This window comes from Phyllobates terribilis, unplaced genomic scaffold, assembly GCF_046119375.1.
Source record: "Phyllobates terribilis strain yellow unplaced genomic scaffold, ASM4611937v1 Scaffold_3__8_contigs__length_932513732, whole genome shotgun sequence".
NCBI lineage: Eukaryota > Metazoa > Chordata > Amphibia > Anura > Dendrobatidae > Phyllobates > Phyllobates terribilis.
Genome location: NW_027362763.1, coordinates 442,562,704 through 442,851,061, shown reverse-complemented (window position 1 = coordinate 442,851,061; position 288,358 = coordinate 442,562,704). Strand labels below are relative to the sequence as shown.

The window sequence follows — 288,358 nt, the reverse complement described above, 5'->3', positions numbered from 1 at the left end:
ATTATTTTTTTCATTTTTTAAATATTTTTAAGAAAAAAAACATTATTTTTTTCACTTTCTGACACTTTTTTTTACTTTTACACTTTGTCTCACTATGGGACTTTCACTTTTTACAACACAGGAATGCAGCACCATCCCTGTGCTATACAGGCTGTCAGCGCTACACAGGCAGAAGATACTGTGATCGTGCACTGCGCATGATCAAAGTATTTTCCTGCTGTCTGGTGACCCGGATGTTGTCATGACAATATCCGGGTCACATGACAACCAAGGGACCCGGCCACAGACACCGCGGGACGCCAGAGAGAAGGTGAGTACCGGCGCTTACCTCCTCTTGCCACCGGAATGATGCGACCGACTTCGATCGCAGCATTTCGGGGGTTAATGTGCTGGGAGCGGTGTGGGACCTGTGTGTGGGCGAAATCGCAGGGCGTACTAATACGTATCTGGTCCATAAGGCCCAGGGCACAGATACATATTAGCACGTCCTGGGCCAGAAAGGGGTTAAAGGGGTTTCATAGCACCATGGAATCTTTTACAAACAGCTGAGAATGGAGCTATACTCACGTTACCAATCCCCTGTTACTCCAGTGCCGACCCTAGCCTTGACCACTGCCAGACGCTTTTTATCTGGGTGCAGTGAATCACTGGCTGTAGCTGTGGCGTGTCATTGTATGTGGCCAGTGATTGATTGCAGTAGTCATTTTTCAACATGACTGCATCAGAGCTGAGAAAACAGAGACTGGTGAGGGATATGGGAGGCATAGGCACTGGAGCGGTAAGGGATTGGTAAAATGTGTATTAGGGCTTGCTCACAAGGGTGTATAACTGGGATGAGTGCTATCCAATATTTTATCAGATAGCACTCGGACCAATGTTATACTATGGGGCAGTGTAGATCTGCGATTATCTTCTCATGCTGATTTGGAATGAGAAAAAAATCAGAGAATGCTGTGAGTGCATTCAATAATTGGACCATGCACACCCATATAAATCAATGGATGCGTGGAAAACATTAGACTGCACTCAGATGTCATTTGAGTGCAGTCCGATTTACGCAGACAATGAAGAAGATTTAGAAATTAAGTGCTCCGTCTTCTCTGCAACTGTACTGCGACTTTCTCATGCGGGAGAATTGAATCACAGTAAACTGACACTTGGCTCAGACTCTGATCATTTTGAGCCGAGTGTCATTACCATAATTGATCCAATTCTCTTGGAATTGAGAATCATTGCTTGTGTGAACGAGTCCTTAGGCTAAGTGCACACTGTGTTTGTGGCCACTGTTGGGTATATAGTTCCTGAGCATATGTGTCTGCTGCTAGAACTCAGTGTGGCATTGACCTGGTCTCTAATCTGAGCTGCTGTTAACCTGCGATTTCTGAGGCTGGTGACTCGGATAAACTTATCCTCAGAAGCAGAGGTGACTCTTGGTCTTCCTTTCCTGGGGCGGTCCTCATGTGAGCCAGTTTCTTTGTAGCGCTTAATGGTTTTTGCAACTGCACTTGGGGACACTTTCAAAGTTTACCCAATTTTTCGGAGTGACTGACCTTCATTTCTTAAAGTAATGATGGCCACTCGTTTTTCTTTACTTAGCTGCTTTTTTCTTGCCATAATACAAAATCTAACAGTCTATTCAGTAGGACTATCAGCTGTGTATCCACCTGACTTCTGCACAACACAACTGATGGTCCCAACTCCATTTATAAGGCAAGAAATCCCACTTATTAAACCTGACAGTGCACACCTGTGAAGTGAAAACCATTTCCGGTGACTACCTCTTGAAGCTCATCAAGAGAATGCCAAGAGTGTGCAAAGCAGTGATCAAAGCAAAAGGTGGCTACTTTGAAGAACCTAGAATATAAGACATATTTTCAGTTGTTTCACACTTTTTTATTAAGTATATAATTCCACATGTGTTAATTCATAGTGTACAATTTTCATAGTCATGAAAATACAGAAAAATCTTTAAATGAGAAGGTGTGTCCAAACTTTTGATCTGTACTGTAGATAAATATATTCTATGCAGGTGCATACCTGCCATACGGATGCTAAAAGAATACAATGTTAGCTTTGATCTGAAGAATGGAGGTATATGGTAATGATAACATTTATGCTGGGTAAAGCTCCTTGTCACCAATTGCAGGATTTCCTCCTTTGTGATGATTTGCCAGGCCTTTACTCCAGTGACTTCAGTTATTGCTTGTTTGTGGGTCTTTTTGCCTTAATATTTATCTTAAGTTTATGAAATGCTGCTTGATGAAGTTGAGATCTTGTGATTGACTCAGCCATTGCAGAACATTCCACTTTTTTGCTTTCACAGTATGTTTTGGGTCATTGTCCATCTGTACTGTGAAGCATCGTCCAATCAACCTTGCTACATTTGGTTGAATCTCAGCAGAAAGTATCGCCCTGTACACTTCAGAATTCATGCAGAATTCATCCGGCTGCTTCTGTGTTCAGTCACATCATCAATAAACACTAGTCACCCAGTGCATGCCCATGCCATCACATTGGCTCCACCATGTTTTGCAGAGGATGTAGTTTGCTTTGGATCATGAGCCATTCCAAGTCTTCTCCATGTTTTCTTCCTCCCATCAGTTTGGTCCATGTTGATCTTAGTTTCATCTGTTCAAAGAATGCTTTTCCAGAACTGGGCTGGCTCCTTTAGATGTTTTTTGGCAAAGTCTAATCTGGCCTTTCTATTTTAAAGGCTGATTAATGGTTTGCACCTTGTGGCGAACCCTCTGTATTTGCTCTCATGAAACCTTCTCTTTTTAGTAGACTTAGATACTTAAACACCTACTTCCTGGAGAGTGTTCTTCACTTGTGTGGATGTTGTGAAGGGGTTTTTCTTCACCATGGAACGAGCACTGTTGGACAAGGTGCAACTGTTATCTTCCGAGGGACCTGTTTTCTATTGTGTGAGTTCTTCAACATGGACAAAGTCCACTGTTGTCTTCGTTGTACGTCCAGGCATTTTTTAATTCCCAAGCTGACCAGTTAGATCTTTTTTTTGCAGAATGTACCAACCTGTTGATTTGGCCACTCCTAGCATTTATGCTAACGCTCTGATTAATTTCTTCTTTTTTTAGCCTATTGATGATCTGCTTCCACACCTCAAGCCACAGACACTGAATGAGACACTTTGTCTCCATTTTATTTACAAACGGCACGCCCTGGTGTGGGGATATGTGAGCAGCCATTCCCTCCCATCTCTTATGACTGCTTGTAAAAACTGGCCCTGATATGCCCTATTAACCCTCTCAGCACTATGTGTGCTGGAGCATGCTTTTCCCGGGTTTACATCACCGAAGCTGCTAACCTCGGTGATACATATCTCCCCTCAAAGACCTGTCCGACGGCCATCTTACAGTATACAGTATGGAATACACTGGAACATACCTACACTATATAGTATTTACACAGCCCCACTCTATATTCTTTAACACAGTATGTAGTGTGGAGTTGTGTATATAATTAATTGCAGCATATATTGTGAAGTTGTGTATACTTCTGCTGTCCTGTATACATGGCGTAATTCTCATTATCTGCTCTTATTACGTATGCGTGTGTGTGTATATACAGTATGTGTTTGTGTATATGTATATATATATATATACATATATATATATATATATATATATATATATTGCTACAAAGTCACTGGCAAAGTACTGGAGGGGAGATATGTAGCACTGAGATTAATAGCTTCAGTAATTGTACATAGGAAAAAGGTTCCAGCACACGAGTGGGTTAAACAGCCATCTTTGGTGCTGGGATGATTGAACACCTGTAGAGAGGAACTCAGAGGATAAATTCAAAGCCTTTCAGGGCATTCGGTGTGGGGAGGGCCTGGAAGTGAAAGCTCTGAGCTGTTTGGGTCATAGGAGGAAAAAACAAACCTGCGATTGTTTGCTTCTGGAGCGAGCGGTTACTCGTAGCAACAAGAACTGTGCCATAAGTTATGGTTATTTTATGGTTTCTGAGGTTTCATTTTTAGTATGTTTTAGTTTTTTTTCAATAAAGAACAATTTGTAATTATTTCCTGTTGGATGTGCCGGTGGATTTCCCTTTTCTTTTTCACTATTAAACAAAAGGCACCACTAACCAAACAACACCATGAAGACCAGGAGATCTCCAAACAAATCAAGGAGAGCATTAATCAGAGAGGCAGCACAGAGACAAAAAGTAACCTTGAAGGAGCTGCAGAGTTCCCAAGCAGAGACTTTAGTATCTGTCCGTACGACCATAATAGCCTTACACTCCATACAGATGGCCTTTATGGAAGAGCAGGCAGAAAAAAGCCTTTACTTACACAAAAAAAATTGTAAGGCTCATTTTGAGCCTGCCAAAAGACACGTGGGTGACTCCCCAAATGTATGGAGGAAGGTGCTGTGGTCAGTTGAAACCAAGATTGAACTTTTTGGCCACCATGGTAAATGCTATGTCTGGAGCCAAACCAACACAGCTCATCACCCCAAGATTACCATCTCCACAGTAAAACATGGTGATGGCAGAATCATGCTGTGGGGGTGTTTTTCAGCAGAATGGACAGGGAAAATGGTCCAAGTCGAGGGGAAGAAGGATGGTGCAAAATACAGGGATATTCTTGAGCAAAACCTGTTTCAGTCTGTCAGTGATTTGTGACTGGGACGGAGGTTCACTTTCCAACATGGCCATGACTCAAAGCATACTGTGTGGAACGCAGAAGACAGAGACCCCCGGCTGCTGGCAGCCCTTGTCGTGACATCAGCAGATATCAGAGCTGGCTGCAGCCGGGGGTCACGTGATGCCTGTGAGCGGCCAGTGATAGCGCCGCTCACAGGCAGTATCTGCAATGCAAGCTAATTACAAAAATCCTTAGGGGCCCCGGGGGGATACATTGGGGAGGTAATATAAAGTACTGGACAACCCCTTTAATCCCTACATTCATAGGACTCACTGAAAAGGATAGTAAAATATCCCTTTCATTTCATATTTATAAAATCCAAATAACCTATACTTAAGTCAATATAGTGCACTCATGTGTTTCAAATTCTATATGTCACTCTAGGAATTAAAACACATGAGTGCAGCATGTTGACTTAAGTTATTTGGATTTTATAAAAATGAAATAAAGTTTATATTTTACTACCCCTTTCAGTGTATATACACTGCACAGTACCACTCCTCCTGTCCTGTATATACACCAACATTTTTTGATGACACCCCTTTAAACCCTCAAATGTAGCTGTGTGAGAAAAGGCAGCTGCTGTAATTGAAGGTAAGGGCTGTGTTTGACAAGCCCAGGGGATGGGGGATGACTTGGTTACCCGGGCCTTTAGCCTTAAGGAGGTCGCGGTGGTCGGCTCCCGGGCCCGTACTCTGGGGTCTCTCTTTAAAAAGGCGTTGATAGATATCAAGTTTATAAAAGTTTGTGACGCCACCTGTGGTTTCTGATGATATTCACCAGCGCTGCGCAGTCCACTGAGGCCGATGATAAGGCAGCTAGATGGTATGGCTCCCCACAGGTGGAGCTAGGCCTCAGGGCAGTATAAGAACGGGGATGCAGGACAAGGAGACTCAGCCAAGTCGGAGCAAGAACAGGGACGGACACAAAAGTCACTTCAGTACCTTTTACTGATGGAAATTCAGGCACTCCCCAGAGCACTGTAGGGTGAAGGGTGCATATCAGGATCCTCCCCAATGAGCAGGTTTTGAGCCTCCTGGTTCTTGCTGCTGAGTAATAAGTTTCTGACCTGCCTGGAGCTAGGCCTAACTTTGTCTCTGTCCTGCGCTGGCTGACCTTGTGGTAGGGCCTTCTCTTGGAGTGCACGCTCCCGACCTACGGGGCCTATGTGTCTCCTGGCTCTGGTACGTATCAGCACTTTAGCGATCCTGGGACTTGTAGTTCTCCAGGGATTCCGGTTTATCTTACTGGGTCATGGAGATCCCGGCAAGCTTCGGACCCGGTGTCCGGTAACTGCTTCTTCGGGGTGAGCCAGTTAAGCTCCTCTGCCCCCTATGAACTAACTCTCTCTACTCTTCGCCTTCGGCCTACTCGGACCCTCAATAGGCTACTCACACTAACGGCAGCTTGCCGCGCTTCACCGATCTTATGGCGCCGGCACACCTAAAGCTCACCTCTCAGAGCTACAACTGAGTCTTGATCTGGATAAGCTCCACTGCAGGATAGCAATTGCAGGAGCTGGAACAGACTTTTGTCCTCTGAGGTAACTCTTCTCAGACTGCACTGGACTCACTGCTAAACCAGACTGAACTCTGACTCCAACTGTCTCGACAGACTAACTGCTGCCTGGCTCCACCTTCCCTTTTATACCTCCCTAACGGGCTCCCTCTGGTGGTCTGAGGTGGAAGGTGGAGATGTGTGAATGGTTATGGGGGCCTCTTGTGGAGGAATCCTTCAATACACCCTTCTAGGAGTTGTGATACCAAGCACAGCTGGGATTCACATGTTCATCCTGTCTTTCTTCTCCAACCATTTTTTATCATACAATATCTACATTTTATACATATTATAAAACATGGGGTGTCATTCCGTGTATTAGGGGACAGATCGTGATTGGATATGCTCTATATGAGAGGAATTGTGACACAGGTACTTTAGATGCAGTGACACAGAAGCACAGAGCAGCCAGTACAGGGTTAATAAACAGGGGGGATTTATTGTAACAGGGTCAATCTCCACACAGAGAGTAACAGGGGAAATATGGGGACAACAAGGGAAGTAGCAGGTAACAAGCTATAACCGACAATCCACAGTTTGGCTAGATGTAGCAGAATCGAAACGGTTGTAATCGTCAGTTTTACACTTAGCTGACTCTTGTTCCCCACAAGGCAGCTGCCGGCTGATGCCATTGTTGTTTTCTTCTGGCTTCCCCGCCTAAACAATGCTCCGTCTTCTGGCGGCAGCAGGCGGTCTCCGGTTTGACCCTCTGAGCCCCTAGTCCATAACACTGCACCTCACTTGCTCGGCTCCAAGGACCCTGCATCCCTTCTCCCTCTAGTCGGGCTTGACTCCAACTGTCAACTGCCTACTTTCCCGCACAAACCTCCTTTTTCTCCCTCTTGCTAGACACGCTCACAGCTTCCTGGTCACCTGACTCCTGTGCTCGCAGTCTGTCTTCCCCTTGCAACCAGAGGCATGGCCCCGGCAGTTCCGGATCTCTTGTTCTGAAAGTACTTACACCACGGTCTTCCCCCTTACAGAATGATGAAAAAGGTGTCTCTGTATAGAAAAGACTAAACCAGGGGAAGAGCTTCAATAAGAAAACTGATTCAACTAATTCAACCCAGATTAAAGCTTTAGTTTAAAAAAACCCAGTACAGATCTAGTTTAAAAAAACTTCATGTGTGAAACTTTAGTTTATAAACTTCAAGAGCTTGCACCTATTATATTCTAAGAGCCTAGTACTGATAAGTATTAGTTGCAGGAAATTTACATTTGTGGGACTACTCTAGCGCTGAAATAAAAAAAACACTGTTGTAGATGCTTTAACACCTTAAGGACTGAGTCACTTTGTACGTTACAGACCAAGCCTCATTTTTTAAATCTGACTAGTGTCACTTTATGAGGTAATAACTGTGGAACTCTTCAACCGATCCCACTGATTCTGACATATTGTACTTCATGATAGTGGTAAAATTTGTTTGACATGACTTGCATTTATTTGTGAAAATATTGGACATTTGGTGAAAATTTTGAAAATGTTGCAATTTTCAAACTTCTAATTCTTATGCCCTTAAACCAGAGAGTTATGTCACACAAAATAGTTAAGAAATAACATTTCCCACATGTCTACTTTACATCAGCACAATTTTTGAAACACATTTTTCTTGTTAGGAAGTTAGAAGGGTTAAAAGTTGATCAGCAATTTCTAATTTTTCCAACAAAAATTACAAAAACATTTTTTTAGGGGCCACATCACATTTGAAGTGATTTGGGGGGCCTACATGACAGAAGTTTATTAACCCGTCAGGTGCTTCACAGGAATTAATGCAATGTGGAAGGAAAAAATGAACATTTAACTTTTTTTCCCAAAAAATGTACTATAACCCCATATTTTTTTATTTTACATGGAGTGGATCCCTCCAGTACATTTTGACTATGTCGTTCTATAATGCCTAATGTGTGCTGGAGACATACCTACTTGGAGTGTTGACTTAGAACATATAAAGGTGTCAATTAAGTTTGCTTTCAGAGACCTGCATGAACCTTTAATGAATATCTGAAACTATGGGATATTGTAGCTTAATAATGAGCAGAAAAAAAGTAGTGAAATGTAGATGTTCCACAAGGAACTATTGCACAGGAAAACGAACAGCTTGTGTAACTTGTCGATCTTTTCTGACTACTGGTTACTGAATCTGTATGACACAGTTTGAAAGACTTTTCAGTATAATGTGACTGATGTTTGTAGTAGCTGTAGAACGCGAGGGGGCAGATATGGGAAAATTGTTGTGTAGGAGGGAAGTGTGTGGGAATATTTTCTGTAAAGAAGTAATATGGGGAAGTGTTTTTTTTTTAAAGGTCGGAAGTGTTCTGCATGAAAACTAAACTGAGTCCAGTCAGCTTTTTAAAAAAAAATTCTTTTAGCAACAATTTTTTTTATTTTCATAAGGGTAACAGGAGATAATGGACTCCATAATTTGTTGTGCAATTTCTCATGAGTGTTCCCATACTCAACATGTGGGGGAAAAGTACTGTCGTGGCACATGACAGGGCTCGGAAAGGAAGGAGCATTGTTTGACTTTTTGAATGCAAAAATGGCTTGAATCGAGAGGGGATACCATGGCACGTTTGGAGAGCCTTTTATGTGCCTAAACAGTGGAAACCCCCCAAAAGTGACCCCATTTTGGAAACTAGACCCATTAAGGAATGTATCTAGATGTGGGGTGGGCACCTTGAACCCAAAGGTGCCTCACAGCAGTTTATAACGTATAGCTGTGAAAATAAAAGTCACATTTTTACCACAAAAATGATTTGTTAGCCCCAATTTTTTTTCACAAGGGTAACAGGGGAAAATGGATCCCAAAGTCTCTTGTGCAATTTCTCCTGAGTGTGCCGATACTCCATCTGTGGGGGAAAACTACTGTTTGGGCACACTGCAGGGCTTGGAAGGGAAGGAGAACTGTTTGACTGTTTGAATGCAGAAATGGCTGGAATCAATCATGTTTTTGTGCACCTCTGAAAAGAAGGGCACCACTGAACAGAGGCCAGATGGAGTATAGAGTAACTCTGACTCATTATAGTGAAAGGACGATTGGGGTTTTTATCTGAATAACGTCATTGGGAGATTTACAGTGACTTGCAAAAGTATTCACCTCCCTTGGCATTTTTCTTGTTTTGCTATCTCACAACCTGGAATTTCACTTTTTGTTTTTGAGGGTTTGCATCAGTTCATGTAAAAAACATATAACCTAAAATTAGACACATCAGCCCAAAAGTATATGATTAAAATTGTTACATTTATTAGATAATGAGAGTAAAAATACAGGATATAACAATAGGGGAAAGGGAAATAAAAGACTGAATCAGAGAACACAGAGGGGTGCGCATATATGGCCACATCCATAATGAACTAGTTTATATGATTATTGGCGATGTATATAGATATATCAATGTTAAGATTACAGGTGATCATGTAACACTTAAGGTAAATATAAATATGTAAATAAATAAAGTGCACAGTGCTATAAATAGATAGATAAATCAATTGATCTTAATTACAACCAAATATCAAAGAAGCATCATAATAGTGCAGCTATTAATCACTTAGTAGTATATTAGGAGCAGCCAAAGTCACAATAAATAAATAAATACATGAGTAAATAGCATAGAAATACGTATGTACATGTATACTGACCCCAGAAGTATCGTGTCTCACACCCCTCTGTGTTCTCTGATTCAGTCTTTTATTTCCCTTTCCCCTATTGTTGTATCCTGTATTTTTACTCTCATTATCTAATACATTTAAGAATTTTAATCATATACTTTTGGGTTGATGTATCTAATTTTAGGTTATATAATTGTGATTGACACACAAACAGTCGGTACTATTGCTTGACTAGCTAATCTTTTGTGGTCATGTAATGAACATGCCTACAACTGTAAACATTTGGTTTTCTTTTCATTGTGAAGCAAACGACAAATAGGACAAAATTACTAAAAATCTCAGTGTGCATAACTATTCACCCCACTAAAGTCAGTACTTTGTAGAGCAATTACAGCTGCAAGTAGCTTTGGATAAGTCTCTATGAGCTTTCCACATCTTGCCTTTGGGATTTTTGCCCATTTCTCAAGGCAAAACTGCTCCAGCTTCATCAAGTTAGATGGTTTCCTCTGGTGAACAGCAATATCCAAGTCTGACCCACAGACTTTCAATCGGGTTAAGGTCTGGGCTTTGACTAGGCCACTCCAAAACATTTCCACGTTTCCCCTTAAACCACTCAAGTGTTGCTTTAGCAATATGTTTTGGGTCATTGTCTTTACCTTGGTGGCCAAAAAGTTAAATTTTGGTCTCATCTGACCACAGCACCTTTCTCCATATATTTCATACATTTGGGGAGTCTCCCATGTGTCTTTTGGCAAACTCAAAATGAGCCTTACAATTTTTTTGTGTAAGTAAAGGCTTTTTTCTACCCACTCTTCCATAAAGGCCACCTCTATGGAGTTTACAACTTATTGTGGTCGGATGGATAGATACACCAGTTTGTGCTTGGGAACTCTGCAGCTCTTTCAGGGTTACCTTTGGTCTCTGTGCTGCCTCTCTGATTAATGCCCACCTTGCCTGGGCTGAGAGTTTTTGCTGGGCAGCCCTCTCTTGGCAGGTTTGTTGTGGCACAATGTTCTTTCCATTTGATGACAATGGATTGGAATATTTTTTTATAACCCAACCCTGACTTGTACTTTTCCACAACTTTGTCCCTGACTTGTTTGGAGATCTCTTTGGTCTCCATGGTGTTGTTTGGTTAGTGGTGCATCTTGCTTAATGGTGTTTAATGGTGCTTAATGGTGTTTCTGCCTCTGTGGCCTTTCAGAAAAGATGTGTATATACTGATAGGCCATGTGACACTTAGATTGCACACAGGTGGACTTCCATTTAGTAAGCATGTGACTTATGAAGGTAACTGCTTGCATCAGCAATTTTTAGGGGCTTCATCGCAAAAGGTGTGAATACATATGCACATGCCAATTTTTAGTTATTTGATCCCATAAATTAAATTTATGCCTATAAATTTATGCCTTCGCAAGTCACTGTAGATAGAAACCCTGATGTAAGTCGTCAGTGTATGGCACAGGATACTTGTGATCCAAAATGTTATGCAAAACTTTCCCAATAAAAGCTTCAACTCAATCCCCCCCAAAAAACAAGTCCCCACTCAGGTCTGTCATCTGTCAATGGAAATATAGGGGGCTTCCATGTTACCTATAGTATAAAGAGTAGCATAAAGGGTCTGGAAAAGCGCTCCTCGCGCCCAAAAGAAATCCAGCAAATTCTGTGCTCCCAAATCCAAATGCCCCTCTCCCTTCTGGGCCCCACAGTGTTCCTAAACCACATTTAGCATACACTTGTTTGGCATTTCTGTAGCAAAGAGAAATGGTTTTGTAAATTTTGTTGGAAAAATGAGAAATTGCTGATATACTTTTAACCCTTCTAACTTCCTAACAAAAAAATATGTTTCAAAAATGATGCTGATGTGTAGTAGAAATGTTATTTTTTATCTATTTTGTGTGGTATAACTGTTTAGTTTAAGAGCATAAAAGTTCAGAGTTTGAAAATTGCTACATTTTCAATTTTTTTTGGTCAAATTTTTGAGATTTTCATAAATAAACGCAAATCATATCAACCAAAATTTACCAATGAAATGAAGTACAACATGTCACGAAAAAAACAGTCTCAAAATCACTGGGATATGTTGAAACGTTCCAGAGTGACACTGGAGTGGTCAGGATTGAAAAAATTGACCTGGTCAGGAAGGTGAAAACAGGCTGCGGGGTGAAGGGGTTAAACCAATGTACAGGGGTACAAATACGCTATGTGATCAATATACAAATACTAACACTATGTGTCAGCACACTGCAATTAAAGAATATATGAACTCCACTATTGCTATACATGATAATAGATGCTATCGCTTGAGAAATCTTCTCATATGCAAAAAAGAAACCCTGATGGTAAAATCTGATATATTTACCAAAAACTGATGAAATCTGATCTGTTTTTGTGTATGAGAAAAATCACTGAAGTCTATATGAGGCCATAGTTTGAGAATAAATCAGCCACTGCAGTGCCATAATTAGCCAAATGGCCAAACATGTATGTAATATTTTTCCATCGTCTGAAAGCCAAATTATGCCTCGGTGCCTTGTTATGTTTGCAAGTTGACTTTGGAGCTAATGTATGCTGGCATTAGACACTGGAGTGCTGTACGCATAATTGCTATTATTTACTCTCGGCACTTTATTGAATTATCCCAATTACCATGCCGTATCTTTTCATGTTGCGTACATAGGCTTATTGAGAGAGGAAGTATATGCTATAAATCAACACGAGAGCAACATTTCTATCACAGTGATTTTACTTGGAACTGAAAAATATGACTTCAGGCAGAGTTTAGAGAATATTTTTAGCTCAGGATATGGAATTTGCTATTTTTAGAATTCTTTTGGCGAAAATCTGCTAAGGAGAAACATTTCGTACTGGAGATTATGCTGTAAAAGTAAATGGAATCTGCTTTGTTGAGTGCATCAGAGCACATTTCTAAAAATTGGATATGAATTTTTTCTAACACAGATATGTAGTCTAAAATTGTGCAAGCATGTATTTATATAAAGTATCATATTTTCCTAGCTGATGTTTTCCATCTGTGGGTGTGAGCTCATTTGTTCCAAATGTCTCCCCAAAATGCTTCAAATTCGTGTGTTTAATTTCTAAATGCAGGATTATCCATATATGCCAGGACAGTCCTGTGATACATGCACCAAATTCACATACGCACATGTGACATTCAATGTATTGGGTCCAGATAGCACAGTTGTGTACACATCACACAGAATGCTTCCATGCCGGGGTGTCCCTATGGGGTGGATCCAATAGGTCTTGACTAGTGTTGAGCGATACCTTCCGATATCAGGAAATATCGTATCGGATTGGATCGGACCGATACTCAAAAAGTATCGGATATCGCCGATTCCGATACCGGAAACCAATGCAAGTCAATGGGACACAAATATCGTAATGAAAATAAACCCTTTCTTTCCTTGTAGGTTAATTCTACATGAAGTAAAACAACTAAGAATAATGTAGAATGTATTACACTAAAAGCCGGCAATTCAGCAGCGGCATACACCGGTACCCGACAATTTAGAACAGAAAAAATAGAGCTTCACACATAGATTAGATAGATAGAAACATGTCAGTCACATATATATGAAGTACAGTGACAGTGTTGCTTACTGTACTTGTCATTTAGTGTAAAGGATTTATTAAAAAAAATAATAGTGTTTTCATGCACAGTCTCTTTAAAAAAGCCGGCCGGCAATTCAGCAGCGGTACCCGACAATTTATAACAGAAAGAATAGAGCTTCACACATAGATTAGATAGATAGAAACATGTCAGTCACATATATATGAAGTACAGTGACAGTGTTGATTACTGTACTTGTCATTTAGTGTTAAAATAAAGGATTTATTTAAAAAAAAATTGGCGTGGGGTTCCCCGTAATTTTAGGCTCTAGCGGAGGTTAAGCAGACGGCTGGGGCAGATGTTTGAAGCCTGGGAAGGGGGTAATACCCACGGAGCTTCCCAGGCTACTAATATCAGCCCCCAGCTGAATACCCAGCCTTTACTAGCTATTAAAATGGGGGACCCCGCCAAAAAAATGACGTGGGGTCCCCCCTAATTTAATAGCTAGCAAAGGCTAGGCAGACAGCTGGAGGCTGATATTAATAGCCCAGGAAGGGTTCCATGAATATTGGCCCCCTCCCAGGCTAGAAACACCAGCCGTCAGCCATCCCAGAAATGGCGCATCCATAGGATGCGCCAATTCTGGCACTTAGCCTCGCTCTTCCCACTGCCCTGTAGCGGTGGCAGTGGGGTAATAGGGTTGGGGTTGATGTCAGCTTATAATGCCAGCTGACATCAAGCCCAGGTTAGTAATGGAGAGGCGTCTATAAGACACCCCCATTACTAACCCCATAGTCAAAGTTAAAAAAAAACACAAACACCCAGAATAAAGTCCTTTAATTGAAATAAACACACAATTATTTATTATTCTAAATTAAACCATACTTACCATCACACCCATTCCAGCTGAAGCCAACGATCTCCTGCAATAAAAGAAAAATAATAAAGCAACATCATCCTTACCTTTCCATGGTTCCCACGACAGCTTCAGCTCTGCTACATCGAGATGACAGGCTGGACCGCAGCAGAAAGCTGCCATTCAGCCTGTCATCCCGCAGACACTGAGAAGCGCAGGCATGCTTGCGCTCCTCAGTGTCTCTCTGTGACGGCATCCAGATGAGCCGACAAGGAACTCGGCTCACCTCATGCACGTCACTGACAGCGTGGGAGAATTCTCACGCTGAAGCGCTGAGTGCAGGAGAATTTTCCCACGCTGTCAGTGACGTGCATGAGGTGAGCTGAGTTCATTGGACATGACCTCACCTCATGCACGTCACTGACAGCGTGGGAAAATTCTCCTGCATTCAGCGCTTCAGCGTGAGAATTTTCCCACGCTGTCAGTGACGTGCATGAGGTGAGTTCATGTCCAATGAACTCAGCTGACCTCATGCACGTCACTGACAGCGTGGGAGAATTCTCACGCTGAAGCGCTGAGTGCAGGAGAATTTTCCCACGCTGTCAGTGACGTGCATGAGGTGAGCCGAGTTCATTGGACATGACCTCGGCTCATCTTTATGCCGTCACAGCCAGACACTGAGGAGCGCAAGCATGCCTGCGCTTCTCAGTGTCTGCGGGATGACAGGCTGGATGGCAGCGTTCTGCTGCGGTCCAGCCTGTCATCTCGATGTAGCAGAGCTGAAACTGTCGTGGGAACCATGGAAGGTAAGAATGATGTTGCTTTATTATTTTTCTTTTATTGCAGGAGATCAATGGCTTCAGCTGGAATGGGCGTGATGGTAAGTATGGTTTAATTTAGAACAATAAAGAATTGTGTGTTTATTTAAATTAAAGGACTTTTTTCTGGGTGTTGTGTTTTTTTTAAATACTTTACTAGATATTCATGGTGGTCATATCTAATATATGCGTGACCCCATGAATTTCGGGCTTAGGGCCAGCTGATAATGCCAAGCTGGCCCTAACCCCTTTATTACCCAGTGAGCCACCGCACCAGGGCCCTGGATGAGTTGGGTACAGCGCCAGAAGATGGCGCTTCTATGAACGCGCCATTTTCCGGGGTGGCTGCGGACTGCAATTTGCAGCGGGGGTGGCCCAGAAAGCTTGGGCCTCCCTGCGCTGCAGATTCCAGCCCCCAGCTGCCTAGTTGTACCTGGCTGGACACAAAAACAGGGCGAAGCCCCACGTCAATTTTTTTAAAATTATTCCATGAAATAATTAAAAAAAAAGGGCTTCCCTATATTGTTGTGTCCGGCCAGATAAAAATAGGCAGCTGGGGGTTGGGGGCAGCCCGTTCCTGGTTGCTGTACCTGGCTGGCATACAAAAATATGGCAAAGCCCACGTCAAAATTTTTGGGAAAAATTAATTAAAAAATAAATAATAATTTAGGGACTGCATCTTTATTAACCCCTCAAGTGTCATTTATTGTTAAAATAAAGGATTTATTAAAAATAAAATTGGCGCGGGATCCCCCATAATTTTAGTCTCTAGCGGAGGTTAAGCAGACGGCTGGGGCAGATGTTTGAAGCCTGGGAAGGGGGTAATACCCACGGAGCTTCCCAGGCTACTAATATCAGCCCCCAGCTGAATACCTAGCCTTTACTAGCTATTAAAATGGGAGACCCCCGAAAAAAATGATGTGGGGTCCCCCCCTATTTTAATAGCTAGCAAAGGCTAGGCAGACAGCTGGGGGCTGATATTAATAGCCCAGGAAGGGTGCCATGAATATTGGCCCCCTCCCAGGCTAGAAACACCAGCCGTCAGCCGCCCCAGAAATGGCGCATCCATAGGATGCGCCAATTCTGGCACTTAGCCTCGCTCTTCCACGCTGCCCTGGTGCGGTGGCAGGGGGTAATAGTGGTGGGGTTCATGTCAGCACCAGCTGCCATGAAGCCCAGGTTAGTAATGATGGGCGTCTATAAGACACCCCCATTACTAACCTACAAAGTGTTAAAAATAAAAAACACACTACACCCAGAAAAAAATAATTTATTTGAAATAAAACACACCATTTTATTTAATTCTTAGTTTACTAAAAAAAAAATAGTTACCTGTCCACGTTCCTGCGCTGATCTCCCATGCACAGCTGTCACATCTGGAGATGTGACAGCTGTCGTTGCTGCTGTAAGCTCACGCTGCCGGGAACACGTCTGCTCCCGGCAGCGTGAGCCCCTGACTGAGGTCACTGGAGTGCATTCAGTCAGCGCTGCTCCGGAGACCTCCTTTACGGCACTGCTGTACCGTGGGAATTTCTCACGGTACAGCAGGGCCGTAAAGCAGCTAACCGGAGCATCGCTGCCTGAACTCCGGCGAACCCGCTTATGCAATGACGGGGCTGCTTTACGGCTCCATCATTCTAGCGGCTGTTCAGAGCGGTCACATTCTATGTGGCTGCTCTAAACTGGAGATCTTCGTGGGACACTTGTGGACTACTACGGAGGGGTAAGGATAAGGTTGTGGTTTATTATTTTATATTTTATTATAGGAGATCGATGGCTTCGGGGAATTAGGTGTCTAGGTGAGTATAGGTGTAGTTTTTTATTTTTTACTTTATTTTAGGTGGCGATCGGCGGGGACAGGTAATGTATAAACTAATTTATTTTAGGTAACCACTGGCCACCAATGACATGTATTTAAAATTTATTGGGGACACAGTAGGGCAGTTTAAATAGCAGGATCAGGCTGATGGGAACTACTGCTCCCATCGAGCTGATCCTGCTGGCACGAGTGGACGGGGGACAGACATAGGCCGATGGGAGTAGTAGTGTCACATCGGCCTATGTTTGCCTGCACACACACACCCGCAGACATCGCACAGACACCGCGCACACCCGCACACACCCGCAGACATCGCACAGACACCGCGCCCACCCGCACGCATCGCACAGACACCCACACACACCAATCATGATGGGTCTGATCGTCTGGGAGGTGAGGCTGACCTGTGCTGCCGTGGGAAAGTTCATGTGAGTTCGTGCAATGCAGTCAAGCATGAACTCACATGAACCCTCCGAGGGCACTGCGGCTACTTCAAATGAACAGCTGATCGGCATCACCTGATACCTCAGCTGTTCATTTGAAATAATCGGCGGGAAAGCGCAGCACAGAACGGGAAAGCCGGCGGTGAAGTCTTTTCATTGCCGGCTTCCCCGCCCGGGTCCTTTGCTCCCCGCTCCTTGGTGCTGTGCTCCCCACCCGGTCCTAACTTACGATCGGGATGGGAGGTGGCGAGGGGAGCGGAGGATCGGGGTGGGAGGCTGCGGGGAAGCAGTATGGGGCTGTGTGATTGTTTAAAAGCCGGCGGCTTTTTACCGCCCGCCGGCTTGTAAACAATCAGGAGAATTCTCTCACGCTGGGATGGCATTCTGATGACAGGCTGGATCGCAGCTGAGCGCTGCCATCCAGCTTGTTATCCTTCAGAGACACTGCAGAGCGCAGGCATTATGGGAACTTCCGATTCCGGTATTCGATATTCTAAAAGTATCGGAATTAAGTATCGGAATTCCAATACTGCGAATATCGGCCGATACCCGATATTTCAGTATCGGAATGCTCAACACTAGTCTTGACCCTCCACCTAACACCCTTCAGGCTTGTTTTAGGTGGCTTCCTGCTCCAGAGCTGATAATGCCTGTGTGCTCTGAAAGCTTGTATATACTGTATATATATATTTTTTCTGGTTAGCCAATAAGGTATCACTCCGAGAATACTTTTGTCATTTTTAGACATAAAAGGATTTACATCCATTTGTGTCCTTAAAACATTTATGCAACTGGGTACAACAGCTGTGCTGGAAAAAAACATAACTGACTACCGGCCCAACAATCGGCGTCTTTTCTATGAAGACGGAGAAGCAGTTATGTTATTAAGTAGGAGAACAGCTAGAAGACGGTGCCAAAAGGAAACTCGGATGGGAGATGTTTCCTTTTTCTTTTTATTCTAGGGGATGGGACTGCACGGTGACTCAGTGGTTACCACTGTTGCTTTGCAGCGCTGGGGTCCTGGGTTCAAATCCCACCAAGGACAACATCTGCACGGAGTTTGTATGTTCTTCCTGTGTTTGTGTGGGTTTCCTCTGGGTTCTCTGGTTTCCTCCCACACCCCAAAGACATACTGATAGGGAATCTAGATTGTGAGCCCCAATGGGGACAGTGAAGATGATGTCTGTAAAGCGCTGTGGAATTAATGGTGCTATATAAGTGAGTTAATAGTAATTTATTAATAATAGTAAATAGATTAGCTTGTCTATTAGTCGGATGGGTAAAATTGTGTGTCTACTATTCGGGGGTGGGGGGGGGGACAGTGACTTCTCTATTAGTCAGGGGTCTAATAGGCTTGCCTGTTTTATAGTAGATAATTTTATATGTAGAGGTCACAGTAGTTAATTGTTTAGGTTTTATGCAGAGGCACAGTGTAGGTGTATTTGTGTTTATAGGACACTGTGATGGGATCTTTTTTCTGTGACACATTGAATGGCATATTTGTATTATAGGACACCGTGTAACTTATGATTGTTTTTAGGAACATAGATAGTGCCCTATATGTGAGATTGTTATTTTCAGGGGTACATAGTGTTGATCTGCTGCATAAGAAATTTCTTGGTCTGGCAAAGTCATCATGAATATCTGGAGTCGGTGGAAAACTCCAGAGTAGACATCATCTATAACATAACCAGATGTAAATATTTATTCTGCCCCTATGATTGATCGATACAGTCACTGTATGGTCTGCAAAGTGACCCTGAGTGGTAACATTCTTGTTTGTTAACCAACCAACCAACTCCCAGCATACTCTTACTATTGTTAAGGTTCTATTGTAGTTTCATATGCTAGCAAATAATATAGAAGGTATATTGACAGGTCTTTGCAGAACATGAGTAGTTGCATCCCCTTGCAACCACCTGCGCTGGATTCTTAAATATGTCTCTGCATACAGTGTCCCCCCTTATTAAGTATCAATTCATCCTTTACTGTATACAGTGCCTTTATTATGTATAGCAATGCTCTTTATTATACACAGTAATAATATACAGTGACTGATGCTTCTGTGTGATTTGTATTAGTTTTAACAGTCTGGGGTGTGGCATGTGTATATGTTGGGGTGTAATGAGTGGGCTCACATGTACTATTTGTGCATGAAATACCATAGTTTGGGCAGTGCAGAAATGGGTTATTTTCTGTGCACACTGCTTTTCCTTGTGTTTTTCAGAGTGTTTCTTTTCCTTTTCAGACTGTACCAGATGGAGCACTTCAAAGTTGGCAAATTTATTTATAAGCCATATCACCATGAAAGCTTAGCCTCATACATGACTTAAAAGCATAAAAAAATGAACTGGAATATAAGTTGCTATGCATGCAACCTGTAGGCGCATGTTCACACTATCCACTAAACAGTCAAAACCTAAGATAAAAACAAAGTGAACAAATACCCTGCAGTAAATAAATAAATAAATAGCATAGCGAATAATAATAACATAGGGTATTTAGTTAACATAATTTTGATAAACAAAAACGTAAAAGCCATCCAAGCCATAAAATCTAGGCCCTTATTTACATTTATGTCTTTTGACATATGGTAAGGTTTTAATACTAGAGGTTAGGACTGTCCCGAATAAGGTCATCTTGACGTGGTGGGATGCCTTTTACGCTTTTTTGAGTAAAATTATGTTAACTAAGTACCCTATGTTATTTTCATGCACTATTGCTATTTATTTACTGCAGGGTATTTGCTCACTTTGTTTTTATCTTAGGTTTTGTCATACATGACATAGTAGTTTAAGGTGGAAATAAAAGCTATGCTAGTAGCAATGGTCATATCTCTTTCATTTGCACACCAAACCAACCTGAAACATGACATTGCAGGCATCACTTGTCACAATCTTCAGGACCCTGGACACCGCCATATTTCCAAGGATTTTTTAATGCTATGAGAAAATAAGCAATATAATCACCATAATGTTAATATTTATAATAATACCAACAAAAATATTTTATTATATGTAAGATTGTAACAAAACGTAAAGAGTAAGAATTGTTTAACTTTTATTTTAGAAATTAATAGAATGCATGAAAATAAGTAATAAATCGTTTATGAGAAATTTGCTTTTTTTTCATGGGTAAAATCTGAATTCATTGAAGACAGATTTTACGCCTGAATTGAGAATGAAAGATCAGTCTAGGAAGAGAAAGAAGCTGATTTATCTAATAAGATATATTACAACGTTTCTTATTTTCACCTGTACTATTGATTTATGGGGGGAAAAAGGCGGGGAATAAATTTGACATTTACACTTTAAAGTGTCTTCCAATGCATCTCTGCATTTCTCCTTATACAATTTTAACTATCTCAGAAAATCACATAATTACATGAAGATTCATTATTCTTTGTGCAGTGAAATGTATCTACCTATTACATAAAGGATACCTGTAATCTAAATGTATTTTATTCTGGGGCTGCCCTGTAGTGGAGCAGACGGCATTTCGTATATGCTCATTATGCTTCAGTAAAAAGTGTAACTCGTTTTTCCAATGAATTCCCTTGTTTCTATTTTCCAGTGGGTGGACAGTTACGGCTGCCTATGACCCGATATAATCTCTCCTCGGGACATAAGCTGTCATTGTTTTATAAAGAAATCACTAGCAAGAAACATTGCCATGGCAACTGAACAAAATATAAAAGTTTTTTTTCAAAAAATATTTTCGTTTTAGAATTGGCTTGTCGGTTGTAATTTGGTAACATTTCTCAAACATTAATTCTTAGAGACACGGTAAATATCATTGTCTTGAGCTATGTATTTGCGGTGAGTCTTTCCCGTGTAGCTGGGTGGAGATGTAGATAGCAGAGATGAGCGAATTGCTTAGAGGTCAATCGAATTCACCTCAAATTTTTTGTGACTTGATTTGCGCGAATCCAGCATAATGGTGGCTGGACGCCAGTTTCCTGGTTACAAAAGGGCAGGGTTGAGATTAAAAAAAAAGAATATTAAAATGACTATTCACCACTCACCGCCCCTTACCTTGACTGTGTAACTCTCCCTTTGTTGTCCCAGCCTTGTCTTCATTCATAGGCCTCGAGTCTTCTTTATACCACAGATCTCATTGGGTCTTTTGCCCTTTTAGCACCGACTCAGCCTAGCTACATCATTATGGCGCAACCCCAGACATCATGACATCACATTAGACCTAAACTGACTAGGACTCGTGCAACAATAGCCAACAAGACCTGTGGCATGGAGACCAGCAGAATGTGGATGAAGAGAGATGAGTATTCATATATATTTATATATATTAAAATTATAATTATATTTAATAATTATATCAAGAGATATACTGAGACTTTGAAATACATTCAAGCAAACTGCTAATTTTGAATTTTGGCAGATACAATCATCATTAGTAGATAGGCTTTCTTTTGGCTTGGTGCAAACATTTAGTTTCCTTTTCTAGCCCTAACTCTGAATGCCCTGGCCAAGGTAAAGTGGCCTTTTGGCACCCTCCCAGCACTTAGCGCCTAGGAAGCATGCCTAGTTTAGATTAATGGGGTCGTGCCACAATTACAATTTATCACCTATTTGTAGTTGATACGTGTATGACTTTAGGGGGTCTCACCACTGGGACCCCAACTGATTATGAGAATGGGGGTCTCAAATCTCCATTTGAAAGAAGAGGTGGTATTGCATGTGCATTGCCTCTCTATTTAAGACTGGGGGACCAATGGGGATAGCTGGGTACAGCGCTTGGCTTTTTTTTTATTGGCAACGATTTGAGCAGGGTTGAATATGGGTCTGCCACCCTCTTACATATATTAAGCACTTTCCAGGCATTCTCTTATGCTTCCTTTAATTTTCGGTTGGCCTTGTTGTGGAAAATGCCACTTGTTGTCCAAGTTGACTTAATGCCATACAAATATCATATTCAGTACGGATGTAATATTTTATATTATGCTACAGTATGTGATATATTGTGGCATGCTATACATGCTGCATACCACCCATGCACTGGCATAACTAGATTGCAATGGGCCCCAAAGCAAACTTTAGAATGGGGCCTCTGTGACCATTCTATGCTTTTCCCTCCCCTTCGCTTGACATCTTGTCATGCATATGACACCTGGGCACAAGCACACTTTTACACACAGAAGTACGCTTTTGCTGTACATATGAATCGTTTTTCATACACGCACAGGCATGATTTTATAAATATACATATAATAGTTATGATATCATGTACACACAAAGGATTTAATGCATACACATAATTTGATATTCACCCACAATTATACACAGTCGCATGATTTTTAAAGGGAACTTGTCACCTGATAGAACACTTTTAATCTGCAGGTATGGGGTTTATCTGCAGGTTAATAGCGTGGTGAACCTGTCTGGCTCCGGAACTTAGACTCACGCTGCCAGGAGTTAATGAGCTTTATCCTCCCAGCAGTGTTTCAACTTCAGTCAAGAGGGTGGGGGTGGCGCTGGCGTGGGTTCAGTCACCGCCCTGTGTATAGAGAGCAGCTGCTGTAACTGCGCCCCCGGCACTGACTGACAGCAGCTCAGCATTAGAGCCGGCTGTCAGTCAGTGCCGAGGGCGCAGTTAAAGCCGCTGCTCTCTATACACAGAGCGGTGACTGAACCTGCATCGGCTTCGCCCCTCTGATTGAAACCGGAACACTGTCGGGGGAATAAAGTTCATTTCCTCCTTGCATAGTGAGTCTAAGTACATGCGCCGGGCAGATTCACAACGGTACAATTCGGCTTTAGATTAATCCCATATCTGCAGATTAAGACCGTTTTTTCAGGTGACAGGTTTCCCTTTAAAGAACCACTTCGTTTTTTATTTATTTTATTTTTTTTTTATAAATGTACCGTTGGAGTGGTGTCACTAATCTAAGTTTCCTGCCCATAGTCTTATACTTACCAGCTACTGTCTTCTTCTCTTCTTGGTGCTGGTCCAGCCCTTCTTCTGCAGGTTCTGACCTGCAGGATCACTCCAGTGTTTGCTGTGCGATCCAGGAGTCACTATTCAATGTAAGTCTATGAGAGCCAGAATAAGGCTAGAATGAGACTCTGATACACTTACATTGAGAACTTGTGACCGTTACCTCTGACTTACGGTCAGTCAGAAGTTGTGGTTACAAGATGGCGAATCGGGAGAGAAGTAGGGCCGGAAAGAGCTGAAGCCGGCGGCTGGTAAGTATAATATTAATGTCAGGGAACTTAGATTAGTAAGACCACTCCAGCAGTGAAATAAAAAAAATGCTGGAGTGGTGCTTTAATCAATGGGTGCAGTTTGCTTCCGACTATGACAGCAGCCAATACCATCTTCCACCCACCTCCATAGTGGTGACAAGCAGTCTCCTCCCCATAATTGTCACAATAGCCACTAAACAGTAATTATGGTAGCCTCCTTACCACAAAACCCTAACTGAAGTTGTCAGCATGTATACTCATCTCCAGCCTCTGCAGTATCTAATATGCCCCTCCTCAGCAGGCAGGTCAGACATGATGGGAATTCCCGGCAGCCAATCAGCACTGAGATTACTGCCTGCATTCTACAGAGAGAAAGTTATTCACTAGTAGGCTACACATTGAAACTTTTTCCTAAAAATAGCAGGGACTGAAGCTGGCTGAGGTCAGTGAATAGTGTGGCCATCCTAAACTTCAGGAAAGAAACCAGCTGCAGGGGCATATGCCCTCCTGTCACTCCCCCATGCATTGAATTGATTCATTTAGTAACAAGCTCAGAAACAAAGCTATAGATGAACTCAGAGTGCAGAGGCAGCAGCGCAGGAGCACTGAAGGGAGTCTGCTGCTTCTGTGTGGGCCCCAACACCCACTAGGCTTGGTCGCGGTCGCACTCCTTGCAACCATGATTGTTATGCCCCTGCCCCTATGCTATGTGAATTCTGCAATATATAGATGGAAATTTCTGCGTGTGTGATATCATTTGTGTTTTTATAACCCCATACTTATTTGGGGAAAACATACCTAGTCTGGATGTCACCCTGCATGTTGCATAATGTAAAACTGTATAACTGTCAAGCTTACATAATTTGCGGGGGGTGGTGCTGGTCTCTGCTTGCATGTTCTTTACTAAGGCCCCCTTCACACATCATGGTGATTCCGGTACTGGAAAAAACAGTACTGATGAGATCTGTGTCCATGTGCCATCCATGTGTACGTGTGTGACATCTGTGAGTCTGTGTGCTGTCCGTATCCGTGTGTCCGTGTGCTGTCAGTGTGAAACGTATGGATTGAAATGCAACATAGAAATTAAAGAGTGTTATGTATTAAAGATGTTCAAAAATACAGATAGATAACAATGAGGAACATAGATAGATAGAAATATGTCAGCGTGATATATAATCAGTGCTTTGTGTGTGTAGTTTTCTATACTTGTATTTATTGTATAAATAAAAAATGGCGTGGAGTCCCCCTCATTTTAACTACCCAGCTGAGGGAAAGCAGTCAGCTGGGGGCAGGTGTTATTATTCTGGGAAGGGGCCCATATCCATAAAGGTTCCCAACCTATTAATAACAGCTCACAGCTATCTGCTTAACCTCTACTGATTATCAAAGGAATGATGTGGGGTCCCCCCTATTTGTAATAACCAGCAAAGGCTAAGCAGACAGCTGCGGAGTGATATTAATAGGCTGGGAAGGGGCCATGGATATTGTCCCCCTCCAAGACTAATAATACCAGCCCTCAGACTCCTCAGAAATGGCACATCCATTAGATGTGCCAATTCTGACACTTAGCCTCAGCTCTTCCTGCTTGTCCTAGTGTGTTGGCAAGCAGGGTTATCGTTTTGGGGTTGATGTAAGCTGTGTAATGTCCGCTGAAATTAATCCCAGGGGTTAGTAATGGAGAGGAGTCTATCAGTCTATCATTACTAACCGCATAGTCAAAAGTAATAAACACACATACAGAAAAAAGTCCTTTAATTGTAAAAATCACTCCCCAACAATTACCCTCATTTACATATGTAATACCATAAAAATAAAAGTAATCCACAAGTGTCTGCCGTAAATCCATAATAAGGAGGTCCCACTACGATCCCCAACTCTGCGACATCTGGATGCTGTGGTAAGTGGTGACATCAGTATTGTTAGCGCTCATCATGGCTGCTGAAACACCCTGAGAGTAACGTGAGATCTCGGCTGCAGTGAAAACTGGGACATCATTAAGGTTACCGCAGGTCACAGGCAGCTGTTCTCATGGTAACCTCTGTGTGATCCGACAGCTGTGAACTGCGGTAACCTTACTGACATCACCACTCACAGTGTGAGCTTGTTATTAGTCTGAGAGGGGGCCAATATCCATGGCCCCTTACCAACCTATTGAGATCAGCCCGCAGCTGTCTTTTTAGCCTTTGCTGGTTATTAAAAATAGGGGGGACCCCACATAATTTTTTTGGGTGGTCCCCCTTTTTTATTAATTGGTAAATGCTAAGCAGACATCTGTGAGCTGTTATTAATAGGCTGGGAACCTTTATGGATATTGGCCTCTTTCCAGAATAATAACACCAACCCCCAGCTGTCTGCTTTCCCTCAGCTGGTTAAAAAAAATAAGGGGTACCCCACGCTATTTTTTTACTCATGTATTTATTTAATGTGCACAATTCCCAGACGGTGGGTGCTGAGTTGACTACAACTGTCATCAGGATGTTGATAGTTGTAGTCAGCAAGCGGCGGCTGGGAAAAGCAGTAACCGCAGCTTCTGCCCCTGATAAGACGTGTTTGAGTATCCCAGCATGCACTGGGATTCTCAACAAAGCATCATTGAAGAGGAAGTAGTAGGAAAAAAATAAAGCAGTTAGATAGTGTAGTGAGGGAAGGATAGGGAATTTTTTATTAAAGTATGTTAGAAAAAAAGATTAGATTTAGGATGAAAATAACATTTAGTTTTGGACCATCGCTTTAATTTAATCCTTGCTCTATTTCTCAGTTCTTCATAATTTATGGATTGATGGTTCTGTGGCTTGAGATTCTGGCTATGGATAAAGAAGAACTGTTAAAGTTCTGTATTCACATTTGTTCCATCAGGTTATTCATAGCCATGGCCATTTCATGCCGTGCCATTTAATCCAATAAAAATTACACATCTGATAGACTCCATTATATGTCAATGAGATCCACTAAGATCTATTACAAAATGGATGCAGCATATTGTTACAGTTCATATAAAAATTGAATCCATGAACCCAAATGTAAACAGAGCCGTGGGTTGATGTGGACTATGAAAGCAAAGGGTTACTTTAGAGGGTGATACTACACATTTGTAGGAAACTGCTCAGTATGACAGTTCCAGGTACAGTTATTATGAGATGTATGTTTTTATGTGCCGGAATAATAACATAACAAAGTAAGTTAGATAATAAAAATCTTCATAGCCTTACTGTTACTTGTCATCAGCTGTTCTATGAAAGCTAGTATATGCAAGTTTTACACATGGGGCGTGTACAGGCTGCCATAAACACAGGGCCGTAACTACAACCGGGGCAGGCGGGGCACTGCCCCGGGGCCCCAACCACCTAATGGGCCCAAAACTGATGGTAAAAATTGTATTTTAATATTTTAATTTCTCATAAAATACCCAGCTCCTATATTCCTGTCAGACAATGTCACCCGGAGGACAGGAGAGACTATCATTTCAATAATTTCCAGGAGCTCTGCCAGCTGTCAATGAATGGAAACCTGCACTGGCCTGGAGAGTCTCATAGCACAAGATTTGTAACAATATGTTAGTCTGGAGATCACAGAGAGTTGGCAAGGCAGGCACAGTGCACACTGACTGTAACAAACTCTCAGCATCATTGAGAGGAGACAGTCTCAGCAGGCACAAATATCTCTGTGACAAACTGTGAGAAGCCCTGCTATACTCTACTTTCAATCAGGGGCGTACTGGCCCACCGGAGGATTGGGAAACCCCCGGTGGGCCCCGGGTCCCCATGGGCGCGTCCCCAAACCCCGCCCCCTACACCCCCTGGGCCCTGTACAGAGAACAGAGGGCCCCCCCGGTTCGCTAATCATATCGGCAGCACTGCCGATATGATTAGTTATGGGCCCTCTGCAGCAGCAAAGCAGGGAGAGAGGTCTCCCTGCTCTGCCTGCTGCCGCAGTGCCCCTCTGCCTCCTCTGCGCAGCGCAACACTGCCGGCACGTGCGCAGGAGGTCAGTCTCAGGGTGATGACGTCATCGCCCTGGGACTGCTTCCTGTGCATGCTGTGGAGGACGGACCCGGCGCCGCTCCAGGCAGCGGCTGCAGGACGCGTGAGTATGAAAAGCAGGGGCTGGGAGGGGGGGGATCGGTGGGGGTGACTGGGAGGACCTCTGGCCGAGGCTGGCAGTAAATAGTACTGGGCAATGGGCATGATTATCATCATGCCCATTGCCTAGCATGTCCTGCTGCCAGCCTCTGGTTACTGGTACTATGCCTAGCAGCATGTACTACCACAAGTGGCTGGCAGGACATGCTGGGTGGGCATGATAGTACCAAAAAGGCTGGCAGGACATACTAGGCATGAATCATGCCTGCCTAGTATGTCTTGCCAGCCTCTGTGGTGCTATCATGCCCACTTGACATGTCCTGCCAGCCACTGGTGGTGTGGTAGTCAGGGCCGGCGTCAGCACCCGGTGCACCCGGGCAAGTGCCAGGGCCCTGAGCAGGCGGGGGGCCCACTCGCCATCAGGCTCCCCGCCGGGCTATGGGCAGAGGAGAGCAGTGCCAGCGCCCGCCCTTCTCCCCCGCTTGTTCAGGGCCCCGGCAGCCAGATACTTACCTCTCCTTGTGCCTCCGCAGATCCGCTGTCTTCCTGCTCTGCGCTCCCTGTGACGTCTCTGGTCCGAGGGTGCGGTGACTTCTTCCACCGCGTCCTCTCCTGAGCCATCACAGGCAGCGCAGAACGGGAAGACGCCGGCGACACTGGAGGACAGACCGGAGCAGCGGCAGCAGGTGAGGAGGAGGGAGGTGAGTATTTGATTTTTTTTTTTTTAATGTACAGAGGCATGGGGCATTATATGGGGGGTGACAGCCAGCATGGGGCATAATATGGGGGGTAACAGCCAGCATGGGGCATTATATGGGGGGTGACATCCTGCATGGGGCATTATATGGGGGGTGATATCCTGCATGGGGCATTATATGGGGGGTGACATCCTGCATGGGGCATTATATGGGGGGTGACATCCTGCATGGGGCATTATATGGGGGGGGTGACATCCTGCATGGGGCATTATTTGTCGGGGTGACATCCTGCATGGGGCATTATATGGGGGGTGATATCCTGCATGGGGCATTATAAGGGGGTGGCAGCCTGCATGGAGTATTATAAAGAGGGGGGGTGACATCCTGCATGGGGCATTATATGGGGGGTGACATCCTGCATGGGGCATTTTAAAGAGGGGGGTGACATCCTGCATTGGGCATTATAAAGAGGGGGGTGACATCCTGCATGGGGCATTATATGGGGGGTGACATCCTGCATGGGGCATTATATGGGGGAGGTGACATCCTGCATGGGGCATTATATGGGAAGGTGACACTCTGCATGGGGCATTAAATGGGAGGGTGACACTCTGCATTGGGCATTATATGGGGTGTGACACTCTGCATGGGGCATTATATTGGGGGGGTGATATCCTGCATGGGGCATTATATGGGGGGTGACATCCTGCATGGGGCATTATATGGGGGAGGTGACATCCTGCATGGGGCATTATATGGGAAGGTGACACTCTGCATGGGGCATTAAATGGGGGGGTGACACTCTGCATTGGGCATTATATGGGGTGTGACACTCTGCATGGGGCATTATATGGGGGGGGTGATATCCTGCATGGGGCATTATATGGGGGGGTGACATCCTGCATGGGGCATTATATGGGGGGTGACATCCTGCTTGGGGCATTATATGGGGGGATGACATCCTGCATGGGACATTATATGGGGGGTGACATCCTGCATGGGGCATTATATGGGGGTGACATCCTGCATGGGGCATTATAAGGGGGGGAACAGCCTGCATGTGGTATTATAAAGAGGGGGGGTGACAACCTGCATGGGGCATTATATGGGGGGTGACATCCTGCATGGGGCATTATATGGGGGGTGACATCTTGGATGGAGCATTAAAAAGGGGGGGTGACATCCTGCATTGGGCATTATAAAGAGGGGGGTGACATCCTGCATGGGGCATTTTAAAGAGAGGGGGGTGATACCCTGTATGGGGCATTATAAAGAGGGGGGTGACATCCTGCATGGGGCATTATATGGGGGGTGACATCCTGCATGGGGCATTATATGGGGGAGGTGACATCCTGCATGGGGCATTATATGGGGGGGTGACATCCTGCATGGGGCATTTTAAAGAGGGGGTGACCTCTTGCATTGGCCAATATAAAGAGGGGAGGGGTGACATCCTGCATTGGGCATTTTAAAGAGAGGGGGGTGACACCCTGCATTGGGCATTATAAAGCGGGGGGGTGACATCCTGCATAGGGCATTTTAAAGAGAGGGGGATGATATCCTGCATGGGGCATTATAAAGAGGGGGGGTGACATCCTGCATGGGGCTTTATATGGGGGGTGACATCCTGCATGGGGCATTATATGGGGGAGGTGACATCCTGCATGGGGCATTATATGGAGGGGGGTGACATCCTGCATGGGACATTATATGGAGGGGGGGTGACATCCTGCATGGGGCATTATATGGAGGGGGGTTACATCCTGCATGGGGCATTTTAAAGAGGAGGATGACATCCTGCATTGGGCATTATAAAGAGGGAGGTGACATCCTGCATGGGGCATTTTAAAGAGAGGGGGTGACATCCTGCATGGGGCATTATATGTGGGGTGACATCCTGCATGGGGTATTATATGAGGGGAAAGGGACATCCTGCATGGGCATTATATGGGGGGAAGGGACATCCTGCATGGGGCATTATATGGGGGGAAGTGACATCCTGCATGGGGTATTATATGGGGGGAAGTGACATCCTGCATGGGGCATTATATGGGGGGGACACATCCTGCATGGGGCATTATATGGGGAGAGGTGACATCCTGCATAAGACATTATATGGGGGGAAGTAACATCCTGCATGGGGCATTATATGGGGGGGAAGTGACATCCTGCATGGGGCATTATATGGGGTGGTAGTGTCATCCTGCATGGGGCATTATATGGGGGAGAAGTGACATCCTACATAGGGAATTATATGGGGGGGACATCCTACATGTGGCATTATAAGGGGGGGTGACATCCTGCATATGGCATTATATGGGGGGTGACATCCTGCATGGGGCATTATATGGGGGGAAGGGACATCCTACATGGGGCATTATAAGGGGGGTGACATCCTGCATGGGGCTTATATGGCGGGGTGACATCCTGCATGGGGCATTATATGGGGGGGAGTGATATCCTGCATGGGGCATTATATGGGGGAGAGTGACATCTTGCATGGGGCATTAGATGAGGGGTGACATTCTGCATGGGGCATTAAATGGAGGGGGAAGGGACGTCCTACATGGGGCATTATATGGGGGGAAGGGACATCCTGCATAGGGCATTATATGGGGGGGAGAAGTGACATCCTGCATGGGGCATTATATGAGGGGGAAGTGGCATCCTGCAAGGGGCATTATACAGGGAGTGACATCCTGCAAGGGGCATTATATAGGGGGTGACATCCTGCAAGGGGCATTATATGGGGGGATGCATCCTGCATGGGACATTATATGGGGGGTGACATCCTGCATGGGGCATTATAAGGGGGGAACAGCCTGCATGGGGCATTATAAGGGGGGGGCAGCCTGCATAGGGCATTATGTGGGGGGAACAGCCTGCATGGAGCTTTATATGGGGGTCAGTATCCTGTGTGGAGCGTTATATGGGGGCCAGTATCCTGTATGGAGCATTTTATGGGGGCCAGTATACTGTGTGGAGCGTTATATGGGGCCAGTATCCTGTATGGAGCGTTATATGGGTACCAGTATTCTGTATGGAGCATTTTTTGGGGGCCAGTATACTGTGTGGAGCGATTCGCCGGTTTCTGAGCTATTGTAGAATTTACAATAGATATCACTCATGTAATGTAAGAAGTGAAATCTTTGCATTGTACTATACTTATATTTCTCTGCAGTATCTGTGCATCATGAATCGTGGTATGTGTTAAAGGGGCCCACTGAGACTCTTTCGCCCGGGGCCCAGAAAAACCTGGAGCCGGCCCTTTGTGGTACTATCATGCTAGTACTACTACCACCAGTGGCTGGCTGGCAGAACGTGCCAGGAGGGCATGATAGAACCACAGAGGCTGGCAAGACATACAAGGCATGAATCATGCCTAGTATGTCCTGCCAGACTCTGTGGTACTATCATGCCCAGCATGTACTGCCAGCCACTGGTGGTACCATCATGCATGCCCATTGCCCAGCCACTGGTGGTGTGGTACTATCATGCTAGTACTAACACCAGTGGCTGGCTGGCAGGATATGCCATGTGAGCTTGAATGCTAGTACCACAGAGGCTGGCAGTACATACTGGGCAATGGGCATGATAGTACCACCAGTACTAGGCGGTCTCCAGGGCTCCGTCTCCCCTTCTCGCTGCTGTTAGGCTGGGTTAACATTGCATTTATGCTGTGCGTTACAACGGATCTGTTGTAAATCAGCGCAGACGCAATGTACCGTAGACTTGCTCATCTCTGTCAGCAGGCATATTTGTCTGATGGCAAAGATGTAGCAGAGCTGGAGACAGAAGATCCGTGGATTACGTCAGAGCGAGGATTTTGTTTTTTATTAAAGATGGAGTCCCTACATGTGTTTTGTGTTTTATTTTTATTAAAAAAAAAATTCTGTGTTGTGGTTTTTTTTTTTCTGTTTGCTAGAAATTCATGGTGGCCATGTCTAGTTTGGCGTGACGCCATGAATTTCAGGCTTAGTGCCAGCTGATAATACAAAGCTGGTACTAACCCCATTATTAACCAGCGTGCCACCCCCCACCAGGGCCGTTGGAGGAGCCGGATAAAGTGCCTGGAAATGGCGCTGCGATGAATGCGCCAATTCCAAGTGTGGCTGCGGGCTACCATTTTCAGCGTGGGGGGCCCAGAATGCTTGGGCCTTACCACGCTGAGAATTCCAGCCCCCAGCTGCCTGGTTTTACCAGGCTGGCGATCAAAAAATATGGCAGGAGCCCACGCATTTTTTTTTTAATTTTTTTTTTAAATAATTTAAAAAAAACATTGGGCTTTCCTGACTTTTGATCGCAAGCCAAGGTAAAGCCAGGCAGCTGGAGGTGGCAGCCCATAGTTGTCTGCTTTATCTGCGCTGAGAATCAAAAATTCTGCGGAGTGCTATGTCATTTTTGTTTTATTATTTATTTATTTTCACACTTCTATATGTGTGACAGGCTAATCACAGACGCTGACACAGAAAATGGGCGTCTGTGATTGGCTGCTTGAGTAACCTGAAAGCAGCTCATACATAGTACCATACTAGGATGTATGGGCTGATTGTACATTACTCAAACAGTCAATCACAGACGCCCATCCTCTTTGACAGCATCTGCGATTGGCTGTTGGGTCTGTCACATATAGAAGTGTGAAAAGAAATTTATAAAAACGATGTAGCACTCCGCAGAATTTTTGATTCTCACCGCAGATAAAGCAGACAGCCACGTACTGCCACCCCCAGCTGCCTGGCTTTACCTTGGCTGGCGATCAAAAAACAGAGAAGCCGAATATTTGTTTTAAATTTACTTAACTTTTTTTTTTCCCGCCATATGTTGATCGCCAGCCAGATAAAACAAGGCAGCTGGGGGCTGGGATTCGCAGCATGGTAAGGCCCAAGCGTTCTTGGCCCTCCACGCTGAAAATCGCAGCCCACAGCCACCCCTGAAAATGGCGCATTCATCATAGCACCATTTCCAGGTGCTTTACCCGGCTCTTCCAGCGGCTCTGGTGGTGAGTGGCACCCTGGGTAATAATAGGGTTAGTACCAGGCCAGCTTTGTATTATCAGCTGGTACTAAGCCCGAAATTCATGGTTTCACGCCAAATTAGACATAGCCACCATCAATTTCTAGTAAACAGAAAAAAAAAAGACAGGGACTCCATCTTTAATAAAGAAAAATCCTCACTACAGCGTAATCCATAGGTCTTCTGTCTTCCGCTGACAGATGAGCAGGCACAGAATGACACTGGAGCACTGTTACTGTGTAGTGCAGTGCTATGTTTCTTTTTTTTGTCATTTCATGCAGTGTAGAAATCTTGGGAAAAGTGTGGATTGTGCTCTGGAAGTGATCAGTTATAGCTAACTATGTTATTTTCTGCAGAGATAAGTCCTGCATAGAAGATGTGATATATCGGTCTACAGATAAAGAACTTCACCTAGAGACATCACTGGTGAGTATGTGTATTACCTATACACACACACTGACACTATACACAGAGCTCCTGTGCACAATGTCACTGGTGATCACTGTATTACCTGTACACTGACACGATACACAGAGCTCCTGTGTATAATGTCACTGGTGATCCCTGTATTACCTGTACACTGACACTATATACAGAGCTCCTATGCATAATGTCACTGGTGATCACTGTATTACCTCTACACTGACACTATATACAGAGCTCCTATGCATAATGTCACTGGTGATCACTGTATTACCTCTACACTGACACCATACACAGAGCTCCTGTGTATAATGTCACTGGTGAACACTGTATTACCTGTACACTGACACCATACACAGAGCTCCTGTGTATAATGTCACTGGTTATCCCTGTATTACCTGTACACTGACACTATATACAGAGCTCCTATGCATAATGTCACTGGTGATCACTGTATTACCTCTACACTGACACTATATACAGAGCTCCTAAGCATAATGTCACTGGTGATCACTGTATTACCTCTACACTGACACTATACACAGAGCTCCTGTGCATAATGTCACTGGTGATCATTGTATTACCTGTACACTGACACCATACACAGAGCTCCTGTGTATAATGTCACTGGTGATCCCTGTATTACCTGTACACTGACACTATATACAGAGCTCCTATGCATAATGTCACTGGTGATCACTGTATTACCTCTACACTGACACTATATACAGAGCTCCTAAGCATAATGTCACTGGTGATCACTGTATTACCTCTACACTGACACTATACACAGAGCTCCTGTGCATAATGTCACTGGTGATCATTGTATTACCTGTACACTGACACCATACACAGAGCTCCTGTGTATAATGTCACTGGTGATCCCTGTATTACCTGTACACTGACACTATATACAGAGCTCCTATGCATAATGTCACTGGTGATCACTGTATTACCTCTACACTGACACTATACACAGAGCTCCTGTGCATAATGTCACTGGTGATCACTGTATTACCTCTACACTGACACTATACACAGAGCTCCTGTGTATTATGTTACTGGTGATCCCTGTATTACCTCTACACTGACACTGTATACAGAGCTCCTGTGTATAATGTCACTGGTGATCACTGTATTACCTGTACACTGACACTATATACAGAGCTCCTATGCATAATGTCACTGGTGATCACTGTATTACCTCTACACTGACACTATATACAGAGCTCCTGTGTATTATGTTACTGGTGATCACTGTATTACCTATACACACACACTGACACTATATACAGAGCTCCTGTGTATAATGTCACTGGTGATCACTATATTACCTGTACACTGACACTATATACAGAGCTCCTGTGCATAATGTCACTGGTCACTGGTGATCACTGTATTACCTGTACACTGTCACTGTATACAAAGCTCCTATGCATAATGTCACTGGTGATCACTGTATTACCTCTACACTGACACTATACGCAGAGCTCCTGTGTATAATGTCACTGATAATCTCTACATTATCGGTACACTGACTCTATATACAGAGCTTTTTTACATTTTCATTATCAGTCGCTATCTGGTGCCATTATGTGCCATGGTCATGACGTGGCGGTATTTGTCCCTTGTATGTGGTATTATTCAGACAGTCACTATGTGGTGGTAATATGTGGTCTTCTCATGGTGTGGCAGTATATATACCTTGTACTTGGTAGTATTTGATCACTATGTGGTGGTATGTGTTCTGGTCATGGTGTGGCGGTATTTCTCTCTTCTATATGGTATTATTAGTCTAGGTATAGTGGATTTTTGTCAGCCATTTGTTTTTTCGGATATTAAGAATGGGAACATTCTTTATTTGCAATACATATTAAATACTTGGATGTTAACCTCTCCCTGTGTTGTGACTACTACACAGCAGCAGAGATTTATTGGTTAATAAAGTTGATTCATTTTGAAAGAGTTTGTGGACTTACGTTATTCCTATATACGGTAACTGCATGGTGCTGGTGGGCCCCAAGATTGATTTTTTCCTGGTGGGCCCCAGGTACTCCAGTCCGGCGCTGATTTCAATTGAGAAAGATCGAGCTCAACAGATCAACTTTGACAAAGTAATTGATGAATTTGCTTCTCTGAAAGTTAGGAAACAAATGTTTAAGTAGCTGTTTAAAACTGAACAAATTGGTAATGTTTAAGTAATGTTATGTTTAATTGAACAAAGTTTAAATATATACTGTTTAAAACTACGTAATATTTAATAAACATATACAGTTATTTGAAAATTGTGCAATATTTGGAATTATTCACCTTATTAATTTTCCAAACATATTCACTGAATATTTAACTTCTAAAACTTGCATCATAAACAACAAAATCTATTAAAGGTCTTGCGGAACGTGGTGAAGCCTGTGTGTTGTATACAACAATGCGTAGCAGGCTTCACCACGTTCCGCACAACCTCTAGTGATTGAAATGTTGAGGGGCCCCACTATGAAGTTTTGCCCCGGGGCCCCGAAGTTTATAGTTACGGCACTGCATAAACAGCAGCCTATCTTCAGAATCACAGGATAGGCATGGAGAATTGCTGCCAGGCTCAATGATTGTCAATGTTCTCTTGCAGCACCAGCATCCTGGGTATTAAGCCAATCAAGAATAACATCTGGATTTGTAATTTGTATGTTTTCCATGTGTTTGTGTAACTTTTCTCTAGATGCTCTGGTTCTATCTGACACTCAAAAACATGTTGACGTTAATTGTCCTTAGACTGTGAAATAGCAAAAATGAGACCGTAAACCTCATTGGAGACAGGGATGATGTGAGTGATGGCAATCTCTGTATGGTGCTGCAGAATATGTTAGCACTATTTGAGAAAGATGAAACAAGTAATAAGTACAAGTGCATCTCACTAAATTAGAATATCATCAAAATGTTAATTTATTTCAGATCTTCATTGCAAAAAGTGAAACTCATATATTATATAGAATCATTACAAACAGAGTGATCTATTACAAGTGTTTATTTCTGTTAATGTTGATGATTATGGCTTACAGCCAATGAAAACACAAAAGTCATTATCTCAGTAAATTAAAATAATTAGCAAAAAACACCTGCAAATGCTTCCTAAGCGTTTAAAAAGGTCTCTTAGTCTGTTTCAGTAGGCTCCACAATCATGGGGAAGACTGCTGACTTGACAGATGTCCAGAAGGCAGTCATTGACACACTCCACAAGGTCCCAGAGTTCTAATTCTCTTTTGGAAATCAAGGTCCCAGAGTCTGGAGGAAGAGTGGAGAGGCACACAATCTAAGCTGCTTGAGGTCTAGTGTGAAGTTTCCACAATCAGTGATGGTTTGGGGAGCCATGTCATCTGCTGGTGTAGGTGAACTGTGTTTTATCAAGACCAAAGTCAGCGCAGCCGTCTACCAGGAAATTTTAGAGCACTTCATGCTTTCCTCTGCCGACAAGCTTTTTGGAGATGGAAATTTCATTCTCCAGCAGGACTTGGCACCTGTCCACACTGAACAAAGTACCAATACCTGGTTTACACACAACAGTATCACTGTGCTTGATTGGCCAGCAAACTCGCCTGACCTTAACCCCATGGAGAATCTATGGGGTATTGTGAAGAGGAAGATGAGAGACACCAGACCCAACAATGCAGACGAGCTGAAGGCTGCTATCAAAGCAACCTGGGCTTCCATAACACCTCAGCAGTGCCCACAGGCTGATCGCCTTCATGCCACACCGCATTGATGCAGTAATTGATGCAAACGGAGCCCCGACCAAGTATTGAGTGCATTTACTGAACATACATTTCAGTAGGCCAACATTTCGGATTTTAAAACATTTTTCAAGCTGTTGTTATAAAGTATTCTAATTTACTGAGATAATGACTTTTGTGTTATCATTGGCTGTAAGCCATAATCATCAACATTAACAGAAATAAACACTTGAAATAGATCACTCAGTAATGATTCTATATAGTATATGAGTTTCACTTTTTTTATTGAAGAACTGAAATAAATTAACTTTTTGATGATATTCTAATTTTGTGAGCTGCACCTGTATATATTGGCTTTTTACTTGAACAACTGTCTACTTTTGTAAACGAAATCTTTTTATCCATACTACTCCTTAATTACCCATATTTTAGATCTAAGCAATAGATTTACAAGAATGCTTTCAGTTCTGTATAGTGTGCATATTACTAGTACTATTATTCTTCATAGTTACTGTGAACTGTGCTTTCCAGAATACTCTATTTCCTGCGTGCTTGGTAAATTGTCCCTGTGCTTTCAGACAACTTGATCTCATTAGAAACATAATGTGATAAATTGGCAATCTGCAAATCACTTTATTTAAAAATACTATTGTCTTACTTCCAAAAAAATATTCCAAAGTGCCTTTCTTTTTACTGCCTGTTGTGAAGTATGATCTGTCTCCAGCGGGAGAGGTCCCTAAGACAGATTACAGGATGTATGGAGGAAGTGGTCTTTTTCTCTCCACCCCTGCTCTCTTTTCTATTCACATACAGACATAACAAAAAGGTGGGCTTTCAGTTCATGGCAGGCAAGCCTTTGAAATATTTTAGGAATTTAAGATACTGGGAAGTGAGGTAGAAAGAGTTCCTGTGACTATGGCTGTGCCAGAACGCCAATGAGGAGGAAGAGTTTACACAAAAAATTGATACATGGAACAAGAATCAGTACAGATCTTGGGCATATAGAAGTTTTATGTGCCCAAAAGCAGTTTGAACTGGTTGTAAGGGATCAGGGCAGCAAGACCATGTATTAGGCTCACCAGGTGAGATGGATTCTCTAAGCCTCAGGTCCAGATGGGCACATGGACCACGGAGTTTATGCAGCAAGCAGGAAGGCACATGGGCAGTGAGGACTTGCCACTCACAGGAATCTCAAGAGCAGCAGGATGGATGGAGTGGAACCCAGCAGGGATGAATGCAAGCACAAACCCAAAACGCACAGATGGTGGAGCACAAAAAACATAGGACTTGAGTCTCAACCATAAGACAAAGGTATGTGTCTAAATGGGCCTTAAATAGGTCTAGGAAGATGGTGTCATTGATCCACGGAGGGAAAAGTGCAAAACCCAACATGGAGCACGGCAGAGGGCTGCGGACCCAGGGGAAGGGAACGGAGCCCGGGATACCCGGGACAGGTAACACCATGCTTTTCTACAAGTTTTGTGTGATAGGACAGTTCCTCATAGCTGTATATTTAGCCCATTGCAGGTGTTTGCATTTCTTAGATCCTGGGCTTTACATGGACATTTGTATACAAATGACTCGCCAGTCGCCAGGCAAAAATGCACACAATGTGAAAGGTTGGTGGAAGTTAAGGAAGAGGTTCAATTCAATTTGCCATGTCCTCAGATCAATTATTATTGGGGGTGTTTCATGCATTAGACTAATGGATGGATCAACTAGTTATGTTTGGTTCGTATTTGTCTTCAAGGCTGCATTCAGAGGCTTTGTTGCAAATTCCATTTTTATTTGACTTAAAAAGAACACTGCTGCATTAATCAGTATTTTACCCATCGAAACAAGAAAAACATGGCTTTATAAGCCCATGGCTGCTGGTGGTGTTTTGTGCTATTCATCTGGTAGGACATTGTGAATATGGTCATAAAGTATATCTGTATAATGTGCTATATATTTTAGAGTCATCATACAACCAATCACAGGATTCAGCATCTTGACTGCTGGTGGCATGGTGACATTTATGCTTCCTGTCCTGTTATATTCAGGTGGGTGCCAGTAAGTGAGTGCCTGAGCTTGTTATTTTTTACATATCTCGTACCCATGGCAAAGTTTACTTTGCCTGAACAAACCCTTTAAATGATACAAAATTTACAATCACCTTATTGTTTCTCAATAGACTGGAAATCTGCAATATTTCATTGAAGGCAGGCGTATAGTAATTTTTCACCATTGCTGCTACCTAGTGGCCAAAAGTGGAATATTTTCTTTCTGGTTTGTGCTCGTGAATGACTTTTTACTAGATATGAGTGGATCAGGCAAAATTTTAATTTGCCTGTTCGCGTGGGTTTTCCTGGCGAAATTCAATTGCAGAAAATTTTCTCCACAAATTTAATGTCCCTTATTACGCTTTCCAGATTCCAAAACATAGTAAACATAATATATAAAAATAAAAAATTCTTATACTCACCTCACTGCTCACCTCTCCGGCCCCCCGGCTCCTCACTTTCACCACTCCAGGTACTTGTTGCATCTTCTGATCCTCGCCAGGAGCGTTGAAAACAAAGTTACAACAGACTATTTCAATTTTGCTAAAAGTCGAAATTTGCTTTAATGGTAAACACCATGGAAATATGTGAAGTTTATCTGTGGATTTTTATATATTATCCAAGTGATTTTTCAAAACGAAAGCACCCTGCAGTATGGATTTTTAAATATTGCATTCTTTCTTAAGAATGCAGTGCCAAATCCATACCAAATCCATGCAGTTTAGTGCAGATTGGCTGATGTGAATATAATCCGCAGCAAACCTGACCCGTGTGAACCTACTTTAATTAAAAGGTCTTGCCATATTCCAACTCCTTTTGTACAGATGTATAAGAGTATAAATCTGTATAAACCTCTTTCACACTAAGGTGAATATACTTGAGAATCACCATTTTAACAGTTTAAAGGAGCACTCCGGTGATTTTATTTCTCTCTTTGGTATCAATGATCTGTATATGTGTAAAGAGCAAGACTGGTTTACGACAAAGTGGGTCCCTAAATGCTAACATAATGCAGAATCACACTCAAACATTTAGGTTGCATTTACATGCGCTGAGTTCAACTGGTAAACGAGCGCGATCGACAAGATGCAAGTCCTTCTGTGCTTGCTTCCCGGACTCTTTACACAGGTTGGCGAAGAATGATGGGCACAGAACGATCACTAGTGCTGCTGAGAACAATGATTTTTGTTCCGCCATAAAAAATCCAAGCACCCAATGAATGAACAGCATTTTGCTCATTGGTTGGGTGATTGCCAACATGGATGCTACATACACAAAGTATGTGGCACAAACACTGTATGTTACACACACATAGCACACACATGTATACACCGAGCACATACACAAGCACATATATGTATACACAGAGCACATACATATATATATACACATAGCACGTACAGAGCACATACTGTACATATACATGTATAGAGAGCACATACATAGACATACAGTGCGGGAAATAAGTATTTGATCCCTTGCTGTTTTTGTAAGTTTGCCCACTGACAAAGACATGAACAGTCTATAATTTTAAGGGTAGGTTAATTTTAACATTGAGAGATAGAATATCCAAAAAAAAATCAAGAAAATCACATTGTATAAATTAGATAATTTTTTTGCATTTTGCAGTGAAAAATCAGTATTTGATCCCTCTGGCAAACAACACTTAATACTTGGTGGCAAAACCCTTGTTGGCAAGCACAGCAGTCAGACGTTTTTTGTAGTTGATGATGAGGGTTGCGCACATGTCAGGAGGAATTTTGGTCCACTCTTCTTTGCAGATCATCTCTAAATCATTCAGATTTTGAGGCTGTCGCTTGGCTGCTCGGAGCTTCAACTCCTTCCATTAGTTTTCTATGGAATTAAGGTCTGGAGACTGGCTAGGCCACTCCATGACCTTACTGTGCTTCTTTTTGAGACACCCATTTGTTGCCTTGGCTGTATGTTTTGGGTCATTGTCTTGCTGGAAGACCCAGCCACGACCCATCTTCAATGCTCTTACTGAGGGAAGGAGGCTGTTCGCCAAAATCTCGCAATACATGACCCCATCCATCTTCCCTTCAGTACGGTGCAGTCGTCATGTCCCCTTTGCAGAAAAGCACCCCCAAAGTATAATGTTTCCAGCACTATGCTTCACGGTTGGGACGATGTTCTTAGGGTTGTACTCATTCTTCTTCTTCCTCCAAACACGGCGAGTTGAGTTAATGCCAAAGGGCATCACAGTAAAAGATAATACCTTACCAACACCAGGCCAGATTAACAATGCACTGCAGGATGCAGCAAGCCTCCATGCCAAAGGGCTCAATTTTTGTCTCATCTGACCACAGCACCTTCTCCCAATAACTCACAGAATCATCCAGGTGTTCATTGGCAAACTTCAGACGGACCTGCACATGTGCCTTCTTGAGCAGGGGGACTCAGGATTTTAAACCTTTAAGGCGTAGTGTGTTACCAATGGTTTTCTTGGTGACTGTGGTCCCAGCTGCCTTGAGATCATTAACAAGTTCCCCTCATGTAGTTTTAGGCTGATCTCTTACCTTCCTTATGATCAAGGATACCCCACGAGGTGAGATTTTGCATGGTGCCCCAGATCGATGTCGATTGACAGTTTTGTATCTCTTCCATTTTCTTACTATTGCACCAACAGTTGTCTCCTTCTCACCCAGCGTCTTACTTATGGTTTTGCAGGCCATTCCAGCTTTGTGCAGGTCTATGATCTTGTCCCTGACATCCTCAGAAAGCACTTTGGTCTTGCCCATGTCGTAGAGGTTAGAGCCTGACTGATTAATTGAGTCTGTGGACAGGAGTCTTTTATACAGGTGACTTTGTAAAACAGTTGTCTTTAATGCAGGTAACAAGTTGATTAGGAGCGTCTAACTGGTCTGTAGGAGCCAGAACTCATAATGGTTTGTAGGGGATCAAATACTTATTTCTCACTGCAAAATGAAAAAAAACGTATCAAATTTATACAATGTGATTTTCTTGATTTTATTTTGAATATTCTATCTCTCAATGTTAAAATTAACCTACCCTTAAAATTATAGACTTTTCATGTCTTTGTCAGTGAGCAAACTTACAAAAACAGTCAAAGGGATCAAATACTTATTTCCCCCACTGTATATGTATACACAGAGCACATACACACATGTATACACCGAGCATATACATAAAGACATATGCATGCACAAAGCACATACATACATATAGACATATGTGAATACACAGAGCACCTTCATATAGACACATGCATACAAAGAACACATACATACGGACACATATACAGTGGGGAAAAAAAAGCATTTAGTCAGCCACCAATTGTGCAAGTTTTCCCACTTTAAAAGATGAGAGAGGCATGTAATTGACATCATAGGTAGACCTCAACTATGAGAGATCGGCTCTGGCAATACCAATGCCATCTGCTGGCAATCAGAGGCCAGAAGCTGACATCTGCACATGGCAGTGACGCCACACGCCACTGCGCCGAGATGCAGATGTCAGCTGTTAGCCTCTGACTGCCATTGGTATTGCTGTGCAGAGAGCCGGTCTCTGAGCGGCAATACATTTTAATTGAATGTACGTCCAAGGAAGCACATACAATTGAAATAAAGCGCTGCTGTCAGCAGCTCCTGGACCGGGCGGGGATCGTCATCGGGTCTATATTGCCTGAGGGCCGCATAAATCAGCCTCAGGGGCTGCATACGGCACGCGGGCCGCGTGTTTGAGACCCCTGCTATAGACTATACCAAAAACTTAAAGGGGTTATCTGGGACTGTGTTATTTTTTTCTAATGTGCCTAAGAACTTACAGGCAGGTAGTTGCCAACTACCTGCTTGTTATGCCCGGCGCCGATCTCCTGCCGGTTATTCTGCCGCTTTTGTAGATGTCGCGTCAATAGAGCAGCATGTATTTTTTCACCCTGCTCTGTTGACAGGGCTTGACTGCTGACATCCTGCTTATTGACAGACACTCCTCAATGCATAACTGCTGGGGGTTGGCTGTCAGCATGACGTCGACAGTGATGCGCGTCAACAGAGCAGACCGGAATAGGAAGAGCTGCTCTTTTGATGTGAAGCAACAGAATCGCCGGCAGGAGCGTTCTGTGATCGATCTGAGCCGGTGCCTGTCAGTTCTTAGCCCCATGAGAAAAAGAATAAAATCATCCTGGATAACCCTTTTAAAGAAAACCCATCAGCAAAATCATGCAGCCCTAATCACAGGCAATATGATTTAGCGTCAGGTACAACTATCCTATTATTTCTTCCTGCCAAAGCCATTTTACTATAGACAGAGTATGAGGGTTTCTTTTTTTGTGGGACAATTTGTTTATTGTAAGAGCACCATTTAGTTTACCAAAAATTGAAAAACATTTAAAAAACTAATTGCAGCTTGGAAGGGAAGAAACACAATTCTGGCTTCGTTTTTCAGGTTTTATCTTTAGAACATCAGATGTCTGGTACCAATAGTATACAGACTGCACCTGCCTGTAACTGCTGCCACCAGAGCCAGTGCTGATCATTGCAGTTCAACCCCAATTACGCGAACGAAAAACAAAAGAGTAAAAACGAAAAATGGCAGTGGTGGAAAGATTTGAGGTTTAGCTGAAAATTAATCCATTTGTACTGATTGGCAATTCTGTGGAGCAATACTGAATAATGGAGAACCAGAACTATCAAAAGTCTGTCATACATGGTCGTGTAAGTCTATGTATTACGGGTGGACAAAATTTTAGCAAAAAAATGTAGGAGGAGGATTGCCATTACAAGAAGACACTGAACATAATAGATTCAATTACTACTGAAAAAAATCAAATATTAAGTTACCAACTTCATTTTCATGTGTAAACCCAAAAGCAAGCCCCCAGACTGGACATTTTTTAATATTCCCCTTTTAGGATAACAGGAAGAGTCAGATTTAATTCATTTGATGAACAGTCAGCACTATACATAGATGCCGGTCATGTACAGACAGGACATTTCTGCTACAAAATAATACAAAATAATTGAAGAGTTTTTTGCATTTAGCTCCGGTTATGATGGTCCTAATATAGTCTGTGTGCAGGTATCTGGATAAATGAAGTCCACGCATACTACTAGGGTATTACATTTATTAGAAGAGAATAGAGAATACAGACGGCCATATACAGTTGGTGACAATATATGCATGTAAATATTAACTACACATAATCATAGCAATACACAGATATACAGTGAAGAATAAAGCAAACCTTCATTTCAATGGTGTGATCAGCACAATTTATTACAGCAGGCATCTGAAACCGTGGGAAGTAAACGTATCCCTAAGGGTGGTTTTACAAATTGCATTTTTCCTGATGTTTCTTTCATGTGTTTTTTTTAGTTATGCCCAAAAACATTGCAGCCAGGTGAAAGTCTATGGAAAAAAAAAAACCCACCATGCTATGTTTTGGTGTCTTTTTTATCCATTTTTGTGGTCTGTGGAGTGTTTTGGAAAACACAGCTTTATGTATCCGGTTTCTTTAGTAGTTGACATAAAAACATGTTACAAATGTAATGAATTGAAAAAAATGCCACCAAAAAATATATTCTTTCTAGTAAAATTGCTCGAAAGAATATACTATATGCAATGGTTTCTTAAAATATATTGGTATTGAATTTGCTCAATAATTGTACAACTGTCTGATGTGTTGTACTTTTTCTTGCAATAAAAAGAAAAGAATTGATAAAAAGAGTAACAGGGTGTCACAATTTTGTGTTTATGAGTCTTTGTGTATATCTGGGGTTCGCTTATGTTCTGGAACATACTGTAGGATTGGGGCTGATTTTCAGGAACCAGAAGACAAATTTATAATAACTTTTAGCCAGGATTATTTGGAGACATTTGTGCTAGTCTACGGCCTTGCAGGAACACAAGAAGCTTAAGATGGTAAATCAGTATATTATTATTCTGCTATTTGTGCACATGATTTGCCTATGATACAATAAGACATTGAAGGAAGGTAACATGTCATCTCATTGCAGAAACTCTGTGTGTGGGTATATATCTATATCTATATATATCTCTATGTTGTTCCTTTTGACTATGACAAAAAATGATGTTCTCGTAGTAAACTGATACGAGTTTTACTGTAGGACAGTTTTATTGTGGCCTATTCAAGTACAATAGACTGACCGTGGCCATCAGACCAGAAATGTTGTGCACCACTGTAATAACATAGTAAAATAACATGATATCACATACTTGCTGCAATTTATTTTATACGACATTATATTACATTCAGATATCAATTTAACTGTATATAACTACCAAAAAGATTTCATCAAGGTCACAGAGTCCCTTTATTTATATATATGCACACACACATACATAGATAAGATAGAGTAAATAGATCACAGATGCAAGCATACATAATATTCATGACAGATAGATAAATGTACATATATATATATATATATATATATACAGTCATATGAAAAAGTTTGGGCACCCCTATTAATCTTAAGCTTAATGTTTTATAAAAATTGGTGTTTTTGCAACAGCTATTTCAGTTTGATATATGTAATAACTGTTGGACACAGTAATGTTTCTGCCTTGAAATGAGGTTTATTGTACTAACAGAAAATGTGCAATCTGCATTCAAACAAAATTTGACAGGTGCATAAGTATGGGCACCTCACCAGAAAAGTGACATTAATATTTAGTAGATCCTCCTTTTGCAAAAAGAACAGCCTCTAGTCGCTTCCTGTAGCTTTTAATGAGTTCCTGGATCCTGGATTAAGGTATTTTTGATCATTCCTCTTTACAAAACAATTCCAGTTCAGTTAAGTTTGATGGTCGCCGAGCATGGACAGCCCTCTTCAAATGATCCCACAGATGTTCAATGATATTCAGGTCTGGGGACTGGGATGGCCATTCCAGAACATTGTAATTGTTCCTCTGCATGAATGCCTGAGTAGATTTGGAGCGATGTTTTGGATCATTGTCTTGCTGAAAGATCCATCCCCTGCGTAACTTCAACTTTATCACTGATTCTTGAACATTATCGTCAAGAATCTGCTGATACTGAGTAGAATCCATGCGTCCCTCAACTTTAACAAGATTCCCGGTGCCGGCATTGGCCACACAGCCCCAAAGCATGATGGAACCTCCACCAAATTTTACTGTGGGTAGCAAGTGTTTTTCTTGGAATGCTGTATTTTTTTGCCGCCATGCATAACACCTTTTTGTATGACCAAACAACTCAATCTTGGTTTCATCAATCCACAGGACCTTCTTCCAAAAAGAAATTGGCTTCTCCAAATGTGCTTTTGCATACCTCAGCCGACTCTGTTTGTGGCGTGCTTGCAGAAACGGCTTCTTTTGCATCACTCTCCCATACAGCTTCTCCTTGTGCAAAGTGCGTTGTATAGTTGACCGATGCACAGTGACACCATCTGCAGCAAGTTGATGCTGCAGCTCTCTGGAGGTGGTCTGAGGATTGTCCTTGACTGATCTCACCATTCTTCTTCTCTGCCTTTCTGATGTTTTTCTTGGCCTGCCACTTCTGGCCTTAACAAGAACTGTCCCTGTGTTCTTCCATTTCCTTACTATGTTCCTCACAGTGGAAACTGACAGGTTAAATCTCTGAGACAGCTTTTTGTATCCTTCCCCTGAACAACTATTTTGAATAACCTTTGTTTTCAGATAATTTGACAGTTGTTTTGAGGAGCCCATGATGCCACTCTTCAGAGGAGATTCAAACAGGAGAACAACTTGCAAGTGGCCACTTTAAGTAGCTTTTCTCATGATTGCATACACCTGGCTATGAAGTTTAAAGCTCAATGAGGTTACAAAACCAAAAAAGTGCTTTAGTAAGTCAGTAAAAAGTAGGTAGGAGTATTTAAAACAAGAAAATGATAAGGGTGCCCATACTTATGCACCTGGCAAATTTTGTTTAAATGCAGATTGCACATTTTCTGTTAGTACAATAAACCTCATTTCAAGGCAGAAACATTACTGTGTCCAACAGTTATTACATATATCAAACTGAAATAGCTGTTGCAAAAACACCAATTTTTATAAAACATTAAGCTTAAGATTAATAGGGGTGCCCAAACTTTTTCATATAACTGTATATACAGTCATGGCTAAAATTGTTGGCACCCTTGAAATTGTTCCCGAAAATGAAGTATTTCTCCCAGAAAATTATTACAATTACTCATTTTGTTATACCCATCTTTATTTCCTTTGTGTGTATTGGAATAACACAAAAAAACTGAGAAAAAAAGGCAAATTGGACATAATTTCACACAAGACTCCGAAAATGGGCAGGACAAAATCGTTGGCACCTTTCCAAAATTGTAAGTAAGCGACTTTGTTTCAAGCATATGATGCTCATTCAAAATCACCTGTTGCTAGTAAGAGGTGTGGGCAATATAGAAATCACACCTGAAACCAGATAAAAAGGGGAGAAGGTGACTCAATCTTTGCATGTTTGTCTGTGTGTGTGCTACACTAAGCATGGAGAACAGAAAGAGGAGCTGAGAATTGTCTGAGGATTTGAGAACCAAAATTTTTGAACAATATCAACAATCTCAAGGTTACAAGTCCATCTCCAGAGATCTTGATATTACTTTGTCCACAGTGCGCAACATAATTAAGAAGTTTACAATCCATGGCACTGTAGCTAATCTCCCTGGACGTGAATGGCAGAGAAAAATCGAAGAACGGTTGCAATGCAGTATAGTCCGGATGGTGGATAAACAGTCCCAATCAAGTTCCAAAGAAATTCAAGCTGTCCTGCAGGCTCAAGGTGCATCAGTGTCAGCGGAAACTATCCGTCGACATTTGAATGAAATGAAACACTATGGCAGTAGACCCAGGCGGACCCCACTGCTAACAGAGACATAAAAAGCTAGACTGCAATTTGCCAAAATGTACTTGAGTAAGCCAAAATCCTTCTGGGAAAGTGTCTTGTGGACAGATGAGACCAAGATAGAGCTTTTGGTAAAGCATATCATTCTACTGTTCACCAAAAACAGATGAGGCGTACAAGAAAAGAACACAGTACCTACAGTCAAATATGATGGAGGTTTAAAGATGTTTTGGGGTTGTTTTTCTGCCTCTGGTACTGGGTGCCTTGACTGTGTGCAAGGCATCATGAAATCTGAAGATTACCGAAGGATTTTGGGCTGCAATGTAGTGCCCTGTGTCAGAAAGCTGGGTTTGCACCCTAGGTCATGGGACTTCCAGCAGGACAATGACCCCAAACATTCTTCAAGAAGAACCCAGAAATGGATGGAAATAAAGCGCTGGAGAGTTCTGAAATGGCCAGCAATGAGTCCGGATCTACATCCCATTGAACAACTGTGGAGAGATCTTAAAATTGCTGTTGGGAGAAGGCACCCTTCAAATATGAGAGACCTGGAGCAGTTTGCAAAAGAAGAGTGGTCCAAAATTCCAGTTGAGAAGTGTAAGAAGCTTGATGAGGGTTATAGGAAGCGAGTGATTGCAGTTATTTATTCCAAAGGGTGTGCAAGCAAATATTAACTTGAGGGTGCCAACAATTTTGTCCGGCCCATTTTTGGGGTTTTGTGTGAAATTATGTCCAATTCCCCTTTCTTTCTCTGTTTTTTTTTTTCTTGTTTCAGTACACACAAAGAAAATAAACATGTGTATAGCAAACCAAGTGTAATTGCACATCATTTTCTGGAACAATTTCAAGCGGGCCAACACTTTCGGCCATGACTGTACATAAACAGCAAAAATAAGTGATAAAATAGATGCAAAAACAAAATACAATTTGTTCATATACAGTTTTGGCCAAAAGTATTGAGACTGACCCAAATTATGGCTTTCACAACTTGCTGTTTCAATGTTTTGTAGATCTTTTAGTCAGTAGCTTGTATGGTCACTAAAGTACAATTATAGCAATGAAAAAGAATACAATCTGCTGATGAGTGGCTGTAGCTCAGCAAGGCATGTATGGCTTGTGAAGGAGATTTCTTGAAAAATGATAGCATATCAAGGATCCACTGACCACGAATGGTATAAATAAAAAGTAAATTATTCAATTAACAAAAATGTTGAAAAAAATAGAAACACTACACGTCTCCTGACTCATAGTACTGTTACATATTTCTAAGTGCATCAGGTTGTTTGCACTGAGACCAACGACATCAGCTTACTTTTTCTCTATTTTCACTCATCACTGATATCGTGACGGGTGATGCCCTATGTGTGTGGGCGTATTTCTTTTTTTCATTTACGAAGTATAATTATAAGCATTTCATAAGGTTTTATGCTTTTACTGATAAATAAATCGAGTTTATGTAAAGACTCAATATTTACAGTGTTAACCCTCATTTTTCAAGACTTTTGCAATTTGCCCTGGAATGCTGGATATCAGCTTCTGGGTAGAGATGAGCCCACAGTCCAGGTTAATGCTCTCAGGCTATGGATATTTCCTAAGCTTCTGGGTTTCCTGGCGTGGCGAGACGTCATCTGTGCAGTGTGTGGTGCATATGTGATGACGCGTCAGCTTGGCAAACCATAAGCCGAGCCGGGGATGCCGGATGGTAAGGAAACTTGCACAGTTCCTGCCCCTGCCCAGGGAGCACTAACCTGGACCATGGACCGAGGTTGCATGAAGATATCTGCTCATCTCTACTTTTGGGCCAAATCCTCTCTCATAGCAACCCAACCTTGTCTCATCAACCTTGCAGTTTATCACAATTTCTGTGTTTTTGTTTGCCCACCCACTTTTTGAGGAAGGACCACAAGTTCTTTACTACCCATGTGCCACCTATCCATAGAACTATCTTGGTTAGTTTTACTATTGATTCAGATTTTTGCTGCAAATAGATTTGTGTTATATGGTTTCAGTACTTAATCGTTAATGTTTATAACGGTGCATACTTTTTTTGCACATGGCTCTTTGCCTATATTACCGTAAATATCTTTACCACAAAATGCAATGTGAATGAAGAAAAGAGAAATCTAAATCAAATAAATAGTTAATGTGACTACCATTTGCCTTCAGAACAGCCTTAAAGCTTCAATTCTTCTAGCTACACTTGCATACAGATTTTGAAGGAACAGGCAGGGAGGTATTTCAAAACATCTTGGAGAACTAACCACAGATCTTCTGTGGATGTAGGCTCCTCCAAATTCTTCTTTCACTTTGTGTAATCCCAGAAAGACTTGATGATGTTGAGATCAGGGCTTTGTGGGGAACATACCATTACTTCTAAGACTCCTTGTTCTTCTTTACTCTGAAGATAGTTCTTAATGACATTTGCTGTAAGTTTGGGATCATTGTCCTGCTGCAGAATAAATTAGAAGCCAATGAGATATTTCTTTAATGGTATTGCATGATGGACAAGTATCTTCCTGAATTTCTCAACATTGAGGAGACCAAAAATGGCAATTTTGAGCACCATAGACGCAGTGGTCGGCCAAGCAAACTTAGTGCTGCAGATGAAAGACACATCCATCATACTTACTTTGACATCAGAAGTTGTCCAGCAGGAGCATCAGCTCAGAATTGCCAGAAACCAGTGTGCCCCAGCTACACTTATCCAGTGTTCAAAGAAGTCTGTCCAAAAGTGTTTTACGTGGGATGATTGTGGCCAAAAACTATACCTACAATTGGAAACAAGGCCAAGTGACTTAACTATGCACAAAAACATAGGAATTGGGGTGCAGAAAATGGTGTTCTCAATGCTGAGAAGTACAGGCAGATACTCATCCATCATGCAATACCATCAGAGAGGAGACTGATTGCCTCCATTTTATTCTGCAGCAGGACAACAGCCCCAAACATACAGCCAATGTCACTAAGAACTATTTTCAGTGTAAAGCAGAACAATGAGTCCTGGAAATGATGACAATTGATGACAATATAACACTTACATACCCTCCTGTCCTGGGTCTCATACCGGCGAATTCCCGCAGCGCACAGTGCCTGCGCTGGGGGGATTCATAAGTCTACAGTCACACAGAGTGACTGCAGACTTATCACTTTTGACCAGACAACCCCTTTAACATTGCAAAGAATAGGAGAAGATTTGTAATTTATTTATCCATTTGTGAAAAAAAAAACTATGACACTGATGGTAAAAATGGACACACTGACTGTACACTGATGACACACTGATGCAAAACACTACTGACACCGGTACCATTTTTTCACGTATGTGTTTAAACATGGACATCTGAATGACGCCTTATTCCGTTTTTTGTATTTGTGAGGTGTACTGTGTATTGTGGCATCCTTTGAAGTGCTTCCTCACCTTTGCAGTGTTTTCTCTGTGTCACTTTAGTCCCTGGCTTTGTTTCCAAATAATATTTTATTTATTTAGTGTATGATTTCTATGTGCTATCAAAGGAAAAAAGTAATCCACACTATCTATAAACAGAGAGATGGTGAGGGAACACTTAGCTGAACGAATTTAAACCTCCTGGTACAGATGAATTACATCCTAGAGTACTGAAAGAGACAGCAGAGGAAATTGCAAAACCACCAGCCAGAATCTTTGAAAAATCCTGGAGAACAGGAGAAGTCCCAGAAGATTGGAGAAGTGCGAATGTTGTCCCTATCTTCAAAAAAGGAAAGAAGATGGAGCCAGGAAATTACAGGCCAGTGAGCTTTACTTCTATACCAGGAAAGATCTTTGAGCAAATTATTAAACAGCATCTATGTAAGTACTTGGATAAGAATACAGTAATTAACCAGAGCCAGCATAGGTTTGTAGCAAACAAGTCATGCCAGACTAATCTAATTTCCTTCTATGGTGGAATCATGGCGTGGGTGAATCATGGAAATGCGGTAAATATAGAGTTTCTCGACTTCAGCAAAGCATTTGTTAAAGTATCTCATGGCATTGACAAAGCTACGGTTAGGTGGGTTCATAACTGGCTCAGTGATTGTACTCAAAGAGTGATAATAAATGGTTGCACATCGAATTGGAAGAGTCTTTCAAGTGGGGTACCACAAGGCTCAGTCCTGGCCCCAGTATTTTTCAATATCTTTATATATGATCTAGATAAGGGAACTGAAGGTAAACTAATTTGCAGACGATGCAAAGCTAGGAGGGATAGCTAACATTAGAGAAGACAGAGAAAGGATTCAGAATGATCTAGATAAGCTTAAACAATGGGCAGTGACTAATAGAATGGTATTTAACAGGGAGAACTGCAAGATTCTAACTCTGTGCAAGAAAAACAAAAATTACATCTACAGAATGGGATGAATAGAACTAAGCAACAGCATGTGTGAAAAAGACTTGCGTATACTAATTGATCATAGACTGAACATGAGTCAACAGTGTGATGCAGCAGCAAAAAAGGCAAACACAGTTCTGGGATGTATTGAGAGAAGTATAGAGTCAAGATCACGTGAAGTAATTATCCCCTTCTACTCCTCCTTGGTCAGACCTCATCTGGAATACTGTGTCTAGTTCTGGGCACCACATTTTAAAAAACACATCGAAAAACTGGAGCAAGTTCAGAGAAGAGCTATCAGGATGGTGAGCGGACTGCTTGGAACAGTTAAAGGATCTGAGAATGCTTAGCTTGCAAAACAGAAGGCTAAGAGGAGACTTTATAACTGTCTACAAATATCTGAAGGGATGTCACAGTGTAGAGGGATCATCCTTATTCTCATTTGCACATGAAACACGAGAAGCAATGGAAACTGAAAATGAGAAGATACAGATGAGATATTAGAAAAAACTTTTTGACAGTGTGGGTGATCAATGAGTGGAAGAGGCTGCCACGAGAGGTGGCGAGTTCTCCTTGAATGGAAGTCTTCAAACAGAGGCTGAACACAGACATATGTCTGAGATGATTTAGTGAATCCTGCATTGAGCAGGGGTTGGACAAGATGACCCTGGAGGTCCCTTCCAACTCTAATATTCTATGATTCTATGATTTTCATATGTAAATCTAGATGTGGGGAACAGAGCGCACAATAGGGTGATACTCTATGGAGGGAGAGTAGGAGAGTGCTGGTTACGCTCACATGGTGGTGTTGTGATAGGCACAACTCCTATGTAGGCATGAAGCAAAACAGCGGCTGCCCTGTGGCTGGTGGATAAATCCTCCAGGAGATATTGGATCCAATTGGATGAACACGTAAGTGGGCTGCGCTGGTGGAGTAAATAAATTCTTCAGAGATGATGATGAAAAGGCTTTTTATTCACAACACGTTTCAACGCGTCTTTTTCAAGTGAAAAAAACAAAAACTTTTTTGTTTATTTTCACTTGAAAAAGAAGCCGGTACGGCGTTGAAACGCGTTGTGAATAAAAAGCCTTTTCATCATCATCTCTGAAGAATTTGTTTACTCCAGTAGCACAGCCCACTTACTTCTATGATTTTCATGATACATTAATAAAAGTGTTATATTTTTGCATGTATTTTGTCTATTTTGTTCCTTCTTTTTCTATTTTGTTGGATAGTATAATGTTAAGTCTATATACTTACTTGCTCTCTATTACGCCAGTTTTTATTCTAATGTGAAAAATGGTCTGTGTTTTTTGTGTGTGCCCATTGTATGGACCCATTTTTGGTCTGTGTGTCAGTTTTTACAATCATTGTTGTTTGTCTATCTAGTATGAAGAAAAACAGTTCTAAGCTTCTCAGTGTGCTATTGTTTTGATTTTTTCATGCAGCTATTAAATTACATTGGCGCTTTTGATCCGCAGCACAGATCAAAATAGGACGTCTCCTTTTTTCTTTGCAATCGGTCCACCCATTACACGTATTATTCCTAACGTTCTTCTTTTACTTACCTAAGTTGGCATTTTACCTAATACTTTTCATATGTATTGTCTTCTTATATCCAAATCATCTTCCATAGCTCTATCATATACTTAGGGTATGTGCACAAAGCATTTTTGTGGAATCTTTGGGAGCGGGTCTGCTTCAAAAATATCAGAAAAATCGCACAAAAACACTTGATAGACACTCCCTATTAATTTCTATTGAGAAACCACTTGCTGTTCATAAGCTCAGTATTTCAATAGTTTTTAATTAGATTCAGGATTTCAAAAATTACAGGTTTAAAAGAAATGACCTGCCAATTCTTCAGACATTTTCCGCTATGAAGCAGCTCCATGCTTTATAAGAGAAGTAAATGGGAAGACAATAAAAATGCCACAAAGACACGTAAGCATCTTTTTGAGAGTTTCATGAACTGTGCTAGGTTGTCAGTATTGCGAATGACAGCCCAGCTGTTCAATCTGGCCGGTCCTGTGGGGATTCCTCCTTTAGCTGGCTGGCAATGATTAGAACATTGCCAGTTGTAGACTTGCTCTGTGGTGTGTATGTTCTGTGCTCTGTGTTCTGATTTTCTGATCTTCATTATCAGACCTTGGATTTGCCTTTTGACTACCCATTTGTATTACCCTTTTCTGACCTTACGTACCTGACTTTGGACTTTGCCTTTGACTATCCATTTGTCTCATACCTTTGTCTTGACGTATCCGCCTGGCTTTTGACCCTGCACTTCTTGACTTCCCCGCCTCATGGCTTGTCCATGAGAAGTGACTCAGCAGCACACAAACAAGATATAAACTCTATTTTTCTGAATTACCACTATATCTGAAGGTAAATAGAATTTTTGTAGGTGACAGGTTCTCTTTAAAGTTGGTGTGTTAAAAGAACAAAAATTAAGCAAGTGTAATCATCTGAACGACTTTGGCAAGAGACAAATAGTGAAATGTTCAAGGTATGCAGTGGTAAGAACCTACTAAAAGTCTGGTCTGATCGAACGAAGAACTACTCTATAAAATTTTGCTGAAAAAATGTTACTGTTGGCTATGGTAGAAAGGTCTCGAAACACACAGTGTAGTCAAAATTTCTAAGCTTGCTCCATTCCCCTGCTGTAAGGTGCAAGTACCAACAATGGGCATAAGAGAATCAGAAGTGGAACATAAAAGAAGATGGCCTGGTGTCATAAACCACTATTTATTTACATAATGTGGATGGGTGGATACTTGTGCATTATTTACCTTGGGACACAGGTAGCACCAAGATGGTCTCTAGTAAGAATGCACACCGACGAAGGCAGTGGCATGTTCTGTACAATCTACTGATTCATGGAAGATTGATCTTGCTACTTATCGGACTAAGGCTACATTCCCACGATGAACTTTTTACGCTGTGTATTTTCAAAAAAAATGCAAGTAACTTATTTTACTTAACAAGTGCAGAAATGGTGCAGAAAATCTGCCACATCAAAAATTCACCAAAAACTCATCATAGTATGAACTAGATGAACATAGCCTTACATGATCTTCTGCTAACATCTTAGTGCCAGATACTCCTTTTGGGTATGTGCTCACTGCATCTTTTTGAAGTTGATGCACCTGACGATTTCTTTAAGGCACAGTTGTTTCAGTAAAATAATTATTGTTTCCTAAAGTGGCTTTGCTGACGTCTTTCAAGACGTTTTTGGAGCACATCCGCTGCTAGAGAGGGCAGCTTTTAAGCGGGAGCTGCCTGAAGAATAAACATATTACATATTTTAACCACTTCACGGTTTTATAATGCTGAAGCAGTTAAAAGACATGACGGAACATGTGCACAGCAATGTCGTTCTTACATTGCTGTGCATTATTTTAATTTTTAATGTTCGCTTTTGCGAATTATGGTCGGAAGCTGCCTGAAAAAGATGCTGTGTGCACTTACCCTTGGAGATCTTGTGGAGTCCATGCCTTTATGGGTAACAGCTGATATAGAATTAGGGAGGGGACTTATATAAGATTAGACAGGTATTATTACTGATTGGTGTCACTTTTACCAGTATTTACAAAGCAAAAATGTCTACACATGACTTTCTTTCTATATGCATTTCAGCTAGAAAGAACATACTTTACGTTGACTACCAGGACAGTCAGTTAAATTGGCGAAGTCATCTGGCTCTAGTATAGAGGCTGGTGCATGGCCTACGCTGGGCACATGTAGGGTATGAAAAGAAGATTCGCTACTCTTGACTGTTGGCACTAATGCCTAATGAGAGCCTTTAATTCTTCACTTCAGTAATAATCATCATGACCTATAGGAACTGGCAGCAAAAAAACCAAACAAATGTTCTGTAATATATATTGATAATAAGTGCATTTTTGAGTACTTTATGCAATTGCCATATTTTTCCTACATATCGAGGTTCACATTACACACCATTAAGCATTTAGTGCACAGGAATACTTCTAGCATTATCTAAGGTAAAAAAAAAATGCCCTACTAATTGTCGCTGTCAGATACATCTATCTACATGTCCTGACCACACTCGTTGCAGAATACTTGGCTTTGCTGTGAGTGGAATTTTTGGCCGATAAGAGAAACTTTGCACTTTGAACAGGCGAAGCAATCACTGTGCCACTGACAGTCCTCAAATGAGATGTATTGGCCGCCTCCTTGACCTGTGCAGGAGGGAAATGGATGAAAATGTTAGAAATAACACATTAATGCAAACAAAGTCCCATCTGACATCAGAATAGCTCCCTATCCACATAACGGCATGAGGCAGGCTCTATCTTAATTTGTGTGCAAAATAAATAGCTGTTACATAGCAACATAATATTTGGCTCCAGGCTTGTTTTAGCATCGGCGGTGAGTCACAAAGAAACATGACCCCCAGCCGTGATAAGAAGCTTCATTCAAGACTCCATGGGCCGAACATATTATAGCGGTGAGAATACAGGTGCCAGATAAAGCAAAGAAGTTACAGCAGATGGCAGATATTACACAACGTGGGATAAAGCTGACACATGCAATTCTCCATTTATTTCAGGTTCTATGAAGTGGCTGTCATGCCAAAATACGGTCTCAGCTCTATGATGTCTCACGTTCAATAAGTACGTGCTAATTTCTGCTATAATTTTCTGGTTCTAGTACATTAGCACAATATTTTTAATGTGTGTAAATATTATCACATATTTGATTTGGCGAATATACCTGCTAAAAATGACGAATGCTCACTTTGGGAGACATCTTCTCCCACCTCGTGGCAGCAGATGCTTGTCATATATATTATTATTCACAGTGACATGCCTCACCACAAATTATCATCTTTGAGATTTGTTAAAATTATCAAATCTAGAGACAACAGGGATCTAAATTTATTTATTATTTTTTCTACATTAAAGGAATTTGTGGCATCATGACACAGGGTTGGCCAACACATGCAATATCATGTGTATTTAATCATAAGAAGGAAGGCCGCACAGAATAATGGGCCCCACATAGTCCTCCATACGGAATAATGGGCCCCACATAGTCCTCCATACAGAATAATATGCCCCACATAGTCCTCCATACAATATTATGGGCCTCACATAGTCCTTCATACAGAATAATGGGCCCCACATAGTCCTCCATACAGTATAATGTCCCCACATAGTCCTACATACAGAATAATATGCCCCACATAATACTCCATACAATATAATGGGCCTCACATAGTCCTAGATACAGATTAATGGCCCCACATAGGGGTGGAAGTTCTGGTGTCACGGGCCAAATACAACCATCCTGTGGGCCAGATTTGGCCCACGGGCCGAAGTTTGACACGTATGCATTAAACCCTTCACTCCCCAAGCCTGTTTTCACCTTCATGACCCTGCCAAATTTTACACTTCTGACTACTGTCACTTTATGAGGTAATAGCTTTGGAACGCTTCAACGGATCCCACTTATTCTGAGACTATTTTTTTGTGACATATTGTACGTCATGATAATGGTAACATTTTTCAATATGACTTGCATTTATTTGTGAAAAAATTGAAATTTGGTGAAAATTTTTAAAATTTTGCAATTTTCAAACTTTTAATATTTATGCCCTTAAATCAGAGAGTTGCCACACAAAATAATTCAGAAATAACATTTTCCACATGTCTACTTTACATCAACAAAATTTTTGAAATATAATTTTTTTTTTAGGAAGTTAAAAGGATTAAAAGTTAACCAGCGATTTCTTATTTTTACAACAAAATTTATAAAACCCTTTTTTTAGGGACCACATCACATTTGTAGTGATTTTGAGGGGTCTATATGACAGAAAATACCAAAGAGTGACACCATTCTAAAAACTGCACCCCTCAAGGCGCTCAAAACCACATTCAAAAGTTTATTAGCCCTTCAGGTGGTTCACAGGAATTAATGGAAGTTGGAGGGAAAAAATTAACATTTAACTTTTTTTTAAATTTTACTTTAACCCCAAATTTTTATATTTTCACAAGGGTAAAAGGAGAAAAAAATTGTTGTGCAATTTCCCCTGAGCACGCCGATACCCCATATGTGTGGGAAAACTACTGTTTGGGCTCACGGCAGGGCTCGGAAAGGAAGGAGCAACATTTGACTTTTTGAATGCAAAATTTGCTGGAATCATCGCATTTCAAGAGCCCCTGATGTGCCTAAACAGTAAAAAAAAAAAAAAATACACAAGTGACCCCATTTTGGAAACTAGACCCTTCAAGGAACTTATCTAGATGTGTGGTGAGCACCTTGACCCCCCCAGGTGCTTCACAGAAGTTTATAATGTTGAGTGGTGAAAATTCAAAAATCACATTTTTCCCACAAAAATGTTCATTTAGCATTTTCACAAGGGTAACAGGAGAAATTGCACTATACATTTTGTTTTGCAATTTTGCCTGAGCACATCGATATCCCATATGTGGGGGGAAACTTCTTTTTGGGCGTACGGCAGGACTCGGAAGCGAAGCAGCGCCATTTGACTTTTTGAATGCAAAATTTGCTGGAATCATTAGCGGATGCCATGTCGCATTTGGAGAGCCCCTGATGTGCCAAAACAGTGTAACCCCCCCCCACACACACACATCTGCATATATCTGAAAACATTGTTTTATCACTCTCACATTTATGAAACAATCCCATTTTGCAGATGACCACATGCTATACATTTTTTGCATCAAATTAATGACTATATCCCTTTATCCGTTCTCTATATAATTATTTCTGAACAATTAGATATGGCAGATGAAGTTTGATGTTGATAAATGTATGTGACGCCTCGCCCTCCCTGGGAAATGGGGTTACTCGGAGTCGGGTCAGGGTAGGGGTCGCAGGGATGCAGTCGTGGACTGGACCCGTTCCGTGCCCACATCAAAATATTGGGCTTCTTTTAGGATGAGTGGTATTTCGACTACGCCACCTGTGGTTTCCGGTGATGGACACCAGTGCTGCATCAGTCCAAAGGCTGGTGTTATGGGCAGCTCAGATGGGACGGCTCCCCACAGGCGGAGCAGGCCTCAGGGCAGTGTGAGGAGGAATGGTGGGTGCAGTGCCGCGCAGAAAATAACAGGCTGAGGTGGTGTGTGAAGTCATCCGGGTCTTTACTCACTTTAGATGAACTTTCAGCCGCAAAGCTTCTCTCTGCTACACATGGCGTACTGCGGCCACCGGGAAGGGGGTTCAGCACTTCCCAGGTAGATCAGGAGCACCTGTCGAGACCCCTCTGGTGTGTGTTCCTCTCCTTGGTAAGTTCTCCCACTAAGTCTTCTCCTGACTGTGTGTGGTATGAACGTGGTGTAAGGCCAGGTCCCACTGGATAAACACAGTGTGAGAGATACAGGTGGCGACTCCGCTCCGTCCGTATCCCCCTGGGATCCACTAAGCCTCCGGGCTTTTCTGACTGAGATGTGAAGTAACAAAGTCAGATATCGGGGGCCGGTTGCCCCTCTTGCAGCAGGAATCCCTCTGACTAGGCCAGAGTGAAGGGTACAGGTGGCGACTCCGCTCCGTCCGTATCCCCCTGGGATCCTTTTGCCTGTGGAGCCTATCTCCTCTGCTCCCCTCCAAGGCCTTCTTAGGACAGGACCCTGACCGGGTAGAGACAGTGGTTAACTCTGACCCGCTCCTCGTCTCAAGGCCAGGGAAAGAGGACCGTGTATCTTCAGTCAGTTGCAGACTCCTGCTGGAACCTGGCAGAAGACCACAATCAAAGACCTTGAACTTAAGATGGCCGTAGATTAAATATGAATCAATAAGTGTTTCCTAAAAGTGTTTCCTCCACCCTCACCAACTACTAGGTTCCCCCTATCTTTGGTTCCCCCCATCTCCTCTATCCCGGGACGGGGCAGCACCCTGGTGCATTTAGGCCCCCTACAGAACAGGAGTGGTGTAGTGTTGAGTGGTAAAGTGGGGTCCTGAGAAATGCTCCATCCTTACCTGGAAGAGGAGATACCACACCTCGAGCTGAGGTGCAGTACCCCTGTGGCGACTGAACCCTCAGGGGCGCCACATGTAGTTTAATGCACCTACACTAGAGTTGCTGCATATAATTAAAATGAAAAACACAAGAGAAAACTGAGTGTACAGCATATAGAAAAGGGCTTTATTAGTAGAAGTATAAGTATAAATACATCATATTACATATATAATAAATAGATACAGATAGGGAGACGATACAGAACCACGGAAGTACGTAGCAGTTATCCGCAGCTAACCATTGTAGCAGGATAATGTGGAGAAAAGGGGGGGAGGGGAAGGGAAAGAGCGACCCTAAATAGTATGTACTAAAACATAGCAAATGGCAAGATAGGGGAGGTATATGCACAAGGATACCAATACTTAAAGTAGTGATGGATACATGTCCCATTTATCCCCCTAATGGGGTCAGAGTGGATGTAGTCCCTAATGTCAGATACACTCACCAATGAAGTAGCCAAGGGACGCTCAAAGAGGGGGCCAGGGGACAAGGCAGGAGCAGACAGAAATGGGACCTGCGAGCCTCGACGCGCGTTTCGCAAATCCGCTTTATCAAGAGGTGTAACAGTGAGGGCGCCGGCATCTTTTTAAATATCCCCCCAAACAAGGTCACATGTGCGCGTGTGTGACCGGAAGAAAATGGCCGCCAACCGGAAGGCGTGAACGGCGCATGCGCGGGGATCGTCAAACCGTCCCGCCCCCAGAACGCCCGTCATGACGTCGGCGCAAACCCGGAAGTGCTGTGAAGCAGAGTCCGGGGTAGCGCCGACACCATGGAGACAGACGCCTGGGTAGGCAAGGAGGGCGAGTAGCCCCGCGCATGCTCACTGCCAAAGTAGGAGGCCAGATATATATACCACAGTACTAATGTCCACAAATGCATAATATCCCCCAAATAACATGCGATAAGTATCACATACAACATATATAGGTGCAAGCAACTACGTAAATTAAAATACATCGGAGCAAAAAATGCAAATGTGGAAAAGGGGGAGGTAGCTGTGTCCATGATATGACGGCAATCTAGGGGCGGTATCCAAAGATGTCGGTGATCAATCCATTTCCTTATCTCCGGTCGAGTCAGCGGTGGGGAGGGTAGCACTGGAAGCTGACGTAACGATAGATATAAGGTCCACAGAGGAAAGAACTATATATACACATAAAAAGAAAAAAGTTAAGAATGGACAAATAAACAAAAACACAGAAAAATAAATAAAAAATAACAAGTGAAAGGTCAAAAATAATAATTCAAAACTAATAAAATTTAAAAATAAGCTGAGCCAATAAAGCTCACTGCCATGAGAGGATCAAAACAGGAGGGGCCACAGGAGAGCATGCAAAAAAGGAACATAAGCTGCATAATATCCCAAGAGGGATAATCATATAGTCATGTTGACAGAAATAACTCCTCCATAGCACCCAAAAGGTGGACCATGGTGGCTGTCATTCCAATAGAGTCGCAGGACTAAAACGCACAAAAATGTGTCATAAGAAGGGTGAGAAGCCCAGATTTTCATTCAGACCCCGCGGCGCCAAGGTGTTGATGGTGATGATCCATCTCGCCTCCTTCTGGGCCAGGAGGCGTTTGGCATTTCCCCCCCGGGAGCCAAGACATACCTTATCAATCCCCCGTACTCTTAGTGAGCGGGGGTCACAGTTATGGACGGCCTTGAAATGCCGTGGTAATGTCTTCAGCTCCCGGGGGTCCTTGGCGGTGCGGGCAGCGCCAATGTCCCGGACGTGCTCCCGAACTCTGATTCTAAGCTCCCTGCTAGTTAATCCTATATAGATTAAATGGCACTCACATGTGGCAAAATAGACCACATGTGTAGTGCCACATGATATATAATGACGAATATCGAAACACGCGTCGAGTCTCACAGGTCCCATTTCGGTCTGTTCCTGCCTTGTCCCCTGGCCCCCTCTTTGAGCGTCCCTTGGCTACTTCATTGGTGAGTGTATCTGACATTAGGGACTACATCCACTCTGACCCCATTAGGGGGATAAATGGGACATGTATCCATCACTACTTTAAGTATTGGTATCCTTGTGCATATACCTCCCCTATCTTGCCATTTGCTATGTTTTAGTACATACTATTTAGGGTCACTCTTTCCCTTCCCCTCCCCCCCTTTTCTCCACATTATCCTGCTACAATGGTTAGCTGCGGATAACTGCTACGTACTTCCGTGGTTCTGTATCGTCTCCCTATCTGTATCTATTTATTATATATGTAATATGATGTATTTATACTTATACTTCTACTAATAAAGCCCTTTTCTATATGCTGTACACTCAGTTTTCTCTTGTGTTTTTCATATTTATCGTGAGTTAGCAATCTTTTGTGTGACTATGGGGTGTGAGTTGTGGCTCTTCCGCACTCCATCCTCGTGATTCTCATTATGCGGGCCGAAGTGTTTATCATTACTTATCTCTGTGTTCTCACAGTTTTTCATAGGCCAAAGATGGACTTTCGAGCACGGGACGATACCTGGCTCGCCCAACTCAATGAAATATCGGGTGACGGTGCAGACCATGCAGATGGGGGCCTGGGGATACAGCAGGGGCTACAGGACAGCATTGCTAAATTTAAATCACTTCTGAGGCGCAGGACACGCACATGGTGGAACAGGGCCTTCCTAGCTAAATATATTGAGAAGGCCCTGATCCCACGTGGTCTGCGGGTGCAGATCTTTCCCTCTTTTCCCATTGAGGATGCGGTTTTTAAAGATAAATGGGAGGATCTAGCCAACACTTGCGCTTTTGGCTTCCTTAGCCTCTTGAGGGATCTGAATGACTCATCTCTTGACATAATGGAAAAGGAGATTGAGTCGATCCAAACGCAAATTAAAAAAGAACTGGACCCAACTAAATTGAAGCAGCTGAATGATAAGATGGACCTGGAGTGCCAGAGATGGGTGAAGGATATTCACGCCAATAAACTTAAAAAACTACAACGTGATATTCACGATAAACAATCAAAAAGTGTATATAGGTGGCGGATTCCCTTAGATAGATCACGAGTCAGGTCTCATAACGACCGTCTCTCGCGCTCCAGGTCCTCCTCACTAGCCTCGACAGCTTCTACTAGTGAACAGCCGTCCTCTGACAACTTCACCACCCGACGGGTCTCTGAGGCTCAGCAGATCTCGAGGATTAAGACGAGACCCTTCAATAGGAGGAAACCTACCACTCCCTATCAGGTGAGTGGGTCCAGGGGAGGGCTCCGTGTTATCAATTTATCGTCACATATTCTTACCCGGGCACAGATGGAGGTCTTGAGCCTAGGCCTTTCCTTTTCACCTACCAATTCTTTTGATTATTTTACTGCCCTCAAGGACCTCCACCTGTTTGCCCGGAAATTAATCTTACATAAATTACATTCTAGAGCACCTGGTGAGGGATGTTCCCTGACTGTGACAGAGAGGGAGGCCTTACGCAACCTTGAAGATCTTCTATTGGAGCAGGAGGAACCACCTAGTACAGGTACACAATTGCAATCTCGATACCCCAGATCAACGAAGTTCCCTCCTTTGTCCCTAAGTCCGGCAGTTGAGATCTTTGTTCGCTTAGTGGCTGAAGAGTTGAGGTGCCTCCCCACACGGAGACGCCGGGACAACCTCACGTTCCACCAGCGCACTGCACTTCATCAATTACGATCCCTGCCGGACATAGTCATTAAACCGGCAGACAAGGGAGGGAACATCGTTTTGTGGCCCTGCTCTTTGTATGAGAAAGAGGCTTTGCGCCAATTAAGAGATACCCATACTTATACCAAGCTGCCATACAACCCCACGGCCTCCTTCTCTGCCACACTTCAGGGTATCCTTGGGCGGGCTTGCAACATGGGTATCATCAACCAACGTACTGTTGAGGCATTAACGGTTCTCTTTCCTAGGACGGCGACCTTTTACCTTTTGCCCAAAATTCACAAGGACGCCCTCAACCCACCGGGACGTCCGATCGTGTCAGGAATTGAGGGGCTTTGTGGCCCCATTTGTCAATATATAGACTGCCATCTTCGCCCTCTTGTCAGCACTCTTCCTTCTTACGTCAAAGACACGACGGACGTCCTCACACGGGTTGACGGCGCCCTTGTGACAGATGGTACCCTTATGGTCACGGCCGACGTCGAGAGTCTGTACACATGCATCAGTCATGATCTGGGCCTGTCTGCGGTGCGCCTCTTCCTGGGGGGCTCGGACTTGGACGGATCTTCCAGGGAATTTATCCTTGAGCCCCTCCATTTCGTCCTCAGCCACAACTATTTTCTTTTCAATGACACGGTATATCTTCAGAGACGTAGCACGGCCATGGGTGCGGCCTGTGCTCCCTCGTATGCCAATCTCTTCCTGGGCGCGTGGGAGAGAGAGATATTTGGCGACGAGGGAGTGCAGGGCGCGGACCGTGTCGTGTCATGGATTCGATATATAGACGACATTCTGTTTTTCTGGCTGGGGACGGTGGAGGAGCTCGACGATTTTATGTTAAGACTAAATTCTAACACCCATGCAATTAGACTTACCTATACCCATCATCCCACGAGGATTGACTTCCTGGATATCACCCTTGAGGTGGATCCGGATGGTCACATCCAGACAGATGTGTATAGGAAGCCTACTGCAGTAAATTCCCTGATACATGCTTCTTCGTCTCATGACTATTCTACCATCAGAGCCGTTCCAGTTGGACAGTTCCTCAGGATGAGGCGTATCTGTTCAACCAATTCTAGCTTTGAGAAACAGGCGACAGATCTTGCTGATCGCTTTAAACAACGTGGCTACAGCAACCGATGTATTGGCCGTGGCTATAAGAGAGCTCGCAGTACGCCCAGGGACCATCTCATCTATCCCCCCCCGGTGCCTAGACATGGGACTCCTGAGAGGATCCGCTACATATCCACATTCAACCATGAGTGGGAATTGATGCGGCGGATCCTCTCTCGACATTGGAGTATTCTTCACACGGAGCCCTCCCTTCGTGACTGCCTAGGAGATTATCCTCACATGACACCACGACGATCGAGGACGCTAGGGGACGTTCTGGTTTCCAGCCACTACGTCCCCTCGCGCCCCAACTTCTTTGGATCCCGCGGCCCCACGGTGGGCTCTTTCCCTTGTGGCCATTGCGTTGCATGCGCCAATGTCCTACGTTGTACGTCGTTCCCCAACTCTGATGGCTCCCGCCAATTTGACATTCGTCATTATATATCATGTGGCACTACACATGTGGTCTATTTTGCCACATGTGAGTGCCATTTAATCTATATAGGATTAACTAGCAGGGAGCTTAGAATCAGAGTTCGGGAGCACGTCCGGGACATTGGTGCTGCCCGCACCGCCACGGACCCCCGGGAGCTGAAGACATTACCACGGCATTTCAAGGCCGTCCATAACTGTGACCCCCGCTCACTAAGAGTACGGGGGATTGATAAGGTATGTCTTGGCTCCCGGGGGGGAAATGCCAAACGCCTCCTGGCCCAGAAGGAGGCGAGATGGATCATCACCCTCAACACCTTGGCGCCGCGGGGTCTGAATGAAAATCTGGGCTTCTCACCCTTCTTATGACACATTTTTGTGCGTTTTAGTCCTGCGACTCTATTGGAATGACAGCCACCATGGTCCACCTTTTGGGTGCTATGGAGGAGTTATTTCTGTCAACATGACTATATGATTATCCCTCTTGGGATATTATGCAGCTTATGTTCCTTTTTTGCATGCTCGCCTGTGGCCCCTCCTGTTTTGATCCTCTCATGGCAGTGAGCTTTATTGGCTCAGCTGATTTTTAAATTTTATTAGTTTTGAATTATTATTTTTGACCTTTCACTTTTTATTTTTTATTTCTTTTTCTGTGTTTTTGTTTATTTGTCCATTCTTAACTTTTTTCTTTTTATGTGTATGTATAGTTCTTTCCTCTGTGGACCTTATATCTATCGTTACGCGGGCTTCCAGTGCTACCCTCCCCACCGCTGACTCGACCGGAGATAAGGAAATGGATTGATCACCGACATCTTTGGATACCGCCCCTAGATTGCCGTCATATCATGGACACAGCTACCTCCCCCTTTTCCACATTTGCATTTTTTGCTCCGATGTATTTTAATTTACGTAGTTGCTTGCACCTATATATGTTGTATGTGATACTTATCGCATGTTATTTGGGGGATATTATGCATTTGTGGACATGAGTACTGTGGTATATATATCTGGCCTCCTACTTTGGCAGTGCGCATGCGCGGGGCTACTCGCCCTCCTTGCCTACCCAGGCGTCTGTCTCCGTGGTGTCGGCGCTACCCCGGACTCTGCTTCACAGCACTTCTGGGTTTGCGCCGACGTCATGACGGGCGTTCTGGGGGCGGGACGGTTTGACGATCCCCGCGCATGCGCCGTTCACGCCTTCCGGTTGGCGGCCATTTTCTTCCGGTCACACACGCGCACATGTGACCTTGTTTGGGGGGATATTTAAAAAGATGCCGGCACCCTCACTGTTACACCTCTTGATAAAGCGGATTTGCGAAACGCGCGTCGAGGCTCGCAGGTCCCATTTCGGTCTGCTCCTGCCTTGTCCCCTGGCCCCCTCTTTGAGCGTCCCTTGGCTACTTCATTGGTGAGTGTATCTGACATTAGGGACTACATCCACTCTGACCCCATTAGGGGGATAAATGGGACATGTATCCATCACTACTTTAAGTATTGGTATCCTTGTGCATATACCTCCCCTATCTTGCCATTTGCTATGTTTTAGTACATACTATTTAGGGTCGCTCTTTCCCTTCCCCTCCCCCCCTTTTCTCCACATTATCCTGCTACAATGGTTAGCTGCGGATAACTGCTACGTACTTCCGTGGTTCTGTATCGTCTCCCTTTCTGTATCTATTTATTATATATGTAATATGATGTATTTATACTTATACTTCTACTAATAAAGCCCTTTTCTATATGCTGTACACTCAGTTTTCTCTTGTGTTTTTCATATTTATCGTGAGTTAGCAATCTTTTGTGTGACTATGGGGTGTGAGTTGTGGCTCTTCCGCACTCCATCCTCGTGATTCTCATTATGCGGGCCAAAGTGTTTATCATATAATTAAAATGGAATTATACTCGGGAAGACAGAACATGAGAAGGAATTGGACATTCTGGTTACAAGTAAGCTGAGCAGCAGTACTCAATGTCAAGCAGCAGCTGCAAAAGCAAACAAGATTTTAGGGTTTATAAAAAGAAAGATAAAATCCTGCTATACCAATGTATTATTACCCCTCTATAAATCACTTATGAGGCCACATCTAGAATATGGGATCCAGTTTTGGGCTCCATATTTAAAGAAAAGTGTTGGGAAGCTACAGTCAGTTCAGTGGTAGGCAACAAGATTATTACATGGGTTGGAAGGGTTCTCCTAAGAGGTTAAAAAATTTGTACTGGAAAGGTTCTCATGAGATCCATGAAAGACTGATGCGTTTCTGGCCTAACAATAACGCCCTTACTTATCACCATGAGTAAGGACGTTAATGTTACTCTGGAAACACGTTAATTTTTCATGACTACCATTTTCCATTGCAAAGATTTTTTATCTATTTTTGTAATGCAATAAAGAAGATTCTATTATTTTATTCCTGGATGGGCCACTCTTTCTCTATATATGACTTAAAAAAAAGACGCCTTAGAGGTGATCTCATTTATATGTATAAATACATGTCTGGACAAAACAAAAGACTGGCGCATGATTTATTCCTTACAAAGACCTTTCAAAGGACTAGGGGACATTCACTACGTGTGGAAGAAAGGTGATTCCGGCAGCTAAATAGGAAAGGGTTTTTTACAGTTAGAGCAGTCAGACTGGAGAATGCCGACCACAAGAGGTAGTAATGGCAGACACTATATCAGCATTTAAAATAGAGCTGGATGCTTTTCTCACAACAAATGACAGTATGGGTTATAAATAATTGATAGAGAATGTATAATTGGTGAAGAAAGGCTGAACTTGATGGACCTGTGTCTTTTTCAACCTATGTAACTATGTACTTATATAAAGTTTCATAGGTTAAAAAAGACACAGGTTCTTTATTTTCTGGTCACTAAACAGTAGTTCATATCCTTTTGCAACACATTAAATTAACCATCACGTAATTCTGTGCCTAAAGATATAACACTTACCAGTGATGGGTTGTGCACAAGCACTGCATTTTTGTGCAAAAAGATTACCAAAGCAATCCATGCAGTATGGCATGTCATCCTGTGATGTAAACTTTTCTCCTGCCAGTTTCTTCTTACATCCGGTACATAAAAAGCAATCGCGGTGAAAAGGCTGTTCTTCGAAAGATATTCCGTCCTTGGTGATTGCCTGTTCAAGCATGACATTGTGAATGTGGGGTTTAACAAGTATATAATGCATGTAACTTAAAAAAGCTCAACATTATTAATTAACACAATACCAAACAGCATAGAAGAAAAAAATTTCATTAGAAAGGTGCTCCAGTCACATCACCTACATTGGGAATAAAGACACTAGAATATTTTTGATTGTTGTGAACACTTGGTTGCTGACTAATACCATATCTATTAGGCCACTGCCTACAACCGTGGTCATCAGAAGTGATCCTATATTACTGCGGTAATAATCCTGACATTTTTGGGAATGTGACAAATATTATACTCCATTTAAAATGGGCAAGGCGCATGGCAAGGGGTGGGGAAGTGGACGTAATGGTGATGGTGCACGCAGAGGCCGAGGCAGTGGGCAAGCTGAAATTGTGCCTACTGAGGAAGCACAACAAGCACCCACATCATGTTGCCCTATCTTCCTCTCCCACTTTCAAGGGGGCCATGGAACACCTCTCTTGAAGCCAGACCAGTGTGAAAAGGTTGTTGGTTGGATAGCAGATAATGCTTCCAGTCAGTTTGCCTCCACCACCCTGCCTTCCACGCGGTCCAGTCTCAGTAGCCGTGAGTCTAGACCACATATTCCTCACCTTGATCCTCCTTCCCCCCACCATGCTGAGTGCCCGGAGACAAGTGATCCCACACTTGGACACTCCGAAGAGCTGTTCACTTTTCCATATATAGATTTGGGCCTCTCGCCCAGCCCGCTTGAATCAGGGCATGAGGAGATCGCAGATAGCAAAGCCCAAATATTTGAGCAGCCACGGTCACATGAAGGTGACAGTGGGAAAGTGCCAGCAAGTCGGGAGGAGGCCCAGGGTGCGTAAGTTGAAGACGAGGTGATTGGTCACTGACCCAACCTGGGGAGGGAGGCTTAGCACCACAACAGGCAGGAACTAGCAGTGGGGTGGCCACAAACACAAGGCGGGCAACTGTTCCCCAGAACACCAACACAAGGGAAGTTGCCAGTCCAACTGTTAGGTCTTCCCGAGTCTGGCTCTTTTTTAAAGACTGTCCAGTTAACCCCAAAAAGGCCATTTGCAACATCTGCCATGCATTTTTGGCAGCCATTGCAGTCACTGCATACTCAATAACAGTATAGGAGACCCACTCCTTTATAATGGGAACATTATTTTTAATGAGGCCCTCCTCTACGTCTCCTCAAAGGGGTATTGGAGAACATCTTAATTTCTGGTAGCCCTTGAACTTGCTGCATAAGCAATAACAGTATTGGAGACTCACTCTTTATTAATGGAAAATAATGTTTTAACTGAAGCCCTCCACTACGTCTCTTCAAATTGGTATTGGAGTGTGTCCTAATTTTTGGCAGATCTTGAACTGGCTACATATGCAATAAAAGTATAGGAGACCCACTCCTTAATAATGGAAAATACATTTTTAACTGAGGCCCTCCACTACATCTCTGCAAATTGGTATTGGAGTGCATCCTAATTTTTGGCAGCCCTTGAACTTGCTGCATACGCAATAACAGTATAGGAGAGCCACTCCTTAATAATGGAAAATACATTTTTAACTGAGGCCCTCCACTAAGTCTCTTCAAATTGGTATTGGATTGCGTTCTAATTTTTGGCAGCCCTTGAACTTGCTACATACGCAATAACGTATGCAGCAAGTACAGGAGAGTGAAAAACAAAGCAGATGCAACAGAGGCAGGGGAACACTGTGAAAGGTCTGGGACAGTTTTCTCAGAGCCTCCCAGCGCCCAGGCCCCTATGCGCGGGTTACTCTTACAAGGAGGGAAACATTTTGGAAGATGCTGAAGGGCTACCTTGGCAACTGTACCAGCATCCTCCATGATTCCTCTGTGCCTTACAACTATTGAGTATCCAAGCTGGACATGTGGCATGAACTGTCTCTCTACGCCTTGGAGGTCCTGGCCGCTAGCATTTTGTCAGAGATGATGTTTAGTGCTACCGTAGGCATTATAACATATATGCAATAACAGTATAGGAGGTCCAGTCCCTAGTAATGGTAAGGCCAATTCAAATCGATTCTATATTGTATAATATTACCTCTCTTATCTGAAATTCATTTACAGGTGAGCTATAGCAGTATGGATAGCACATTACACCAATCCAGCCAGGTATTATTGCCTTATACTGCGTACTGCTGCTGCAAAAAAAATAAATAAAAAATCTATTCTATTCCCTATTAATACCGCTGTTATCTGCATTTACAATAGAGACAGGTGCAAGGTATCATCAGCTGGAGATGAGTGTTGTTCATTGTCGTCAAATACATCTCTTCCACAATGCATTACTTGATTGATATTTTCCATTGACCAATTAATATTTTTTAACTGTGATCTTTCTCACAAATTCATGAAAGCAGGCAGGGTTGCTTGCGTCCCTTCACAGTTTGTTTCTGCCACGTCCAAAAAACACTTTTTGGGGCCAGTTAAAATCTATTTTTTATGGTACAATATTACCTCTCTTATTTGAGATTCATGTACGGGTGACCTTATAGCAGTAGGGATAGAGTCTTACAGGATCTAGTCAGGAATTATTGTATTATACTCCGTGCTGGAAAAAAAAAATTATATTCTCTATTGATAATGCTGTTAGCTGCTTTTAAAGTAGGGACAGGTGCTAGATTGTATTATCAGCTGGAGGTGAGTGTTCATTCTGGATGTGTCTGATCATATCTCACACACGACATGGCCAGATAAGGTAGTAAAATGTTAAAATTATATTTACTGGTGAATGTATTTTTCACCATTTAAATAAATGCAAAAGTGTAAATACTCATCAATAACATTACGTGTGGAAGAGCAATTTGTTTTTGGTTATTTATTTTGCCTTATAAGTCATTACCCTGGAAAGAATGTTTCTTAACATTTTTTCCAGGAAATTCCATTTTTGCTTCGTTTTTGTATGTTTTATTGTCAGTCTGTAAAAGTGGTGTAATACTCTAGCAATATTGTTCACAGCAGTGACCTGAGAGTCAGAGATGCTTCCAGGGTTCTTCCCCATGCTGTTCCTATGTCACTTGAGCACTGTTTCCATCGATTTGACAAATTTTTAGGCCCCCTCCAGACCTCTGGGGGGGAGGGGGTGGCGCCGGAAAAATGCTTGAGTTTCCCATTGACTTACATTGGGCTCGTTACTCAAGTCGAGCACCCAAGCATTACGATTTGCTCGACCCGAGCAACAAGCACCCAAGCATTTTAGTGCTCACTCATCACTAGAGTGGATAAGTGATGAATTGTGTGGTTGAAATGAGCATTGAGCAATATGCACCAAAATGTTTGCACAAAAAAGAAGTCAAACAATAGATGGTGTAAAAGATAGTCAAGAGTGTTCATAGATCCACCAAATGTATTATCCAACAGGAGACACTGTAAAAAATCTAGCACATGTTGAAACTGTAAAGTCTAACACTTCCATTTAGTTCCTTAGGGTGCGGAGGAACTGTTCCTCGTGTAATGACTTCCAGTCCGAATCGTATAATTTATCTCACATGTTTCGGATTAGGGGATACCCTGAAGGAGTTATAGATAAGGCATATCAACACGCAAGGACAATCGATAGATCGTCCCTCCTCACCTCAAGAGATCAAGACCTGACTCTGAGCCCATCACACGGGTGATAGGTACCTATGATGATCAGTCAAGAAAAGTTATGGGCATTCTTAAAAGACACTGGGGGATCTTACGAGTGGATCCGGATGTGGCAGGTTTGGTCTCTGAGACACCCTCGGTTGCATACAGGAGGGGGAAGTCTGTGAAGGACATGGTTGTCCATAGCCATTTCACTCCTCAGAGGAAGGAGGCCACATGGTTACAGAATAGGTCTAAGGGTACATTCAGGTGTGGTCACTGCTCTTTTTGTAAATTTGTTATACCATCAAAAAGTTTTGTGAGTGCAGTGACCAAACGGACATACGAAATGAGAGATTTTGCCAATTGCAGAACGTCAGGAGTGGTGTATCTCTGCACGTGCACGTGTCCAATGAACTATATTGGAAAAACGAAACGCGAACTGCGTGTTCGGATAGGCGAGCACCTTGGAGACATGAGACATAGCAGAGATACACCTCTCACCAGGCATGTTTTATCTAAACATGGAGGTGATGTGGGATGCATTTCATTTAGGGTCCTTGAAGTTGTGGTGCAGTCGATCAGACAGGGGGACTGGAATAAGAAAATACTCCAACGGGAAGCCCGGTGGATTTTTTGGATGGAGTCTATGGCCCCTGGGGGCATTAATGAACAGTTGAGTTTCTCGAGTTTCATCTAAATCTAAAGTGTGATATTAAGGGCCAAATGGAACTAGCCTTTATGGTATTGGTCTGCGGACCACTATATATATATACCCATTGTGGTGAATTGTGTATTTGTATTTTGGGGACTTTTTTATCCCTATTCTAACAGCCTTGAAGGTCTGTGAATGGCTAATGACATTGAAATATGTGGATAACACTTTAATTATAATATAGTCAGATATCTATACCCTCTTTTTCTTTCATAAATTATTGATAGTTTTTATCCCCCTGATACACAGCGTTGAATGACTCTGAATATATTAGTATTCTTGGCAGTGAGGGTGTATCTGTCTGTCCGCTTATGGCTCTTCTGTATGTAGTGCAGTCTGATGTGAGATTGGCTTGCTGGACTGGTATTGGCATCTGCTGGCTGCCATGACAACCACCATAAGATGTCCGCATGTATGGGTGTCGATTTTGCCCTGTAGCTATGTGCTCCGGTGATTGCTGATGCTTTCGGTGACATCATTTCTGGTTGGCGTCATCAGTATATCGTCGCGTGTGTTCCATGTGCGTTCCACGGGTCTGTATGCATCCCGGTTACGTCACTTCCGGTGGGCGTCACCAGTGTATTGTCACTTCCGGATGCGTGTGTTCCATGTGCGTTCCACAGACCTGTGTCCGGCGGTGGACGCCAGACATGTGTATAATGGCAGCTAAACAATTTGCTATGGTAATTAAACTGCTGTGGGGGCTAGGCTCTATATATAAGGAGGGTATACAGGTATCTTCCCATATACGCAGCATTGACTGACAATCTGGGGAGAGGGATTGATGTCCTCCCCAGGTCCCCAGATGAACCCTAGTGGAAACTAGGGGGAAACGCGTTGGGACTAGGGACTACTAATGATAAGTGCCATTTTCTACTTATTTATGAAAATTTATGATTGATTGCTATCTTTCAGCCATTTGAACAGTTTGGATTTGATACTACGTTATAGATGTGGGACTAGGGATTACTGATGATTAGTGTCACTCTTTACTAATGAATATTGATGATTGATTGTCATTTCTAGTCGTCTGAAAAAAGTTTTGGACTTGACATTATGTTATAGGTGTGATGCCTATTTATGTGGTATCAATGCCAGAGTCCCATTTGGTGTACAGTGAAGTAACAAAAATATATATTTGTGTTGGTTCATTACTGTGCTGCATATATTACATTATGTGTGATACCTATTTATGTGGTATCAGTGCCAGAGTCCCATTTGGTGAACAGTGAAATAACAAAGAATATATGGTCGTGTTGATTCATTACTGTGCTGCATATATTTATTTGGGTGGGATTTGGTGTCAGAGCCTTATATGGTTAGATAGCCAGTGAGTATGTGTCTATAAACCAATTGATTAATCTGGCTATAAACTGATTGATCTGGCTATGGAAAGATAAAGATTTTTGCTCCTAAATCTTTGAGCACTGATATATACCCTACTACATATATTTGGCTCTCTACAATTATCCAATAAGGCTTATCGGCTTCTTCACTTATACGTTCACTTTTTTTTCTACCCTTTTTTCACCATTGTGGTTTTGTTAATATTATGATAAGGGTTTTTGCAGGGACATTTAGGGACACCGATGTGGAGCGGGGGCGCCACAAAGTACAAATTAGGGTGTCAACCTCCGCTGCTAGGAAGGGAGAGGAATTAGGGATAAAATAGGGACAGGATTAATTTGTATTCCCTTCCTGTCGGTGTATTACCTAATTTTGATGTCCTATCATTAGGAGTATCATTGTTGTTTGTCTATGGATTTGGTCCTTTTTAGATTAAAATATTAAAAGTTATTTTTTAGGTTTTTTTTTTTCGTTATGGTTGTCTTTGTTTATTGGGCCCCTTATTTGATAGTTTGTTTTGGTGTCTAATTGGGAGAAGAGGGTTGCACTGACAATCCAACACCATGGGCAGCACTTTGAACACATTTTATAAGTGGTCATAAACTTGTAAAAAACTCATGAAAGAATAAAGTTACGTTAAAACCAAGCACACCATTGTTTTTCTTATGAAATTCTCAATAAGTTTGATATGTCACATGACCCTCTTCCAATTGAAAAAAATAAAGTTGGATCCAAAATGGCCGACTTCAAAATGACCGCCATGGTCACCACCCATCTGGAAAAGTTTTCCCCCTCCCATACACTAATGTGCCACAAACAGGAAGTTGATATCACCAACCATTCCAATTTAATTTAGGTGTATCCATATAAATGGCCCACCCTGTACTTTCATGACTTAGTGTTGTATACTTTTATTGCTTATAGGCTGCAGCAGGTAGAGCACTATCTATGCATACATCATTTGCAATGAGAGACAGGGAGGTGGTACTATCTTTGCATGCATATTTTAAAGGGAAAGACAGAAACATAGTGCTATCTGTGTATACACCATTTACAGGGAGAGACAGAAAGGCACTACTATCTGTGAATGCTTCATTTCCAGGAAGAGACAAGAAGACAGTATTATCTGTGCATACATCATTTTCATGAAATGGTAGTAAGTGATGTGGAGGGATTGGATGATAATATTAAAGGGGTTTTCCCATGAACAAAAGTTCATTTTAGTTAGTGTCTGTGTATGACCGTGTACGGAACATGGTCTGATCATACCACAACTCCTGGGCAGGGGAGGAAGCAAAAGACAATACAGACAGGACAGCAGGGGATCACAGAGGATTCTTTTTGTGAGGTAAAACATTTCCCTGCCTGTTTTTAAACAAGGTTTTACTTCAAAGAAAGAATCAGCTGTGATCCCGTACTGTAATGTCTGTATACTCTTTTTCTTCCTCCCCTTCCCAGGAGATTTGGTATGATCAGACCATGTTACATACACAGTCAGATACAGCCATTGATTAAAATGAACTTTTTTGTTCATTGGAAAACCCCTTTAAGAGAAGAACTGTAGAGAAAGGCAGGTGTATTTTAAATGACGCTACTTTTATTGAGCCCTCTACATACTAAAATATATCCAGAGTTATATTAATAATTTACTGGTCCATTTGCTGTAAACAGCTAGATCTGTCATATAAACACAGTATACGGCAATTCTGACATAATCTGCCATAGTAACCTACTGTATATAGTAACATTGCAAGATTTAAAATAGACAGAAGATTATCCTATTATGTTTCACTGTTGATCCAGAAGAAGGCTATGAACCTCCTATGTCATGGAAACTTTACTATTACTCATATATTCATTTAATGTATGTAAACATAATATGTTACTGGATAATTAGTTAAAATTGTACACAAAATATATGTAAGGTACCTTTTTGCAGGCGGCACAATGCTGTGCAAAATCGTTCTCATAGCAAGTGACACAATATAGGCTAGAGTGCTTGGGCACAAATGATTTAGATCCTATAGGTTGCTGACAGCCTTGGCATACAAAGCATGTCTCGTGCCAATTACAGCCCTTATACTCAATTTTACGAGAACCTGCAATATAAAGGAACATGTTAAAAAGGGCTGCAATCTTTAGCAAAAAAAATAAATAGAAAAATTCAAAAGAGGAGCAAAGGCTGTAAAACAAAAATGTTGTATATACACATTTATGAGTGAAGGCTTGTCTGCATTAGGCCCCCTTCACATGTCCGTTTTATATGTTCATATGCGGTCCGTTTTTTAAGGACTGCAAATACAGACATATACACACCCATTGTATTCAATAGGTGTGCGAACATACTAGGTTTTTCACACAGACAGTGTGTCCGTGTGAAAAACACGCAGACAAGTCAGGTTTTTTTTGTGCGGCACGCACAAAATGCGTGCTGCACACGTACACACAGATGGCACACGAATGACTCCCACAGATTATTCATACCCAGCAGAGGGAAAGCCGCCCGCTGGGGGCTGATTTTACCAGTCAGGGAAAGGGTCATTAGCCAAAAATGTTCCCAGGCTATTAATAACAGCTCACAGCTGTTTGATTAGCATTTACTGGGTAGATTACAGGGAGACCCCAGAAAAAAATTGATGTAGGGCCCCCCTATAAAATTTAACCAGCAAAGGCTAAACAAACAGCTGCGGGCTAATATTAATAATCAGTGAAGGGGCCATGGATCCTGGCCCCCTCTGAGGCTAATAACATCAACCCTCAGTGGCCCCAGAAATGGCGCATCAATAAGATGTGCCAAATCTGGCGCTTAGCCTTGGATCTTCCCATTGTCCCCTGTAAAATAAATAAAATAAAGAAGCAAATTTATATTCACCTGAACACCTAATCATCTGAAGCCTTTTTCCCCAAGAAAAAAAAATAAAATAAAAAACAACAATATCCCTCTCCTGTCCGAAGTGGAAAGAAGCCATCCCACACCGCAGTCCATCTGTGCGACATGTGCTCTTCAGCATGAAGGGTGGCATGATGCAACCGTTCAAGCTGAAGAGCAGGGGAGAATGACTCGCTGCAGTAAGTGGGCCCATGAACTGCAGTGACCTCAGTGAGATCATCGCAGTTCACCGTTAGAAATTTCTCATGGTGTTGCGGTGAGCTCAGTGAGTTCACCGCAGTTCACCGATTTCTCATTGGGACAATGGCTTCAGAGGATTAGGTGTTAAGTTGAGTATAAATTTGCTTCTTTATTTTATTTCTTTTACAGGGGACAATGGCTTCAGAGGATTAGGTGTTTGCTGAGTATAACTGTGTTTTTTATTTTTAAATAAATGTGTAAAAAAAGGTGTGGACTTTTATTTCAAATAAAGGATTTTTGTTAGGCTGTGTGCTTATTTACAAACTTTTACTATGGGGTTAGTAATGGGGGCGTCTTATAGACGCCTCTCTATAAGTAACCCCTGGGCTTCATGTCAGCTGCCAATACAAGGCTGACATGAACCCCAACCCTATTACCCCACTTTCCACCGCACCAGGGCAACTGGGAAGAGCCAAGGCTAAGCGCCAGATTTTGTGCATCTTATGGATGCACCATTTCTGAGGTCGCTGAGGGCTGATGTTATTAGCCTCAGAGGGGGCCAGGATCCATGGCCCCTTCCCTGGCTATTAATATCAGCCCGCATCTGTCTGTTTAGCCTTTGCTGGGAAGATTTTATAGGGGGGACCCTATGTTAAATTTTTTCTGGGGTTCTCCTGTAATCTAGCCAGTAAATACTAATTAAACAGCTGTGGGCTATTATTAATCGCCTGGGAACATTTGTGACTAATGGCCCCTTCCCTGGCTAGTAATATCAGCCCCCAGCAGGCAGCTTTCCCTCTGCTCGTTATGAATAATCGGCTGCGCCCACGCCATTTATTTTATTTCATTCCTCATTTTACACAGCATGTACTCAGCGGGGGCTGAATACAACTCCCATCATTGTCTCTTGCTCGCGCTGATATCAGCACAAGCAGGAGACAATGATGAAAATTGCCTTCAGCAGTCAACGCCTGTGATCAGCACGGACTGTAATGCTTTTCCCAGGCGCCGGTATGTGTCACACGAAGACATGGATGGCACATGGATATTTTGCATGGACATACGGACACACAGATGTCACACGTATGCCACACGGATGTCACACATGTACATATGGATGGCAGACGGACATGGACCATGCATCTCACCAGTACTGTTTTTTCCTGTACAGGAATCACCAGGACATGTGAAGGGGGCCTTACTGAAACTTGTTGGATTTGAGATTAGGATACAAATCTCATGACCCAAAAACAAAGAAATGAAATCAGTCTGCAACAATGAAGCTCCTCCAATTTATGAAACAGTTTTCACCAGAATTTTGGCATAAAATTGCATAAAAATGTTACAAAACCTTTCCGAAACCTGTAGTTCTCCAAATATTTTAAACATTTTGTAAATGGGGGCTTTTTTATACCAGTCCTAACAAACTTTGGTAAATTTTTAAAAAGTGGGTTGAGCTTAGTTGCACAGGAAGGCAAGCAAAACCATACAATTCATCACAAAAGTTGTATAAATTACAAAATAAATGTACTCCAGTTGCTGACTGAAGAACATTTCTGGTAGTGACGCATGGCCTGCTGAAAAATGTGTCAAAAACATTAAGTGGCAAGAAATTGGTACATCTTACTCCAGTGCTTTCTTCATCAAGTCTGGCTTACAAATGTCAGTCTTGATAAATGTTTTATCTCCAAAGCCGGATATCTAGGCTGTTTGGTCAGAATTATTTGGAATTATATGGGCAAATATTAACATTGACAGTGAGAACAGATAAAAGTACGAATTTCTATAGGACTAGTTTGGTTCTGGACACTCTTGTGTGTCCACCAAATGTGATGTACTCATGGAGTACTACAAGTTCTATGAGCAAAGTTAGTAATCACAGTTGGGCCTCTGTGCTACATGAGAAACCACTGCCTGTAGAAAATGGGGACTTGCTACAAATTTAGCATTGGAATCCAATAGGTTAAAACTTAGACAGCATTGTTGAGTGATTTTTTTTAAGTAAAAAAAAAGTTTTGGACAAAAATTAAAGATTTAATATTTATTTATTTATTAATTTTACTTATTTATATAGTGGTGTTAATTGCAAATGGCTTTACAGACATCATCACAATTTAAATTCCCTATCAGTATGTCTTTGAAGTGTGGGAGGAAACCGGAGAACCCGGAGGAAACCAAGGCAAACACGGGGAGAACATACAAACTTCTATAGCAAAATATTAAAGGGGTTGTCCAGGCTTTTCACAAAAGTCTGCAGTTACTCTATGTGACTGCAGACTTGTGAATCCTCACATCTCGCGCAGCATGTGCTGTGGGGATTCTCTGCTGCCGGTGGCAAGACTGAGCGGTCATGGGAGTATGAACGCATACTGCCGACCACATTCTGACTAGATTGTGTGGCCTCAGTGAATTCACTTGCATTGAACGAGACTGTGCACATATAGTTAGAATGAGTCCGGAAGTATGCATATCACAAAATTGCGGTCACATCCTCTTTGACGGAGCTGGAGAATAGCACTGCGTCCGATGAGCAGATTCATGATTCTGCAGTCAGTAGGAGTGACTCCAGACTTTTGTGAAAAGCCTGGACAGCTCCTTTAAACAGTCTACATATAAAGTTGCTAAGACTTTCTTTACCATGTAAAGTGCCTATGGAGGGTCCAGTAGGTCATTCATATTTGAGATTAAAGTCCGCCAGTCCCACTGATTTCAGGAGGACTGGCTACCATCTAACATGGTCTAACTCTCCTAGGACAAATGATAACAGAAAAGAGAAGCATTGGGCACTTTGAATTGAAATACCCCATCCTTCCTGGAAATAAAGTCTGAGGTGGCTGACAGTGGGGTACTACCCTCCATGAAGAACATTATTCATGCTTGACTGATTGTGGATAGCCACCTTTACAGCACACAGAATAGAAATCTCCTTACCTAGGAGGTAAATCTACCTCGCTAAGGGATATGTGCCACATGAAAAAAAAAGTATGATTTATATGGTTCTGCTTTAGTGATCTGCAGAGAGATGAGTCTTACCAGGCATTATGGTGGCCTTGCAGTTAAAACACTTTGCAGAATACTCAGTAGAGTAGCAGTCAATACACAGCAGGAGCTCATCCTTGGCAGCAAATGGCTTCTCCACCAAAGAACACGAGCACTTGACACATTTAAAGCAAGCTTCATGCCAATGACTGTCTTTATAGGAAAGATCCTGGAAGAAAAATAACCCTTCATTAGGGCATGTGCACATGCTGAGTATGTGGCGCAGATTTTTCTGCAGTAAAAACCAGAGTGTTGGCAGAAAAAATGCTGTGCAAAATGTGTGGTTTTGAAGAGTTTTTACTTGTATTTTTTCCCAATTCATTTGAGTGAGTGAAAAACACTACAAACACATTGAAATTGAAATTGACCTGTTGCAGTTTTGAGAAAACGATTTGATGGTTCAAATCTCCAAGGAAAAATAAGCAGCATGTGCATGAGATTTCAGAAATCTCATTAATTTCACTGATGCTCCATTTTTTTCTGTGATAAAAAATGCGCTGAAAAAAGCGGCAAATGCGCAGCATGTCAACAAGTCTAATCTTGAAATAAATGCCTATAGACAAAAAGAAAAGTTTTTGCTAAATGGCCCAATACAATTGCTATTTGTCTAGAAGACAACACTGATACAATAGACATTACCGATGCAGCTGACTACTGTAAATCAATTTTAACAAATAAAGAAATTATATATATATACTTCAATATTTATGTGTGTATATATATATATATATAGATATATATATATCTATATATATATCTATATATATATAGATACTGTATATACACTGCTCAAAAGAATAAAAGGAACACTTAAACAACAGAATATAACTCCAAGTAAATCAAACATCTGTGAAATCAAGCTGTGCACTTAGGAAGCAACACTGATTGACAATCAATTTCACATGCTGTTGTGCAAATGGAATAGACAATAGATGGAAATTATTGGCAATTATCAAGACACCCTCAATAAAGGAGTGGTTCTGCAGGTGGGGACCACAGACCACATCTCAGTACCAATGCTTTCTGGCTGATGTTTTGGTCACTTTTGAATGTTGGTTGTGCTTTCACACTCGTGGTAGCATGACACGGACTCTACAACCCACAGAAGTTGCTCAGGTAGTGCAGCTCATCCAGGATGGCACATCAATGTGAGCTGTGGCAAGAAGGTTTGCTGTGTCTGTCAGTGTAGTGTCCAGAGGCTGGAGGAGCTACCAGGAGACAGGCCAGTACACCAGGAGACGTGGAGGGGGCCGTAGGAGGGCAACAATCCAGCAGCAGGACCGCTACGTCCGCCTTTGTGGAAGGAGGAACAGAGCCCTGCAAAATGACCTCCAGCAGGCCACAAATGTGCATGTGTCTGCACAAACGGTTAGAAACCGACTCCATAAGGGTGGTATGAGGGCCCGACATCCACAGATGGGGGTTGTACTCACAGCCCAACACCGTGCAGGATGCTTGGCATTTGCCACAGAACACCAGGATTGGCAAAGTGGCCACTGGCGCCCTGTGCGCTTCACAGATGAAAGCAGGTTCACACTGAGCACATGTGACAGATGTGACAGAGTCTGGAGACGCCGTGGAGAGCGATCTGCTGCCTGCAACATCCTTCAGCATGACCAGTTTGGCAGTGGGTCAGTAATGATGTGGGATGGCATTTCTTTGGAGGGCCGCACAGCCCTCCATGTGCTCGCTAGAGGTAGCCTGACTGCCATTAGGTACCGAGATGAGATCCTCAGACCCCTTGTGAGACCATATGCTGGTGCAGTTGGCCCTGGGTTCCTCCTAATGCAGGACAATGCCAGACCTCATGTGGCAGGAGTGTGTCAGCATTGAAGCTATGGACAGGCCCGCTTGTTCCCCAGACCTGAATCCGATTGAGCACATCTGGGACATCATGTCTCGCTCCATCCACCAACGTCACGTTGCACCACAGACTGTTCAGGAGTTGGCGGATGCTTTAGTCCAGGTCTGGGAGGAGATCCCACAGGAGACCATCCGCAACCTCATCAGTAGCATGCCCAGGCGTTGTAGGGAGGTCATACAGGCACGTGAAGGCCACACACAATACTGAGCCTCATTTTGACTTGTTTTAAGGACATTACATCAAAGTTGGATCAGCCTGTAGTGTGTTTTTCCACTTTAATTTTGGGGGTGACTCCAAATCCAGGCCTCCATTGGTTAATAAATTTGATTTCCGTTGATGATTTTTGTGTGATTTTATTGTCAGTACATTCAACTTTGTACAAAACAAAGTATTCAATGAGAATATTTCATTCATTCAGATCTAGGATGTGTTATTTGAGTGTTCCCTTTATTTTTTTGAGCAGTGTATATATGTGTGTGTGTTTACATGTTATAGATACTTCTTTGAAAGTCAGCATCTCTCTAAAAACCTTTGATATATAATATATTTTCAATGGAAGCATGCTGCCATATTGTGGGTGGCACGGCTTTTCATTGATCCCCTTGGACTACACATGCGTCTAATGCTCATGTGCAGGCAGAAGAAACCGAAAACACTATCCATGCATGCCACACTGCTCTCGGCCTAATCCAAGTGTTCTCATGCCAATTAGAGTGGAGAGCAGTGTGATAGTGATAGACAGTGAAGTGAAAAATTGTCTAATAAAATAAAACTATGGCCCCAACACCAGTGTGCACATTATCAGTCTCTCCACATTCTCTTCTGACTAAACAGTGAGATCTTGCAAGTTATCCTGAGATCTCTCTGCTTAGTGCAGAGACCATTTCACTGATATAGAGTGAATGATAATGTGCGCGCTGCTGTTAGGGACACAGTTTTACTTTATTAGAGGAGTTTTCATTACTGCTCCACAGCACTTCACATCCATCACTATCACGCAGTCTGACATGCATGGACAGTGAAGTGTTGCGAAGCGGCAACGAAAACTCTTCTAATAAAGTAAAACTATGTCCCTAACAGCAGCGCGCATATTGTATTTCATGCTGCAGAACCGAACATGATTTTTCACTACCACTACGCATGAGGGTAACTTTCGTGAACTATTCAGAAATTCGACGATTTGCATACAATGGACTCACCCTTCATATGGTGTGTAAATGCCTTTACCTAATGATGTTTTTAATTAATTATAATTAGAAATGTATTTATTTTTCATTTGTAATATATTAAATTAAAATAGAGGGGTGATTTTTAATGATAAGTACTCTTTAAAGTTAAACTTTACACTCCAGGTAAAACTTATACAATACAGTCATGGCCAAAAGTTTTGAGAATGACACCAAAATTATATTTTCACATGATCTGCTGGCCTCTGGTTTTTATTAGTGTTTGTCTGATGTTTATATCACATACAGAAATATAATTGCAATCATATTATGAGTACCAATAGGTTATATTGACAGTTAGAATGAGTTAATGCAGCAAGTCAATATTTGCAGTGTTGCCCCTTCTTCTTCAAGACCACTGTAATTCTCCCTTGCATGCTCTCAATCAACTTTTGGACCAAATCCTGACTGATAGCAGTCCATTCTTGCATAATCAATGCTTGCATTTTGCCAGAATTTGTTGGTTTTTGTTTGTTCACCCGTCTCTTGATGATTGACCACAAGTTCTCAATGGGATTAAGATTTGCCGAGTTTCCAGGCCATGGACCCAAAATCTCTATGTTTTGTTCCATGAGCCATTTAGTTATCACCTTTGCTTTATGGCAAGGTGCTCCATCATGCTGGAAAAGGCATTGTTGGGCGCCAAACTGCTCTTGGACGGTTGGGAGAAGTTGCTCTTAGAGGACATTCTGGTACCATTCTTTACTCATGGCTGTGTTTTTAGGCAAGACTGTGAGTGAGCCGATTCCCTTGGCTGAGAAGCAACCCCACACATGAATGGTTTCAGGATGCTTTACAGTTGGCATGAGACAAGACTGGTGGTAGCGCTCACCTCTTCTTCTCTGAATAAGCTGTTTTCCAGATGTCCCAAACAATCGAAAAGGGGATTCATCAGGGAAAATGACTTTGCCCCAGTCCTCAGCAGTCCACTCCCTGTACCTTTTGCAGAATATCAGTCGGTCCCTGATGTTTTTTCTGGAGAGAAGTGGCTTCTTTGCTGCCCTCCTTGAAACCAGCCCTTGCTCAAAGAGTCTCCGCCTCACAGTGTGTGCAGAAGCACTCACACCAGCCTGCTGCCATTCCAGAGCAAGCTCGGCACTGCTGGTAGTCCGATCCCGCAGCTGAAACAGTTTTAAGATACGGTCCTGGCGCTTGCTTGTCTTTCTTGGGCGCCCTGGAGCCTTTTTGACCACAATGGAAGCTCTCTCCTTGAAGTTCTTGATGATGCGATAGATTGTTGACTGAGGTGCAATCTTTGTAGCTGCGATACTCTTCCCTGTTAGGCCATTTTTGTGCAGTGCAATGATGGCTGCACATGTTTCTTTAGAGATAACCATGGTTAACTGAAGAGAAACAATGATACCAATAACCAGCCTCCTTTTAAAGTGTCCAGTGATGTCATTCTTACTTAATCATGACTGATTGATCGCCAGCTCTGTCCTCATCAACACCCACACCTGTGTTAATGGATCAATCACTAAAACGATGTTAGCTGCTCCTTTTAAGGCAGGACTGCAATGATGTTGAAATGTGTTTTGGTGGTTAAAGTTCATTTTCTGGACAAATATTGACTTTGCAAGTACAGTAATTGCTGTTAAGCTGATCACTCTTTGACATTCAGGAGTATATGCAAATTGCCATTACAAAAAATGAAGCAGTAAACTTTGGAAAAATTACTATTTGTCTCATTCTCAATACTTTTGGCCATGACTGTATGTTACGCTTAAGAGAATACGTACACAACCCACGAAAAGAGAGGAGCGCATCAATGGACTCATTCATTTACGTTTTTTGATAGAATACTAGTATGGGACAGATCTCTGCCACCAAAATCCTCTGCTATGGAAATTTGTCACATATGAACTAACCCTTCAAGCTATGACTAATAAGTAATCTGCATATTCTGTTATGAACATAAAGTAGTTTGCAGCATATAATTTGCAACTGATTTATAACTAAAATATGTATTCTGGATGTGAGTACTCTTGTAGTTACTACTTTGATTATTAGCAAATCCATGTGTGTTGCCTATCGGATTGTAAGGATAAATCTCAGAGGTCATTGCACATGTCTGTCCATATGAATGCTGTACGGAACCACTGCATACTTTATACCCAGGGTACTGAAATGTAATGCATCCATAGCATTCGCTTCTTACAAATACATGTATCCTAGAGCATTAGTCCCCCATCTCAACTGAGGCATGAATTCATAAAACAGAGGAGTGTATCTGTCAGTGGTCTTTTGGAAGGCTTTCACTTTAAATTGAACTACTACATTAAGAAAAACTTAAAGATATTAACTGGAATATAAATTGGTATGCATGCAATGTGTACGCGCATGTTCACACTGTCCACTAAACATAAAGAACCTAAGATAAAAACAAAATGAGCAAATAACCTGCAGTAAATAAATAAATGAATAGTAATAGTGCATTAAAATAACATAGGGTACTTAGTTAAAATAATTTTGATTAAAATTTTTTTAAAAGCCATCCCACCACTCCTAGGTGACCCTATTCGGGATGGTCATAACCTCTAGTATTAAAACCTTACAATATGTCAAATGACATAAATGTGAATAAGGGCCAAACAGGACTGAGACCCTGACTATTGGACACCCACCCATGGGGAACTATATAAACATAATGTCCAGCTCAAAGAAAAGGGAGGCCATGCCCTTATTGGCACCGAGGTAAAAAAACATGAAACAAAAACCTGTGTAAATAAGGACATGGCCTCCCTTTTCTTTGAGCTGGACTTTACGTTTATATAATGTATCTTCCCATTTGCTGGGGGTCCATTAGTCAGGGTCTCAGTCCTGCTTGTCCCTTATTCACATTTACGTCATTTGACATATGGTAAGGTTTTAATACTAGAGGTTAGGACCTTCCCGAACAGGGTCACCTTGACGTGGTAGAATGGCTTTTATATTTCTTTATCAAAATTATGTTAACTAAGTACCTTACATTATTGCTATTTATTTACTGCAGGGTATATGCTCATTTTACTACATTAAGAAACCGACACAGACTAATCTCTACTAATATCTCAGTATCTCAGATTATGTTTATTCACGTCTTCCCCCTTTACCTTAGAATCACATTCAATGGGGTTTTTACATCCTTCACATTTATTTGCAAAAATGCTTTCAAAGCATTTGACACAGTATGGATTGTCTTCTCTCTCAGTATATTTTTGACCATAAAGGGATTTCTTACAATGGTAGCAGTCAAAAGCTTTGTCATCCATGACAATAATTCAGCTGAAAGACAAGAAAACAGTAAAACACATAAAAAAATCAATGATGATGGAATGTTACTAAAAGAATGGTAATCAACCGATACATTAAAATATTGAAATATTAATGCAGATAAAGAAAAACCCATTTGATTTTCAAATTACATTTTTGAAGAACCTTGTGCAGAACACCGTATGAATAAAGGAGCACCTATAAGGCATACTGTGATAATGTATAGTAGATAAATGTCTTCTATTAACATAAAATGCATACTGCAGGGTGTGCCAAAGTAAAATTAATGAGGCTATTAAGATCTGATCTACATACTAAGCACCATTATAGAACATCTTGTAGAAGTAACTATACAATCAATATTTCTTGTGGAAACCCAATTTCCAACACTTCTAGCCTTTTATCTGCACCCTAACTTGTATTAACATACTAAAGCTGCTAAATCTGTGTAATAAGATAAACCTATAATGCTGGAGCAAAAGTATGTAAATCACTTCATTAAACATAAGGCAACCAAATACTCCAAGAAAATTTGCTATAAATGAAACTACAGGATAAGTGGTACTGCTGGGTCTCTAACATATTTGCTTTAGAGCTAAGCCAAGGAGCAGAGTGTCACTTCTTTGCCTCTAAGCCGCGCAAGTTCCCAGGTCTTTCCCCCTGAAATAGCAACTGTTAGCAATTGCTATTGCGAGAAATTACTGTCTGAATCACATTGTTAGAAATAGAAGTCAGAAAAAGTAAAAGTCAAGAGAGACATAATTAAAAATGCACATTAGACTAAGGTCAGAACACGCAGTAGAACAAAGTCAGAAAAGCAAGATGGTTGTTGATGCAAGTGACAAACACACAATTACAGCCTAGGAACCAAATGTCCCAGAGTTGTATGTATGTATGTATGGTGGAAGAATAATAAAGCCTGGGGCACACATATATTGTCTGGGATCAAGAATATTTAGTACTGTTTTAGAATTTGGACTCAAGAGCATTGCAGTGGGCAGAAGGAGAACATTGGGCACCAGAGAAATGAGTTGGTAACTTGTTATAAAAGTTACATGTCTTGTGGCATCATGCGGCCAATAAATGTTTCTTTCTAGCATTACTGAAGAAGGCTGGAAAAGGAATGAAAGCGCAAGATGGTTTTATCCGGTGATGGAGGTGTGGCACCCCAGGAGTCCGGTTGCCACATTGGCATTGCCTCCCTCACAGGGAGTGATGCCATGCCTGGAAGCAAGGAGGGGTCCCATTATCAGGTAACACCATCATCCAACATATTTCTTGGCTCTAGACCAAAAGGGGGAGCTCTAACCTGGTTTCAGGGGAGCTTCCCCTTTAAATTGGAGCATGGAGGCAGGGGTTAGAAAAGTCAGGTGGAGTGAGAAAAGTCAGTTGGGGACGGAGGAGAGAGAGAGAAAGACGAGGGAGATCCTGGGGAGGGGAGCTGTGACCAAGCTCGCCCCAGAGAAAAGCGCCAGAAACCGGACCCCGGAGTCCATGGTTGCTCGGGTACTGAAGTCCCAGCAGCTAAATCCGGAGGGCAGGAGACTGCAGGTCTCCTGGCCCCACCAAACACCTGGTGGCTCAGCAGCATACTAGAGACGGATCTACTACGAAGGAGCGACACCTGTAAAAGGCTCGAGCTGCCTGCCGTATGGGCTAGGATTTAACGATCACTCAGGAAAGAGGGCCGCAGCATAACTTTAGGCAGCAGGGCCAAAGATGACAGCGCAGAAGGAAGGCCTACAACCCCACCTGGCGAGGTGGATCCCAAATTGCTTCTAGGCTGCCCGGATCTCCATTACCTTCTGTTACCAGTGCCCCGGTCTGCAACATCAAATATCAAGTAAAGGTAGAGGAAACCACCATTCCTGTGTCGTCTGGTCATTATCTGCACCCTCAGTCCTGCACCCCAACATCCACAATCCACTACATAAACCGTACCAGTAGCCCTGGGGCCCCGCTCTACAAGTGGGGAGCAAATCCATCCCAGCTGCATCATCAATGGCCCCAGCGGTCTCTTTCAGCAGCGGCGGCCACCTATAGCCGCACACCACTGGTGGCGTCACAAAACTTTTCCCCTAAATAAACTGTCCTTTTTATTGAACGCCTAGGGCCCCGGACCAGGTCACGCCCCCGTGACAATCCCAAGGAACCGACCGACTCGGTGGCGAGTACCCCACGGTCCTAGGGGGCGTGTCAGAGGCTAACAGGGTGCAAGGAGGTGCTCACCTGATAAGGTTGTGTATCTCAAAAATGTCAGCTGCTGCAAGCCCACGAGAGAAATCTGATGAAAATCCCTGTGGAGCAAGGTGGGTTAACTGCACTGCTGATGATAACCAATTAAAGATTCAAGTAGACTTAAGATGTATCTATGCGGTTTATTGTCAACGCGTTTCGAAGTCATCCGACTTCTACATCAGGGCAAACCACAAGAGCTTGTGAAGTCCTGATGAAAAAGTCAGATGACTTCAAAATGTGTTGATAATATACAGCATAGAAACATCTTTGGTCTCCTGGGATCTTCAACTGGTTATCAGCAGCGCCTTTCTAGCATTAGTCTTAGCGTTTATGGTTTATGGAAGAAAATGAAAATTGGTGAATTAGTTAAAAATGTTATCAAGCATGTTGAAAATACCTTTGTATTGCAGGTTTGGGAATATTTACAATAGTCGAACAACAGTTGTGCGCCAGTAGAAGTAGATGATGCTCATATCATTGTGTAGCTGTAACATGATTTTTTTCATTGACTTCTATTACAATGTGACACAGGGAGAGAACCTGATTGACTAACGAGTAGTGTTGAGCGATACCTTCCGATATCAGGAAATATCGTATCGGATTGGATCGGACCGATACTCAAAAAGTATCGGATATCGCCGATTCCGATACCGGAAACCAATGCAAGTCAATGGGACAGAAATATCGGAATGAAAATAAACCCTTTCTTTCCTTGTAGGTTAAATCTACATGAAGTAAAACAACTAAGAATAATGTAGAATGTATTATGCAAAAAGCCGGCAATTCATCAGCGCATACACCGGTACCCGACAATTTACAACAGAAAGAATAAAGCTTCACACATAGATTAGATAGATAGAAACATGTCAGTCACATATATATGAAGTACAGTGACAGTGTTGCTTAATGTACTTGTCATTTAGTGCAAAGGATTTATTAAAAAAAATATTAGTGTTTTCATGCACCGTCTCTTTAAAAAAGCCGGCCGGCAATTCAGCAGCGGTACCCGACAATTTATAACAGACAGAATAGAGCTTCACACATAGATTAGATAGATAGAAACATGTCAGTCACATATATATGAAGTACAGTGACAGTGTTGCTTACTGTACTTGTCATTTAGTGTTAAAATAAATGATTTATTTAAAAAAAAATTGGCGTGGGGTTCCCCTTAATTTTAGTCTCTAGCGGAGGTTAAGCAGACGGCTGGGGCAGATGTTTGAAGCCTGGGAAGGGGGTAATACCCACGGAGCTTCCCAGGCTGCTAATATCAGCCCCCAGCGGAATACTTAGCCTTTACTAGCTATTAAAATGGGGGACCCCCCCAAAAAAATGACGTGGGGTTCCCCCTAATTTAATAGCTAGCAAAGGCTAGGCAGAAAGCTGGGGGCTGATATTAATAGCCCAGGAAGGGTGCCATGAATATTGGCCCCCTCCCAGGCTAGAAACACCAGTCGTCAGCCGCCCCAGAAATGGCGCATCCACAGGATGTGCCAATTCTGGCACTTAGCCTCGCTCTTCCCACTGCCCTGTAGCGGTGGCAGTGGGGTAATAGGGTTGGGGTTGATGTCAGCTTATAATACCAGCTGACATCAAGCCCAGGTTAGTAATGGAGAGGCGTCTATAAGACACCCCCATTACTAACCCCATAGTCAAAGTTAAAAAAAAAACCACAAACACCCAGAATAAAGTCCTTTAATTGAAATAAACACACAATTCTTTATTGTTCTAAATTAAACCATACTTACCGTCACGCCCATTCCAGCTGAAGCCAATGATCTCCTGCAATAAAAGAAAAATAATAAAGCAACCTCATCCTTACCTTTCCATGGTTCCCACGATGGCTCCAGCTCTGCTACATCGAGATGACAGGCTGGACCGCAGGAGAAAGCTGCCATCCAGCCTGTCATCCCGCAGACACTGAGAAGCGCAGGCATGCTTGCGCTCCTGTGTCTCTCTGTGACGGCATCCAGATGAGCCGACAATGAACTCGGCTCACCTCATGCACGTCACTGACAGCGTGGGAGAATTCTCCTGCACTCAGCGCTTCAGCGTGAGAATTTTCCCACGCTGTCAGTGACGTGCATGAGGTGAGCTGAGTTCATTGGACATGAACTCGGCTCATCTGGATGACGTCACAGAGAGACACTAAGGAGCGCAAGCATGCCTGCGCTTCTCAGTGTCTGCGGGATGACAGGCTGGATGGCAGCGTTATGCTGCGGTCCAGCCTGTCATCTCGATGTAGCAGAGCTGAAGCTGTCGTGGGATCCATGGGAAGGTAAGGATGAGGTTGGTTTATTATTTTTCTTTTATTGCAGGAGATCGTTGGCTTCAGCTGGAATGGGCGTGATGGTAGGTATTGTTTAATTTAGAACAATAAAGAATTGTGTGTTTATTTCAATTAAAGGACTTTATTCTGGGTGTTGTGTTTTTTTTAAATACTTTACTAGAAATTCATGGTGGTCATGTCTAATATTGGCGTGACCCCATGAATTTCGGGCTTAGGGCCAGCTGATAATGCCAAGCTGGCCTTAACCCCTTTATTACCCAGTGAGCCACCGCACCAGGGCCCTGGATGAGTTGGGTACAGCGCCAGAAGATGGCGCTTCTATGAACGTGCCATTTTCCGGGGCGGCTGCGGACTGCAATTTGCAGCGGGTGGGGCCCAGAAAGCTTGGGCCTCCCTGCGCTGCGGATTCCAGCCCCCAGCTGCCTAGTTGTACCTGGCTGGACACAAAAATAGGGCGAAGCTCCACGTATTTTTTTTTTTAATTATTTCATGAAATTCATGAAATAATTAAGAAAAAAAGGGCTTCCCTATATTGTTGTGTCCGGCCAGGTACAAATAGGCAGCTGGTGGTTGGGGGCAGTCCGTTCCTGCCTGCTGTACCTGGCTGGACACAAATATAGTGCGAAGCCCCACGTCAATTTTTTTTAAATTATTTCATGAATTTCCTGAAATAATTAAAAAAAAATTGACGTGGGGCTTCGCACTATATTTGTGTCCAGCCAGGTACAGCAGGCAGGAACGGGCTGCCCCCAACCACCAGCTGCCTATTTGTACCTGGCCGGACACAACAATATCGGGAAGCCCTTTTTTTAAAAAAAATATTTCATGAAATAATTAAAAAAAAAAATAAGTGGGGCTTCTCCCTATTTTTGTGTCCAGCCAGGTACAACTAGGCAGCTGGGGGATGGAATCTGCAGCGCAGGGAGACCCAAGCTTTCTGGGCCTCCCCCCCACTGCAAATTGCAGTCCGCAGCCACCCCAGAAAATGGCGCGTTCATAGAAGCTGGATGCTGTACCTGGCTGGCATACAAAAATATGGCAAAGCCCACGTCAACATTTTTGGGAAAAATTAATTAAAAAATAAATAATAATTTAGGGACTGCATCTTTATTAACTCCTCAAATGTCATTTAGTGTTAAAATAAAGGATTTATTTAAAAAAAAAATTGGCGTGGGATGCCCCATAATTTTAGTCTCTAGCGGAGGTTAAGCAGACGGCTGGGGCAGATGTTTGAAGCCTGGGAAGGGGGTAATACCCACGGAGCTTCCCAGACTACTAATATCAGCCCCCAGCTGAATACCTAGCCTTTACTAGCTATTAAAATGGGGGACCCCCCCAAAAAAATGACATGGGGTCCCCCCTATTTTAATAGCTAGCAAAGGCTAGGCAGACAGCTGGGGGCTGATATTAATAGGCCAGGAAGGGTGCCATGAATATTGGCCCCCTCCCAGGCTAGAAACACCAGCCGTCAGCCGCCCCAGAAATGGCGCATCCATAGGATGCGCCAATTCTGGCACTTAGCCTCGCTCTTCCATGCTGCCCTGGTGCAGTGGCAGGGGGTAATGGGGCTGGGGTTCATGTCAGCGCCAGCTGCCATGAAGCCCAGGTTAGTAATGATGGGCGTCTATAAGACACCCCCATTACTAACCTACAAAGTGTTAAAAAGATAACACACACTACACCCAGAAATAAATAATTTATTTGAAATAAAACACACCATTTTATTTAATTCTTAGTTTACTAAAAAAAAATAGTTACCTGTCCACGTTCCTGCGCTGATCTCCCATGCACAGCTGTCACATCTGGAGATGGTGACAGCTGTGCATGGCTGCTGTAAGCTCACACTGCCGGGAACACGTCCGCTCCCGGCAGCGGGAGCCACTGACTGAGGTCACTGGAGTGCATTCAGGCAGCGCAGCTCCGGAGACCTCCTTTACGGCACTGCTGTACCGTGGGAATTTCTCACGATACAGCAGGGCCGTAAAGGAGCTGACCGGAGCAGCGCTGCCTGAACTCCGGCGAACCCGCTTATGCAATGACGGGGCTGCTTTACGGCCCCATCATTCTAGCGGCGGCAGCGGTTCAGAGCGGTCACATTCTATGTGGCTGCTCTGAACTGGAGATCATCGTGGGACACTCGTGGACTACTACGGAGGGGTAAGGATAAGGTTGTGGTTTATTATTTTATATTTTATTACAGGAGATCGATGGCTTCGGGGAATTAGGTGTCTAGGTGAGTATAGGTGTAGTTTTTTATTTTTTACTTTATTTTAGGTGGCGATCGGCGGGGACAGGTAATGTATGAACTAATTTATTGTAGGTAACCACTGGCCACCAATGACATGTATTTAAAATTTATTGGGGACACAGTAGGGCAATTTAAATAGCAGGATCAGGCTGATGGGAACTACTGCTCCCATCGAGCTGATCCTGCTGGCACGAGTGGACGGGGGACAGACATAGGCCGATGGGAGTAGTAGTGTCACATCGGCCTATGTCTGCCTGCACGCTCACACCCCCAGACACCGCACACACCCGCAGACATCGCACAGACACCGCACACACTCGCAGACATCGCACAGACACCGCACAGACACCGCACACACCCGCAGACACCGCACAGACACCCCACACACCGCGCACAGACACCCACACACACCAATCATGTCTAGAGATGAGCGTTGTTCTACTCGAACTGTTCGCCAATCTCAAATTCGAGCTGTTTTGGGAGGTGTTCGAGCCGTTCGGCGAACACGAACAATTTGAGAAAAATTCGGCTGTTCGAGGTTATGTTCGATAACTGTTCGTGCACCAAAATCATAACTGGATTTTTTCTCAGTAATGATGAAAATTAATGTTAATACGCAGTTTGAGTGTACAGCGGGGTGGGGGGAGGGGCAGGGGATGGATCTCTGCAGGAACAATGAAGATCTCCATTTTTTTTTTCTCTTTCCTGCATTTACAGTGGGGAGGTGCAATCTGTCAGAATATCAGCAGCGCACACACGGAGCGAAGTGCTTTTTTTCACACAAGCAAGGGCATGTGTCATTGGCAGTGTATGTCACATGTCCTTGCCCTATAAGACCAAGCCATTTTCCCCGTCGCCACCATTTTCTCACTGCTGCAGCTGCGTGTTAGACGGCACCGCTGTTGCTGTGTGCGCTATACCTTGTTAATTTCAAGCCAATTTTCGCACAAATCTACAGATAGCTTGGGAGTAGGGAATAGTTGTGATTGCAGTCCTTTTAAGGACTAGGTTACAGCATTTCCTACGACTTTTATCAGGCAGGTCTGTGCTCTTAAATAGATAGATTGTGGGAGTAAAGACTAATTGTAATTGGAGTACTTTTCAGGACTAGGTTACATCAGTTCCTATCAGTTTTTGCCAGGCAGGTCTGTGCCAGTGCTGTGCAAGTTTTTTTCACAGCATTTGGCTGAATCTAGCAAAGCTAATCCTTTTTGGCCTATTGCAGAGTGTGTTAGTCAGTGGAGTAGCCTATCTGTGTTGCAAGATATACCACCTGTGTATAGAATACCAATTTTTTTACTGCACCTAGTGAAGTAAAATCTTTTGGGCATAGCATCATTCTATTAGTCCATCTATACTGACCTCCATCAGGTTGCAAATTGAATATAATTTTTTTCTGCATCTAGCTCTGAAAAAATATTGGGCTTCTAGCTGTGTGTGGGACTTGTTGTATTAGTCCATCTATACTGACCTCCATCAGGTTGCAAACTGAATATATTTTTTTCTTCATCTACCTCTGAAAAAATATTGGGCTTCTAGCTGTGTGTGGGACTTGTTCTATTAATCCATCTATACAGACCTCCATCAGGTTGCAAACTGAATATATTTTTTTCTGCATCTACCTCTGAAAAAATATTGGGCTTCTAGCTGTGTGTGGGACTTGTTGTATTAGTCCATCTATACTGACCTCCATCAGGTTGCAAACTGAATTTATTTTTTTCTGCATCTACCTCTGAAAAAATATTGGGCTTCTAGCTGTGTGTGGGACTTGTTCTATTAATCCATCTATACAGACCTCCATCAGGTGGCAAACTGAATATATTTTTTCTGCATCTACCTCTGAAAAAATATTGGGCTTCTAGCTGTGTGTGGGACTTGTTCTATTAATGCATCTATACAGACCTCCATCAGGTTGCAAACTGAATATATTTTTTTCTGCATCTACCTCTGAAAAAATATTGGGCTTCTAGCTGTGTGTGGGACTTGTTGTATTAGTCCATCTATACTGACCTCCATCAGGTTGCAAACTGAATATATTTTTTTCTGCATCTACCTCTGAAAAAATATTGGGCTTCTAGCTGTGTGTGGGACTTGTTCTATTAATCCATCTATACCGACCTCCATCAGGTTGCAAACTGAATATATTTTTTTCTGCATCTACCTCTGAAAAAATATTGGGCTTCTAGCTGTGTGTGGGACTTGTTGTATTAGTCCATCTATACTGACCTCCATCAGGTTGCAAACTGAATATATTTTTTTCTGCATCTACCTCTGAAAAAATATTGGGCTTCTAGCTGTGTGTGGGACTTGTTCTATTAATCCATCTATACAGACCTCCATCAGGTTGCAAACTGAATATATTTTTTTCTGCATCTACCTCTGAAAAAATATTTGGCCTTCTAGCAGTGTGTGGGACTTTCTCTATTAGTCCATCTATACTGACCTCCATCAGGTTGCAAATTAAAAATAATTTTTATCTGCATCTAGCTCTGAAAAAATATTTGGCCTTCTAGCAGTGTGTGGGACTTTCTCTATTAGTCCATCTATACTGACCTCCATCAGGTTGCAAATTGAATATAATTTTTTTCTGCATCTAACCCAGCCAATAGTTTTGGCCTAATACCACAGTTTGGCCACTCAGCTCTGCTCAGTTCCCATCCATTGTTTTTTTGTGCAAACAACTCCAGAGTTGTTAATTAGTGTTATGCACACGCCCGGGCTGAGCGGCGTGTGCGTGTGATTGTAGTGATTCCACTGGACCGTGCCAGAGAGTGAATGCCTGGAGGGGCTTAACTAGGTATTCACCCGATCCGACCAGGGTCGCACGACGGCATACGACGCCAGTGCACCAAGGAGGAACCGAGCAAAGGGACCAGGTGCTACTCCAGGACAGACCCCGGACACGGCTGTTGACCCACACAGGGGAATACAGGAACAGACTGGTAGGCTGGCACACAGACTGGTGGGTATAGGCAGGCACGACTGGTATGCAGGCAGGCGGGTAAGCAGGCAGGGGGTTACAGGCAAGCACAGCTAGAGTGCAGACAGGGAGGCACTAGCAGGTAGGAACACAGGCGGGATAGGACCCAGTACACACTGGGACTCAGGAACAATACAGGCAGAGGGGTACAGGCAAGCACAGCTAGAGTGCAGACAGGGAGGCACTAGCAGGTAGGGACACTGGCGGGATAGGACCCAGTACACACTGGGACTCAGGAACAGAGCCACAGATGTGGCGGACAAACACAGCAGAGTGAGGCCGCCCAGAGAGGTGAGCGAGAACAGGGCAGGACAAGGCCGCCTGGAGCGGTGAGCAAGAGTAGAGCAGGACAAGGCCGCCAGGAGCGGTGAACAAAGGATCAAAGCTGAGCGAGACTGCTGGAGCAGTGAGCAAGAGTAAAGCAGGACGAGGCCGCCTGGAGCGGTGAGCAAGAGTGGAGCGAGACTGCCGGAGCAGCGAGCAAAAGGGTCAGAGCGGAGCAAGGCTGCCGGAGCAGCGAGCAAAGGAGTCAGAGCAGGCTAGAACCGCCGGAGCGGTAAGCAAAGGAGTCAGAGCAGACTAGAACCGCCGGAGCGGTGAGCAAAGGAGTCAGAGCAGGCTAGAACCGCCAGAGCGGTGAGCAAAGGAGTCAGAGCAGGCTAGAACCGCCGGAGCAGTGAGCAAAGGAGTCAGAGCAGGCAAGGCAGAGTAGGGGGGACAGGGCTCTGTTCACACGGAACAGACAGGAAGGGAAAGGCAGAGCCAGACACCCACAGGGTACTTGCAGTGAAGTAGCGAGTGGACCACAAACTCACAAACGGGAGTACAGAGACAACAGGCAGGAGTTAGGTACGAGTTCAGACTCTGCAGAAAAAGGAAAGGAACGGACATAGAGAAAAGACAGATGAAAGATAGGAGAGAGTACAGACTGGAACTGAGTGTACGGACGAGACCGACACAGGAGCGGGACACAGGAGCGGGTCTGGGAATACGGCCCTCAGAGAGGCGGGACGAACAGGCAAGGAGCGTGTTCAGACAGAACAGACAAGATACAGGAGCAGGTCTGGGTAATCGGCCCCCAGAGAGGCGGGACAAACAGGCAAGGAGCGTGTTCAGACAGGACAGACAAGATACAGGAACGGATCTAGGTAATCGGCCCCTAGAAGGCGGGAGGAACAGGCTAGGAGCGTGTTCAGACAGGACAGACAAGATACAGGAACGGATCTAGGTAATCGGCCCCTAGAAGGCGGGAGGAACAGGCTAGGAGCGTGTTCAGACAGGCCTGGAAATACAGCCTCCAGGAAAGGCAGCAGGCAAGAGTACACAGACAGGACTCAGTTCAGACACGGGAACTGATACCGCAAGGCAGGAGACAGACAGGACTCAGTTCAGACACGGGAACTGATACCGCAAGACAGGAGACAAAGAACGGGACCTGGCATCTTCAGAGTGAAGGCACACACTGAAAGAAACACTATGCTCAGGCAGGGATAGATGGGAGCAGCTGAGCTATATACCAGGTGACAGACAGCAATAGGCTGAGGACGCACAAGGGGTGTGACCCACAGCAGGTACAAAAAGCAGGAAGTGATCGGGCGCCACCCTTAAGCAGCAGAAACAGACACAAACAGACAGCATGGAGGGAAGCCAGAGAGACATTCTGGACTGGAGATCAAGTGCGCGCTCTTGCACAGTGGGAGATGGACCACCATGCAAGGACGCCGCCAGGTATGTTACAATTAGTTAACCACCAAAATGAGTGGAAAAAGGCCTGCTGCTGGTGGAAAGGGGAATAGGCGTGTTGGGAAGGGGAAAAAAGGTTGTGTCCGTGGGGTAGGTGTTAAAGCAACAGTAACATCTGCAGAAGAAAGACCATCTTCCAGCCAAACTAAAATGTCTACTTCTTTTAGCGGACAATGTGATAAGATCCCTTTCTTACGGCCACGCCAATCGCTACAAATTCCAGATGAGGCACAAAAACAGCAGGTGCTTCAACGGATATCAAGTGCTCCTTTAAGTGGGCTCTCCTCCACATCAACTTCAACATCACAAATACTCCAGTCCTCAAAGGTGTCACCCCAATCGCACTTGCTTCCTCACAGCTCCCAAATCTCCAGCTGCCCGTCTGAGTATGAGGTAGAACAGATGGTTGAGTCTGCAGAGCTGTTTACTCATACTATAGCCTGGGAATCAGAGGTCGACTCCAGTGCTTCTGTGAATCCAGACGAGGAAATGATCTGCACTGATGCCCAGAATCTTTATGAGTCGGATCCAGGACCAGACGCAGAAGGTTCTGACCATAATGTAGACCCTCATTCCCAAACTGTAACTCCTGTTGGTGGAGACAATGAGGAAGACGATGATAAGACTCAAATACCTGATTGGAGCGACAACTTTAGTTTTTTGTCAGGGCAGGAACAGGTTGGCTCTGAGGACGACGGGTGTGATAACGCACAGGGTGATGATGATGAGGTTGGAGATCCCACTTACTGTCAACCCACAGTCAGCCAAGAGATGAGGTCAGCAGAGGAGGTGGAGGAAGATGCTAGTGACGACGAGGTCAGGTTGCGCCTTCCTGGACAGAGACGTAGTACTGGAAGCACGTCAACAACTGCATCCTCAAACACAACTCTGCCTCTCACCACAAGTCGTGGTGGCTCTTCAGGTCGCATGGGTGCTAAGCCTTTCATAGCCTGGGCATTTTTTCAGATCGATAAAGATGACCCAACTCTTGTTATCTGTAACATTTGTCAGCAAAAGCTAAGTAGAGGCCAAAAAATACATAGTTTGAGTACTTCATGCATGAACCGGCACATGGACATGAAGCATAAGTTGCAGTGGGAAGCTCAGTGTGCTACAATGCGGCCTAGCCGGCCGGGCCAACCACCGTCTGCCATATCTTGTGCATCCGCGGCCTCTTCATCCTCTGTGACTGGGGGGACAGCAGTCACACCTGTTTTGGGGCGCAGACCTGCCACCTCTTTACCCGCAACAGCCAGCGTGATTGGCAGGTCATCATTTTCTTTGGAGGTGGTAACACCAGCTGGTGTTGAGCGCTGTCCGACATCGATAGCACCACCTTTGGATCAAGGCAACCTAACATGTCCGCCTGCATCTTCCTCACAGACCGGCAGTTTGCCAGGGACACCCTTATCAACCCCGTCTAAGCACAATAGCCAGCCCTCGGTCCCTCAGATGTGGACAAGTAAAAGACCATTTCCTCCTAGCCATGAGAAAGCTAAGAGGTTGAATTTCACCATCTGCAAGTTCTTGGCTACAGAAATGCTGCCTTTCCGCCTGGTGGACACAGAGGATTTTCGAGACCTTATGTCCGTCGCAGTGCCCCAGTACCAGATGCCCAGTCGGCACTACTTCTCAAAGAAAGGTGTGCCTGCGCTCCACCAGCATGTCGCACACAACATCACCTCTTCTTTGAGAAACTCTGTGTGTGACAGGGTGCATTTCACCACAGACACTTGGACGAGTAGGCATGGACAGGGGCGTTACATGTCGCTGGCTGGGCACTGGGTAACTATGGTGACAGCAGGACAAGGGGCTGCTGTCCAAGTCTTGCCGTCCCCACGAGTTGTGCGTCAATCCTCTTTATGTCAAAGTTCCTCCACTGCTTCTGCCTCCTCAACCTCCTCTCGGTCTTCCACCTGCACCCAAAGCCTGTCTGGTCATGCCACAAGCTTTCTAACTGCGCAGAAGGGATCCTGCACACCTCCTTACTATGCTGGCAGTAGGGCTCAACGTCATCAGGCGGTTTTTACATTGAAATGTCTGGGAAATGTGAGTCACACAGCTGAGGAGTTGTGGTCAGCTCTGGAGAACCAATTTCATGAATGGTTGTCTCCACTGGACCTGAAACCAGGGAAGGCCGTGTGCGACAATGCTGCAAACCTGGGTGCGGCCCTTCGCCGGGGCAATGTCACACACGTGCCTTGTATGGCTCACGTGTTGAACCTGGTTGTCCAGCAATTTTTAGCCCACTATCCCAGACTAGATGGCCTTCTGCAGAGGGCACGGTCGCTGTGTGCTCACTTTCGCCGTTCGCATCCCGCAGCTCAGCGACTTACATCTCTACAGAAGTCGTTGGGCCTGCCACTTCACCGGCTAAAATGCGATGTGCCTACCCGGTGGAATTCAACTCTGCACATGTTGCAGCGACTGTGGCAGCACCGACAAGCCCTGGTGCAATACGTTCTGACGTATAGCCTGGGCCAACGAGATCCAGAGGTGGGGCAAATCACGCTGGAGGAGTGGTCTCAGATCAGGGACCTATGCACCCTTCTGCACAGTTTTGAAATGGCGATGAAGATGTTTAGTGCTGACGATGCTATTATCAGCATGACTATTCCGGTGATTTACATGCTGGAGCACATGTTAAACAGAATTCGGAGTCAGGTGGTGACACAAGAGGAGGTGGAGGAAGTAGAGGAGGAGGAGTTGTATGCGGAAGGGCTAACATCTGCAAGGTCCAGACGGTTGGCAGCACCAAGGCGGCAGGCATGTGAGGGTGGGGGAGATGGTTTTACCAGGGCGCATGGTAGCAGCCAAACTAGTGAGGAAGGTGCAGGAGCCCAGGAAGAAGTGGAGGACGAACTGATGGAAGACTCATCAGATGAGGGAGACCTTGATCACATTTCTGTTGTGCGAGGTTGGGGGGAGAGGACAGAGGAAGGAAGCATGATTGTTACCTCGCCACGAACACAACAGGGACTTGGTGCTCCTGGATGCGCAACACACATGAGTGCCTTCTTGCTGCACTACCTGCAACATGACCCTCGAATTGTGAGAATTAGAAATAATCCTGACTACTGGGTTGCCACACTGTTAGATCCCCGGTACAAAAGTAAATTTGCAGAAATTATTCCTGCCATAGAAAGGGATGCACGCATGCAGGAGTATCAGCAGAGACTGTTGCAGAATCTTACATGTGCTTTTCCACAAAATACCAGTGGTGCACGTAGTGAATCTCACAGTTCCAACTTGCCAACCGTGGGACCGTCAAGTGTTCAGCACTCAAACCGTAACAGAACCACAGTATCTGCTGGTAACATCAATTTTGCGGAATCATTTCACCACTTTTTTAGCCCATCCTTTGCAAGGCCACAGGAGACAAGAAGTCTGACACATAGTCAACGCCTAGAGACGATGGTACAGGAGTATCTCCAAGTAAACATTGAAGCCACGACTGTGTCACTGGACCCTTGCTCTTTTTGGGCTTCCAATCTGGATAAATGGCAGGAACTAGGCCACTTACGCCTTGGAGATCTTGTCATGCCCCGCAGCCAGCGTTCTGTCTGAACGTGTGTTCAGCGCTGCTGGTGGTGTGCTGACAGATAAGCGCACGCGGCTCTCCACTGATAATGTAGACAGACTCACGTTCATAAAGATGAACAAATCATGGATCCGAAATGACTTTTCTACCCCTGTGTCATCCTGGGGAGAGTAAAAGCTTGATGATTGGTGAAAATCACCCTACCAACCGTTTTAAGCTTTCAAATTACTAATCATGTTTATCTGTATCTTGGCTGGAAAATAATTTGGGCTTTGTAGCAGTGTGCAGCACTGATTCTATTAGGCCATCTATAATAAGCTCCACCAGATTTAAAATTACTAATCATGTTTATCTGTATCTTGACTGGAAAATAATTTGGGCTTTGTAGCAGTGTGCAGCACTGATCCTATTAGGCCATCTATACTAAAGCTTCACCAGATTTAAAATTAATAATAATTTTTAGCTGCATCTAGCCCGGAAAATAATTTTGGGGCTCCGAGATGCGCAAGACACATAAGTGCCTTCTTGCTGCACTACCTGCAGCATGACCCTCATATTGTCAGAATTCGAAGTAATCATGACTACTGGGTTGCCACACTCTTAGATCCCCCAAACTTTTCGATCAACCTTTTCATTTTAATAAACACCAAAAAAATGGTCATTTTTGAAATTATAAGCATTAGCAGGTTGTTAGAAACTGAAATCAAACAGTTTTCAACTCAAAACTTTATTCTAGGTGATGTTACATTTTCACATAGGACCCCTTGTTCGAAAGGAGCTTCTGAACTCTCTCGTCCATTGAATTTGTCAGGTTTTGGATGGTTTCTGCTTCAATTGTTTTGCATGAGGACAGAATACCCTCCCAGAGCTGTTGCTTAGATGTGAACTGCCTCCCGCCATCATAGACACTCCTTTTAATGATGCTCCAAAGGTTCTGAAAGGGGTAGAGGTCAGGGGAGCATGGGGGTCACACCATAAGTTTGTCCCCTTTTATGCCCATATCAGCCAGAAATGCAGATGTTTTATGTGCAGCATGAGATGGTGCATTATCATGCAGAAAAATGATCTTGCTGTGAAATACACGGTTCTTCTTCTTGAACCATGGCAGGAAGTGCTGTTTGAGAAAATCCACATACATTATGGAGTTCATCTTTAGCGCCTTCAGGGATCCTAAAGGGGCCGACAATCTCTCTCCCCATGATTCCAGCCCAAAACATTACTCCACCTCCTCCTTGTTGGCGCTGTAGCCGTGTTTGCGTGGGGTGTCCATCAACCAGCCATCCTCCACTCCATCCATCTGGACCATCGAGCGCTGCACGGCACTCATCCGTGAACAAAACAGTTTTGAAATCAGTCTTCATGTAATGTTTGGCCAACTGGAGCCGTTTCTGCTTGTGTGAAGTGGATAGAGGAGGTCGACAGGATGTTGTATGCACTGCTGCAAACCTCTGAAGGACCCTGCATCTTGTTGTTCGGGGGACGTTGGAGGCACAAGCAGCTTCAAAAACTTGTCTGCTGCTATGACAAGGCTTTTTTGCCGCTGCTCTTTCAACCTGATGTAATTGCCTGTAGGAAAGAGTCCTCAATTTGCCCTTATCAGCACGCACACGTGTGTACTGTGAATCAGCTACATACTTCTTGATTGCCAAGACACTTCATCCTGATCATCGCACAATGTTGATTGTAGTCATGCCTTGACCTAAACACTCCACAATTTGTTGCTTCTCAGCAGCCGACACATCCTTTTTCTTTCCCATTTTGGCAGAAAATGTAGGCTGCTTAATAATGTGAGACAGTCTTCTTAAGTAGTCTTGCCTTTCATTGGACACACCTGCCAAACTAATTAGCACAGGTGTCTGCAATTGCTTACAGTGATATAAAGAGCCCTGACACACATCACCATCAATGAGTTTAACTGACAAACAAACAAATTCTTCCCTTATCACTCCTAAACACTTTTTGCATAATAATTTGGAACACAGTGTACATGTGCTTTTCCACAAAACACCAGTGGTTCACGTAGTGAATCTTACAGTTCTAACTTGCCAACCGTGGTCTGTATGGAGTTGTTCAATAAAGGGCCCAAAATTAAGATAACATAGATGGGAGAGGTCTCTATGAATAGGAATTCCTAAGTATTTGATACCCTGTGAGGGCCAGGCAAAGGGAAAGTTGGACTGGATGGAATCCTATATGGATTTGGGGAGGGAGACATCGAGGGCCTCAGACTTCGCTGCATTGATTTTAAAATTTGACCATGTAACAAAGTGATCTATTTCAGCCATAACAGCATGGATGGATATATGTGATTGAGTGATATATACTAGGACATCATCAGCAAATAGAGAGCACTTGTACTCGGTGCCTCCCACCTCAATCCACCTAATATTGGGGTTATGGCGAATTGATGAGAGCAGGTGCTCCGTCACTAGGATGTATAAGAGAGGGGACAGAGAACATCCCTGCCTTGTCCCATTGGTGATTGTGAAATCTGATGAAAATGTTCTGACGCGCCCCCTGGGCCTTGGGACACCCGGAGCCGGACCCTTTTTGGTGGATGCTGGTGGTTGTAGTCTCCGTGGCGGCAACCCGGTTCCGTGGCTCAGGGCGGTCAAACCAGTGGCGGAACTATTTATGTGGTTTTGATGTTTAAATGTCCGACTACGCCACCCGTGGATTGCGGTCAGAGTGAACCGCCGCTCCAGGGCAGACCGCTGAGGCTGGTGTTGTGGGTGCAGCAGAGCGTAGCATAACTCCCCACGGGAGGAGTATAGCCTCAGGGCAGTGTATGCGGAGGATGGGGGTGATGGTGCAGGGCAGCAGCAGTAATGACACGGAGTCAGTGATGCAGTCCAGGGCCTTTACTCACAGTTCTTATTATCCAGACCACGTCTGCAGGTAACGGCTGCCCACGTCGTACTGTGCTCACCAGGTGAGGGGCTCAGACAACTCCCAGATAACTTTGGAGTGCTTCACAGGACCCCCTTTGTGTGTCCTTTGTCTGGCCTTTCTTACCAACCCTTCTGTCCGGCTGCCTCGGGCCTCCTCTTGGTAAACTTGGCGCCAGTTTCCCTGACCCTATGTGGTGCCTTCCTAGCGGGTGTAGCGAGGGGCTGCGCCACATAAAATGTCACAGCCTCCTGTTTCTAGCTGAGGGTCATTTCCTGCCTCCACTAGTTTCGGGGACCGGTCTCCCCCTTTGGCCTGACCCCTCCACGCAGGTGGATTCGGGCGTGCGGTGGCGACTCGCCCGTCCGCACCCCTGAGATCCCTTCGTTCCTCGTTCCTGGAGCCTTCTCCGCTCCTCTTCCTTCCTTCTCCCTCTTCCAGGCCTGGGCCTCTGTTACTAGGCCCGCCTCCGGAGCAGAGCTCATGCAGAGCCCCTGCTCCCTGCCACTTCTGCTCAGACTTCTCTGCACTGAACTAAGATGGTGCCCACCTTTTATACTCCCTTCTCAATGCACCCAGGAACTGCTTCCTCCCTGCTCCTGCACTACAGGGTTCCCCTTCCTCAGTGTTCCCTCCCCCCACTCCAGCCAGGGACAGGGACTGTCGTGCCCATCTCAGGGGCATATTGGTCGCCCTGCCCCACGGCAATGTGGTGTAATGCATGCAGGTGTCGGGTCCTGATCCACACTACATCCTTACCTGAGAGTGAGATATCACACCTCTGGGTGAGGTGCAATACCTCTGTAGCAACCGAGCCCTCAGGGTGCTACAGTTCCATTTATCTTCACCCTAGGTGACGTATTGCGATACAGGGCCGTGATTTTGGCTATAAAAGGGTCCCCTAGACCCCTACCCCAAGCTTTTTAAGAGAATCATATATGGCGTGCCAGTAGACTCTATGGAATGCTTTCTCAGCATCCAACGAGAGTATCTAATTACAAATTTTTAACTGCATCTAGCCCAGGAAATACTTTGTGCCTAGTAGCAGGGTCTGCTAGTCAGCGGATTATCCCGGCTGTTAAGCAAGCTACACCACCTGTAGTTTGGACACTTCATTTTTTCAAAGGAAATGGTTCGGGACCACGGGATACTCAGTGAAGAGCATCAGGAGGCACCCCAAGGCATAGGGGCTCGGACTGGCAGTAGGATGCCTTGCGGTGGACAGCCGAGCTCGATCCTTATAAAAGCTTTTTAACTGCAGCAGCTTTAGTGGACGCTACTGGAGCTGGCATGAGACTTGCCCTCCAATAGATCCTTGTAAATGGATTTAAAGTGTATTTATTCAAATTAGAGAGACAATTTAAATTAAAAAGCTTAGAGCTGCCTCCACCACAGGGGGGCTCGCTCGACCCACCAGCGGACAGGCACCAGTATTGGGAGAGGGGGGCTGGCCGTCAGGGTTCACCGCGACTCTGGCACAAACCCGGCGACACGGAGGTGGCACAGGCAGGAGCGGACTGAGCGTGTCGGCTTCTCACTTTTTGGATTTTAGAAGGGCATGACATGCCTATATCTGTGTCTCCCCCTCCTTTTACTCCTCCACCTCTTTTCTTTTCGCATGACTATATGTACTTGTCACTTTTCCATGTGTTAGTTGTGTCTTCTGAGCAGTTTGTCAGCTTTTGGACACCTTTGAAGGTGTTTTCTATGTGTTTCTATGTGTTTTTGTTTGCCTGCCATTGGTTTTAACGGTGTTCGAAGGTGTTCGACGAACAGTTCAACGAACAGTTCGGCGAACACACGGGTGTTCGACGAACCGAACCGAACTCGAACACTAAGGGGGTGGCTCAACGCTAATCATGACCGGTCTGGGAGGTGAGGCTGACCTGTGCGGCCGTGGGAAAGTTCATGTGAGTTCATGCAATGCAGTCAAGCATGAACTCACATGAACCCTCTGAGGGCACCGCGGCGACTTCAAATGAACAGCTGATCGGCATCACCTGATACCTCAGCTGTTCATTTGAAATAACCGGCGGGAAAGCGCAGCACAGAACGGGAAAGCCGGCGGTGAAGTCGTTTCACTGCCGGCTTCCCCGCCCGGGTCCTTCACTCCCCGCTCCTTGGTGCTGTGCTCCCCGCCCGGTCCTAACTTACGATCGGGATGGGAGGTGGCGAGGGGAGCGGAGGATCGGGGTGGGAGGCTGCGGGGAAGCAGTATGGGGCTGTGTGATTGTTTAAAAGCTGGCAGCTTTTTACCGCGCGCCGGCTTTTAAACAATCAGGAGAATTCTCCCACGCTGGGATGGCATTCTGATGACAGGTTGGATCGCAGCTGAGCGCTGCCATCCAGCTTGTCATCCTTCAGAGACACTGCAGAGCGCAGGCATTATGGGAACTTCCGATTCCGGTATTCGATATTGTAAAAGTATCGGAATTAAGTATCGGAATTCCGATACCGCGAATATCGGCCGATACCCGATATTTCAGTATCGGAATGCTCAACACTACTAACGAGTGAAAGTCACAACTCACATTCCAGATCATGTAAATGGCCTACACCTGAAATATAATTGCTAACGTCTAGATCATGCCCTGTTTGTAATGTGCCTACAGACATAATCACAATTCATTGCTTGTCCATAAGATGCATAAAAAATTGTCTGCTTGCTTTATTTCCACCTATCACAAGAGAGTCCCGTGTTTCCTGTTTGAGTAAAGCAGGAATTGTGATTGGATACTGATGCTCCAGCACAAGGTAGCAAGAAAAGTAGCACTCACCTAGTCTTCTTAATTCGTTCCTTTATTATGGTATGCGGTACATATGAACCTGCAGCATCGGACTGAGAATCCAAAGGGTGTGTGGGGGAGAGGAAAAAGGATGACGGCCGTTTCGCTGCCTTCCGGCGCTTCAACGGGTCCAGAATGTTAAGGGGAGCGGTTGCAGACAACTTTATTTAATGGAATGCAACCGACCCCGGGGTCCGCGATGCAGCCTAGAGGACTGCTGCCGAACACTTTCCGGGTGGAAAGGCAAACGACAACTAAATGATAAACCTCTCCATGTTAACTTCACACCAGACAGGGTATAGCGGTACGCTCTATCTCCGTTTACAGCACGGAGGAGAGAGCGACCGGCGACGCACCTAACAATTATCTTAGCCCTTCGTGTTAACGCACACGGAAGGGTAAGACGGTTCGCACAATCTCCAAGAACCGCAGGGAGACGTGCGACCGTGGGAACAGCAGTAGCCCTGTCTTTGATACAGGCGCTACGCTATAGGGATTGACGCTAAAGCGGTTCACACAATCTCCAAGAACCGCAGGGAGACGTGTGACCAGACTATGAGCAGTAGCCCTGTCTACGGTACAGGTGCTACGCTATAGGAGAAGGCACTAGCGTGCGGGTGTGATTCCCGCCGGGTATTCGAGCACTCAGCCGGCGTGCTACCGGACTGAGCAAACCCGCTCTAGTTAGCTCACAGGCGGCTCGGGGTGTAAGGCGAACCCCTTAGTTAAAGCCAGTCAGCGAGGCGAAGCTACCTGCCTACTTTCTCTACCTGCCTAGCTAAAGCTATGGCTCTTCGAGGAGCCCAGAGTAAGCGTGCACACCACAAACAGCTAGCTCAAATGATCTGAGAGCACCGCCATGTTTGTGGGCGGGCCTTTTAAAGATTAAGCCCTGCCCCACTGTCGTACCATTGGTGACGACACCCGTGACCAATCAGGTGGTGCCAGGTCACTGGGTCAGGTGGGTGCCAATCCACCAATCATGATCCGCCAGGTCATGGACATGCTCAGTGCGGCAAATCCTGGACTTAGATTCCGCAAGCCCTGTCTCCCTCTGCAACCCAGGCTTAACATTGCTAGGCACAACTACCTAGGAGACAAACAGTGCTCGCGGACCAGCTAGGCGTTGGGGCTGATGGCGATGCTGAGCAGCATCAGTCCTGGCTGGCCTGAAATGGGAGACCGCAGAAGGTACTGGACCCATTTCAAATCCAGCACCAGACTGACACCTAACATCATCCACCTCCACTTGACGCTCATTTTCCTCCATGAGCCGGGGGGCAAGGATGTGGTCCAACGGGTCACAGAGAGGACCCACGATACAGGGTGCCCTCTTTTAGGACGGGAAGCAGTGACCACTGGTTCTCTATGAGTAGAATCCTTCACGGTTGACAGGGAGGAAGGACCCGCCGATCTCTGGTGAAAAGATTTATCTCTCGCACAGACGGGACACGCGAGAACAAAGTCCTTGATGTCCTGGCACCACCGGGGCCACCAATAGGACCGTAGGAGGGACTTAGTGGTACGTTTGACCCCCAGGTGAGCTCCGGTCTTAGGGGCATGAGCCCAGGAGAGCACCATACTCCGTAGATTAGGGGAAACAAACGTCCTCCCCAACGGAACCGGGTTGGAGGACACTGCAGCCATCTTCTCTTTCTGAGAATTCTTTGCGACATAATCAGACAAGGACTGGGTCCTGGAAACAGACAAGGAATCTGTACCGGATGTCGCAATCATAGAAAGATCAGAGACTACCCTCTGGGTGACTTTGCCCAAACACTAAGATGCACAATTCCCACTCCAGGAAGAAATTCTACCCGACTTCCAGTCAATGTGTGGAGAATGACAACGTAACCAGGGGAGACCCAACAACACCTCGTCTAACCCACCGGGAATAATAAGAAAAGAGATAACCTCCCGGTGGCCCTCAGGAAATGACATGGTGAGCGGGATCGACCGGTGGGTGATTTGCACATCCAGGAGTGAACCATTGGCAACACTAATGTTTATTGGACTAGAGAGTGGCTCAGTAGAGATGGCATGTCTCTGGGCAAATGTAGATGATAAAAAATTGCCCTCAGCACCAGAGTCCACCCACGCCTTGGCAGTAATTGCAGATTCACCGAAGGACAAGATCACCTTATATGATAGCTTGGAGGAAGAGGACCCAAAATTTAATGTACCCCCACCTACGGTGGTAAGACCTACTCGTTTTACCGGCTGCTTGGAACCCTTATTTACGGGGTGCTCCAAGGGATGTGTAGGATGGGAACGAGAGGGACTAGACTCAGTCCAGGATACATCCATAGCCTCAGGCTCCGGGTCGGAGGTCTTGGATTTGGGTCTAAAGACGCCTGGTGCCAACAGGTACTGGGGACTGCCAACCTCTAGCTCTAACCTGTGTTCTGCATGACGTAAGTCTATACGGTCAGCGAGAGATATTAACTCCTCCAGGGAGGTTGGAATCTCTCTGGTAGATAAAGCATCTTTAATATGCCCAGCCAGACCCTTCCAGAACACCGGGATAAGCGACCGCTCAGACCAATCCAGTTCAGCCTCCAAGATTCTGAACTAGATGGCATAGTGACTGGTGGTGGCCGAACCCTGGACCAACGCTAGGAGCTTAAGAGCCGTATCATGTGTGACCTGAGGGCCCAGGAAAACACCTTTTAGGGTCTTAAGGAAGAGACCCGCATTTACTACCACTGGGTCGTTCCACTCCCATAGAGGAGTAGCCCACTCCAGAGCCCTGTGAGACAGCAATGAGATGATATATCCCACTTTGGCTCTTTCGGAGGGGAACCGTGCCTCCATCATCTCCAAGTGAATGGAGCATACATTTATAAAACCCCTACAGAGTTTACTATCCCCAGAAATTTTTTCCGGGAGAGCAAACCGGGGTAATGGGGCACTTGCAGTGGTGGCAGCCGAGTTTATCATGTTGGCTGCTAGAAAAGCCGCCTGGGTAGCTACTGCAGTGGTATCAGCAACCGGGACCGCCTGTTCCAGAGGCCTGAGTCTGGTCTCCAGTTGCTGTATATAACGCTGCAGCTGCTGGTTGTCGGCCATGTTCGGCAAGACCCTGGCGCTCAGATACTGTTAAGGGGAGCGGTTGCAGACAACTTTATTTAATGGAACGCAACCGACCCCGGGGTCCGCGATGCAGCCTAGAGGACTGCTGCCGAACACTTTCCGGGTGGAAAGGCAAACGACAACTAAATGATAAACCCCTCCGCGTTAACTTCACACCGGACAGGGTATAGCGGTACGCTCTATCTCCGTTTACAGCACGGAGGAGAGAGCGACCGGCGACGCACCTAACAATTATCTTAGCCCTTCGTGTAAACGCACACGGAAGGGTAAGACGGTTCACACAATCTCCAAGAACCGCAGGGAGACGTGCGACCGTGGGAACAGCAGTAGCCCTGTCTTTGATACAGGCGCTACGCTATGGGGATTGGCGCTAAAGCGGTTCACACAATCTCCAAGAACCGCAGGGAGACGTGTGACCAGACTATGAGCAATAGCCCTGTCTACGGTACAGGTGCTATGCTATAGGAGACGGCGCTAGCGTGCGGGTGTGATTCCCGCCGGGTATTCGAGCACTTAGCCGGCGTGCTACCGGACTGAGCAAACCCGCTCTAGTTAGCTCACAGGCGGCTCGGGGTGCAAGGCGAACCCCTTAGTTAAAGCCAGTCAGCGAGGCGAAGCTACCTGCCTACTTTTTCTACCTGCTTAGCTAAAGCTATGGCTCATCGAGGAGCCCAGAGTAAGCGTGCACACCACAAACAGCTAGCTCAAATGATCTGAGCGCACCACCATGTTTGTGGGCGGGCCTTTTAAAGATTAAGCCCTGCCCCACTGTCGCACCATTGGTGACGACACCCGTGACCAATCAGGTGGTGCCAGGTCACCGGGTCAGGTGGGTGCCAACCCACCAATCATGATCCGCCAGGTCACGGACATGCTCAGTGCGGCAAATCCTGGACTTAGATTCCGCAAGCCCTGTCTCCCTCTGCAACCCAGTCTTTACATTGCTAGGCTCAGCTACCTGGGAGACAAACAGTGCTCGTGGACTAGCTAGGCGCTGGGGCTGATGGTGATGCTGAGCAGCATCAATCCTGGCTGGACTGAAATGGGAGACCACAGAAAGGCCTGGACCCATTTTGAATCCAGCACCATACCAACACCTAACACAGAGTAAGTGACACACCTGTTCACTTCCTCTTAACTATTACAGACATATGCGTGCGTAATTAAAACATAGCAATATGCATAAAATCAAGTTCCAACTTTAAGCTGAAATAACATTGCAAAGTAGAAAAACAGAATACATAGCAGCATTATAGAAAAACTGAAAGATCTAACTTCTCATTTAAACCTAATGGGCCCTGGGCTTCCGAATGTAATATCCATGTAGCCTCACGTTGCAATAACAATCTATTACGGTCTCCTCCTTCTTTTGGTAAACTGACATGTTCTAACCCTGCAAAACGTAACACGTTCGGGTCAGCATTATGATATTCAGAAATGTGCTGGATTAATCTAGGAGAACCCTTTTTTGACATAATTGAATTATAATGTTCCCTGAAACGAATAAACAATGGTCTAATCGTTTTTCCAATGTAAAAAAAAACTGGCAGGGACATGTAATTATATAGACAACATAATTCGTTCTGCAAGAGATAAAATCTTTAACTGTATGTGTCAAAGGTCCTATTCTGAAGAATTTGTCAATTCTATGAAATTTACAAAAGGAGCAATGCCCACATTTAAAATTCCCCTTAGGGGGTACCACCTTCTAACCAATTAGGGGAGTCATTTGAGAATCTTTTGTGCACCAAAATATCTCCTAGATTGCAGCTACGTCTATAGGAAATAATTGGTTTTCTGCTAGCCCTCTCAGCCAAATCTTTATCACTCTCTAAGAGATGCCAATTATTACTAATAGCTCTTTTAATTATATCGGACATCAGATTAAATTTAAAGGTGAGGATAAATCTTTGATCTTCTTTTTTAGACCGCTTTTTTTGTCCTTTTAATAATTCTTTTTGAGTTTTTTTATTGGCTTTATCACGGGCCAAATTGACTTCCTGGATAGGGTAACCTCTATCTATAGGGCTGCGTGCCCACTATGCGTTTTTCAAGCATTTTTGCAGCGGAATGTCCGCAGCGAAAACGCTTAAAAAACGCTTGATAATACGTGCCCCATGGTCCCCAATGATAATCCGCATGTGCTGTGCACATGCTGCGTAAATTTCCGCTGCGGATTATCATTGCGGAAAAATATGCAGCATGTCCATTAATTTTGCAGACATGCAGCGTAATCGCCGCCATTGACTTGCATTGGACCGTGACATCCGCATCACTACATCTGCACAAGCGGATATCACATGGTTCAATGTGCGGATGGTATCCAGGTCTGGAGGAGAGGAGACTCTCCTCCAGACCTGAGTACCATAGAAACTGTAAAAAAAAGAATTTAAAATAAAAAATAAAGATTATACTTACCTTCCGATGTCCTCCCGGTATTTTCTCCCCTCCGTCTGGTCGGCTGTATGGGTCGTGGTGTTGTGAAGGACCTGCCATGACGTCATTGAGTCATGTGACCTGTCACATGACTCAATGACGTCACTGCAGGTCCTTCACACCACCGCGAGCCGCCCAAAACACCGGACGCAGCGGAGAAAACATCGGGATGACGTCGGAAGGTAAGTAAAATCTTTTTTTTATATTTTTTACCATTCTTATTCTTTTTTTTTTAACTAACTTGGTCACACTACTATAAATCCATGCTGGTTGCATGGATTTATATACACTGTGTTCCAAATTATTATGCAAATAATATTTTCTCAGATTTTCCCAAATTACCTATATGAATTGCAGTCATTGTAATTTTCCAGTCAAATAACTATTAGAGTACAATTGAAAGGTTTTTTGTACAAACTGCCTATGATAACAGTATATTTTAAAAAAAATAAAAGACTCAAACTGCACTCAAAATGCATGTTCCAAATTATTATGCACAGCAGAGTTTTCAACCTTTTCATTTTAATAAAGAACAAAAAAATGGTCATTTTTGAAATTATAAGCATTAGCAGGTTATTACAAACTGAAATCAAACAGTTTTCAACTCAAAACTTTATTCTAGGTGATGTTACATATGCACATGGGACACCTTGTACGAAAGGTGCTTCTGAACTCTCTCGTCCATTGAATTTGTCAGGTTTTGGATGGTTTCTGCTTCAATTGTTTTGCATGAGGACAGAATACCCTCCCAGAGCTGTTGCTTAGAAGTGAACTGCCTCCCGCCATCATAGACACTCCTTTTGATGATACTCCAGAGGTTGTCAATGGGGTTGAGGTCAGGGGAGCATGGGTGCCACACCATAAGTTTGTCCCCTTTTATGCCCATAGCAGCCAGAGATGCAGATGTGTTATGTGCAGCATGAGACGGGGCATTATCATGCATGAAATGATCTCGATGGTCCAGATGGATGGAGTGGAGGATTGCTGGTTGATGGACACCCCATGCAAACACGGCTATGGCGCTAACAAGGAGGAGGTGGAGTAATGTTTTGGGCTGGAATCATGGGGAGAGAGATTGTCGGCCCCTTTAGGATCCCTGAAGGGGTAAAGATGAACTCCATAATGTATGTTGAGTTTCTCAAACAGCACTTCCTTCCATGGTTCAAGAAGAAGAACCGTGCATTCCGCAGCAAGATCATTTTCATGCATGATAATGCCCCGTCTCATGCTGCACATAACACATCTGCATCTCTGGCTGCTATGGGCATAAAAGGGGACAAATTTATGGTGTGGCACCCATGGTCCCCTGACCTCAACCCCATTGAGAACCTCTGGAGCATCATCAAAAGGAGTGTCTATGATGGCGTGAGGCAGTTCACATCTAAGCAACAGCTCTGGGAAGGTATTCTGTCCTCATGCAAACAATTGAAGCAGAAACCATCCAAAACCTGACAAATTCAATGGACGAGAGAGTTCAGAAGCTCCTTTCGAACAAGGGGTCCTATGTGCAAATGTAACATCACCTAGAATAAAGTTTTGAGTTGAAAACTGTTTGATTTCAGTTTGTAATAACCTGCTAATGCTTATAATTTCAAAAATGACCATTTTTTTGTTCTTTATTAAAATGAAAAGGTTGAAAACTCTGCTGTGCATAATAATTTGGAATATGCATTTTGAGTGCAGTTTGAGTCTTTTATTTTTTTAAAAATATACTGCTATCATAGACAGTTTGTACAAAAACCTTTCAATTGTACTCTAATAGTTATTTGACTGGAAAATTACAATGAGTGCAATTCATACAGTTAATTTGGGAAAATCTGAGAAAATATTATTTGCATAATAATTTGGAACACAGTGTAGTGTGACCAAGTTGTCAAGCACTTTTCCAAGTGATGCTAAAATCGCTTGGAAAAGCGCTTGATAACCCATATGCAGAAATGCATGCAAAAACGCTTGACAAACGCTTCTACCTGGCGGGAAAACCGCATGTAAAAACCGCATGTAAAAACCGCATGTGTTTTTCCTGCCAGGGAGAAGCGGAAAAAATATGCAGCATTTCTGTATCGTGGGCACTTAGCCTAAATCTTTTTGACAGACTATCTGACTGTTCTTCAAGTTTTTATTAGAATTATTGATTTTTCGAAGTCTTAAGAATTGACTATAAGGCAGGCCACGTTTTGAGTGGTACGGGTGATAGCTATTGAAATGCAGGAGCATGTTAGCGGCGGTATGTTTACGGAATGATTCTGATACAAGAATCCCTTCCTGGATGGATACACGCACATCCAGGAAATCTAACTCATGACCCCCAAAAGAAGAGGTGAACCTCATATTTTCCATATTCTCTGAATTGAGAAATGCTACAAACTCATCGAATTGCACCCTTGTCCCAGCCCATATCAAAAATATGTCATCGACATATCTATGGTATGCCTTAATATACCTCAGATAAGATAACTGTTTCTTCCAAAACTGCTAAAAATAAATTGGCAAAGGTGCAAGCGACGGGCGTACCCATCGCGGTACCCGTCGTTTGGGTGTACCATGTATTGCCAAATTTAAACGCATTGTGGGTAAGTACAAACATAAGACTGTTTTTAACAAAATCTATATAACTTACTTCTCTGCCAGCTTTTTCTAAAATTCTACCGATTGCCTGTACACCTGCAAGCTGTGGAATGCGCGTGTACAGGATTTCAATGTCCAGGGATACCAACGACCAATCATCTTGCCATTCAATCTCCTGCAAGATATTTAAAAAATCTCCTGTGTCCTTCACATACGAAGGTATCTCTATCAGCAAGAGTTTCAATAGCCAATCTAGATATTTAGACAACGGCTCTGTAATAGAGCCTATCCCCGAGACTATTGGACTTCCTGGGGGCTTATGCAGGTTTTTATGAACTTTAGGTAGGTAATACCAATGCGGTTTACGTGGGAAATCTGGCAACAATTTGTGAGCCGCTTTTTTCGATAAAATGCCGTTCTCTATAGCTGTCCTCAATAATGAATGTAACTGATCTTTATATTTGAGTGTGGGGTCCCCTGGTAGTTTTTTATACGTGTTCACATCTGACAACTGTCTTACAGCCTCAATTAGATAATCTGATTTTTTTAGTAGGACAATATTTCCCCCTTTATCTGCTTTACGAAATATTACGTCATCCCAATCTCTTTCTTTTGTAGCCTCTTTTTCCCCTACATTTAAGTAATCTAATGTTTTTTTATAGATTAATGCTTGTATGTCTGACATAACTTTCTCCTGGAACAGGTCAATCACGTTGCCGGGATTCACGGGTGGTACAAAGGTGGATTTAATTCCACCCGTGAATGGCATGTGTTGTGAAGGTGTGGGGCTTTATTCACATGTAGAGAGGGAATCACTCAAACTAAGTAGCAATTCTACCTCCTCTTGTGGTATTCGATTCTGGGCTAAAGCGCTAAATCCGAACCGATCAATAGTAGTGGGAATTTCACCTGCAACAGGAATTATTGTGCTCTGATCTTTATTTATAAATAATTTATGTAAATGCATTTTACGTGTGGCTTTATAGAGATCAATTTTAAAGTCCAATAGAAATATAAAGAAATCCGGCACCAAAGCAATATGTTCCAAAGCTTTATTCCAAAAAGTTCTTAGGTATAAAAACACAGGCCAACATTTTTTGGAGGTGGAGGGCTTAATCCAGCAAGGTCCCAGGACACTGGCTTACGCGTTTATGTGCCTCTTAATCATAACCAAAAAAATGGTGGCCATAACTACAGATATTGATAGGTTCAGCCGACACTCTAATATGCATGGGAGCCACAGACTATTTTCGGTGGGAGACATCAATCCGGCATGTTCTCTATTTCATAGAGAACACAGGAGCGCTTGGCCGAACAAGGTCTCCTGTGTATGGTATAACCAGCCGAGATGGCTGTCGACTGAAGGATTGGCCAAAGCATTGTTTGGCTGACAGCTGACAGCTGTGTGAGGCAGTGACTGGGATCGTATATGAGGGACGTTATATATCCCCAGAATGTGTACAGAGACCTATTAAATCCATTAGAGTGCATTGCAGTCACAGACACACCTGCGGCTGCAATGCAGGAATGAAGGTGAGCATTGACCTGGTCAGGCTATCTGGCTAAGGCAGATTAGTAAAACCTGGCAGGGCGTTCATTTCTTGGAGGAGGCTACAGGAAGGCAGTGGGGCAGCCTCCTCCCTCCAACCCGGGTTTTCCAATGGCTCTTGCCACAGGTCCTTTAAAAACCTTGCATTAAGGATTAGTGTTGTTCAGTGCTGGGACCTGCTAGGAGCATAGCAGGAAAGCTCGGCGGGCCTGTGAGCAGCTGAACCCACGCCTGGGAAGGCTCTGCACCCGTTAGGCTCTGAGCGGCCCGGCGTGGCCGTTACCCCTGGCAACCGTTGTTATGGACTTGTGTTAACCCGGCTGCGAACCGGAGGACTTTCTGTTTATCTGTAAGTTTTGCTGAATAAAAGCTGCTTATGTTGGACTTGCTTGGGTCACTGCCTCAGTTACTGCATGGTGTGAACACCGCCGCCCTACAGCTGTTTCTTGTGTATTGTGGGCATTAACCAAGACATTACTTTGCTATCTCCTTAAGTGCTATCATTAAACCATTCTTCCAGAGTGTACACAATGTCAAAAGACTCACCAAGACCGCTGAATGTGGCTGTTCAAAAATGGCAGTACTTTAGGTACTAAAATGACTCAAAATCTGAAACATTTTATGTAGGTGTTTATCCATCAAAGTCATAGCTTGCGACACTACATGGATTACATACGTTCTGCCAACAGAAAGTGTTAATTGTCCTGTGGTATTGCTGAAGAGAAACTGAACACTCTGATTTCTTGGGAATCCCTTTAACCTAATCTTTTACTCATTTTGTGAATCTAGTATAACATTAGAATAGGCACCAAAGTTGTCATTAATACAGCTAAAGAAGAGATTTATGCAGCTAGGAAAATGCCTGTGTAGCATGAGCATCCAGCATATGGTTTCTTTCCCAGCTGCACCTTACAATTTTCGTATTGATCTAATATATTTCTCTGGCGAGGAAGAATAAGAAAAAAATATTATTTTTAATTGAGCTTAGTTTATGACAAGAACCTTTGGAAGACTTTAATATATCTAGGAAATCAGCTAATGACATTTGCATATTTGTAACATATAAGATTGAATAATTACTGCTAAAATAGGCAATAGCTGTCAGTGAGCTTCAAGCTTTCTTAACACTTTCTTGAGGGTTGATACAGTTCTTAATTAATATTTTGTGTAAACGCTAAATGTGTTGAATACATATGATGGAAAAATCATTGAGCTCAGAAAAAAACAATTAATTGGGAATTTACAGATGTGGACAAAACTGTCAGTACCCTTTGGATAAAGAAAGAAAAACCCACAATGGTAACTGAAATAACTTGAAACTTACAAAGTAATTTTCAATTTAAATTTACTGAATATCAACTAATGAAAATTAGACATTTGCTTTTGAATTGTGGCTCAACAGAAAAATTAAACAAAAACAAACTGGGCAAAAATGATGATACTCCTAGAAAAGATTGAAAACAATTTTACCATAGGAACATGCTAAACTAATGTGTTCTGTAATTAGCACCACAGGTGACTGCAAACTAGTAATTAACCAGACTGCCTATTTAAAGTGTGAAAAGTAGTCACTGTGCTGTTTAATATCATGGTCTGCATCACACTGAAAATGGACAGAGAAAGCTAAAGAGAAATTGTCTCAGGAGATTAGAAAGAAAACTATAGACAAACATGTTTTAGGTAAAGACTATAAGACCATCTCCAAACAGCTTGATGTTCATGTCACTAATGTTGCACATATATTGCTGCTTTCAGTCCCTGTACACAGAGCTCCTTCTTTAACCCTAGAATGCATACCTGGGGCCTCGCAGGCCCGCCCTGTTAATTGTTTTCTATTTTCTGCAACATTACTTTAGTTAGAATTTTGAAACTCTAGGTATTCCTCAGGTATATAGTTGTTTGTCATTTTTGTTTGAGTTATTCCATGTTATTTGCACACAGGCCTAAAAGGCCCCAGGTATGTGAAAGTGTAGATTTTTATGGTCATGCGTTCTAGGGTTAAGAATTTCTCTCCTCTAAGCTCCCTGCATATGGCCCATCCTGCAGTAGATCTCTCCTCTCAGCCCTTCTGTATAAAGTCCCATCCTGCAGCACATCACTCGTCTTAGTTAACAGGACATCTGCACTCTGTTGCTTCCTGGTATGAGCTCTGATGAAAGAAGAGCCGCCCTGTTTCATGCTTTTTTCGTGACACCAACCCTCACAGTAGAGGCTAATTTGCTGGCAGAAAGCCAACTTAGAGAAACTACACTGCACATGATCAACCATGGCCATTTGAACTACCACAGAATGATTCTAATGGCAACTGAAGAGTAAATATAGCTTAGAAGGTCCCTCTTGGTGGGGTGGAGGTGATATGTGCAAAATTGTGCAAATTTAAAAATGGGTTATATTGGCAGAAATAAATATGTGTGCATTTTTATAACACCACATTGTGGTTTTGGGAATAACCCTTTAAGTGTGTCATACAGTTGTGTTTTTCAACCATGCCTTGGGTGTAGATCCACATTTCTAGTTCATGGCTGTACTAAACCTGTACGAATATCACAGTAGAAATGTACAGTAAAGACTCTCTAACATCACCATTCAAAATTGCAATAAAAAGTGATCTTATAATAGGGATGATCTCCTTAAAGGGGTTTTCCCATGAACGAAAGTTGATTTTAATCAACAGATCTTGGAATAATAATAAGCTCCACAATTGGATGTGTTTAAATAAAATGTTCCTGTGCTGAGATAATCTTATAAATGTGCCCCTGCTGTGTATTGTGTAATGGCTGGAACATGGTCTGATCATACCACAGCTCCTGGGCAGGGGAGGAAGCAAAAGACAATACAGACATTACAGCAGGGGATCACAGCTGATTCTTTTTGTGAGGTAAAACATTTCCCTGCCTGTTTTTAAACAATGTTTTACTTCAAAGAAAGAATCAACTGCAATTCCTTGCTGTAATATATGTATGCTCTCTTTCTTCCCCCTCTGCCCAGAAGCTGTGGTATGATCAGACCATGTTCCTGTATGGTCAGATGCAGCCATTACACAGTACACAGCAAGGGCACATTTATAAGATTATCTCAGCACAGGAACATTTATTTAAACACATCCAATTGTGTAAATTATTATTATTACAAGATCTATTAATTAAAATTAACTTTTGTTCTTGGGAAAACCCCTTTAAAGAATTTGACCAGTTTGTATTATATATGGTGAAACTGAAATTCTGTTACAGAACTTCTCAAATACTCTTATCAAAGAGTTAGTCTTTTAGGTAGGGTGTAGCAAAGCCAGGAGATAGGCTAGGGTTAAATCCTAGCTCTACAGGCTCTGATGAGTGTACCTGGCTGGCTCTGCATATAACCAGGCTAGGTGTTCATCTCAGTCAGTCAGCTGGGGGGAAGCTGACCAGAGTGGATTTGTGTTGGAGATAGAGAGAGAGACAAGCCAAAATCTCTCTGAGAAGAGACTGCACAGGCTGTGTGCCCCAAACTACAAGTATCAGTAGTTGATTTGGACAATAACTGTTTTGTTTGACCAGATTGGGACTAGCTCAGCCGTGTATGGGTAGCCAGAGTCTGTGTTGTCCAGTTAGCACCTGCACAAGGCTAGGGATTTATGTTTATGATTTTGTTTTGGTGCTGTGCAACCTGTGGAAATAAACGTCACTTTGTTTGACACAAGAATCTAATGTCTGTGTGAACGCTAATACCCAGAGTTACTCTGGACTCCATCTGGCCTCTGTTTAGCGGTGTCCTTTAGTTCAGAAGTGCACAAAACTGTGGCCAACCACACTTTTATGCACGCCTAAAAAAACTGACCCCGTGGGATCACAGGCCAGACGGCATCCACAGTGCCTCCATGTGCCTCATTACAGGGAATCTTCTGCCGGGGGTTCTGTCTGAATCACGTATTTCAGAGATTTACACGGAAACCCCGGTGTAAGCGCTCAGCGCAGAGTGCAGGATAAATGTGAGCAGAGCCTTACTGCGATCTTTGGGAGACATAATAAACAAATCAGCAGCAGGTGAAGAATTGGTTTTATTTATTTTTTACGCCGTTCCTCGTGCAGTATAAGTGATTAGATGACGAATTCTTCGGGTCGGTGAGATTACAGTGATACCAGATTCATATCGGGTTTTTATGATTGACAGCTGTCACACACTAAAAGACGCTTTTTTTTGCAAATCGAGTTGAATTTTTGACAGAGACATTTTTGAGTACGTGACATTTTTTGATCGCTTTCTATTTTGTTTTTTGGGGGGTAAAATGAACAAAAAACAGCAATTCAGGATTTCTTTTTTGAGGTTTTTTATGCCGTTCTGCGTGTGGTAAAAGCGATAAGGCAGCTTTATTTTTCAGGTCAGTATGTTTACAGCGATACTACACTTATATAGTTCTTTATGTTTTGAGCTTTTACACAATTAAACTATTTTATAGAAAAAATATTTTTTTTGCATTGCTTTATTCTGAGAGCTATAACTTTTTTATTTTTCAGCTGATGGAGCTGTATGGCGGCTTTTTTTTGTGGGACAAGATGATGTGTTCAGTGGTACCATTCTTATTTCCATTTGGCTTTTTGATCACATTTTATTCCACTTTTTGTTTGGCGATATGATGAAAAAGCATAGTTTTTTGCTCCGTTTTTTATTTTATTTACGGTGTGCACATAAGGGGTAAATTAGTGTGACAGTTTTATAGATCGAGTTGTTCCGGACGTGGCGATACCAAATATGTGTATTTTTTTGTTTTTGCGTAAATATACAGATTTATTGGTTTAATTTTGTTTTGTGATTTTTCTTTAACAGATTGAAAACAATTTTAGACTTTTTTTTACATTTTTACTTAGTCCCTGTATGGGACTTCAATTTTTATTTTTCTAATCACTGTTCTCATGCAATGCAATAGACATGTATTGCACTGCATGAGAGCTCAGCTGACAGTTTTACACTGTCATTATCTCCTGCTAGACTTCAGCTGCAGGCTGAGCCTAGCAGGACACCATGCATGGCAGACTCGGAGGTGGTCATGTGACCTCCAGCTTACATGACAACGTCAGGTCCTATCAGGCATCACGGGGGCCATCGGAAAGGTGAGTGGACGACCCTCTCTCCTCTCACTATCTCCTCTCACTATAGCAAAGGGTTAACATCATTGGGACCTGATATAATCAGGTCCCGATGATGTCCCCTGTCAGAGCTACTGCTCTGCACCCCACCCGCAGCGCTTGCCGGACCCTGGGAGTCCTGAGCACTGCGGGACCACCGACCGTTTATAAACATCGGTGCTGCACAGAGCCCAGGCAGCGCCGACGTTTATATACATTGGGAGTTGGGAAGCGGTTAATTCTGCTCAATACAAAGCAATAAAATTAATGCTATGCAGAATTAAGTTCAACCTACTGTATTAGTTCTAACTTTCACTACAGTCATAGCACAGTCTCTCATGTGGTCCCATGGGAAAAATTAATTGCTCACCCCTGTATCAATGCTTATGGGACCATTTTGGAGACATTTCTTCCTTTGTTGTTGTGTAAATAAAAGTGGTTTTAAAAGTTGTGGTTGTATCCTGAGGAAGAAGTTAGATAACTTCGAAAGGCGAAGATATTAAAACCACAATTCTCTTCATCCTGTGTGTTCTGTGTCCTTCCAGCAGCCCAGAAAAAAACACTTTTATTTCCACAACAGCATTTCTCCTGGTTTTGTGACCCGTGGGCTTGCAGCAGCCGGTGTTATTTGCTCTGAGAGTGTTGTGTACCCACAACACCATCAGGTGAGCAAGTACTCTACATCTATCAATTGTTACCACCGGATAAAACCCTATTGCATTATTTTTGCTCCCTAGTTCCTTGTTATGTATTCCTCTGTAGAACATGTTTCGGTGTATATGGTGTACGTTAGGCTATATTGTATTATACATTATATTAGACTGTAACCTTCATGCACCTTTAACAATATTAGAAACTGTGTATTTGTTTTCTTTAGAAATAGTTTTCTTTACAATTACACTAAAATCCTGTCTATTAGTCTACTTTACTCCTTCATGGTAAAATTCATTAGGTTCCTTCTTTCCTCTTCTTATTAATCTAAGTGATACTGACATATTCTGATTACAAGTCTGGCTAATTAAGTTAAATGATAATTATCCTGACGTACTTCATACAGAAAATCTAGGGCATAGAGTTCATACTGGCTGAGATCTACTGGAGATTAAGCGTTTAGATTCAACATCTATCATGCTTCAGAAAGATGTTGCTATTTATCTGCATAAAGAGTAAGGAAATGGTCAAAATAAATATATTTATGCATTTATTTATTTTACTCGCTTATATAGTGCCAGTAATTCCACAGCTTTACATACATTATCATCACTATCCCCATTGGGGCTCACAATCCACATTCCCTATCAGTATGTCTTTGGAGTGTGGGAGGAAGCAACAGTACCTGAAGAAAACCCACGCTAACACGTGCAGATGTTGTCCTTAGTGATATATATACAGTATATCTATAATATAATCGGCCAAGCGTCCCTCTGTCTGAAGCCTCTTTAGACTGCGCATGTGCGACGCGCAGTCTGGCTCCAGACAGAAGAATGCTTGGAGCCATTACAGGTAAGAGGAGTGTATGGCGCCGGAGATCACGGTATGCGTAGACACTGAATGCATACCGCGATTTCCGGCACCATACTTACATACTTACCTGACCGGGAGGAGCATTCCACGGCGCCTCTCTTCTGGCCGGAGACCGGGGGCGGAGTGAAGGCGTCGGAATCGGTGCATAGTGCTATCCGGCGCCATTTTACTGAAGACACATTTACAGTGTGTCTTCAGCAAAATGGTGGCAGACAGCGTGGTGCTCCAACACCGCACTCCTCCCCCGGCCTCCGGCAGAACAGGACACAGAAGCGCTGGAGCACAGGGAAGAAAGGTAAGTATAAGTGTTTTTTTTGTATGTGTGCAGCGTGAAAGGGATGAGGGGTGCCATACATACCAGGATTGGGGGAAGAGGGGGCCATATATACCAGGATTTGGGGATGAGGGGGCCACATATACCAGGATTGGGGGATGAGGGGGCCACACATACCAGGACTGGGGGATGAGGGGGCCACATATACCAGGATTAGGGGATGAGGGGGCCACACATACCTGGATTGGGGGATGAGGGGTGCCATACATACCAGGATTGGGGGATGAGGGGGCCACATATACCAGGATTGGGGGATGAGGGGGCCACACATACCAGGATTGGGGGATGAGGGTGCCACATATACCAGGATTGGGGGATGAGGGGGCCACACATACCAGGATTGGGGGATGAGGGGTACCATACATACCAAGATTGAGGGATGAGGGGACCATGCATACCACAATTGGGGGTGAGGGGACCATGCATACCACAATTGGGGGTGAGGGGACCATGCATACCAGGATTGGGGGATGAGAGGGCCACACATACCAGGATTGGGGGATGAGGGGGTCACACATACCAGGATTGGGGGATGAGGGGTGCCACACATACCAGGATTGGGGGGATGAAGGAACCATGCATACCAGGATTGGGGGTGAGGGGACCATGCATACCAGGATTGGGGGATGAGGGGACCATGCATACCAGGATTGGGGGATGAGGGGTACCATACATACTAGGATTGTGGGGTGAGAGGACCATGCATACCACGATTGGGGGATGAGGGGACCATGCATACCAGGATTGGGGGTGAGGGGACCTTGCATACCAGGATTGAGGGATGAGGGGTACCATACATACCAGGACTGGGGGATGAGGGGTACCATACATACCAAGATTGGGTGATGAGGGGGCCATGTATACCAGGATTGGGGGTGAGGGGACCACACATACCAGGATTGGGGCATGAGGTGTTCCATGCATACCAGGATTGGGGATGATGGGACCATGCATACCAGGATTGGGGGAGAGGGGACCATGCATACCAGGATTGGGGGTGAGGGTACCATGCATACCAGGATTGGGGAATGAGGGGTACCATGCATACCAGGATTGGGGGAGAGGGGACCATGCATACCAGGATTGGGGGTGAGGGTACCACGCATACCAGGATTGGGGGATGAGGGGTACCACGCATACCAGGATTGGGGAATGAGGGGTACCATGCATACCAGGATTGGGGGATGAGGGGTACCATGCATACCAGGATTGGGGGATGAGGAGTGCCATGCATACCAGGATAGGGATGAGGGGGCCATACATACCAGGATTTGGGATGGGAAAGCCATGCATACCAGGATGAGGGATTTGGTACCATACATACCAGGATTGGGGGATGGGGGGTGCCATGCATACCAGGATTGGGGGATAAGGGGTGCCATATATACCAGGATTAGGATGAGGGGTGCCATGCATACCAGGATGAGAGATGGGGTGCCATGCATACCAGGATTGGGATGAGGTATGCCATGTATACAAGATTTTAAATGAGGGGTGCCATGCATACCAGGATTGGGGATGGGGGGTGCCATGCATTCCAGGATTGGGGATGATGGGGTGCCATGCATTCCAGGATTGGGGATGAGGGTTGCCATGCATACCAGGATTGGGGGAAGAGGGGTGCCATGCATGCCAGGATTGAGGGGTGAGGGGTACCATGCATACCAGGGGTGAGGGGTACCATTCATACCAGGATTGCAGGATGAGGGGTAACATGCATACCAGGATAGGGATCTGGGGGGCCATGCATACCAGGATTCGGATGAGGGGCCATGCATACCAGGATAGGGATGAGGGGTACCATGTATACCAGGATAGGGATGAGGGGTACCATGCATACAAGAATTGAGGGTGAGGGGTGCCATGCGTACCAGGATTTGGGGTGAGGGGTGCCATGCGTACCAGGATTTAGGGTGAGGGGTGCCATGCATACCTGGATTGAGGGTGAGGGGTGCCATGCGTACCAGGATTGAGGGTGAGGGGTGCCATGCATACCAGGATAGGGATGAAGCGTGCCATGCATACCAGGATAGGGATGAGGGCAGCACATAACAGGATGGAGGAACAGGATTGGGGAGCACAAATACCAGGATGGGGGCAGCACATACCAACATGGGAGACCATATACCAACAAAAATGCTCGCCACCCGGGCGTAGAATGGGCTCAATAGCTAGCACATATATATATATATACATGTACAGTTGAAACCAGAAGTTGGCGGGCTCCCGTGCACACAAGTTGGAGCCGCTCGTCACTGCGCACGCGCGTGAGCTGCTCGACACTGCGCACTCACAGCTTTACACATTGCGCAAGCTTGGGTGAACATATACAGTGCGCAAGCGTGGGTAGACATATACAGTGCGTGAGCGAGGGTTTTCAAGAGACTGTTCGTGTGACGTTGGCGTAAACCTGGGGAAAATTCTAATTGAGTGGATGGGGACAAGCCGGACTGAATACAGCGATGAACACCCCTATGACTAAACGAGCAGGTATAATATAAGTACATAAACTGCTTTTTACAAATGATTATAGCTCCGATTTTAATACAAAAAGTGTGTTAGTGATGCACATTGCTTCTCACAATAGTTGGTCGGAATTTGGGCCCATGCCTCCTGACAAAACTGGTGTAACTGATCCAGGTTTGTAAGTCGCCTTACTTGCACCTGCCTTTTCAGCTTTGACCATAAATTTTCAATAAGATTGAGATCAGGCCACTCCAAAACATTGACTTTGTTATCCTTAAACCACTTTGTTGCCATTTTGGCAGTATGCTTCGGGTCATTGTCCATTTGGAAGACCCATTTCCGCCCAAGCTTTAACTTCTTGGCTGATGTCTTGAGATGTTGCTTCAGTATTGCCACATAATCTTCTTTTCTTATGATGCCATCTATTTTATGACGTTTACCAGTCCCTGGAGCAAAACAACCCCACAACATGATGCTGCCACCACCGTGTTTCACGGTTGGGATGGTTTTCTTAGGCTTCCAAGCTTCTCCCTTTTTCCTCCAAACGTAACAATGGTCATTATGCCCAAAAAGTTAAATTTTAGTTTCATCAGACCACAGGACATATCTCCAAAAATTAAGGTATTTGTTCCTGCAAATGTTTTGCAAACATTTATCTGGCTTTTTTATGTTTATTTTTGAGTAATGGCTTCTTCTTGGCAGAGTGGTCTTTCAGCCCATGTTGATAAAGTACTTGTTTCTCTGTGGATATTGACACAATCTTACCAGCATCCGCCATCATCTTCACAAGGTCTTTTGCTTTTGTCCTTGGGTTGATATGCACATGTCGGACCAAAGCACGTTCATCTCTGGGACACAGAACCTGTCTCCTTCCTGAGCGGTATGATGGCCGGACATTCCCATCTTGTTTGTACTTGCATATAATTGTTTGTACAAATGAACGAGGCACCTTCAGGTATCTTGAAATTGTACCCAACGATGAGCCAGACTTGTGCAAGTTCCCAATTCTCTTCCTGATATCTTGACTGATCTCTTTAGACTTTCCCATGATGCTTCAAAAAGAAGCAATGTGTTTCAGGTGTGCATTAAAATACATCCACAGGTGTGTCTCTAATTAACTCAGATGTTACCAAAAAAAGCTATCAGGAGCTTCCAAACACATTACATCATCATATTGGGCAGTCCAGAATTGTTTAAAGGCATAGTAATCTTAGTCTATGTAAACTTTTGACTTTGCAGTAAGTAATAAAAATGCCTTTAAACACTCTCTATCTCTCATTAGTCTGGCATTTGGCCAATATTAAAAATTATGGTAATCCTAGTTGACCTACAACGGGAAAGGTTTATTCTGATTTCATGTCAGATACTGAGAAAAACATGCATATGTGTCTTTTTATATAGTGTATGTAAACTTCTGGTTTCAACTGTATATATATTATATATACACTGCTCAAAAAAATAAAGGGAACACTCAAATAACACATCCTAGATCTGAATGAATGAAATATTCTCATTGAATACTTTGTTCTGTACAAAGTTGAATGTGCTGACAACAAAATCACACAAAAATCATCAATGGAAATCAAATTTATTAACCAATGGAGGCCTGGATTTGGAGTCACCCCCAAAATTAAAGTGGAAAAACACACTACAGGCTGATCCAACTTTGATGTAATGTCCTTAAAACAAGTCAAAATGAGGCTAAGTATTGTGTGTGGCCTCCACGTGCCTGTATGACCTCCCTACAATGCCTGGGCATGCTCCTGATGAGGTTGCGGATGGTCTCCTGTGGGATCTCCTCCCAGACCTGGACTAAAGCATCCGCCAACTCCTGGACAGTCTATGGTGCAACGTGACATTGGTGGATGGAGCGAGACATGATGTCCCAGATGGAGGAGGCCGTAGGAGAGCAACAACCCAGCAGCAGGACCGTTACCTCCGCCTTTGTGCAAGGGGGAACAGGAGGAGCACTGCCAGAGCCCTGCAAAATGACCTCCAGCAGGACACAAATGTGCATGTGTCTGCACAAACGGTTAGAAACTGACTCCATGAGGGTGGTATGAGGGCCCGACTTCCACAGATGGGGGTTGTACTCACAGCCCAACACCGTGCAAGACGCTTGGCATTTGCCACAGAACACCAGGATTGGCAAAGTCGCCACTGGCGCCCTGTGCTCTTCACAGATGAAAGCAGGTTAACACTGAGCACATGTGACAGACGTGACAGAGTTTGGAGACGCCATGGAGAGCGATCTGCTACCTGCAACATCCTTCAGCATGACTGGTTTGGCAGTGGGTCAGTAATGGTGTGGGTTGACATTTCTTTGGAGGGCCGCACAGCCCTCCATGTGCTCACCAGAGGTAGCCTGACTGCCATTAGGTACTGAGATGAGATCCTCAGACCCCTTGTGAGACCATATGCTGGTGCGGTTAGCCCTGGGTTCCTCCTAATGCAGGACAATGCCTGTCCTCATGTGGCTGGAGTGTGTCAGCAGTTCCTGCAAGATGAAGGCATTGAAGCTATGGGCTGGCCCGCCAGTTCCCCAGACCTGAATGCAATTGAGCACATCTGGGACATCATGTCTCGCTCCATCCACCAAAGCCACGTTGAAAACTGACTGTCCAGGAGTTAGTGGATGCTTTTATCCAGGTCTGGGAGGAGATCCCAAAGGAGACCATCCGCAACCTCATCAGGAGCATGCTCAGGCGTTGTAGGGAGGTCATACAGGCACGTGGAGGCCACACACAATACTGAGCCTCATTTTGACTTGTTTTAAGGACATTACATCAAAGTTGGATCAGCCTGTAGTGTGTTTTTCCACTTTAATTTTGGGGGTGACTCCAAATCCAGGCCTCCATTGGTTAATACATTTGATTTCCATTGATGATTTTTCTGTGATTTTGTTGTCAGTACATTCAACTTTGTACAGAACAAAGTATTCAATGAGAATATTTCATTCATTCAGATCTAGGATGCGTTATTTGAGTGTTCCCTTTATTTTTTTGAGCAGTGTATATACAGATTTGTAGCTGAAGAAGTTATTCAGTACTTTGAAATAAATTACAAATTCTAAAATCATAAAAGAATACTAAAGAAAAATAGTCACTTCTTAAATGCCCAGTGGATCCAGCTTAGAGTCTAAGGTGGTCTCCCAAAGGTCCTTTTTGAACAGGTGAGAGTGATTATGAGTCACGCGTTAATGATAGTAGCACAGCACGTAACCACAGCTGAGATCACTGATTAAATAGAGATGGTCACAAGCAGCCATGACACATAATCGCTTGTAAGCAAAACACCACACACATCATCTACTACAGGCAAACTTTTTCTTTAGATGCCATACAAGGTGATTCCTGGACTTCACCAAATGAACAAATAGGATGCCTGGGCACCACCATTTGAATTGACCGTTCATGTTCAAATTGAAATTATCTCTCAGTTTTCCTATTTTGCCTCTTGAACTAAATATGAGATTAAATAGGATTATCCAGCTCTGCTCATATCCACATAAGGAGGTGAGGAAGCCACTGACATCACATATACATATATCTCCCCAATTGCATGCTTGAGTTGCAGGTATCGCACACCTGTACTATTCATTAGATTAATTGCGTGTATATCAGCTGCTTGTACACGCAAGCTAGTAGATATCTGTAGACTTTATGTTACCGACTCCGGTCACCTCACTATGCGAAAGTGAGCAGAGCTGGATTACACCTTTAGGCTATGTTCACATGTTGCTTTTTTACTGCTTTTTTATTGCAGTCAAAACCTGATTTCTTGACAGTAAAAAATTCATATGAGTTCATGAAAAAATAAAGAATTGCAAATGTAAAAAAACAGCTGGGGGAATTGAATTGGTCAGGCATAGTTTACCAAAGACATTTTGTAGGTCAGGCACTGTTTACTTTCCCACATTGGTCAGGTCATTGAGATGGTCAGGTATTGTTCAATTTAACACATTGGTCAAGCATTCTTTAATAGAAGGCAGTGATTAAGAACTGCACAGGTCACAGACGCATTACCTTATCTATTTCTTATGGTTTCCCTCCATGCCTTGTGGAGTACTGCTGTGTGAATGTTTCATGATTTTATTTTTAATGAAATAAAGCCTTTTTATGGATGAAGTGAGTGCTGGTCTCTTCCTGGACTTTCTGCTTTGAGCTTTTTGACCGTGCACTAAACAGGTGAGCTGAATAACTATATCTTTCTAGTGGAATAAAAGTATTCTGTTTGCATTGATTGATATGTTACCAGGGGTGCAATGAGCGCAGTCGAAGAGAATCTAGCTGTGACTGGGCCTGTGGAGGAGAGGGCTTGCCGACGCCAGCAGCTATTGCAGCTTGCTGTGCCTCCGAGTACGCACATTCAGCTGAAATTTATTGCGGGGTAGAGACCCGCTGGGTTCCTGTACTGCAACGTACATTGCCGGTCAATCAGAGGCCGGCAACTGACGGCGTGGAAGTCACTGGCAGCGTATCATCATGCAACTGCCAACTTTTGCGCATGCTATGGAAGAGGACGCCGCACTTCCTGCAAGCAGGGGAAGGTGAGTAGAATAATTTATTTATTTTTATATTTGATGGAGAAGAGCAGCAGAACAAGGACATGGTTCCTGGAAGAACCCTAGGATGGGGCACATTATGCCAGGATGGTCAACATATCTTAATGGAAGGGACCCAGAATGGGGGACATTATACCAGGATTTGGAGACATTATGCCAATAAGGGGCCCAGGATGGGGGGCATTATAGCAGGTTGGGAGTGATATTTTACTGGAAGAGGCCCATGATCAGAGACATTATATCAGGATGTGGCCCAGGATAGAGTTCATTATACCAGGAAAGGGAGACATTATACCAGGAAGGGGCCCAGAATGGCGACATCATACCAGGATAGGACATTATACCAGGAAAAGGCCCATTATGGAGGACATTATATCTGTAGGGGGCCCAAAATTGGGGACATTATTACAGGAAAGGGCCAGGATGGAGGACATTATTACAGTAAGGGGGCACAGGATGGTGGATATTATTACAGGAAGGGGCCAGGATTGGGACATTACTACAGGATGTCCCCAATCAATAGTTCCCCACAACGATTTCTATTTTTGTGATTTTTACACTATTGCCGGCCAGCTTTGACACCTTTTTGAAAAGTGGGCTGAAAAAAAAACAGGAAGAAGGGTGACAAATTGATCATACTTTCTGTCTAAAAATGCATTAATTATTAATTAAGTAATTATAACAGAATTATACTCTATTTCCTTGCTGGAGCATATTTCTTATAGTGATGCACAGCAGCTGAAGATGTGATAAATTCATTAAGCGGTGTCCTCCTCTTAATGGATTTGGCGCATCGTACTCCAGCAGATTCTTTATCATGGTTTCATGTGTAGCGAGGCACGGGGCGGCAGCTGTGAGCAGTGCACTCATCTCCTTTTACGCACGGCGCTCTAAATGAAAGCATGGGTCCTGGCTGGATGTGTGAACTTTTGCTGTGAGGGCCTTATGCCCGTCCAGGATGCATGTAGGCGGTGGTGTTGGCTCGCCTTGACCATCAGTTCCACAGTTCAATGAGGGAGACCACCATTCAAAAAGAAAGTCTTTACTGAATGATAACTTGGTAAGGGTTATTTATATACAAGGGATAGCGTGTAAAAAGTCTTATGGATGTTTCTTTTACAGTATGAAGCATTTTCCACACAGTATGCTTCCTCTATAGTTTACTCCAGGGCCAGTGAGGCACACTGTTTCTGCCTAATTCATCACAACCCAGCTTTAACGCTACAGGCATGATCAGCAAGTCATGTCTTTAATTGCTCAGCGGTTCTGCGTCTTTTTTCCTCCACTAATGGTGCCCTGAAATCCTTGCACTTGGTACCCTCACTAGTCCCATGTACTCAGTCCTGTTTAGGCCCATTACCTTCAATGTTACAAGCTATGTTGTTTTTGACTCGGCATCCTCATCAATGACCTGTCTCCGGAAGGCCACGCCGTCTCTTTTAGTCACTTTTCGTTAGAATCACACTATCCATCGCCTTAGTCTCCTCCCACTATGGATCACCCTTTAGGCAGCACTGCTCACTTCGCACTCCAAACTTGAACTCTCCTCTACCTGTGGACTTGTCCTAACCATTAACTCTACCCTAACTTACCCTATCATTCTACATCCCTATACCACCTATCCTATATTATACTATCTGTCTTATTCACTATGCCTTACACTACATATTACTTATCTTACATTAATACACACTATACATTATGCATAACCATATCTCAAAACATTACAACACAATTCACTTTACACAATATACAGTACTGACCAAAAGTTTGGACACACCTTCTCATTTAAAGATTTTTCTGTATTTTCATGACTATGAAAATTGTACATTCACACTGAAGGCATCAAAATTATGAATTAACACATGTGTTATGTCTTATATTCTAGGTTCTTCAAAGTAGCCACCTTTTGCTTTGATGACTGCTTTGCACACTCTTGGTATTCTCTTGATGAGCTTCAAGAGGTAGTCACCGGAAATGGTCTTCCAACAATCTTGAAGCAGTTCCCAGAGATGCTTAGCACTTGTTGGCCCTTTTGCCTTCACTCTGCGGTCCAGCTCACCCCAAACCATCTCGACTGGGTTCAGGTCTGGTGACTGTGGAGGCCAGGTCATCTGGCGTAGCACCCTTCTTGGTCAAATAGCCCTTACACAGCCTGGAGGTGTGTTTGGGGTCATTGTCCTGTTGAAAAATAAATGATGGTCCAACTAAACGCAAACCAGATGGAATAGCATGCCGCTGCAAGATGCTGTGGTAGCCATGCTGGTTCAGTATGCCTTAAATTTTGAATAATTCCCCAACAGTGACACCAGCAAAGCACCCCTACACCATCACACCTCCTCCTCCATGCTTCACGGTGGGAACCAGGCATGTAGAGTCCATCCGTTCACCTTTTCTGCGTCGCACAAAGACACGGTGGTTGGAACCAAAGATCTCAAATTTGGACTCATCAGACCAAAGCACAGATTTCCACTGGTCTAATGTCCATTCCTTGTGTTCTTTAGCCCAAACTTGTCTCTTCTGCTTGTTGCCTGTCCTTAGCAGTGGTTTCTTAGCAGCTATTTTACCATGAAGGCCTGCTGCACAAAGTCTCCTCTTAACAGTTGTTGTAGAGATGTGTCTGCTGCTAGAACTCTGTGTGGCATTGACCTGGTCTCTAATCTGAGCTGCTGTTAACCTGCGATTTCTGAGGCTGGTGACTCGGATAAACTTATCCTCAGAAGCAGAGGTGACTCTTGGTCTTCCTTTCCTGGGGCGGTCCTCATGTGAGCCAGTTTCTTTGTAGCGCTTGATGGTTTTTGCAACTGCACTTGGGGACACTTTCAAAGTTTTCCCAATTTTTCAGACTGACTGACCTTCATTTCTTAAAGTAATGATGGCCACTCGTTTTTCTTTAGTTAGCTGCTTTTTTCTTGCCATAATACAAATTCTAACAGTCTATTCAGTAGGACTATCAGCTGTGTATCCACCTGACTTCTGCACAACACAACTGATGGTCCCAAGCCCATTTATAAGGCAAGAAATCCCACTTATTAAACCTGACAGGGCACACCTGTGAAGTGAAAACCATTTCCGATGACTACCTCTTGAATAGTGTTGAGCCACCCCCGTAGTGTTCGAGTTCGGTTCGGTTCGTCGAACACCCGTGTGTTCGCCGAACTGTTCGTCGAACTGTTCGTCGAACACCTTCGAACACCGTTAAAACCAATGGCAGGCAAACAAAAACACATAGAAACACATAGAAAACACCTTCAAAGGTGTCCAAAAGCTGACAAACTGCTCAGAAGACACAACTAACACATGGAAAAGTGACAAGTACATATAGTCATGCGAAAAGAAAAGAGGTGGAGGAGTAAAAGGAGGGGGAGACACAGATATAGGCATGTCATGCCCTTCTAAAATCCAAAAAGTGAGAAGCCGAGACGGCCAGTCCGCTCCTGCCCGTGCCACCTCCGTGTCGCCGGGTTTGTGCCAGAGCCGCGGTGAACCCTGACGGCCAGCCCCCCTCTCCCAATACTGGTGCCTGTCCGCTGGTGGGTCGAGAGAGCCCCCCTGTGGTGGAGGCAGCTCTAAGCTTTTTAATTTAAATTGTCCCTCTAATTTGAATGAATACACTTTAAATCCATTTACAAGGATCTATTGGAGGGCAAGTCTCATGCCAGCAGCCGCGTAATTCCAGCTCCAGTAGCGTCCACTAAAGCTGCTGCAGTTAAAAAGCTTTTATAAGGATCGAGCTCGGCTGTCCACCGCAAGGCATCCTAGTGCCAGTCCCAGCCCCTATGCCTTGGGGTGCCTCCTGATGCTCTTCACTAAGTATCCCGTGGTCCCAAAGCATTTCCTTTGAAAAAATTAAGTGTCCAAACTACAGGTGGTGTAGCTTGCTTAACAGCCGGGATAATCCGCTGACTAGCAGACACTGCTACTAGGCACAAAGTATTTCCTGGGCTAGATGCAGTTAAAAATTTGTAAGTAGATACTCTCGTTGGATGCTGAGAAAGCATTCCATAGAGTCTCCTGGCACGCCATATATGATTCTCTTAAAAAGCTTGGGGTAGGGGTCTAGGGGACCCTTTTATAGCCAAAATCACGGCCCTGTATCACAATACGTCACCTAGGCTAAAGATAAATGGAACTGTAGCACCGAGGGCTCGGTTGCTACAGACGTATTGCACCTCACCCAGAGGTGTGATATCTCACTCTCAGATAAGGATGGAGTGTGGATCAGGACCCGACACCTGCATGCATTACACCACATTGCCGTGGGGCAGGGCGACCAATATGCCCCTGAGATGGGCACGACAGTCCCTGTCCCTGGCTGGAGTGGGGGGAGGGAACACTGAGGAAGGGGAACCCTGCAGTGCAGGAGCAGGGAGGAAGCAGTTCCTGGGTGCATTGAGAAGGGAGTATAAAAGGTGGGCACCATCTTAGTTCAGTGCAGAGAAGTCTGAGCAGAAGTGGCAGGGAGCAGGGGCTCTGCATGAGCTCTGCTCCGGAGGCGGGCCTAGTAACAGAGGCCCAGGCCTGCAAGAGGGAGAAGGAAGGAAGAGGAGCGGAGAAGGCTCCAGGAACGAGGAATGAAGGGATCCCAGGGGTGCGGACGGGCGAGTCGCCACCGCACGCCCGAATCCACCTGCGTGGAGGGGTCAGGCCAAAGGGGGAGACCGGTCCCCGAACTAGTGGAGGCAGGAAACGACCCTCAGCTAGAAACCGGAGGCTCTGACATTTTATGTGGCGCAGCCCCTTGCTCCACCCGCTAGGAAGGCACCACATAGGGTCAGGGAAACTGGCGCCAAGTTTACCAAGAGGAGGCCCGAGGCAGCCGGACAGAAGTGTTGGTAAGAAAGGCCAGACAAAGGACACACAAAGGGGGTCCTGTGAAGCGCTCCAAAGTTATCTGGGAGTTGTCTGAGCCCCTCACCTGGTGAGCACAGTACGACGTGGGCAGCCGTTACCTGCAGACGTGGTCTGGATAATAAGAACTGTGAGTAAAGGCCCTGAACTGCATCACTGACTCCGTGTCGTTACTGCTGCTGCCCTGCACCATCACCCCCATCCTCCGCATACACTGCCCTGAGGCTATACTCCTCCCGTGGGGAGTTATGCTACGCTCTGCTGCACCCACAACACCAGCCTTAGCGGTCTGCCCTGTAGCGGCGGTTCACTCTGACCGCAATCCACGGGTGGCGTAGTCGGACATTTAAACATCAAAACCACATAAATAGTTCCGCCACTGGTTTGACCGCCCTGAGACACGGAACCGGATCGCCGCCACGAAGACTACAACCACCAGCATCCACCAAAAAGGGTCCGGCTCCGGGTGTCCCAAGGCCCAGGGGGTGCGTCAGAACATTTTCATCACCTTTCACAATCACCAATGGGACAAGGCAGGGATGTCCTCTGTCCCCTCTCTTATACATCCTAGTGACGGAGCACCTGCTCTCATCAATTCGCCATAACCCCAATATTAGGTGGATTGAGGTGGGAGGCACCGAGTACAAGTGCTCTCTATTTGCTGATGATGTCCTAGTATATATCACTCAATCACATATATCCATCCCTGCTGTTATGGCTGAAATAGATCACTTTGTTACATGGTAAAATTTTAAAATCAATGCAGCGAAGTCTGAGGCCCTCAATGTCTCCCTCCCTAAATCCATATAGGATTCCATCCAGTCCAACTTTCCCTTTGCCTGGCCCTCACAGGGTATCAAATACTTAGGAATTCCTATTCATAGAGACCTCTCCCATCTATGTTATCTTAATTTTGGGCCCTTTATTGAACAATTCCATACAGACCACGGTTGGCAAGTTAGAACTGTAAGATTCACTACGTGAACCACTGGTGTTTTGTGGAAAAGCACATGTACACCGCGTTCCAAATTATTATGCAAAAAGTGTTTAGGAGTGATAAGGGAAGAATTTGTTTGTTTGTCAGTTAAACTCATTGATGGTGATGTGTGTCAGGGCTCTTTATATCACTGTAAGCAATTGCAGACACCTGTGCTAATTAGTTTGGCAGGTGTGTCCAATGAAAGGCAAGACTACTTAAGAAGGCTGTCTCACATTATTAAGCAGCCTACATTTTCTGCCAAAATGGGAAAGAAAAAGGATGTGTCGGCTGCTGAGAAGCAACAAATTGTGGAGTGTTTAGGTCAAGGCATGACTACAATCAACATTGTGCGATGATCAGGATGAAGTGTCTTGGCAATCAAGAAGTATGTAGCTGATTCACAGTACACACGTGTGCGTGCTGATAAGGGCAAATTGAGGACTCTTTCCTACAGGCAATTACGTCAGGTTGAAACAGCAGCGGCAAAAAAGCCTTGTCATAGCAGCAGACAAGTTTTTGAAGCTGCTTGTGCCTCCAACGTCCCCCGAACAACAAGATGCAGGGTCCTTCAGAGGTTTGCAGCTGTGCATATGCCATCCTGTCGACCTCCTCTATCCACTTCACACAAGCAGAAACGGCTCCAGTGGGCCAAACATTACATGAAGACTGATTTCAAAATTGTTTTGTTCACGGATGAGTGCCGTGCAGCGCTCGATGGTCCAGATGAATGGAGTGGAGGATGGCTGGTTGATGGACACCCCACGCAAACACGGCTACAGCGCCAACAAGGAGGAGGTGGAGTAATGTTTTGGGCTGGAATCATGGGGAGAGAGATTGTCGGCCCCTTTAGGATCCCTGAAGGCGCTAAAGATGAACTCCATAATGTATGTGGATTTTCTCAAACAGCACTTCCTGCCATGGTTCAAGAAGAAGAACCGTGTATTTCACAGCAAGATCATTTTTCTGCATGATAATGCACCATCTCATGCTGCACATAAAACATCTGCATCTCTGGCTGATATGGGCATAAAAGGGGACAAACTTATGGTGTGACCCCCATGCTCCCCTGACCTCTACCCCATTCAGAACCTTTGGAGCATCATTAAAAGGAGTGTCTATGATGGCGGGAGGCAGTTCACATCTAAGCAACAGCTCTGGGAGGGTATTCTGTCCTCATGCAAAACAATTGAAGCAGAAACCATCCAAAACCTGACAAATTCAATGGACGAGAGAGTTCAGAAGCTCCTTTCGAACAAGGGGTCCTATGTGAAAATGTAACATCACCTAGAATAAAGTTTTGAGTTGAAAACTGTTTGATTTCAGTTTCTAACAACCTGCTAATGCTTATAATTTCAAAAATGACCATTTTTTTGGTCTTTATTAAAATGAAAAGGTTGATCGAAAAGTTTGGGGGATCTAAGAGTGTGGCAACCCAGTAGTCATGATTACTTTGAATTCTGACAATATGAGGGTCATGCTGCAGGTAGTGCAGCAAGAAGGCACTTATGTGTCTTGCGCATCTCGGAGCCCCAAAATTATTTTCCGGGCTAGATGCAGCTAAAAATTATTTTTAATTTTAAATCTGGTGAAGCTTATTATAGATGGCCTAATAGGATCAGTGCTGCACACTGCTACAAAGCCCAAATTATTTTCCAGTCAAGATACAGATAAACATGATTAGTAATTTGAAAGCTTAAAACGGTTGGTAGGGTGATTTTAACCAATCATCAAGCTTTTACTCTCCCCAGGATGACACAGGGGTAGAAAAGTCGTTTCGGATCCATGATTTGTTCATCTTTATGAACGTGAGTCTGTCTACATTATCAGTGGAGAGCCGCGTGCGCTTATCTGTCAGCACACCACCAGCAGCGCTGAACACACGTTCAGACAGAACGCTGGCTGCGGGGCATGACAAGATCTCCAAGGCGTAAGTGGCTAGCTCCGGCCATTTATCCAGATTGGAAGCCCAAAAAGAGCAAGGGTCCAGTGACACAGTCGTGGCTTCAATGTTTACTTGGAGATACTCCTGTACCATCGTCTCTAGGCGTTGACTATGTGTCAGACTTCTTGTCTCCTGTGGCCTTGCAAAGGATGGGCTAAAAAAGTGGTGAAATGATTCCGCAAAATTGATGTTACCAGCAGATACTGTGGTTCTGTTACGGTTTGAGTGCTGAACACTTGACGGTCCCACGGTTGGCAAGTTGGAACTGTGAGATTCACTACGTGCACCACTGGTATTTTGTGGAAAAGCACATGTAAGATTCTGCAACAGTCTCTGCTGATACTCCTGCATGCGTGCATCCCTATCTATGGCAGGAATAATTTCTGCAAATTTACTTTTGTACCGGGGATCTAACAGTGTGGCAACCCAGTAGTCAGGATTATTTCTAATTCTCACAATTCGAGGGTCATGTTGCAGGTAGTGCAGCAAGAAGGCACTCATGTGTGTTGCGCATCCAGGAGCACCAAGTCCCTGTTGTGTTGGTGGCGAGGTAGCAATCATGCTTCCTTCCTCTGTCCTCTCCCCCCAACCTCGCACAACAGAAATGTGATCAAGGTCTCCCTCATCTGATGAGTCTTCCATCAGTTCGTCCTCCACTTCTTCCTGGGCTCCTGCACCTTCCTCACTAGTTTGGCTGCTACCATGCGCCCTGGTAAAATCATCTCCCCCACCCTCACATGCCTGCCGCCTTGGTGCTGCCGACCGTCTGGACCTTGCAGATGTTAGCCCTTCCGCATACAACTCCTCCTCCTCTACTTCCTCCACCTCCTCTTGTGCCACCACCTGACTCCGAATTCTGTTTAACATGTGCTCCAGCATGTAAATCACCGGAATAGTCATGCTGATAATGGTATCGTCAGCACTAAACATCTTCGTCGCCATTTCAAAACTGTGCAGAAGGGTGCATAGGTCCCTGATCTGAGACCACTCCTCCAGCGTGATTTGCCCCACCTCTGAATCTCGTTGGCCCAGGCTATACGTCAGAACGTATTGCACCAGGGCTTGTCGGTGCTGCCACAGTCGCTGCAACATGTGCAGAGTTGAATTCCACCGGGTAGGCACATCGCATTTTAGCCGGTGAAGTGGCAGGCCCAACGACTTCTGTAGAGATGTAAGTCGCTGAGCTGCGGGATGCGAACGGCGGAAGTGAGCACACAGCGACCGTGCCCTCTGCAGAAGGCCATCTAGTCTGGGATAGTGGGCTAAAAATTGCTGGACAACCAGGTTCAACACGTGAGCCATACAAGGCACGTGTGTGACATTGCCCCGGCGAAGGGCCGCACCCAGGTTTGCAGCATTGTCGCACACGGCCTTCCCTGGTTTCAGGTCCAGTGGAGACAACCATTCATGAAATTGGTTCTCCAGAGCTGACCACAACTCCTCAGCTGTGTGACTCACATTTCCCAGACATTTCAATGTAAAAACCGCCTGATGACGTTGAGCCCTACTGCCAGCATAGTAAGGAGGTGTGCAGGATCCCTTCTGCGCAGTTAGAAAGCTTGTGGCATGACCAGACAGGCTTTGGGTGCAGGTGGAAGACCGAGAGGAGGTTGAGGAGGCAGAAGCAGTGGAGGAAAAATGACATAAAGAGGATTGACGCACAACTCGTGGGGACGGCAAGACTTGGACAGCAGCCCCTTGTCCTGCTGTCACCATAGTTACCCAGTGCCCAGTCAGCGACATGTAACGCCCCTGTCCATGCCTACTCGTCCAAGTGTCTGTGGTGAAATGCACCCTGTCACACACAGAGTTTCTCAAAGAAGCGGTGATGTTGTGTGCGACATGCTGGTGGAGCGCAGGCACACCTTTCTTTGAGAAGTAGTGCCGACTGGGCATCTGGTACTGGGGCACTGCGACGGACATAAGGTCTCGAAAATCCTCTGTGTCCACCAGGCGGAAAGGCAGCATTTCTGTAGCCAAGAGCTTGCAGATGGTGAAATTCAACCTCTTAGCTTTCTCATGGCTAGGAGGAAATGGTCTTTTACTTGTCCACATCTGAGGGACCGAGGGCTGGCTATTGTGCTTAGACGGGGTTGATAAGGGTGTCCCCGGCAAACTGCCGGTCTGTGAGGAAGATGCAGGCGGACATGTTAGGTTGCCTTGATCCAAAGGTGGTGCTATCGATGTCGGACAGCGCTCAAGACCAGCTGGTGTTACCACCTCCAAAGAAAATGATGACCTGCCAATCACGCTGGCTGTTGCGGGTAAAGAGGTGGCAGGTCTGCGCCCCAAAACAGGTGTGACTGCTGTCCCCCCAGTCACAGAGGATGAAGAGGCCGCGGATGCACAAGATATGGCAGACGGTGGTTGGCCCGGCCGGCTAGACCGCATTGTAGCACACTGAGCTTCCCACTGCAACTTATGCTTCATGTCCATGTGCCGGTTCATGCATGAAGTACTCAAACTATGTATTTTTTGGCCTCTACTTAGCGTTTGCTGACAAATGTTACAGATAACACGAGTTGGGTCATCTTTATCGATCTGAAAAAATGCCCAGGCTATGCAAGGCTTAGCACCCATGCGACCTGAAGAGCCACCACGACTTGTGGTGAGAGGCAGAGTTGTGTTTGAGGATGCAGTTGTTGACGTGCTTCCAGTACTACGTCTCTGTCCAGGAAGGCGCAACCTGACCTCGTCGTCACTAGCATCTTCCTCCACCTCCTCTGCTGACCTCATCTCTTGGCTGACTGTGGGTTGACAGTAAGTGGGATCTCCGACCTCATCATCATCACCCTGTGCGTTATCACACCCGTCGTCCTCAGAGCCAACCTGTTCCTGCCCTGACAAAAAACTAAAGTTGTCGCTCCAATCAGGTATTTGAGTCTTATCATCGTCTTCCTCATTGTCTCCACCAACAGGAGTTACAGTTTGGGAATGAGGGTCTACATTATGGTCAGAACCTTCTGCGTCTGGTCCTGGATCCGACTCATAAAGATTCTGGGCATCAGTGCAGATCATTTCCTCGTCTGGATTCACAGAAGCGCTGGAGTCGACCTCTGATTCCCAGGCTATAGTATGAGTAAACAGCTCTGCAGACTCAACCATCTGTTCTACCTCATACTCAGACGGGCAGCTGGAGATTTGGGAGCTGTGAGGAAGCAAGTGCGATTTGGGTGACACCTTTGAGGACTGGAGTATTTGTGATGTTGAAGTTGATGTGGAGGAGAGCCCACTTAAAGGAGCACTTGATATCCGTTGAAGCACCTGCTGTTTTTGTGCCTCATCTGGAATTTGTAGCGATTGGCGTGGCCGTAAGAAAGGGATCTTATCACATTGTCCGCTAAAAGAAGTAGACATTTTAGTTTGGCTGGAAGATGGTCTTTCTTCTGCACCTACCCCACGGACACAACCTTTTTTCCCCTTCCCAACACGCCTATTCCCCTTTCCACCAGCAGCAGGCCTTTTTCCACTCATTTTGGTGGTTAACTAATTCACAACTCTGGAGTTGTTTGCACAAAAAAACAATGGATGGTAACCGAGCAGAGCTGAGTGGCCAAACTGTGGTATTAGGCCAAAACTATTGGCTGGGTTAGATGCAGAAAAAAATTATTTTTAATTTGCAACCTGATGGAGGTCATTATAGATGGACTAATAGACCAAGTCCCACACACCGCTAGAAGCCCAAATATTTTTTCAGAGCTAGATGCAGAAAATTTTTTTATTCAATTTGCAACCTGATGGAGGTCAGTATAGATGGACTAATAGACCAAGTCCCACACACTGCTAGAAGCCCAAATATTTTTTCAGAGCTAGATGCAGAAAAAAATTATTTTTAATTTGCAACCTGATGGAGGTCAGTATAGATGGACTAATAGAACAAGTCCCACACGCTGCTAGAAGCCCAAATATTTTTTCAGAGATAAATGAAGAAAAAAATTATTTTTAATTTGCAACCTGATGGAGGTCAGTATAGATGGACTAATAGACCAAGTCCCACACACTGCTAGAAGCCCAAATATTTTTTCAGAGCTAGATGCAGAAAAAAATTATTTTTAATTTGCAACCTGATGGAGGTCAGTATAGATGGACTAATAGACCAAGTCCCACACACCGCTAGAAGCCCAAATATTTTTTCAGAGCTAGATGCAGAAAAAAATTATATTCAATTTGCAACCTGCTGGAGGTCAGTATAGAAGGACTAATAGAACAAGTCCCACACACTGCTAGAAGCCCAAATATTTTTTCAGAGCTAGATGCAGAAAAAAATTATTTTTAATTTGCAACCTGATGGAGGTCAGTATAGATGGACTAATAGACCAAGTCCCACACACTGCTAGAAGCCCAAATATTTTTTCAGAGCTAGATGCAGAAAAAAATTATTTTTAATTTGCAACCTGATGGAGGTCAGTATAGATGGACTAATAGAACAAGTCCCACACGCTGCTAGAAGCCCAAATATTTTTTCAGAGATAAATGAAGAAAAAAATTATTTTTAATTTGCAACCTGATGGAGGTCAGTATAGATGGACTAATAGACCAAGTCCCACACACTGCTAGAAGCCCAAATATTTTTTCAGAGCTAGATGCAGAAAAAAATTATTTTTAATTTGCAACCTGATGGAGGTCAGTATAGATGGACTAATAGACCAAGTCCCACACACCGCTAGAAGCCCAAATATTTTTTCAGAGCTAGATGCAGAAAAAAATTATATTCAATTTGCAACCTGCTGGAGGTCAGTATAGAAGGACTAATAGAACAAGTCCCACACACTGCTAGAAGCCCAAATATTTTTTCAGAGCTAAATGAAGAAAAAAATTATTTTTAATTTGCAACCTGATGGAGGTCAGTATAGATGGACTAATAGACCAAGTCCCACACACTGCTAGAAGCCAAAATATTTTTTCAGAGCTAGATGCAGAAAAAAATTATATTCAGTTTGCAACCTGATGGAGGTCAGTATAGATGGACTAATAGAATGATGCTATGCCCAAAAGATTTTACTTCACTAGGTGCAGTAAAAAAATTGGTATTCTATACACAGGTGGTATATCTTGCAACACAGATAGGCTACTCCACTGACTAACACACTCTGCAATAGGCCAAAAAGGATTAGCTTTGCTAGATTCAGCCAAATGCTGTGAAAAAAACTTGCACAGCACTGGCACAGACCTGCCTGGCAAAAACTGATAGGAACTGATGTAACCTAATCCTGAAAAGGACTCCAATTACAATTAGTCTTTACTCCCACAATCTATCTATTTAAGAGCACAGACCTGCCAGATAAAAGTCGTAGGAAATGCTGTAACCTAGTCCTTAAAAGGACTGCAATCACAACTATTCCCTACTCCCAAGCTATCTGTATATTTGTGCGAAAATTGGCTTGAAATTAACAAGGTATAGCGCACACAGCAACAGCGGTGCCGTCTAACACGCAGCTGCAGCAGTGAGAAAATGGTGGCGACGGGGAAAATGGCTTGGTCTTATAGGGCAAGGACATGTGACATACACTGCCAATCACACATGCCCTTGCTTGTGTGAAAAAAAGCACTTCGCTCCGTGTGTGCGCTGCTGATAGGCTGACAGATTGCACCTCCCCACTGCAAATGCGGGAAAGAGAAAAAAAAATGGAGATCTTCATTGTTCCTGCAGAGATCCATCCCCTGCCCCTCCCCCCGCCCCGCTGTACACTCAAACTGCGTATTAACATTAATTTTCATCATTACTGAGAAAAAATCCAGTTATGATTTTGGTGCACGAACAGTTATCGAACATAACCTCGAACAGCCGAATTTTTCTCAAATTGTTCGTGTTCGCCGACCGGCTCGAACACCGCCCAAAACAGCTCGAATTTGAGATTGGCGAACAGTTCGAGTAGAACAACGCTCATCTCTACTCTTGAAGCTCATCAAGAGAATGCCAAGAGTGTGCAAAGCAGTCATCAAAGCAAAAGGTGGCTACTTTGAAGAACCTAGAATATAAGACATATTTTCAGTTGTTTCACACTTTTTTGTTAAGTATATAATTCCACATGTGTTAATTCATAGTTTTGATGCCTTCAGTGTGAATGTACAATTTTCAGTCATGAAAATACAGAAAACTCTTTAAATGAGAAGGTGTGTCCAAACTTTTGGTCTGTACTGTATACAAAGACGCAAGAAACTACTCACAATACATCACAACATACCACTTAGACACGATTGATGTCTTCGGGAGTAGGAATGCTGTAGCACAGTCCACCATCCTTGCAGATGAATTAGGGGCCATGGAGTATATTCCCTAGTAACATGTGTTATACAGTCATGGCCAAAAGTTTTGAGAATGACACCAAAATTATATTTTCACATGATCTGCTGGCCTCTGGTTTTTATTAGTGTTTGTCTGATGTTTATATCACATACAGAAATATAATTGCAATCATATTATGAGTATCAATAGGTTATATTGACAGTTAGAATGAGTTAATGCAGCAAGTCAATATTTGCAGTGTTGCCCCTTCTTCTCCAAGACCTCTGTAATTCTCCCTGGCATGCTCTCAATCAACTTTTGGACCAAATCCTGACTGATAGCAGTCCATTCTTGCATAATCAATGCTTGCATTTTCCCAGAATTTGTTGGTTTTTGTTTGTCCACCCGTCTCTTGATGATTGACCACAAGTTCTCAATGGGATTAAGATCTGGTGAGTTTCCAGGCCATGGACCCAAAATCTCTATGTTTTGTTCCATGAGCCATTTAGTTATCACCTTTGCTTTATGGCAAGGTGCTCCATCATGCTGGAAAAGGCATTGTTGGGCGCCAAACTGCTCTTGGACGGTTGGGAGAAGTTGCTCTTGGAGGACATTCTGGTACCATTCTTTATTTATGGCTGTGTTTTTAGGAAAGACTGTGAGTGAGCCGATTCCCTTGGCTGAGAAGCAACCCCACGCATGAATGGTTTCAGGATGCTTTACAGTTGGCATGAGACAAGACTGGTGGTAGCGCTCACCTCTTCTTCTCCGAATAAGCTGTTTTCCAGATGTCCCAAACAATCGAAAATAGGATTCATCAGAGAAAATGACTATGCCCCAGTCCTCAGCAGTCCACTCTCTGTACCTTTTGCAGAATATCAGTCGGTCCCTGATGTTTTTTCTGGAGAGAAGTGGCTTCTTTGCTGCCCTCCTTGAAACCAGCCCTTTTGCAGAATATCAGTCGGTCCCTGATGTTTTTTCTGGAGAGAAGTGGCTTCTTTGCTGCCCTCCTTGAAACCAGCCCTTGCTCAAAGAGTCTCCGCCTCACAGTGCGTGCAGAAGCACTCACACCAGCCTGCTGCCATTCCTGAGCAAGCTCGGCACTGCTGGTAGTCCGATCCTGCAGCTGAAACAGTTTTAAGATACGGTCCTGGCGCTTGCTGGTCTTTCTTGGGCGCCCTGGAGCCTTTTTGACAACAATGGAAGCTCTCTCCTTGAAGTTCTTGATGATGCGATAGATTATTGACTGAGGTGCAATATTTGTAGCTGCGATACTCTTCCCTGTTAGGCCATTTTTGTGCAGTGCAATGATGGCTGCATGTGTTTCTTTAGAGATAACTGAAGAGAAACAATGATACCAAGAACCAGCCTCCTTTTAAAGTGTCCAGTGATGTCATACTTACTTAATCATGACTGATTGATCGCCAGCCCTGTCCTCATCAACACCTACACCTGTGTTAATGGATCAATCACTAAAACGATGTTAGCTGCTCCTTTTAAGGCAGGACTGCAATGATGTTGAAATGTGTTTTGGGGGTTAAAGTTCATTTTCTGGGCAAATATTGACTTTGCAAGTACAGTAATTGCTGTTAAGCTGATCACTCTTTGACATTCAGGAGTATATGCAAATTGCCATTACAAAAAATGAAGCAGTAAACTTTGGAAAAATTACTATTTGTCTCATTCTCAATCCTTTTGGCCATGACTGTACTTGCATATAGTGCAAATCCCATGAAGATTATTATTATATTAGTTATTGTACTGCAGCTAAATATAGTATTGCTGACTGATATCCGCTTTTCTAATTGCCAGCTTTTACATTTTGATTATGCATTGACAATCATTTCACAACTATTATGCAAATTATTAGCAGGGAAGAAAAGAAAAATAAACATGAGTCATGCCCTAATAATACTTATTTACCTTCTTATTTTTTCATTAGGTCATTAGGCTGGATTTACACACCTGCGTTTCACAGTTGATGCTACTATATGCCCATTTGGGTCAATCGACCCATCTCCAGTACGTGCATTGCCATCTTAGTAAGGACGGCGAAACACACATGTCTGTGTGAATCTGGCCTTAATCTATTTGTTTTTTAAGTGTCTGACTTTTGAAAGAGAAATAAAGCTACTCTTAGACTATAACCAACTAAAGTACTCACACCGAGTGTCCCGTCTGCTCAGATAAAGTTTAAGACTGCTGCAGGATTAAAATTGTCTGCCCTTGATCTTGTGCTGAATGTATTTCTTCAGAGGTTAGTGGAAACATAATTAGGCACTGATTGTACCCATGTATTATTATTAAGCAGTGACTATGCCATCGCTATTTAAATCACCAGTACGCTATGCTGACTATAATCGATTTGCATGAAAATGTAAAAAAATTGGTCCAATTTGCAAAACATAATTACTCACCATGTCCTTTAGAACCAAGCCGTACGATCATAACTTGGTATGGTGTAAACTTAATCAATGCTATGATCAGGTTTTAGTCTGGTTATTTATTCTTACTTATATTCCGCAGCTTTTTATGGTCATCATCGCTGTCCCCATTGGGGGGCACAATCTACATTCCCTATCAGTATATCTTTGGAGTGTGGGAAGAAACTGGAGAACCTAGAGGAAACCCACGCAAACACGGGGAGAACATACAAACTCCTTATAATTTCTTAATATTTTTCTGCCAGGCCTCACCAGCCATAATAGGATGATGGTTGGGCTCATAATAGTAGTAGAGGCCAACAAAATTACCTTAGTTTGTGGCATTAACACGGCATCATACTGTTCTGTGCTTTACACATTCAATTGTTTAACATGTTCAAAATCGGGCCATATACCCCTCTTTCATGACCAGGTACAGTTTGGGTTTTTTTCATACATGCGAGTTAAAGAGCTGTACATTTTTTTCTTGTTCTGATATTTAATTTTTTTGTGGGGAGTTTTTCGTGATACGTGGATCTGCATTAATATGTCACTTTGGTATACTTTTTTTTCGCTGATATCTGGCCATTTTGGTGGGAAAATAAGGGAAACAAGTAGAGATGAGAGAATAAATTCGAGTGGAATCGAATTACACTCGTATTTTTTAAAATATTCACCAAAATTCTTTTGTAATTCGCTTCCGCATGGATTCAGAAAAATAGTGGCCAATAGCCGCCATTTTTCTGAGCCATGGAAAAACCATGAAAATGTTGTTAAAAATGTAAAAAAAGTCTAACCTTAAAAAAATAATACTTTACCACTTACCTCTCTTGCCCTCTGTGTCACCTATCTGGTACTAGCAACATCTTCACTCTGAAATCCACAGGTCTCTTACACTGATCAAGCACGAGAAAGTTCATGGCGTTATAACATCAACGCGTGTGCCATAACCTTGTGCAGAACCTTCCTGGTCACATTAAAGAAATGTTATGCCACTTAAGCTCTGCAGTCAATATGAGACTGCTAATGGTCTGCGGCACTAACACCTTCCTCCGTCATCAAAGGGAAGTGTAAGTGAAGTAGCCCATTAGTGGACGCAATGTCCACGTGGACATAATGGGCTAATGGGCTGCGGCGCTCACACCTTCTTCAGAACCCTCAGAATAGATGATAGAAAATAGATAGAATAGATATATTGAATAGATAGATGGATAGGATAGATTTTCTGTAGATAAGTAATTTCACAAGCCCCTTACAATTAATAAAATGTACTGTTTAGTGACTTTCATGTGGCACTAAAGGATGTTTAGCCTTGTTTAACCTAATAAATAAATAATTATAAAAAAAGACATTGAGTCCCCCCTATTTTTGATAACAACCAAAAGGTAAAGCAGACAGCTGTGGGCTAATATTATCAGGCTGAGAAAGACCATGGTTATTGGTTAAATAGACTACATCGGAGCTGGGTGGGAACATTTTTCGAATAAATTGGTGAATGAGGGACATCGTTTTTTTTTTTCTCTTCTTATGTTTGTTTTTCAGGTATTCATTTGTGGACTAAAGCGAATTCAGTGGACTACGGCCAATTTCCTAGACTATGGTGGACCTGCATGGCTTTTTTTTTATAAATTGGTAAACCAGGGAAAGTGTAGGGGAGTGTTTTTTTGTGTGTTTTTATTTTTTGATTACTAGGTTAGTAATGGGGGTGTCTGATAGATTCCTCTCCATTACTAACCCCAGGGCTTGATGCGAGTTGTGATTTTTGACAAATCACAGCTGACATCAGCCCCAACTACCATTACCCCGATTGCCCCTGCACAAGGGCAATCAGGAAAAGCCTGGCAAAGAACCAGAATCTAATGTGATTTGCCACTTCTGGGGCGGCTGAGCGCTGGTATTTTTTAGCTGGGAAGGGCCCAATAACCATAGACATTACCAGCCTGATAATATCAGCTCACAGCTGTCTGCTTTACCTTCGCTGGTTATCAAAAATGGGAGGGACCCCCACGTCGTTTTTTTTTTGTTTACTTATTTATTTATGTAGTAGGTTAAACAAGCCTAAATACCCTTTAGTGCCACATGAAAGGCACTAAAGGGTGGAAGTATATTACATGTGAAATTATATATCTACAGGATATCTAGCTATCTATCTATTATATTTCTAATATCTTTCTATCATCTAGCTATCTATATCTTTATATAAGATTGCTTTATTAGTTTTGTAAAATTACATAGAGAATTGCAGTATGTAAAAGATGATGTTAAAAACGCATACCATACGGATTGCATACGCATGTCATACGGATTGCATACGCATGTCATACAGATGTCATACGGATGCTAAATGAGAAAAAAAATCATACACTCGCATGACATACGGAGTATCATACGCAGGACACTCACATAACACTCGTCCAAATATTCATGATTAACATCGGAGTGATTTTTTCATACGCAAATGTGAGCAAGGCCTAACAGTTGCACCCATGTTGTAGATATGAAAAGGGTCTTCTATAGAGATGAGCGTTGTTCTACTCGAACTGTTCGCCAATCTCAAATTCGAGCTGTTTTGGGCGGTGTTCGAGCCGTTTGGCGAACACGAACGATTTGAGAAAAATTCGGCTGTTCGAGGTTATGTTCGGTAACTGTTCGTGCACCAAAATCATAACTGGATTTTTTCTCAGTAATGATGAAAATTAATGTTAATACGCAGTTTGAGTGTACAGCGGGGTGGGGGGAGGGGCAGGGGATGGATCTCTGCAGGAATAATGAAGATCTCCATTTTTTTTTCTCTTTCCCGCATTTACAGTGGGGAGGTGCAATCTGTCAGCCTATCAGCAGCGCACACACGGAGCGAACTGCTGTTTTTCACACAAGCAAGGGCATGTGTCATTGGCAGTGTATGTCACATGTCCTTGCCCTATAAGACCAAGCCATTTTCCCCGTCGCCACCATTTTCTCACTGCTGCAGCTGCGTGTTAGACGGCACCGCTGTTGCTGTGTGCGCCATACCTTGTTAATTTCAAGCCAATTTTCGCACAAATCTACAGATAGCTTGGGAGTAGGGAATAGTTGTGATTGCAGTCCTTTTAAGGACTAGGTTACAGCATTTCCTACGACTTTTATCAGGCAGGTCTGTGCTCTTAAATAGATAGATTGTGGGAGTAAAGACTAATTGTAATTGCAGTCCTTTTCAGGACTAGGTTACATCAGTTCCTATCAGTTTTTGCCAGGCAGGTCTGTGCCAGTACTGTGCAAGTTTTTTTCACAGCATTTGGCTGAATCTAGCAAAGCTAATCCTTTTTGGCCTATTGCAGAGTGTGTTAGTCAGTGGAGTAGCCTATCTGTGTTGCAAGATATACCACCTGTGTATAGAATAGTGTTGAGCCACCCCCGTAGTGTTCGAGTTCGGTTCGGTTAGTCGAACACCCGTGTGTTCGCCGAACTGTTCGTCGAACTGTTCGTCGAACACCTTCGAACACCGTTAAAACCAATGGCAGGCAAACAAAAACACATAGAAACACATAGAAAACACCTTCAAAGGTGTCCAAAAGCTGACAAACTGCTCAGAAGACACAACTAACACATGGAAAAGTGACAAGTACATATAGTCATGCGAAAAGAAAAGAGGTGGAGGAGTAAAAGGAGGGGGAGACACAGATATAGGCATGTCATGCCCTTCTAAAATCCAAAAAGTGAGAAGCCGAGACGGCCAGTCCGCTCCTGCCCGTGCCACCTCCGTGTCGCCGGGTTTGTGCCAGAGCCGCGGTGAACCCTGACGGCCAGCCCCCCTCTCCCAATACTGGTGCCTGTCCGCTGGTGGGTCGAGAGAGCCCCCCTGTGGTGGAGGCAGCTCTAAGCTTTTTAATTTAAATTGTCCCTCTAATTTGAATGAATACACTTTAAATCCATTTACAAGGATCTATTGGAGGGCAAGTCTCATGCCAGCAGCCGCGTAATTCCAGCTCCAGTAGCGTCCACTAAAGCTGCTGCAGTTAAAAAGCTTTTATAAGGATCGAGCTCGGCTGTCCACCGCAAGGCATCCTAGTGCCAGTCCCAGCCCCTATGCCTTGGGGTGCCTCCTGATGCTCTTCACTAAGTATCCCGTGGTCCCGAAGCATTTCCTTTGAAAAAATTAAGTGTCCAAACTACAGGTGGTGTAGCTTGCTTAACAGCCGGGATAATCCGCTGACTAGCAGACACTGCTACTAGGCACAAAGTATTTCCTGGGCTAGATGCAGTTAAAAATTTGTAAGTAGATACTCTCGTTGGATGCTGAGAAAGCATTCCATAGAGTCTCCTGGCACGCCATATATGATTCTCTTAAAAAGCTTGGGGTAGGGGTCTAGGGGACCCTTTTATAGCCAAAATCACGGCCCTGTATCACAATACGTCACCTAGGCTGAAGATAAATGGAACTGTAGCACCGAGGGCTCGGTTCCTACAGACGTATTGCACCTCACCCAGAGGTGTGATATCTCACTCTCAGATAAGGATGGAGTGTGGATCAGGACCCGACACCTGCATGCATTACACCACATTGCCGTGGGGCAGGGCGACCAATATGCCCCTGAGATGGGCACGACAGTCCCTGTCCCTGGCTGGAGTGGGGGGAGGGAACCCTGCAGTGCAGGAGCAGGGAGGAAGCAGTTCCTGGGTGCATTGAGAAGGGAGTATAAAAGGTGGGCACCATCTTAGTTCAGTGCAGAGAAGTCTGAGCAGAAGTGGCAGGGAGCAGGGGCTCTGCATGAGCTCTGCTCCGGAGGCGGGCCTAGTAACAGAGGCCCAGGCCTGCAAGAGGGAGAAGGAAGGAAGAGGAGCGGAGAAGGCTCCAGGAACGAGGAATGAAGGGATCCCAGGGGTGCGGACGGGCGAGTCGCCACCGCACGCCCGAATCCACCTGCGTGGAGGGGTCAGGCCAAAGGGGGAGACCGGTCCCCGAACTAGTGGAGGCAGGAAACGACCCTCAGCTAGAAACCGGAGGCTCTGACATTTTATGTGGCGCAGCCCCTTGCTCCACCCGCTAGGAAGGCACCACATAGGGTCAGGGAAACTGGCGCCAAGTTTACCAAGAGGAGGCCCGAGGCAGCCGGACAGAAGTGTTGGTAAGAAAGGCCAGACAAAGGACACACAAAGGGGGTCCTGTGAAGCACTCCAAAGTTATCTGGGAGTTGTCTGAGCCCCTCACCTGGTGAGCACAGTACGACGTGGGCAGCCGTTACCTGCAGACGTGGTCTGGATAATAAGAACTGTGAGTAAAGGCCCTGAACTGCATCACTGACTCCGTGTCGTTACTGCTGCTGCCCTGCACCATCACCCCCATCCTCCGCATACACTGCCCTGAGGCTATACTCCTCCCGTGGGGAGTTATGCTACGTTCTGCTGCACCCACAACACCAGCCTTAGCGGTCTGCCCTGTAGCGGCGGTTCACTCTGACCGCAATCCACGGGTGGCGTAGTCGGACATTTAAACATCAAAACCACATAAATAGTTCCGCCACTGGTTTGACCGCCCTGAGCCACGGAACCGGATCGCCGCCACGAAGACTACAACCACCAGCATCCACCAAAAAGTGTCCGGCTCCGGGTGTCCCAAGGCCCAGGGGGTGCGTCAGAACATTTTCATCACCTTTCACAATCACCAATGGGACAAGGCAGGGATGTCCTCTGTCCCCTCTCTTATACATCCTAGTGACGGAGCACCTGCTCTCATCAATTCGCCATAACCCCAATATTAGGTGGATTGAGGTGGGAGGCACCGAGTACAAGTGCTCTCTATTTGCTGATGATGTCCTAGTATATATCACTCAATCACATATATCCGTCCCTGCTGTTATGGCTGAAATAGATCACTTTGTTACATGGTAAAATTTTAAAATCAATGCAGCGAAGTCTGAGGCCCTCGATGTCTCCCTCCCTAAATCCATATAGGATTCCATCCAGTCCAACTTTCCCTTTGTCTGGCCCACACAGGGTATCAAATACTTAGGAATTCCTATTCATAGAGACCTCTCCCATCTATGTTATCTTAATTTTGGGCCCTTTATTGAACAATTCCATACAGACCACGGTTGGCAAGTTAGAACTGTAAGATTCACTACGTGAACCACTGGTGTTTTGTGGAAAAGCACATGTACACCGCGTTCCAAATTATTATGCAAAAAGTGTTTAGGAGTGATAAGGGAAGAATTTGTTTGTTTGTCAGTTAAACTCATTGATGGTGATGTGTGTCAGGGCTCTTTATATCACTGTAAGCAATTGCAGACACCTGTGCTAATTAGTTTGGCAGGTGTGTCCAATGAAAGGCAAGACTACTTAAGAAGGCTCTCTCACATTATTAAGCAGCCTACATTTTCTGCCAAAATGGGAAAGAAAAAGGATGTGTCGGCTGCTGAGAAGCAACAAATTGTGGAGTGTTTAGGTCAAGGCATGACTACAATCAACATTGTGCGATGATCAGGATGAAGTGTCTTGGCAATCAAGAAGTATGTAGCTGATTCACAGTACACATGTGTGCGTGCTGATAAGGGCAAATTGAGGACTCTTTCCTACAGGCAATTACGTCAGGTTGAAAGAGCAGCGGCAAAAAAGCCTTGTCATAGCAGCAGACAAGTTTTTGAAGCTGCTTGTGCCTCCAACGTCCCCCGAACAACAAGATGCAGGGTCCTTCAGAGGTTTGCAGCTGTGCATGCGCCATCCTGTCGACCTCCTCTATCCACTTCACACAAGCAGAAACGGCTCCAGTGGGCCAAACATTACATGAAGACTGATTTCAAAACTGTTTTGTTCACGGATGAGTGCCGTGCAGCGCTCGATGGTCCAGATGGATGGAGTGGAGGATGGCTGGTTGATGGACACCCCACGCAAACACGGCTACAGCGCCAACAAGGAGGAGGTGGAGTAATGTTTTGGGCTGGAATCATGGGGAGAGAGATTGTCGGCCCCTTTAGGATCCCTGAAGGCGCTAAAGATGAACTCCATAATGTATGTGGATTTTCTCAAACAGCACTTCCTGCCATGGTTCAAGAAGAAGAACCGTGTATTTCACAGCAAGATCATTTTTCTGCATGATAATGCACCATCTCATGCTGCACATAAAACATCTGCATCTCTGGCTGATATGGGCATAAAAGGGGACAAACTTATGGTGTGACCCCCATGCTCCCCTGACCTCTACCCCATTCAGAACCTTTGGAGCATCATTAAAAGGAGTGTCTATGATGGCGGGAGGCAGTTCACATCTAAGCAACAGCTCTGGGAGGGTATTCTGTCCTCATGCAAAACAATTGAAGCAGAAACCATCCAAAACCTGACAAATTCAATGGACGAGAGAGTTAAGAAGCTCCTTTCGAACAAGGGGTCCTATGTGAAAATGTAACATCACCTAGAATAAAGTTTTGAGTTGAAAACTGTTTGATTTCAGTTTCTAACAACCTGCTAATGCTTATAATTTCAAAAATGACCATTTTTTTGGTCTTTATTAAAATGAAAAGGTTGATCGAAAAGTTTGGGGGATCTAAGAGTGTGGCAACCCAGTAGTCATGATTACTTCGAATTCTGACAATATGAGGGTCATGCTGCAGGTAGTGCAGCAAGAAGGCACTTATTTGCCTTGCGCATCTCGGAGCCCCAAAATTATTTTCCGGGCTAGATGCAGCTAAAAATTATTTTTAATTTTAAATCTGGTGAAGCTTTAGTATAGATGGCCTAATAGGATCAGTGCTGCACACTGCTACAAAGCCCAAATTATTTTCCAGTCAAGATACAGATAAACATGATTAGTAATTTGAAAGCTTAAAACGGTTGGTAGGGTGATTTTAACCAATCATCAAGCTTTTACTCTCCCCAGGATGACACAGGGGTAGAAAAGTCGTTTCGGATCCATGATTTGTTCATCTTTATGAACGTGAGTCTGTCTACATTATCAGTGGAGAGCCGCGTGCGCTTATCTGTCAGCACACCACCAGCAGCGCTGAACACACGTTCAGACAGAACGCTGGCTGCGGGGCATGACAAGATCTCCAAGGCGTAAGTGGCTAGCTCCGGCCATTTATCCAGATTGGAAGCCCAAAAAGAGCAAGGGTCCAGTGACACAGTCGTGGCTTCAATGTTTACTTGGAGATACTCCTGTACCATCGTCTCTAGGCGTTGACTATGTGTCAGACTTCTTGTCTCCTGTGGCCTTGTAAAGGATGGGCTAAAAAAGTGGTGAAATGATTCCGCAAAATTGATGTTACCAGCAGATACTGTGGTTCTGTTACGGTTTGAGTGCTGAACACTTGACGGTCCCACAGTTGGCAAGTTGGAACTGTGAGATTCACTACGTGCACCACTGGTATTTTGTGGAAAAGCACATGTAAGATTCTGCAACAGTCTCTGCTGATACTCCTGCATGCGTGCATCCCTTTCTATGGCAGGAATAATTTCTGCAAATTTACTTTTGTACCGGGGATCTAACAGTGTGGCAACCCAGTAGTCAGGATTATTTCTAATTCTCACAATTCGAGGGTCATGTTGCAGGTAGTGCAGCAAGAAGGCACTCATGTGTGTTGTGCATCCAGGAGCACCAAGTCCCTGTTGTGTTGGTGGCGAGGTAACAATCATGCTTCCTTCCTCTGTCCTCTCCCCCCAACCTCGCACAACAGAAATGTGATCAAGGTCTCCCTCATCTGATGAGTCTTCCATCAGTTCGTCCTCCACTTCTTCCTGGGCTCCTGCACCTTCCTCACTAGTTTGGCTGCTACCATGCGCCCTGGTAAAACCATCTCCCCCACCCTCACATGCCTGCCGCCTTGGTGCTGCCGACCGTCTGGACCTTGCAGATGTTAGCCCTTCCGCATACAACTCCTCCTCCTCTACTTCCTCCACCTCCTCTTGTGCCACCACCTGACTCCGAATTCTGTTTAACATGTGCTCCAGCATGTAAATCACCGGAATAGTCATGCTGATAATGGCATCGTCAGCACTAAACATCTTCGTCGCCATTTCAAAACTGTGCAGAAGGGTGCATAGGTCCCTGATCTGAGACCACTCCTCCAGCGTGATTTGCCCCACCTCTGAATCTCGTTGGCCCAGGCTATACGTCAGAACGTATTGCACCAGGGCTTGTCGGTGCTGCCACAGTCGCTGCAACATGTGCAGAGTTGAATTCCACCGGGTAGGCACATCGCATTTTAGCCGGTGAAGTGGCAGGCCCAACGACTTCTGTAGAGATGTAAGTCGCTGAGCTGCGGGATGCGAACGGCGGAAGTGAGCACACAGCGACCGTGCCCTCTGCAGAAGGCCATCTAGTCTGGGATAGTGGGCTAAAAATTGCTGGACAACCAGGTTCAACACGTGAGCCATACAAGGCACGTGTGTGACATTGCCCCGGCGAAGGGCCGCACCCAGGTTTGCAGCATTGTCGCACACGGCCTTCCCTGGTTTCAGGTCCAGTGGAGACAACCATTCATGAAATTGGTTCTCCAGAGCTGACCACAACTCCTCAGCTGTGTGACTCACATTTCCCAGACATTTCAATGTAAAAACCGCCTGATGACGTTGAGCCCTACTGCCAGCATAGTAAGGAGATGTGCAGGATCCCTTCTGCGCAGTTAGAAAGCTTGTGGCATGACCAGACAGGCTTTGGGTGCAGGTGGAAGACCGAGAGGAGGTTGAGGAGGCAGAAGCAGTGGAGGAACTTTGACATAAAGAGGATTGACGCACAACTCGTGGGGACGGCAAGACTTGGACAGCAGCCCCTTGTCCTGCTGTCACCATAGTTACCCAGTGCCCAGTCAGCGACATGTAACGCCCCTGTCCATGCCTACTCGTCCAAGTGTCTGTGGTGAAATGCACCCTGTCACACACAGAGTTTCTCAAAGAAGCGGTGATGTTGTGTGCGACATGCTGGTGGAGCGCAGGCACACCTTTCTTTGAGAAGTAGTGCCGACTGGGCATCTGGTACTGGGGCACTGCGACGGACATAAGGTCTCGAAAATCCTCTGTGTCCACCAGGCGGAAAGGCAGCATTTTTGTAGCCAAGAGCTTGCAGATGGTGAAATTCAACCTCTTAGCTTTCTCATGGCTAGGAGGAAATGGTCTTTTACTTGTCCACATCTGAGGGACCGAGGGCTGGCTATTGTGCTTAGACGGGGTTGATAAGGGTGTCCCCGGCAAACTGCCGGTCTGTGAGGAAGATGCAGGCGGACATGTTAGGTTGCCTTGATCCAAAGGTGGTGCTATCGATGTCGGACAGCGCTCAACACCAGCTGGTGTTACCACCTCCAAAGAAAATGATGACCTGCCAATCACGCTGGCTGTTGCGGGTAAAGAGGTGGCAGGTCTGCGCCCCAAAACAGGTGTGACTGCTGTCCCCCCAGTCACAGAGGATGAAGAGGCCGCGGATGCACAAGATATGGCAGACGGTGATTGGCCCGGCCGGCTAGGCCGCATTGTAGCACACTGAGCTTCCCACTGCAACTTATGCTTCATGTCCATGTGCCGGTTCATGCATGTAGTACTCAAACTATGTATTTTTTGGCCTCTACTTAGCTTTTGCTGACAAATGTTACAGATAATACGAGTTGGGTCATCTTTATCGATCTGAAAAAATGCCCAGGCTATGCAAGGCTTAGCACCCATGCGACCTGAAGAGCCACCACGACTTGTGGTGAGAGGCAGAGTTGTGTTTGAGGATGCAGTTGTTGACGTGCTTCCAGTACTACGTCTCTGTCCAGGAAGGCGCAACCTGACCTCGTCGTCACTAGCATCTTCCTCCACCTCCTCTGCTGACCTCATCTCTTGGCTGACTGTGGGTTAACAGTAAGTGGGATCTCCGACCTCATCATCATCACCCTGTGCGTTATCACACCCGTCGTCCTCAGAGCCAACCTGTTCCTGCCCTGACAAAAAACTAAAGTTGTCGCTCCAATCAGGTATTTGAGTCTTATCATCGTCTTCCTCATTGTCTCCACCAACAGGAGTTACAGTTTGGGAATGAGGGTCTACATTATGGTCAGAACCTTCTGCGTCTGGTCCTGGATCCGACTCATAAAGATTCTGGGCATCAGTGCAGATCATTTCCTCGTCTGGATTCACAGAAGCGCTGGAGTCAACCTCTGATTCCCAGGCTATAGTATGAGTAAACAGCTCTGCAGACTCAACCATCTGTTCTACCTCATACTCAGACGGGCAGCTGGAGATTTGGGAGCTGTGAGGAAGCAAGTGCGATTTGGGTGACACCTTTGAGGACTGGAGTATTTGTGATGTTGAAGTTGATGTGGAGGAGAGCCCACTTAAAGGAGCACTTGATATCCGTTGAAGCACCTGCTGTTTTTGTGCCTCATCTGGAATTTGTAGCGATTGGCATGGCCGTAAGAAAATGATCTTATCACATTGTCCGCTAAAAGAAGTAGACATTTTAGTTTGGCTGGAAGATGGTCTTTCTTCTGCAGATGTTACTGTTGCTTTAACACCTACCCCACGGACACAACCTTTTTTCCCCTTCCCAACACGCCTATTCCCTTTTCCACCAGCAGCAGGCCTTTTTCCACTCATTTTGGTGGTTAACTAATTCACAACTCTGGAGTTGTTTGCACAAAAAAACAATGGATGGGAAGCGAGCAGAGCTGAGTGGCCAAACTGTGGTATTAGGCCAAAACTATTGGCTGGGTTAGATGCAGAAAAAAATTATTTTGAATTTGCAACCTGATGGAGGTCAGTATAGATGGACTAATACAAATAGTCCCACACACTGCTAGAAGCCCAAATATTTTTTCAGAGGTACTGTAGATGCAGATAAAAATTATTTTTAATTTGCAACCTGATGGAGGTCAGTATAGATGGACTAATAGACCAAGTCCCACACACTGCTAGAAGCCCAAATATTTTTTCAGAGCTAGATGCAGAAAAAAATTATTTTGAATTTGCAACCTGATGGAGGTCAGTATAGATGGACTAATACAAATAGTCCCACACACTGCTAGAAGCCCAAATATTTTTTCAGAGGTACTGTAGATGCAGATAAAAATTATTTTTAATTTGCAACCTGATGGAGGTCAGTATAGATGGACTAATAGACCAAGTCCCACACACAGCTAGAAGCCCAACTATTTTTTCAGAGCTAGATGCAGAAAAAAATTATATTCAATTTGCAACCTGCTGGAGGTCAGTATAGAAGGACTAATAGAACAAGTCCCACACACTGCTAGAAGCCCAAATATTTTTTCAGAGCTAAATGAAGAAAAAAATTATTTTTAATTTGCAACCTGATGGAGGTCAGTATAGATGGACTAATAGACCAAGTCCCACACACTGCTAGAAGCCCAAATATTTTTTCAGAGCTAGATGCAGAAAAAAATTATTTTTAATTTGCAACCTGATGGAGGTCAGTATAGATGGACTAATAGACCAAGTCCCACACACCGCTAGAAGCCCAAATATTTTTTCAGAGCTAGATGTAGAAAAAAATTATTTTTAATTTGCAACCTGCTGGAGGTCAGTATAGATGGACTAATAGACCAAGTCCCACACACCGCTAGAAGCCCAACTATTTTTTCAGAGCTAGATGCAGAAAAAAATTATATTCAATTTGCAACCTGCTGGAGGTCAGTATAGAAGGACTAATAGAACAAGTCCCACACACTGCTAGAAGCCCAAATATTTTTTCAGAGCTAAATGAAGAAAAAAATTATTTTTAATTTGCAACCTGATGGAGGTCAGTATAGATGGACTAATAGACCAAGTCCCACACACTGCTAGAAGCCCAAATATTTTTTCAGAGCTAGATGCAGAAAAAAATTATATTCAGTTTGCAACCTGATGGAGGTCAGTATAGATGGACTAATAGAATGATGCTATGCCCAAAAGATTTTACTTCACTAGGTGCAGTAAAAAAATTGGTATTCTAGACACAGGTGTTATATCTTGCAACACAGATAGGCTACTCCACTGACTAACACACTCTGCAATAGGCCAAAAAGGATTAGCTTTGCTAGATTCAGCCAAATGCTGTGAAAAAAACTTGCGCAGCACTGGCACAGACCTGCCTGGCAAAAACTGATAGGAACTCATGTAACCTAGTCCTGAAAAGGACTCCAATTACAATTAGTCTTTACTCCCACAACCTATCTATTTAAGAGCACAGACCTCCCTGATAAAAGTCGTAAGAAATGCTGTAACCTAGTCCTTAAAAGGACTGCAATCACAACTATTCCCTACTCCCAAGCTATCTGTATATTTGTGCGAAAATTGGCTTGAAATTAACAAGGTATAGCGCACACAGCAACAGCGGTGCCGTCTAACACGCAGCTGCAGCAGTGAGAAAATGGTGGCGACGGGGAAAATGGCTTGGTCTTATAGGGCAAGGACATGTGACATACACTGCCAATGACACATGCCCTTGCTTGTGTGAAAAAAAGCACTTCGCTCCGTGTGTGTGCTGCTCATAGGCTGACAGATTGCACCTCCCCACTGCAAATGCGGGAAAGAGAAAAAAAAATGGAGATCTTCATTGTTCCTGCAGAGATCCATCCCCTGCCCCTCCCCCCACCCCGCTGTACACTCAAACTGCGTATTAACATTAATTTTCATCATTACTGAGAAAAAATCCAGTTATGATTTTGGTGCACGAACAGTTATCGAACATAACCTCGAACAGCCGAATTTTTCTCAAATTGTTCGTGTTCGCCGAACGGCTCGAACACCGCCCAAAACAGCTCAAATTTGAGATTGGCGAACAGTTCGAGTAGAACAACGCTCATCTCTAGTGATAACGCACAGGGTGATGATGATGAGGTTGGAGATCCCACTTACTGTCAACCCACAGTCAGCCAAGAGATGAGGTCAGCAGAGGAGGTGGAGGAAGATGCTAGTGACGACGAGGTCAGGTTGCGCCTTCCTGGACAGAGACGTAGTACTGGAAGCACGTCAACAACTGCATCCTCAAACACAACTCTGCCTCTCACCACAAGTCGTGGTGGATCTTCAGGTCGCATGGGTGCTAAGCCTTGCATAGCCTGGGCATTTTTTCAGATCGATAAAGATGACCCAACTCGTGTTATCTGTAACATTTGTCAGCAAAAGCTAAGTAGAGGCCAAAAAATACATAGTTTGAGTACTTCATGCATGAACCGGCACATGGACATGAAGCATAAGTTGCAGTGGGAAGCTCAGTGTGCTACAATGCGGCCTAGCCGGCCGGGCCAACCACCGTCTGCCATATCTTGTGCATCCGCGGCCTCTTCATCCTCTGTGACTGGGGGAACAGCAGTCACACCTGTTTTGGGGCGCAGACCTGCCACCTCTTTACCCGCAACAGCCAGCGTGATTGGCAGGTCATTATTTTCTTTGGAGGTGGTAACACCAGCTGGTGTTGAGCGCTGTCCGACATCGATAGCACCACCTTTGGATCAAGGCAACCTAACATGTCCGCCTGCATCTTCCTCACAGACCGGCAGTTTGCCGGGGACACCCTTATCAACCCCGTCTAAGCACAATAGCCAGCCCTCGGTCCCTCAGATGTGGACAAGTAAAAGACCATTTCCTCCTAGCCATGAGAAAGCTAAGAGGTTGAATTTCACCATCTGCAAGCTCTTGGCTACAGAAATGCTGCCTTTCCGCCTGGTGGACACAGAGGATTTTCGAGACCTTATGTCCGTCGCAGTGCCCCAGTACCAGATGCCCAGTCGGCACTACTTCTCAAAGAAAGGTGTGCCTGCGCTCCACCAGCATGTCGCACACAACATCACCGCTTCTTTGAGAAACTCTGTGTGTGACAGGGTGCATTTCACCACAGACACTTGGACGAGTAGGCATGGACAGGGGCGTTACATGTCGCTGACTGGGCACTGGGTAACTATGGTGACAGCAGGACAAGGGGCTGCTGTCCAAGTCTTGCCGTCCCCACGAGTTGTGCGTCAATCCTCTTTATGTCAAAGTTCCTCCACTGCTTCTGCCTCCTCAACCTCCTCTCGGTCTTCCACCTGCACCCAAAGCCTGTCTGGTCATGCCACAAGCTTTCTAACTGCCCAGAAGGGATCCTGCACACCTCCTTACTATGCTGGCAGTAGGGCTCAAGGTCATCAGGCGGTTTTTACTTTGAAATGTCTGGGAAATGTGAGTCACACAGCTGAGGAGTTGTGGTCAGCTCTGGAGAACCAATTTCATGAATGGTTGTCTCCACTGGACCTGAAACCAGGGAAGGCCGTGTGCGACAATGCTGCAAACCTGGGTGCGGCCCTTCGCCGGGGCAATGTCACACACGTGCCTTGTATGGCTCACGTGTTGAACCTGGTTGTCCAGCAATTTTTAGCCCACTATCCCAGACTAGATGGCCTTCTGCAGAGGGCACGGTCGCTATGTGCTCACTTCCGCCGTTCGCATCCCGCAGCTCAGCGACTTACATCTCTACAGAAGTCGTTGGGCCTGCCACTTCACCGGCTAAAATGCGATGTGCCTACCCGGTGGAATTCAACTCTGCACATGTTGCAGCGACTGTGGCAGCACCGACAAGCCCTGGTGCAATACTTTCTGACGTATAGCCTGGGACAACGAGATCCAGAGGTGGGGCAAATCACGCTGGAGGAGTGGTCTCAGATCAGGGACCTATGCACCCTTCTGCACAGTTTTGAAATGGCGACGAAGATGTTTAGTGCTGACGATGCCATTATCAGCATGACTATTCCGGTGATTTACATGCTGGAGCACATGTTAAACAGAATTCGGAGTCAGGTGGTGGCACAAGAGGAGGTGGAGGAAGTAGAGGAGGAGGAGTTGTATGCGGAAGGGCTAACATCTGCAAGGTCCAGACGGTCGGCAGCACCAAGGCGGCAGGCATGTGAGGGTGGGGGAGATGGTTTTACCAGGGCGCATGGTAGCAGCCAAACTAGTGAGGAAGGTGCAGGAGCCCAGGAAGAAGTGGAGGACGAACTGATGGAAGACTCATCAGATGAGGGAGACCTTGATCACATTTCTGTTGTGCGAGGTTGGGGGGAGAGGACAGAGGAAGGAAGCATGATTGTTACCTCGCCACCAACACAACAGGGACTTGGTGCTCCTGGATGCGCAACACACATGAGTGCCTTCTTGCTGCACTACCTGCAACATGACCCTCGAATTGTGAGAATTAGAAATAATCCTGACTACTGGGTTGCCACACTGTTAGATCCCCGGTACAAAAGTAAATTTGCCAAAATTATTCCTGCCATAGAAAGGGATGCACGCATGCAGGAGTATCAGCAGAGACTGTTGCAGAATCTTACATGTGCTTTTCCACAAAACACCAGTGCTGCACGTAGTGAATCTCACAGTTCCAACTTGCCAACCGTGGGACCGTCAAGTGTTCAGCACTCAAACCGTAACAGAACCACAGTATCTGCTGGTAACATCAATTTTGCGGAATCATTTCACCACTTTTTTAGCCCATCCTTTGCAAGGCCACAGGAGACAAGAAGTCTGACACATAGTCAACGCCTAGAGACGATGGTACAGGAGTATCTCCAAGTAAACATTGAAGCCACGACTGTGTCACTGGACCCTTGCTCTTTTTGGGCTTCCAATCTGGATAAATGGCCGGAGCTAGCCAATAACGCCTTGGAGATCTTGTCATGCCCCGCAGCCAGCGTTCTGTCTGAACGTGTGTTCAGCGCTGCTGGTGGTGTGCTGACAGATAAGCGCACGCGGCTCTCCACTGATAATGTAGACAGACTCACGTTCATAAAGATGAACAAATCATGGATCCGAAACGACTTTTCTACCCCTGTGTCATCCTGGGGAGAGTAAAAGCTTGATGATTGGTTAAAATCACCCTACCAACCGTTTTAAGCTTTCAAATTACTAATCATGTTTATCTGTATCTTGGCTGGAAAATAATTTGGGCTTTGTAGCAGTGTGCAGCACTGATTCTATTAGGCCATCTATAATAAGCTCCACCAGATTTAAAATTACTAATCATGTTTATCTGTATCTTGGCTGGAAAATAATTTGGGCTTTGTAGCAGTGTGCAGCACTGATCCTATTAGGCCATCTCTACTAAGCTCCACCAGATTTAAAATTAATAATAATTTTTAGCTGCATCTAGCCCGGAAAATAATTTTGGGGCTCCGAGATGCGCAAGACACATAAGTGCCTTCTTGCTGCACTACCTGCAACATGACCCTCATATTGTCAGAATTCGAAGTAATCATGACTACTGGGTTGCCACACTCTTAGATCCCCCAAACTTTTCGATCAACCTTTTCATTTTAATAAAGACCAAAAAAATGGTCATTTTTGAAATTATAAGCATTAGCAGGTTATTAGAAACTGAAATCAAACAGTTTTCAACTCAAAACTTTATTCTAGGTGATGTTACATTTTCACATAGGACCCCTTGTTCGAAAGGAGCTTCTGAACTCTCTCGTCCATTGAATTTGTCAGGTTTTGGATGGTTTCTGCTTCAATTGTTTTGCATGAGGACAGAGAACCCTCCCAGAAGTGTTGCTTAGATGTGAACTGCCTCCCGCCATCATAGACACTCCTTTTGATGATGCTCCAGAGGTTCTGAATGGGGTAGAGGTCAGGGGAGCATGGGGGTCACACCATAAGTTTGTCCCCTTTTATGCCCATATCAGCCAGAGATGCAGATGTTTTATGTGCAGCATGAGATGGTGCATTATCATGCAAAAAAATGATCTTGCTGTGAAATACACGGTTCTTCTTCTTGAACCATGGCAGGAAGTGCTGTTTGAGAAAATCCACATACATTATGGAGTTCATCTTTAGCGCCTTCAGGGATCCTAAAGGGGCCGACAATCTCTCTCCCCATGATTCCAGCCCAAAACATTACTCCACCTCCTCCTTGTTGGCGCTGTAGCCGTGTTTGCGTGGGGTGTCCATCAACCAGCCATCCTCCACTCCATCCATCTGGACCATCGAGCGCTGCACGGCACTCATCCGTGAACAAAACAGTTTTGAAATCAGTCTTCATGTAATGTTTAGCCCACTGGAGCCGTTTCTGCTTGTGTGAAGTGGATAGAGGAGGTCGACAGGATGGCGTATGCACAGCTGCAAACCTCTGAAGGACCCTGCATCTTGTTGTTCGGGGGACGTTGGAGGCACCAGCAGCTTCAAAAACTTGTCTGCTGCTATGACAAGGCTTTTTTGCCGCTGCTCTTTTAACCTGACGTAATTGCCTGTAGGAAAGAGTCCTCAATTTGCCCTTATCAGCACGCACACGTGTGTACTGTGAATCAGCTACATACTTCTTGATTGCCAAGACACTTCATCCTGATCATCGCACAATGTTGATTGTAGTCATGCCTTGACCTAAACACTCCACAATTTGTTGCTTCTCAGCAGCCGACACATCCTTTTTCTTTCCCATTTTGGCAGAAAATGTAGGCTGCTTAATAATGTGAGACAGCCTTCTTAAGTAGTCTTGCCTTTCATTGGACACACCTGCCAAACTAATTAGCACAGGTGTCTGCAATTGCTTACAGTGATATAAAGAGCCCTGACACACATCACCATCAATGAGTTTAACTGACAAACAAACAAATTCTTCCCTTATCACTCCTAAACACTTTTTGCATAATAATTTGGAACACAGTGTACATGTGCTTTTCCACAAAACACCAGTGGTTCACGTAGTGAATCTTACAGTTCTAACTTGCCAACCGTGGTCTGTATGGAGTTGTTCAATAAAGGGCCCAAAATTAAGATAACATAGATGGGAGAGGTCTCTATGAATAGGAATTCCTAAGTATTTGATACCCTGTGAGGGCCAGGCAAAGGGAAAGTTGGACTGGATGGAATCCTATATGGATTTGGGGAGGGAGACATCGAGGGCCTCAGACTTCGCTGCATTGATTTTAAAATTTGACCATGTAACAAAGTGATCTATTTCAGCCATAACAGCATGGATGGATATATGTGATTGAGTGATATATACTAGGACATCATCAGCAAATAGAGAGCACTTGTACTCGGTGCCTCCAACCTCAATCCACCTAATATTGGGGTTATGGCGAATTGATGAGAGCAGGTGCTCCGTCACTAGGATGTATAAGAGAGGGGACAGAGGACATCCCTGCCTTGTCCCATTGGTGATTGTGAAAGGTGATGAAAATGTTCTGATGCACCCCCTGGGCCTTGGGACACCCGGAGCCGGACCCTTTTTGGTGGATGCTGGTGGTTGTAGTCTTCGTGGCGGCGACCCGGTTCCGTGGCTCAGGGTGGTCAAACCAGTGGCGGAACTATTTATGTGGTTTTGATGTTTAAATGTCCGACTACGCCACCCGTGGATTGCGGTCAAAGTGAACCGCCGCTGCAGGGCAGACCGCTGAGTCTGGTGTTGTGGGTGCAGGAGAGCGTAGCATAACTCCCCACGGGAGGAGTATAGCCTCAGGGCAGTGTATGCGGAGGATGGGGGTGATGGTGCAGGGCAGCAGCAGTAACGACACGGAGTCAGTGATGCAGTCCAGGGTCTTTACTCACAGTTCTTATTATCCAGACCACGTCTGCAGGTAACGGCTGCCCACGTCGTACTGTGCTCACCAGGTGAGGGGCTCAGACAACTCCCAGATAACTTTGGAGTGCTTCACAGGACCCCCTTTGTGTGTCCTTTGTCTGGCCTTTCTTACCAACCCTTCTGTCCGGCTGCCTAGGGCCTCCTCTTGGTAAACTTGGCGCCAGTTTCCCTGACCCTATGTGGTGCCTTCCTAGCGGGTGTAGCGAGGGGCTGCGCCACATAAAATGTCAGAGACTCCGGTTTCTAGCTGAGGGTCGTTTCCTGCCTCCACTAGTTTCGGGGACCAGTCTCCCCCTTTGGCCTGACCCCTCCACGCAGGTGGATTCGGGCGTGCGGTGGCGACTCGCCCGTTCGCACCCCTGGGATCCCTTCATTCCTCGTTCCTGGAGCCTTCTCCGCTCCTCTTCCTTCCTTCTCCCTCTTGCAGGCCTGGGCCTCTGTTACTAGGCCCGCCTCCGGAGCAGAGCTCATGCAGAGCCCCTGCTCCCTGCCACTTCTGCTCAGACTTCTCTGCACTGAACTAAGATGGTGCCCACCTTTTATACTCCCTTCTCAGTGCACCCAGGAACTGCTTCCTCCCTGCTCCTGCACTACAGGGTTCCCCTTCCTCAGTGTTCCCTCCCCCCACTCCAGCCAGGGACAGGGACTGTCGTGCCCATCTCAGAGGCATATTGGTCGCCCTGCCCCACGGCAATGTGGTGTAATGCATGCAGGTGTCGGGTCCTGATCCACACTCCATCCTTACCTGAGAGTGAGATATCACACCTCTGGGTGAGGTGCAATACCTCTGTAGCAACCGAGCCCTCAGGGTGCTACAGTTCCATTTATCTTCAGCCTAGGTGACGTATTGTGATACAGGGCCGTGATTTTGGCTATAAAAGGGTCCCCTAGACCCCTACCCCAAGCTTTTTAAGAGAATCATATATGGCGTGCCAGGAGACTCTATGGAATGCTTTCTCAGCATCCAACGAGAGTATCTAATTACAAATTTTTAACTGCATCTAGCCCAGGAAATACTTTGTGCCTAGTAGCAGTGTCTGCTAGTCAGCGGATTATCCCGGCTGTTAAGCAAGCTACACCACCTGTAGTTTGGACACTTAATTTTTTCAAAGGAAATGCTTCGGGACCACGGGATACTCAGTGAAGAGCATCAGGAGGCACCCCAAGGCATAGGGGCTGGGACTGGCAGTAGGATGCCTAGCGGTGGACAGCCGAGCTCGATCCTTATAAAAGCATTTTAACTGCAGCAGCTTTAGTGGACGCTACTGGAGCTGGAATTACGCGGCTGCTGGCATGAGACTTGCCCTCCAATAGATCCTTGTAAATGGATTTAAAGTGTATTCATTCAAATTAGACAGACAATTTAAATTAAAAAGCTTAGAGCTGCCTCCACCACAGGGGGGCTCGCTCGACCCACCAGCGGACAGGCACCAGTATTGGGAGAGGGGGGCTGGCCATCAGGGTTCACCGCGGCTCTGGCACAAACCCGGCGACACGGAGGTGGCACGGGCAGGAGCGGACTGAACGTGTCGGCTTCTCACTTTTTGGATTTTAGAAGGGCATGACATGCCTATATTTGTGTCTCCCCCTCCTTTTACTCCTCCACCTCTTTTCTTTTCGCATGACTATATGTACTTGTCACTTTTCCATGTGTTAGTTGTGTCTTCTGAGCAGTTTGTCAGCTTTTGGACACCTTTGAAGGTGTTTTCTATGTGTTTCTATGTGTTTTTGTTTGCCTGCCATTGGTTTTAACGGTGTTCGAAGGTGTTCGACGAACAGTTCAACGAACAGTTCGGCGAACACACGGGTGTTCGACGAACCGAACCGAACTCGAACACTACGGGGGTGGCTCAACACTAGTCTTCTATGACACATAAAAGAGATTTCTCAGCTATAATCACATCTGGTCGTTCCTGGTCTCCTCAGCTGTACCTCACCAATTTGATCAACATTGTCCTTTAGGATAGCTCCATGACTTTTCAAAAAAGTATATCCTCATTTGAACCTGAGGCAAAGGATACAAGCAGTTTCAATTTTGAGGAGACATCTTACAAAAATGAGCGGGTGATTCTTAATAATGCAAGAAGATACACTTTTTTTTTTTAAATTGAATCTGGCAATATAATGTCATGCCACTTTAGTAAATGCAATTAAGTCCCCTGATTTTCATTACTATTATAATAAGATTATAGACAATTACATTTCTTTATTAAACTGAAGAAAACCGCTCTTGTTCTTTATAAATGTATTTCCCAATCAGGAAGTTAAAGAAAAGTTCTGGAGGTATGTTAATAAAATGCAGTAAATTGTTAATCCAGTGAGGCACAGAGAGTGCACAATAAGACCTCAGAAGTGTCACAGACAGAAGCCTGAGGACTTGTGGGTTTAAAGGGAGTCTGTCACCCCCAAAATGCATTTTACATGATCTACACAGTGTTGTAGAGGCCTTAGCCCCTATAAAAATCATACTATAATACACTATAGACTATTATCATTGGTGACAGTGGGGAAAATCACTTATTCGGTGATGGAGAAAACTCAGAATGTATTTGCTTTCTGCCGTCTCCTCTTCTCTGAAGCCTCTCGCTACATTTCCGGAGTAATCGTCTAATGAGTGTCGTCAGGATAAAGAAGACAAGGAGGAGAACGTGCCTGGCCACTGTGTGCTTTGTAGCAGTCCATAAGTTGTAGGGGTAAACACAATTTCTGGGCTAAGTTCAAGTTGGGTTCTTAAGCAGTTCTCTTGAAGACATGGGGCCCAATTCATCATTTCAGAGTTTTATAAAGTCACTTTCTTTTTTGTCTACTGGTTTTCGCTGACAAAATTAATCGAAATGGCACACACAGGTCATGAATTTTGCGCAAAGGCAAAAATGTTTATTTCTCTGTCTTGACTTTTTGTGATTATTTAGCACAAAAAGTTGCATGTTTCGTAAAAAGTCACAAAAATTGGCAAAAAAAAATTCTGCCACACATGAAATCAGTCTAGAAGGGATACTGGAGTACATTTGTGACACATTTTGCTACTTTAATCACAACTGATGAATTAAGCAAAGACATCTGAAGAACCCTAAACTACACCCTCAATGGCAAACTAAAAAAAAAAAAAGCAACAGACGGACACATATAAAATAGACTTCAAAAAAGGAGCACATGTGAAGATGAATTTGGTGCAAACCGAAAAAGAAACCCAATGTATCAAAAACCGGACAGAAAAAAACAGGCGCAAATGCAGTAATAATTGATTCTGTGGTGTTCTTTACAAAAAACTGAGACAACACCTGTTTGGGTCACCTTGTGGTTAGAGAATTAGGTAGGTGTAGTCTATCTCAAAGGTTAAGCCGGAAGGTTCAGGCGGACGCTGGCAGCCATTTTGAGTGCAATCTGACACTTCAGGGTAAATGTAGTTGGTATAATGGTCTTTCAGAGTGCAGATAACCATTAATTACTTTGTGCACAATATTAAAACCATTCGTTGAATAAACAGCATGTGCAGAATTCTGGGGAGGTGACACTACTTTACAAGCAATTTCCTAATATTTTACGGTTCACAATATAGCTCCTATTTCATTACCGTGACTCAAAGGTGTAGGGAACAGGGCAGCCTCACATTTTCTCTGGGATATCATCAACAGGCTGCAGACAACTATTTATGGCAGCTTGTTGTCTGCACATAGGGAACAGGGTACAGACTGTTGCAGTCCAGTTGTAAAACAGACATTAATGATTTCCCTTTTCTGTAGTAGTTAATTCACTATAAAACACAATAGCTCAAAGGTTCAACCTCCACTGGACACCAGGATCTGTATGCCCCAAACCAGTGGCGTCAATAGGACCACGTACTAAACCCTGATCACCACTGTCAGTTATATTCTGTGTCCATAAGAGACAGTCTACAGATTGCCCTGCCTGAAAATCTGATCAATTTAAGGAGCTGTCTCATGAGGACATTAGGGCATGTAGGGCACTGATCGAATCTGCGTGGGAAAAAAAATCATAGATTGCACTAGTTTCTTCGGTAAATCAGATGAGATTCACCCAATCAAATCTATGGGTGCGCAAAAAAATGGGATGCCACACGGAGATATAGTGTAGCATCTGATTTTAATGGATACATTGCAATTCTGTAACATAGGAATCTGTAAATGGTCCTGTAAAAGATTAATAGTTGTAAAAAACGGACTGTATCCAAACAGCACATGGATGACAAGTGAGAAGAAAATCATCATACTTTTCTGTTTGAAACTGAACGATTTTTATATGCTCGTGTGAACCTGGCCTTACAGGTAGTTTACTGTGATGAAGTTACTTTTCACTCTAAAAACCTGTTGACATGTTCCCTTTAAAGAGAACCTGTCGGTAGGATTTAGCCCTATGAACTAAAGGCATGGCTATAATGGTGCTGTGACGCTGATTAATATGATACCTGATGTGAAGGGATCCGCTCAGTGGCTGCTGAATACTCACCTTATGAGGTTTTCAGAAACTGATTTCTTGTGTGCATCGGTGCGTGACGTGGGGGCAGGGTCTGAACTAAGCCAAAATCTCGATCTGCACATGCGCCGCCTCCGGCGCCATTTTAATGAAGTCCTGCACACAGGAGGCCAGCTCCCACTGCGCACGCACTGCCCACACAATGATGGCGGCGGCGTAGAATTTTAAAAAGGAGGCAGGTCACTGAATAATCAGTTATCTGCACAAGATACAGAGGAGGCTGGTGGGGGAATGTGGAGAACTAGACGAAGACCCTGCCCCCACGTCCCACCTCGAAGCATACTAGAGTACAGAAGACATTATTTTCTGAAAACTTCATAGGGTGAGTATTCAGCAACCACTGAGCGGATCCTTTCACATCAGGTATCATATTAAACAGCATCACAGTGCCATTATAGCCATGCCTTTAGTTTATAGGGCTAAATCCTCATGACAGGTTTCCTTTAAGTAGACATAAAAATATAGACAGGATGAGAGCATACTTTATCCTAAGGAAGTCATTATTAATGAAATACTGTTATACGAAAATAATCGGTTACCATTTTTTAAAGTATATGTATTATCAACAGCATTAAACGGACTGTTTCCTCTATAACATTGATCTGAATGGTCTGGTGTTCTCAACTAAATCACCCAGTGCAATAAAGCCTGGACATTCTTATTAGCTGTCTGCTTTTTTAAATGTTTCCCTTGTAGAGGTCAAATTGCAACTTTCCCAAGACACAAAGCCGAGAAGTGAAGTTTTGGGACAAAGAGCAGATGCCTATACCATATTTTTTTTAGTTATTTATTCCTAGAACATGTTGGATCAAGTTGTAAAAATCTATCGGAGCAGCAATCTACAGTAACGGGATTAGGTTTATATATGGACATTATTGTAGCAAGTAAATGAAAGCAGGTTGGGAGAAAAACTAGACCATTTTAGATAGTACTGGTAAAGTGGTAGGTGTAGAAAAGAATGTAGATTAATTTGCAGGTACAATGTGCTCGAATCTCAGTCTCCCCCAATCCAAGCACAAAGCATGCCTTGAACAGAAGAACCACCTGCTTTAAAGAGAATCTGTTGGTAGTATCAACTCTCTTAATCCGTCTATGGGCATGTAGGTCATAGAAAGCTAAATAAAATGATACCTTGATATCTGCAATGTGAAAGAAATCTCTTCATAAGGAGAGCTACTTTCAGGTTTACTTTGTCAGATATATTATTCACACTAAAGCTTTATGGTTAGGAATATGGGTTTTGTTATCATCTTTGCTATTATTTTTGACATTTTTACATATATTGCCAATGATCTATGACTTCTCTACATACAGTGGGGAAAATAAGTATTTTATACACTGCCGATTTTACAATTTTTCCCACCTACAAAGAATGAAGAGGTCTCTAATTTTTATCGTAGGTACACTTCACCTGTGAGAGACAAAATCTAAAAATAAAAATCACATTTTTAAATAATTAAACTGCATTTTATTGCATGAAATAAGTATTTGATCACCTACCAACCAGCAAGAATTCTGTCTCTCACAGACCTATTAGTTTTTCTTTAAGAAGCCCACCTACTCTGCACTCATTACTTGTAATAATTGTATCTGTTTGAACTCGTAACCTGTATACAAGACACCTGTCCACACAATCAATCACACTCCAACCTCTCCACCATGGCCAAGACTAAAGCGCTGTCTAAGGACACCAGGGACATAATTGTAGACTTGCACAAGGCTGGGATGGGCTACAGTACAATAGGCAAGCAGTTTGGTGAGAAGGCAACAACTGTTGGCACAGTTATTAAAAAATGGAAAAAACACAAGATGACTGTCAATCTTCCTTGGTCTGGGGCTCCATGCAAGATCTTGCCTCATGGGGTAAGGATGATTCTGAGAAAGGTCAGGAATCAGCCCAGAACTACAAAGAAGGACCAGGTCAATAACCTGAAAAAAGCTGGGACCACAGTCTCAAACATTACCACACACTAAAACAGTAACACACTACGCTGGGATCGATTAAAATCACGCAGGGTGCGGAAGGTCCCCGTGCTCATGCCAGCACATATCCAGGCCTGTTTGAAGTTTGCCAATGACCATCTGGATGATCCAGAGGAGGCATGGGAGAAGGTCATGTGGTCAGATGAGACCAAAATAGAACTTTTTGGTATAAACTCCACTCGCCATGTTTGGAGAGAGAGGAAGGATGAGTACAACCCCAAGAACACTGTCCCAACCGTGAAGCATGGCGGGGGAAGCATCATACATTGGGGGTGCTTTTCTGCAAAGGTGACAGGACGACTGCTCCATATTGAAAGGAGGATGGATGGTGTCATGTATCGTGAGATTTTGCCTAACAACCTCCTTCCATCAGTAAGAGCATTGAAAATGGGTTGTGACTGGGTCTTCCAGCATGACAATGACCCAAAACAAACAGCCAGGGCAACTTAGGAGTGGCTCTGTAAGAAGCATTTCAAGGTCCTGGAGTGGCCTAGCCAGTCTCCAGTCCTGAACCCAATAGAAAATCTTTGGAGGGAGCTGAAACTCAATGTTGCCCAGCAACAGCCCTGAAACCAAAAATATCTGGAGAAGATCTGTATGGAGCAGTGGGCCAAAATCTCTGCTGCAGTGTGTGCAAACTTGGTCAAGAACTATCGTCTGACTTCTGTAATTGCAAACAAAGGTTTCTGTACCAAATATCAAGTTCTGTTTTTCTAATGTATCAAATATTTATTTCATGCAATAAAATGCAAATTAATTATGTAGAAATCATACAATATGATTTTCTGGATTCTTCTTAGATTCTGTCTCTCACAGTTGAAGTCTACCTAGGATAAAAATAACAGACCTCTCCATTCTTTGTAGGTTGGAAAACTTGCAAAATCGTCAGTGTATCGAATATTTATTTTCCCCACTGTAACTTTGTCTGTTTTGTTACAGTGATCAAAACCATTAGGCTATTGCCTGTTAAAAGGTGGTAGTCTTTTTAGACAATGCCCTGTTGTTAGTTTGGCCCATTACTGAGACCCTAGTGATTAGAAAATTTACAATACGGACCTTTGTCATGGTTGTGCCACTAGTCTGAACTTTGCATTCTCTGATGCTGTAAGCAGGGGTAGATTTACTGCTACAGTATAGGAGGAGCGCAGGGATACTGAAGCTGGCCATAATCAATGATCCAGACAAAGTTTGCAGGCCACCTCTGATAGACTGCAGACGTGGCCAGCAACCTAGACAATGAACAGTAAACTGTTAGAATTAAAAATCCCTTCACTCTGGAGAATGGAGAAGATTTTTAATAAGAGGTATATTACAAAGTAGCTTGTTTTCCGAAGCACTTTGCAACTTTACCCATGTAACAAATGAGACCACCACTTTTAATCTATTGGCTTTCCATATATGCATGGTTGTGCCAGTTCCCCCAAAAGTGAAAGACAGTTTTTTGTAGCTGGTTTCTGCTGACTAAAAATCATTTATTTAACTTTTTCATTCCATATTCATATTATTTATGTTTCGACCATTTCAGCTACCCAGAAGGCGGCTAGAAGCATCAATTTCAAAATCTCCACCATGAACCTCCCTCGCTATGTGTAGAATATTGTGAGAAACTTTTCTGAAATCTCAAAATGACCTATTAGAGTATCTCATAAGTCACTTAAGGCAGTTCAATGATAATACTCTTCACAACATATGTAATATTTTTGCCTTTTAATTTTGATAATGGATAATTTTGATAAAGAGAAAGCTATCAACAATGAGAAACCTAGAACACCTAAACCAAGCAAATTTAAACTTATAGTCTTATCTTATTACATGTTTTTTTTAAGGAAAGAACAACTTGTGCACTGATAAAAACATTTGGCACAGAATAGTAATGTGTGAAAGACAGAAGTGTTACTATATAAAGACAGTACTGCATTTGGATATCTTTTTTGGGAGTGCTTGATGATGAGCACAAACAGATTACTGAGTCAAAGCGATTTCTGTAAGGCAATGTTGTGTGCTTATGAATTGAGAAATGGCCTTCACAGGCTTCACATTTATTTACTCACTAAGGCCCCCTTCACTCGTCCTGATATTTCCGGTACTGGAAAAAATAGTACTGGAGATATGCGTATCCATGCATCTGTGTGTTACATACGTGTGTCGTCCGTGTGCTGCATCAATATGACATGTACTGGCGCCTGGGAAAAGCCGTACAGTACTCGCTGTTCTCAGGTGCTGGGTGCTGAAGTCAGCTCTCATCATTGTCGTCTGGTTTCCCTGAGATCAATGCGACCAGGCAACAATGATGGGAGTTGTAGTCAGCACCAGCTGTGTACATTGTGTGTAAAATAAAGAATTTAACAAAAAAACTGCGTTGTCTCCCGTCTATTTTTCCTAACCAGCAGAGGGAAAGCTGACCGCTGGGGGCTGATATTAATAATCTGGGAAAGGACCCATTAGCCCTAAATGTTGCCAGGCTATTAATAACAGCTCACAGCTGTTTGATTAGCCTTTACTGGTTAGTTTACAGTGGGACCCCAGAAAAAAATTATGTAGTGTCCCCTTATAAATTCTAACCAGCAAAGGCTAAATAGACAGTTGAGGGCTGATATTAACAGCTAGGGAAGGGGTCATGGATATTGGCCCCCTCCCAGGCTAATAACATCAGACCTCAGTGGCTCCAGAAATGGCACATCAATAAGATGCGCCAAATGTGGCGCTTACCCTCCGCTCTTCCCACTTGCCCTGGTGAGGTGTCAAGTGGGGTAATAGGGTTGGGGTTGATGTCAGCCGTGTGTCATCAGTGTGCACGTATGCAGGACATTTTGTGGCCCGTGCTGCTGCTAAAAAATTAACATGTGAGCGTGCTTTGCCCACGGACACACGGTCCATGGAAACACACTGACATGTGTGCAGACCCATTCATTTGAATGGGTGTAAGTGTCTCCAAAACATGTGAAAACTGTCACCACACCTACCGGAAACACTGACGCGTTAAGGAGGCCTTATAGAGGACCATTCCACAGGGCTTTACAGTCATAATCATCGCTGTCCCAGTTAGGGTTCACACTCTAAATTCCCTATCTTTGTAGTGTGAGATGGAACCGGAGAACCCGGAGGAAACCCACGCAAACAAGGGGAGAACATACAAACTCCTTGCAGATGTTGTCCTTGGTGAGATCTAAACGCAGAACCCCAGAGCTACAAAGCAACAGTGCTAATCACTGAGCCACCGTGGTGCCCATTACAAGTGCTTCACATTATTATTATTGTTATCATCATCATCATTATCATGTTAGCTCCAAGATTGGGGATTGTGCTTCATGTATACTCTCAGTTGTGCTCTATATACTTGAGTTTTAGTTCATCAATAATCCCCAAAAAATGTCGAATATCAGGTCACCAAATACTTGTTATTAATGACTTGAAAGAGAAAAGATTTCGCATAGTTTTCTAGTATTATGTGAATGCCACTTTTGTTATTTATACTTAATTTTTGCTGGCCAGGGAAACAAATCCTAAATGGAGTCTGTCAGCTCAAAATGACTGTTTAAACCAAGCATAGGTGCTCTGTGCACACTCGGCATGGCACCTTCTCACCTACTTGTTTTTCATCTATTTTTGCCCTGCTCTTCCTTGATTGACACTTCTGGCTTTGCAGGATCCATAGAAGGGCATTAATAACACATGCAAGCTACTGTATGGTCCTGCTTATCAGAATGATGTATGACCCTATCTGGTTGCTTCTTGATACTGCTTATCAAGGCATTTTTCACTGCTATCTGGGCACAATAATGAAATATTTACTGGAGCATTGTGCTTCTTATCTTCATATATTTCTTTTTTTTTTTTCTTCCTGAAAGAAGAATTTGAAAAAACTCAATTTATACATCTTGGCTCTAATTCGTCATTTGTGTTCTTTTTTTAAGCCTCTTTTCTTTTTTTTGTCTTATAGTATTCATTGCTGTTTTTTTGCACCATGTTCTTCAAAATGGTCATTGAATTTTGCAAATTAAAAATTGATCTTTATTTTGGACTTTAACCCTTTTTCACAAAATGGTGCAAAAATTGTGACAAACGTTCTAGTGTACATAAAATCACTCCGGAGGGAACTGGAGTGCACTTATGAGAAATTTTGTGACTTTTCGAAAAGTCACAAATGAATGACTTGTGATTCTCCAGTATTATCATGTTGGAAAGTTACAGACTGCGGCAACAAGAAAAAATTGACTCTTAACAGCTTTTTAGGCTTTAATTGGGGAAGAAGCATGAATTATTCTGGCTTATGCTTTATCTAACTTTAATTACAGAGTGTCAGATGAGTACTTAATAGGGTCTAACACTAAACTATTAAAGTGATTGTCCACTACCTAGACATTTCCTTTTTTAATTAAGTACTCACCCTTGTAATATAAAAAAATATATACTCACCTCCCACACCAATGCAGTTCCAGCAATGCCAGCTCAGGGTCTCCCACAGCTGTTGCAGGCAATCAGTGACCGCTGTTTGGCTGTGTTCACACTAATTCCACTTGTCTAACATTTCTTCCAAGTGAAGTGAGAGCCCAGCAGCCCTATAGTGGCCGCTGCTTGGCTGCAGGGCTCATGTGACATAACAATGTGAAATTAAACCCTGGAGACCCGGCTCCAACATCCCTGGAATGGTGCTGATGTGGACGGTGAGTATATGTTATTTTTATTTTACAATGGGGATGACTTCATTTAACATGGGGTTTTCCGGGTAAAGAGGACAACCTTTTAAATATCTCTAAGTATTTCCAAAATAGACAAAAACCAGAGGTGGATTCTAGGCCGAAAATGATTCCAGCCTTTTCAAGTTTATTTTAAAATATTTATTTGTATTTTAGTATTATATATATATATATATATATCTATATATATATATATTACTATACTGCATTGTAGGGAAGTCATATGAGCCCGCATACTGAATTCTTTCCATAGACACTAGCCGTAAATTGAGACTAAAAATACAGTATGTTAAAAGACATGCAGCGTGTAATGACTTATGTAACATTACATCGAAATCATATCACCTAGTTCTCTCATATCCCATTGTTGAGGGAAGGCAATAACCCTTCACGGTTGACCAAGTGAGTGTCAAATTATTATGTTATAAGGTTGATTGCAATCCAATAGAAAACCAGACGGAGGCAAGCTCTGTATGGGGGGATTCCAGAATCTCTAACCCCGTTTATTTCTACTTAGCATTTTATATTGTTTTGAGTTTATTAATGTCCAATCATCTACAGCCGTACTACAGTACTACAGGCTTGAACCAATGTTAGTGCAATTATTACGGAAACACATATATGGTCATATTATCGTTAGTTCGAAGCACGCTGGAAATTTACAAGGTCAATCCTGGCCTAGACTAGTTAGATAACAGGAGCGGGGTGTCTGACAAAATGTTCTTGAGATAAAAAGTTAGTGTGAGAAAGTTCCATGGGAAGAGAAAGAAAGAAGTATGTTATGCAAGGAGTGATAATAACATGATTTTAAAGCAAGCAGACAAAATGGAGTTGCTCTAGCATGAGTATCAATATGTCCTTTACACCATCACCACACAAATACATTTTGTATACGAAGCAGGTAAGTCTGTATCCATTGCTATAACAAGGCTGATTTGAAAGAGAACCTGTCAGCATAATTTTGTAATGTAAAGTAAAGCAATGGCTGTAATGGCGCTGTCATAAAGAGTAAATTGATACCTTTGGTGAAGAAATCCAGGTTCTGGTTCTTCTTTAATCACCATTTAGAGTTTTCTGCTAATTAGATTTCGGTGCACAGGGGAGGGACTGTAGACGGGGTCTTCTCCTCCCTGGCTGTGATTCCCTGGCCCCCGCCCGCCTCCAGTCTGTGAATAACAGGTCACTGCTAGTTCAGTGACCAGCCTCCTCTATCTTCTCTTCAAACAGAGGAGGCAGGTGGAGGGACCGGGGAATCACAGATAGGAGGAGAAGACCCCGTCTACAGTCCCTCCCCTGTGCACTGAAATCTAATTAGCAGAAAACTCTAAATGGTGATTAAAGAAGAACCAGAATCTGGATTTCTTCACCAAAGGTATCAATTTCCTCTTTATTACAGCGCCATTACAGCCATGTTTTTACTTTACATTACAAAATCGTGCTGATAGGTTAATTTTAAGTCCCTCTCCAGCCTTGATGACCTGTGTTTGACAATGTAATGGTATAATAGTACTAACTACTTTGTAGTTCCCTGAATTATATGTGGCATATGAAGGTTTAGATATAGAGTGAGTTATATTATTCACATTATTTCCTGATACTCTCTGCATATAGCACCAACATGTGTCGAACAGAGTTTACACACACACACACTTCATCAGCAACTACTTACAGTGGTTATCCAGGACTAATTTTATTTTCTAAGGGGCTAAGCACTATCTCAGCATGTAGTTGCTAACTACCTGCCTGTTCTGCCTTGCAGCGTTGTCTCTTGGCTAAGAGCAGTCACTGACAGCTCCAGCAGCCATTATCCTACTTTCTGTGAAGTCATGTCGACACAGCAGCTTCTTCTCGCAGTTTCTTCTATTCTGCTTTGCTCTGTCAATGTGGCATCACTGCCGCTGTCATGTTGATTGACAGCCAACTCAGGATAATACGGCAGGGAGCCAGCTGTCAATCAACATGATGTTGGCAGTGACGCCCCATCGACAGAGCAGATTAGAAGAGAAGGAACTGCTCTATCAACGTGATGTCACAGTAAGCAGGAGAATCGCTGGCAGTAGTGGTCCATGAACGCTCTGTTTGTGAAGAAATCGTCACACGGCAGAACCGGTAGCAACTACCTTCCGATAAGTGCTTAGCCCCATAGAGAAATAAAATTAAGTCCATATTGATAAGTTACTGAAAGTCCTTTAACCTATCAGTATGTTTTTGAAGTGTGGGAGGAAATCCGAGAATGCTGCTCTAAAAATCCAGCATCCCAGGGATGCCTTCAAAAAATACACCGTGTTGTTTTTGCGTTTAAAGAATTACTCCCTCAAAACTTTTTATTGCCTAAACCTGTGCAAATGTATACTGTATGTAGTTTGATTAAATGTGGTTAAATACTTGTCGATTGCCATCTTCTCCTGATTTCCAAAACCACTCTGGTCCTCTTCTGGGTCAGGTGACCACTATTCCAACTTCCCGGATCAAACTGGAGTTTATGTGTGAGGCTAAAGTGGCTATTATAATATAAGTCTATAGAGCCTGCTTCTAGAGCGCAAACAAAAAGTTTGGTGGAAGTGCTTCATTTAGGCATAAAAAGTAGAATAAGCCAACAAACTACTGGAAGCACCATAATAATTACAGAGCCATTCTAGGGCATATACTGCATACAGAATATATAATAAGGAATTAATGGGTTAAGAAATAAAATCTCTATCAGTTCAGTAAAGGTAGAAATGTAACTGTAAATCTGTAAATTCTTAGTATGGAGTAGACTAACTTCTTAGCAAAACATTATTGAAATTGTATGAAAAATATTTGAAAAATAAACAAGGAATGAATAGCTAAATAAACCACAAACCTCAAAGGAATAGTCTATCCCCTTCCCATTTTCTCTCCCTCCTCCATCTCCGTCCTGTTTTCCAAAGTCTATTTTTGGAAAATCCATAAAAAATGTGCATACTAAACTTCTATCTCGGTTTCCTGATAGAAGAAAAACGAATCATCTCGAAGTTATGGAATAAGCAATCTGCAGCTTTATTGTGGACAAACAAATCCAAACTATTTGTGTGCTATGCTCAACCTCAGACTTATTTCCTTGGTCCAAAGGGAGATGAATATAACCCTCTGGTCAGTTATGGCCAGTTTTTTGTCCTTTGGGTGACAGGGCATTTCTCACTTACCTATCAGGGGACGTCATACAGTCACCCTAGTTAAAATTAGTGGACCAGAATAGTGCATGAAACAGCCTTCAGGTCTCACACCCATCCGCTATACGGACAGGCACACTGCATCCCACACAAAGCCAGTCAAAATATGAATGTGATGGGTCCAATTTTATCAACAGAACATGTACCCTGCCTTAAAAACACATTAGTTACAAAATTAAACTGTGTCTTAACTTTATTCCATGTAACTGTTTTCCATATGAATTTTGTACTATGCTGCCATTGTCCAGTCTGCATAGACAATGTAGTTATTTAAACCCCTGTAGCAAGGCTGCAATTTGTTTAAGAAAAAAAAAAACTAAATTGTTTAAGTCACCTTCCTTAAGTCCAGCGCTGATTCTCTATCACTGCTCCCAACATCTGTTAAGGGCTGCAGTGCTGATGTCACGTCGACAGCACTGCAGCCAATAAGTGAGCTTGTGCCATTAATTTGCGCTGAGCAGCTCAATTATTCATTGCAGCGCTGACTTCAGAATTGTAGACAATAAAGGACTCGGGAGCAGCAGTGAAGAGTTTGTGCTAGACAAGGGTAGGTGAATAAAGCACAGTTTGTATTATTTTTTTTAAAACAAACTGTAACCAGAGTTGAAGGGTTTTCCGAAATGAGAAAACCACTTTAAAGGGAATTTGTAAATAGGATCAACTCTCCTAAGTGGTCTATATGGGCACATAGGTCGCAGGAAGCTGAATAAAATAATACCTTGATATCTGCGTTCCGATGTGTTATAACAGAGAAATCCACGTTAATATTATTGTTTATCATTATAGCGCCATTTATTCCATGGCGCTTTAAATGTGAAAAAGGGGTATACATAGCAAAAACAATTACAATAATCTTGAACATAACGTGACGGCGACAGGTACAGGAGGAGCGAGGACCCTGCCCACGAGGGCTCACAGTCTACAAGGGATGGGTGAGGATACAGTGGGTGAGGGTAGGGCTGGTCGTGGAGCGATGTGGTGGAGCGATGGTTAATGCAGGTTGTAGGCTTGTCAGAAGAGGCGGGTCTTCAGGTTCCCTTTGAAAGTTTCCAAGGTCGGCGAGAGTCTGATATGTTGGGGTAGAGAGTTCCAGAGTAGGAGGGATACACGGGAGAAATCTTGTATGTGATTGTGGGAGGAGATAAGAGGGGAGTAGAGAAGGAGATCTTGTGAGGATCAGAGGTTGCATGCAGGTATGTACCGGGAAACTAGGTCAGAGATATATGGAGGCGACAGGTTGTGAATGGCTTTGTATGCCATAGTTAGGGTTTTGAACTGGAGTCTCTGAGCAATGGGGAGCCAGTGAAGAGATTGACAGAGAGGAGAGGCCGGGGAATAGCGTGGGGACAGGTGGATTAGTCGGGCAGCAGAGTTTAGGATAGATTGGAGGGGTGCGAGAGAGTTGGAAGGGAGTCCACAGAGCAAAAGGTTGCAGTAGTCAAGGCGGGAGAAGATGAGGGCGTGCACTAGTGTTTTCTCAGATTTGTGGTTGAGGAATGTACGGATCTGGGAGATATTTTTAAGTTGGAGTCGGCAGGAAGTGGAAAGGGCTTGGATATTTGGTTTCAAGGAGAGTTCAGAGTCCAGGGTTACCCCAAGGCAGCGAGCTTGAGGGACTGGGGAGAGTGGACAGCCATTGACGTTGATAGATACATCAGTTGGGGGGGTTGAATGAGATGGCGGAAAGATGATGAATTCTGTTTGGTCCATGTTAAGTTTTAGAAATCTAGCAGAGAAGAAGGATGAAAAAGTGGACAGACATTGTGGGATTTTGGTTAGTAGGGAGGAGATATCGGGTCCAGAGAGGTAGATCTGTGTGTCGTCGGCATAGAGGTGATACTGAAAGCCATGAGACTCTATGAGCTGTCCCAGGCCTAAGGTGTAGATGGAGAAGAGTAGGGGTCCTAGAACTGACCCTTGGGGGACACAGACAGATAGGGGGTGAGATGAGGAGGTGGTGTGTGAGTGGGGGGCCAGTGAATGTCCTGTCTGTTAGGTATGAGGAGATCCAGGATAGGGCCAAGTCTGTGATGCCAAGAGATGAGAGAGTCTGGAGTAAGAGGGAATGGTCCACTGTGTCAAAGACAGATGACAGGTCAAGGAGGAGGAGGACAGAGTAGTGTCGCTTGGATTTGGCAGTCGTTGGTGACTTTAGTCAGAGCAGTTTCAGTAGAATGGTGGGGTCGGAAACCAGATTGTAGGCAGTCGAAGAGGGAGCAAGAGGAGAGGTGGGAGGACAGTTCAGAATGGACGTATTGTTCCAGTAGTTTTCAGGCATAGGGGAGAAGTGATATGGGGTGATAGCTAGTCAGAGAGGATGGGTCAAGGGAGGGCTCTTTGAGGATGGGTGTGATCGAGGCACGTTTGAAGCATGAGGGGAAGACGCCAGTTGTTAGTGACAGGTTGAAAAGGTGGGCTAGGGTTAGGATGAAGATAGTGGTAAGGTTTGGGATGAAGTGGGACAGGATTGGGTCAAGTTTACAGGTGGTGAGGTGTGATTTTTTTCTTATATGTAAATGAGCCATTACAGGCTATAGGCCGGACATTGATCTGCATGAGAATCTGCACCAGAGCTTATTTTAAATAAAAGGGGACAGCTCTCCTGATATCACTGCAGAGCTGTGTGTGAATATAACTGACACATCTGCAGGTTCATCTCAGCTTCAGCTTCCATCTCACAGGCAGACAGGATTGCAATAGTGTTTCAGTACAGCAGAGCTGTGAGAGCTGCAGCTTCTAACATCTTTGTTATGAGACTAAGTTCACCTCTGCTGTACTCTGTTAGTTACATGTCTCACACTGGTAACACCTTTCATTTAAAATAATCTCTGCAGGCAGATTCTCGTGCAGATCAGTGTCTGGCCCATAGATCTTAACAGCTCATTTACTTATAAGAAAAATGTGGATTTCTCTTGAATAAGACATCAGATCACAGACATCAAGGTATTATTTTATTCAGCTTCCCATGACCTACCTGCCCGTATAGATGGCTTAGGAAGGTTGATCCTGCTGACAGATTCCCTTTTAATAGTGACATTTTTTTAAAAGAGGATGGGCAGTTAGAATTGGGCTGTATATTGGTCCTGCTGAGAGAAGCACTGGGCATGTCGTAAGAATTCATAGACACATTGAACCTCAGCCCTGTTACTAGTTGTCAGCTACCAAGTCTTATAGTATTGAACATCCAGAATATTCAAATAAAGGCACCATATAAAAAAGAAAGATGGTGGATTCCCAGAACTACAAGACTTTCACTAGTGGGCTTACAAGTTGTCCAGTACACTAGTAAACAATGACCACTAGTAATAGAAGGCTGAATATGTCACTGACCATCAAAGATTGGGAAGAAGACTGATTGTGGCATTTACAGAATGTGTTAGCTGCTACCTCTGCAACCCCAAAGCATTACCCTGGTGCTAAAAGCAACTGGAATGTGTTTTATCATCATGTCTCACCTAATGTTTTGAAATATAAACACATATAGATAGAAATGTACACAATTTTGGAAGTAGCAGTAGAAGTGCACACATCAGCAAATAGATGCTAGTCACTTGGTGAATGTAATCACTGAAGAAGAAGCTTTAACCAACTTTCATCTAAAAGATCACGGCTATGTTTATGGTTCCAACTAAAAATGAAAGATACTGTTCATCCGTAGACTCTACTGATCTACAGTATGTTATTTTCTATGCACTAGTACATCTACTTTTCATGTATTAAAGAATTATTGGAAGTACATTCCAAGCTATCTGAAGTCTCGTAAGTAAAGTAATGGGACCATGTTCTGAATTCACATTAAAAATGTATTTGCTGCAAACTATTTCAAGCATGGTTTACACATCTGCAGCCCAGATGGCACAGGTATGATATACCAGACTTCAGATGCAAAAAGTGTCTCATTCAAATATGTTCCATTTACAGTTCTCACAGTGAATAATCTGTCGCCTGAAATATAAAATAGAGAGTGAACATCATAAGTAACTAAGATGACACAGATCATCACTCTGCTATCGCAGCCAAACATTAAGCCATGAATGCATGCTGGAATGTAATCCGAGGGAAATGCAATTTTAAAGAACTAAACTGTTCTTTATATCTGTGTAGATGAATGAGCACAATTTGACTTTAAAAGAATCTGTTAAGTTATACAAGCAATCTGATCTGTGGACACCATTATATAGATATAGGAGAAGCTGAGCAGAAATATATGTAAATTTGCTGAGAAAGATTCAGTATAGCTTGTATTTTATTCATTGAAATCTTTGGAGTTTTTATGCATATAATCCAGTAGGCGGTCTTACTAGTGATTGACAGCTATCTCTACATGTACAGTCATACAGGGAAGAATGACAATCACTGGACTCATATACATACAAACACCAGGGATTGGGATGTCTACCAATTTGATCATCTCCTCCTGCTCTATACGTCCTGCTGGCAGATCAGATAGATTTTTCTACAGGTTCCCTTTAAGGAAAGATCTAACTGTATTTACATGGAATATTAGGAGACCACTTAGATGGCACCTTCTATATGAGCACTGACTGGGTCAGCTTAGTCAATGACCTTGTAGGACTGTAAGTAATACATAGTGTACATAGGAAATAGGATTATTTAGGATTAGTTGTCTAAAGAGTGACTGGTGCATATTTTATGGTGGATCACTAAAACAAAATCTATTTAAATATTAATAATTAAAGAAAGAATATAAATGTCCCAAATTCTAGTAATTGCACCTAATTAACAATGTCCTTTTAAAGTGCTGGCACATAAGGCTTCTTAGTGCTACTAACTGGCCAAGAGAGCTCACTCGGGGGATATGAATGGGAAGGTTTTACTATGCCTAGGTAAAAGAATCAATTTGCTACATTAAACCTGTATGTAGATCCTCCCAGGACAAACCCCTGGAGAACCTCTACTTTTGCTCCAAACCCCTGGAGTACCTCTACTTTTGCTCCAAACCCCTGGAGTACCTCTACTTTTGCTCCAAACCCCTGGAGAATCTCTACTTTTGCTCCAAACCCCTGGAGAACCTCTACTTTTGCTCCAAACTCCTGGAGAACCTCTACTTTTGCTCCAAACCCCTGGAGAACCTCTACTTTTGCTCCAAACCCCTGGAGAACCTCTACTTTTGCTCCAAACCCCTGGAGAACCTCTACTTTTGCTCCAAACCCCTGGAGAACCTCTACTTTTGCTCCTGGGTGTGGCAAAGTATTTGCATATAGTGAATAGCTTTTTTTGGATCTCATATTATCACTAAAAAAGGCGATCTTATCCACTAGCTTAATGTTACTGGGGCTTCTTATATATTGATCACTAAATTCCCAAGAATTAGAACGAAACGCAACAAGAATTGTACAAAAATAGAAGCACTGATAATAAAATGGTGAAACATTGTACATCAAGTAAAATTAGTGTATACATAACATATTTGTATGACACTAATTCAACGTCTCAGGAAAAACTGAATATTGTGTAACTTTATCGAGACCAAATATGTTACATTACAGGCCAAATATTGCTGTGTTTCCTCCAGATCATCGCCCCATAGTTTAGATCATTCACCAGAAAATGTATATCAGAAAAAAGTCCAAATGTTTCACTTAATAATCAGATTGCCCCATAATTATTTTAAGCAAAGAACTAGAGAAAGTAATCAGAACAATGTAAAATAGTACAGCCATATATATGGCATATATAAAAGGAATATTCGCCACATATCTAACATCAGTACATCGCAGAACATGTTACTAGAGTCATTCTGGACAGATACTTACAGCTTCTTCTCTCCCTCCCAGATGAGCTGCTAGTGGCTTCTAGGGACGGCTCCCAGTTACATACTGGAGTCAGTGAGCAATGTTTCAGTAATTCCAGTCTTGTCAGATTTTGGCTCTCAGGCAGACCGGCTTTGTTATTCTTCACATTTATCCTAATGCTTGTCTCCTAAATAGCAATACCGGATGTTTATGTTCAGCTCCTAAACTTGCAAATTAAAGAGAGCAGCATAGCTTTAATGAAGAATGTAAAGTTCAGCTGGATTCCTTTTAACCATGGCCAGAACCCAAAGGGCTAACTTTTGGAATTTCAGTGGCTGGAGAAATGAATGGAATGTGTTTCTGGTAGCGCACAGTTGTAAAGAGGATATGAAGATGTATAGATACAATTTCAGGGCTGTTTTTTTTCACTAACTTATAGGGAACCATCAAATAGGGTATTTACTGGAAGCAAAAGTAAATGAAAAAAAAAAAAAAAGTGATTTTTGTTGATGGACATTTCCTGATGTATAATTCTATAACCATAGACTGATATTATATTAGTGAGCTTATTGTTTTGTTTATTAAAGGGAACCTGTCACCATGAAATTGCAGTCTAATCTGTTGGCATCATGTTACGAGCAGGGGAAGCTGAGCAGATTGATAGTTTTGTGGGAAAAGATTCAGTATAATTTGTGCTTTAATCATTTAATCCTCTTCACTTTCTGGGATCTTCCATCCAGTGGGCGGTCCTATCAGTGACTGACAGCTGTCTCTGCATGCACAGTCATACAAGGAAGGCTGTCAGTCACTGATAGGACCGCCCACTGGACTGAAAATCCAAGAACAAGCAGAAGTTTAAATGATTAAAACTAAAGTTACATTACATTTTTTCTCACAAATCTATATAACAATTTACTCCACTCCCTTTGCTCTGTAACATGACGTCTACAGATTGGGCTGCATTTTTATAGTGACGGGTTCCCTTTCACCCCTTCACGCCACTGCCAATTTCCATTTTTTTGTATTTGTTTTTTCCTCCCATTCTTCCAAGAGTCATAACTTTTTTATTTTTCCATTCACATAACCATATGAGGGCTTGTTTTTTTCGTGGAGTGAGTTGTACTTTTGAATGACTCTATTCATTTTATCATGTGATGAGCTGGAAAGGAGGAAATAAATTCCAAGTGTGTTGAAATTGCAAAAAAAAAAGTGTAATTCCACAATTGTTTTTTAGGTTTTTTATTTACCATGTTCACTATATGGTAAAACTGACGTGCAATGTAATTCTCCATGTCAGTACGAGTATTCATATACCAAACATGTATAGTTTATTTATTTAAGTGATGAAAAAAATTCGGAAATTTATAAAAGAAACATTTTGCATGTCACTATTTTCCAAGACTTGTAGAGTTTTAAATTTTTGGGATATGACGCTGTGTGAGGCTTCATTTTTGCACCGAGTGGACGTTTTTAAAGAAACCATTTTGGGGTAGATATAATGTTTTAATCGCCTCTTATTGCATTTGATTTCAATGTTGCGGCGGCGAAAACTACGTAATTCTGGTGTTTTTATTTTTTTTCTCGTTACGCCATGGACCGATCATATCATTTTATTTTATATTTTGATAGTTTGGACTTTTACGAATGCAGTGTTACCAAATATGTGTATTTTTTTAATTGTTTTATTTTTGAGGGGTCAAAAGGGGGTGATTTTAACTTTTGCATTTTTTTTTATTGTTTACATATTTTTAAAAAAAATTATTTTCACTTTTACTATATTTGTTAGTCCCCTTAGGGGACAAGGAGCTGCTATCATCTGATCACTTGTATTATACATAGCAGTGCATCAGCATTGCTATGTATAGCAAAAATCACGATTTCCTATGAACAACAGCTAAACGCTGGCTTTGAATCATCATGATAAGCACAGAGGTCTTCAGCAGACCCCTGCCTGTCATAGCAACCCATCAGCACCCTGCGATCACGTCACTGGTGCACCGATGGGCATGTGAAATGATACACCCCTCTGCCAGAGTGTATTGAGATTGACAGCGCCATTTAACAGGTCAACTGCCTTTGGCGGTGCCCCTCTCCACCTGGGGTTGTTAGAGGTGGGCTCAGCTTGCGTACATGCAGCAAAATCAGGGACACGACATATGACATAAATGTACGTCATATGTTGTGAAGGGGTTAATGTCCACTTGATTGATTCTGCTTTGATTAAAGCTACCACATTTGACTTTGTGACTAATGTATTAAAACTGACAAAAAATTGTCCACATTTCTTCATTCTTCTGTGATTTATCATTTATCAGCTGACCTCTGGTTAGTTACTCTGGACATAAAAAACAATGGTTACAGACTACAAAAAAATGCTGTGTAGGCTGATACAGCAATTCCATTACTCCCTTTCTTTTGACCTTTTGCATCTTGAAAGCCTGTATACAGTAAAAAAACCACATAGGTTTATGATAGTATGTCATGACAATAGGGCCAGGCTGCATACATTTGTAGAGAATCACAAATATACAGTATGTATTGATAGCCATAAGTAGCAAACGAGTTTTGGATCACATGGACCCTTAAAATAGCCTGATGTTACTATGTATACCAACTCAGGGGTGTACCAAAAAAAATAACTTGGGGTGTTCCAGAGTCCTGGAGATTATAATACGTTGGGAGTGAAGTATAATGTATCAAGCTGTTTAGTGGGCAAATAAAAGCATGTGGGCAATGTAATTGATACATTGCTCTCCTAGCTTTTACTTCCACACTAAGATATTGTAACATATACAGTCATGGTCATTTCTCCTAGAAAATTATTGCAATTACACACGTTTTGTTACACACATGTTTATTTCCTTTGTGTGTATTGGAACAACACAAAAAAACTGAGAAAAAAGGGGAATTGGACATAATTTCTCAAAAAAATGGGCCAAACAGAATTGTTGTCATTCTCAACTTAATATTTGGTTGCCCACCCTTTGGAATAAAGAACTGCAATCACTCGCTTCCTTTAACCATCCACAAGCTTTTTACACCTTTCAATTGGAATTTTGGACCTCTCTTATTTTGCACACTGCTCCAGGTCTCTCATATTTGAAGGGTGTCTTACCCAAACAGCAATTTTAAGATCTCTCCACAGGTGTTCAATGGGAGTTAGATCCAGACTCATTGCTGGTCACTTCAGAACTCTCCAATAGTGCTTTGTTTCTGTCCATTTCTGGGCGATTCTTGAAGTATGTTTGGGGTCAGTGTCCTGCTGGATTTAGGACTCAAACTAAGCTTTCTGACACTGGGCACTACATTACAACCCAAAATCCTTTGTTAATCTTCAGATTTCATGATGACTTGCACACAGTCATGGCACCCAGTGCCAGAGGCACTTTTATTCGGTAAACAGTAGAATTATGTGCTTTACCAAACAGCTCTATCTTAGTCTTATGTCCACAAGACACTTTTCCAGAAGGATTTTGGTTTACTCACATACATTTTGGCAAACTATAGCCTAGTTGTTTTATGTCTCTGTGTCAGCAGTGGGGTTCTCCTGGGCCTCCTATCATAGTGTTTCATTTCATTCAAAGGTCGCCGGATTGTTTGCTCTGACACTGCTGCACCCTGAGCCTGCAGGACAGCTTGAATTTCTTTGGAACTTGATTGAGGCTGCTTATCCACCATCTGGATTATCCTGCATTGCAACAACCTTTCTTCAATTTTTCTCTGTCCACATCCAGGGAAATTAGTTACAGAGCCATGGGTTGTAAATGTCTTGATTATGTTGCACACCATGGGCAAAGGAACATCAAGTTTTCTGGAGATGGACTTGTATCCTTGAGATTGTTGAAATTTTTAACAACTTTGATTCTCATGTCTTCAGACAGTTCTCTTCTCCTCTTTCTGTTCTCCATGCTTAGGCCACGGCCCCACTATTATTATTTGGTCAGAATTCGGTCAGTATTTTTTCTCAGGAGTGGGAGCCAAAATCAGGTGAGGAACTATCAGAGAAAAAGTACAATAGAAACAAGTCACCAATTCTGTATTTATCACCCACTCCTGCTTTTGGCTCCCACTTTTGAGAAAAAATACTAACCGAATACTGACCAAATACTGATAGTGGGGCCGTGGCCTTAGTGTGGCACACACAGACACACAATGCAAAAATTAAGTCAACTTCTCCCCTTTTCATCTGGTTTCAGGTGTGATTTTATATTGCCCACGCCTGTTACTTGCCACAGGTGAGTTTGAACGAGCCTCACATGCTTGAAACAAAATTGTTTACCCACAATTTTGGAAAGGTGCCAACAATTTTGTCCAGACCGTTTTTGGGGTTTTGTGTGAAATTATGTCCAATTACCCTTTTTATCTCTGTTTTTTTGCATTGTTCCAATACACACAAAGGATATAAACATGTATATAACAAAACATGTAATTGCAATAATTTTCTGGGAGAAATACTTCATTTTCTGGAACAATTTTAAGGGTGCGAACACTCTCGAGCATGACTGTATGAGGTTATGCTTTTGTGGTGTTTGGCATATCACTGTACTTGAGAACTTTGGAGAGCAGCATTTAGGACACTTAAAATAGGAGAAGAAATAGTGGTGTGAATAGCGTAGTATGGCATTTCACTTCCAAATAGTATAAAATAACCCCATTCATTACACCTCAAAATGAAGTCAGACCACACTCCAGGCCCCCAAATAAATAAGCACACAAAGTCACTGTATATCCTAATAAGGGAGGACACTGTATATAATAAGGAATGATGCAATAAATAATAAGGGAGGACACTGTATGTAATAAAGAATGATGCATTAAATAGTAAGGGATAACTCTGTATGTAATAAAGAATGATGTAATAAATAGTAAGGGAGAACACTGTATGTAATAAAGAATGATGCATTGAATCGTAAGGGATAACACTGTATGTAATAAAGAATGATGCAATAAATAGTAAGGGAGAACACTGTATGTAATAAACAATGATACATTAAATAGTAAGGGATAACACTGTATGTAATAAAGAATGATGCAATTAATAGGAACAATGTATATAGTGGTCTGTGAAACACACCTGAGAGGGCCCTCAGCCCATGTTTGGCATAGACCAGCTAAATAAATTTGTACTATGTGAATCTACATGTCCCAGTATATCTTTAGCAATAGTAAAGGTATGCTTGGAGTTTTTGCTTCACAAACAAGAATGTCACCAGCCATGATTGGTCCTCAGAAAGCACATTGACTACAGTACTGATCAGTCATAGTTAGAGGCCACATAAAAATTTCCAAACAGTGACTTACTGGTGAGGTCTACACTGTAGTCATCCTCTTTTTTTTTTTGTTCTCCATCTGGTCCTGACATTCACGATGGCTTATCTCAGTTTAGTTTGCTACCCAGATGTCATTGTTCATAACTTTTGCAGTAGATCCACATAATGTACCCTAAAAATAGCAGTGTATATACTGTGTGTACAATTATAAGGCAAGTGAGTATTTTGACCATATCATTATTTTAATGCATATTTTCCAACTCCATGCTGTATAAACTTGAATGTTGATTGGTTTGAAGCATATCAGGTGATGTGTATTTGTGTAATGAGGGAGGTTGTGGACTGAGAATATCAACATTCTTTAGCAATTTATGCAGAATTATTAGGCAACTTGTTTTCCTCAGGCACAATGGGCCAAAATGATTTCAGAGATTTAACTGACTCTGAAAAGTCAAAAATTGTTAAAGTCTTACAGTGGGATGCCGTACTCTTGAAATTACTAAAATATTGGACTGTGATCACAGAATAGTCAAACATTTTGTGGCAAATAGTTAACAGGGTCGCAAAAATGTGTTGAGAAAAAAAGTCGCACATTAACTGCCAAACTGCCAACCGACCAGGAACCCATTATCCTCCAGAGCTGTCACATTCTAGAACTGCAGCTTCCCTGGAGGGCCCAGAAGTACAAGATGTTCAGTGCTCAGAGACATGGCCAAGGTAAGGAAGGCGTAAACCTGACCACCACTGAACAAGACACATAAGTTGAAATGTCAAGACTGGGCCAAGAAATATCTGAAGACAAATTCTTTAAAGATTTTATGGATTGATGAGATGAGAGTGACTCTTAAGTGACCAGATGAATTTGCTCATGGCTGGATGAGTAAAAGGCTCAGACCTCCACGTTGTCTTAGACGCCAGCAAGGTGGAGGTGGGGGTACTGCTATGGACTGGTATTATTAAAGATGAGCTAGTTCAAGCTTTTAGGGTTGAAGATGGACTCAAAATCAACTCCCAAATCTAATGCAAGTTTTAAGAAGGTACTTTCTTCAAGCAGTGTTACTTGAAAAAGTCTGCATATTTAAAAAAAAACATGATTTTATGAGGAACATCGCATGCATCGAAATACTCCACTTCTTGGCTAGCCAATAAAGATCTTAAAGATAAAAGAATAATAACATGGCCTCCTTCTTCACGTGACCTAAACCCTATTGAAAACTTGTGGGACCTTCTTAAACGGGAGATTTATGGTGAAGGATGACAGAACACCTCTTTGAACAGTGTCTTAGAGGCTGTGGTTGGTGCTGCCCAGAAAGCTGATTGTCAAAAAATATTGACAGACTCCATTAATGGAAGGGTTATGATGACTATTATTGAAAGGAAGGGTGGCTATATTGGTCACTGATATTTTTTTGAAATGTCAGAAATGTATTTTTGTACATTTTGAGTTGTTTGGTTATTATTCTCACTTTGACAGATGGGAAATTTTTTTTTTTTATTTAGTTGCATAATAATTCTGTACACTAATAGTTTCCCAATAATTATGCACACGTAGATATTCTCCTAAGAAAGACAAAACCTCACTTTTAGTCTCTTAAATATTCTCAGGTTTATTAACTATTAGGTGGGCGCTGACTGTTGGATCTGCTATTTGGCTCCTCACCCACCCTGATTTGATCATTAAACCCAGGGATGCACAAGGCACTTTTCCGGTAGGACAACCGGTTTGCTGTTGAGCACGCACAAGGCACTTTATCGCGAACGACATCACAACCTCTATAAGCTAAGTGGTCTTCCGTGCTATATACCCTATTCTATTTGGGAACTTACATGATATGTGGCTCCTGATGAGCCGATTCTCAGGTGAAACGCGTCAAGCGATATATACATGTACCTTTTTGAGCTTAATAAGTACCATATAGAGTTTTCATATGAGCTTTAGAGCTCAACAAATACCATTGTGAATGACACTTACATGTACTGTTTTGAGCTTAATAAGTATTATATATATATATAGGGTTCTATACATGTGCTTTAGCGCTCAATAAAGTATTGTGAAATGATACATACATGTACCTTTATAAACTTAGCAATTACCATATAGTGTGACACCCTTTTTTTTTTAATTCATCAATTACCATTGCGTTTTGGTGCTGTGGGACTCTGGTGATCCCTATACCCGTATTTATACTTTTCTGGGATTTAATTCCCTACCTACAACAAGCACTGCTGGGATCTATCAGATTCATTAGGGTCACACTAGGTCTTGATGAGTAAGAGTTAAACTGTGTTTACTGATCTTGCTTGTAAAGAAACTTTTTCACCTGGATTTCCAGTGATTTCTTCTGAATTTTTTGTTTTACTGTCCTGCTTATAACTGGTTAGGTCTCCAATAGGGTTTGTTTGGTCTCCGATCTATATAGGACAGAATAGGGTGACTAGACTAACATCTGACAATTTATACTTGATTGACTATACCGAGTGGTGATCTTGGGGCAATCTGCCTTACTAAGGCTTTGGCTTTTGTATGATAAGGCTTCAAATGTGATTAATGTATCACTATTCTGATCGACTTGCCTGACATAACCACCAGTACCTGCAGGACAATAGGTGGATATTTCCATTCATTACTATTTTTTGCTGCTATTTAGCCATATTTGTATGTGGATTGAAATATCTGTTACTATCCAGAATCAGTGGGTTGGTCACCCTCATCAACTCTTTATTACTTGCAAACCCTTCACCTCTTTTTCATCTGATTAGGGCTTAATAGGGTTGTTTGGGGACAGCCCCTGAGGAGCAGGGGTGCCACAGGCGTTTCAAGAGGGTGCCAACCTCCGCTGTTAGATAGGGACAAACTTAGGGGTGAGTATAGGGCCATATTCTCCCCCCTTTTCTCTTTCACCCTCTGAGGGTGCATTGTGAATATATTAACTACCTTTTGAATTAACTTTTTTAATGTTTTCAGGGGAATTTTTTCTTTTTTAATTGATATCGATAAACAGTATTTTTTATGTGTATTTTCTGTGAGATTACTCACTCCCCATAGCGTCCACTGCCCCTCCACGTCACATCCATTGTCCATAACAGGACATCACGGGGCCCCACAGATTATAGCACCTTCCTCAAAATAATCAGAGGGTGGAGATAGAAGCAGTGAATGACACCATCACCACCTCCTGATGGCGATTTTTTTGAGGGCAGTGCTAGAAGCTGTTGGGCGGTGCTCACAGCTTCGGTCTCCACCCCCTTACGATGTCTTCTCTCACAGAAGCTACAGAGGTGGAGATAGACGCAGAGTGTCAGCGCTGCACTCACATCTCCCACAGCGTCCATCACCCAGGATCCAGGACATCTTTTGAAGAGATGGAAGAAGTTAGTAAGTAACTGCAGCACTGCTCCTGTGACGTCCTGTTCCAGGAGGGGCGATGGATACTGCAGAGTGTGAATTCAGCCTCATCCTCTTGTGACATGACATTTGAGACTCCTCTCAAACAGATCGTCAAATGAAGCACAGTAAAAAAAAACACATTTAAGGATTAGCTAGATAGGGAAAAGTGTTGGGCATCGTGTAATAAATCAAATTAGAAAAGTAGTTAGTGTGTCAGGATAAATATTTAGAAAACACATTTTAGGTGCCATACCACCTCTTTAAAAAATGTGGTTGCATAAATATGAACACCCTTAAATTAATACTTTATTAAAGTACCCTTTAATTTACAACAACATTCAGTCTTTTTGGGTAGGAGTTTATCAGAATACCATATTTAGAATTGACAATATTTGTCCACTTTTCCATGCAGAAGTGCTCCAAACCTGTCAGATTGCAAGAGCATCTCCTGTGTACAGCCCTCTTCTGGTCTGGGCTCTGGCCGAGGCATTCCAAAACATTGATCTTCCTCTGGTGAAGCAATTCTCTTGATGATTTGAAGGTATGCTTAGGGTCGTTGTCATGCTGAAAGGTAAAGTTCATCTTAAGCTTTTTAGCAAAGGCCTGTAGGTTTTGTTGCAAAATGAACTGATATTTGGAACTGTTCATAATTCCATCCACCGAGAGGCATAACGATTCCGGTCACAGACAGGGCCTGTGCTGCAGGGGGTCCACCGACGCCAGCACCAAGTATGACCAGCTGAAATGTAATGTGGCTCAGAGACCGGCAGCAGAAGTCAGCTTGCCCATGACAAGCGACGTCATGCTCTGCCTGTGCCGACACATCAAAGCCAGCTGTCGGCTTCTGTTCCGGCTATAGAGAGGACGCTGCACGTCGAGAGAGTGGAGGAAGGTAAGAATAATCATTTGTTTGTTTTTAAAATGTGCTGGAGAAGAACAGAAGGGGCTCAGGATGGAGGGTGGGTATTATACCAGGAAGGGGCTCAGGATGGGGAGTATTATACCAGGAAGGGGCCCAGGATAGAGGACATTGTTATAGGATAGAGCCCAGGGCGGGGGGCATTATCACTGAAAGGGCCCCAGACGGGAAATATTACTACTGGAAGGGGCCAGGATGGGGGCATTATTATAGGAAGTTTCCAGTTAGGAGGGCATTATTACTGGAAGTGGCCAGAATGGGGACATTATTACAGGAAGGGGACAGGGATGGGGGAGATTATTACAGGGAAGAGCCAGGACAGGGGACATTATTACATGGGGGAGCAAACACGCATGTCTTTATAGTATCTAAAATGCTACAAAGGCCCATACATCTGACCAACAAGCAGGTCGGGGCCCAGGTCCAAATTTTACACAGGGACTCATTGAATTCTAGTTACACCACTGCCTCCAACTTAACTAAAGACCCCGTTCTAGCTGCCAAAAAAGTGTCCCAATGCATAATTCTGCCTCCACCATGCTTCAATGTAGGTATGATGCTCTTTTGGTGATGCTCAGTTTTGCCTTTGCGCTAAACATATCTTTTGGAATAATGGCCAAAAAGTTCAACCTTGGTCTAACCATAAAACATTTTACCACATGCCTTTGGCAGACTTGATGTAGATTTTTGTGCATATCACAGTTAAACCCCAATTCAACTTCATGAATATCAATCTGTCTATAAGCATAAGAGATTGTGAATCAATGCTACCTGCTTCGGTGCAAATAAAAGTAATATCAAGTGCATTGGAGAGGCGACAGCAAGACAACCACAAAAAGAGAATGGTTTCCAGGTACTGTCCGCAGATAATTACACTTTTTATTTTTCCTGACTGAATCTTCTCTAAGATTGCATTTTGCTAGTGTCCTAGTATTATGAGGTGGTACTGACAGCCCATTCCGGTTACACAAGTAGTCCAGGATCGCACATACATAGTGCCATCACAAAAAAGTTGGGTGGGTCTCCAAGTAAATTCTGAAGAGCATGGAGCAGATAGCAGGAGATGGCGTTACATGAGGAGAGCCATACAGGGCTGTAGAAGGCTAATTGGGATATGGAAAAGCATGTGATATATTGATAATAAGATACATCCTTGGTATTACCCCTGACGAAAGCTAGGTCTGAAAAGTGCGTTGTGGTCGGGCGCCACATGATTTACAGCTTCATAGTCTCCCATTTGGTATTTGGTAGGTCCAACCATATACTATTTACTTTATGTACATTATATGGCCACATTTTGGACTGTCTGACATTGGTGATATACACATAAGAAATACTGATGATTACTGTTTGCTTGTACCCCATGGTCTGACTTGATTCATATTTTCAGTACCATTTTTTCTTACATCATGTCATTTACTTTTGACTGTTCTATGATTTTGTATCAACAATAGTGCACCTTATATTTATATTCCTATTTACATGTATATCTATGTAATAATTTATACTAGCACTGGTGCACTTTACTGATTCTTCTATGGTACTGTTTCCATCTTATCATATGCTGCTGTTTTTAATTTTTCTGTATTGCTATTTATTGTTGTTTTTTTATCATTTTGTGAGCGCCTTCTGTGCCACCACATGCCCATATTTAGCAATAAAGGTATTATTTTAACTATTTGATCACTATTCCTATTTTTTGACCATTTCTCATTTTTTTCTTTGTTGGTTTCAGAGCTGCAGAAGGGCATCAACCCAGCAGCATGACGTTTGAGCAATTAGGAAAAGACAAAGCAAAGAGTCCTACAAAATGTGAATGTTTATGACCAAACTAACAATTACAGACTCCAAAACAGTGGCATGAGGCCTGATGCCCTGTAGTGGTAACCTGGGCTTACCGTCCAGCAATGTGCAGCTTGATGATTTCGACAATCAACAGAGACCATCAGAACTTTCAGTGCTGCCATTAATACCCTAGAGCAGGGATGTCAAACTCAAATACATAGAAGGCCAAAATTAAAAGCTTGGACAAAGTCGCGGGCCAAACTTGATATTTATTAAAAATATGTCTACAGTTGGCAAAGTTTTTCCTTATCATCAAATATAACGATTATCTTTTTCATATGAAAACAAAAATAAAGGATTTGTCCCACAAACAAAGTACTTGTTTTTAGTATTTAAATATGCAATAACAAAGGATAAAAAACCTAGACTAATACAGATAATAAAGTATGATGCAAGCAAAAGTGACCCCAAACATAGTATGATACCCCCACAGAGAATTCCTCCACAGTACCCTCCACACACACAGTATGATAACCATACTGTACCCCCTCTCCCTCAATCCCCCCGACAAAGAATGGTGACCCATCACAGTATGATTCTCCAGCACTAACCCCCATACAGCCCTCCATACAGTATAATGGCCACAAAAAGTGTTCCATACAGTTTAATGGGCCCCCCATAGTCCTCCATACAGTATAATGGCCTCACATAATGCTCCATACAGTATAATGGTAACAAAAAGTGCACAATAAAATATAGTGGCCCCACATATTGCTCTTGTTTTTATATATTAATTCATAAAAATAATATTTTAATTATTAAGCTGGTATCTCTTTATATCTGACAGCATCTCTACTTGCTGTGACAGATACAGGTTGTGAATCTATTGTCTAGCATTACTAATTTTGTTTGGGACATACATGATTAATGTGTGCCCTAGAGCATGTGTGACAGATGTGAACCTTAAAGTGCCTGCAACATCATCCATGGTGACCTGTTTAGCAGTGGATCACTCTGGAGAGGGACATCTTTGGAAGGTCACACAAGCCTCTACTTTGTAGCCATCGGTACCATATCTATTGTTAGGTATCAGGAAAAAAATGCTTAGGTCTATTATGAGACTGTGCAGTTTGTCCACGGTTCCTCATGGTGGAGGTCAATATCCGGCCTCCTTTGGCCTGAGAGTTTAGACATTGATTCTTGACAGAAAACTACTGTAAATTTAAAATCAACATTATTTTCTAAGTTGTTTCTTTATTTATTTTAGATGCATTATTATAAAGTATTTCTAGCTAATAGGGTGAAAATAATTTCTACACCAATTTATGGAAAATTGAAGGAGTATCTACTGATTTTGAACATCTTTTTTGCATTATTATAGAGTTAAAATGTACCTATCATTTCAGTGAAAGGTTTAAAAAAGCATATGCCTTCAGCTTTCTAGCTACTGGCTGCATTTAGATTGGTTTTATCATTTACAGTCATGCTTGAAAACTCGTCGTGAACCTTTCAGAATTTTACATATTTCTACATGAATTTGACCTAAAATTTTCATGCAAGTCCTAAAAGTAGATAAAGGGAATTCAAGTCAAACGAATAAGTCAGAGACATTAGACTTTGTCATTTTTTGTTAAGGAAAATGATTTATGAAAACATATGAGTGGCAAAAGTATGTGAACCTGTGTTTTCAGTATCTGATATAACTCCCTCATGCAGCAATAACTACATCTAAACATTTCTGGTAACTTTTTATTAGCCCTGCACATTATCATGGAGGAATTTTAACCCATTCAGCCCTACAAACAGTTTCAGCTGTTAAAGGGAATCTGTCACATGCATAATATAGGGGCAGAGACTATGATTCCAGCTATGTATCAGTTATTTTACTAGTTGCTGCAAATTTTGATTAAAAACTGTTGTATCTGCCTCAGATGTACCAGTTCTCTGAATGCTGAGCTCTGTATAACCACATCCGCACCACCAATTGGCAGCTGTTTGTGTACACTGTGCATAGGCAGAAAGCTGCCAATCAGTGGTGGGGGTAAAGTTAAACAAAGCTCATGAATATGGAGGAATACATAGCAGCAGACTTACTTGTCCTCTGCTGATAAAACAGTGACTTTATCAAAACTACACTAAGTAGCCCAGTAAGTGACACATCAATGGAATCAGGGTCTCTGTCTCTACTTTATGCTTCTCTCAGTTGACGTAGCAAAACCCTAGTCACAGATTCCCTTTAAGTTGTTGGGTTTTCTCCCATGAATTGCTCACTTCAATTCCTTCCAAATAATTTCTATAGGATTAAGCAGGACTTTGACTTGGCCATTTCAAAACTTAATTCTTCTTTAAAGGGATTTTCTCATGAACAAAGTTAATTTTAATCAATAGATCTCGGAATAATAATAAGTTCCACAATTGGATGTGTTTAAATAAAATGTTCCTGTGCTGAGATAATCTTATAAATGTGCCCCTGCTGTGTACTGTGTAATGGCTGTGTCTGATCTTACAGGAACATGGTCTGATCATACCACATCTCCTGGGCAGGGGAGGTAGCAAAAAAATATACAGACATTACAGTACGGGATCACAGCTGATTCTTTCTTTGAGGTAAAACATTTTTTAAAAACAGACAGGGAAATGTTTTGCCTGTCAGAAAGAATCAGCTGTGATCCCGAGCTGTAATGTCTGTATACTCTTTTGCTTACTCCCCTGTCCAGGAGATGTGGTATGATCAGACCATGTCCCTGTACGGTCAGACACAGCCAATACACAGTACATAGCAGGGACACATTTTTAAGATTATCTCAGCACAGGAACATTTTATTTAATCACATCTAATTGTTGAACTTATTATTATTCCAAGATCTATTGATTAAAATCAACTTTAAAATTAACCTTATTCATGGGAAAACCCCTTTAACCATAGTTTTGTAGAATGACTTGTGCGCTTTGGAGCATTGTCTTGCTACGTGACCCACATTATTTTGAGATTCAGCTCATAGACAGATATCCTGACATTTTTCTTTAGAACAGTGTTTCCCAAAACTCCAGTCCCCATGACCCCCAACAAGTCATGTTCTCAGGATTTCCTTAATATTGCACAAGGGGTGAAAATATCATCAAGGCATCAGGAATTCTCTCACCTGTGCAATGCTATGGAAATCCTAAAACCATGACCTGTGGGGGGCCCAATGGAGTTTGGGAAACACTGCTTTAGAACTTGACGATAATACTCAAAATTCATTGTTCCATTAATGATAGCAAGCTGTCCTCACAAGATGCGGATAAATCGGCCTGAACAATGATAATACCACCGCGTTTCACTGCTGGTGTGAGGATTTAATGCTGCAATGCAGTGTTTTCCTTACGCCAATATAGCGCTCCTCATTTAAACCAAAAAAAATCGATTTTGGGCACATCCTGCACAAAACATACTTACATTAGCCTTTAGCCTTAGCTTTTAGATGCTTAGAGTTTACCTTGCAATCCTTTATGACTTTGCGGACTATTATACGCCGTGATCGTTGTTGGTCGAGTACTCCTGTTGAGGATAATATTGGTCTTGAGTTTCCTCCAGTTATATAAGATCTGACTGTGGACCTCTTTTTGGATGGCTTTATAACTGTTTCTAGCCTGGTTAGCATTAACAACTCTCTGAAGTCTTGTGAAATCTAGTTTGTTCATGTCATGATATATTTCTACAAACGTGTTGTGAAGATTGTTATTCCATTGAAAACATCAGACTATAATTTCATCTTCAAATTAACTGCTAATCCTAAAGGTTCACATACTTTTACTACTCAAAGACAGGTGATATTGTATAATTTTCCTCATTGAAAAAAATGACAAAATATAATATTTTTGACTCATTTGTTTGATTTGGTTCTTTCTTTTTTTCTCATTTTATGACTTGTGTGAAAATCTGATGTGATTTTAAGTAAAATTTATGCATAAATATGGAACATTTTGAAGGGTTCACAAACTTTCAAGCACCACTATCTTTCTCCCTCACAGTGGCCCCCTGACATCCCATCATGCATTGTGTCTAAGCAGGCTCACATTGCCCAGTCAAAAGCCAGCCCTATGCAAAACTGTTCCTCTCTGTTTTTTGCTGTATGCATCTATTTATTTGACTCACTTATATAGCACCATTAATTCATCATCACTATCCCCAATTGGGTCTCAAATTCCAGAGTTTGGAGTGTGGGAGGACACTGGAGAACCTGGGGGAAACCCAAGCAAACATAGGGAAGCTCATACAAACTCCTTGCAGATGTTGTCCTAGGTGGGATTTGAACCCAGGACCCCAGTGCTGTAAGGCTGCAGTGCTAACCACTGAGCCACTGTGCTGTCCTTAGCTTGGACAGACTTCACAGTAGGAACACAGAGGCAGTGGCATGCATTTTAAAGGCAACCCCCTGCACTAACAAAAGTAATGCATGATAAAGCAGCATAAAATATTATCAAGGATATCAATTACAGTACCATCCGTTGCGGCACTGTAGTTAAATTTGGCTTTTATTGATACACAAATTAGGTTTGCAAGGGCAATGATAGGCATATCAGTGAGCATACAGTCTATGGCTTCGGTTCGCTTCTAACCCCGCTGCTGCTCCGCTGCTTGATTGACTGCTGCATAATGTCACTTTTGCTCTCCACTATCAATCAAAAAGGAGGGGCAGAGCTGGTGGAGAGAAGAGGAGCCATAGACTACAAGAGCACGAATATGACCACTAGTGCTCTTGTGAACCTAATTTACATATTAATAAAAATCGAATTTCAGTAATGCAATAGGTATCATTGATAATGTTTTAAGCTACCCTTTCCTGCACTACCTTTGCTAGCGCTTGGTAATTTTTTTGACTAGTTCCCTTTAAAGCAGTGTTTTCCAAATTCCAATCCTCATGGCCCCCAACAGATCATGTTTAGTGTTAGTTGCACAGGTGAGAGAACCCGTTGCAATTTCTGATGCCATGATAATAGTTCCATCACATGTGCAATACTAAGGAAATCCTGAGAACATGACTTGTTGGGGACCGTGAGGACTGAGGTTTGAGAAACAACGCATTAAAGGAACTATAGCAATTGTGAGAGTTAACCACAGAGCAGGGAGAAGAGTAGAGGAGTGCTTGAGGATTCACTTACAAGCAGCTCTGCAAGTAGTCAGTGGAAGAAGAGACAAACCAATGTCACCAATTCAACTGGAATTGCTAAAGATGCAATTCCTAATGAATTTAAAGTCATAATCCCAACTTATTTAATACATTTCTGATACATATGCATCCTTCTTGGTCTCATATGGTCTCTCAAACCTACCTGCAGCTGGAAAAATGAATGGATAGGTGACTGCAGATGTTCAGTTTTCTCCATTTACATTGAACAAAATGTGTGTATATGTGCTCAATAGGCAATTCTGTGGACCACCCCATTATCCACGTAGGTGCAGAGTGTTTTAGGTTTAATCTATAATTTATGCAGTCATCCTACCACATTTATAAATTAATGACTTGTAGAACACGGAGATCTATATGAACTAGCTGCTGGGAAAGATTTTATGGCCTTTAAGGGTACCTTCAGTTATGCAAGGTCACCTATCTCTACTTAAACTTTGGTCTAAGGGGTAACGTTTCTCCTCATGGAGAGTGACATACCAGCTCTGGCACGTCAAGGTAAGGAGGCTTATTCGCCATACAATACTCCTACTTAAACTTTAAATGTCCCACTGGGGATATGGACCAAGGAGAGAAGACAGATTCTTTATATAAGTCAGATGAATGATAGAATCAGCCTCTTCTTCCAAGCTTATAAATATTAGGCCTTTGCATTATGTTCTTCACATTTAGGACCACACAATCTGCTCCCGTCAGGAAATTTAAAGTTTAAATTACAGTGAGCGATCCTGGATCGGATGAACACTTTAATGCCATTGTCTCTAATACAGTTCTTTTAAGAGAATATGTCTATATATTTCTAAATTTCAATAATAATATTTATTCTATTATATATCATTATTATTATTATTAATAATGCTTCTATTCCAATATATTTTTAAATTTATGATAAAATTAGAAAACTAATTTTACCTCTACATAGTCCCACTACACAGTAATAAATCTATTTCCATCATGTGTATCTTCTCCAAGGTGTGTGCAGCACATATGTCAGAGTAAATGAATGAGCTTTCTGATACTCAGTACTGTTATTTAGCTCACTGTCTCCTAGTAGACGTAAATCCTCTCTCATATCAGTTTTCTCCTCTTGCCTCCCTGTTAGAGCGTTACTGCTGTCACTAGTGAAGTACAAAATCCCATGGAACTTTACATCTGCAATAGGGGTCACCTTGATGGTCTCGCCAACTTTTTTATTTTACTAAATCCTTTTGCAGCTGGATTTACAGTATGTTCCCTTCCCCTTTAGTTTGTCATATGGGGGGAACGGAACTCAAGAGTATTTGCAAAAGCGGAAGAAAAATTGCGAGTAAACAACGCTGCCCGAGATGTAAAGTCACAGGAGAAAAAAGGCATATATGTTATAGATTAATTAAAATATATAATCTTTATTATAGATCCATATAGGTAAAAAAAACAATTAGTTGTTTTTTTTACCTATAATTAAAAATAATAATTTGGGATACCTAATTAATCAGTTGTTTAATTGCTATCCCAAAGGTTTATATATTTACTTCTATGACAGACATGCTCACTTACAAATTAAGAGTGAAAATTTTGTTTGCCTGGGGTCAGAAATTCTTTAGGTGGATATGATTAACTCCTACAAAATTAGCGTTACAGCAAAATGTCCTTAAAAGAATTAGGTTTTCTTAAAAGTAGATAAAAACAAAATGCAAATACCCTGCAGTAAGTAAATAAAAAAATAAACAGTAATAGTACATGTAAATTACATAGGGTAATAAATAAGTTTTCCTTCTTTAGCAAGTTAAAGACTAGGCCTTTTACCCAAATTCTTGACCAGACACATTTTTTTTTCATACCTGCGATTTAAAGAGCTGTACATTTTTTTGTGTTACCTTGACATTTTTCTTTTGGGCTACATTTTTCTGTCATTGTCAAACTATTTTTTTGCAGATATCATTCTTAAAGTAAAGGAAATACATATCCATTTTTCAAATTTTTTAGGACAACAAAAGACCACTAAAATACATTTAAAAATGTGTTCCCCTTTCAATAACTATTATTTTTATTTATCAGACATGTTTTTTTTTCTGATAGAGGTGGAGCTAGTAAAGGTAATTTGGATTGGCAGTAGCTTTCTTATATTATATATATTTTTATTATATTTATTTTTTACCTGCTTATTTATCTTTATATATTTTTTTCAATTGTTCCCCAGCAATCACATTGCCACTGTGCCCAAACTAAGAAGCGCCAACAGCGATTCCTATTACTCCATACACAGCACTTGTTTAGCACTGTGTATACAGTGATCGAGAAGGCAGAGATGGCAACAAACCATCCCTGTCTTCTATCAAGTGTATCTGACAACTGGATCCCTGCTCTCCCACAGCTGCAGGTTCAGCTTTTCTACTATGCAGGTATGTTTTTGAACATCACTGTACAGAACGCCTACAGCCCGGACATTTTTCATCTATGAGCGGTTCAGAAGTAATTAAAGAGGAGCGGTCACTAGAGCAAAAGGGGTTTTGGATTTTATTTTATTCCTGCTGCTCCCCTGAATTAAATTTTTTTTTAAATCTCTATTGAGAGATATGGGCCTTTTTATTTGGCGCTAGTTTTCTTGGGCTGTACCAAGGGGGGCGTTACTCTCAGGATTCTCTGGGGGCGTATCTTTAGACTGTTTTGAATTATTACCCAATGAGTCACATCTCCCCCTTGGTAAAGACCATAAAAAGTATCACTCACTATATAAAAGGGTCTATATCTCTAGAAAAATATGGTGGATAAAAAAAAAATAGTCATGGAAGCAGCAGGAATAAAGTAAAAACTGACCCCTTTTGACTCTGCTCATTGCTTTATTTCCCAAGAATAGCAGTCCTTATTTTTTTCCTTGTATCTCTCCTTCCATTAGATGGTAAGGTGTAATGGCTGGCTTTGAGTGCTATGTTGAGTGTATTAGTAAATGCATAAACAAGTACACTGAAACTATATAACCTCTACTTGTTTATTAGAGACCAACATTATTCTTAAATGAGTCCACTTGCATTTAACAGGCTGTGAGGTCACTGTCTATAGATGGGAAGCTGTGACCTCTCTTCAACACCTGTTGCAGTATATAAAGAGAATTGAAGGAACAGAGTGTAATCCTTGTTACCATGTTCACAAGAAGGTCTATAAACAAGGAGGCAGCATGTCTAGCGAGTGTCTGCCCCATGAAAAACCTCATCCTTAGAAGTCCAGACATACAATATATCATCTTCAAGGATTAATATGAGCCTCCTCATTTCCCATGAATGCTTTCAAGATAAATAAAGATCAAATAAAGAAAGACACAATTAGTTCATGAACATTGAAGAATTTGTAAGGCCAACGAAGGCTGGAAGGACTCAAAAGTCACAGCGAAAAATAATCAGCACGAGATGTATTTTAGGAAGCCAATTTTATTAATGAAAATATTATCATTTTTAGATTTACTTTTTTTATATATCTATAAATACCTTCCAAATATCATTGGACCTAAAGAACATTTTTATTACCATCTCCAACTATAAAACAATTCCTTACCATTTGGCTTAGAAACTCTAGAGTGGGGGGTGCACAACTTTTTCTGGTCCAAGGGTCACATTGTCAGATTGAACAAATTCCAAGGGCTGCAAAAAAAACTAAAGCTGTGTTATGATCTGGGACATTTATAAAATATTATAATTAAATGGCATACATGTCAGATATATGCAAGTTACAGTCCCAGGACTCCCACCTATCATGAAAATGAGGAGTCACCTTCTCACCAAGAGAAGAGACCAAGCAAGCTGCACCTTCTACTGTACTTAATGTGAGTTGAAAAAATGAGTTTCACTCCTCTCATAAACCTACATTGAAGAGAGCCCCATTGAGATATGACCAACTATCTATGTCATCTACCCCTTTCTGGAGAGCTAGAAAAGGGACTTCCATTTTGATATTTGAGGATGCAAGAGAAGGACACTGTACTTATCATTAGTGTTGAGCGAGTATGTTCTGTCCGAGTATGCTCGGGCCGAGCTCTGAGTATTTATAGCTGCTCGGTGATATGGTTAAATCGCTCTCTAGTGTGCATGATTTGCGACTGTTTGGCAGCTTTATTACATGTGAGGAATGTGTAAGAAATACACATTCCTCACATGTAATAAAGCTGTCAAACAGTCGCAAATCATGCACACGGGAGTGATTCAAGCATATCACCGAACAGCTATAAATACTCGGTGCTCGGCCCGAGCGTGCTCGGCGAAAGGGTTAACATAACATACTTGCTCAACACTACTTATCATTCCTTGCTCTGCACTACACCACACCTCTTTCTTCTTGCTAGGAATATACATGTAAAGAGCGAAAAAACACAGAAAAACATATTTATGATTGGTTAATGACAGAATAGTTTTGCAAGCCGCATGTGGCTAACGGGCTGTAGGTTGTGCATCTCTGCTGTAGAGTTACAAAATTGGTATTTTTCCATTACCTGTAAATAATTTTATAAAATACTAACCTGGGTGTGATACATTGACACCGGACCATAAGATTATTTGGGGTGGAAAATGGGGAAATTTTTTTTTTTTATAAGATGGGGGTCCGTTTTATAGTTCGAATAGGTATCTTACCTGGGGGGGCGGCAGGGGTGGAGCGGGGGTCACAGGAGGCATGGCATGGTCAGGAAGCCGGCAGAAGTGGAGGAATGCTGCAGGCCCTGGGTGGTAGAAGGGAGTGCCCCAGCACCCCAGCAGCGGGGGGGTGCGGCGGTGGTGGAGCATAATAGCAGAAAGCAGGGTGCCTCCTTCATGAACCCGGTGGTGGTAGAAGGGGCGAAATGCTGTGGGCCCTGTGTTGGCGGTGAGGCAGAACGCAGTGCACTGCTTTTCCATCTTCCTGAAGCCGTGGTCTACAGGGAAATGGCCGCCGGAGGTGGCGCATGTGCAGACCTGGATCTCGGTGACCATTTCCCTGAGGCACACGGCTTCAGGAAGTTGGCCGCCGGAGGCAGTGCATGCGCTGTTGAGATCTCAGCTGGGCCATGATCCCAATCTGCGCATGCGGCCCACGGCTTCTGGAGAATGGCCGCAGGGAAAGCTCTGCCCGACCACTGATACCGGGCCTGCAGCATCTCACCCTTTCTGCGATCCCACTCCACCACCACCGCAACTCCGTGGTAAGCCATAAGACGTACCGCCCATTTTCCTCCCAAATTTTTTGGGAAAAAAATTCATCTTATGGTCTGAAAAATACGGTAATTACAACAATGTTCCCTCTGAGGCTATGTGCCCACGCTGCGGAAATGAAGCAGAAATTTTCTGCTTCATTTCTGCATGTCCTCTCCCGGATAAACGCATGCGGAATTCCGCACGCGTTTATTGTGCGTTTATAGCGTGATTTCCACATGGGGAATTGCCTTGCGTTTTTTATTGCACTGCAAAGGCAATTCCGCTTGCGGAAACGCAAAATTAATGAACATGCTGCGGATTTTTCCCCGCAGCAAAAACGCTGCGTAAAATTCTGCAGCATGGGCATTGAACTTGCGTAATCACATTGGAGACCATGGGGGGCGGATAACATAGCGTTTCACAAGCGTTTACGCTGTGGAAATTCCGCAGCATATCCGCTTGAAAAACGCTACGTGGGCACATATCCTAAGGCTATGTTCACACTACTTTATTTTTCTGCTGCTTTTTATTTCTGAAGCCAAAATCTGATTTCTTGACAGTAAAAAAATCTGCAGACAAAAAGCAGGTTTTGCTGGCTATTTTTTGCTGCACTTTTTTGCTGCATTTTTCAGGATGACAAAGTTCAGCATTGTCTCCACCATACAGGTATGGACAATGCAAGGTGTTATGCCATCAATGCAAGACATATGTGAAATCAAAAAAATTCAGGAGAAAAAGGGCAATTTGATCAAATTATTTAGTGGAATTTTTTTTTATTAGTGATGAGCGAGCACTAAAATGCTCGGGTACTCGTTGCTTGAGTCGAGCAAACTGGAATACTCGAGTGCTCGGTCCGAGTAACGAGCCCAATGTAAGTCTATGGGAAACTCGAGCATTTTTCCGGTGGCCTCCCCTGGAGGTCTGCAGGGGGCCTAAAAATTGCCAAAATGGAAACAGTGCTGATATGACATAGGAACAGCATGGGGAAGACCCCTGGAAGAATCTCTTACTCCCAGGTCACTGCTGTCAACAACATTGTCAAAGTAGTATGCCACTTTTACGGGCTCACAATAAAACATACAAAATCGAAACCAAAATAGATTTTCCTGGTAAAAATGTTAAGGAACATCCTTTCCAGGGTAATGACTTGTATATAATGCAAAATAAATAAATAAAAACAAAAATGATCCTCCACAACTTGGGCTATGTTCACACGTAGCGTTTTTGATGCGTTTTTGCACTTTTGAATTGCTTTTAATGGTGAAAAATACATTTACCAGTAAATGTAATTTTAACATTTTACTACCTTATCTTCCCATGTGGTGTGCGAGACATGATCAGACACATCCTGTTTATTTTATTTATGAAGGAGGGACTCTGAAAGTAACAGAGCCTATTTTTATAGGGCCATCAGGTGGCCCTTACTATTCTTAAACAGCCAGCAGTCGGCCCTCACTATTCTTACAGAGCCATCAGTCGGCTATGCTTTGTTGTTCCCATTATTAAAGGGTGGGTCTCCTATACTGTTATTGCATATGCAGTGACTGCAAAGGCTGCCAAAAATTTGGACACATCCCAATACCCCTTTCAATGGTCATAGAGGAGGGTCTCAGTAAAAAAAAAAAATTCTCATTATAAAGGAGCGGGTCTCTTATATTGTTATTGCGTATGCAGTGACTGCAAGGGCTGCCAAAAATTTGGACGCACTCCAGTGCCCCTTGGAAGAGACGTAGAGGAGGGCCTCATTAAAAAAATGTTCCCATTAGAAAGGAGTGGGTCTCCAATACTTGTAATTCCCATGCATTAAGTGCATGGGCTGAAAAACATTTACCCATGGGGGGTATACATGAACATACTGTATCACAAACATTTCCTACAGGCATCATAAACACCCTTAAAAAAAATTATGTGGGTGTTGCATCACAGTTACCCTGGTGATATGGTGGTGGAGGGGTGGAGGATGAGGAGAAGGAGGAGGACAACAGAAAATAGACAAAATCAGGAAGCGTATACCCATGTCTGGGTGTGAAGACGTGCATGGGAATAGACCTCCAAAAAAAAAGACTCTGAATTTGAGTTTATGTTACACTGCTATCATTCGGTGGTGTTAAAAAGTCTAGCCCAATCCAGCCCTTATTCATTTTTAAAAGATTCAGCCTGTCAGCATTTTCATTTGACAGGCAGATGCGCCTATCAGTTATAATTCCCCCAGCGGCACTAAAAACCCGCTCTGATAAAACGCTAGAGGCAGAGCAGGCCAGGACCTCCAAGGCGTAGAAAGCCAGTTCATGCCACGTGCCCTGCTTAGATACCGAATAATTATAAGGCACAGAAGAATCACGGATGACGTTGGTACGGTCGGCAAGGTACTCCTTCAGCATCTTCATAAAATTATCCCTCCTTGTGAGAGTACCCCGTGCATCAGGGCCTGTGCGATGGGAGGTTCTGAGAAAACTCTCCCAGACCTTTAACAGTGTTCCCCTGCCTCTGCTGGATCGTGTCCCTCTCGCTTGTTTGTCCAACGAACTGTGATGTCTGCCGCCAGCGTTTTCAGATGGGAATTTTTTTAATAATTCTGCAACAAGGGCCTTCTGGTACTGCCCCATTTTAGTAGACCTGTCCATTGTGGGAATAAGAGATAGAAAGTTCTCCTTGTAGCGTGGGTCTAGAAGTGTCACCAACCAGTAATGATTGTCACCCAAAATTTGGAGAACGCGAGGGTCAAGGGAAAGGCTGCGCAACATAAAGTCAGCCATGTGTGCCAGACTGCTAACAGGCAAGACTTCTGTGTCCTCACCAAGAGGATGACTGACCATGCTCTCCTCAGGCCATCTAGGCTAAACAGACGGTATGACAGTTGTGCAGGTAGTACCGTCTATAGCGCAGGAAACTAGCTCCTGTTCTTCTTCCTCCTGTCACCCAATCCACGTTGGGATGAGATGAGGCTGGGCTGTGTGGAATCACACTGTATGGTTCCTTGCTCCATCTCATCATGCTCCGCCTGCAATGCCTCCTCTTTTATTGTGAGCAGCGATCGTTTCAGAAGACAGAGAAATGGGATGGTGACGCTAATTATGGCGTCATCGCCGCTCAACATCTTGGAGTCTTCAAAGTTTTGGAGGAGGGCACTGATGTCTGACATCCATGCCCACTCTTGAGGTCTTATGTGCAGAGGCTGACCTGAATACTGACAGATGTTTTGAAGCTGGTACTCACCAACTGCCCTGTGCTGGTCACAAATCCTTCCCAACATCTGCAATGTTGAGTTCCAACGCGTGGGGACATCGCACACCAGTCGGTGAGCTGGAAGCTGCAAACGCTGCTGAAGCACGGCAAGGGCGACAGAAGCTGTAGCTGACTTTCTAAAATGGGCACACATGCGGCGTACTTTGACAAGCAGATCCGGGTACATTTTGAGAAACCGCTGAACCACGAGGTTAAGCACATGGGCCAGGCATGTTATGAGCTCACCTCGCTTTAGAGCTGCCACCAGGTTCTGGCCATTGTCACACACAACCATGACTGGCTGTAGGTTCAGCAGTGACAGCCACAGATCTGCCTGCTCTTTCAGAACTGTCCACAACTCTTCAGCGGTGTGGGGTTTGTCACTTAAGCATATTAGCTTCAGCACAGCCTGTTGCCGCTTGGCTGAGGCAGTGCTGCAGTGCTTCCAGCTTCTGACTGATGTGGGCATTTCGAAGATGGAGGCTGAAGAGTAGGAGGAGGATGAGGCGGTGCAGATTTGGAATGTGGGAGCAACCCTGATTGACCTAGGGCCTGCAATCCTCGGCATCGGGAGAACGTGTTCCGTCCCAAGGTCCGACTGGGTCCCGGCTTCCACTATATTAACCCAGTGTGCCGTCAGCAAGATGTACCATCCCTGTTCACAAGCACTTGTCCACGTGTCCGTGGTTAGATGGACCTTCCCAGTAACTGAGTTGCTGAGGGCACGGCTAATGTTCTGGGACACGTGCGTGTGTAATGCGGGGATGGCACACCAGGAGAGATAGTGGCTGCTGGGGACCGAGTACCGAGGGACGGCCACCGCCATCAGGTTGTGGAAAGCTTCTGTCTCCATAAGCCTAAAAGGCAACATTTTGAGAGCAAGCATTCGCGAAATATGTGAATTTAGTAGTGTGGCCAGTGTGGCATTGGCTGCGCAACTGCGCTTGTGTTCCAAGGATTGGGCTAGGGACAACTGAACACTGCCCTGGGACAAGGACGTGGTGGCTGGTGGTGCTAGTTGAGAGTGTGCAATGACAGTTGCAGGGCAGGGGGCATCTTTGCATGCGCCATGGACAGAGAATTGGCATGCACGCACAACAGCGGAACAAGCAGTGGTATCACTAGCAGACATTGTTTCTGGACCCTGGCGTTCGGCCCACTTAGTCGGATGCTTTGCTGTCATGTGCCTGATCATGCTGGTGGTGGTCAGACTGCTGGTTTTGCTACCCCTGCTGATACTGGCCTGGCAGATGATGCAAATGGCCTTTTTGGAATTATCTACAGAGTCTTTAAAAAAGAACCAGACTCGGGAAGACCTAACAGTTGTACTGGCAACTTCCGTCGTGTTGGTGTTCTAGGGAACAGTTTCCCGCCTTGTGTCTGTGGCCACCACACTGCTTGTTCCTGCCTGTTTTGGTGCTACGCCTCCCTCCCCCTGTGTGCTGCTGTCCTTGCTCTGCATGTCACCTTGCCATGTTGGGTCAGTGACTTCATCGTCCACCACCTCGTCTTTCACTTCTGCACCCTGGTCCTCCTGACTTTCTGGCAATTATGTCTCATCATCATCATCATCATCCACCTCTTGCAACAGTAATTGCACTTTCCTACTGTTGCCTTCGTGTGACCATGGCTGCTGAAATATTTGGGCATCGCTACATGCGATCTCCTCTTGCCCTGCTTGAAGCTGGCCGGACGAGAGGCCCGAATCTATAAATGGAAAAGTGAACAGCTCTTCGGAGTGTTCAAGTGTGGGATCAGTTGTCTCTGGGCCCTCGGTAAGGTGGGAGGAAGGAGGATCAGGGTGAGGAATATGCGGTCCAGACTCACGGATACTGAGACTTGACCGTATGGAAGACAATGTGGTGGTGGTGGTGGCAAAGTGACTGGAAGCATTATCTGCTATCCAACCAACAGCCTTTTGACACTTCTCTGGGTTCAATAGTGGTGGGCTGCAGTTCCCTAATAATTGGGTCAGTAAGGTCGGGCGACAAGATGTGGGTGTTTGTTGTGGCACAATTTCAGCATGCCCACGGCCCCGGCCTCTGCATGCACCATCAGCATCACAACCACTTCCCCATCCCTTGCAATGTGCCTTGCCCATTTTAAATGGAGGAAAATATTTTCCACGGTCGCTACAAATGGCTGGATTTGTACCGCAGTTATATGTGATACGTCTGATGGACGCCTACGGTTTTAAATAGCGAGCTTGTAGTTTCCTATTATTCACAGAAACCACGTGTGAATAGCTTCACTGACATGCTGCTACAAACTGTAAATGGAAGACAATATATTTCACGGTCACTACAAATGGCTGGATTTGTACTGCAGTTATATGTGATACGTCTGATGAACGCCCACAGTTTTAAATAGCGGGCTTGTAGTTTCCTATTATTCAAAGTGCCCACGTGTGAATAGCTTCACTGACACGCTGCTACAAACTGTAAATGGAAGACAATATTTTCCACGGTCGCTTCAAGTGGCTGGATTTGTACCGAAGTTATATGTGATACGTCTGATGGACACCCATGGTTTTAAATAGTGGGCTTGTAGTCTCCTATTATTCACAGTGACCATGTGTGAATAGCTTCACTGACACACTGCTGCCAAACTGTAAATGAAGGATAATATTTTCCACGTTCACTACAAATTTCTGGATTTTTATCGCTGTAATATGGGATCACGTCTGATGATGGAAAAGATCTGGCTGTATTCTGCAGTGCTAACAAGCAAATGGAGCAGTAAAATGTTGGACACTTACCTTTTTAGAAAATAATCAGCATTGAGATAAAAAAAAAAATTAGCCCTGGCCCCTGATATATGGGGCTATGTCTACGGATATCTGTAACAGCAGTAGCAGACAGAACGTGTAATGGACCCTCTTGTTCTGTATACACTTCCACAAACCCTGCCTGCCTGCCTAACTCCTGCTATCACCACTGAATATATGCAGCTGGATTAGTCGTCAGAAGGACTGTTAGTTCAGATGGATATATATATACTGGAGTATCACTATCTATATCTAACGATTACACCGCCAATTCTGTCCCTTACACAGCAGCACCTCTCCCTACTATGTCAGTTTCTGGTATAGACTGTGACGAGCCTAACATCACCAGGTCTTATATAGACCTGATGACGCTATGCGGCCAGCCAATCACTGTAATGCCACAACCAACATGGCTATGGCATTACGTGCGTGGCAAGCAATCCCTGCATGTTCATTGGCTCTCTAAAGAGCACCAAACATGCAGGGCGGGGACCCAAACTACCGTCTGAGCAACCCGGAAATACTCACCGAGTATGTCGAGCAGTGTAATGCTCGGGCGAGTACGGAGCAGTGGCGAGCATGCTCGGCTCATCACTAATTTTTGTCTGAAAAAATACTGACTATTCTAAACAAAAAAATTCATGAGTTCATAAAAAAATACACAATTGCAAATGTAAAAACAGAGGGGGACATGGAATTGGTCAGGCATAGTTTACCTAAGACATTAGCAGATCACTTTGTAGGTCGGGCACTGTTTACTTTCACACATTGGTTGCCCCTTGAGTTGGTCTGAACTGTTCAATTTCACACATTGGTCAGGCAATGTTTACATTCACACATATCACTAATTTAATTAAACTGTACTAATACTAACATCCATGCTCAGGTGAGGAGACCATGACATTTTGGTTTAAACTTGGGAAAATCACAAAAATAAATGGGTTTCTCATCCTGCTGTACCTGCTTATTTTTCACTAAAAATGCAGCAAAAACTGATTGCAATGTTTTTGCTGCTTTTTTTGCACTTACTCATTTCTTTCCATGGGTAAAAAAGCTGCAGAAACGCTGAAAGAATTGACATGCTGTGGTTTTCAAAAAAGAAGCAGTTTTCCAATTCACTCAAGAAAAAAAAAAAAAATGTGTGAATGAGATTTCTGAAATCTCATAGCTTTTGCTGGTATTGTAAAAAGCAGCTTTTAATTTGCATAGAAGAACGCAGAAAAAACGCAACTTGTGAACATAGCCTAATATTTTGTAGCTAGAGTAGATGACTTCGAGAACTGGGCAAGAGCAACAAATAAATATTGCTGTATATAGTGCCAAGTCCTTAGCCATAAGTATAGTTAATTTGTCTATGGAAACATCCTTGAGCCCTAGGTCAGAGAAGGGGTTAATGTCAGGATCCCTGGTGGTCTAGGGCAAATAAGCGAGTTATTATTCTCATTCTTGGCGGTGAAGGGCAAATAAAGGTCGATCTCTTATTCCTGTTGTCACCTCTCCTTGCAGTGTCCTTTCGTTGTTTAGATTCCACTTCTCTCTCCGCACTGAGTGATGAGAGAATATAGAGAAGACAGGAATTGTAGAATATAGCGAGGACAGTAACTGTACAGTTACTCATGTATACACTGCTCAAAAAAATAAAGGGAACACAAACAACAGAATATAACTCCAAGTAAATGAAACTTCTGTGAAATGAAACTGTCCACTTATGAAGCAACACTGATTGACAATCAATTTCACATGCTGTTGTGCAAATGGAATAGACAATAGATGGAAATTATTGCCAATTATCAAGACACACTCAATAAAGGAGTGGTTCTGCAGGTGGGGACCACAGACCACATCTCAGTACTAATGCTTTCTGACTGATGTTTTGGTCACTTTTGAATGTTGATTGTGCTTTCACACTCGTGGTAGCATGAGACGGACTCTACAACCCACAGAAGTTGCTCAGGTAGTGCAGCTCATCCAGGATGGCACATCAATGCGAGCTGTGGCAAGAAGGTTTGCTGTGTCTGTCAGTGTAGTGTCCAGAGGCTGGAGGCGCTACCAGGAGACAGGCCAGTACACTAGGAGACGTGGAGGGGGCCGTAAGAGGGCAACAACCGAGCAGCAGGACCGCCACCTCTGCCTTTGTGCAAGGAGGAACAGGAGGAGCACTGCCAGAGCCCTGCAAAATGACCTCCAGCAGGCCACAAATGTGCATGTGTCTGCACAAACGGTTAGAAACCGACTCCATGAGGGTGGTATGAGGGCCCGACATCCACAGATGGGGGTTGCGCTCACAGCCCAACACCGTGCAGGACGCTTGGCATCTGCCACAGAACACCAGGATTGGCAAGTTGCCACTGGCACCCTGTGCTCTTCACAGATGAAAGCAGGTTCACCCTGAGCACATGTGACAGACGTGACAGAGTCTGGAGACGCCGTGGAGAGCGATCTGCTGCCTGCAACATCCTTCAGCATGACCGGTTTGGCAGTGGGTCAGTAATGGTGGCATTTCTTTAGAGGACCGCACAGCCCTCCATGTGCTCGCCAGAGGTAGCCTAACTGCCATTAGGTACCGAGATGAGATCCTCAGACCCCTTGTGAGACCATATGCTGGTGCGGTTGGCCCTGGGTTCCTCCTAATGCAGGACAATGCCAGACCTCATGTGTCAGCAGTTCCTGCAAGATGAAGGCATTGAAGCTACGGACTGGCCTGCCCGTTCCCCAGACCTGAATCCGATTGAGCACATCTGGGACATCATGTCTCGCTCCATCCACCAACGTCACGTTGCACCACAGACCGTCCAGGAGTTGGCGGATGCTTTAGTCCGGGTCTGAGAGGAGATCCCACAGGAGACCATCCGCAACCTCATCAGGAGCATGCGCAGGCGCTGTAGGGAGGTCATATAGGCACATGGAGGCCACACACAATACTGAGCATCATTTTGACTTGTTTGAAGGACATTAGTACATCAAAGTTGGATCAGCCTGTATTGTGTTTTTCCACTTTAATTTTGGGGGAGACTCCAAATCCAGACCTCCATTGGTTAATAAATTTGATTTCCATTGATGATTTTTCTGTGATTTTGTTGTCAGCACATTCAACTTTGTACAGAACAAAGTATTCAATGACAATATTTCATTCATTCAGATCTAGGATGTGTTATTTGAGTGTTCCCTTTATTTTTTTTGAGCAGTGTATATAAACAGCCATCCAACTTACAGTAGCTGTTTACACAAGACCAAAATACCATTGTAGCCCCCTTAGATGGCTATGTCACAAATGGCTAACCCATGTGGTAAACAGACTTGACAGGAAGTACCATATAGTTTTTGTCGCATGAATGGGGGGGAATCATTGCCAAAATCGTAAATACAGTGGAGTGAAGAAGTGTTGGCCCCTTCCTGATTTATTATTCTTTTGCATATCTCTCACACTTAAATGTTTCAGTTCACAAAACAAATTTAAATATTAGAGAAATATAAAACAATTAAACAAAAAATGCAGTTTTAAAAAGTTCTTTATTATTAAGGGAAAAAGAAATCCAAACCTGCAGAACCCTTTGTGGAAAAAGTGATTGCCCCCCTTCCTCCTTAAAACATAAATTAACTGTGGTTTATCAAATCTTTGGGAAGATGAGTTCAATTTCCATAGCCACACACAGGCGTAATTACACTTGTTCTCAATCAAGAAATCACTTAAATAGGACCTGCCTGACAAAGTGAAATAGAACAAAAGATCCTCAAAAGCTAGACATCATGCTTAATTTTGAATGGGTCAAAATTAAGGGAAATACAGTTGTGCTCAAAAGTTTACATACCCCGGCAGAATTTTTCCTTTTTTGACTTTGTTTCAGAGAATATGAATAACAAAAAATATTTTTCTCCACTCATGGTAATTGTTTGAAGCCATTTATTGTCAAACTACAAAAATGGCTGTTTTCTCTTTTTAAATCTTAATGACAACCAAAAACATCCAAATGACCCTGATCAAAAGTTCACATACCCCAGTTCTTAATACCGTGTATTGCCCCCTCTAACATCAATGACAGCTTGAAGTCGTTTGTGGTACTTGTGGATGAGGTTCTTTAATTTCTTAGACGGTAAAGATGCCCATTCTTCTTGGCAAAAAGCCTCCAGTTCCTGTAAATTCCTGGGCTGTCTAGCATGAACTGCGCGCTTGAGATCTCCCCAGAGTGGCTCAATGATATTGAGGTCAGGAGACTGAGATAGCCACTTCAGAACCTTCACTTTGTTCTGCTGTAGCCAATGACAGGTTGACTTGGCCTTGTGTTTTGGATCGTTGTCAACTTCGGGTTAATAGCGTTAACGGACTACGGACATGACAGGTTCCCTTTAAACATTTCTGTCAGGGACGTCACCGGGGAGATTACACAATATCCCACCACTGTCGTCACTGTCAGGATTGAGCAGGGATTCACGCGCACACGATCCCAATTACTCACTATGTAGCTATCGGCAAGCAAGCATAAAGCATATGGTATACACACCTATGCATGGAACATGTGTATACGCCCCCGTACGGTTACTGTCAGCCCAATGAATATTATTTGCTGTCACGATCGACCGAGTTTGAAATATAATACAGGCCTGGTCAGACGCCTGCTTTCTGGTAGCGTATATGGCTTCAGGGGAGGGAACAATTACAAAACAAAAGAAACAGAACTATTCAATTTTATATTTAATCAAAAAAAGAGGCAGTGTATAGGAAAACAATGGGGACAATGCAGTACAGAATATACAGTTACACAAATAAAACAGGATTAAAGAAGAAACTTACTATAAAATTCGCAGAGAAGACTCAGTATAACTGGAGGGGGGGGGACGCCCCAATTTGACAGTTATTGAACGTGATCCTTTGCTTATAGTCTCTAAACCCCCCGGCAATGAATACTGACCCCCCTTTTGGCTGTGTCTTTTATGTCAAAGAGAGAGATCTGCCCACACACACCCCTGTGATGACATCACGTGGGCTGGGCTCCAGCCTTCATATTTTTACTAGCATATCTGGTTTCTGCGATAATTTCTCGCTGGTTGATCGCAGAAGCCCGAAAGTGAAACCATATTTTTCATTATGAATTTACCTTTCTCCAGAGACCACACATGACCTGGCTGCGGTCCATTATTCTGGTACTTTTGCACCACAGCTCACCTGATGGGCTTGCAGCTACAGGAAAATAAGCATATTGTTCCTTAGCTGACCATGCCACTAAAAATATGGGCCCCATTATTATCGGAAGTATAAAACTCCAGATATTCCATCTTTTGTGTCGGCGCTGGCCCGGCTGCAAATTTCTGTTGAATTCTTTTGAAGCTCGGGATTAATCTTCCTTAGATAGATGTAAATTGTCGTAGGTCTGTGTCACTGGAAACTACACTCGCATGTTAATTGGGTCAGTAGCAACTTTTGTGCTAGCATTTGCTTACAAGCTACTTCTGCTGTGTGGGCTGATTTGCATGGAGCCACTGGCCAAGTGTCAGCTTTTCTCCTTTGACAAATACTATAGGAGAGGGTGGATGAAGAGGGGTCTGGGAGAAAGAAATGTTCTTAATATTTCCTATGACAATTTCCTAAATTCTCTCCATTACCTGTTTTTGCTGTTGGAAGCCCTGTCACATTTCAGAAGTGCCACCCCTATCCCTTTCTGCATCAATTCTAGATGGGTGTAGTCAGACAAATTTGGTACTTAGTTCTGTACAGGCAGAGTACAAATATTAGATGATGGAACAGGATTCTGTAACATCCATACTCCTGTCATGCACTGACTCTCAGTACACGTCTTCAGTAGGAGCAGTATCCAGCCTCTGTCCCCAGTGTGCACTTGGCTTGTGTGCTTATTACAAGCTCTCTCTAGGTTAGGCTGGATTCACACTTCCATGTATCATGGTCCGAGTTTGACAGCCAAAGCACAGACACACTAATGCCGGCGCCCCTGCATAGTTCCCCTTCCCCCTCCATGCAGGGACGCCGACATACTCACCGCCCAGGCCGCGTTGTAACCTCCCATTTGCTCAGCGTGCTCCCTGCTTCCTGATCTAGTTCCCAGCAGCACCCTTTTCTTAAAGGGCCAAAGCACACACCTGCTAAGATACTCAAAGCCAATAGCTGGGAGGAATCTTGTCTAAAAGGCACCCTTCCCAATAGGGAGGAGCCGAAGCAACCAGTTTCATTAGTGTATTAGTGGTGCAGCTAGTGAGTTGTTAGGTCCCCAGGTCCTGGTATGCCAAGTGTCCTGAATCTGAGTCCCTGGTCCTTGTGTGGCCAGTCCTGAACTCGTAGTTCCTGGTCCTTGTGTGGCTAGTCCTGAGCACTGAACCTGCTTGAGCAGTACCTGAACCTGTGCCTATCCATGTACTCCGTATATCCAGACTGCTAAAACCAGTCTCTGAATCAGCCCTGTCTAAGAGTCCGTGTCAGTAACTGTTATGCAGAGGATCCAGAACTTAGTAGTCTGAACGGAGCTCGAGTCCTATCTGTGTCTGAGTACCTGACTCCTGGAATCAGCAACTGCAGTATCGGGGACTACCTAGGAGTGGTACCTGGCGGCTACCTGCAGCTCAAGCCTGACTCCACCATCAGGAGCTCCAGTGAACATCAGGTAGCTGCTTAGCTATGCCCCTCTTGGACAAGCCCGATCCCATGGCACAGTGGGTCCACGAACCACGTGCGCCACAAGTGTGTTACAAAGCAAGCGGTCAGTCAGTGGGCAGAGTTGTAATTGGTGCATAACCAGTACTGGTTGTTTTGCTCTTGGCATAGTTATATAAACCCCTACTAGTGATCAGTGTATTACTTCTGATAATAAGCCACACCTTTTCTTCTCCTCTCCCCATGAGTTTGTTACTCATATCCTGTCGCCCCGAGAGTCCAACAGAACTGTCCATACAATATGTAGTAATCTGAAAGATTATATACACGATTAAATGAAGGAGTCCATTCCCCTTCTTCCTAAGAAATCTGCTTGTCGCACTTAGCGCAAAAAGTCTGATCTTCTTTCTGCTGAGGAGATCCAGATTGTGGAGCAGACCAATCATTATTCTTTGAATGAATAAGTGAAGGATATCTGAAAAAAAAACTACTTTTCTCTTGATATAATTCAGAAGTTAATCATATAGAGAACCAGAATGTCATTAAAGGCAGAGCTTCAGAATTTACATCTAGGAGCCCTAAAGTCTTCAAAGTGGATAATGTCTAAAAGTAAGGTGATGGTGACTGAATGGAAGCATCAAAAAAATAGCCCTGTCCTTTCAAAAATGGAGGAGCAGATTTATACCAATTAAGATCAGTGCAGTGAACGGGGTGTAATACTCAACGCCACCTCGGTCATGGCCGGGTTTTCGTGGGACCTGGGCTAAAGAGTCTCAGTGGGCCCCTTTAATGCATACCATGATTCATGATGCACAGGTACAGCAGAGAAATATAGGTATATGTTACACGCACGCCGCTTAGTACAATGCCAAAGATTTCACTTATTTCTTACATTACATGAGTGATATATATTGTAATTTCTACAATACCTCAGAAACCAGCGAATCCTCGCAGCGCACAATGCGTGCCCTGGGGGAATTCAAAAGTTTTCATTTTAGACCAGACCGTAGAGTCCTCCATACAGTATTGTGGGCACCACATAGTCCTCCTTACAAATATAATGAGCCCCATATAATGCTCCATGCAGAAAAATGGACCCCCATATAATGCTCCATTATAGAATAATGGACCTCCATATAATGCTCCATTATAGAATGGACCCCCATATAATGCTTCATTATAGAATAATGGACCACCATATAATGCTCCATTATAGAATAATGGACCCCCATATAATGCACCCCATATAATGCTCCATACAGAATAATGGACCCCATATAATGCTCCATACAGAATAATGGACCCCATATAATGCTCCATACAGAATAATGGACCCCATATAATGCTCCATACAGAATAATGGATCCCATATAATGCTCCATACAGAATAATGGACCCCATATAATGCTCCATACAGAATAATGGACCCCATATAATGCTCCATACAGAATAATGGACCCCCATATAATGCTCCATTCAGAATAATGGGCCCCATATAATGTTCCATACAGAATAATGGGCCCCATATAATGCTCCATACAGAATAATGGGCCCCATATAATGCTCCATACAGAATAATGGGCCCCATATAATGCTCCATACAGAATAATGGGCCCCATATAATGCTCCATACAGAATAATGGGCCCCATATAATGCTCCATACAGAATAAAGGGCCCCATATAATGCTCCATCCAGAATAATGAACCCCATATAATGCTCCATACAGAATAATGAACCCCCATATAATGCTCCATACAGAAAAAATGAGCTCCACATACTGCTCCATACATAAAAAAAAAAATCAAATACTCACCTCTGACTGCTCAGCAGAGGGCGTGCTGTAGTGATGTCATCGCTCTCTCTGCACTGAGACGTCACACAGTCAGAAAACGTGGAAGACAACGGAGCTGCGGTGGAACAGGGAGAGGTAAGTATTGCAAGTGCCGGGGTCCTGAGCAAGCGGGGGTTGGGGGGTCCCATTCGCGGGCGCTGGCACCGGGCTCCCCTGACTCATGGGCCCGGTAGCGTGCCGATGTCCCCGACGGTGAGTGGGGCCCCCCGCTTGCCCAGGTGGTGACGGCGGCCCTGACCATGGTTATGGGCATGTTGACCATTCGTACAAACCTTCCTAATGATGGTAAGGTTAATATTTACAAGACTCCATGGACTGGCAAACAGATGGCAGTATGATGGATGAGTCTGAGATTGGCAAATTCCAGAAGAATGTTACCTGCCTAACTGCAAACTCTATAAAAGTTTTGTGGAGAGATAGAGATACGAGGTTGTTTTTCATGGGTTGGCATAGGTCCCTTAATTCAAATGAATGGAAAGCTTAATGCTTTAGCAGGTCAAGACATTTTGGACAATTACATGCCCTTTTCTGTTCCAGGATGACTGGGCCCCAGTGCACAAAGCAAGATTGATAAAAACATGGCTGGGTAAGTTTGGTGTGGAAGAATTTGACTGGCCCCACATAGAGCCCTGATCTCAACAGCATCGGACATCTTTAAGTTAACTAAAACAGAGATTACGAAATAAGCCTTATCATCCAACATCAATGTCTGACCTCACAAATGCTCTTCTGGATGAATGGGCAAAAATTTAGATACTTCAAAAATCTTGGAGAAAGCCTTCTCAGAAGAGTGGACGCTGCTTTGGATTTAGAATGGAATGTCATCAAAGCTCCTATGGGTGTAATATGTAAGTATCCCAATATTTACATAAAGTGGATATAAGTTTTCAGTGATTTATATGGAAATTAAAGTTTATTGACCCGAAACCTGAAAACTTCTTTAAACCAGCAAATTAACACCAAAAGCCTCTTTCTCCAGGTTTCTTCAGCCACGTAATCTAGAAAGATATGACTCTGGAAATTGCAGGGCTTTTCATTAGCACAGTGTCTTCATCCATGTCGTTAATGTTTTTTTTATCCAAATGATAAAGCATTTCCACTAGTGAAAAGATAACAAGCTCAATTTATTGAATGAAGACAATGAAACACAAAAATAACCACCAAACATGTTTTGCATCCATTCTTCTATTCATGTTATATTGTTCTGAAGGGACATCAAACTAAATTTATTTCATTTGGAAATATATTTTTTAAAATTTTTTTGCAAAATAAAGCAAGTTACCCATCTCTTAGAGATATTTAATTAAATATAATCCTTGGTAAAGTCAAGCAAACACTTATCCATCTGTAGTAGTAGTAAGTGGTCAGTAAAGGGCCAAGGAAAATTGGGAGATATAGATTAGGCATCATTTTTCACTGACAGAAATATATAAATGGTAGAAGCTCGATATGACAATTTCTGGCCAATTCTACCCTAAATTTAGTACAATTAAGTATTAGTTATTACAAAACATTACAGCCAAGTTCTTCTTCCAAATTTGCCAGTGCCAACAAGTGCTTTTACGGTTCTATATGCTGCATAGCACATATCAGCTCCACACCTTTTCCCAAAGTATAACTCCCAGCAAGCTGGGGTCGTGGCTGTCTATCTTTTGCAAAATATGGCAATGTACTTTTACAATATTTGCGGAGCCACTGGTTGGCAAACATTGTCGTAAAGCATTTGGCCTGGAGTCTAAGGGTGTGTGAACAGTACGTCTCTTTCAGGCAGCTACACTCGGCAATGCGCCTAAAAAAGTGCTAAATAAATGCTCAAAAAATGGAACATATGCATAGCAATGTAAAACTGACTTGTGGTCTTCTGCTTTCTTAAATAAAAAGGGCAGCTTGATAGGAATTCTTTAGGTATATCTCCAATGTCAGGTTAGAACACAGTGTGAATTAAGCTTAACCATCCTCATTTAGGATTAAGAACTGTCTGTTCGTCATGCTTTAACGAAGCAAGTTAAAAATCCCACAACGGCAATAATAGAGAGTGGGAGTCTTGTAGATCTACTCCCTGTTATGTCTGGTAGTCAAGAGGACAGGTAGTAGGAGACAAACTGCTCATAGTCCATACAGTAAAAAGAAAAATACTTATTTTTTACATTTTCCATAGATCATCAAACAATCATCCACCAACAATCATCCCAGGTAAAATTTTCATTTTGGGTTAAATATTCAGTTGAACTTTAAAAATTAAATGTGTAGACCCCCAGAGAGGGTATATATTCTTAAAGGGAACCTGCCGTTCGATTCATGGTGCTCGAAATATGGGAGTAAGAATCAGAGCCTGTTTGTGTGATAGTAGCCAGATATGTCTTTTGCTTAAACGCTGCAGCATTTTAGAGAAAATATAGTTTGAAAAGATGTTGAGGGCTGTCTTCTCCACACCTCCTCCTCTAGACTGACAAGTTTCTCTCTATATACAGATATGGGAGAGACCTGTCAATCAACTGGAGTGGGTCAGGTAGAGACCAGCTGATGACCTGCCTTAGACTAGGTGTTTCCCTATAGTCCTTAGCCAGCTTTTCAAATCTTGTTGGTTTGGGCAGCATGAGTCCAATGACAGGTTTCTCTTAAATAATATTTTGGTCAAGAACAGTAAAATTTTTCCCATCATAGTACTTATTTCTCCATATTCCTTTATTTGCCAAAATCAAAATGGTCTCGAGTGTTCATTGGAGCTTAGCAGAAATAAAGCTTGTAGATATAAAAAGGAATCAATGCCTGGTTACTCTTCTGAAGCTGACGACTTTCTGGGTCGGAGAGCAAGATCTTTGATTGCAGCAGACAACTCTTGAAGTTCTTTTCTAATGGTATCTGAAGTTTTTTCAGATTCGTCTGCTAGATCTCCAGTCGTGTCTACATCATTATCATCCTTCTGCTTGGCCTGACCTATTAACTGCTTAACCACCAGGCTTTGGTAGTTAACCAACAAGTTGTGCTGTTCCTATGTAAAAGAAGAACAAGAAGCAGACAATAGTATTAATAGGACAAAAAAATAATCTTAAATGTAAATTGTATTTGCAGTCATATTCATCAATGTCCACATGCTAATTAATACTTTTCATGTACACTATACAGTGGATATAAAAATTGTACACACCCGTTAAAATTTGAGGTTATTGTCATGTGAAAAAAAAAAAAAAAATAGTACCAAGAAGAATCATTTCAGACCTTTTTCAACCTTGAGGGCTCGCTCTCACTAGCAATTAAATCGGACGAATGCAATCCGATTAAAAAAAAAATAAAAAAATCGGATTGCATTCGGTCCAATGTTAAATCAATGATTCTGTGCTCATGTGTGTTTCTTTTCTCTCCAGCTCCGATCGGATTGAAAAAAAAAAAATGCTGCATGCTGTGATTGCATGTGGAATTCGGATCGCACGCACCCATATAAGTCTATTAGTGCGTATTAAACAACGCAGGGAACTCGGATATCACCCGAGTGCAGTGTGAATACCGCCGATGCCGGCAACAGAAGAGATGGAGAAATTTATTTCTCCGTCTCCTCCGCAGCTGTGCTGCGATTCTTTGATGCGAGAGGATCGGAGATCGGAGCCCAGTGCACTGACACTCGGCTCCCGCCACAGCAGAGCAGGAGCCGAGGGTCATTGGCGCATTGCATCGGATGTGATATGCTAGTGTGTCTCCGGCCTCAATCTCACCCATAATCTGCAGAAGTCCATTGGGAAACAAATACAAATGATTTTGAAGGGGAAAAATAAACTAAAATAATGTGGCGGCTGCATAAGTGTGAACACCCTCTTGTAATTGGGGATGCGATTGTGTTCAGAATTGGCCAATCACATTTAATCTTATGTCAACTAGTAGTAAGTACACAGCTGCCATCATTTACAGTGATTGTGATTTACTGCATGTAAAATTTAGGTGTCCTAGTAGGATTTTCCTGACATTTTCTTAGTTATATTTTACAGCATAAGACATAATCTATAAACAGCTTACAGCACAGCAAAGGTATCTCATTGTTGAAAGTTATCAGGAGAAAAGTGCAAAAATTGTTCCAATGCATTATACCATTAGGTCGAGAAATATTTGGACAGTGACCGATTCTTCGTGATTTGGGCTCTGTGTGGCACTATTTTTTATTTAAAATGAAACAACTGAGATGCAATTGAAGTGGAGACTTCCAGGTTTAATTAATTAATTAAAGTGGTTGAACAAAAATATGCTGTGAAACGTTTATGAATTGCAACCATTTTTCTACAAAGCCTCCTCATTTAAGGGGATCGAAAGTAATTGAACTACTTTTATCATAAACAAAATGTTAATTTTTAACACTTTGTAGAGAATCCTTCACAGGCAATGACGGCCTGCAGTCTGGAAGCCTTGACATCACCAAACGATGGGTTTCCTCCTATGTGATGCTATAACAGGCCTTTATACCAGCTAACTTCAGTTGTTGCTCATTTGTAGGTCTTTCTGTCTTAAGTTTTGTCATAAGCATGTGAAATGGGGTTGAGATCTGGTGATTGACTCGGCCTTTGTAGAATATTCCACTTCTTTGCCTTAAAAAGTGCTGGGTTGCTTTTGAAGTATGCTTTAGATCATTGTACATCTGTAAAATCAAAAGCCAAACCAAAGAAATAAAAGGATCTATAAAAAAATTAGCAAAAAATTAAATTATAAACATAGCAAAAAGGCAATGGTATTTACCAGCCAAGATCATAAAAACTACTGCACAAACAGGTAACACAGGTGCAAAATACTGAAACAACCACTCACAACCTACCAGTTCAAGGAGGGGGTGATTGCCCAGTAACAATTGCACAAAGATGAGGCTTGAAATAAGGCGCCTTTTTGCTATGTTTATAATTTAATTTTTAGGGATTTTTTTTTAAAGTTCCTTTTATTTATTTGGCTATTTTACTTTAGCGTAGTTGACATGGGTTGTGAACTTGTGTATTTTGGCCAAAATATCAACCATTACCTCATTTACAGTATATTTTTTTGCACATTTTGTTTGTGTTTTTTTTTACAGGGTGCAGCCATGCCCATCAATGGAGACCTTGTAAACTAGGGGCCTGTCCCTCTGTGATGAACTTAGAGTGCGGGTAGCCCACCTGATCAAATAGAATAGGCGTTTAATAAGCTGTTAGCTGGGCACTGTGCTATACATGTGTGTGACATGCAACCTATTGCATATAAGCCTCATCTGTGTGCAATACTTTCTGGGAAATCACTCCCTCCATGAACTAGTAGGTTGTGAGTGTTTGTTTCATCAGTATTTTTCACTTGTATTACCTCCACCTTCATTCAGGGGGTCTGCTGCATCCTGTTTTTGCATTAGTTTTTGTGACCTTGTCTGGTAACTACCATTGCATTTTGCTATGTTTATCATTGTCCATCTCTACTGTGAAGCACTGTCCAATCAACTTTGCTGCATTTGGTTGAATCTGAGCAGAAAGTATCACCCTGCACACTTCAGAATTTATCCGGCTGCTTCCGTCTTCAATCACATCATCAATAAACACTAGTGACCAAGTGCCATTAGAAGCCATGCATGCCCATGCCATCACGCTGCCTTCACCATGTTTTACAGAGGATGTGGTGTGCTTTGGATAATGAGACATGCCAAGTCTTCTCCATACTTTCTTCTTCTCATCATTCTGGTAAGGGTTGATGTTAGTTTCATCTGTCCAAAGAATTCTTTTCCAGAACTGGGCTGGCTTCTTTGGATGTTATTTTTGGCAAAGTCTAATCTGGCCTTTCTATTTTAAAGGCTGATTAATGGTTTGTACCTTGTGGTGAACCCCCCTGTATTTGCGCTCATGAAGTCTTCTCTTTATAGTAGACTTAGATACTGAAACACCTACTTGCTGGAGAATAGTCTTCACTTGGGTGGATGGTTTTTCTTCACCAGGGAAAGGAGTCTCTGATCATCCACTACCCTTGTTTTCCGTGAATGTTCAGGCCTTTTTGAGTTCCCAAGCTCACCAGAGTGTTTTTTCTTTGCAGAATGTACTAAACCATTGATTTGGCAACTCCTAAAATTACTACCATCTCTCTTATGGATTTCTTCTTTTTCTGTCAGCCTAATGATAGTCTGTTTCACTTCGAGTGAGAGCTCCTTTGATCGCATGTTGTGGGTTCACAGCAGTAGTTTCCAAATACAAATGCCACACCTGGAATCAGCTCCAGACTAGTGATGAGCGAGTATGTTCTGTTAACCCTTTCGCCGAGTATGCTCGGGCGAGCACCGAGTAGTTACAGCTGCTCGGTGTTATGTTTGAATCACTCCCGTGTGCATGATTTGCGACTGTTTGACAGTTTTAATACATGTGAGGAATGTCTATTTCTTACACATTCCTCACATGTAATAAAGCTGTCAAACAGTTGCAAATCATGCACACGGGAGTGATTCAAACATAACACCGAGCAGCTGTAACTACTCAGTGCTCGCCCGAGCATACTCGGCGAAAGGGTTAACAGAACATACTCGCTCATCACTACTCCAGACCTTTTGTCCTGCTTAATTGATGATGGATTAATGAGAGAAAAATCTATGCAGCCCACTAAAAAGCTTTTGAGATAATTGTCCAATTACTTTTGCTCCCTTGAAAAAGAGACATATTAAAAAGCTGTAATTCCTTAACACTTACCCCAATTATGAATACAATCAAATTAAAGCTGAAAGTTTGCACTTTAAACCCAAATTATTTATATAACTGTATCTTGAATATGTTTTGTAAATAGCCAAAATGCCAAAACTTGTGTCACTGTCCAAATATTTCTGGACCTAACGGTAAATAGCTAGTAAATCAACAAGGCTTTAAACCATGTTCCCAAAATCACAACTTATTAGAATCCACAGGATAGGAGATACATCATTGATCACTGGGGATCCTATTGCTGGGATCCCCAACTACTATGGGAAACAGGGTCCCATGTCTAATTTGAATATTTATGGGACTGACGAAAATAGCTAACCACAGCATTTGGCTTTTTCATCATTCAAATAGTTTAACATATGAAAAGTATATATGGGGAAAAAAAATTCTAAGGTTCTCAATAGTATCAAAAAATTCCCTTCATTAAGGATAAAACACTAATTATATTAGATATGCATTAAAAAAGGAAAACGAACAATATATACACAGAGTAGACCGTGGTGTATTTAAAAAAAAATGATATATACTCCCAGATATAAACAACTTATTGAAGGATATGGGTTTGATGGGAGGAAAAGAATGTGTGTAGCATCTACCTTGGCTACAAACTCTACCAGTCCACTGTTTACCCGGTTTCCTGATGAACCCGTATAGTATGGGGGGAAACACGTTGAGGCCATGCCTTAGGACCACTTCTTAAAGGGAAGTCTATCATCTTCTCTTCATACAGTACATTTTGCAATGTATGCGTTTTATAAAACTAAAGTGAATTTGTGATGTTTTCCCATTCTAAGTAAATGTGTGCATTGAGTATGTCCATTGTCACCGGTTACATCACTAATTATCCATATATACACATATGGACATTGATTTGTATGCTGTGAGTAGGGCTCTTCTTGCTTTATTGCCACTAGGTTTGGTTACGTGACCCATTTTTTTGTGTCACTTTGTCATTCTTTATGCTACAATGGCTGTTGATGGGGGAATTATGTGTAGGGTTTTAGGGACAGCGAGGGAAAGTTTACATTGAGCGGGGTTGCCACAACTTGCGTTGTTTCTAGGCTGCCATTCTCTGCGGCAAGGAGGTACCAGACAATAGGGCTTCTTAATGACAAATTATTTTTCTCCCATCAGACCTATATCCCTCAGTAAGTTGTTTATATCTGGGTGTATATCTATTTTTTTTTTTTAAATACACCAAGGTCTTGTTGTGTATATGTTGTTCATTTTCCTTTTTAATGCATGTCTAATAAAATTAGTGTTTTAGCCTTAATGAAGGGAATTTTTTTAATACTAGTGAGCACCTTCTTCATCATTCCCATAGACTTTAAATACCATGTGGATAGGTGATAAGTTGTGATTGTTAATTATTATACATAAGATTTTTAATTGAAGCTAAAATATTCATCAGCAATTCAGTAAAACACCAATAATGTATTATAGGGCTGAGCATTTTATGGATAGATATGAAATCTAAGATTCAATAGGCTTCTTTTAGCCGCTGTGCCCTGTGTACATTATGTATGCTGGTTGGGCTCATGACGTCTTGTGACGCCGTGTGATGAAGATACTGCGTTTCATGTATGACAATACCTCAGGGATCTTTGTGTTTAGGAATGAAATGATCTGTGGGACACATCTTCCTGGTGCATGAAGCATACAATGTGTAGTCAACTGAAACAACAAGACGGACGTCAGATGTAGTACCAGGGCTGCCTCTTCTGTCAGTTTAAGCTGCTCTATAAGGGCTTGCCTGTGCTGGAACAAAACTTGCCTGAAAACAAAGAAAATAGAAATTATACAGTTGGTAATTTAATATATTGGTGAATTGTTTGAGAATCAGTGTAGATTCATGCAGCCCAAACCACGTACAGCATTAATCAGACGCTTGCTGCGGTATTACATCCTGGTTCAGGCTGCATGACTCTACTGTTAAGTTCTCTATAAAATAAGTGACAAATAGTGTTGTGCATTTTAAATTTTGCACTTGCTGAGTGATTACATCTGACTTAATATGCTCCTATCGCATAATGTTCTGTTAACTTACAAGGTTCGATTTTATGAATTTTCAATATGACCGGATTTATGGAAACACATTAACTATACCATCATGATGTTATGGCTTTCAGAATCCTAGCTGGAAAACTTTGAGTCAATAGGTTTTTCAAAGAGTTCCCAATAAAAGTTGGAATTTTTTAAAATTAATTATCTGTTAGCGGTTTATGACTGCTTATTTTTGGCTCCCATACACATTAGATGGTTGTCGGTAGGACAATGCTCTGGCTGATTGTTCTCAGCTGACTCTCCCACACACAGGAGCACTCGCTCCCCTCCATGTACATTAGAGTCCCGGCTGAACCCATCGATATCAGTGTGTCTGGCCAACATTTGTCTAATATATATGGGGGATTTAAGATTAATATGAACAGTAGACCTGGGACTGGACAGTGATGATCAAGCTTCGTCAGCATAAGCTAAATATCAGAATTGGAAAAGAACACCTAATATACAGGCTACAGTACATTTTGGAAATCTTCATGCCCAATAAAAAAAAGGGATGTACCTCTCTTTCTTCTTATCTCCTTTTTTAACTAAAATGCCACATGCATCGGCTGCTGCGTCCAGACAAGAAAGAAATTCTTCTATACTCTGAAGTGTTAAAATACGAACAAATTAGGCCGCTATAATGCAAAAGTATGAGATGTTATTTTGACAACTAGGAAAGCATCTGTCAAACTCACGAGAAAAGAAAAAACGCCATTGTTTTTACAAAATGAAAGCGCATAAATCATAGTGGGGCATAATCAGTATGGTGACCGGTACTCTATTATAAGAGAGACGCAGACCACACTAGAAGGTTAGAACAGTATAGCTTTGTGATGAAGGACCAACAACTGCCCTGGCAGCGCCACATCAGATGACACCTCCATCTGTGTAATGCAGAACAGGACCGGTTCTCCAGAGCGAGAGACTGAGCCACTGAGCTCCACTCCGGCCAAGAGAGGAGGATCCTGGGCAGAGGACTCCCCGATCCTCTCTACTAAGGTATAGGAGAACTGGCCTTCTAAACTGAACAAGCCCTTTAAACATATATATATATTTTTACATAAACTAAACACTGGCAGTCAATGTGACAAATTATGTCACATAGAGAAGATTGTCAGATTTACCTTGCCGGCCAATGAACCGTTCAGCTTGGTCAATGGGCCTTTTGCTTCATCCTGGAATTTATTTAACATCTTTTTCCTAACCTGAGGAGACAAAAAAAATAATAAATAATCTAAACATGGAATAACTTATCTGCAGAGTTTTACATGTGGATTTGATTATCAAAAGTCTTCAGCCTCATTTTTAGATTCAGTTACTGTGCCCAACCTTTATACCAGTCTTTTGGATCTACATTTACATGGAAGATAACTAGGAGGCAATATGCTCCTATCTGCCCCCAAACCACCCGGCGTTCTGTTAGGAAAAACATTTTATAAAATTCTCCCTCGCCCAAAAATACTAATTAAGCAAGGGATGTCATTTCCAAGGACTGAGAAGTGGCTGTATACAATGCCTATAATGAAAGGAGGTTAGTGCGGTTTATTGCTGGAATGGGGTAAGTTTTATGTATACAAGATGTCGAAGAAGTGACTATTACGACTGTGTGTGATTTCAATGCGATACACTGTTTGCGGGTAATGCCCTTGTAATAGAGTCGGTGAGGTTACTCCCCCGAAGAAGTATTTGATGCTCTAATTTATATTGTATGTACGTATATATCCCTCTCTATCTCCTGGATTGATCTTTTACTCTCAATTCATGGGTAAAATTTGTAAAAACCATGTTTAGTGAGGGCACATTTTACTCATGAATTAAGAGTTTTGAGAATGAATTGATCATCCCAGGAGAAAGAACATTTCTCTGATAAGATATATTACAAGGTTTCTTATTTTCACGTGTACTATTGATTTATAAATAAATAATATGAAAAACATTAGATTAATGGAGTTGAATTCCACACCATCGTGTGCACAACCTCGCTTGTCCCGCTCCGATTTATTTTCCTATACTCCTTTGACTTGCTTTTATCAGTTGGTAACAAAATAATTATTTTTTACTCACCGTACTCTTCATTGGGGGCCACAGTAACCGTGGGATAGTCTGCTGCCACCTGGAGGCTGACATTATTAATGCAATTAATTAAAAAAATTGGCTCCTATACCTATACCTTGCCTGCTAGCAGCAGGCTCCTCAGCTTAGTCAAAAAGCAGTGAGAGAAAAGGCAAAGGAATTAAAGCACGAAAAGAAAAATAATGCACATCCGACCAGGTAACTAAGGGTGGGAGCTGTGTCTCCCAATGAAGACTACGAGAAAGGGATTTCATGGCGAGTCAAAAATCCTTATTTCTCATTCGTCATATTGGAGAACACAGCAACTGTGGGATGCCCTAAAGCTGTCCAAGGGGTGGGAAAAACGTAAACATTATACCGTTACCAGAGGACATTTTCCAGTTTCTCAAGCAATTGTGGCCTGCAGTATCTTCCTCCCCAGATTTGCATCTGCCAAAGCAAAAGGTGTGCACCCTGTAAAACTTGGAAGAGGAATACACTGAGGAACAACTGGCTGCTGTACAGAGCTGCAAGGTCGATATCTGGTGAAGAACTGCCCGGAAAGCTCTTGCTGTCCACGCAGAGGGAGCTCTAACCATGAAAGGGGGAGCACTGCCACCTGCCCTATAGGGCTCGCTAATGTCTATCCTTGTATGGAGCGAGGCCATGCCCACTAGACGGCTTCTGCCCGGGACTACGCATATAGCATACATCACCACCGTTCCAGGCTCAGAAACCAGCGAATCCTCGCAGCACACAGTGCGTCCACTGAGGGGATTCATAAGTCTGCAGTGACAGAGTGACTGCAGACTTATCATTTTAGACTGGACAACCCCTTGAAGGGATGCACTAAGTTGAGAGTTCTCTATCCTCCAGGACAGTAGACAGAGCAGTATCTCGGTTGCAGGGTTCTCTGCTAGGCTCGCTCGACTGTACTGGCCTCGGTTGGTAGGTCTAACTTAATCAGTAAGATGGTCAGCATACCAAGAAAAGGGAGGAAACCATTAGCTGCTTTACAACTGCAAACCAAGGACAAGGATCCCCTAGCAAACTCGGCCCCCGCTGAGCAAGGCTACTGCCTATATAGGAATAGAATGCGCAAATAACAATATGGTGCAGGCGGTGCCAGAAATGTAAATTGCTATGGACTGAACCTCTGAAAAACCTGGTGTGTACCAAACGGTAAGCAGGGTAGTCTGGCGAACCCGATCCAGGGCTGTTTGACAGCCTCCGCCCTAGGCAGTGCTATCCCGCTGGTGGATGTGACACTGGGCTGTGGCCATAGTACTAAGGGTGGTAACAACCGCCACCAGGGTGTAGGATACAGAAGAAGAGCTAAAGGCAGGACCCATGCAGGGGAAAAGGCACCTCCTCATACCCAGACCACGGGGGGTTTCCGAAGCAGCAATAGGCAGAGGAGGAAGGAGGCACCAGCAGTGCGATATGCTAAGGCATGGTCAGAGGGAAACTCAGCCTTGCACGAGATGCAAGCATACTAGGGCAGGCTGGATAGCCAAGAGTGCGCTGTCTTCTTTGCACTCCGACCTTATTAAGACACAGAGACTACCAAGAAAACCAACTGGTGATAGAAGGGAACAGCTGGGACTTTGCAAGCATTAAGTCCTCCAACGACAAACAGCCTACTCAGTCTGAGGGTCACTAAGGTTTGAGAACACGGTGAGGGTCAGACAGGATTGTGACCGAGGGCTTTGAAGCCGGCCATTGCAGGTGCTAATAACAAGCCGAAGAGAGATGAACAACCATCCAGGGTGAATATCCAGGGAAAATGGCGCGGCTTCCATCACAGGAAGGGTAGGGCCCCGCTGGAATGCGAGTCATTCGCCTGCTCTGATTGGACAGAGAGCGGGCGCATGATGAAACCATTATTTGGCCAGCTGGAGAGACCCACCAGCTGCACTGAATGGACGGGGATGTGTGCACAGTGACCGTATTGATTGGCCGGCAGATGAACACTCACTGGCATCACTGATTAACCAGCAGGCGGGGTCCGCTGTATACATTTATTGGCTAGATGTGTGAGAACACTAAACAAAGTGATTGGAAATATTAATATTGAGTGCGAATAGAGCAGGGCTACACCCAAGCCTGATATCGCCCCTACTGCACGTGATTTTAGCATACACCAGCTACAAGATTGAACACACACATCACCACTACACAGGAGCTCTCTCTACCCCAACAGCCACATGCACCCTTAACGGTAAGGAAAGGAGCCCCTCCCCCACTCATACACCTGAAGATCTGAGGGAGAGGAGGAGGCGACGGACACCGAAAAAAACACTGGGAGGTGCACAGGGCAAAAATGGGGGCAACAGAGTACTTGCTAGGATTCAAGACGCCGCAAAAGGAGACGCTATCACGCCGAACAACGCCCACTGGGAAGCCAGCGCAATGCATGGTTGCAGCAAGGGACCTACTTAACTAATCTGTCTTGAAGAAGCTTGATCCTGTGGCTAGAAGTTGGGCATTCTAGACTCCATCTTCTGCTCCATGCAAACATGTGCGCTATGGAGGGCGGGCAGGAGACCACGAGGCTAAAAGACCAGCGTCCTGGTACTTTTTTGCCGACTGCGTCAAGGTACATGGTCTAACCGTAGAGGTGTGAGAGGATACTAACTGAGCAATACAGCCTGTACTCTCTCCGCCGCTAAGTGGGTGCACAATTACACCCAGTTACCCTAAAAGCAATCCATCTGAAAAAGAAAAAAAGAGAAATGGTTAACACCTAACCTGGCCTCTAAAGGCATAAAATAGGTCCGAGACTCAGACCTCAGTAACCTCCGACTGACACTATGAAAAACTGCCAGGGAGGAGCCAATTTTCCATTAGTTGCATTAATAGTGTCAGCCTCTAACTGGCAGCAGACTATCCCATGATTTCTGTGTCCCCCAATAAGACACACGAGAAATGAGGCTTTTGGTTTCCTTTCTGTCTACCATCCTGTGCCCTCCTGCCTGATGACGTGTACAATATGGATTGTGGTTGGTCACTGTACGTCCTGGATTTCTTCACTAGGTTTGTGTTTGTTTTTTTAGCAACCACATAAAAAAATAAATATTTGATGTATTTGGTAGAAATAAGAACATATCTAGTAAACCTAAGGCACTGTACCTCACTGGTAATTGTTAAATAGTCTTCCACAGCCATCATTAGATCGCCAGCCAGGAAATTGAAGATGAGATTGGTAATATCTGTACACGCGGTCTTCAGCAAATGCTTGGCGAGATTGTTTTGGGTTTCATCTGAAAATCACAGAAATCTATTTTATATATGGCACAAAATATAAAGGCAGATTTCTGCTGCACAGGGTTAATGCCCCTGCAGATGGCAGATAGTGGCAGCCTAAATCGTTTTCTGCATGCTGTGTCTCATACAGATAACACATGACCACCATGCTGTTGAAGTGATGCATACATGTCACCCACATTCACTACTCCCTTTTCTGATTTCAGTCATCAGAGAATATTTAAAAAGGATTTTATTTAAAACAAAAAAAATTGACAATTCAGAAGATACAGTAGCGACGCTTGCATATTAAATGCCACACTTTACAGCACACATGTCAAACTCTGGCCCGTGGCCCAAATCTGGCCTGCAGGATGATTATATTTGGCCTGCGGTGCCAGCACCCCCCCATTATGCTATATGGAGGACTATGTGGGGCCCATAATACTGCATAAAGGACTATGTGGGGCCCAGTATACTATATGGAGGACTAGGAGGGGTCCATTATTTTGTATGGAGGACTATGTGGGGCCCATAATACTGCATAAAGGACTATGTGGGGCCCAGTATACTATATGGAGGACTATGTGGGGCCATTATACTGTATGGAGGACGATGTGGGGCCCATTATACTGTGTGGAGGACTAGGAGGGGTCCATTATTTTGTATGGAGGACTATGTGGGGCCCAGTATACTATATGGAGGACTATGTGGGGCCCATTATACTGTATGGAGGACGATGTGGGGCCCATAATATTGTATGGAGGACTATGTGGGGCCCATTATACTGTATGGAGGACGATGTGGGGCCCAGTATACTGTATGGAGGACTATGTGGGGCCCATTATACTGTGTGGAGGACTGTGTGGCCATTATACTGTATAGAGGACTATCTGGGGCCATTATACTATATGGAGGACTATGTGGGGCCCAATATACTATATGGAGGACTATGTGGGGCCCATTATACTGTGTGGAGGGCTGTGTGGAGATCACAGTTGGGGCATCATACTGTGTTGAGGTCACCATACTTTGCTGGGAGGGTACAGTAGGGTCATCATACCGTGCGTGTGGAGGGTACTGTGGAGGAGTTCACTGTGTGGGTATCATACGGTGTTTGGGGGGCACTTTTGTTGGCATCATACTTTATTATCTATACTATTTATTAATTCAAGGTTTTTCATCCTTTGAGATTACATATTTAAATTAGGCCATTGGGCTAAATGCTTTTTACTGCTCTTACATATTATATTATTTCAGTATGCCCCATTTGTGATTGTGTTTATTGTATTCTAAGATCTATTACTACACCCATGGGAGTGGTGAATATTCATGGACTTTAATAGCAGGCACGCTGAGCTGCGCTGCAGCTTCAATGTGCGCGCTATTAGGGAGAATGAATGGTCACTGCTCCCCACGTACAAAGTCCTGGCGTGGGGAGCAGTGACTATTCCGGCACAGAGCCGGAGGAGAGAGGAGGTGAGTATAATTGTTTATTTTTTTTCTGTGCAGCGAGACGGGGATAAGGGGGTGCCATACATACCAGGATGAGGGGGGCAATCCATGCAAAGATGAAGGGTGCCATACATACCAGGAAGAGGGATGAGGGGGGCCATACATACAGGGATGAAGGGTGCCATACATACCAGGAGCCGCGCTGCAGGCACAGAGTGCCATCTATTAAGGAAAATAAATATTCACTGCTCCCTACGCCCATGGGCGTGGGGAGCAGTGAATATTTAATTTCTTTAGTAGCGGGCATAGTGTAGGCTGCAGCAGGCGGCTGCTGCCTCCTGTGTCCCGCTACTCCACTGCTATCATTTCTCCCAACACCCACAGCCACAGTATTTATGTATATCGGACTATAAGACGCACCTCCCACTTTCCTCCAAAATTTTGGAGGAAAAAGTGAGCCTTATAGTCCGAAAAATACGGTAATTAAAATGTACTTTGTTTGTGAGACAACCCCTTTAAGTTTGTTTCTATATGAAAAGGTTCATTGTTATACAAAATTCCTCAATTTTAGAAATTTTTTCAGATATCAAGGTTGGCCTGCGACTTTGTCCAAGCTTTTAATTTAGTAGCAATCCTAAAAGTAAATATCGACCCTTTAACTGGCCATGGTTTGACTTCTTATTCTAAGGGTCGTTAAAAGGTCGATATTGACTTAGAGGATAGCTACATCAATTCTATTTGCATATTTAATTCAATATTAAAGAAGTTGTCCACTACTTGGACAACTCCTTGTCACACCCCACACTTGGCCCTGATAAAATAAAAAAGCTTATACTCACCTCTCGTGCTGGCGCCGTTCCTGCGGTGTCAACACTCGCTCTCCCTGGGGCACCCGTGCAGTTGTTGCGACACATGACTTTGGTGCCCAATCAGCGCTGGCGTCACTGTCCTCGTCTCCTGTCGAATCGACCATGAAAAGGAAGTCCGAGATCAGCTGCAGCCCGGACTTCCCGTTCATGTTCGTTTTTCCGAAGGTGGGGACAGTGACGCCAGCGCTGATTGGACGCCTGGTTCACGTGTCACAACAACAGCAAGGGAGTCCCGGGTGAGTGAGAGCCAACACCTCAGGAATGGCGTCGGCATGGTAGGGGAGTATAGGTTTTTTTATTTTACCGGGGGCCAAACATTTTGATCAAGAAGGGGTTGTTCTAGTAGTGGACAATCCCTTTAAAGGACGCCACATGGACCACAAGTGGATGGCAATGAGTAATATGAGTGATTTTTCACAGACCTATAGACGTGTATAGGCAATTTTGATTAGTGACTTGGATCAAAATGGGACATTGTCTCAGATTTTTTTTTTGCAGACCATTCAGTCTATAAAAAAAAATATGGATATTTGACCAGCTATATAGACTATAGTGAGTCTGTGTTCTTTCCATGAAAAACACGGATAGATCAAGTACATGATTCACGGACGTTTGAATAAGGCCTAAAAAAAAAAAGAGCAAAATGAATTGACAGACCTGTAAAAAGTTTTAGCCCCTTTTCAAACAAACGTATGTTGTTATAAAGAGCGGACACTTCTTCTTGGAAGTCTTTCATGGTTTGTTTTCGGCTGGCTCCTGAAGAGGATGATGTTGAGGACATGAACACAGAACGCACCACCTCCTGGTAATTTTTAGTAAGGGGTCTGCAAAATATTAGGTTACAAATCCAAGCTTAGGAGACATATTTTAAGCTATACAGCACATTTTCTCTCTATTTTGTGGCTACAAATGATTGCTGCAGCCTAATACTACACCTCAATATTTGCAAATACAAGTCCTAGAGGGCATTAGTATAACCATATTGCGTTAACATTGTACAGATTATTTAACCCTTTAACTTTGCCATGGTTTTGTTTTTGTTTCACATTTTATTGTGTCCATGGTGCGGTAAAATTGACCTGGTAACTGGTACAGGTACAATTATGGTGATGCAAATTTATATATATTTTTTTTTCCATTTCACTGCTTTCAAAATATTCAGAACAATTTTGATTTGTGCCACCATTTTCGGAGAGCTCTAATTTTTGTTGGCAGCCCTGGAGTCTATACGAGGATTTTATTGCTTTTTATTACATTTTTTGGAAAGGAAGGGAGTGAAGCGTGGTGCCCAAAAAAAACAGCAAATCTAGTGCTCCTATATTTTCTCTTGATGATGTTTATGGTATTGGCCAATTCATTTTATTTTGATGGATGGAACTTATATATATATATATATATATATATATATATATATATATATATATATTACACACACACACACACACACACACACACACACACACACATATCCCTGTATGTATGGCCCCCTTCATCCCTGTATGTATGGCCCCCATCATCCCTCTTCCTGGTATGTATGGCACCCCTCATCCTGGTATGTATGGCACCCCCTGATCCCTGTCGCGCTGCACAGAAAGAAAATAAACAATTATACTCACCTCCTCTCTCCTCCAGCGCGGTGTCCCGCTCTGTGCCGGAATAGTCACTGCTCCCCACGCCGTGACTGTATGTGTGGGGAGAAGTGACCATTCATTCTCCCTAATAGCAAGCACACTGTAGCCGCATCGCGGCTCCTGCTGCACTCTGCGGTCACTCCCATGGGTGTGGTGAATATTCATGGACTTTAATAGCAGGCACCGGACAGCCGAGCGCAGCAGGAGCTGCGCTGCAGCTACAGTGTGCGCGCTATTAGGGAGAATGAATGGTCACTGCTCCCCACGCAGTCCCGGAGTGGGGAGCAGTGACTATTCCGGCACAGCATCTCGCTGTGTGAGGGCGCAAGGCAGTTACGCCATGCGCGGCTCACACGGTGTGATCCCTGTCGGCAGCAGAGGGGCACAGCGCTGGAGGAGAGAGGAGGGGAGTATACTTGTTTGTTTATTTTTTTCTTTGCAGAGTGACGGGGATCAGGGGGTGCCATGCATACCAGGATGAGGGGGGACCATACATACCGGGATGAGGGGGGCCATATGTACAGGGATGAAGAGTGCCATACATACCAGGAAGAGAGATGAAGGTGCCATACATACCAGGAAGAGGGATGAGGGGGGCCATGCATACCAGGAAAGGGGATTGGGGTGCCATGCATGCCAGGATGGTGGATTTGGGTGCCATGCATACCAGGATGGGGATGAGGGGGCCATATATACCAGGATGGGAGATATAGATACAGAATTGGGGGACATTACCCCTATAACAGTGTCAGCAGCAGACCCCCCCCCTTAACAGGGCATCATGACCACATTTTTTGCTTCAATTTTTTTCTACATTCCTCCTCTAAAACCTAGGTGCGTCTTATGATCTGGTGCGTCTTATAGTCCGAAAAATACGGTATGTATGTATTAGAGATCTATATCTTTATTTTTTTTACACTTATGCTTTTTTATTCAATATTTTTAGAAATGTTGTACTTTTCCTTAGAAGACTTGAAACCGCATTAGTCTAGCGACATTATGATCTAACTGGGCTTCATGGGAAAACCAAAATGACAGCAACCAAGACTTTTAGTAGGCTCACGGCTGCAATAGTAACCTATTGGCACCACACGATTGCATTGGGATAGGGGACAGGGAAATCTGCTACTTTCTCTTCCTGAATTGAATTTTCATTCTCAATTCATGGGTAGTGTCTGTATTCAGTGAAGACAGGTTTTCCCATTGCTGAGATAGGAGATAACAGACTTTATAGAGAGGGGTGAACGATGAAGGGGCTAGAGGCAGACAGACATTCTGCTGCATGTTCTCCTTAAATGACAAGTATACTTAAAGTGTTGCTGTCAAGAGTTTGACAGCAGCATTCAAATGATTAAACAGCAACGACTGGAGTTTGTTCAGTTCGCTGCTGTTGGAGCAGGTGCCGACTGTATAACACAGCCAGCACTGGTTCTGTATGGAGCTTGCGCATCTCCTTAGCTCACTCCATGCTCAAGCACCCAACCGGTCGTGTATCTGTACATCACAGGTTGTTAAAGGGTTAAATATGACAAACTAGTTTTTGAATCAGTGACTCACAGGGAGCAACATTATGCCATTATGTTTCATGAGTATAAAAAGGGGAATATATTTTTTTAAATCTATAAAATTGTTTAATCTTGATTCATAATCTGTGATTAGTGACATTAAATGACAACTTATTATAATGGGGTCCATTTCTTTAGTGGTAGTCCTAGATATCTAGATATATTCCAATAATTACTTCTATGTTTTATATATTTATGGCTATGTAAGGTGTCTGGTTTGATGGCTACCTTTCAGTGTCTCCCCTAAATGTGTCCCTGTATTATTACTGGAGTTAAAAGGAAATCTGACAGCAAAATTTCACACACCAAATTATTAATTATGCGCACGTAGCTCTTCTCTGTCAGACAAGTTCAGCTATACCTTTACATGGCTATCCCATTCCTCCTTCCTAAGAAATCTTCATTTGAATTGATAGGCAAATGAGGCTGAAGAACTATTTGAAGATCTCAAGACTCTGTCACTTCAGCTCTATTAGCCTCTCAATGCTGCTTCCTCCTGCTTGACTGACAGCTCCTTTGGCTGATGTCATACATCAAAGATTTTTCAGAAATGGCTACTCTTTTTCCCCCCCCGATACTGAGAAATCATTGTATAAATTGATATGCAAATGAGGCTAAAGGGCTATTGAAGATCTGAAGCCTCTGTCACTCTAGCTCTATTCCTTGCCCAGCGCCAGATCCTTCTGCTTGACTGAAAGCCTCTATGCTGTGTGACTTCAGGCAAAGGAGCAACCAGTCAAGCAGGAGGATGTGGCGCTGTGTGGGGAATAGAGCTGGAGTGACAGAGGCTTCAGATCTACAATAGCTATTCAGACTCATTTGCATATCAGTATCGGGGGAACAGACTGGCCATGTAAAGGTATTATTGGAATTGTTTTTGAAAGGGCTACATGCACATATAAATAGTTTGGGGTGTGAAATCCTGCTGACAGATCCTGTTTAAAGCACTCACCACTGTCCACATGTTGCCTAAAACCCAATCTACCAGGTAAAAGATGCCAACAGTGTGGGTCATACACAGAAAGCATGTGAATAGGAGAATACTATGGGGCTCAATTAATTCTACCTATAAAATGGACAAAGATAAAATGGCAAACCCCCCCAGCCCCACCTCAAAAAAAAAAAAAATGTGTATCACCTATCTGGATTGTGTTAAACAGTGTTTTACCCAGTAATGTAGATGAGGGATAGAAAACAAATTGGGTGAGTGACTGACCTTATTAAGTTTTTGGAGAGCTCAATGACCAGCTCATCTGGAGCATCTGGAATGTGTTTTCTTAAAATATCTTGAATTTCGTCCAGAGACATAAATGGGACCTCACGCTCCTTTGGTTTATCTGATGGAAATTGGCAATAAACGCAGAAAATACAACATCATTAAGGTGTCACATCTTTCCAGACCAGCACAACTAGGATTTATCAATTTTACTACTCTCAAAAAAACGAACCATGTTTAATGACTCCTTATAAATAAGAAGTAATATGTATCCTGCGGAAGTCACTGGATACAATGGATAGCAAATCTGGACTGTAGTAGGGACCGTAACTTGTCACGAAAATATCTAGCAATGTATGTTATTTTATGGGTTATTCAAATCTCACCATTCCCTGTAAATGCACATCATGAAACATACTTGTGCTAGCAGTCTGGGGCTCCTCATCACTGTCTTCATCTTTCCTTGATTTCTTCTTAGTCTTTTTTATCTTGATCTCTCTGGCATTGCTACAACCACCTCCTCTGCTGCTTCCGCTACCCTCTGGAAGACAAAGAATGGAGAAGTTGTTATGAACTAGTTGAATAAGTGGTAAATGGGCACAGTCTACAATGCCATGTCATTTAAGCGTCAAAAATGTTGCTCTATCATTACTATGTAAAATTACCTAATGTGGAAATATAGGTGGTCAATATAAAGAGAGGGGGATTTCAGCAAGATTAAATTTTTTCAGCTCTATTCACTAGGGTATATTTCGGCTTTGCGCCGGATCAGTTAATTTAGCATCGCAGATTTGATTAGATTCCGTTCTGTGGGAAGAAAACCTTTCCCAGATAAAAACAAAAACACATGAAATGAAATTACAAAGAGTCAGTGGTTTTATACTCTGCTCCCTGTGATCCTATAATGATTTGTGTGCGAATATTATGTATATATACAGATAAATGTGTACAAACCGAAGAATACAGAGACACATTATATTCGCTAAGATAACGTACTGTACAAAAGTTTTAGGCAAAGTGGAAAAAATGCTGCAAAATAAGACGTTTTCAAAAATAGAAGTGTTAATAGTTTATTTCTATAAATTATCAAAATGTAAAGTAAGTAAACAAAAGAGAAATCTAAATGAAAAGTATTATTTGGTGTGACAACCCGTTGCCTTCAAAACAGCATCAATTGTTCTAGGCACACTTGTACACGCTTTTTGAAGAAACTCAGCAGGGAGGTTGTTCCAAACATCTTGGAGAACTAACCACAGATCTTCTGTGGATGTAGGCATGTGCTAATCCAGCTCTCTCTCTGTCATAGTAAAATTAAAATCTCCAGGAGAAAGAGAGCTCAGGCTATGTGTACACGGTGCGTTTTTGGTGCATTTTCGATGTGTTTTTTTCAAAAGGAAATGGGCCAAAAACGCTAGGGAATCCTTGTGCCAGCTAATGCAAGGACAATCCTGAAGTGTTGTGCACATGATCAGGAATTTTCTTTTCATGATTTGCATGGAGTTTAAATCTGCAGGATGTCAATTCTTTGTGTGTTTTTGCAGCGTTTTTCCTCCCTTGATTTCTACTGAGTCAGTCAAATCTGCAGCAAAAACGCAGGTATAAAAATATTTGTGGATTTGCTGCGGATTTGACTGACTCAGTTGAAGTCAATGGGTCAAAAAAGCGGTAAAAACACACAAAGAATTGACCGCGGGTCACAGGCATCGGCTGATGAGAGACTACTCCTTTAATCAGCCTACGGCTGCTGTCGCTGATAACAGGAATGCCGGAAGATACATCACCGTGTAGGCTTGACCCACGTGTTTCCATCCGCCAACCTCTGAAGCCATTGCAGTAATGTCAAGTTTAGTTATTTTCTTTTATTTATCCTTTTATTTTATGTAATTGTATAGGCTGTATTGTTTTGTACCTTTATAAAATCTTATGTGTATATATATATTTTTTTTCTATAAACACTGCCTATCTTTCTGGATTAAATGTAAAATCTTATAGTTCTGTTCCTCTTGTTCGGTAAACCGCACCCCCGAAAGTCATACGCTACCTGGAATTTCATTCATTTCAGGAATCCTTGTTCTTCTTTACGCTAAAGATAGTTCTTCTCGACATTGACTGTATGTTTGGGGTCGTTGGCCTGCTGCAGAATAAATTTGGAGCCAGATGCCTCCTGATGGCATTGAGGACACCAAGAAATAGGCAATGTTGGGGACTGTAGACGTACTGGCTGGCCAAGGAAACTTAGTGCAGCAAATGAAAGACACATCATGCTTACTTGCCCACAAGATATGAATATGTTCATCAGTGCCATCAGCTCAGAACTGGTAGCAACCAGTGGAACATAGCTGGACCCAGTCATCTTCATGGAAGAAATGTGGCCAAAAACTGTACCTTTGACATGAAACAAGGCAAAGTGACTCAACTGTGCACACAATCATAGAAATTGGGTACAGAAAAAGGTCAGCAGGTTTTCTGAACTGATGAGTGAGTCAGTATTAATGGTGCCCTCAATGGTGACAAATATAAGCAGTTACTTATCCATTACATAATACTATCACAGAGGCATCTGCTTTGCTCAAAATTTATTCGGCAGCAGAAAGACCCCAAGCATACAGCTGATTTCATTAACTCCTTCACGACACATGACAGTTACATCATATGTGGTGTCCCTGTATTTGATGTGAGCTCACAAGCCAAGCCCACACTTTTCCTGGCAGATGATTTATTCAGCCATCATCTGCCTCTAAAAGCTTTGCTCCACGCGTGGATTTTAACCTGTGAAATGCCACCGTCATACTCTGACAGCAGCATTTAACACACGCCAGCAGCACGCCGATGGGTTGCCATGACAGCCAGGGTCCGCTGAAGACCCTTATGCCTGTTATTACGATACTGTGAAAGCCAGTTTAGCTGGCATGCAAAAAATAAGCCCTCACACAGCCCTATATCCAAAAAATGTAAAACGTTACAGGCCTCGGAACTGGCGACAAAAACTATTTTTTTTTCACCACTTACATAAAAAAAAGAAAACTATACATGTTTGGTGTCCATGTACTCGTACTGACCTGGGGAAAAATATTACCAGGTCAGTTTTACCGTATAGTGAACATGGTAAATAAAAAAACAAAAAATAATTGTGTAATTGCACTTTTTGTTTGCAATTTCAATGAACTTGGAATTCTTTTCCTGTTTCCAGTGCATCACAAGATAAAAAGAATGGGGTCATTCAAAAGTACAACTCGTCCTGCAAAAAGCCCTCATACGGCTATGTGGATGCTAAAATTACAAAAGTCATGTCTCTTGGAATAAGGGGAGGAAAAAACAGAAAATAGCATGGTCATGAAAGGGTTAAGAATCATCTTCAGCGTAAAGTAGAACAAGAAATCCTGGAAGTGATGATCTGGCCCTCAAGGGGCCCTAATCTCATCATCAAGTCTGTCTGGGATTACATCAAGTGACCGAAAGATTTGCAAAAGCCTACATCTACAGAATGGTTAGTGGTAAGTTCTCCAAGATGTTTGGAACAACCAAGTTTCTTCAAAAACAATGGGCAAGTGTAGCTAAAACAATTGATGCTGTGTTTAAGGCAAATGCTGACCACACCAAATATTCATCCGATTTAGATTTCTCATATGTTCATTCACTTTGCATTTTGTTAAATGATACAAAATAAACTATTAAAAGGGGTGGTTCGATACCTAGAATGCCCTTTATAAATAACTATCTTTAAGCCCTAAGCACTTTTGTAATTAGCTTTATTATTACACTCCCTTTACTTCTCCGTATCCTGCTGTTTCCTATTTGTGTTTTTGTACTTTTGTTTGAGAGGAGGCTCAAACTGGACGTCACAGGAGGCTGGGGCTGCACTCGCTTCTCTGCAGCGTCTATCACCCCTACTGAACCTGGACGTCATCAGTGGGCAGCACTGCAATTCCTTCCAACAGCAATTGTCACAGCTGTCCACTGATGACATGCTGATTCCATAGAGGTGCTGGAGAAGTTATCACATCTTCAATCACTGCCGCTGTTACACTCTCTGTTCAGTCACTTCTAACATTGCAGTATTTTTCCCTGAAACGAATCGTGGTCAGGGCGCAGGGTTATAAGCAGTGTGAGTGACACCAGCGAAGTCCTCTGATGATGATTTGTTTGATGGCGGTGATAAAAGCAGGGTGAGTGACAGTAGCGCCGTCCAACAGCTTCTATCACCGCCCTCAAACAAATCGCCATCAGGAGGCGGCACTGGTGTCACTCACACAGTTTCTATAACCACCCCCTGATGATTTGTTACAAGAAAAGGGTGGTGTTAGAAGCAGCGACTGGGACTTCGACTTCACCATGCATCTTTGCATCCTTTTTTGCAATTTCACCGCATATGAGCAGCTGTGGAAATTCCACAGCTGATACAGTCCATTGGAATGTACCATTGTTTGGCACTGGTCGTTCCCGCTAAGTTTTTCTCATCATTTTCTATCCATACTGAGCAATTCTTCAAAATCATAACTTTCGCGGCACTTGAGTTTGCGATGTAAGGTTTAGGATTCGTGGTGCTGAATGGGCAACCATCCATCAGATGCTGGAGCCTCACCTACAAAGCTCCTGTAAAGTGCAAGGATAGAACGCACTTCTAAGCTGCCACATTTCAATTATTTCATCCATACTATATCCACATCACATTTATCTATAACTGGGCTACAAAGGAGCTCAAAAATAAAAATCATTTCATGACCTTTACAGAGCTTTGACACTCTATCAAATTGCTCAGTGGTTAGCACTGTAGTCTTGCAGCGTTGGTGTCCTGGGTTCAAATTCCACAAAGAACATCTGCAAGGAGTTTGTACTTTTTCCCCGTCTTTATGGGAGTTTTCTCCCACACTCCAAAGGCCTACCGATAGGAAATTTGGATTGTGAGCCCCAATGGAGGATAGTAATGATGACTGTAAAGCACTGTGGAATATGATGGAGCTATACAGGAAAACATAATAAAGAAGTTTAAAAAAAACTGTATTTTGCACCTGTGCTGCCCCCCCCGCCTTTATCATGGGGGTCTGCTGCATCTTGCGAGTGCATTTGTAATCTGACTTGGTGTTGGTAAGGCTGTTTATCTTCTTGGCATGTTATTTGAATGCATGTTCTCTAGTTAGCTGAAAACTTTCTTTAAGCCCATTTCCAAGTGTGACAAAATGGATTGTGAACACCATGAAATACCCTATTTTCAGAATATCCATCAAAAGTGAAAACTTGACAGTAGCAAATGATTCCACATCCGAATCACGTATGTTAATTGTAGTCCTATCCAAAGCAGTCTTCTGTCGAAATTATTTGGACCTCAAAATTCCTGTTTAAACAACACTAGATAAGAAGAATTTTCCACTCAAATTTATATTTTAGGACAACACACTACTTATACCTCTTCAAATAAGAAACTTCTAGTTGTACAGTAACGACATATCTAACATCCCGCTCTCACACAGATACTGTCGGGACTGCTGTCATGGCACACTTCACATTAGTAGACTAGATAGGATGCAGACATCGCTATACTTCAATAACAAAATAGTAACCTGTAACTTTCTTCCGTCTCTCGTCCTTCTTCTCCTTCTTGCCTACTGCATTGTCTAATAGAGAGGCTTGCTTAAGATCTTCTTCTGTCACTAGAAATACAGGGCTTTGCTTCATCTCCTGGAAAAATAAAAACAGGGATACTACTAATGACCATTATATTATCAGGTTGTACTTTGCTCCTCTATTCAGCTTCTAGTCATACAACTGCTCTATATCCTATTTAGCTGGATGGATCCCTTGTACACAAAGCACCATGTTTAGGTAAAAGAATGCTTTAACACATTAAAACGACGGCCGTTAAGGGGCCTTATTCCCTCATTGCCGTTTTAAAAAAGCCTCTAGCGCCCCCCAGAGCCGGAAAATCTTCGGAGTCTCAGCTACGCACTGGAGAACATGATCAGATCAAGATGTTCCAGTCCCTCGGTCACGTGATCGCCGTTATTCAGTGAATAATGGCGATCACGGAAAAAAAAAAACTGTGCCTGCTGTAAAAATCATTTCTCTCTTTTCTAACATGATATACATATCAGATGAGAGAGAAATGATGTCCCCCGAAACCCCCGGTACCTCCATCATCCCATGCCCTCCGCGTCATCTTTCTGAAAAAAAAAAAAAAAAAAAAAAAAGGCGAGTGCACACATAGTGCGCCCGCCGAGATCTGCCGGCCGATACCTGGCAACAATAGGGAATTATTGCTATTGGTTCCTTTTGATCACTGTGATAGACTCTATCACAGTGATTAAAAGTAAAAAATAGTAAATCAAATCCCCTTTGTCCACCCCTTAGTTAGATAAAAATGATAAAGAAAATTTTATTTTTTCCATTCTTTGCCGTTAGGTTTGGGGTTGTGTTGGGGTTGGGATTTTTTCAAAAGCAAAAAAAAATAAAAAATGGTGACGATATGATGACTAGTGGTGAGCACAAGTGCTCGCTACTTGAGTTTGCATCGGGTGCTCGGGTATGCACCAAGTAACACGGGTGCTCGAGTGACATGCTCGAGTCCCCGCCCTGCATGTTTCACGGCTGTTATACAGCCAAAAACACATGCGGGTATTGCCTGTAATGCACAAGCAATCCCCGCATGTTTTGTTTGGGGGTCTAACAGCCGCAAAACATGCGGGGCGGGTACTCGAGCATGTCACTCGAGCACCCGTGTTACTTGGTGCATACTCGAGCACCCGATGAAAACTCAAGTAGCGAGCACTTGCGCTCAAGACTAATGACAACTTATTCAATATGATGACCTAATGTTATCAAATTCTGTGTCGTACCTCTGGGTTCAAAATGTTCACTATATGGGGTCAGTTGTGGGGGGTTTCCACTGTTCCAATTGTGGAACTTATTAATATTTCAAGATCCATTGATTAAAATGGACTTTGTCCGTGGGAAAACCCCTTTATCAACAGTGCTAATTATCCTTTAGGGATTAAAAGATTGAAGATGTCACTTGTGTGTTACATTAATAGACATGCTGTGCCTCTATGGCAAATAAAATTGTTTGCAGTATATGCAAATTTTGATGTGGAGTGTAAATACTTTTTTATACAAATATGATTTTTTTTCTTAACTTATTCTAGGTAGAAAGATTAGAATGGCCTACCACCCAAAATAAATATGGCAAGCAAACTGCACCAAAAAGCAGTTTATAAACATATTGCTCTGCCTTTTTGCCAACTGCACTATGTGATCTGGCACCTGCCTTGCTCTTTAATCTCAATGAAACTTTATCAACCGAAAACCAGTGGTAGATTACATCTAAATTTAGCCACTGCAATAGCTGAGGCCCTATCACATCGGAAAGAGCCCCTTTTAAGCTGTCCAAGAGTATAACCAGTACACATGGCTGGAACTTCAACACAAAAACCCTAGACCACCAGTTAGTGACATTAACCCCTCCACCTCCCTAGACGACCAGGGAAGTTTTAAACAGTCTGAAATATTTTTTTCCCACTTTCTAGATTGCCAGTGATATTCACTATTGTATTCCATGGGTACATTGGTAAAGAATGAAAAATTATATAACAATAAAACTCCAGGAGCCATTGTAGGAAACTACCTTTGATGTTAAGAATAAACCAAAAGAGCAGCATTAATAAATGGGGTTTTAGAAAATGTATAATGCAAAGTTAGTACATTTTCCAATGAATTTTGTGTAAAGTGAAATTCCCATATGTCCTGGTCATGTAATGATCACATTGGTGAATAGCTTGGTAAAATTACTGTAGTTATCCACAGGGCTGTGGAGTCGGAGCCCATTTTGGTGGAGTCGGTATAAAATGGACCGACTCCGACTCCTAAAATATATAATAAATTGGGTACAGTAGTTCAATGCAGTTTGTGGGGAATATTTTTTCATAAGAATTTGGGAAAGTTATGAAATGTCCTATAAATGTCTGTCCTATTCTTGATCTAAGGGTCTAGACTTTTAGCGGAGATGAATTTGTGCTACAGTAAATTTATCACTTAAACATGAGCCATGTATGAGGGAGTCGGAGGTTTGGCTTACCGACTCCACAGACCTGGTTATCCATGTACAACATGATCAGAAAAGATCTGCTGTAGTCCAATGACTGCAAGTAAAAACTGTGAAAACCATAGAAAAGTGATAAGCAAATAGTCTAAAAAAATGCATTATATTTCATCCCATGCTGAATATATTTGCTGAAGCTGGAATGTGCTTTTAGGTAAAAAGTGACATGGGTTTTTTTGATCTCATGATGTTCAGTGACTGCAATCATTCATACCTTCTCAGCTTTGTGCTGCATGAGGTTACTGAAAATACTGGAGCAGTCATTTATAAACTTCTCACTGACGACAATGTTGTCTCCAAAGATTCGAGCCGAGGACTTTTTATTTAATGCTCTCATGACTTGCTGAAGTAAGATTGAAGTATCTTCCTCAGAAAAACAGCTTGGTAACAGAGGCTAGGATCAAGAAGAAGACAATAAAGCAGCTGACATATACAAGTGATAAGTAAGAAATCCTTCTAAGGGTATGAGCACACATTCTGCTTTTGTCACAAAAAAAATGTAGGATTTCCTAGTGACAGCAGAGTGAATGAGATTCCAGAAATCCCATGCACGTGGCTTATTTTTTCCTTGCAGTAGATTTAATTCTGCAGCAGGTCAATTCTTGTTTTTTGTTGCAACAGATTTCACCCATACTAATGAATGGAGAAAAAGATGCAACAAAAACGTAAGTAAAAAAAACATGAGTACTTTACGCACTGTTTTTGCTGCCAACACATCAGAATTTTCGTGTGCACATACTCTAATGAAGGCTACAAGCAGAGCGTTTTAGGAAAAGCAATGTTGTTTTTGCGGTATTTTGGATGACATTTAATTTTTTATTACATAAAATTCTACTGTCAAATGTTCGTTCAAAGCTCATGGTGGCATATAATACGCACTACACACAAGGCTTGTTTTGGGGTGTTTTCTACACTTCTGGTGCCATGGTGTTTCTCCTTTATAAGCAGCATGCTCTAGGCATCACATTTTGCTTCTATATTTGATTCCTGTCTTACTTTTAAAAAAGTAAAGAACAAAGTTTACACTAACCAACATAACCTGGTAGGCATGCATTCAGTGTATATTTTTTAAGACGGGAATCAATGGGTGATGTCCAGTAGATGGATGTTTTCATCAAAAGCATCCATCACAGCCATTCAGTAAAAAGTTAAATGCATACAGTTATTTATTTCTAACATGACAGCCAATGTATGTGTGATGGGTGACATCTGTCGAGCATACCCGTTCAATGGATGCCTAAACATCCAACCTCCTAGGATTTGTTGAGTTCAGAGACAAGTTAAGGAAATACATTTCTAGTACTTCATTTTAAAAGACCCTACCCCACATACCTCAATATCCAGCCATGATCCTGAGCTAATGGCTTCTTCAGCAGAAGCTTCCACCTGATCCAATATACTCTGCCCAGCACATAAGGACTTCAGATAAATTAATGAAGCAGTCTTGTATCTTTTTCTGATGTATCCAACTGGGTCTGGGATTCCAAGCCTCGATAAGGAATCATACTCTGAGTAAACATATCAATGGATGAGTAACAAAAAGTGAAGCCAACTTATTCCATATACAGTACAGACCAAAAGTTTGGACACACCGTCTCATTTAAAGATTTTTCTGTATTTTCATGACTATGAAAATTGTACATTCACACTGAAGGCATCAAAACTATGAATTAACAGATGTGGAATTATATACTTAACAAAAAAGTGTGAAACAACTGAAAATATGTCTTATATTCTAGGTTCTTCAAAGTAGCCACCTTTTGCTTTGATGACTGCTTTGCACACTCTTGGCATTCTCTTGATGAGCTTCAAGAGGTAGTCACCGGAAATGGTCTTCCAACAATCTTGAAGGAGTTCCCAGAGATGCTTAGCACTTGTTGGCCCTTTTGCCTTCACTCTGCGGTCCAGCTCACCACAAACCATCTCGATTGGGTTCAGGTCTAGTGACTGTGGAGGCCAGGTCATCTGGCGTAGCACCCCATCACTCTCCTTCTTGGTCAAATAGCCCTTACACAGCCTGGAGGTGTGTTTGGGGTCATTGTCTTGTTGAAAAATAAATGATGGTCCAACTAAACGCAAACCGGATGGAATAGCATGCCGCTGCAAGATGCTGTGGTAGCCATGCTGGTTCAGTATGCCTTCAATTTTGAATAAATCCCCAACAGTGTGACCAGCAACGCACCCCCACACCATCACACCTCCTCCTCCATGCTTCACGGTGGGAACCAGGCATGTAGAGTCCATCCGTTCACCTTTTCTGTGTCGCACAAAGACACGGTGGTTGGAACCAAAGATCTCAAATTTGGACTCATCAGACCAAAGCACAGATTTCCACTGGTCTAATGTCCATTCCTTGTGTTCTTTAGCCCAAACAAGTCTCTTCTGCTTGTTGCCTGTCCTTAGCAGTGGTTTCCTAGCAGCTATTTTACCATGAAGGCCTGCTGCACAAAGTCTCCTCTTAACAGTTGTTGTAGAGATGTGTCTGCTGCTAGAACTCTGTGTGGCATTGACCTGGTCTCTAATCTGAGCTGCTGTTAACCTGCGATTTCTGAGGCTGGTTACTCGGATAAACTTATCCTCAGAAGCAGAGGTGACTCTTGGTCTTCCTTTCCTCATGTGAGCCAGTTTCTTTGTAGCGCTTGATGGTTTTTGCAACTCCACTTGGGGACACTTTCAAAGTTTTCCCAATTTTTCGCTCTGACTGACCTTAATTTCTTAAAGTAATGATGGCCACTCGTTTTTCTTTACTTAGCTGCTTTTTTCTTGCAAATTCTATAATACAAATTCTAACAGTCTATTCAGTAGGATTATCAGCTGTGTATCCACCATACTTCTTCACAACACAACTGATGGTCCCAACCCCATTTATAAGGCAAGAAATCCCACTTATTAAACCTGACAGGGCACACCTGTGAAGTGAAAACCATTTCCGGTGACTACCTCTTGAAGCTCATCAAGAGAATGCCAAGAGTGTGCAAAGCAGTCATCAAAGCAAAAGGTGGCTACTTTGAAGAACCTAGAATATAAGACATATTTTCAGTTGTTTCACACTTTTTTGTTAAGTATATAATTCCACATGTGTTAATTCATAGTTTTGATGCCTTCAGTGTGAATGTACAATTTTCATAGTCATGAAAATACAGAAAAATCTTTAAAAGAGAAGGTGTGTCCAAACTTTTGGTCTGTACTGTATATATATTTTTTCAGACATGAGTTTTTAATCTCAAAAATCCCGCATTGATAGAAAGTTATATTAAAAGGGTTGTCCAGTCTGGAATGACATGTCCGCAGTCACTCCGTGTGAATCCTCCAAGTGCATGTACTGTATGCTGCGAGGATTCACCGTTGTCTGTGCCGGGAACAGCAGTCATGCAATGTGATTACTCCCGGGCAGAAGGGTTTAGTGGCCGAGGCCTCGGTTGTCACACACTTGTATTGAGTGGTGCCACGCACACTAGTTGGGTTCTGGCCGGGAGCGGGGGGAGGATTTACAAGTCTGCAGTCACACAGAGTGACTGCAGACTTGTCATTCTAGACCGGACAACCTCTTTAATAAATTATGCAGCACAGAATTTTAGATCTATTTACTGAACATAAAAAAAGTTTCTCTATGGATCTATACAAGAGCCTTGATGTGCCTTCCATAGCAATGCATAGAGAAACTGATTTCTGGTGCATGCATAGGACCTGGCATGGCTTTGGGACATGGGACCATGGAAGAACTGTAACAGAGCAGATAATTCACTAACAAAGAGATTGTGAGAATCATTACTCCACTACTATTTATATCACTATGCAAGAAAACAAACATTTTTTGGAGTGTTCCTTTAACGCCTATGAATACATTTGCACAGAATTTATTTTAATGGTTTATTTGCTTCATAAATGCAAAATTAAGCAACTTTCCAAATAGTCTTCATTACACATTTTCTGCTGCAGATTATCTGTAAGGTCTTTATCTAGCTGAGTGATTTGCAAAAAAGATACACATTTGGAGCTCCGATAGCTCTATTTTCTGCCGTCCCTCTCTTATATCAGTGTTAGGGCTTGTGGATATGGCCGTATATTCAGTCCGAGCGAGTGTGATCCGATGTTTTGTCGGACCAATGTTATTCTATGGGTCCATGCTGCCAGCCTTAATTTGATCTGATATTCGGATCGCATTCAGTCATGCAAGTCAATGAGCGTGTGGAAACTATCGGACTGCACTCGGATGACATCTGAGTGCAGATTGATTTCCACGGACTGACAGAATAGAGATATTTTTTTTCTGTATGTTCTCCTCATCCAATCGAATCGTATCACATAATGCTCACACTCCGATCAGAGTGTGCTCAGAGTGTGATTAGCATAATCAACCAGATTCTCTCTAACTAGAGAATACACAGTCACCTACACTTAGCCTTAGAGATAGCAGGAGGGAGGGGATTTACACAGATCGGCAGTGGAAAAATGTGAAAAGTACCTAAACATTTATGGAACATAGAAAACAAGTTGTAGACAAGGGGGAAAGCAAATGGAGAGGAGCTAAGTGCAGTCCTGGAGCTGAGCTGCTACATGAAAGTGAAGAGAGCAGTGCCCTGGATAAACATACTGTATAACTCAATCCAGAATATATAAAGATGAGGGACATTAGCCACAAGAGGAAAAATCTGAAACTTGGATCAGGCAGCAAACTGCACATCAGAACATCCAAAACTTAATGAAGGAATGCCGATTGCACCCGAGAACTGGAGTAAAAGCTTTACTTCATCGCCCCTTAAAACTTTATTAACTAAAAGGTAAACACAAACATATGTAAAAAATATTTTTCTATGTTAAAGGTGACCATAGCCATTAACGGGAATTTGTCATCAGATTTTTACCACCTAATCTGAGAACAGAGACCTGATTCCAGTTAGGTGACGCTTACTGGTCTGCTTGGTGTAGTTTCTACAAAAAACACTTATCAGAAGGAGGACTAGTACACCTGCTGCCATGTAGCCCTCTACATTAATGAGTTCTGTCCTGTCCTCACTAGTGATTGGCAGCTTTCTGCCTATGCACAGTAAGCTGCCAATCAGTGATGTGAGTGGAGTTATACAGAGCTCAGCATTCAGAGAACTGGTAGATCTGCAGCAGAGAAAATAGTAATTTTTGTCAAAACTGCAGCAAGCAGCCCAGTAAGTGATAAATTGCTGGAATCAGGGTCTCTGCCCCTACATAATCATGCTCTCAGATAGGTTAGCAAAAAGCTGGTGACAGTTTCCCTTTAAGAAAATGATTGAGATGTGTGAAATTTGTGGAATTGTAAACGTCCTTTCTTAGACAGTACTGGCAGTCACATGAAGCCTGTGGTCTGGTAATTACACATGTCACACGGTGATGATGGGAAATGAGAAGGTGATGTGAAAACAGTCCCTTTGAGTGTATTATAGCTGATCAGTGCCCTGTTACTGTGAACTCCCACCTCTTTCTATTTTAGTCAACACAAACGAGCCATAGTGCTGAATTTGGTATTATCCAGAAAATAAAGGCGTGAGCTGGCAAGTGAAAAGCCAGCTTTTACGTGCCAGAGGCGGCATTCTCTAAATCACCTTCATGTGGCTGAAAACAAGACTCACAAAGACCAACTTGTTTCCTGAACACAGAAGAGAAGTGCGTTACCTAGGTAACCGTTTTGCTTGAAAAAGGCGTCTATCCAATTGCTCTGTGTTCTGGCGTAGATGTCGGGAATAAACACAGCCTTGTCCTGTCTTCCGCCGACCACTGTGCCCTTTAAACGTCCACAGTTTACAAGTTCCTCCAACAGCGCTGCAAAAGGGGATTACAGCAAGCATTTCTTTATCTCTAAATGGCAAGTCTTAACTGTCAGCAATGCATACACTACATCTACAGATCATATGTATAGGGCAATCCTGTCCTAAATGCCCCAATATCTGTACAGAGATGGACCCCCATGCTACTATTAGACAATGGGGCAAATTTATTATACCAGAAATAGTTGTAAATTACTGTGGAAAGCTATGGCTGCTCATAGTAAAAGTAGTCAGCCTAAGATGTGCTACAGGTAATAGATTTGCCGCATTTTCTGGCTTTGGTTTAAAGACTGGGTGTTTCATATGTCAGTCTGAAAGAGTACGTGTCACTAGCTCAAAAATGGAGTTTCATACCATGCAAAATGCCTAAGCTTTCCAGATCCCACTGCTCTTTTCTGTTTTGTGCTGCATCACTCCATTGCAGACATATTCACATTTGTTTCTTCTAGAGCGCACTATGTGAAATCTCTGCTTTGCAGTCCAACTGGGTGTTTTTTTTTTTTCCAGAGTCTTTTCTGGGGGAGGGTGCACTTTCACCCCTCCATCTCAGACGCTGCTAATCACAGCTCAGCAGCTGATTTAGCCGTCTATTGGAAAGAGGGGTGAAAGCACACGTCCCAGGAGAAGACTGTGAAAACCACCCAGTTGGACTGCAGGGCAGAGATTTCTGATAGTCCCCTCCAGAAGAAACAAATGTAAATATCTTTACAATGGAGTGACGCAGTACAAAATGGAAAAGAGCAGCATAATCAGTGTAGCTCAGAGCAGGGATTTTTACAAGGTATTTAACATTTTTCTGAGTAAGTGACAGGTCCTCTTTAAGATTGGCATATGAAACGCCAATGTTTGTTTGTAAATTCTCCCCAATGTCATTTGCTTTAACCCCTTCACCCTTGATGTATTTTTACGTCAAAAGTCGTGTCCTTGCCTTTGATGCAGACTCGCACACCGAGCCCACATTTTTCCCTACACATGATGACTGATTTAATTAGCCAAATCCTGCTGTCAATCACTGACAGTGGGATTTAACAGCCGCTGGCCTGAAGCTTGTCATTAATCCCATCCATAGGCACCACTGTCATGTGATCATAGGGCGCCGATTGATAGCCATGACAGCCAGGGGTCTGCTGATGACCCCCCATGCCTCTTATTATGGATCTCCTGAGAGACCGTCATTTCTGCTATACATACCAATGCACTGCTATGTATAGTACAGGTGATCAGACGATCGCAGCTTCAAGTCCCTTAAGGGGACAATTGAAGACCGTAAGACTGTGTGCACACGTTACATTTTTGCAGCGTTTTTGCCACTTGGATTTGCTACAAAACCTGAAGAGATTCCTGATGCCAGCAAAGTGAATGAGAATCCTAAAGCCTCATGCACACGTTGCTTATTTGTGACTTGCAAATTTGGTGCAGATTCAAATCTGCAGCATGACAGGTCTTTCAGCGTTTTATTTTTCACCCATTGACTTCAATGGAGTCAGTCAAAAACGCTATAAAAATGCAGGCATTAAAATTATTGCAGATTTGCTGCATTTTTATTCCAAAAAACGCATGGGTGTAAATAAAGGAAAAGGATGCAATGTCACCATTTTGTGTGTATAGGTAGGTCTGTGTGTATTTATAACTTTTTTATATTTAAGTCAATGTAGCTGTATAAGAGCTTGTTTTTTGCGGGACGAGTTGTACTTTTGAATGACTCTATTCATTTTATCATGTGATGAACTGGAAAGCAGGCAAAAAATTCCAAGTGCGTTGAAATTGCAAAAAAAAAAGTGTAATTCCACAATTGTTATTTGTTTTTTTTTCCCATTTACCATTTTCACTATACAGTAAAACTGACCTGGCAGTACGATTCCCCAAGTCAGTAAGAGTACGCACATACCAAACATGTATCTAAGGGGTGAAAAAAAATCTCTTTTCTTGGGTCGCCATTTTCCAAGACGCGTAACACTTTTAAATTTTCGGGATTAGATGCTCTGTGGGGGCTTATTTGTTGAGCCCTAAGTGGACGTTTTAATTGATACCATTTTGGGGTAGAAACGATGTTTTGATCGCCTCTTATCGCAATGTTGCGTTGGCCAAAAAAAACATAATTCTGGCGTTTCAACTTTTTTTTTTTCTTGTTATGCCATTTACTGATCGAACTAATTTTAATTTTAGATTAATCAGACTTTTACGAACGCAGCGATACCAAATATGTGTATGCTTAATATTTTTTTGTTTGTTTTATTTTTAATGGGGCAAAAAAGGGGGGTGATTTGAACTTTAAAAAAAAAAAAAAAAAAGTATACTTTTTATTGTACTTTTTTAGTCCTCACTTGAAGATGCGCTCAAGCGGCCTGCAAGCTCACATCAAAAGCAGGGACACGACATATGACGTACATGTAAGTCAAGTGTCGTGAATGGGTTAAAAGTTGAGAATCTGCCGCCCGAGATCTCAAGATTAAAGGGGGAGTTGCATGTACGTTGCCTGTCCTTACTTGGACGCTCACTTTTACCTTTCATATCTCAGGCTGTAGCTGTGATCCTAGTTGAGATAGTGTATGTACAAACAACATTATTGGAGGACATGCCAAGGTTTTCGTACAAGTTGCCCCCGGAAACAGCTGGCGGTCTATTTCTTAAAGAGGATTTGCTGTCACTTTTTACCGGCATCTTTTCCATATACTTTTAACTATAAAGAGCGAGTGTCTGCCAAACTGAGACATCGGAAGAATGAACATGTAATATCTTTTGAACACTTCATGGTTTCTGAACCATGAACCAGTTAAAGTAGTGACAACATTTTTTGCAGTGGATTTGTGGTACTATTTCAGTACTATACCCATAAAGCCTGTTAAACTGCCCCCCACCCCCTCTCCCACCTCTCTGATTTTAGCCAGTGTGAAGGAGTCGAAGCAGCGGGTAAAACTAAAAGGCTTGTAGAGAACACAAAAGTATATAAATGTGCAGTATATATATTTTTCTCAAAGTATTTCTATTGTGCAGAGCTGGCCGTCTTCTGATAGTGGCCGGGGCTGGGTACTACACTTCCGCCTCCTTTCAGATCAATAGGAGGCAGATGTGCAGTACTCTGCAGAGGCCACTACAAGAAGATTTCCAGCTCCACAAGTGAGTACCAACACCGATAACAGCTGATAAGCGGGGGTACCGGGTGTCGGACCCCGACCGATAAGGATAGGTCATCAATGCTAAAGTAGTGGACAACCTCTTTAAAGGTATCGTCCGGTCTAAGAAGTAAAGTCTGCAGTCACCATGCGACTCTGGACTGCCAAAGCATGACAAACGGTCACGATTTCCCTGTATGCCCCGTGCAAGTCGGTAGTTATATGACACACAGTATGTGCCGACTAGACTCCTGCACGTCTCTCAATTCTCTTCTACTGAGAGAAGCCGTGCGACACTAGCCGGCACATGATCACAAGCATGCAAACTGCCCACTTGCTCAGAGCATTCAGGGGAATTGACAGTGTCTCATTAGACAGTCTGCAGTCACAGTGACTGCAGATTTTGCTTCTCAGACTGGAAAGCCCCTTTTAAAAAAAAATAAATACAATTTTTTATTATATGTACTTCAATCCTGTGGTCCCAGCGCCACATAACCAATCCTGCTTACTGGCATTCTGTTTGTCCTGCCTGCAGCCAACACATCCCATATGACCTTGTATTGTGCCATAGGCCGCTGATGCCAGCGATTGGATGCAGTGATCACGTGGTCTCCAGGTTTTTGCTAACTCATCTGAGAGCAGCATAATGTACGGGCAGAGAACCTGATTCCAACAAACTGTTTTTAGATGTAGGAGAATTCAGAAAGCTAACACTGTATATTGATAAAAAGCTACTTATCCGAGGAAGGGGGTGGTCGGACCACTTGGCAAGAGGGAGATAGTCTGGGTAGTGATAATCTCCTGGTGATAAAACATTCATTGTATGGAAATAACAGCACACAGCCTAATAAGTGACACATCCCTGAAAACAGTGTATCAGACCCTACCCCATGATGCCCACAGATTACATAGCAAAAGCCTGCTGACATATTCCCCTTTAAATAGAGCATTATTGCAGCAGCCAAGAAAACAGACAGTTAGCAGGGTGGATCTGGAACAACAGGGATGAAGTGACAACATATTTTTTTATTTTAGCTGTATTGCAATGTCCTGAGTATTCTATAGCTTCGGCCATATTCTTTGGACAGTTGTCTAATAGATGTGTTTCGTCGATCCCTGTAAAATGAATGCAGGACTCATGCTGAAGCACTTACAGTATAGAAGATGCTCTGGGAAACCATACTGAGAGATCAGCCCGATTACTGGTGTGGGTCTAAAAACAAAGCAATTTACAGCACTGGTCACTAATATAACAGCTTCATTAGGTTTACACTTTAATAAAATACAGACAAAACCATTAACTTTTCAGTGGATTGGCTCTCACTAGCTTTATGCTCTACTACTTTGTGGAAATAGCTTTCTGATTTAATGGAAAGAACTGCAAGATTTCTAAAATACTTGGTGCCTCTCGTCCTCACCATTTGCAAGATCTCTGAATCTAAAAATATATCCTAATCGTGTCCAACTGACTTAGAAACCCAGCTCATTACCAGAGGCCGATGGCGACTCTACATCACCGCCATCTGCATCCTAGAGTAATGGCACAATCCACTAACAGCAAGCAGTGATCTTCAAAGTGGTAGAAAACGGAAACAAACAGTATATTAAAAAGTTACCCAATTGTTAACTGCACAGCAGTGAAGTATTTTTGGCATAAAATCTTTAACTTGCTCTTCAATGGTTGGTTTACACAGACTGCATCAGGAATATTTACAGGGGTTGTCCACTACTGCATAAATACCTCCCTGACCCCTCTGCTCTCAGCCCCATGTCTCTCATCAAATAATGTTACATAACCGCTGCAGCCAATCAATGGCCCCTGAATAACAGGATTTCTTCCGCCCACACGTTATTGTTAAGGATATTTATATCATGAGACTGGCAAGGGTCACAGGGCTGAGAGCAGAGGAACAGCGCTGGTCCGGGAGGTAAGTATATATATATTTTTTCATTTATGCAGCATGCTGGGGCCATTACTATGATATAGTATGCAGTAGTGGACAACCCCTTTATTTTCCAATATCCCGGGAACTAGTATTCTGCACTTCAAATTTCATCTGGGTGATTACATCATTTCAGTTTCCAAATGAATAAATATATTTCTTTTTTCAACTTCTTGCCTTGACATCAAACCAAATTGATGTCCCTACAATCAGAGTATTAGGTACCCACCCTATACCATAATATAAATTCCCTGTAGTTATAAATAGATCTCTCAGGCCTGATGAGGCTGGTGCAGATACTCTGAAAATCCATGCCTCAAAGGCTGTACAATCATTTTTTACAGTTTATGTCTAGCAAGAAAGTGAAAAAGCGCACAAGTCCAAGTTTATTTAGGAGCTGAATTCAATCTCTACCCACCTAACCTGATTGACAGATACGCAAGTGTCCTTCCAGCTGCTGTGATCTCACACTAATCAGTACAAGCTGCAGCTGTCAGTCAGGCTGAATGGGTGGAAATTGGACTTTCAAAAAGGACTATACAGCCATTCTGATATGGTGTGTATATATAGCTTTACTGGCCTCTATCAAAAGGGAAAAATCCAGGAGGTTCATTTTTTTTTTCAGTCTTCACCCCAGACAGATCAGGTAGACAATGCTTTCTATGACCTTGACAGAGGGGGTTCTGAGTCCAATTGATTGCAGATCATATGATTAGCTGTATATTTAAAGGGGTTGTCCAGTACTATTCAAAATAGACCAATGCATTTTTATGATGAAAAGAAGCTTCTTTTTAATTACCTCCCTCTGCTGGTTCTGCCTGTGTTGGCGCTATCACTGACCGCTCACAGGCAGCACGTTACCCCCGGCTGCAGCCGGCTCTGACATCTGCTGAGGTCACGTCATGATTCCGGATGCAGCCGGGAGTCTCTCTTCTGCAATCAACGGTGGATGATGGGTTGTGGGTGGGATTACCCCGCCCACAACCCAGTAGCCACTGCGGGGACCCCAGTACTGAGTCACGCCTCACTTGACATGACATCAGCGGGGGGGGGGGGGGTCACGTGATGCCGGTGAGCGGCCAGTGATAGCGCTGCTCACAGGCAGAAACAGCAGCGGGAGCTAATTAGAAAGAAGCTTCTTTTCATCATAAAAACACATTGGTCTATTATGAATAGTAGTGGACAACCCTTTTAAAGCGGTCATAGAGATAATGCTCAATACATGTATTATATTCATCTGATTTGTGCCATATTTACATTATTAAATCCACTTTCATGTTGCCACTTTTTTGGCTTGTTTTTTTCTCAGAAATTAGTACACTGATGGGGAACACAGAGGAACCAATTCCATTCGCTTTTGTATTAATCAAGGACCGCTTGTTGTGACTGGCCCAAACCATTAAGGTCTGTAGCACACTTTGGATAATAAGCTATACCAGTAATGTTGGTCTACAGCAGGGGTGGGGAACCTTTTTTCTGCCAAGGGCCTTTTGGATATTTATGCCATCCCCATCCTTAAAGGGCTGTACAAATTGCGCAGTAACTTCACCCACATAATACGTCCTGACGCTGGCACTGGTGTCAGGACATACTCTTTCGTTGTATGCGCCTCAGCGTTCAGTAGTGAGCTCACTGAGCAAGAAGAAATTAAAGGGCCGGCAAAACACAGCGGCTGGCCCAAGCACTGTGATCCCCTGGAATCTGCCCAGGGGGCGGAGAAAAGGTCATTGCGGGCCGTAAAAGGCACACGGGCCAGAGATTTTCCACCCATGGTTTAGAGCAGTGTTTCGCAAACTCCAGTCCTCACGGACCCCATCAGCTCATGTTTTCAGGATTTTCTTAGCATTGGCCAGGTGGTGGAAGTATCATCAAGGCATCAGTAATTCTCTTAGCTGTGCAGCACTATGGAAATCCTGAAAACATGACCTGTGGGGGGCCATGAGGACTGGAGTTTGGGAAACACTGGTTTAGAGGATGGATTAGCCCATGTTACAGCGGGGTTCTATTTTACGGTACACAAACATTTTACTACTTTTGTTTTTTAATAGTATTTTGAAATAAAACTGTGTTTTTTCAATGTATATCGCTTGAAGAATCTGTTAGCCAATGTCTGATTTGTTTTCAATGAGCCACTTCTCCTAGAATATATCTGGGTCTTCTAGAACCTCTCTTATTTGGATTTGAATATATGGCTATAGATTATATTATTAATATAACATTGGAACTTGTGGCACGTAGGTGTGTGAAAAACACTTACCTTGTAATTGCAGTAAAAAGTCCTCGGATGCGTGCCCTGTGCCGGGCAACAAATGCCTCAGTATAGATGACCCCCTTGTTGTTCTGGTCAATCTTCCCTTGGATTATACTTCCAAGTCTTAGCTCCAGAGTCTGCAGGTAAAGAGGGTGTAGAAGAGAGAGGCTGCTTACTTTTCTACTGTTGGACTGAGCAAATTCTACATAAGGCTGTGATGTATCAATGATCAACTCTATAGAGCATAGTCCTAAATTTAGGAGGACAATCCAATAATGTATTTGACCGAGTTCAGATGAGAATATGGGAAAAAAAACTGTTTGTCATCAGTATTCCATTCATGTGTCCATATTCTACGTCCTTGTGGCATCCGTTAAATGTACAAGATTATATACAGCTTAAGGGCAACACATTTGTAAGAAATTGGATGCAAGATGGATCATCTGTATGAGAATCAGATTTTTTTGTATGCACCCATAGACCTGAATAGGTGAGTCTCATCCGAAATACAGAAGAGAATATTGCATGCTGCGATTTATTTTTTTAACATGAACACTTGGTCTGTGTGAAATAACTTAGCTGACCAGCCCTATTGAATTACATTGGGTAGTGGGCTGGCAGTGTACTCTCTGGTTTTAACTTGGACAGCACTTGCTCATCGAAATGAGAAAAACTGATCATTTACATGTGAAAGATGACAAGCTCCTCAGTGCCCCTCCTCCCTGCTGCTGTAGGGGTTAAGCACTTAGCTTATGTTTACCCTGAGAACTATATTCCTGTACATGTCACCAGTGAGAAGAATCAGATTTATCCCCTAATGTCGTGGTAATAAAAGAAATATAGAGCTGCTGAAATGTGGCTCTGGGGCGGTCCTTTATCACCTCTGTCAGGAAGTCTCCAGGAAGGTCGTACATCTTGCATAGTTCTGATATAGTCACTTGGCCGGCTTCCTGCAATTTATCATTGACTTCTTCAGCTATCTGGTCCAGATAGTTGCTAATAAAAAGAAGAAATGTGGATAGATATGTGTCTTGCTAAAAATAATAACACATAAGAAACTTGGGACATATGTTGCTATTGTCCTCCGAGTTAATTAATAGAAAGTCAATTTAAAAACTATTCATTCAAGGGATTTAAAATCTTACATTTTTTTCAATTTAAAATTAAAGAAAATCTGTCAGCTGATACACATATAAAATATTCATAGTTCTCAAAAGCACTCTGGCAGAAATGATAGTTTGAAGATCCAACCGGAGACCATAGGCAGAGACAAGATTAGTCAGGCGGCACCCCGGCCAGCTAGTCCCTGCAATGCTGTAGGAGATCGACAGGTTTCTTCTCTGTTTAATAGGGAGAGACCTGTCAATCACTTAGAGAAAGTGGAGGAAGAAGCAGTCCGGGGGCAGCATCGGACTAATCTCGTATCTGCCTATGGTACCTGGCCAGTTCTTTAAACTATATTTTCTCTGAGGTTCTGGAGTATTTAAGAAATAAATATACCTGGCTGCAATTGTGTAGCCAGGCGCTAATTCATGCCAGTGGTTTGGGCAGCTTGAATCAGATACTAGCGGCCCTTTCTTCTTTAATTACACATGAGAAGCCTTTACAAATTGGATATTTGTGTATTTTCCATTATGGCGTTTCCAGCCATGCCGTGTGTCAGTCAACTCCACCCTCTACCAAGATCTTCGCTGGGTGCACTATATACTCAAATGGAAGATTTTTCTGGTCTTGTAACATTCTAAGTTGTTTTTTTTGCTGTAGTAGCTGACTGGTGATCCCCCTAAACCAAGAGGATATTGCTTTTTTATTTTTATAGTTAGAATTTAATTTTTGGGTATAACACATTTTATTATGGGGACAATGAAAAGTAAAAGCAATTCTGTCATTTCAATGGTCTCCAAATAAAATGTTTTAACCTGATAATGGGGGAGGGGGGTCAATAATGAAAGGTTTTTCTGCATTTTTCTTTGTAATATTATATTTTAAATACTTTTCTCTATATCAGGACAGTGATTCCCAGCCAGCTTTCCGTGGGGTTCATTGTAAGCTGGTGAGGCGTTTCCCAGAAACATCAAGACTTGTTACATTTTACAGCAAGGATGACAACCTATGTGTATATACCTGGCCTGCAGCCAACAAATCACAGACACATAAAATAAAGAATTACCCCCCTCTACACCCTAGGAATGAGAAAAAGGTGTCATGGTTGCCTCCCAGTAATAAGGTTGGGATCACACACAGCGGTTTTTGTATTAATAACACTGCAGTTTCTGGTCCACATTTTCCAGTTGATCCAAAGCCAAAATTGGATCCAGCAGGTTCTTTACATGTATCATTTTGTTTGAATCCACAATGGGCTTTTTCCTCAAAAAAATGCTCATGCCTCCATCATTGGATATATAAACATGGACAAGAAGGAAGGCATGAACCCCTTCCGGATATGTGACATCTTGATGAGTGGTGTACATGTAAATCACATGTTGGGTGTGGGTGTACAGAGTGGGTGGAAGGGCCAAGCCTTCTCCACACACAGCGGATGGCATGACTACTATAAAATCACCATCCACCCCTATAGGCAGTGACTAGAGCTAGTTGTAATCGCCGCTGTTACCCTGGTAAATGCCACTGTCAACCTCTGACAGTCATGCCTTTATGGCCACCTCCTCCTGTGATGTGATCTAGGGGTGCCAATGGGTTGCCTAGCACATTTTAGCTTATAGATCAAAAGATAAGAGAGTATATACTATCAAAATGTTTGCAGAGAGAATCCCATACATGTTAAATCTTTATTAATAATCTATTGAGAAATATATACAGTTATATGAAAAAGTTTGGGCACCCCTATTAATCTTAAGCTTAATGTTTTCTTAAAATTGGTGTTTTTGCAACAGCTATTTCAGTTTGATATATGTAATAACTGTTGGACACAGTAATGTTTCTGCCTTGAAATGAGGTTTATTGTACTAACAGAAAATGTGCAATCTGCATTCAAACAAAATTTGACAGGTGCATAAGTGTGGGCACCCTTATCATTTTCTTGTATTAAATACTCCTACCTACTTTTTACTGACTTACTAAAGCACTTTTTTTGGTTTTGTAACCTCATTGAGCTTTGAACTTCATAGCCAGGTGTATGCTATCATGAGAAAAGCTACTTAAAGTGGCCACTTGCAAGTTGTTCTCCTGTTTGAATCTCCTCTGAAGAGTGGCATCATGGGCTCCTCAAAACAACTGTCAAATGATCTGAAAACAAAGATTATTCAACATAGTTGTTCAGGGGAAGGATTCAAAAAGCTGTCTCAGAGATTTAACCTGTCCGTTTCCACTGTGAGGAACATAGTAAGGAAATGGAAGAACACAGAGACAGTTCTTGTTAAGGCCAGAAGTGGCAGGCCAAGAAAAACATCAGAAAGGCATAGAAGAAGAATGGTGAGATCAGTCAAGGACAATCCTCAGACCACCTCCAGAGAGCTGCAGCATCAACTTGCTGCAGATGGTGTCACTGTGCATCGGTCAACTATACAACACACTTTGCACACGGAGAAGCTGTATGGGAGAGTGATGCGAAAGAAGCCGTTTCTGCAAGCACGCCACAAACAGAGTCGGCTGAGGTATGCAAAAGCACATTTGGAGAAGCCAATTTCTTTTTGGAAGAAGGTCCTATGGACTGATGAAACAAAGATTGAGTTGTTTGGTCATACAAAAAGGCGTTATGCATGGCGTCAAAAAACCACACCATTCCAAGAAAAACACTTGCTACCCACAGTAAAATTTGGTGGAGGTTCCATCATGCTTTGGGGCTGTGTGGCCAATGCCGGCACCGGGAATCTTGTTAAAGTTGAGGGACACATGGATTCCACTCAGTATCAGCAGATTCTTGACAATAATGTTCAAGAATCAGTGATAAAGTTGAAGTTACGCAGGGGATGGATCTTTCAGCAAGACAATGATCCAAAACACCGCTCCAAATCTACTCAGGCATTCATGCAGAGGAACAATTACAATGTTCTGGAATGGCCATCCCAGTCCCCAGACCTGAATATCATTGAACATCTATGGGATCATTTGAAGAGGGCTGTCCATGCTCGGCGACCATCAAACTTAACTGAACTGGAATTGTTTTGTAAAGAGGAATGGTCAAAAATACCTTCATCCAGGATCCAGGAAATCATTAAAAGCTACAGGAAGCGACTAGAGGCTGTTATTTTTGCAAAAGGAGGATCTACTAAATATTAATGTCACTTTTCTGGTGAGGTGCCCATACTTATGCACCTGTCAAATTTTGTTTGAATGCAGATTGCACATTTTCTGTTAGTACAATAAACCTCATTTCAAGGCAGAAACATTACTGTGCCCAACAGTTATTACATATATCAAACTCAAATAGCTGTTGCAAAAACACCAATTTTAAGAAAACATTAAGCTTAAGATTAATAGGGGTGCCCAAACTTTTTCATATAACTGTATATATATATATATACACACACACACACACACACACACACACACACACACACACACACACACACACACACACACACATACATACATACAGTGGTGACCAAAAGTATTGGCACCCCTGCAATTCTGTCAGATAATACTCAGTTTCTTCCTGAAAATGATTGCAATCACAAATTCTTTGGTATTATTATCTTCATTTAATTTGCTCGCAAGGAAAAAACACAAAAGAGAATGAAGCAAAAATCAAATCATTGATCATTTCACACAAAACTCCAAAAATGGGCCAGACAAAAGTATTGACACCCTCAGCCTAATACTTGGTTGCGCAACCTTTAGCCAAAATAACTGCGAACAACCGCTTCCGGTAACCATCAATGAGTTTCTTACAATGCTCTGCTGGAATTGTAGACCATTCTTCTTTGGCAAACTGCTCCAGGTCCCTGATATTTGAAGGGTGCCTTCTCCAAACTGCCATTTTGAGATCTCTCCACAGTTGTTCTATGGGATTCAGGTCTGGACTCATTGCTGGCCACCTTAGAAGTCTCCAGTGCTTTCTCTCAAACCATTTTATAGTGCTTTTGGAAGTGTGTTTTGGGTCATTGTCCTGCTGGAAGACCCATGACCTCTGAGGGCGACCCAGCTTTCTCACACTGGGCCCTACATTATGCTGCAAAATTTGTTGGTAGTCTTCAGACTTCATAATGCCATGCACACGGTCAAGCAGTCCAGTGCCAGAGGCAGCAAAGCAACCCCAAAACATCAGGGAACCTCCGTCATGTTTGACTGTAGGGACCGTGTTCTTTTCTTTGAATGCCTCTTTTTTTTTTCCTGTACACTCTATGTTGATGCTTTTTGCCAAAAAGCTCTACTTTTGTCTCATCTGACCACAGAACATTCTTCCAAAACGTTTTAGGCTTTCTCAGGTAAGTTTTGGCAAACTCCAGCCTGGCTTTTTATGTCTCGGGGTAAGAAGTGGGGTCTTCCTGGGTATCCTACCATACAGTCCCTTTTCATTCAGACGCCGACGGATAGTACGGGTTGACACTGTTGTACCTCGGACTGCAGGGCAGCTTGAACTTGTTTGGATGTTAGTCGAGATTCTTTATCCACCATCCGCACAATCTTGCGTTGAAATCTCTCGTCAATTTTTCTTTTCCGTCCACATTTAGGGAGGTTAGCCACAGTGCCATGGGCTTTAAACTTCTTGATGACACTGCGCACGGAAGACACAGGAACATTCAGGTCTTTGGAGATGGACTTGTAGCCTTGAGATTGCTCATGCTTCCTCACAATTTGGTTTCTCAAGTCCTCAGACAGTTCTTTGGTCTTCTTTCTTTTCTCCATGCTCAATGTGGTACACACAAGGACACAGGACAGAGGTTGAGTCAACTTCAATCCATGTTAACTGGCTGCAAGTGTGATTTAGTTATTGCCAACACCTGTTAGGTGCCACAGGTAAGTTACAGGTGCTGTTAATTACACGAATTAGAGAAGCATCACATGATTTTTCAAACAGTGCCAATACTTTTGTCCACCCCCTTTTTTAGGTTTGGTGTGGAATTGTATCCAATTTGGCTTTAGGACAATTCTTTTTGTGTTTTTTTCATTGAAGACAAATTAAATGAAGATAATAATACCAAAGAATTTGTGATTGCAATCATTTTCAGGAAGAAACTGAGTATTATCTGACAGAATTGCAGGGGTGCCAATACTTTTGGCCACCACTGTACATACATATACACACAAAAGCCCAGTGTACAGAAATAATTCTAATGTCATAAAAACCGACCCCAAAAAAAATAGGGATGTAATACTACCAATAAATATTGATAAATAAATCCCAAAATACTATATTATTACCTAATATTACCCCAAAGATAAAGACACACAAAGAGCAAAGGGGGATTTAGAGAGGCAATTAGTAAAGGGAATGAATCAGTACCAGCACTAATATTGACATATGGTATGATCAGTATAAACTTTGGATACTTGAAGCAGTTTACTTACTCATCCACAAGCTGTCCAAGCACCAGCTGAACGCTCTCATCTACTCTCACCAGCTCATCGGCTCTGCTTTCTATGTGCGTCAGATCAACATTGACAACCTATTAGAGGACATCAAAGATTAAATACAATACAAAATATTTGTGCCTAAAATGACCTGAATATATGATTATCTAGCCACAGACCATTGTCAGACATGTAGTGACAGAAAACAGGGGTTTAACTTCCAGAACACACCGGGAGGTAAGACATTTATAAGTCATGTTTGCTGCCATTTGTCTTGAGCGAAATCATGGAGACCGATGTCACCATATGTTTAGAGCAAAAGTTCCCCACATGATGCAAAAACAGAAGTCTCATTTATCTTTAAGGCCAAGTTCCTACAATGAGTTTTTGACGCTGCATATTTTCACTGTGCAAAAAACACAACGTCTTACAGTTCCAACAAAATAGATGGGATTTATAGGAATCTCATGCCCACTGTGCTTTTTTCATTTACACAGTGCACGGTGGCTCAGTGGTTAGTCCTGCAGCCTTGCAGCGCTGGGCTTCTCTGTTCAAATCCACCAAGGACAACATCTGCAAGGAGTTTATATGTTCTCCCTGTGTTTTCGTGGGTTTCCTCCGGGTTCTCTGGTTTCCTCCCACACTCCAAAGACAAACTGATAGGGAATCTAGATTGTGAGCCCCAATGGGGACAGTGATGATGGTGTCTGTAAAGTGCTGTGGAATATGATAGCACTATATATAAGTGAGTAACATAAACATATGCTGTGTAAACCTACCCGTAGTGTGTTTTTGAAATGTGCAACTTCAATTTCTCGAGTTTTATATGTGGATGCGGAAAATCCACAGGTAAAAAAATGCATATAATAAGCATATCACTGTACCAATAAAGTTTTGTCAAAGACAAATACCAGGAAGTATTAAAAACAAAGCAGCTTTATTTAAAGCATGACATACCAAGAAGAGCCAAAAACTGCCTAATCAAAAGGGGATAAAAACGCAATAAAAAAAAAAACTCAAGTAGCTTAATTTATCTAACAGGTATAGAAATGCCGCAACATCAGCAACTCAACAAGTATCGTTGAGTCATGCTGCTGGAATCACGGACAGCGTGAACCAGAGCCTGGCTACCCGACTGCACCAGGTGAGTTTTACTCTGGAACGCCGCAGTGTTCGAGAGAAAACCGTATGAAAAGCCGACCGAGGACATTAGGGAAAGATACATCAATCACTGGAGCGAGGTGGGGAGCAGCCGGCCGGTGGCAGCGTCAGATTAGTCACGTTTCTCCCCACCCTGCTCCAGGTGATTGACAGGTCTCTATGGTTCCCGACCGGATTTTCAAAAGAGATTTTCTCTAAAAAGCCACAGCGTTTCAGAGTAAAACATACCTGGTGGAATCGCCATGGGCAGCATGAATCTAGTGACAGTTTCCCTTCACATAAAGAGCTGAATTCTACATGATAAATCCAGAACAAAATAGTTCTCCAGTCAGTAAAACTGGAGAGGGGGGATAAAAAGATAGAAACACGCCAAGGATCAGTGGGGAGTCTTTTTAAAGGCAAATTTATATTCCTTGGAAGAATATTCTGCAACTTTTCCATTAGCACATAGATTTCCTATTAAAATTTTGCTGTGGTTTACAGGCAAAGTTCACACAGATTTCAGCGGGCACACATGCCAACATCAACATCGTGAGCATACTACGGAGATGACAAAATCATAGGTAATGATCACGAGAGAACTGGTGCTCAGGGGTAAAATTTTTACTCTAACAAAAATATTATATATATATATATATATATATATTATTAAAAAAAAATTGTACCATGCAAGGTATGGCCTCATTCACACGTTCATTTTTAAACATGTACTTGGAAAAAAAAGTTTTGAATCAATGTGTCATCAGTGTTTGGTCCGTGTGTCCGTTTTCGTCATCAGTGTTTGGTCCGTGTGTCCGTTTTCGTCATCAGTGTTTGGTCCGTGTGTCCGTTTTCGTCATCAGTGTTTGGTCCGTGTGTCCGTTTTCGTCATCAGTGTTTGGTCCGTGTGTCCGTTTTCGTCATCAGTGTTTGGTCCGTGTGTCCGTTTTCGTCATCAGTGTGTCATCAGCGTTTGATCCGTGTGTCCGTTTTCGCCATCAGTGTTTTTTAAGGATGGATAAAGAAATCAATAAATTACAAAGCTTCTTTTATTATTTGCAATGTTAAATACAGACAGCACACAGAGGACACATGGATACCATCCGTGTGCTGTATGTATTTTTCACAGACCCATAGACTTGTATTGGCCCTTTTCGTCTGTAATATCAAAGGAAAACAGACATGTCTCCATGAGTTTTGCACTGATACACAGTCGATGAAAAAACACAGACATGTGAATAGCACCATAGATTATAAAAGGATGTGTCATATCTGTAGAAAAAACAGATACAAACATATGTGCAACCCAGACGTGTGAATGAGGCATAAAACTGTTTTAAAATATGTTTGCTCCTCTGAGCTTTGCCGTTGTGGTAAATCACTGATGTAAATGGGATGTTATGCAAACTGCACAGTTTTTAGGCTATGCACCTTTGTAATTGTGATATGGAAGGAAATGGGATTTTGGGGTTAAACTGTAGGTATGAGACTTAAGATGTGGCTGTGGTGATACCTGATGGAATTGACAGGTCATGTATTTTTCTATTATCTCCAGCTTACCTGTTGAAGTTCCACTATGTTCACTCTCCCTATAAAGAAAAACCCACAAGTTTTCATTACTTGGTCTCATCGGAAAGTAATCATTTAGAGTAAGTCATTCTAAGGTACTCACCCCCTCGGACCTGAAGCTCATCCCTGATCTCCGTAGATATTTGTGCTGGAGTAATGTATTCTTTTCCATCCAGGGTGTGCACCACGTCCAGCTGCTTCTCGGCAATGAGCTTAGAAACTATCTCAATGCAGTTGCGCTCAGATAATCTAAAGAAAACAAAACAATAATGATGTTTATTTTGGGCATATCTTTCCAAAATTACATAAATTCTCAAAATTAAAGTTCTGTTCACACAATTTTTTTCAGTGATTTCATAATCCACATAAAAAAAACAACACTTCAAATCTGCTTGCACAAGCTTCCCTTCATTTAAACAAGGAGGTGAACCTATAGTGCATACTGTGTTTTATTTTTTAGTGATAGGGTTTGTTGAGATATTTTTTTTTAAGTGGATCTGCTTCAACATCTACAATAAAAGGTATACAAAGAGTATTTCAAGCAGTTTTTACTGTTTCAAAATCCATGTGAAAAAAAAATAGTGAAAACACCCACAAAAAAGCTGCAAAAAACATGTTCTTACAAAGTTCCGCTAAAACCACATTATTTTCTTTTTTGTAGAAGCTTTTATTTTAATGTGGCTTGTTTTCAGCCTGAAAAATCCACATGTGAACATATCATAGATCAATTGTATAAAGCCAGGAGCACCAGTGTGGAGACCTGTGCATTTACTACAAGGCTAAAAACGACATGAGTAGCTCTGCATTAGATGTGCTCAGACTTAGAACTCTACTTTCACCATCTTTTGGAGGTAGAGAACGGAGCGCTGTCATGATGATGCCTCCGTCCTCTGCTCCCTGAAATGATCAGGAATATTGTGCAGAGGATGAAAACCCTACATAATGAATAAAGCGCTGAGGTCTATGTGCACCAGCACGAGCCGGGTAGAAGAAGACGGTGTGGTCTTTATTAGTCTACACATAAGAGAAAGAGGATTAAAGGGGGTTTCCAGTTTTTACATTTTTCCCTCCCATGGGCTAGACAAGGGATAAAATAATAAATTGAGCCAGCTTTCCGCCATTGCCCTGGTGTTTGGTTACAGACTGCAGCGGTGACATTACGACTAGTGTGCACATCACTGCTGCAGCCAATCACTGAGCTCACTACTTATGCTTTCTACAATAGCCTAGCTCAGTGACTGGTCAGTCAATCACCGAGCTCAGCAATTGTGCTGTCTACAATGGCCGAGTTTAGTGATTGACTGCAGTGATAATGTGCACTGTAGTTGTGATGTCAACACTGCAGCCAATCACTGAGCTCAGTACTTATGCCATCTACAATGGCCGAGTTTAGTGATTGGCTGCAGTGATGATGTGCACTGTAATTGTGATGACAACACTGCAGCCAATCACTGAGCTCCGTGCTTGTGCTGTCTATAATGGCCGAGTTTAGTGATTGGCTGCAGCAGTGACATGTGGTGTAGCCATGCCATCAGCGCTGCAGCCTGTAGGAAAGGTCTGGAGTGTTGGAGACATCAGGTGGTCCCTGCACAGCGGTGAAGCCCCCCCAGCTTGTCTCCTGCCTGACCAGAGTCTCCTCAGAGGACAGAACACAGGAGACACCGATCCCCTGAGCTGCAGGTTATCACCAGGGGGCACATGGTGCCAGGCATCATCACTACTGCAGAATACAGGCTACCAAAATGCCCCCCAGCCCTGAATTTACAGGGGTCGTCCACCCAAAACAGGCTGTCAGTGGGGGCTCCTCAGATCTGGGGCACACGGTGGTCTGCAGGCTGAAGCTCCTATCAGGTCCAGCAGGGTAGGGAAGAGGAGCCACCTCCGCTGCAGCGGTACATGGAGGCTGCAGCACAGCTGACTTCTGGCACATTAGCAGCAGTGCTCCCGTACACGGCCGCTTACCTCTGCACAGTATCGCTGAGCTGGGCTCGCTGGAAGTCAGCCGCCAGCCGCCGGATCTCTTCCCAGTCGGCAGACATGTCTATGCTGCTGAAATGGAAGCGTCCTGCGGGTCACATACACGTCATGCTACGGCGAGTGGAAAGGGCCAAGTTACCACAGCCTGTAACTTCGCGTTCAGACAGCCAGCACTGTCTTCTTCCGTACAGTGCCGTGTGGCGAGCCTGTGGCTACGTCCTGTGTACGACACACTGCACTCGGTGCCCCACTGTACAATGCTCAGTGTTCTTAGTGTTGCGCCCCCTGCTGGGGGAATGCCGCCTTGTCAGGAACTCTTCAAAACTGCTTCAGTAAACGAAAAACTCCCCCAAAGTCTTCCCAAAAAATAATGTTTCCTGAATGAACATAGTGCAAAGCAGGGTCAACAGCGACTGGCTGTGCACACGCTCAGTCTTTTGTCACCTCTTATAACAACTTCAGGGAAGTGTTTCTGTCTTCGGACGGGTTCACACTTGGAAGCTGCGCCCTATTTACAGTTTAAAGGGAACCTGTCATCAAAAATAACGCTGTTAACCTGCAGATATGGGGTTAATCTGCACATTAACAGCATTACTATGCAGCCCGGTGCCTGCATGCAGACGAATGCAGTAGGGAGAAAATGAACTTTATTCTCCCCACCAGCATTCGGTTTAGTCATGGGTGCAGGTTCAGTCTCTGAGTATACAGAGCGGCCGCTGTAACCGCTCTGACTGACACTCCCTCTGCTTTGGGGCTAAACTGCCAGTCAGGGCCAAGGACGTGGTTACATCGGCCGCTCCGTATTCTCAGAACGAGCGCCGCCCCCGCCTCCATGACTGAACCAGTGGCGCCCCCGCCTCCATGACTGAACCCGTGGTGCCCCCGCCTCCATGACTGAACCTGAATGCTGGCAGGGAAAATAAAGTTCATTTTCTCCCCACTGCATTCGGCTGCGTGCAGGCATCGGGCAGCATAATAACGCTGTTAACCTGCAGAGTAACCGCATATCTGCAGGTTAATAGTGTTATTTCTGGTGACAGGTTAAATTACACAAAAAGACACTAGTGGCAGAAGCCCCACTAAAATGACAAAGGAAGCGCCAACATCGATGCTTCGGGAAAACACTGCCGGCATTTTCCTGAAAAGTCTTCACCTTGGAATCTCAGTAAGTACTTTGCCGTATAGAAGACGCCGTATGCACATACCCTGAAAGGAAAGACAAACCTCCTCATAGGAACAGCAAGATTGATACGACCTTGACATAAACCGGAGTCTTTCAAGGGGTTTTTGTAACTTTTTTTGCTGTGTTTGTGGAGCAAATTCACTCCAAAAAACTCCTCAAAAAACTCATTGTGAACCCAGCCTATACACTAGATTTGGGAGGTGCTGTGGCGAGTATGCTCATGAAGAGCAGACAGTATTGTGTGCTAATACTGTTCCTGTAGGTTCTATAGCAAAGCAATGGCTGTAACACATAGCTGGGACCAAGAGATCAGAGAAACCCCTCATTGCAGTGCACAAAAATAAAGTGTGAGGTGGGTGCCCCCGTTAATCTCACCAGAGGCAATCCATGTGATGCTGTCAGAGTCTATAGCCTCCTGCCTAGCCAAGCATCTTAGGGCTGTTCGATCATATTCCATGTTTTGAGGTACGTTTTTCAGGGGTGGACATATCATTGGTGCAACCTGTGCAGCCGCACAGGGGCCCAAGAGGTAAGGGGGCCCATTTCCACATCCAAAACAGAAGAAATTGTGGATTGTGTGCAGATTGTGAGCCCTCGCGGGCATGGTCCTCGCTCCTCCTGTACCAGTCGCCATCACGTTTTGTTAAAGATCGTTGTAATTGTTTTCGTATGTATACCCCCTTTTTCACATGTAAAGTGCCATGGAATAAATGGTGCCATTAATAATTATAATTATGAGGTCTGCAAACGGCCCGTATATTGTTCTTGCACAGGGGCCCTTTACTCTCTGTCTCCGCCAGTGGTTTTGGTCCCCGTTATCACATCTGTATGTGTACTGTTATAGCAAATAAAACGTTCCAACAGCCGGGAGGAATCCCTCATTAAAATATCCACGTTTGTGTTCGAATGATGAAAAATACGAAGCCCATGACCCCTGATGTGGCGTGGAGCGGGGAGCTGATCGTTTGCTATTAATGTGTAATATTAGTGAGCAGACTCATATACTCTGGAATTGATAAAACAAAAGTAAAAAAGTTCACATATCTGTAAAAATGAAAACAAAATCATACCTTTTTTACAGTAAATAAAATTGAGCATTAAATGCAAGTGCCTACACTATATATCCTCATAACCGTAACAAGGTGTTCAAAACATTTATGGAAATCAGTTATGACGATCAATTCATGGTGTGAAAAAATGTAATTAAATGGTAAAAATATAATATCAATTTGTGATTTGTATAAGTAGACATGAACATGTAAATGCGCAAAAAACAAAGCATCCAAAAGTGGCACTATTGAGTGACATGAAAAAAAACATGTTAACTCTTCATTAGACCTAATTCATATTGGTCCTCCGAATGTAACACCCACATTGTTCTAATCAATAGCTTTCACATTACTGACTGTTAAACACATTGGTCTGAACAAGGCCTTAGATGCAGAACTTGCATGTTGATATCAACAACCATAGCTCCCAACTATCCCAGATGAAGTGTGAGATTCCAGGACACCACCATGCGGGATATCTTGGCAGTGCTATGCAGGGTTGGTAGATGATAGGGTGCACTCAATTGGAGGAGAATGTCAGGAGGTTGGACAGTAATTATTCTGAATGCAGCTGAGTTCTATGGAGGGAGATGATGTGACAGAAAAAATTAGCTGCTGAGTTTGCCAGATCCACTGAGCTTAGTGATTGGCAGCAGTGGTTACATGCAAGTCATGATATTAGGCAAAAATAATGACACCACTGCTGCAGACTGTAAACAATAACTGGGAGCAGCGGAGAACCAGCACTGAAGTAAGGTCTGGTGAGTAAACCTCTTTGTTATTTGTAAGGGTGTTTTCACATTGCGTTTGGGCACCCGTTCTTTGTCACACTGACAGGGACTTTCTAGCCAATGAAGCATCAGTATTAAACACCTGTGGTAACTACGGCAACTGTGCTGATGTCATACATCTATGATATGGAAGAAGATTCCGGAACCACAGGTCATTCAGCTGTATGAGGCGCCGTACTTGATGTGTCTGGAGACCTGGAGCTTCATCACTCCACAATCTATAAGGGGATACCGCCTAGCCACCCAGATCAGCCATACCGCCTAGCCAGCCAGTTATACCATCCCGCTTAGCCAGCCAGATCAGCCATACCGCCTAGCCAGCCAGATCAGCCATACCACCTAGCCAACCAGATCAAACTAACCCTAGCGATCAATGGGGTGACAGATGTTGCAGCCAGATCTCCCTCACATCCGGTATTAGCCGCCTTCACCTTCATATGTACGTACTGGAGACGTTGCATTAGGCTTCTCCATACAGGGCTCGCACAGGGCACCTGCTTTGACCTTCTCCATTACTGTCTATTTCTGCTGATGTAATGTGTAATTTGTGTGACTATGTGATGTCACTGCTATCATATCTATAGTGGATGTATATTATGTCTCACTGTAAATAAGATACAATGTACAAATTCTGGTACAATTTTCTTATATGTGTTGCATTAACCTTGTAAGCCCAAGGGAAGGGCAATCCTCAAGCCATGGTTCCTTAGAGGTTTCCTCCACAGGGGATTTTCCTCTCCTCAGTGCTGAAGGATGATTCTTTGTGAGTCGGAGGTTTGCCATTCTCAATGTTATTTTCATGGCTGATTCTAAATTTCAGACACTGAATGAAATAATAATAATGTGATTTGTAATAAAATTCGGTCGATTTTACATCCAATAAAAGTGTTTTGTGTGTTTCTTTCACAATCTTGGGTTGGTGAGATTTTATTGGGAATCAGGATCCAGCATCTATGATCAAGCCATAAAGCCAGATATGGAGTCGGAGAATTTTTAACCCAATTGCTGGTAAGACCAGACAGAGCAGAGATGACAAAGTGATACTGCACAACCAGCACAAGTTCACACTTGTAGCATCGGCGTCTCTGCCTCCTGCCCGGCAGAGACACCGTCCCCCTTACCACCGCGGTCCTGCTCCGGCGTCCTCTGGCCTCCCTGCAGCTGCTGCTGGTGCACACAGCTTCCCTGGCTCTATGCTTAGGACGCGCGCGCTTCCTCCCTCTTAAAGGGGCCGCGCGCACCGTCCTAAAAAGTCCCCGGCCAATGGCTGCAGGACTTCTCCTATAAAAGGCACCTCCTCCAATATGGAGGTGCCTGTGCAAGGTTGTTGCTCTGTATGCTAAACTCTGCTTCAGCCCACAGGTCCTGCTGCCTGTCTGACTACCAGTCTAGTCCGTCTGACTATCAGTCCAGTCTGCCAGCCTGATTACCAGTCCAGCCCAACAGTCTGCTTACAGCCCAGTCCGCTAGTCTGTCTATGGGCTGACCAGTCCGCTTATCCAGAGCCTTCACCTGCTACCTGTCTCCGCCTGCCAAGGACACTCTCCAGCCCGATGGTCTGCCTACGGTCAAACCCGCCAGTCTGTCTATGGGCTAGGCTAGCCTGCCTACTTGGAGAACTTGCCTGTTACCTGGAGGCTCCTGCCTGCACCTGCCGTGTATACCTGACAGCCTACCTAGAGGCTCCTGCCTGCACCTGCCGTGTATACCTGACAGCCTACTTAGAGGCTCCTGCCCGTCACTTGCCATGACCACCTGACAGCCTACCTAGAGGCTCCTGCCTGTCACTTTCCGTGACCACCTGACAGCCTACCTAGAGGCTCCTGCCTGTCACTTGCCGTGACCACCTGACAGCCTACCTAGAGGCTCCTGCCTGTCACTTGCCGTGACCACCTGACAGCCTACCTAGAGGCTCCTGCTAGTTACCTACCGTGCCTGCCAGCCTGTCTGCCCGGATCTCCCGTCAGCCTGCCTGCCGTGCTCATCTGCTGTACCGGTCAGTCTCTGCATTCTGACCCGTGGGAGTCACCTGCTCTCACACAAGGTCGGTCCCCAGAGTAGCACCTGGTCCCTCTGCTTGGTCCTTCCCTGGTCACGGAGTCGATTGAGCCGCCGTACGGCCTTGGTCGGTCCGAGTTGATACCTAGTTACGCCCCTCTAGTCCCTCCTTGCACCGCAGCACAGAGGTTACACCACCCGGATCCGTAACAACACTCTTCCTTGCATTTAGATAATTGGGTTGATTCAGGGCTGGACTGTGACTAAAAAGCAGCCCTGGCAAACAAAATTCATCAGCGAACATACAAGAAGTGTGCTCAACTCAAATCGTAGAATACTGATAGTCGTGTCGAATTTTTGTTTTACTTGTTACACCACTTGCTGAAACATGTTGGTTAACCATTTTAAAGGATTTGTCCACTACTCGGACAACCCCTTCTCAATCCAAATGTTTTCTCCTTTAAAAATAATAAAACTTATACTCACCAGCAGGGTCGGACTGGGGTGCCTAGGGCCCACTAGGGGAATTGACTCTAAGGGCTCACACTATAGTTACCATAAACTGTTTTATTACTTGTTATTTTTATATAATGTAAGGACAGGGATGTTAAACATATTTGTAATATACTTCATTAGCTGATGTCCTGAGCTCTTGGCTTTCTCTACACCTGGCCCCTGATTTATAGGTTGTTTTTTTTTTAAGTGATTTAGCAGCGGGGGATGGAGAAGTCAGGAACTCGTGAATATTCAGGACTCATCATTGTGTGCTGGAGCTGTCCAATACAAGGTTTTGGTACAACTGAGTTATTCAGCATTTTGCTATGAGGAGCTGCCTCTAGTTTGTTACCCTTAGTTAGGACACCATAAATTCAGTGACAGATTCGCTTTAACAAAATCCCTGGATAACACCTTTAGGCCACGGCCCCACTATCAGTATTCGGTCAGTATTTTTTCTCAGGAATGGGAGCCAAAACCAGGTGAGGAACAATCAGAGAAAAAGTATAATAGACACAAGTCACCAATCCTACATTTATTACCCACTCCTGGTTTTGGCTCCCACTCCTGACCAAATACTGATAGTGGGGCTGTGGCCTTAGGGTAGTTTTACACAAGCGAGTCCACTGTGGGATGCAAACTGCTTGTATCCCGCAGTGGACCTGTTCTGGAGGAGGATCGTACCGGCATAATAATCATATATAATGCTGGGTGCATTATGTACAATGTTATGAGTCAGAGTGAAATCCTTCAAGTGTACAGGACACCTCTTTAAAGGGACTGTCAGCACAGAATGACTGTTCAAACTAAGCACAGGCACTCCGTGCTTCATGACGGCCAATCATTTATATACACCTTCCCACCTGCTGGTTTCCATCTATCTCCATCCTTGTCTGGCTCTATGAATTCAGAGCTGTCAATCAAATTAGAGGGAGTTTGCGGAGAATGATGGGAAAACAAACAAGTGGCGAGGTGAATTTACATGATTGGCCGCGCTGTGAAGCCCCTAGAGGTGGGACTTCATTTGAACAGTCATTCTGTGCTGACAGAGTCCCTTTAAGGGTAACTTGTCACCTTGAGAAACACTATCTGCAGATATACGGATAATCTGCAGGTAAATAGGGTTTAAAGCCTGGTTAGCCGGCTTAATGGAAAAGCGTTGGCTACAGGGAGAAAATTAAGTTTTATTCTCCGTGCAGCCACTCGCTTCCTGTCATAAGGTTGGTGCAAGGAGGGAGACATTACAGTGACTACAAAGTGAGCGTGCTGTAATAACGTCCCGGCACCTTGATTGTGACATCGTGCAAGGAGCCCTACCTCAGGCTGGGCTTCACTGAATGACTAACATGGCAACTCATCAGCAACCTGCAACTGTGTCACAGGGGGCTGATGCGAGCGAGTGAGTGCATGCACCGGCCATCTAAATACTGCTGTCAGTGATTGACCAGGGCATTTAAATACTTCAAACAGCAACAATCAAGGTGAGCTCTGATCACTGCTGTTACAGGCAGATGCCGGCTATGTATCACAGCCGACATCTGCCCAGTAGGGAGCAGGCTCAGCTCCTGAACGCGCTACATAAAAGCACATCCCTAAGGTGACAGTTATGTCAGGGTAAGCTAATTTCACTTGTCTGTTCCTAAATGTGGAAAGACAAATGGAAATCCCTAACACATGTGGAAGAGCCCATTTAGTAAATGTGCCCCAAGCATATGAATGTTGTTACATACCACAATGCACTGTTAGATACACGTATCGTACAAAAATACATATAATTACAGATGCACAGATACATACGCACACACGCAGACATCACCTGAACCGCTATCAGTACATGGTACATCAATTATAGTGTCAGGTCAACCCCATATACCTTTGTATAGCATGAACCTACAACTTCCAGTATGTCCTTAAGGCCACAGCCCCACTATCAGTATTTGGTCAGCATTTTTTCTCAGGAGTGGGTGATAAATGCAGAATTGGTGACTTGTTTCTATTATACCTTTTCTCTGATTGTTCCCCTCCTGGTTTTGGCTCCCACTCCTGAGAAAAAATACTGACCAAATACTGATAGTGGGGCCGTGGCCTAACAATGGAGATGCTGGAAGTTGTTGTTACCAGTCATCATCAGACTGAGGACCATATGGGAACCATAGTACTGATGAGACGCAGACAGTATCACAAATAAACATTTACATCCAAGTATCTTACCTGAAACTTCTTCTCTGATTAAAGTTGTTCTTTCTTTTCGTCTCCATGTTGTCCAGACACCATGATGACTTTTCTCATCCACAGCTTGTCTCTGCAGACTTCCATCTTCTCCGGCCTTCTGCAGCATATCCCCACACGATGCCCTTAAAGATAAAAGTGTCATAATAATGCTCCTGAGTATAAATATCTGCCCTACACTGAGCCCCTCTAGAGACTATTAACTCTAACAGTGCTCCCTGCACAAAATATGACCCCCACACTCAACCCCTCTACATGCCCTCCACACTGTCCTCTTTTCTATACTATTATACACAAGCAAGCAGCTACACACACGCAAACACACTCTTGCAGACATGCACACACACAGAAATGCACACACACAGACATACAGATGCAGGCAAGCAAAGATATGCACACAGAAATGGTCAGACAAGTTCACACACACACAAATGTGGCCCCTTACACACACGCAGGGAAGTACATGTGAAGACACATACACACACACAGACATGCACATGCAGACACTCAAAGTCATACACACCCACAGAAATGTACATGTAAACACAAACGTGTGCACGCAGACACACGCACGGAAATGCATACGTGGATACGCACATGTAGACATGCATACCGAGGCAAACACGCAGACATACACACACATGCAGACACTCAAAGACAGACGCGCGAACGCAGACATAAGCATAGAAATGCATATGCAGACACGCTAACGAGGCAGACACGTACACGTAGACATGCGCGCACACACGCACGACACACACACAAAACTATACATATACACATGCAGGCATATACACAAACATATATACACACGTGCAGGCATATACATAAACATATATACACACACATGCAGGCATATACACAAACATACATATTTTTGCTGAATAAAGCCGTTTAAGTTGGATTTTCCTTGCGTCACTGCCTCATTACTGCATAGTGTAAACACCGCTGCACTACAAGGCCTATATACACAAACATACAGTACAGATCAAAAGTTTGGACACACCTTCTCATTTAAAGATTTTTCTGTATTTTCATGACTGAAAATTGTACATTCACACTGAAGGCATCAAAACTATGAGTTAACACATGTGGAATTATATACTTAACAAAAAAGTGTGAAACAACTGAAAATATGTCTTATATTCTAGGTTCTTCAAAGTAGCCCCCTTTTGCTTTGATGACTGTTTGCACACTCTTGGCATTCTCTTGATGAGCTTCAAGAGGTAGTCACCGGAAATGGTCTTCCAACAATCTTGAAGGAGTTCCCAGAGATGCTTAGCACTTGTTGGCCCTTTTGCCTTCACTCTGCGGTCCAGCTCACCCCAAACCATCTCGATTGGGTTCAGGTCTGGTGACTGTGGAGGCCAGGTCATCTGGCGTAGCACCCCATCACTCTCCCTCTTGGTCAAATAGCCCTTACACAGCCTGTAGGTGTGTTTGGGGTCATTGTCCTGTTTAAAAATAAATGATGGTCCAACTAAATGCAAACCAGATGGAATAGCATGCCGCTGCAAGATGCTGTGGTAGCCATGCTGGTTCTGTATGCCTTCAATTTTGAATAAATCCCCAACAGTGTCACCAGCAAAGCACCCCCACACCATCACACCTCCTCCTCTATGCTTTACGGTGGGAACCAGTCATGTAGAGTCCATCCGTTCACCTTTTCTGCGTCGCACAAAGACACAGTGGTTGGAACCAAAGATCTCAAATTTGGACTCATCAGACCAAAGCACAGATTTCCACTGGTCTAATGTCCATTCTTTGTGTTCTTTAGCCCAAACAAGTCTCTTCTGCTTGTTGCCTGTCCTTAGCAATGGTTTCCTAGCAGCTACTTTACCATGAAGGCCTGCTGCACAAAGTCTCCTCTTAGCAGTTGTTGAAGAGATGTGTCTGCTGCTACAACTCTGTGTGGCATTGACCTGGTCTCTAATCTGAGCTGCTGTTAACCTGCGATTTCTGAGGCTTGTGACTCGGATAAACTTATCCTCAGAAGCAGAGGTGACTCTTAGTCTTCCTTTCCTGGGGCAGTCCTCATGTGAGCCAGTTTCTTTGTAGCGCGTGATGGTTTTTACAACTGCACTTGGGGACACTTTCAAAGTTTTCCCAATTTTTCGCACTGACTGACCTTCATTTCTTAAAGTAATGATGGCCACTCATTTTTCTTTACTTAGCTGCTTTTTTCTTGCCATAATACAAATTCTAACAGTCTATTTAGTAGGACTATCAGCTGTGTATCCACCAGACTTCTGCACAACACAACTGTTTGTCCCAACCCCATTTATAAGGCAAGAAATCCCACTTATTAAACCTGACAGGCCACACCTATGAAGTGAAAACCATTTCCGGTGACTACCTCTTGAAGCTCATCAAGAGAATGCCAAGAGTGTGCAAAGCAGTCATCAAAGAAAAAGGTGGCTACTTTGAAGAACCTAGAATATAAGACATATTTTCAGTTATTTCACACTTTTTTGTTAAGTATATAATTCCACATGTGTTAATACATAGTTTTGATGCCTTCAGCGTGAACGTACAATTTTCATAGTCATGAAAATACAGAAAAATCTTTAAATGAGAAGGTGTGTCCAAACTTTTGATCTGTACTGTATATACACACATACTGTATATACACAAACATATATGTGTCACCCCAGGCCTGGATGCCACAAATATTAAAGGCTGTGTCTGAGAGCAGGAGGGAGGTTCCCTGGTCAGGGACAATTAGCATACAGCACCTCCTGTCCCAGGCCAGTAGGGGGAGCTGGCTGCCCCTATAAAAGCTGGAACTGGGGGCAGGGTTAGGGAGAACTGGACGACCTAGCTCAGGACTGAGACTAGTCTCAGAGAAGGAGGGACAGTTCAGCTGTAGCCAAGGAGTCCAGGAGGCAGAGGAGAAGCTGCGAGCCAGGGACAGAGGCGACGAGAGCCGGTCCTGGCTGAGAGAACTACACTACCGGACATTGGGGTCCGAGGCTGTCAGGGTTGTAAGCCCAGCAGCAGAGAACCAACCCGCGAGGGATTTCAGGTCCCTTGACCTAAGAAGCCTGGAGGCTCCGCCACACAGAGGGACCAGTACAGCATGGAGAAGCAAAAGGTACCTAAGGCCCGAGTCGCTAGCCATACAGGTGAAGTACTCGGCCAGCTCAGGGACGTGGGCTATTACACCACGAAAAGGGGGATAGTCAGCAAGGGCAGAGAGAGAACGGTAGGCCTTCACACTCACCCTGACCAGTGGGGCTCGCCCGAATGCTCTCAGAGACCCAGGCCCATTCCTACCCGGTACTCCTGTTGGGTCAGTAGTAATGCCTACAATAAAGACCCTGGACTGTTTGAAGCGGACTCTGAACTCTTATTACTGCGGCCTGCACTATCACCCCCAGCATTCACATACGCTGCCCTGAGGCTACACTCTTCCCGTGGGGAGTTATCCGACCCCTGTGCTGCACACCAACATCAGCCTCAGCGGTCTGCCTTGCAGCAGCGGTCATCCCTGACCGCAATCCACGGGTGGCGTAGTCGGACATTCATAAGTCTACAAATAGACTGCCACAGCATTTGGTCTGACCACCCTGAGCCACGGAATCGGGTTGCCACTACTTTCTCCATCATCGCATAGAAGCCCGGTTCCGGGTACCCCACGGCCCAGGGGGCGAGTCATATACACATGCAGGCATATACATAGGCCTATATACACATGCAGGCCTATATACACAAACAAATATACAGTACACATGCAGGCCTATACAGTGAAGGAAATATGTATTTGATCCATTGCTGTTTTTGTAAGTTTGCCCACTGACAAAGACATGAACAGTCTATAATTTTAAGGGTAGGTTAATTTT

General features: G+C 43.2%; 2 protein-coding genes across 3 annotated transcripts; both read right to left on the bottom strand.

Annotated features, from left to right (window-relative positions):
• Positions 1 to 53,814: 53,814 nt before the first annotated feature.
• On the bottom strand, positions 53,815 to 187,815 carry FHL5 (four and a half LIM domains 5). Of its 2 annotated transcripts, none has more exons than XM_073675732.1 (6): positions 187,573 to 187,811; positions 87,007 to 87,178; positions 80,819 to 80,993; positions 76,645 to 76,814; positions 68,870 to 69,056; positions 53,815 to 56,914 (listed from the first exon to the last, which is right to left on the bottom strand). In XM_073675732.1, exons 2-6 carry the CDS (start codon positions 87,163 to 87,165, stop codon positions 56,763 to 56,765), a joined length of 843 nt encoding a protein of 280 aa, XP_073531833.1. In that variant the 5' UTR covers positions 87,166 to 87,178; positions 187,573 to 187,811; the 3' UTR covers positions 53,815 to 56,762. The 2 variants fall into 2 exon arrangements, with proteins under 2 accessions (XP_073531833.1, XP_073531834.1); XM_073675733.1 differs by lacking the exon at positions 53,815 to 56,914 and adding an exon at positions 61,155 to 61,866 and having other exon boundaries at positions 187,573 to 187,815.
• A 37,964-nt stretch (positions 187,816 to 225,779) lies between these two features.
• UFL1 (UFM1 specific ligase 1) lies at positions 225,780 to 277,107 on the bottom strand. Its single transcript, XM_073675731.1, has 19 exons — positions 276,757 to 277,107; positions 274,898 to 275,043; positions 274,786 to 274,814; positions 272,083 to 272,180; positions 266,493 to 266,607; positions 265,618 to 265,748; positions 262,572 to 262,630; positions 258,153 to 258,299; positions 253,839 to 254,014; positions 252,721 to 252,900; positions 249,976 to 250,093; positions 244,836 to 244,958; positions 244,418 to 244,538; positions 240,663 to 240,829; positions 237,568 to 237,698; positions 233,508 to 233,588; positions 232,901 to 232,986; positions 231,931 to 232,111; positions 225,780 to 226,655 (listed from the first exon to the last, which is right to left on the bottom strand). Exons 1-19 carry the CDS (start codon positions 276,831 to 276,833, stop codon positions 226,437 to 226,439), a joined length of 2,385 nt encoding a protein of 794 aa, XP_073531832.1. The 5' UTR covers positions 276,834 to 277,107; the 3' UTR covers positions 225,780 to 226,436.
• Between the last annotated feature and the right edge of the window lie 11,251 nt (positions 277,108 to 288,358).

What these genes read in the sequence shown, in the direction of transcription:
- FHL5 (XM_073675732.1), bottom strand. Translation starts at nt 87,165, where the DNA reads ATGGATGACAAAGCTTTTGACTGCTACCATTGTAAGAAATCCCTTTAT. An exon ending in CCATTGAATGTGATTCTAAG is followed by an intron (nt 80,994 to 87,006) that starts GTAAAGGGGGAA and finishes TTTTTCTTCCAG; the next exon opens with GATCTTTCCTATAAAGACAG. An exon ending in CAAGGCCACCATAATGCCTG is followed by an intron (nt 76,815 to 80,818) that starts GTAAGACTCATC and finishes TTTATATTGCAG; the next exon opens with GTTCTCGTAAAATTGAGTAT.
- UFL1 (XM_073675731.1), bottom strand. Translation starts at nt 276,833, where the DNA reads ATGTCTGCCGACTGGGAAGAGATCCGGCGGCTGGCGGCTGACTTCCAG. An exon ending in CTTTTTACTGCAATTACAAG is followed by an intron (nt 262,631 to 265,617) that starts GTAAGTGTTTTT and finishes CTTTGTTTTTAG; the next exon opens with ACCCACACCAGTAATCGGGC. An exon ending in CTCTCCAAAAACTTAATAAG is followed by an intron (nt 240,830 to 244,417) that starts GTCAGTCACTCA and finishes AATATTTTGCAG; the next exon opens with ACCCCTTACTAAAAATTACC.